Raw genomic sequence first — 288,358 nt, 5'->3', positions numbered from 1 at the left:
ACAGATCTGCTGAGAGCTGTATGTAGCTTGGATGATTGAAACAGATGATTTTTAATTAATATTGAAATATTCAATAGTCTTTAATGAAGGAGCAGGTGTGAGGGTGTTATCTGGGGTTGTTCTCCCTGGGCAAGAAAAGATTCTGGAGGGACCTTATTGCACCTTCCTATCTAAAGAGAGCTTTTTATATGAGCAGATAGTGACAGGAGAAGGTGAAATGTTTTTAAACTGAAAGAGGACAGGTGCAGATTTGATGTTATGAAGAAGTTATTTACTCAAAGGATCGTAAAGTGCTGGAACCAGTTGCCCAGAGAAGTTATGAATGCCCCATCCCTGGAAGTATTCAAGGCTAGGTTGGATGGGGCTTGGAGCAATCTGGACTAGTGAAAGGCCACTCATGCCTACGGCAGGGATGTTGAAACTAGATGATCCTTGCATCTATGATTCTATTCTACTGGAAAAAAGGTTTCCATATTTAGAAACCAGCTCCTTTCTTGTAGTTGTTTTTTGTTCGGGTGGATGGCTTTTGCAAGGTGCCTCCAAGTCATATTTGCTGACTAAAGTTACCCAAATTAAATAGATTACTATTTAGTGAAAAATAAAAAGACATTAAAACTTGATCAATTCGCTGCAAATATTCTGAAGATTATTTCCTACATTCCCCCTCCCCCGCCCCCCGCCTACAATCCTGCCCTCTGCTAAAAAACCTTAGGGGTAATTTTTATAAGGAGATTGGAGGTTTTTCAGTCTGGCTAATGATTTTTGATATTTTTATGAGAAAAGATACACCTGGTAATGCAAAGAAACTGTAGCAGTAAAAACAGGAATGGTCTTCTGTTATACACCTCCTGTCATGTTACCTTTTCAGCCATCAGCTGTTGTCAGAAACTCTTATTTTAAGTATGTCCACAATATAGGTATGAGTTGAGGTGGTCCTTATTTATCATCTTCCTCTTCATTGTAGAATTTGCTCTGAACAAAGGGCTACAAAGGTAGCCCTTTGATTTATAGTCTGAACTACATCACAGAACAAATTGTGACACCAGTTCCTTCTCCCCTGGAAGATGACCTGTAGTAAACTAAGAATAGATGTTTCCTTAGGGTGATCATAACATCCTCCAGTGATGGGGATGCTGCAGTCTCTTCCAGCAGTCTGTTCCACTGCTCCTCTATTACTGCAACAAGAAAGGGGTTTTAATCTTTAAACTGATTCTCCCCTGTTGAAATACGATCTCATTACTTCTTGTAGTATGCTTGGTAATTATGAACACTACTTTTTCTTCTCTCTGTCTGCAGCCAACTTTTCTGCACTTGAAATCCATTAACATTATTCATTCCTGCCTGTCTTCTCTAGGTAATACAGCTGTACTGGGTCACATCTCCTAAAGCTCTGAATATTCATATGATTCTCTGGTTTCTCTCCAAGTGGTTTGTAGCCTCCAAAATGGATATACGTAAGTTTCAAGTCATTTTAATTTTACCCATATAAGACATGAAACAATAACACCGAGAATTTTGAGGTTTTATTCCCAGAGACTGATTAATTTAGCTGTGATTAATCTGTGATAAAACATAATTTTTAGCTCTATCCAGAACCTACAGTGTGACATGCAAACAATAAGTTTGGGGATAGTATTCCATAAATAGTATTCCTAATGGCATTAGCTTGCGGAGAGCAGTATCTGAATTTTTTAAGTGTCTTTTAAAGTGTCTTGTACTAATGGATGTAAATTATTGTAATGGGTGTGACAAAGTAAATATTCCCTTTTTCCAGAGGAAAATAAAATAGCTGTTCTGCCCTCATGCTTGCAGCCATCTGGCTGAAGCTCTCCAGATTATTTTATTCTGTGTTTATTTAGATATTTACACATAGTTGGGGTTTTTTCCTGAATAATGCAAATTTTAGTTCTTCAAGAGTTATACTCTTTTCTTCATTCCTAGAATTGTAGTGACTACTATCAAAAAGTATACAACTGTGCATGGTGTAGAACTTGTGTGGTAGGTTGAGCCCAGTCATGATGATAAGCACTAAAGGATATACAGCATCCCAATCAGCTGAAAATCAATCTGCATCCAGAAACATAATGTCTTTTTAATCAATTTATAAAAAAAACCAGTTAGATTGAAAGATACTGTAAGATAATAAAGTGATTAATAATGACTGAAATCATCAGTGCAAAATTTTAGTGAGATGTTAAAAAGATGCTACTGTTCCATAATTAAATATCATTTATTGTTTAAGAAAATTAACTGTATGTAAATGAAGGTATATTGAGGTTTCTATATGATTTAGCAATAGTTATACATAAAATAAGGAATTAATGTTTAATTGTTGGAAGTATTCATGAAAAGTTTGGGTTGAGCAACTGCCAGTCTGCAGAATACCTACCAGGGTCTATAAACTCCTTAAGCATAACCTATCATCATAAAAAAACCTTCAACCTCAAATTTATATTTTTATGTGGCAAGACTTCCTAAGACTAGAGGCAAAGTCTTTATCATGATCTTCTTTCCATCACATTGGAAACAAATTTTTGATGGCGGAAAAATATGCCTGGGTTTTTGGTTTTTTTTTTGTTTGTTTGTGGGTTTTTTTGTTTGCTTTTTTTTAAATAGTGTCAACAGATCTTCAGAAGCAATAAAATTTTATGCACTTAAAAGTAGGCTGAAATTCTGGGTTTTTTTTCATATCACATAAACTAAACCTCTTTCTATGGTGCTGTAGGTACTCTTTTAACTGCTGTCTCCAGGAACTTTGAATATAAAGTTATCAACAAGGATGTACCTTAGATGAGAACTGCTTATCATTTATAACACTAATTCAGAATTACTTCAAAATATTTCAATGGGAAACCTTCTGGAAGTGCAGAATGAGTGAATTATAGTTTTATTTCTCAAAATTAGAAAATAAAAAAGCTAACAATTAAAACACAGACAAGAAAACTTAAATACAAACAACAAAGATACTGTTAAAATCTTTCTTGCAGAACTTGATGTCAATATTATTTGCTTGAACATTTAAATTTTTTTAGAGTGGATTGTGTATGAGAAACTTGTGAGAAGTAAGGCAAGATTGATTTGGTTCATTGCTTTCTGCTATATTTGTATTATTTCTTGCAGACAATGTTCTGGTTTACTATAGACATTATTGTAATGTAAAAGAAGAAGAGAAACTAAGTGTACTGGCTTTTATTCAGGTGCATTTGTGTGCAAGATTCCTGGCAGCAGAATATTTCAGTAAAGTTACACTACTCAAGAGAGTAATAAAGTATGTTACAATATTCCTACCATTTGAGTGTGCAGACTATGATTTTCTGAGAATAAAGTAGGTTTTCTGACACCAGCAGTCAGAGCTTTTGTTTTCCTCTTTTTGAGTTTACAAAACCTTTGGGATATTTTGTAAATGTGGCCATAAGATAGTAAAAAGTGGCTTTTACTGGAATTACAGCATTTAAAGAACTCTGCAAAGGGCTGACTGGGACAACATTTCTGTTGAAATTTGTGGACAACGTGCAGTGTGTTACTGAATTGGAGTTCTATCACATTTCTGACATACATTTTGAGTTTTCAGTGCACCTGTCACAAGTCAATTGTATTTCTTATTTATTGGAAGTGGGCCAACCAAATAATTAATAGCTGTACCTGGTGACACCAACTCCATTTTCCCCTCTGCTGAAATCCAAATCTGGATGTACCCAGCAAGCAAACAGCAGTGTTTCTCAGCATAAGCTCACAGATACCAGGGATTTTGGAAAGTATCACCTCTTGATTGGAGGCACACATCCCATATCTAATTGTCACTGATGGATTTTTTATTTTACTCCTTTGGGAATTAAAAACTCTTAAAAAGCCTAAGCACTTTGAATAATATACATAGTCTAGATCTTTTGAAAGACTTCTGTTCAAGCGTGGCTAATGATGTGGCTTGCAGCTCCTTTTTTATATGTCCAGGAGGAAATTTCTCTAACATATTCTTTCTTCTTAATTAATTTAAAAGCCTTCCAGTGTCTTTGATAAGTCTTTTTTACTTGTGGCTTTCCCTGGAGAGTTTATCCCAAAAGGAAAATCTTCCAGCGAAAAAATTGGAAGAGAAAAACAGAAAAATAACAAAAAGCTTTTTTCAAAGTCTTGCGGCCTTATTCAGGAGTAGCTGGGCTTAAAATTTGTAGGCAGTTATCTTATCCTTCCCACCACAAAAAATCTCTATGAACTGGGACTGTCTTCAGGCAGACACATTGTGGAGCTCAGGAGAGGTGCACAGATATTGTACCCAGGACAAACACAACAACTGGAGGCAGCCAGACTTCATCAGCATCACCTACAAAACACAGTCACACTGCACGTTAAAAATGGAGGCTTTATAAATGCTAAGTCTGACCAAAGCATGAACACGATGCTGCCAGGATAGGCCCTGTGCCTTTTGGAGCAGCGCTCAGCATCACAGTGCACTGAATGTTTACAACTCTTTCCTAACCAAATGGAGTCAGACCAGTGTAATGAACCATAACTTTTCCTACCCTAACATCAGTTTTAGAAAGAGCAGTGCTGGCTGGTACTGCTCTGTATTAATTGTGGTTTTACTTTTCATTTCCTGTGTCCAAGTAAAAGCTTTGCGTTTTAAAGGTGGGTCTGCCATAGAATCAAAAGGACTGCAGTGAATTTAGCTACATCTGCCATCTTTAATTTAGCTAGCTGGAGTACTGATCACAGTGCAACAGCAGCCATACAGAGACTAGAATTTACAGCCCTTTTTGAATCAATAGCAGGACTGTTATTGACATGTGGGATGCCTACTGCAGATACATCTCTGGATGCTGAAGTACCTGAGGTGCTCTGCAGAGGACTAATGTGAGATGGATCAATTCAAATTAATCAGTTTAACCAATGCATATTTTGAAGGTTCTGGTTTTTCCATAGCATAATAGTATGAGGTCTGACATTATTTTAAGGCCTTGGATTGTTTTTAACCCTACCTTAGTCTAGCAATCAGTCTATTTTAATGTGAAAGTTACACCAATACACAAAATTATCATGAGTCCTTCTTCTCCTTTCAAAAGTGTATTCATGTAACCAATGTCCTTTCTTCTCTGCCTAAAAAATCTGACATGGATGCTAGATAGAAGCACATAGAGAGGGCTTAGCACATTGTGAAACACAGGAGGTTCCCTCAGCATCAAGTAACACTTTTTCACTGTGAGGGTGACTGAGTTCTGGAACTGATTGCCGCCCAGGGAAGTCAAGAGGTGGGGGATCTCCCTCCTTGGATATATTCAAGAGCCTGGGCAACCAAATCTATGCAGCCCCAATTGGGCAGCAGCATTGGGCAACATGACCTTCAGAGATGCCTTCCAGTCTCTGTTCTGTAAATTCATAATAGAAAAGTCCCTCACCACCCACCACAAGCTCTTTTTCTAACTGACCTCTACATCAGCCAGCTCAGACTGTGTTTCATCAGGAGCTGTACTTCAGCTGCCATTCAGCCATCAGAAAACAAGTGCCACAAAATGGGAATTGCTGAGGACACCTTGAGTGTAAGCAAACCTCATCACCACCCCTCTTCAGGATCTTCCAAATGGTGCTTTCCTAGGGAAGGGCACAAGCAAGACCAGCTGTATTTCCCTATTAGCACATTCCATTTACATGACCACAGGCTGGTGTTCATATAACACTTGGGTCTTTACTATCTGCTGTAGACAGGAAATAGGACTTGTCCAGTTTGCCAAGGAAGGAGGAAAACATCATAACTGGTTGAAGATTCAGTAGCCTGTCTAGGACTACTACTTATATCATTGATTAATGCAGCACCACTGTGTACCATTTTATTCTGCAAAAATGCATAACCAAAGTCTGAGCTCATAATATTTTATTCTCAGGCTCAGTTTATTGCCAGATGGAATAAGAATTGTTAGGAGATATTGGATATCCAAAGCCAGCTTTCACTTTGTCACAAAAAGGCAGTTGTGCTAAGAGTTCTATTTTTAAAAGAGATATTCCAAGTTGCCACCCTTTTGGATCATGGTACATGATCTTTTAATAAAGCATTTCTGAAGCAAACACCATAGGGATGAATATTTTTTAAACTAGTATAATATTGCTACTTACATGAATGTGGAAGTGTCACATGTGTACAGATTCCTTGTAATTTATTCCTTTTCATTAGGTGTAAAAGGAAAGAGAGAGAAATATTCTAAATCTGGATTAGCAGCCTAAATCACTGTGAATTGATGTGTGCTCAGCAGGATCTGCTTTTCTAAGGTGCATTAATGTTTTAATGTTTTAAAGATCTCTGAAATTATAAAATGGGATTGAAAGAATAAACAGGCTAATAAAAAGCAGGCAAAATGTACAAGGTGTAATTTGTTCCCATGTCCCAGCCCTCAGAAGTTTTTCCCATGAGCAAGTATGTGAACCTTAACGATGATCAAATTAAATGACAGATTAATTCCTAGATATGTAGGAGTGCATGTGGTGATATCAATGATTTTTATTCACAGCAATGACTCATCTGCTTCTTGAAATTCAACTGGACTGGCATCATGCTTCTCAATGGCAGAACTAATTGCTTTCAGGTCTTACATTGCAGGGATATCCTCTGGACTGTTCACAGGCACTGAGCCCTTGTGGCTAATTAGGATCTAGCCCATAACTCTGAATGAAAACCAGAAATTTTTAGTCCAATTTTTTTTTCCTGTAACATCTATCCATAAACCTGCTATCAAGATAACCATATCTAATTAAAAAATAATAAATTAATGAGCTTCTCTCAGGTTAAAAATAATACTCTTTTCTCCTACAGAAGACTCTGTGTCTACTAGCATTTATCTGAGTTTTTAAAAATTCGCATCTCTTTCTACCTAAATACAGTTGCCAGAAATTTTTTATGCCAATAGGAACGTCTCTCCCTCTTAGAAGATTCTTAGTATAAATCAAAAAACTTCACTGGTAGCATTTGGAAAGATGCTGTAAAAGAAGCAGCACTGATACATTCAGTTCCTTTTCACCCTCTTTGGCTCCCAGGTTACTGAGGGCCGTAGGACTTCTAGTAATAAAAATCAATTAAATTCTCTAGTACTTGTTACCATGCCTGAAAGGCTAAGTTTATTTCTATAAAAGGTAGGAACATTGTACTACCTATTAAAATTAAAAGCATAAATACCAAACATTCAGGAAGTGATTCACTAAAGGTCAACAATCATCCAATGAACGCAGTCACTGACAAAATATTTTTGGATGTGCATACCCAGGATATGCAGCAACAGATTATCAGAGTTTTCTGTAGCTTGAGCAGGCTTTTTGAGCAGGGAGTGCAGAATCCCTGAAGTAATATTTGTCTGTTTTATTAAGATGATAATAGACCTCTGCAATATCATAGTGTTGTTTCCTTTCATCTTAATTAAGGAAGCCATGCAAAACTCTGAAGAGACTAGGTAATTATTTTAGGTCCTAGAAAGGGCCAAGTGAGATGCCCTAAGCCATGCAGAGAATGGCAGAATCAAGAAATGAGGGAGAGTTTGAGTGCACTTTTTCTGTACAGAAAGTCAGTCATAGAAAACCTGTCCTGCTTTTCAGTGATACAAAACAGCTGTATTATTTATCAGTTTCATGGGAGGTGAGTCCTGCAGCAGACAAAACAAGTATATTTGACTTTCTTATGTTAAAAGCAAAAATGAAAATATTTTAGTGCTATTAGCCAACTTCATTTGATGACAGGTTTTAGATCCACAAAACAATCTGAAAATTGCGGATTTACTGTGTGTAAATGGAAGCTTCCACTACAACAAAAAACCAAAAAAAAATTCTTTCACACTACTATTTTAAATTTAAAACACAGATTTCGAATAGATTTTAAAAAATCTGGCTTTAGCAGACTGCTTCAATACCGATGTACATCTAGTTTTGCCTGCTCAACATGTCTGTCCTCATTCAAGGTATTACCTTTCATGTTCAAAGGGAGTAACACACAATTCTCATTTATGTTCCTCTGATTCTTTCAAATAGTTATGCATGAATTAGGCTGGAGATGTGGTCAAAACCCACTTCCCAAATTTATTTAAATTTGATATAATTCAAGAAAGTAAAATTGCAATACCATTTGTATGTCATTAAAGAAAGAAATGCCTTAAAAAGACAATAACATGAGAATTTCTACTAAATCTGTTCTTGGACATCCTTAGACGTGTAAACAGTAATTTTGGTAATCATTTTTACTCATCCTGAAGAAATTATACCTTGCTACAGTCAAAATAGACATGATCCATAATATAGAATCAGCAGCATTATCTTTCTCCCTTTTTGAATATCAAATTTTAAATTTTGTTCTGATTTCAGTCTGAATTAATTGCCTTGTAGAAGAATGTAATAATAACTGTCAGATATGGAAAAGGTCTCTTACTTATGAAATCCCAGCTAGTCAGAAGAAAGGACAAAAGAAGAGAAAATATTTCAGTGTGATGTATCTGTCATGATCATGAGTGTGTAATTATCCTGTTTCAGTACTGAAACAACTGCAAGTCATTTTGCTGTAAATGTCTTACCTTGTGCCCTTCCCAAGTGCATATGATTTATTCCTGTATACAGCATTCATATTAAGGCTTCTAATTGAAAGCCATGTGTTAACATGATACATGTGGAAGTGTAGTTCTGCTGTAAGAACGCTGTAGGTTGAATCTCAGAAGACTTTAGTTTAATTTTCTGTCTAACACAGACTCAGTCTGTGTTCTTCTGTTCACCATATGCCTAACAATTTTCCTCCACCTCTGTCTATCTCTCAGCATGCCAGTCTGGCTTTCAGGTAAAGCTGATATCAGCTGAGATTCATCTCATCTGTGTTAGGAAACTAAAACCAAAGTGAATATACTCTACAGAGGGGAGAAAAAGAAAAAACAAACAAACAAGTGTAAAGTAGCATTCCAACTGCAGTTTGAATTTATTCAAGGATGGAGACTCCACAGCCTTTCTGGACAGCCTCTACCAGGGTTTGTTCACTCTTACAACAAAAAGGAAGCTTATTTTTCTTCATGTCTTAACTGAATTCAAAAAGACACACTTGAATCTTTCTTTAGGTCCTTTAAGTAGAACACCAAAAATTTTTCTTACATTTTTGTCTAGATATTGAATGTCTAAAGCTAAATGAAGTGAAACACCCAGAATTACCAGCTGCAGCCAAACAGGTTGGTAGTCAGAGAAATAAACTCCTGAGGGCATAAACTATATAATTCAAGTCCTTACTCTCTAAGGAATTTGAACTTGCATTCCCACATTTGGATCATTTAGCCATTAAACTATTAGACTATTTAAGTACTAAAGCAGTAGTTTTCTGTCTCCTCCTTTTGTTTTTTTCATTAGCTGATTCACACTTCAAGCAGATTCATGTTTTGGATGCCTAGAAAAGGGACAATGAACTAGTACCTGTTCTGAGTCATCCCACTATTTACTCATCACACTATTTACAACAAACTTTTCCCACATTGTTCCCTTCTGGATGGTTATGGAAACTCCTCAGAACTAACTACTGAAAACATACATCTGTCATGACCCCTTTTCCCCTACTCTGTGAGTATTAGAGGGAAAATGGACATCTAACAGTGATAATTTCTTGGATATGTACATAAGTACAGCATTTTGGACCTTAATTCTGTGTATAACTGAACTGCATACAGTGCTGCAGTAAAAAATGCACTAAAGGTTTGACTCAGCTGTGGACAACAGCTAATTTACTTTGTGTGTAAATCCACATTCATCACTTCCATTTTTTATGCACAGTGGAACAGTTTCAGCTGTGCTTTTACTACAGCATGAAAGCACAGTTTCTAACATCTTCTATGCACGGCTCGCTTCTCCTCATACCACCTTCCCAGGGAAAAATATGGATGCATAATATTTTCATTTGGTTCAGTTTGTTCGTTTGGGTTTTTTGTTGTTTTTTATTTTTCTTTTTTAATAACATCTATATGCATGTTCTTGTACTTTTGTAATGGAAATTATACAGTAAATAAAATATGCCACAAACTGGAGGCAGTAAGCAATTATGTTTGAGGCTATCCCCATCCTAGGGGAATTAATTCTATAGCTTGTGACTTGAGACCCCCCAGCTCAATTTCCCATGTCCCTTTTCTCTTGCTCAGTGGCATGGTGCCCAAAGGCAGTTACATGTATAGAAGAGTTTTTCATAGCTGTTTGTGCCCTGGCTGATTTTCTGACAAGCAGCAAAATCCCTGTTTAATTAATTAAAGCTGAAGAGCCTTAGAGGACTACATAGCTTTTTTGCATACACAGTTGTATAAACATAGAATCCATCCCTTTAGACTTATAGAAATGGACCTGTTTCAGCTCTGGGAATTATTAGAGATGCTGTGAGTACAAATCTTTAATGTGATCCAGTTATAAAACACAGGGAATCTTTTTCATTACTGTTGAGACCTCTGTTGAATCCTCTCTTAATTATTTTATACAGTGGACAGTATTAAGAAGCCAACAGATGGGTTAAATTTATTGTGGAAACAGATTAGAATATAATACCATTGTTTCCTCTGCTGAACACAGTTCACATTTAAACAATGTTTTGTCACGTCCTTAACTTGAAAATACAGGAATAAATCAACTTCTGGGCACTACTGAGGTTACTAATGTAGAGGCACGTAGATTCTCTACCAGACTGATAAGGTTCTCAAATACTGGAAGGTTGTCCAATGGAAACACCCAGCCTTCCGTGGGTATGTTTATACACCAATTTCTGGGAGTTGTTCAGCCTGGAGGATATAGGCTCCAGGGTGACCTTATGGTGGCCTCTTAATATTTAAAGGGGGCTTATTAAAAAGGTGTGTATGTATACACATATATATATATATATATATTTACCAGGACACCTCTGTGGTACATTCTTTTTTAAATTAAGCTATTGAGACACTCCAACAGGTTGCCCATAGAAGTTGTGAATGACCCATCATTGGAAGTGCAGTTTATGATTATGATGTTTTAGAGTCTCCGTATCTCCCTTCAGATACATTCATCACCATTGTAAAAATCACCAAGATTTTAAAAGTTAATTTTCCTCCTTTGGCTGAGAGGATGTAGAAGATAAATTGTATTGAGAACAAACAGTACTAGAGAAATCAAGTAATTCAACATTGTGCTAACATATGAAAGACAAAGGCATCTACAATCTGCCTCCCACCTCGGCATTCTCACAGTCTGAACCACTCAGGAGCAAGGTTAAGTCTTAATTCCAAGTTTATCCATCTGTGTTTCCCTCACCTTCATTGCAAACACTACATTTTAAAATTCTTGTTAAAAAAGAAAAAACTAACAAAAAGTGATTAATCTAACTAACCACTATTCTGCATTGTTTGACTGTAGATATAGATAATAATAAATACGGCAGACTTAAAAATAAATGGAAAAACCAGTTGATTTACAATCCAGTCTGTCCAATTTAGTAGTTAAAAGCACAGGAAAATAACCGAACTCTGTTGAATACCAGCATATCTGAGCTACTGCAGATGGAGGGGATTCTAACTCAAGGACTCTGCAGTAAAAAACTAAACTCCACTAGGAGTCTCATCAAAGCAGTAGGAAGGAAAAACAAAAATTGAGATTGCTGAATGAAAGGCAGAATCAATACTACTTTTTAATCTTCCAAAATTCTGTCCTCTTTATTAGGAAAACAAATCACTCTTCTAGACTACACAAAACACAGAAAGAACCCAAATGAAATAGAAAAATAACATAGTTAAGTAGCAATGTCTGGATATTTAGAAACTCTTTGATCAGATCAATAGCTTGGGGTATGTGAGTCATATCTAATACATAGAATTTTTCCAGAAACATTTGTCAGCCTCATGTCATGTACTATGTTCTGGGGTTTTTTCTTATTTTTTTCAGAAACAGTCCAAGAAGAGCTTTTATGTAAAGTATTCAAAGGCTTGAAGAACTCTAAGTAGACCATAGAGGGTATGAAAACTAGCTAAAAAGTTTCCTCAATAATTTTATCTCCAAATTGCTTGGTTTGGCCCAAGTTCTCAGCCATCTATTTCCATCCTCAAAGCAGCTCATCTTCAGTGCTGGTGGCAAAATTGTTACAAAGAGGGATTTGCTTAGTGTGCCTAATGTTGAGAGGACCTAATGTTCTGAAAAATGAATTTGGAAAACTTCCCAGCTTGCACATCTGCCCCTAAAACATGAGAATAATGGACTGAATATGAGAAGGGAGGATTAAGTGAATACTTCCTGTCCTCTGCCTTCCCTTTCCTAAACCCATGTGGTCCCTCTGGACCCTTTATCTTAAGCACTGCTTCACAGGATCCAGGCCACCAAGCTAGCTTACAAAAGTAAAAGACCTATCTGACAGGCAGATGTATGGATGTGATACTGCAAATCAGCTGGTTCTATCAGCACCATATGTCAGCAGTTGGAAAGAAGGTGCATTGGAAGAAAACTCACACTATGATTAATTAGTAACTTGAGAGGTGTTTTCTTGCTGCTACTCTTTTTCTTTCTTTCATGTTAATGCCTCTCATATTGCCCTGATAATGAAGAAAGTGCATCAAAATACATGAAGAACTGAACAGTCTCTAAATTAAATCAAGGTGGGTAATAGAATCACAACATTAAAAGATGAAGAGGATTCTCAGATCATCACTTCCTTTATGTCACTGTTTCACAGAATGTACTTTCTTAACCTCCATCTCCTTGCCAGTATGGTCCAAGAAGTTTGGTTTTAGCTATTTTCAATCTGGGACAATCCCAAAGCATAATATATGTCACTGTCAGAAAACATTTTCCTGATCATCAGCCTAAACATTCATGGTTTAGGTTGATTAGCACTCATTAGCTTTTACAGCAGACCTCTGATGAAATTACTTATTTCAGCCTCTGTGTTTAAATCTAGGCAAGGAAAAATAAATAATGAATTTAAAACAGATCTCCAGAGGACAAACAAATCCAATACTTGTTCTAGCTCCACCTACTTATCAAAACTATTGAAACTACAGCTGGTTACCCCTCACCTCAAACTGTCAATTGATGTTTCCTCTTACTGATCACCTTTGCTACCACTCTTTGCAACCAGTGATGCTGAAAGCCTGCACTTTGGATGTCTGCCTCAAGCAGGTATTTACTAATTTATTTTAGACTTCCGTTAGAAAGACTCCACTGGGGAATGAAGGAGAATTACTAGCTTTTAAAAATATATTAGTGCCTCTGATGTGAATAGGAGAACTGAAAAAATGTGAATGGATTGAATGCGGTATTCAGAACATTTTTTTATAACTACTGAAAAAATCACCAAATTTTGGATCAAAATAAAAATCCCTTGGAAAATTGACAGCATCCACTGCGCTAATAACAGAATCCTCCTCCAGGTATGCACTACCACTTTAGTGAGCTACTATCCTGGTAGAAAAGACAATGTAAATACAGTCTGATCCATTTCATACAAAATCATCCAAGAATGAACAGACAGCATAGAAAATTTGAAAGATCTCAAACAATCCTTCCATCTTCAGATGGAAAGGGCCAGTCAACTCTAGCCAGCAAGCAATGTCTCAGGGCAAAACCCTCTTCAGCTATCATACTGAGATCTAGAATGGACTGTCTGAATTTGATCTTGCAGTCTACTTGTGCTGTACATGCTTCCCAGAGTTTCAGCATTTTGTTTTCAAATACTTTGTCTGTTTTGTGCATTTTCCAGTTCAGAATCTTGTACCTGGAACATGCCCTGAACCAAGGTTTCACTATATTCACTTCCATTTTATACAGAAGTTAAATACAGTACAAATACATTGTGCACTCCATGGAAAGGTAAAATGGATTTTGGATGCTACTGTAATCTTCCTTAATGTGTCTGCCATAACTGACAGTCTCTAGCCCTCACACACTACCCATTCCTTTTAGAAAGTAAGATCTGTTATCTGAGATAAATTTTAAGGTTTTCAGTGGGATCATTAACCACAGCCCCAGTACACTGAATGCTAACTGACAGCAATTATTGGAAAGTACTAGTGCATTTTCCTTTCAGCAGAAAATACTAAAAAACTATACAGAACAAAATAATTTTTAAGGCAAACACTAAGCAGAATTCACTTTTGAACTATTTCACTTCAAGCAAACCTAGCATCAAAAACAGTCAAGGTAAGATGAATAAATAAAGATGTTTTTCTCTTACCTTCTAGTTTTCTCCCAGGCCAGTTTGCACTTGTGGGGTTTTTGATGTGCTGTTCTTAGCAAAATTTATCATACCTGAAGGACAAAAACATAGCCAGATGTTTGCCTGTAGACTTTGTAAATAGCTGCAACCAGGTTTTACTTTAAGATTGTTCTACTAGATTGATTGCATAATTTAATTTTATGTCTGGCGTTAAATTCTTCTTCTTCACGTACCAGCCACAAAACTGTTGTCTTTTTTTTAAGTCAGGAGATGTTGACTCTTCTCAGATAAGATATTAAAGCAAAATTCCATTTATATTTGTTAAGCACAATGTTGTTATAAGTGAATTGTATGCCCAATTGCATTATAAAACAAAACATCTATTATAATGATTATAATAACTGCTGCTACTTTGAATTAAGAAATATACATTAGCTAATGTTAGACAGAAGCTCTTATGACTAAATACTCAGTCATTATTGTGCACACAGTAATTTTTCCATCATATAATACCTAGATTTTTAAACAAACTCTAGAGAGTTAGAAAAGTGAAAATATCTGAACTGAGAAGCTTCTACTTAAATGGAATCTATCTCTGTATATAGATATTCATACACACACATGCAATTGTGAATAAATAGAGCATTTCAGAGATGCATTAGATTATGGAAACATCTCCTAGGAGTGAAGCTCTTTCACATGTCACACTAAGATAGGAACTAAAATAAGGTTACAGCCACAATCAGAGTGCTGTAGAGTGAACTACCCTGTGAAATCAGAGGAGTGCCCATGGGGACACACAGGGGGACACATGCTCAAATGGATTTTTCCACACCTTTGATTGAAGTCCAAGGATCAAAACAAAAAAAATAAGATGGCATTTGCAGTGAATTTTCACAGCAACCATTTTGTTAACCATAGGTAGTGCATTAGCTGAACTTTGCTCTCCTTTTAAATATATTATAAAACTTCCTTATTTCCTTATATTTAGAAATTTTCCTTATAAATTTGTAAATGTAAATATTTTTAAGGCCAGATTTAAAGTAGCTGGCTGTGGCAAAATGAGCATTTGCATTTAACTTCAGTCCCAAACAGTGAAAAGTAAAGCCCTTACAGTTGTCTGAGCCTGTGGAAGATACTGTGATGGGAAAGAAGAAGCTAACTCATGGAATTTGTCTCATTTCATAATGGTTCTCTAGGAAAACCTCTCTGCAGTCTTCTTGAGATACTAACATTCCCCAAAACTTTTTTTCTATCACTTCTGTTGTTATCAATAATCTTACTTTCATCACCCCTCACAACTGTCCCTCCCTAGCATATTTACATAGCGTTGGACATAACATTCAGCTTAGTTATATTCTTTATATACTAAAACAACGGAAACACTATAATTAAATAAAAATAATTCATCCTCAAAATCCAGGCTAAATAAGCAGGAGTATACAGCAAATATAGTCTATCACTGAAGTACCAAGTCTCTTGCCAAGGCAGTTGCAATAAAGTATTTGAAGGTTCATTTATTTTGTGAAGCCATTTTTGTGGTTATTTGGATTTACCAAAATTGCTCATCCACTGAAAAATTTTGCCAGTATTTATCTAGATTTTATATAAAGGTGTCCATAAAAACATTATTTGCTTCTGGTTCACTGTCTCTTCTTTTTAGCTCTTCATTCCATTAAAAAAAAAAAATTTGATTCATTTAGTTATTAAAAAAAAAATCTAAGGCACTCCACAAGAAAGTATGGAATACTCTAACTAAAATATAAGGGTTTTAAAAAAAATATTGTAGAAGCTTATTAAGTGGAACATTTAAATTCATACATTTGCTCACTTGTAGCTACTCTTCATCTTTTGGAACTCCTTTTTCATGGTGTATTGGATGCTCAAATGTACTGTTTCCATTCTTGCATGTTTCTAATCCCAGACACTCTGATGGCACTTAACTACCAGTTAAGTTGGCTCCTAGACTAGCTGGTATTCAGCCCAGCAGTGAAGCCAGGCCATGATTCTGTCCCATCAATAACAAAAATAGTACTGAGTTGTGTCAATTGCTATGTCCTATAATCAGCACTTTTCCATGCCAGAGCCCTTTTGTTTGACAGGAGATTTGAAAACATCATACACATGGTATTGACACAAATTGTTTTAAGAGCACTTGTTTTCATATTGAGTTCATCCCTGGCTCTGGTGGATTACCTTATTTGAATAGAGATTATTTTCACAATCACTATTCATTTTGCTACCTGTCCTAAAGGCCCCACAGTGCTCCCATCTTGTGATAAAAATACACCAATGAAACACTCATCTTGCTGATTTGGCACTGTAATAAACCTACCCCAAAGGCAGTCCAAAGACTTAAATATGTCTCCGAGTCAATTGTGTGAGTGTAGAGTAGCAATTCCCTTTTACTGCCTTAGTATGCAATATATCCCCTAAGTAAAACTAGCTTGGGAACAAAGAGATCCTATAACTTTAATAAATTGGATCCAATGATAACAACATCCCTGTTGAAAAACACAGGGCACTAATCAAAAATAATAACAAAAAAGAATATGTAAATGTACTATTAGTCAGTGACAACTGATGTGTTAGGGTGCAGGATTATTTATACCAGACCTGAAAATAACCGATTTGTAATAGCCTTAATGTTTCTTGTTCTGCAGCCAACACACCCCAACCATTTTATGAGCAATCATCATGAAATAATACACCAGAACTGACCAACTGTTTGAAATATTCTTAGTCACAGATTTACAATTGAAGTCAATTAGTTAAAGATTTTTTTAATAAGTTAATTTCTAAACCAAAGCTCTGTGATTAGTTTGTTATTATTAATAGAGAATGTACTAGGACAAAACATGCATCTTAATTTTTTTTATTTACATTTACACTGTCTGAAATTATTTACATCCAATTTCCCCTCCTGGAACCAACCATGCTGTGAAATTGCAGCCTTCTGAACCACTTGGCAACTGAAAAACCTAGCTATGAAATTTTGCTCATCATTACATTTTTCTCCTTTTTCAATTTTACACTTAATTATAGACTATTAAATCAGTCCTCAATAAATGTATAAGATTTTCTGTCTTATGTAGAGTGGTTCTTTATTTACCATCATTCAGAGAATGTTGGAACACTCAGAAAGAATCCCTTTAAACATTTATTTGTTGTACTGCTTACTGTACTGCAGAAATCCTTAAAATAGCTTTACAATGTTTTAGTCACAATGCTTGGCAGTAACAGTCAATCCAAAATTGCCAAGTCTCCTGTAGTTGTTGCAGGTTCTCTTCAGTCCCATATACAACACTTTGCTTTCCTCTTCCTTCACCCCTGTAACCCTCATCTTTTCAACATAAGAATATCTTTCAGTTCATTTTAATAAGTTCCTTTTTTTTTTTTCCTGTTATTTTTCAGATCACTGAGTTTGGAAGCTATGGTTCACTGCTAGAACTACAACCCTGACCGTGGCTTTAGTCAAGATAAAAAAGAAATAGATAAGCAACAGAAACATAGGAACAAGATAGGAAAAAAAAATAGTATTTCCTGTGCCTATTAAAATACAGGAGAGAGACTTTAAAATTGTTATTCTCTCCAATGTTCTAACAATTCTCAGGCCAACATTTTACACATACCCCTCCCTTCTAAACTTCATTGCAATCCAGAGAGTGCAGAGAACCTGAACCTCTGAAAGCACACTAAGAGCATGGAAAACCACAGAAACAGCACTACATCCATCAATTAGCAGAGCACCCTGTTACCATTCAGAACCAATACAGAGAGGCACCTGGCTTTGTCTATTAATCAGCATAGGGAAATTCAAATCTATGTCTCTGTTCCCAGGGAAAAGGGGTTTGTACCATTGACCTAAAGACTCTGAACAGAAGTGCCTGTCCTCATCCCATATATAAGTGGTGCAAAGACACCAGTAACACAAAAACAGTATAATCTTTTAAATTTAGTGATCACATTATTAAACCGGGGAAAAAATATCTGGATTAGAGTTCCAGCTACGATATCTTTTTATGCTTTTAAAATGAGATATTGCTTGGATAAAACACAGAAATAGTGGTTTGGTCTGCAGTAATGAACTGTGTCCATTTTAGTTTGTTTTTGTTTATACAGACTAGATACTTCCCCTTTCTCTACCTCAATCAAAATCCATTTACCTCTACAGGAATATATTGGCAAGATTAAAGATCTGAACCCAAGTTCAAGAATGTTTCTGGATGCATTTAGTTTTGAGCAGAGCAGTACCCCTGAGGATTGTGGGGGTTAAATTCAATATGTAGTAAAACGTGAACAACACTACATATACTTTATTTATTTTGGAATCAGATTTCCTGATTTTCATAGAGAAAGGTATTAGTTTGATCTTACTTCTGTTAGGCTGGCCAAAGTAGCACCACAGTGGTGCAGTGCAATGAACTTTCTTCCAACTTGACTGCCATCAGTGACAGTGTCTAGGCCACCTGTGGAGCCAGGGTGTGCAGCACCACAGGTGACACCATACACCAAGATGATGAGGTGGCAAATGATCACCAGAAGTATCACTGCAGTTAGAGATTTGTCAGGTGCTGATAAGCAAAGAAAAAGACCATCTTAAACTTCCAGCTCCAGCTTCCAGTCATATTTAATACATTAGGATGAGGAAAAAGAGAATTAATGTTTTTAAATGAATTGAGCATGTTGAAGACTGTTGAGAGAATATATATCTAAGCCTCACAGAAGACCTATTCCAAAGATTTTTAAAGAGCAGTGGTTCAGTTAATGATGCAGAATATATGAAGGAAAAAATGACACAATCTAATGAAACAATAATGGCCTACCTGCATAATGTGAAAATATCCCTGCGATACAGAATAGATGGAATCAGTCACCTGAATAAGCCTCACCTCCACTGTGCTGAGAAAGCACAAAAACAGCAGCTGAGGAGCATGAATGGTGGGGTAACCAGAGGGGGAAAATGAATTAGATAAAAACCCTCAGTCACTTTATTTTCTGTTTAATTTAATTTTTCTCTAGTAACAGATCAGTGGACTAGAAAGCTAACCCTTTGGCACTGAGGGTTTCATTTCTGTTTAGGAGCTTGTACTGCTTATAGTGGCTCAAAGCCAGAATTCCTACACAGAATTCCCAACCGAGACCACCAGGATTCCAATAAATTAGAGAATGCCTGTATCAGATGGTATTGGGCAACAGTGGATCACCATTCCCAGTAAGTGCTGGGCAGTGCTCCAAACACTTGCTAAGGCAGCATACCCAGTTCCCTACACTCTCCAGTGAGTATGAAGATATTTTACATAACAGGGTCAAATGACAACTGTTTTTCATTGGCTTTTATTTCACATATCCATTATTTTTTGTCTGATTTTTTCCTAAACCTATTGTTTTATCATACAGGAAAAAATTTATCGGTATTTTAAGTAACTGATAAAGAAGGCATTTGAGGGAGATTATTTAATTGGTGTGTCCTGCTGTTTCTTCTCTTCTTTTTATGGCATTATCAAACTCCTGCTTCCCACAACTGTAGAATGTAGCTGAATTAACTGTTCATCATTTACAATTAGTTGCTCAAAAAAATACCTTTATATCACTGTTCATAGAATTCTCAGACAATTAAGCTGCTTAGTCTTCTTCAGTGCTGGGGTGTTTTCATACTACATTTTTATGAAAAATAATCCTGCCTTACATTTTTCAGTTAGGAACAAAACCCTAACAAAATTAAAAAGTATTTCTTCCATAACTAGAAATTCTCTTAATTCTATAAATTTCAAGGTACAGTACTGCACACTCTAAGAAAAGTATAAATCTAAAGATTTCATCCAATACTTTCAATTCATTGCTTTGTTTATTTGTGAGAAAAGACAACACTTATTTCCCAAGAATACATTATTATAGTCTTATAATGATTATCAAAGAAACATAGATGCTCAGAAGTGCAGTCTTTGATAGTTTTCTAGGCAGGGAACCAGACTGAAAGATTCTTATTCTCTTCTCAGATATGTAGAAAGCATTTTCTGTGATATTGAAAAATTATTTCTGCTTTTGAATTTCCTTTGGAAGAAAAGAATTCCTATATTTCTTTTATTTTCATATTTCCACGTTTGTTTCATCAAACTTTTTTTTTTAATTTTTCCTATATAGTGCTATCTAGTCTCTGTAATAAAAATAGCCCTTCCCTTCACTTTTTGATGAAACATCTCTCAGTTATTGGAGCAGCAACCTGGCCAATAATAAAAAGAAATATCTAAATCCTTCCATGTTTTAATCCTTTGAAGATCCCACCAGAGCACATAAAATAAATACTAATTAATATAATTTGTATCATCACTATGATCAGTGCTGATTACAACAGTAAACCAAATAACATTTTCTCAAAGTACGTAATTTACATTAATAGAATTCTTATCCATCAAATGGGAGTTTTAGATCCAAGCAGGAATTCACCATTGTAGCTTTTGTGTAAACCAAAACACAGTGAAGAGCTAAAACTCCTCTAATTTTCAAAGTTTAGCAAGAGTAGAGATATAACTCCCAAATATACCTGTGAATTTCATTATAGCTTACAGCTATCAAAACTAGAGCCAGTATTTTAACTTAAAGAAAACCAGGTTTGAAAGTGAGGGAGTGTAGCTGATCTGTGAATCATATGTTAGTGGATTTCAGAAGCACTGACTAAAATAATCATTTAAAGTAGAAAGATTTCTAAATGAACCCCATGTAACAGGAAGAATCAGTCTGTCTTTTTAAATGAAAAATCCTGCTTCTTTGATAAATCATGATTTTTATAGGTATCAAAAAAGCTACAGGGGAATTGTTTGAACTTTCATTTATTACTTCTTTGAACTTTCAGATAATTATTGGCAATATTCCTCAATGTTAAAGGAAATTAATAGGTTAAGATTTTTTGGGTGTAACAAATAGTTTCCAGGGCTGAAAGCAAAACCAGGAAAACCTCATCAAATACTGAGTGATAAGAGGGGATAACAAGGGTCTGTTCAACACCAATCCCAGATTTAATACTTACCTGAAAACTGTAACTTCCTCTGTGTTTCTCTCAATTTTTAAACACTGATTATATTCACTTGCAGAACAATGGCAAGGTTGGTTGCATGTCCTTTTTTTGAGGAAGTGCTTTTGCACATAAATTAACTGACTAATTTTAAGAAAAAGCCACAATTATGGAATCTCTACACATTCAATGATATCTTAGATTCTCTATACAGGATATTATTTTTTTTTGAGGAAGTGCTTTTGCACATAAATTAACTGACTAATTTTAAGAAAAAGCCACAATTATGGAATCTCTACACATTTAATGATATCTTAGATTCCCTATACAGGATATTTTTCTTCCCAAAGATGTGTACAAGCAGATGCAATTTTTCTTCAAATACAGAGAAAATATTTATAGGTAATATCTAAACTTTCTTCACCAGTAATATTTGAAGTAGAGATAATTTTCTTCATCCGTTTTTTTACAGGAAAGACTATGTCCCCTCCTTATTTTCTCCTTCTCACCCACACCCCCCAAGCCATTTAAAAGACTGAAGGACCTACTTATGTAGAAACAGCAGATCAGCAAAGTACAAAACAAAACATTGGAACATTTCTGTGAGAAATATACTATTTGGTGTAAAGATAGACACAAGTATTTCACCAAAAAAAAAAAAAAAATCACAAGGATAATGTTCCTAGCTCTTTTTTTCGCTATTAGGTATCTTACTACAGAGGAACTGGAATGCTAACTATCAGCATGCCCATGTATTTCAAAGTGCTTTAAAGTCAAGTGCTGCATGCAGCACTTTTCTAACTGACCAAATGCAACCTGTGCTGTTATATTAAAGTTCTGTCTGCCTCCTTCTCAGTGGCTCTCGAGGTTGTTTTTTTTTCACAGAAGTCTCATGAGAAACCACAGATATCTACAGATGCCTGTGTCCTGAGCTGCAACATTAAACAATTCTTACTGGCTCTTTGTTGTATCAGTCCCATGATACCTTCCCGGAGAAGTTGCATTCAATCAGTGTAAGCTGTTCCTAGTGATGTGAGCTAGGAACTAAACAGTTTTGTGCTATCTTTAGAAAACAAACCAAGAACAAACCCAAAACTTTACACTCAGAAAAACTTCTGTTTTTAAAAGATACGAAAGATACGAAAACTCTGGAGAGAAAAAAAACAGAGGATGAGAAAGAAGACTAGAATTTCTGTGTGGTTTTTGAACCAGATTGATGACGCATGCAACAACTGAAGACTTGTCTTCAGAAAAAAATCATTCCTGGGAGAAAAATTCTCTAGTTGCTGTGACACAACTCCACATACTGTTTTAGCTCAGAGCAGAAGTGAATTTTGCCAAGCCAATCTCCAAATTCTCCTAACAGATTGTTCAGGCAAATTTCAGCCTCCTCAGATGAAACAAAACTGGAAGGTGCATTTCAGGAACGTGGACTCTGACTCTGATCTATCATTAAGGCATACAGTCCCTGAGTCAGATGAGACCTCAGCACAACCAAAGCCCCCAGAGTGAGGGAGTACTCAGCACATGAAGTTTCATTGTCTGGGTCCTCTCCTGTACTTACCAGCCAGTCTCCTGCCCACCTTACACTCAAACTATGATTTTGGGTGTAATGGTGCCATAAAAGATTGTTGTCATCGTATTGCAAAAGTTCCACACTGTCGTCTCCTTACCACAGATGTTTCATACCTTCTTGGTATTTTCTCATGGGCAGCTCCTCAGAGCACTAACTCTTTCTTCTTCTCAGAACAACCAACTGACTCCAATTCCCTCCTCAACCAGCCAACCCACTCCTTTATAGCACTCTTCTTCTCATTGGTGACAGCTGTGGCCTGTTAAAGTTAATTTTTGGTAATTGGCCCAGCTGCAACTTCTTAGGGGTGGGATATTTTCTGCACTGTCTTTGTTTTGTTATATTCTATGCCCCCCACAGATTACATCAAAAGCATTTCATCAGAAATCAATTACATTAGCCAGACAAAGTTGCCCATGGTGAAGAACTGCTGGTCATTCCCAGACATCTTCTTTGATCATCAGAGACTTCCTCTGATCATTATAAAATTAAGTTAAAAAAAGAAATTAAATGTATTAAAATGGTAAAATGTATCAACTGGTTCCTTTAGAAAGGTATAGAAAGTGCAAATTAATATTTGAGGAGGTATAAATAATATATTAAGGAAACCTTTGTAGAAAGAGCTGGAAAATCTGGAGAAAAACTTAAGAGATACAAGAAATCATCCAAATTGATATGGAAAATTGCCTTATTCTAGAAAAAAAAATTCTTTTTCAATAAAGAAAGCCAAGAATTTCTCTAGAAAGCCCTTAAAAGAAAATTCACCAACACTAAAATTCCATAATTAATGAAGACAAGCATAGAGGATAATGACCCTCTTAGGAATGCTGTCAATCTGGTGACAATGAATTCTACATAAATATCCCTGTACTAAAGAGTACCAGTAAATAATAGCATATATGAGAGTGTAATCAGACCTCTGGGACAGGGCTGCAGGTAAAAAACAGGATAGAAAGAAACCAAACAGACAAAGATTCAGTTCAAAGTCAGGATATCTACTTGGGGGATTTATATATGTCCAAAGTGTCTAAGCATCATCATAGCTGATGAATATCTTCTCAGCACAGCCAGTGGTGCCTGAAGAGCCCTCAGCTGATCAGCAGCTGGATTTGTCCTGGAGGATGGGTTGGTGGCCCTCAGCCAGCAGAGGAGGTGCCATGAGGTGGCACTGCTGTGGTACAGCTGCATGCCACCGGCTCAGCCTTACCAAGAAAAATTTGTTGCAAAGGCGTGTGAACTGCAAATCTGCAAGACAGGCTAAATGGAAACATGGAAGGGAATTGCTGAGGTAGTAAAAGCTGTTTTAGAGCCCAAGTGGAAAAAATACTGATGTGAAGAAGGAATTCCATGAGGAATAAAAAAGTAAGACAACCAAGTGTTACCAATCAGTCTGTTCCAAGGAGCAAAGCAGACCCACCTCTCCCCACAAGGATGGTGACTGGCTGACCAGAAATGACCTGCTGGGTGCTGTGGGTGACCAGCATATTCCTGCTCAGTCTGGTACACCACAAGTCCTACATCTGCTGCCCATGTTAGCACACAGTGGAAAGGATTGGGGTAAAATTAGAGGAAACTGAGAATTTATATTCACATCCTAACAGAAGTTACAATAGCACAGAAATTCCATCATGGCTGCTAGGATCAGTCAAGGGGCTGAACCTGTCTTCTCCCCCACAGGGACACCTGTTGGGAAAGAACCACACTCTGTGTGTGCTGAATGCTTTTACTGGGGATTGCAGCTTGTCTATGTGTTGCTTTGAATCATTTTTGCAGTCAGATACTGTCAACAACATCCTTGAACTTTAACCTGTCACAATTTTATATTAATAAAGAGTGTTATTCCATAAACTGTTGGTGTGAGTTTTTCACAGGTGCTGGCAGTCACTGGCAGCAGGGAACAGACCCAAATGAAAAGGAAGAACTGCTGAGGAGTCTCCCTTATCTTGTTGCCATATTTCCCCAAACAAGTCAGTCAAACCACCACTCAGTCCAGCAGGACTGTTCAGTGAAGGGGACACTGACAGACTGGTCAGGCACAAGGGTCTCAGCTTTCCTGGGATGCTGACAGACAAATCAAACACTAATGGTCAAGTCCATCTTCCCACATTAAGGGTTGAGAAACCTCCCTTTGTCACATGACACAGATAAACAACTGCTCTGTATTCCTGTCTGTGTTCTAGTTCAAAAGTAATTTGGGGCACGGTAAAAGGCACCCAAAGACCAGTAACACAGTGAGGGATGGTTACCAGCTCAACAACTATAAGAAGAACTTAAATATTCTGTGCATGTCAGCCCCTGAGTAAAATTGAGTTGCCTCAGAAAGGTCATCTGTTTTCATTTTTAGACACAGATTTTACAGGGTCTAACCTTCAGCTGCTAGTTCAGAGGGGTGACCATTGGGTTTTTATCATGGTAGGACATACCTCCTCCTGATGCCTTCAGTAAAACCTCTCCAACTATCAGGGGCAGACCTGCCTGTTCTGGAAGTGAGCTGCTGTGATTTGACAAAGTAACAAAATTATAAAACTGTAAAAACCTCTGGTTTTCACCTTCATATCTTAATTATCTTTTTCCTCTCCTTCACCCTGCATGCTCTCAGTTCAAAATAAACTTTTTCTTAATCATGGCAGATTGATTACATTGATTACAGTATTGTCCTTTATGCTTTCTCCAGTGGAAAGGAGACCACACTCTTTATGTGCTTGCAAATAATAAGAGCTACTTTTTTCTTACTTTCTCCTTATGAGAGCTTATTTTCTCATTCCCTCAGCTTGTGCATGATAATGCAAAACAGGGCACAAGCAAGGAAGTCTTCTCCTCTTTAAGAAACTATTTTTTGCATTTACCGTTTCCATTCCTGGCTTACCTGTAGCCTACTAAAGATGCAAAAGTAAAAGTTCATTTCGAGAGCTACTTTCAAATTAATGAGTACTCTATCCTTATAGGGATGCTTTTTCTGTAAGCATCTACATATGGGCCAAGCCTGATGCCACAGAAAAGTAAATTAGAGCAAACTGTTTCACTTCCCTCTGTCTGCAGTAACTTGCTTTAAGGGAACGTCTGCCAGAGAATGGAGTCATGCCTCCTTCATGGGCTAAGTTTGCTGCATTTACCACAGGCACAGATTAATAATCCTTACCACTACCACCATCCTATTTTATTTCAGGGTGCCACACCACTGTTGCCTGTAAAACAAGCGGAAAATGAAATTACTTACTGTGATAACATCATCTTTGCATTTAGGGTCTTTTTTAAATTGTGAAAACAAAGTATTTCCAAGTGTTGATATTTTACACACTTCAAATGATGCATGCATTTTCTTTAAAAAACAAAACAAAATTAGGTTTTGCACAGTATTTTGTCTGTTGCTCTAATTTAAGAGGTCTGTTTCAGACTGATAAAATTGGAATTATTACTAAGTGTGAGCAAACATTTTTGTTCAAAATTATCAACGACTTGTAGCCTATCTTCTGGAACTTTTGACATTTTCTGTGAAAGGGCAAACTGAGATGAGGAATGGGGAAAGCATTTCTTTGGCTCAGATCTAAGCCAAATAAGTATAGAACTTTGTTAGTTTTGATTAGGCTTCTATAGTGACAGCAAAAATATTCCTGGCAGCCAAAAAAATTATTTTTTCCTTTAATCTCTTCTACTCAAAAAGAGACCAAATTATTACAATAAAAAGAAAAATAAATTATTAATTGATTAAGTAAGTTTGGGGCATGAGCAGAGTTTTTAGCTAAGTAATTCTGAATTGTCATTTATAGAAATACATTAGTAACCTAATTCACTTGAGTAGCAAGGAAGAAGATGGGTTGTGAAGATAATAGTATACAAATATAGATAACTATATATAACTACATGTAAAATAATTCCTGGCAACATCTAATTTGAAGAAAGGGCAGAATTAGGAGGAACAGGGTTACCTTATTATGCCAGCATCTAATTTCAAGATGACTGCATTTTCAGATAAACTATAGGTCAATGAAAAAACAGTCAAAAAACAGTCAAAAAAATCAAGAGTTCCTGATCTGAAACTTTTTGAAGTGATTTCACCTTAAATAGAGAACATGAAGCAGCACACTGTTAAAGTCTGAATATGTATATGAAGAGGAACTTGAATAGGTAGTTAACAGCTGTTATTGATTAAATTGTATGCAAAAAAAAAAAATCATAAAAAATAAAAAATAAAATTTGTCCTTGAAAACCTGAAACCCAACACACTGTGTAATAATAGATGAAATATATCAAGACCCCTGACAAAATCTTGTATGTATTCAACCTATTTTTTTTATACAAGGCTAGGAAAGCAGTGAGCTGAATCTCATATGGTTCCTGCCTGAACTTATCTTCAAAAGCATCTTTAAACATTTTCTTAGCTTCAAATACTTTTATTGAATTCATTATATTGTGTGACTCATGCATGTGCTTAAGAGTCTGAATAAAAATCACTTTAAATATGTGCTATGTTTGCCTAAACTGGACTGTAAGTGTATCTGGTGCTTTTCCCAGTGGGAAACGGAACCTGGCAAGATTGTTAATTAAGGTCTAAATTAAACTAGTCATCTATATTTCCTTGTCACTGGAGACATGATTGCCCTCCAGAGGTGATTTTTTTCCTCAGCACAGAGCCGTTCCATCTGGACACGTATAGACAAACGTAATTTTGAGATGGCTCCCATGAAGACAGTGCAGAGCCAGGACTGAATTAAACTTGCTGCCTCAGGGTGCAGCAGGAGACTGCCAATACCAACATGGACAACATCCCTTGCAATTGTGTCACTCACACTGCTCCTGCTCCTTCAGCAAGACCAGGAATGTCTTCCATCTGCTTGCATACATGAAAACCAAGCTGTGCAATATCACAAAAATACATATTCTTAATTGCTTTTTTTAGCACAGCACAGGTTGGTTCTCTGAAATATTTCGAAAAAGAGGACAGCAGGCAGCACTTCATGACTAGAAAGAAGCTGAAAATAAATTATGGAAGCGTTTCAATGCAAAAAGGAGTAAGACTTGGGAGTCATCTTCATCCTCAGCAGGCTACCTGCTCAGTCTGCCACTTTTCATGGAAACCAGTCTGAAAGTAAATTTTCCTCTTAAACAGGAGGAAATTTGTTCAGGAAACCAAACTGTTCAGTCCAGGTGTAGATTACAGTGTGGAGAGAAAGCTACCTAGAAGTTATCCCCAGCAGTGTCTGAGTGAGATGTCAGTGTTGCACCAATGAAACAGCTTTGACAGTGGCAGAGCCCAGAACCAGCAGACTGTCTCACAGAAAATACTAAATTTTTGTGGTTTGGCTGGATCTTAAATTAGATAAATGTCAAAATGTACCATAGACTTCTTCACAACAGAGGGGCAAATAAATACATTTTAAGAATATAAAATTAGGACTTTTTTGAGAGCATTTATGTAGAGATTGGAGCTCACAGTGAGAAAGAAAAGTCTTCCCTCTACTCAGCACTGATGATGTCAGACCTGGAATAATGTGTTCAGTTGTCGGCTCCCCAGTACAGGAGAGAAATGGACACTGGAGAGAGTCCCGTGAAGGGCTGCTAAAGTGATAGCACTGGAGCTTCTGCCCTACGAAAAACCCCTGAGAGAGCTTGGACTATGTACAAAGGCTCTGGGGAGATCTCATCAATGTATGTAAATTCTTGGAAGGGCGTGCAAAGAAGGCAGAGCCAGGCTGTTTCCAGTGTGCCCCGAGACAAGACCAAAGGCAACAGGCACAAAATGAAACACAGGAGGTTCTGTTTAAACATCTTTGCTCTGTGAGAATGATCAGGCACTGCTCAGGCTGCCCAGGGAGGTGGTGAGCTCTCCCTCCCTGTAGATATTCGAGAGCCATCAGGACATGGTCCTGAGCAAGTGGCTCCAGGTGGCCCTGCTTGAGCAGGGAGGTTGAACGAGATGCTGTCCAGAGGCCCCTTCCAATGTCAACCATTCTGATGGGGACGTGGTGATGTGGTGATTCTCCCTCCTGTGTGGTTTGTGTGCTAAAGAGCTGGTGCCTGCCTGGGGGTCTGAGCAGTGACCTCAGCTGGAACTAGGAAATAAAATGTGTAGTGATCTGTCTGCTCATCCTGAGACCAAGCAGGGCAGTTTACTTCATTCTATACAGATCAACTCTGCTCTTCCTAAAATAAGGTGGTTTCATCTATTCTATCTTATATGTCTATGACATTTATTAAGTTAAAAACTAGCATTATTTGGGCTAATGCTAAGCAGCAAAACCAAAAAGTGTGCCAAGGAATGTGCTAATGATTAAAGGCTATGAATAATCCCATGCTAATGCTGGGACAATGTCCTGGGCTTGTTCAGCTTAATGGTATAGATATAGCTTTTATATTTATAAGAAAATAAAGGACATTAAATAGAGCTCTAATTTCACTGTATAAATATTTAGCATCAATTTTCTTAGCAAGACCTTCTCCAGTGCTAAATCTTATAATGATGCCCTTGGTTCGATATCTAACCATTACTTCCTTTGTTAATAAGATTATGGTCTTCCTTCTCTATTTTTGGTGTGAGATGCCTCCAAGAAAATCAAGAAAAAAGTTTTAAAATATATTGTTTGTTACTCTTGTCATCAGATTTCAATATATAAATGCACATAGGTCAGAAATCTCTAGAAATTTATTTTACTTTCATGTATTTTTTAATACCTTAAATTTAAGGAATAAAAGGCTGATTTCTTTTTCTGAAGTCAACTATTGAAAATGAAAATGCTATTTGGAAAGATACAACTATTTTTGCCTGAAATCACTATATATTTGTATCATTAAATATTTTTTACAGGAATATGTTTTGTAGGTATTTCAATGAGCATGGTTGAAAAGCACATTTGTAAGCATGAAAAAATAAATTATGTACCACTGATTAAAGGGAAATGTGTGTTATAATTAGGTATGAGAAATATCAGAAATACTGGGTGAAAAACAGAGATAGAAAGCTTCATATAGTTTAAGGCAGAGATTTGTAATTTTCACATTTGCCGAAGGAACGTAGTCACTCCAGCTTTATTTTTTACTCTGAAAATGTATTACAATTTTTTGCTTTCCTTCTGGCTGCATTGATATCAAATTTAAAGATCCATGTTCTTACTAAAATTTGTCATTGTTTTGACAAATCACTGTTTCTCAGTGTTAAGCAACAGTAAATTTTCTTCAAATACTCAAATACGTGAATAATTACAACTTCTTAAAACATAATTTCATATATACAGTTCTTGTCTTTGAATATGGGCAATGAAAGATACAGAGCTTAAGATAATTCAAAAATATTTTTACTGCACTTTCAGTTCAGACAGTGTCATAGAAAAATTGATGCATCATTCTTTGAAGAGCCTGTTTTTCTAAGAACTAATGGATGCGAACCTTTTCTCGGATGTAGCAAATTGTCCTTCAAAACAGTCATGCTAACAGGCAAGGTCACCTTCACTTCAACTATAGATTGAGGATAATTTCATTGTTATTTCTTTCATTATATCCTGCTTAATTTATAAAAGTTGATGTTGGGCAGAGGAGTTGTGGTTTGGCATCTGGATGAGCATGAATTTGTCTTTCAAAATACAGAGGGTCATCAGACATTTTTCTTTTTAACAACTACCTGTTAACACATTACAGCTTTTAGCCTTTATAAAAGGAAAGAACTTCATATTAAAATTAATAGCTTCTATCCTACAATTTCTTTTCAACTCCAAACCTCCATTTCTCCTTCTACCTCTGCCTTAGTTTTTTCAGTACAGATACTGACTTTACAAGGAATACAAGATTTCATCCTATTTGTCCAGTCTACATGCCTATGGAAACAAGGAGCCATGGTCAAGGTATAGATAACTGAAGGGTAAAGCTGGATACTCATCTTAGCTTTGCCTTGACAGTTTGTGAAATCTGTGTAGGATTCAATGAAGTTTATTTTCTGACGGCATAAAGGGAAGAAAAATAACCCCTATTATTTTCTCAAGTGCTTTTGGGATTTAGAAAAGTGAAATGGAATGTTAGACTCTGACATCTACAAAAAAACATTCTTGATATTTCTGTAATCTTTGTAGACACACTTAATAAGATGTAGTTTGATATGAACAAATATCAACAGATCAGAAACCTTATATTATATGCTTATAACTTCACAATACAAGTATTGTTTCATGCTGATAAATATTGAAGACTTTTTTAAAATTGAAGTTATCTTTAATTTGGGATTCTTCCACTAACCAAAAAGTTTGAATTTGCTTAGTCATTAATGGAATTTTTTAAAAAAATCTTTCTAGAGTTTACTTTGCTGGGATCTTTTCATTTTGTCATAGACTTTCTGTTTATACTGCAGGTTGATAAACATCCTGTTACCCTGTTCAGCTTTATATGCTCATTACACAGATAAATATTACAAATTTTCATGTCAAACTCTAGCCTTCTTATTTTTCAAAGCACAGGAAAGGGAATGTAGTATGCCTAAAAAATTATTCCCCAGTCTGGACTCTCTGTTGCTCCAACAGTCCTTCTGATTGTCCGAAGGTATGACATCTGGCCTTTCATCTTTTAATGAAAAGATGGTCTAAGTCCTTGACTTGGGACATGATTCTTCTCCAAATTGTAAGAAACCCCAAGAATGCTTCATGCAATACGCATCTATGCTCTTTTCTATTTCAAATCTCTCTCACTGGATCACTCTGTTCACTGGAAGTTTTCTAGCTGTGACTTTCTAGTCACATAGGAAAGGTCATTCCATAGGAAAAGCCCATTATTTAACTAAAGACAACAGACACTGGGACAAGGATGTGAGCAGGGATTAAAGCAGCTCCAATTAATCACCATCTCCTCCATCTCACCTGCCACAATGAGATGAGAAGACATCAAAATTATCTCCTTTTTTCTGATGTAACCAGTTTCAAGTTTCCTGTCTAGGAGAAAACAGTTTTGGTACAAGTCTGCAAGAAGCTGCAGGAGTCAGGGAAATTGCAGGAAACAGGGCTGCAGAGGAGGAGTACATATAGAGTCCTTGAAGAGAAGTGTTCATCCTCCCCAAATGTGGACTGGATGTGCTATGGATGAAGTTTGAGTGGGAGAATGGAAAGTAACCTAATTGATAGGAAAGTAGAGGAAACACTGGGATTTGGACTGTGAGAATTCTCAGGGGACTGTACTACACTGAGGCCACAGCCAGCTGTGCCAGAGGTCAGTTCTGTGAGGGAACAGGGAGCAGTGGTCATCACTCCAGAGGAGGCTGGGTGTCAGCCCATGGCAATGCTGGAGGTGCAGGGAGAAGCAGCAGCAGCTGGGAGGATGACCCAGGAAAAGACATGAAAGATGCCCAACAATGACATTTGAGAACAACGACTCTGAGAGGTGTTAAGTTATGGCTCAAGCTGCCCCGTAGGAAAGATTAATTAACCTTCATCACAAATTATTCACTTAGCCCTGAATTTAATCAGTAACCTTTTACTACACCGTAATATAGGAATAATAATGTTTAAATCCTGTTACGAAGTCATATTCTGGTGTGATCCTAAAAAAAGTAGAGTGGATATTTAGGAATATCACTGGGTAAATATTCACAGATACACGCTTTTAACAGCTGACACTCATTAAAAATATGCATCGATATTTCCATTTTGAAAAAGATAAAAGCATCAAACAAGGTATTGATTTAATGTTCATTCCAATTATTTGTTAACAGAATCACAGAATACCAGGGTGGAATGGATCCTCAAGAATCGTCTGGTCTGACCTATCTTGGTAACCTCATGGTGAAATCTTGGTCTACACAAGATGGCCCAGGACTCTGTCCAGCTAAATCTTAAAGGTGTCCAAGATGGGGGAATCCACCACTACCCTGGAAAGATTATTACAAGGGCTGATAATTCTCACTGTGTAAACTTTTCTCCTTGTATCCAATCAGAATCTCCCCAGAATTAACTCATTCCCATCACTCCCAATCTCTTCCATGTGACTCCTTCTAAAAAGGAAGTCTCCATCTTCTTTGTAGCCACCTTTTAAACACTGGAATGTGGTGCCAAGGCCTTCTCTCAGTCTTGGTCCTTCAGGGATGGGCTCACCCAGATCGATCTCTCAGCCTTTCCTCATATGTCAGGTTTCCCAGACCTTGGATCATCTCTGGACCCCTTCTCTGGACCCTCTGCATTCTGTTCCCATCACTTTTGTATAGAGGAGACCAAAACTGCATGTAGTGTTTCAGGTGTGGCCTGACGAGCCCTGAGTAGAGGGGGATAATGCCTTCATATCTGCTGCTGATGTCCTTGTTGATGCATCCTGTTGAGTTTCTTTGCTGCAGCAACAAATAGGATTTCTTGCACTAATTTTCCAGCGTTTGTTAGGTACTAAGATGGTGTTTTCAAGACATAAACCTTCCTCTCTGTCATGTAATGAGATCTTTATCTCCTCCTCCTCCTTTCAGCTTATAATGGGGAGTCATAGCCTCTTGTTTATAAGACCATCAAGGCAATTACATGACAAAACTTGCAGCCACTAGTAATCATACTCTTTGTCAAATGTAAAACATTCAACTTTATGTAGAATTGACTTTAATTAAATCTTGTCAAAGGAATAAATTTTCAAAGCACAAACCCCATAGCATGCAAGGCAATACAATCATGCTTTTCTAAACAAAGGCACTTCATGTCAAATTAATTTATTTCTAAATAAATTAATAACTGGCCCTTCTGTACTCAATTATATATCGCAAACTATGCATAGGGGAAATACAGACAGAAAAACACAAAGAAGTAAAAACAACAACAAAGAAAGACAAAAGCAAACAAACAGAAATCAACAAAAAAGTCCCCCAAGAAAATAGAGGGGATAAGGCTAACCAACTACTTTCATAAAAATTATCTATTATAAAAGCCAAACAAAACTCCCATTGTGCCAAGATGGATATACTATCAAAAGAATAATGAGACATAAACTCTCTATGAAATCTGTTTCAGAGCTGGTTGCCATGACACTGGACCATCTAAAAAGCAACTAAAAATCTTTATTAAAAACATCAGATAACTAATGTGAAGAGAATTGGAGTCTCAGTTCATTCCCTAATGGACTTGTTACTCACAATATGTAGAAACTACATGAAACATCAGGTGGAATTCTCTCATCCAAAAGCACATCCCTTACTATTCTAAATTTTAAACAGTTCCCCTTCTACCATCAGTAGCTTATTGTGTCTGATTTTATTCATTTGAGATGTGTCAAACCCAAAACCAGAGTGTTTATTACATATATAAATATTTATGTCATGATTCATAAAAACTCCCCAATTTCTTCTTTATGCTGTTCTTTTACACTGTACATAAGACATTAAAAAAAAAATCAGGCCCCAAAGCTGTCCAAGCTAAAGGCAAAGAACTATAAAACACAAGTAGGGTGGAGACTTTCTATATCCCAGGAGCACTATGCAGTTCTCTTTTTTAGGAACAGGCAAAGAAACAAGAAAGAAAAATATGTTTCACTTTGGGGAACACAGGAAGCTCCATAGAAGTCTACAGCAACTATCAGAAGTAGCCCATAAATCCCTGGTAAATTATTGTGTTCTCTGCACAGATTTCTTCCTGTATAGAGTCACTCCTTTCCTTACAACTACTATATGCTTGTTTACATAGCTAAAACTAATGTTAATGAAAAAACAGTTGTTCATGTTCTCAGTGACTAAAAAGAAATGCAAGATTTGTGTTAAACTGCACAACCTCAGTTGTTTTTTCTGTTTACATTTCTGTTCTTTTCACTGAGTGAGGCAGGTATTTTTTTAGGCAAAAAAAAGACTGGTGAGTGTATATGTAGACTTTATAACACACTGTATACCCACACAGCTTCTGAACTGAAACTGGGAAAGGGTCAAATAGATTCATTTTCTAATTTTCTAATTTTCTAATTTTTGGCTACTTGTCTTTACAAGTCTTCCATCTGTGGCAAGGAGGTTCTTAACTTCAAGAGAGGATGTGTTTCTGGTTCCAGGTATAAGTAAGAACCCAACTCAGTTTCAAGGAGTTTCTGCTGTGATGAAGAGCATCATTCCCAGAGAATGATGGAGAATTCCTGTAAGAGAAGCTGGAGCCATACATGAACTTCAGGAACAGATTCAATCTTGTTTTCACTCTGTCCACTCAAACCTCAGTCCCATGACAACTGTTCTGACAAAGTTCCAGTGCAATAAATTTTTTTACTATTGCTTTTTAAGTGGTCTGTTTCAGGCCTATAAATGTTGTCGTTCTTCACTATTGTTCTATTAAACTGCTTTCTATTAACCATTTCTGGAAAATGCAACTGAGGACAGAAAGGCCAATTTGTAAAGATACATAATTGAATGAATGCAAGACAATGAAAATACATATGAAAGAAACTATGGAATAAAGCTTGAGAGCTTCCTCCCTTACAATGTCAGAAGTTCATAAAATATCTTAACAGATGTCAGGTTCTAGAAAGGTACCAGTATGTATACAAGAAATACTAATAAAAATGCACAGAAATCTAATGTAAATTATTAAATTAAAAATAAGTAGATAAAAGTATAATTTTCCTCATTTCTGCTCTAAAGCTTCAAAACATTCAATTTTGTTACAAAACTCAAGTTGCCTGCCTTACATAATGATGGATTGCATCACATGTGATGAGGAGCTGAGCAGCTGTGTTGTTCACAGATAGACAAGAAAACATCTAATCAATATCTAGAAGAGATTTTTCAACATCTTAAGAATATGTGAAGGCATAGAAGACAATCAGGACTGCAAGTCTTCATCCAAGGTGGATCAACATCTTTCTACATTACAGACCCATAGGAAAAATAAAAACATACTACAAACATCCCAGTTTTTTCTTTATAACACATACACACAAAATCAAACACCACCACCCCCCCCCACCAACATCCTTTTGTAAACTATATTTAATTCAAATAGGTGTAGAGATTGATGTTATTCATCATCTCAGATGCAATGGATAAGAGCAGGATCCTCTACTGGAACCAGGGTCTGTAGGACTGCTGAGGTCAGTATGAAGGGCTAATAAGGATTTATCAGTGAGCAAATGAGCAGTTGTGAAATATCTTAAAGAAATGTGCTTTGATTTTTTAACAGATAGATCCTGCTTATCCCACCACCACCGTGCCATATATAATTTATTTTAAAAAAAACAAAAAAAAACAAAAAAAAAACTTTTATCTGTATTTCTTTCATCCTGAATTCTTCCTATTTCATTTTATTTACTCCCTGTGCTAGTGAAGCAGCAAAAATATTCTTAGGTCAAAAAAATACTGAGAGAAACATTCACTTTCACTGAAAATAATATTGAAGCATGGGTTATTTCCAGCCTACAAGAAGCTGATAAAAAACCACTCTATTAGGGAAGATAGCAGGATGTAAGCAATGATGTTAAAATTTAAAGTGCTAAGAAAGTCTGGTAACAAGTCAATCACCTGCTATCTTGTAAGCAACAAATGAGCATTTTTAAAACCCAGCTTGTTATTCAGCTAATGTAAATTATTGCCTTGGACAAGGAAATATCTTCCAGTTAGGAATTGTCATATGGGATTTTACTACCACTCTTTAATTTTTTTCAATATTACTCATAAAAACAATAGATTATAAAAAAGATTCAAGCATTTTTCAAGAAAGCACATATCCACAGCTATTGCTACCTAGTCTTTTCTATGGAAATAAGGAGTGAAAATTGGCCAGTGCTGAAAGTTATGTTCAGTCAGTAATGAAGCCAAGCAATTCACACATATTTAGCAAATCTTCAAGTTATGCTTCCCACAGAAAACACAATCCACCAAATTTATAGACTTTAGTTAAACTAGTGCAAAAATGGACCTGAAAAACTTATCTAAGCTGACAACTCTCAAATGTTTTCTTTTGTTAAAGTTATTCGGTGGCAGGAAATCTCCAAAGTTCCCAGGGGATTTATTCCAGCATTACATTACAGTTCCAGTTCAAATATTTATTTCTAAATGTGTAAACTGATTTTTTTTTTTTTTGCTGCAATTCAAACAGATTACTTCTTATCTACCCTGATCTGTAGAAAAGGTAACCTCCCCTTCTTTACAACAAAACTGTGTAACTGTGGGCAGTAACTGCATCCCCATTCACCACCTCAGTCATTCCTGTACATATCACATTGCCTTAACCACCTTCTGTTCATCTTTCCTGAAGTCCACTCCTACCCAGAAGAGTACCTTTCTTGGGAAAGGCTTTTGAGTTACAGACAGTGCAGTTATATCACTTTACAGATCCATATCTGTAGTTAGTTGTTGCCGTCAATTTACAATACCTTGTGTTGTCTTGAAGACCTTTGTCTTATTATCATATCATATCTTCAGTCTCTTAAGACCTGTTGAATGCTAACCTGTTCTTCAAAATAATTTCATTATCTTCTGGTTTCAGGTAGTCTGAAACAAGAATAATTGAAATGATTAATAGAAGTACTTAAATAGCACAAGATCTAGATGACTTACCTTTTCATTTAAAAAAAAAACCTACAAAGCAAAACCAAAAAGGAACAAACAAAAAACCCACAAACAAACAAACAAAAAAAACCCCACCAAAACAAAACAAAAAAAAGCCCACCATGAAATTTCTCTCTCTGTATATTTGCACAAACCCTTTTTCACCCATGTTATAGTACTTTCCTCAAGAACATCTTAACAGCTTTTCTTGTAAGTAAAATGGGTGAAACAGTGCCAAAAGCTTTTCTGAAGCTAAGATGTATCATATCTACAATTTTTTTCGTAGAAAGGCCTCTTACCATCCAGAATTACTGAGGAAATTGAAGATAAGTGTCAGGCTTATAATCCCCTTTTCCTTTTCCCTTTCCTACTTCTTCAGACTTGCACACTGTATTTGTCTGGTTTCAGTCTTCCAGCATTTCATAAACCTTTCAGACATTATCAATGAGAGCACTTCTGAAATTACCTCAGACAGTCCTTTACAAATACTCAAATGAAAGAGTTTTCCAAGGGATTAATTATCTTTTAGGGTCAATATGAGAAATTACACTTTAAGAAAAAAACCACCAGAGCATAAGCTCCCCTTCCATATCTTTACATTCCAGGACAGATGGGCTTAATGTCCACTTTATGACAGTCAGGCACTGGTCATAACAGCAGGTCAGGACCGTGGTGGCTTATAGAGAGCTCTCCACTTGTCATTTGGGTTACACAGGAAATGAGACAGAATACAGGAAAAATTCAGGGGAAAAAATTGTGTTAAAGAAAATGTCATATTCATAAAATAATTTATTTTTCTGTTCCAAACATGCTGATAGCACTGAATAAACATATTTTCAAACCGTGATGTTTAATTTTCAGCACTTCAGTTCATCTCAATCACAGACTTTCCTTAATAAAACATATAGTTCCGTGATCACAGAGGTGCCAATTAAACCTGGTTTATCTGGATTCATGCCTGTTGTTGACTGATTGTATATTTTCTAAAAAGTGGGCTCGTTCTAAAAGGGTTGCCTGGCATGTGAATTCTTTACTGTCTGTGCTGACGAGCAGCCCCACAGAAAGGGACGTGGGGGTCCTGGCTGAAGTTGGACACGAGCCAGCAGTGCCCTGGCAGCCAGGAGGGCCATCCCTGTCCTGGGGACATCAGGGACAGCATGGCCAGCTGGGCAAGGGAGGGCATTGAGGGGATTGTCCCACTCTGCTCTGCACTGGGGAAGCCTCACCTCCAGTGCTGGGGGCAGTTCTGGGTACCACAATATTAACTATTAAAGCTATTGAACTATTGCAGAGTGTCCAAAGGTATCTCTGCTCTCTGGTGACAGCGACAGGACCTGAGAGAACACCACAGGAGACACAACTTCTCCTGACTAAAGGAGAGGTTTAAATTAAATATCAGGAAAAGATTCTTCACCCAAAGGGTGGGTGGGCATTGGAACAGGCTCCCCAGGGAAGTGGTCACAGCACCAGCCTGACAAGAGTTTAAGAAACATTCCAGTGGTGGTCAGAAGTTAGACTTTGATGATCCTTGTGGGCCCCACAGTATATTCTATGATTCTGTCCAGAAGTGCATGCTGCAGCCTCTGCAGAAGACAAGATTCTTTGGCAGTTATTCTTTCTTCTGTCCACAGCTTTCACATTATTTTTACGACTTTATGAATTCTTTTCCTACTGAAAGGCTAAATCAGATCATCGTGCCCTCAAGAACTAAAAGAACTCAGAGAGAGTGAATCCTGCAATAAAATATCTTAAGTCAGATGAAACAATGCCACCTTTAGAATATTTTTATAATGGACATGGATAGCTTAATATTTTTCTGAACCATCCTTAGCTTTTCTACCTAAATCATTAAGTGTCATTTAATAGGAAAAGTCTTCCTGGCACAAAACTTGAAGACAGTGAAAAAGGGGAAATATTACATCCTGGCAGTCAATTTTCCTTGCTCTAGATTTCACCTTCAGTATCAGGAAACACAAAGAGAGAAAGAAAAAGCTTGGACACCTGAGGACTTGTCAGCTCAAAATCTTCAAACTAAATTCAATCTGCTCCTTCTGTGAGTTAATAACATGAGCTGTGGGAAATACCAGGAACAAGGTTTTGCAGACAAGAGGTAACCCTGGGATGACACAGCAGCGAGTTAGCGCGGCAAGACAAGACATTCAGCAGATTCTTTTAGTGAGTACAAGATTCAGCAATGCAAGACAGAGGGTTGGAAAATCAGCCCACAGCTCACAAATGTTTTCAGGATATCATGTGCAGAAGTGTGGACATCAGATTTGTGATCACAGGAAATAGCATTTCTACTTAATTATTCCAGGAACGGGAACTCAACAGAAATGTATCTGAATAATCAAAATAGGGACTGACCAAACTTTCAAGCTTAAAAACAACAACAACAAAATTGGAAAAAAAAAAAATCACATTTAAGTAGTGAAATGCAGGACTTGGGCTGCCTACAAAATGAACTACTTATGGATTATCACAGCTCACTGGACTTCATTCCTTGTCATTGGACCTTCTTATCAAAATATCTCAATTAAAAAGTAAATTATCTTATGCCTTTTAACTGTCTAAGTAAATAGCCTTTTTACACTAAGAAAATTGTTCCTGACTTTTACCTCATAAGTGCTTGTCTTCACCCAACAATTCTTTTGCAGAAATTTGGAATGTCAGCTTTACAGTGGAGTCACTACACTGCTCTACTGCCTCCTGCAAATACACCTGATGCCTCTAGGTGCTTTTATGAAATACATTTTCTCTCTAAAACTGAAGGAAGGTAGTACACATGATGTGAGAAGGTTTATGAACACAAGGAAATAAAAAAATAAGCCTCCATTCTTAAGCCCTGAGGATGAGAGGGCAGACATGAATTTGTTCCCACACAAATTGGGGGGCCGCACACAGACTGGCACTGGGAATCACCCCTCACCCCTGCAAACTGCTAAATCATGACCACCCATTATTTGGAATATTTCTGCTTTAAAACAAAGCCAAAAACATACTAGGGATCATGTTAATAGTTCATCAACATGATCAGACTGTGCTCACACTGTCCCCTGGTTGTGCTTGGTTTGCTGCTATGGAGCCAGGCAGAGCTGGATGGGAAGCTGCTGCAGGCTAACTGGATACTGGGACTGCATGGCTTCCCTTTCTGGAAACTAATTTCTCTTTCAAAGAAGCCTCAGCCAAGGAATGGTACCAAAATCTGTTTTACAGGAGATAAGTAACACTGCTGAATTTTCTGACAGAGAAGCTATGAGAAAATTGACTAATGACACAGAACAAAACCTGAGTGGTACATTCAAAACTGACAAAGCTTCAAATCAAAATCTATCTCTGACATGTCTTTGTTTTGACTAGGTCTGAAGGCTTTAATAATTTACTCATGTAAAATGGCTTTATTAATATTTAAGTTCAAAGATGGGCAGGCATGTAGAAAATAACATTAAAACCACTGGGTATTTTTTTATTTCCCCTTTAGTCATATTTTACGGTTGTAAATACTAATGGAGATGTATTACATTCTGTATTTATATTCTGCCTGGCATACTGGAGAAAACCTAAGTGACATATTCTACATGCTATATCATACAAACCACTGCCTAGCTAGCTACTTTTAAAATGTGTTTGCTCAAATCCATGTGCAGGCAGAGACACAGGATTGATATTTTCTTACCACATCCATATTAACTTTGCATGTAAAATCAACAGAAATTCTACAAATTCCTTTACATTTGAAATGAGACTTATTTATTCTTTAGTTTAATTATAATCTAGGGAAAGAGTTTCTTTTTTTCCTCAAGAGGTAATTTAAAATCAGAAACATTCATAAGAGCTGATTAGTGATTCTTTCACTGTTTTCCATTTCTTTGTTCAGACAGACACACAACTCCCAATCACAGGCACTCTTTTTGCATCAGCCTCTGCAGGACTGGCTTTCAATCACAGAGACAGCTAGGCAACAGAGCTAGGTATTTTGGTTTTTTTCCAATGACTAATTCAGAAACCAACATAGCTGTCCTCTTCCCTGAGTGATGAAGGCAGTCTCACTGAGCTTAAATGCACCTGTTAGCTGCACTCACTCAGGTGGACTAATTGGCAAAGATAACTGTCATACTATGTTAGGAATTCATTATTTCTGCAGACTGGCTGGTAACAGGTTCAGGCTTTTCTTGAGGGAAGAATTGCATGTTTTTTTTCATGAAATACAAGGAAGGAAGACATATTCTGGTGAAAAAAAAATCTTTTAATGTATTTAATTCTTAAGCTAAGACTGAATCATTATAATTTTTATTATGTAACATCTTAAAATGAAAAGGAAGTATTTGGGATTAAATGGGAATAATCATCCAAATTAGCCATGTATTTTGCAGGAAATAAAAGGCTGAGAGCACAGGCTGAAGCAATAGCATGCAATTGTCTTCACTTTTTGACATTTAGTGAGCTCTGTGTCACAATATCAGCACAGGCTTCCCCCAGTGCCTGCATACAGCTCAGGGGTTGGCTGAGCCCCAACAGACAATTTTTGTGCAGTCATCCTGTTCTGGGGGTATCAGAGAATCCAGCTGGAGGGATATATCTGTGTCATGCCAGATGGCCTCAGGCCAGAAAGCAGCCCCTCTATCATTTCATTTATCGGCCTGGCTGTAGCTGTTAGTTTATAGAGGAAAGCACATGGGAAAATGTGACAAATAATGGGATTCCTCCATGTTTCTTCCTTGGGACACAGAAAAGGCTTGATGTCCTTAACAGAAGTAAACAAACCCAGAATCAGACCTAACAGAAGGCTCTTTGGGAAATCAGGACCATCAAACCATGTCCTTTATATGTTCAGCCACAACCACGGGACACAACTGAATTTTTCCTTTCAGATTGCCACATCCCACCTGCTTTATCTCAAGAGCACTTTGTCTTTCTGTTTACTTCATCTCAGGAAATAGCTATGAAATTGTACTTAATCAGTTGGGCATTACCTTGAAAGTTTCTTTCCCCAAATAGTCTCAAAAATCCAAAGAAATTTAATTGTTTATACCACTGGTGAAGGTGTGGAGGCGATGAAGTCTTTCTTCTGAACCACTGAACTACCAAAGGTACAAAGGCAATTTGCTGCATTCAATAAAGATAGCAAGACATTACCATAGCAGAAATCCTGTAAAGCTACAAACAACACAGATAAATGTAGAACAGCTCATCTAGCCATGAGTGAGGTACGAAAGCAATGGTCATAAATGCCAAGTAAGGCTGGAAGTGGCATTTGAAGGGGAAGGTTGTTATACCACACCTGGTCCTGCAGGATTGGTCTCTGGTCCAGCAGTCACTGGGCACATGGAGTTGTCCTGCTGCCACTTGTGGATGTGCACACTGTGTCACAAAGTCTGCAACTACTGAAAGAGGTGAGAGCTCTGCAAAAATGTGTAGGAACTGTATCATCAGCCCAGGACTTAACGACTTGTGAATGACCCCAGCATTTTCTCAGCAGTGTAAAAGAACAGGTAGTAAAGAGCAGACATGTCAAGAGCCAGTTAAACCTGGAGATTCATTTTCAGATATAAAGGCTTTTATGTCAAGGTCATCAGCTCAAATCCAGCTAATAGTGGGTCATCCATCTCCAGCAGTTCTTGTAGGCACTCATGGGAGGTGAAGCTTCCACAGTTACTACTGAGGAAATACCTGACATTCTCAAAGTGAAAAACACTTTGCCATCCTCTTGCAGACCTGCTGAGCTTTAAGGATGACATCACGATGCACCCCTTTGTGTGTAAATGGAGACTGTTTTACACAGCTGGGAGATGTTATATATATTCCATCTGTCTTAGAAACAAAATATGTGCAAGCTTATGTAAAGCCCACCCCAGGCATCACTAACTTGGAAGCTGTTTAACCTGGGATGGCAGAGCTCCATGATGGAAGTCCACAAGGAAATAGATATGGAAACATGGTGGTGTGGGCACTCTTGCAGAAGATGAGAACTACACAGTCTTATGTTGCATGTGAAATTCATCCTGGGCTGCAGAAAGGCCCTTTTATTAACCTGCATATTGAAACATTTAACATTGTCTGGAATTGTCCTCCAAATGTTTTAGCCTCTATATGCAATGCTCAGTCAAATCTTATGGGTGGATAAAGTGTAGGCAACTGCAACTAAACCAATGTACAGTAATCCAGTAGGTGCAGTAAGTCACAGAAGAAAACTGACACAAAATTATGGTGATGGTTTTTTCTCTATATTTTTAATTAGGTACATACAGTAATAGAAGGTACATCTCTCTGCTTAAGAAACAGAACAGTATTTTTGGATAGCAAATTAAAATATGGCTAAAAATTATAAATAAAAATGACTGGAAAAATTTGGAATGGGAAAAAGGAGTAATTTATAATTATATCTATATATTTATAATTTAAATTAAGATATTTAAGAATATATATATATATATCATTATTATGTTGAAATTTTAGAAAAGATGGCCAATGGAACCAACACTATCTTCAGACTGTCAGTAGACAGTCTGAAGATAGACACAAAACCCAGAGCAACAACAATTCAAGTCTCTGTTAGTTCTACTTAATATAATTTTCATTAATTGTAAGTGAAATAATACCTGACTCTCAATTCACTGCTGAATCATCTGACAGCAAAACCAAAACAGACTTTTAAAAATACCAGCCAGAAGTGAAGCTGCTTCTCTATCATCTTTCTCGAAGTGATACAAATTTTAAACTAAGCATCCACCTGCCACTTTACACATTTTACTATAAATAACTCTGGGAATCTGCACAAATCAATGAACATAATGTAGTTCCATGTGCTACAGATATTCTTATTTCAGATCTGTCTCTTCATCATCTCTCCTCTCTAGATATATTGCTCTGGACTGAAAAAAACCCCATATCCTAAACAGAAGGGAAAGCCTAGTGCCATAAATGTCTCAGTTTATACAGAAATTTTTTTATCAAAAAAGATAAAAAATTAATGGTCTAAAATGATAAAAAGATAATAAAAATACACAAGACCTCCTCCGAAGGCCTGTTCTTCTGTTTTATATATTTATTTTATATATTCATTCTATTTTATTTATTCATGCTCTCACACTATACAAAAAAAAGATAAATTAAGAGGTGCTCTAGTGTCTCAAGCACTGATAAAAACAACAATAAAATTTCAATTTCTTTAAATCTTGTTTATAGTCAGCAGACATTTGGCTAAGAAATCACTTAGTGCCCAATGATAAATTCACTAAATGTCTGTTAGAATTAAAAAATATAAGAATTTTAAAATAAATCCATATTGAAAAATATGAAATTTCTCAACAGCTCAGACAGTTTTTTTAATATTGTCACTTTTTACCTTTCATGTGACAAAACAATTAATGATCAGTAATGCATTTTTTAAATGATTTAGATAGAAAATCAATGTTATAATATCTCATCTAGAAAATACCACTATTGTTTTCTCATTTCCTACTCTTTTCCTCTTTCCTTTAAAATTGGAATTTTCCTCTTTTAAAACCCAGTCTATCTCTATTTCTCTTTACTTCCTAATTTTCTCACTTGTTTTATTTTCCATTTTCCCTTGCTATGACTGAGATATACAACAAGAAACTGAATTTATGGAAAACAGGGTTTTTAATTCATAATATGGAAAGTTTTAACATCTGCATATTTTTACAGGATTATCGTACACCTAATTTTGCAACTCAATTTTCAATATTTTTCTCTGTCTTGGCATTACTGGCTGACTGTTAAATCCAAATTAGCATGAACAAAGTCTGTCTTTTATTTCTACTCTGAGCTGCACAGAGGTGCTTGGCTGTGCAAATTTCAAGGACGTTCCATACAGGAACCTCAAAGTGTAGTGCTACAGATGCAGTGAAAAGCTGTAAACAAACTGGCCAGGAAGAAAGTCAAATAGCATCATCTTATGCATTTCATATCAAATTTTCTTAACACTGAAGCAGAAGGAGTGAACCACATAACCCATTTTAGTCAAATTATTTGGATTATAATATGACATGCTGCATAAAGATTTATATTTCTCCGATTTGGCAGAATCCCAAAGTCAAAGTCACATATTTAAAGAGTGTCAAGGCTACACTATTTGTATTTATGTTTAAAATTACCTGACTGTATTTGGAAGTACTTCCAATTTGCAATACAACATGCTACAAGAAGTGAAACCATCTGCTTATGAAAACAAGTATACAGCTATCTTATATTCCATATTGCAAGAACAAACCACTCTTCTTTTTCTCCATTTAATCTTTTTTCCAGCATTGTCTCCTGGCTAATTTCTTCTTTCTTCTTGCATTCTCACACCTTCAGCTTTTATAAATTCAGTTCAAGTCCATGTATTATATGGCTACTCACCTGTCCACTTCTTTGCCTTTTACCTCATCATTTGTTTGTAAATCTGGGAACTGATCTCCCACACACCAAAACAACAGGCAGCCTGAGCACTTTCTTTAGCAGGGAGTTTCTGTTGCTCATCTCTCTGTTGCATCCTTTCTTTGGAAGAGAAGGTATTAGACTCAGCAAGAAGATTTAATTCAGCAGAGAACGCTACAAAAGAAAAAAAAGGACCCAGGAGAAATTAGTGGACTGGAACTGAAGAAATAGCCCTTGACAAATGCAGTCAAAATGGTTATTAGAATAGGCTGTAGTCCAGTTTTTAGGAAAATTTACAGTCCCACAACATTTAAAATTCCTAATCCTAGGCTACAGTGCCTCCTAGTCTGGAGTCTGAAATTTCTGGATAACCCTAAATCAGAGATCAAAATACATTTTAAGCCACCTCTGTCTTAGAGCCTAAACTTATGGCAGTGTTTTTCACAGTGAGTGGCTGAGTTCTGGGATATGATTCCCCTAAAGGTTATGCAATCAATGTTTCTGGAAATATTCATATCTCTGTTGGAAAAGACTCCAAATAAACCAATCCATTTTTGGGAATGGCTCTACTTTGAGCAGTGGGTTGAACAAGATGACCCCAAAGGCATCCTCCAACCTAAATTATAATGCTTTTGTAACTGAGAGGTGGTTAGGAAGTGACCATAAGCATGTCTTTATTCTTACCTGCTTCTGCTTGGAGACAGAGCAAGGAGGACTGAATATTGCAAAGCTGTGGATTCTAAACATCCATCTTCTAAATTGAATGGAGAACTACATTTATTTTCATCTGCCAAGAAGCAGGACAATGCATAAAGTGAGAGTCTGGAGCGTGGAAGTGTCTTCCTGGACCAGCAACAGACCCAAACCAGGACAACTCAAACAGCTGTTTGTATCACAGATGGCTTTAGCCCCTGAGGACTGCAGGGATTTGTAACCTTTCTGTCCGAGATGGAACACACACAATCTGAAGAGCCCAAAGTGAGTTGAATCATAGAATGATACAAATGTTAAGGTTGAAGAAGACCCCTAAGATCATCAAGTCCAACCATCAACACAGCACCTGGCCATGTTAGACATCAGGAAAAAATTCTTCACTGAAAGAGAGATTGGGCACTGGAATCTTCTGCCCAGGGAGGTGGTGGAGTCACTGTCTCTGGACATGTTTTAAAAAAGACTGGATGTGTCACTCAGTGCCATGGTTTGGTTTATGAGGAGGTGTTAGGTCATAGGTTGGACTTGATGGTCTCAAAGGTCTTTTCTAGTATAGTTCATTCTGTGATTCTGTGATCCATGTCTTCCAGTGCCACATACATACATTTTTCCAACACTTCCAGGGATGGTGTCTCCACTGCTTCTCTGGGCAGAAAATTCCAGTGATTTATAACCCTTTCAGTGAATAAATTTTTGCTAATACCTAATCTAAATCTCCCTTGTCACAACTTGATGCCACTTCCTCTTGTCCTGCCTCTTGCTGCTTGGCAGAAGAGCCCTACCTCCACCAGACTACACCTTCCTTTCAGAGAGTCTCCCCTGAGTCTCTTTTTCTCCAGGCTAAACACCCCCAGCTCCCTCTGCTGCTCCTCACACAAATCCTCTCATCAAACTGTGAAGTTAATTTCATGAAGACCTTGTTTCCTACCAGATAAAGATCAGCTCAACAACATTGTCAACAACTGAAGCTCTCTGAGCTGTAACTGTACTAAGCTGAGCATTTAGCTATTGAAACCAATATACGGAGCACAGCAAGAACACAGTTTGATCTGCTCACTTCAAAGTACCTATAGGATGGTCAAAGATACATGGGAAAAGTATCTTCTCTTCTAATGAGTTCTGGACTTCCACTTGTAAAGTTTCACTTGAAGAAGCCTATATTCGATCACTCCTTGAGAAAAAAGATATGAAACAAAGTCTTCTGACCCTGAAATGCCCCGTTAGGAATTAGATTATCAGAGCCTGTTTATTGAGATATCTTTTGTGATTATGATTTATTCTGACAGTTTTAAATTGGAAGGTGCAGTTGACTGAAATGAGCTAATTCAATTTATAAATGCAGATTGCAGGAAAGAAATAGCTTTTTTCAGGTCCAAAATGAATTTTATTTTACCTTAATTAGTAGAATATGTAAAGCAAATGTGGGGAAACAGCTTTTAATTTACAGTAAAAAAGTAAAACCAACTAGTTTTTAAAATCAGTCTTTAGAACAATAAATAGACATTTAGACTATTGCTCATTATTCAATACATATGATTCTGTATTTATCATGCAAATTCTCTGGAATTAGATTAGAAAGCTCAGTTCATTTTCAACTGTTTAAGCAGTAGAAAAAACTAAACTAAGGTCAATGCATATGACATGGGCATTAATTATTTTTTTACGCTTTAATATTGATATTTAGGGAAATATTAATCCTCATGCAAGAGCCAGTCTGGGGGATTATTTCTCAGCAAGTGGCAAAAATTTTGCACAGAAAAGAAACATTAAATCCTCTTAAATGCTAGTAAATGACATTGTTTATGGGATGATCCCCTGCTTCACTGACAGAAGAGTCTTTGAAAGGAGAGAACATGAGCATTCAGAGTTAACAAACCAGGCTGCACATGCAGAATATGCAGAAGATTTATATTCTCTGTGATGGGAAGAAGAAGAACATATTTCATATATACTAAGTTGCAAGTTATACTCAGCCCTTGGCATAACTGCTGTGATAGATTCAACCTCCACAAACAGATCTGTGACCAGAAGATCTACGCACACTAATAGAAATAATGCAGATGCTGGCTAGAAACCGCAGTTTATGTTCTAGAAGCAATATTAAATTAGAGAATACTGTTCTCATGACACATAGTCTGGAGTTCTGCATCCACCTCTGGGGTTCCCAGCACAGGAAGGATGTGGACCTGTTGGAGTGAGTCCAGAGGAGGCCATCAAGATGATTTGAGGGATGGAGTATCTCTGCTATGAGGAAACACTGAGAGAATTAGGATTGTTCAGGCTGGAGAAGAGAAGGCTTCAGAGTGACTTAGTTTCACCTTCCAGCACCTGAAGGGAGCCTACAAGAAAGATGGTAGAGAGGCTCTTTACAAGAGCCTGCAGTTACAGGACAAAGGGGAATGGCTTCAAACTGAAATAGAATAGGGTTAGATTAGCTATTAGGAAAAGGATCTTTACTGTGAGGGTGGTGAGACACTGGAAGAGGTTGCCAAAAAAAGTTGTAGATGCCCCATCCCTAAAAGTGTTCAAGGCCAGGCTGGATGGGGCTCTGAGAAACCTGGTCTAGTGGAAGCTGTCCCTGTCCATGGTAGGGGAGCTGGAACTAGATCGTGTTTATGGTCCCTTCCAAACAAAGCCATTCTGTGATTCTATGACATCATGCTTTTAACTGCTTTCCTATTTCACTACAACCTATAGAGAGGAATAACACTAAACTGGGCATAATTCCTTAAAGTCATGGGAATTTAAATGGTACTCTGCTTAAGCCAGATTCTTTTACTGCTGAAGGGGTTTCTTTAGTAACTGAGGGGTTTTTTTTTAATTTCAGCTCAAACAGCATTACCAATACAAAAAGTGAAATCAACACAGATATGTTGAGTGTGCCTCCATCCCAGGAATAAAGCTATTCCCTTCCATCAGCCTAGTGTAGGTGGTACATTAAATAGTAAAAGAGATTTCCCAAAATATATAATATAAATAAAATAACTATGATGAAAAATTAGGTCTTTGAAGAGGATTAAGAAATGGCAGTGAGCCTGAAATGGCCACAGTGAGGCACCATGACTTCAAAACATGCTACATGGAAACTTGGAACCTTGCCCTTCCTCCACTGAGCTGAAACACATTTATTGGTTTGGTTCACTTTGCCCTGACACTGCTGGAATTGAGGAGCAGTCAAGCTGAGATTCACAAGGAAAATGGAATAAATACAAAAGTCTGCACTATATAAAAATATTCAGCCATGCCTACAAGAGTTCATACTGAAAACCACACTTTGTGCTGGTGTTACCAGTGGCTTTGTGACCTCCTTTGAAGTTGTGCTTGTGACTTGGTTATGGCAGTCTGGGGCTGGAGGCAAACTGGAAGTCTCTAGCCAAGGACAGGATAAACCATAACTGTTCTCCAGCATTCTGACTTTTTTGTCGGCAGATTTTTTTTCATTATAAATCTTTTTTTGTTCAAGGCAACAGTGAGGATGAATGTCATGCATTTGTGTGCATACAACTCTCTGACAAAGGAAATAGCTTGCCCCTGAAGCTCATACCTTTCCCAATCACATAGAAACTAAGATAGCAAATTTTTTTCTTAAATAAAAAGATAAACAATGACAATTGCTGCTAAAAATTACTATAAGAAGATGATAACCCTGAGAAGAAGAAAGCATTCCTATTATCATGGCATTTCATAGGAGAAATAACAATCTCAGAAGTAATACAGATCAAAAATCATGTTATTTGTCTGCCGTTATTATCAAGAAATGCAAGTTTCACAGCATTTCCCCACAGCCAGAGGTTATTAGAAGGTTGGTAAATTATAAAAACCCTCTAGAATTCCCACCATCTCCCTCTCCCTTAATGAAAGCACATACCACGAGTTCCAGGGCAAGAAGTAAGGTTGCACTGCTTCCCTCAGGGACTCTGTGAGGGAAGCTGAAGCGGTGCCAGAGTGAACAGAGCAGAAGAAAGCTAATTTTGCACATTCTGGGACTTTGCAATGCCAATAATATGCTCTTCTAAACACACATTTCAAAAATGCACCTGGGTCCACTTTAAACCACAATAAAAGCCAGGCAGCAGCAACACCTGAATGAAGGTAGAATGTGACATTCAGAGCCCTGAGAAAGCATCCAGAGCTGAGACATTTTGCAGAAAGTTGACTCTTGGCTTGGGAAAGAGGAGGAAGAGCAGCTTGTTGGGGTTCTGCAGCATCTCTCTAACTATGGGAATTGTTTGCACTGTTTGGTGCTCATAGTTCTCAGAATTCATATTTTTTTCAAGCACAATGCAGTCTGTGGCCATTGCAGGAGTGTGCATATTTGTCATCATGTCTGCTGAACACAATAAGGGTGTCGGTCTCCTTCTTATTACCATCTTCAGGTAGGTTCAGGTCAAACAACATAAACATTTCATATTTTTGTGTAGGAAGACAAAAATGTACTCTGAGACCACCAAAAATACGGAGCTTTTATTCTCAAACTCTTTTGACAGCCATAGGCCATTAGTTTCACCCTATGCTGACATTATACGAAAAAAAAAACCCAAACCAAACTTAAAAACAATCCCACCACCCCTAAAAAACCCAAACCATCCACATACTTGGGAAGGCACATGAACTGGTAGTCATAGATTGTTGCCAGCCCCAAGATCACAGCCAATCTTCTCCTCGGGCAAAGAAATAGTGATGTATAAACAGGTGGCAGAACAGATTCAACCATCTGGGGACATTCAACAGCATTATTCTGGAGCGTGCTTTTACATTAGTTGCAGATTTCTTGTTCAGTAATCGTCTTTCCCATTTTGTTTTGCATCCTTCCTTTTAAAATTAAAGTCAGAAGCAAACATATCAAATCTACTTCTGAAACAGGTAGATCTAAGGAATAGCTTCCAGGGCCCAATATTTATTAATATATCCCTATATTATCAGTGAATTTAGTTTTATTCTTTGATATTTTTCAAAGAAAAAAATACAGAAAAAAGCATTGCAATGGACACATGAGACAAGAGGATAGCAAATATTCTGCCATCCCAGGGACTCCTTCAGAATTATATCTTTAATGATATGTGTGTAAGCTATAATAGAGAACTATTTTAATGCCATATTACCAAATACAACGCAGTATTCAGTTTGCACAAGTTGTCACAGAACGATGCCATTATTTGCAATGTAAATTTTTTACTCACAGAATTTCAGCATTAAATATTTAAGATTCCTGGAAAGTTATCATTTTGAGAAAACACATTTTATGTTTTCTATTTTTTCCATAAATATTCCTCTATTTTAGTAATTTATTACAATTTTAAAAGTTTAAGATTTCTACCTTTTCTTCTCTCCAGCTGATTCAGCTCTGAGGATCAAGCTTTGCTACAGTTACCAGGTAAGGTGGAACCCACTTCATTCTAGAACAGTACAAAACTTCCCCAGGAGGTTCTGGCAGCAAATGCTCCAAAAATAAAAACACACAACAGCATTAAGGCTTTTTGATTAACAGATCAAAATTCAAGTTAGGCAACCACGTAAGAGGACACCACAATTATAACCCTTTTGAATATTTTATGTCCCTGGTATCAATATGACCTGCTAAGCTTCCTATTATCTGTAGCACAGCCAAGTTTGTAAGAAGATAGAATTTGAGAATGTTATTTTATTTTTTAAAAGAGAGAAAATCAAATATTTAGTAAGATTCAAAATATTATGTCTATTTAAGAATAAAAAAGCTAACTACTGCCTGTAGAGTCCTTAAAACCAGTACTTTCAGAAATTTGCAGGTTACTTATTAACAGAAATTATTGAATATTCATTTGCAAATAAGTTGAAATTAATTGCAAATGGGAATTAACTTGCAACAATATTAAATATTTTTTCAAGTCCATCCTAATGAAAAGTTTAAAGGTGAAATGTAAATTACTACAGTAAAAATACTTCGATATTACAGCATTTCTCATCCACAGTTCTAAAAGTATTTGAAAAGATACTTTTTAACAGCTTCAATTTATCAAGCAACTTACTAGAACCAAGACCTTGGACCTTGGATTTAATTCATTTGAGTCTAAATAATGCCTACACATAGATGCTATATCTTTATATATATATATATATATTTGTGGATCAATATATATCTATATATATATATATATATATATATATATATGTACTGTTTATTATTGATCCACAAAGTTGAATATAGTCATTTTACCAGGGAGCCCATATTATTGCTACTGATTATACAAATTAAAACAGCATTAGACAAGCCAAAGGGAGACAAACACCAACTGCTTTTCCCTCCAAACTCTCATCTCCTCTGCTACTGCATTTTAAACACCAGCTCCTCTGTCATTTTTTAAATACTGCCAAAGAAAATTACTTTAGCATGAAAAGACTTTGCTTGAATCCAAATAGACTCATAATAATCACACTAACTGGTTTTACTGAAGTGCTTTTCATCAGAAAGGGACATTTTACTTTATTTTTAGGAGGCTGATCCAGATTTAGTTAAGGACATATAAAATGGATAATACAATTTCCTCTGGCCACAGAATAAACTTCCAAAAGCAGAACCCTCATGTTTTTATTTCTTATTGTTCTTTAATGTTTCTAAGGTTTTTAAAAGCATAAAACTAATTTTGAAGGTACCATGATGTTCCTCACCTCAGAAATGAACAAATTGTTCACACAAGTAACAAAGATCCATCACAAAATTAGTTAAAGGTTAAAACACAGACCAAGATCCAACATCTCTTCTGCAAGTTCTGCCATGTCAGTGCCAGTGCTCAGTCACCCTCTCTGAGAAAAGTGTTTCCTGATGTTCAGGTGGGCCATCCTGTGTTTCAGTTTGTGTCTCGGCTCATGTTCTGCCACTGGGCACTACAGAAAAGAATCTGGCTCCATCTTCTTTGGGTGTTGCAGTTCGTTTTGGAGGGGGAGGCACCCCAGGCTGTCCCCGGAGGGCCCCCTAGGCTGTGAGTTGGCTGGCAGCAGCAGGCAGGCAAGGAGACCCCACACAGCTTCTGAGGGTGCTGATTAGATGAGGGTTTATTTGGGGTCCCAACCCCGGGAGCCTGGTGGTTACCGAGGGGGAAGGGGAAAGGGGAAGGAGGGGGAGCCTAGGGGGGGTGAAGGGGCAAGAGGGAAGGAGGGCGGTGGACAAACCCATGGGAGAAAAGAGGGCATTTCCTGGCAGCAGGGAGCTGTTATACCCTCCGGGATGGGGATGGGGACAGAGGGAAAGGTCCACAGCCAATGGAATACCAGTGAAGAGTGGCAAGGGGAGGGGTAATCCAGGGGAGAGACCACCAGGTGATACTGGGACAGGTCACGGAAAGACCATGTGATGGGGAAACGGGGTAACAAACCACATGATATAACATAAGTTATACAGTGCAACACTAAACTATTCTGTGCAAATTCCCAATCACCCAGTGCAAGAGAACAACTAAACTGGTGCACCACAACATTTGGGCTGTTCCTTCAGGTATGTACACACCCTTCACTGCACCCTCTCACTATGTCCTTACCCCCCTGGCACTGGAGAGCCGTAACTGGACACAGCGCTTTGGGTGCTGCCACATCAGTGCCCTGTCCAGGGGATGGTCACGTCCCTCATCCCACCAGCAGCACTCCTGAGTGCAGCCAGGGGGAATGTTTGCTGCCTTTGGTGTTGGCTCATGTTCAGTCTGGGATCCATGAAGCCTCCAAAGTCCTTTGCTGCAAAGTTACTTTCCAGATGGTCACTTTTCTTGCCGGCACACAGGACATGCGTTCAACAATTTCTAGCTCTCATTTCTAGGATTTTCTACTTAAAGAGAAAAGTGGAGGGTTATCGTACATGGTGTCTTTTGAATTTGCAAACAGGCATTTAAATTCTTAGGAAAGACAAAGGAGAGAAAATGACAACACAACTCTGCAGCAAACTGTAAAACCAAAATAATTCAAGAGGCAAAGACAGCTAATGACACAAAATTGACCACTTGAGATAAAACCTACCTTATATTCCTGGCAATGTTTGCTGATATAACATTGAGGATTACCCCAACTCAGTTTTACCCTAAAGAGGGTGTCCCTTTGATATTTACCCAAGTGTCAATCACAGTAACATTGATGCCTGGCACAAGGGCAGGACCAGGGGATGAGTGGGAGGCTCTGCTGCTGAGACAGAAGGGTCTGATGCTGTGCTGCCAGCCAGCTCACACTGCAGCCAGATGGGTTCAGCCTGCTGGGCCTCCTCTCACAGAAACCCAGCAGCACTTTTAATTCCTTTAGAAGGCATGACATTACCTACAAGATTCACACACTGAATACCACAAAAACAGTTTTCTAAAGAGATTCCTTCTCTTTTCTTTGAAACAATCTTCATGTGTCTTGCCTGTGTACTCTTCTCTCCAAGGTTCCTGCCTTGCTGGGCAGGCATGCATACACAAACTAGATGATTTTAAAAGTTTTACCCAATGTGTTTGTGATTATTACAGCTCTCTCCTGTTTACCCACAGCTCTTTCAACAGCAACAGACACCAGTTATAAGCCAGACGTGCAAAGCAAAGTGGCCGTGTCTTCTCACTCCCATATGCCAGGATAGTGCTGCCAGCCCCTGCCTCTGCTCCTGTCTCAGGAGCAAGGGAAAGGCAGCATTCCTCCTCTGCCAGGTGTCAGAGCAGGTGAATCATTCCATCTCTCCTTGCAATTGCATCTTGCTTCTCCTTTCTCTTGTCTACTTAACCTCTGGAGCAATGATTGCTTTTGTGACTTAGAAGACACACGTTACACTGTGTCCGGACCTCAGTTTCGGAAGTGGAAGAACCCATCTGGACTTTCAATATTCCTCCCTTTTCAAGTTGTTTGGGTTGGCTTACAATGCTTACAACCACTTTTTCCTATTACGGCTAGAATTTTTTTTCCAGGACATTCCTATTGGGTGACTGCAGAATCACAGCCATGAAGAAAAGCATAGGATTCAGCTTTAAGGGACAATGAAACCTTTTCTAAAGAGCTCTCCTATATGGAATCTCCAAAGCCTGCCAAAATGGCTTTAATTTGAAGCTACAGGAATTCTGCAGTATCAGAGTAAATAAAGGGCTATTTCTACTAAATACTAATCAATGCATTTCTTGAAGTTATGATGGTAATAATATTTTTCAATATCTTAGCTCATGCCTCAAAGTAAACCTTACATTCTTGAACTCTCTCAGTTAAAAAACTGCAATAACACATTTCAGTTTTAGTGAGCAGTGAAACCTCTGAATGGAAACAATTATGTAAATAAATCACACAAGTACAGGTAATATAATCTGAAAGCACAATTTCAGCTCATAAAATCATAGAAAGTGGACAAAATAATTCAAAAAGTAGCCTTGAAAACTGTCCATATAAATAATATAGGAGAGATACTGAAGAATGAATACCTTCTAGCTGACTTTACATGTGAGTAACAGTACCTGGTAAGGTAGAATGATATCTGTGTGCCTTAATCTACATCTATGAGCAGAAGGGCACTGAGTCTAAGATGAGGATAAATTAGTTAGTTCTAAAGGAAATAATTAGTTAAGTTCTAAAGGAAAGAATTTTGGAGATCAGCTCACCTAACAAGATGTTACTCCATGCATTTACAAGAGAAATTTTTAAATTAGTTTTACTAAAGGTTGGTCATCTGAGAGAAATTACCAACAAAAATAGTAAAAGGTTAAAGAAATCACTTTTAAAAAAGATATTTGTTCAGGTGGTTAATTATATCTACTGTTAAAAAAAAAAAGTCTTACTAAGCCAAAGCCTTTGACGTATTGATAGTTCTACACTTACCAGTAAAAACAAAACATTTTCAGTCCTCAATTTGCTCTACTTATGCCCAAATATCAAAACACCTCATAGTCCTCTTTTGCAGAACTTTCATCTGCCTAAGCTTCTCCCTGTAAGGCAACTATGAATAATTTCTAAGTTTTAAATAATTTTATTGTATTTGAAAAGACTTAAATTGCTAATCCACTGACTTGGCAATGTTAGATAAAAATTACCTTTGTATCCTACTCTCTACTATCCTTATCCAGAACCCAAGGATCTAGCTTACCTTTATCACCAAGGCAGAAGAACTAGGAACACTTCATCTAGTGAAAAACTAGACATTTTATGTGAAAAAACATGTTATTAAAAACTTGAAAAATGAAAGAGTTCTGAATATATTTTATATTTATTATAACCATAGCAAATATATTTTCTAACTAGGTAGAAGAAAACACTGCTGCCTTGCTTGACTTCATTGCATGAAACACCTTAGCCCTGGAAACAAGAACTTACAGCCAAATGATTCTTTGTTCAACTTATTCATGGAAGACTGAGTTTGTCTAACACCCACTTTGTCTCCTTTCAGGCTGCTGTTCCAAGACACTTGTGGCTGTCCCAGATAGTTGCTGGCTGACAGAATTAGTGCCCTCAAGGGAAGATGAACAATTTTGATTTTACAACCATTTTTGGCTGAAGCACCAGACCAGGGTACTGCCATTTTTCAGAAACAAGACCTTTAGTTTTAAATCATTCACATAACCACTGGCTGAGCTCCAGGATTTTCTTTCCTTCACCTATTTTGATTTGTGAGAAAGAATGGATCACCAAGAGGATCCTCTGGATATTCTTTTTGTAAGATCCTTAAAGTAATGTAATTAGTTCCAGCCTAAGATTCTTTTTCTTACTACAGATGGCAACTTGAACTTACAAAGGTCCCTTGCCTTTTTTCATTTGCACGGCACTTAAGACAAATGTTGAATAAAAGAGTAAATCAGGTTCTTGCTGTATACTTTACCATTGGGTTCACTTTATAGGGAGTTGACTTTCACTTCTTGCTCTTTCAAGAGAATCATTACTTAGATATATCTATGCCTGGTCCTCTTCACAAAAATATCAGGGATAGTTTTGAGGCAGACTCAACAGTAGTTTGGAACAGGGTCAGATGTCTGGGGGATTTTATTATTATGCATGTATTGAGCATTCAAAACATAAACAGTGCAAAATTTGCTATCTCATTCATGGTAAAGTCAAGCTGACCTTTTACTAAACAGTAGTGTGCTTAGTGGCTATTAAATCCTTTTAAGTCTTGAGTCACAGATAAAGTCACTGTGTCTTATCATTTTAATGGGCCCTTTCCTGTCCTGATTGTACTGAGGGGTTGTCCCACTCTGCTCCTTCTGACTGTTTATCAGCCAAGCACACTTGCTGCTGTCACTAGTAAATACTAATAAGAAGTAAAAGGTATATGATTAGTGCACATCTCTGATTGAAACTTTTTTCCTCCTGCAAAAGAATCCCAAGGACTGACATCCCTTCTCTGTCATCGTGGTACAGACACCAGCAGACAATGTATTTGTGCATAAACCAGTGCAGTGGACCTTCAGGCTCTGCTGGGACTTCCTGCCACAGCCACACAAAGGTCGTTAATAAGAAGTCCCTGCAAGCCTGTCTCCATGGTGGGACTGAAAGGGAGTTTGAGGCAGCACAGGCTCATTTACATGTAGCTCACACTTCATTTTTAAAGAGGTCCATTTCTCTTAAACCTTTCTGAACTGGTAATTCTAAACTGTTGACAACAAAAGTAATTGCTATATGTAGATTAACCCCAACTGTTTGTAAAGTTCAACTCCATTTCCAGCCCTGTTTTCCACAGCGTAAGCATTCCAGCAGATCTGCATTTCATTGCACAGATGGTATCTCAAAAAAACCACCACAACAAAAACTATTCATTGTTAATATGTTTCTGGTGCCAAGACACACAGAAGGTTTATATGCCACTATGGAAAGGTAAGACTGAAGTAAAGCTGTTTCTCAGGTAATAAAATAATCTTTTATTTCATCTTCTCTTTCACAAGGGTAGCTGTTACCCTGGGTCTCACTAGGTGTTCCATGGACAATATAAAGGAACTTTCTTTCCCAAAGCATCAGCACTTCTAACTAGTTTGTTAAACCAAACACGTTTCTCATGACCATTCTTGACTTCCCTAACAACCTGTCCAAATTCATGTAAATCACAGCCCCAGCAATCTGATGAGAAACATAGCTGCTAGCTCTGGATTCAGAGAGCTGAGCCAGGTTATTCCCAGTATGGGGCATAGCCCTGTGCTGGGGGACAGGCAGGCTCTAGTCTCAGATATTAAAAGCTCTGGTTTTAAACACAATCCTGTCAAGAGAGCACATACTTTTATAAATCTAATCTTCATCCAAGTCAGGAATTGAGTGTCACCTGCTCAATGCAGAACTCTTATCTATTGGGACAGGAGACTTATCCCAGTAAGTCTGAAAAGATTTTGTGAATACAAATAAACTTTTGTTTCAACCAAGACTGGGGAGAGGTTTAAAAGAGTGCTAAGTCATGGAAATCTCTTGTTTCTACCAAGAAAGCATCCATGAGCATGGATGTTCACTACGCAGCAATCCTCTTTGTTAATATTGGCAGCCCCACTAGAAGTTTTTGAAAGTGCTTTAGGATCAAAGAAGCACAAAGCCAAACTACGCATTGTGCTGAGGTGTCAGGCAGAAGGAAGAAAAAGGATGGATCATTTCAAGATGACAGCTGTGGCCAGCTTAAGCCACTTCCTCCTCAGCCCCAGCTCTGCAGGCATTGCTGGCATCCTCTCAGCATGCAACCCAGCATCTCCTTTCTATTTCACCAAACCAATTAAACCAGTTAACGTGTAATTGCTTTTGTTCCTCGCACAGCATGCATATGGCAACTATTCCATAGTGCTCAACAAGTCCCTGGGGATTTATTTTTTAGCTTCAGTGTGATTTGCTATTTCTCTCTTGATGTGCCTGTAACAAGATCTATCAGCACAATTGACCGTGCGATGTCTCCTTACTGTGTGAAGAGTGCACATTGGGCACATAGCATCATTCTCCCCTTGGCAAGTGAGTGTGATCCTCTGTACACACAGCAGGGGCCGTTTACAGCACCATAATAAAAAAAAAAAAAAACTACAAAAACCAGAAAATTTTTGTAGCCCAGGCAAATTCAGAGTGCAGGCACAAGTATGGTTGCATAATATCACAGATATTATAGTCATAAACATCACAGAAGATGCCAGTGGTCTTTCTTAGCTGCTCTCATCTCTAACAACAGCTGTTCTTATCTCATGTCAGAATCCAAATCTTTCTTGTGATTTTTTTTTATATTATACACATTTAAGAAAAAAAAAAAATCAGTAGAAGTACATTCACATAAAGCAGCAGTGTGTGACTATTTCAGAGCCTACATTGTCAGCTTAAAACTATTATTTCTCTCATTCACATCAGATGGTCTGAATTCTGCAAGTGACATAGATAGGATTCTTTTTCATTCAACAAGGAAAATTCAGCAGTAAGAAGCCAAATGCTGAACTGTGACTTTTTTGCCACAAAAATTCTATTTGCTCCCTGGAAGAGGTAGTTCGGTCACAAACAGCACACTGAAATTGCAGGGGGCAGCTGGGTCAAAGTAGTGTTTGTGGGTGGTTAACCCACACTCATTTTCTCTGTCTGCTGTGACTCTTTCCAACTTGGCAGACAAGGAAAATAAAAAAGAAAAAAATTAAATGTCACCCCCACCCTCCCTACCTCCATAATATAATCTAATGTTTATAGATTTTGTGGCTGGAAAAAGGGATATTCACTACAGGCACCATTTATTTTCCTTTCAGTTATTTAACTTTTGAATCCTGTATTTATCATAGTGTGTGGATAGATAAAACACTGTACTCTACATAGGTATATATACATAAATCACCACTTTCCACAATTAGCAAGTTCATATTGGCCTGAAAAATGTTCTGAATCATTAACTAATTTTTTTTCAATACATTCCAGCTATACTGTTCTGAGTGTACTGGGGCTGAAATAGAGCAATACATTAAAACCTGCAGAACGTCTCTTTATAAAGCAAGAATTGGAATTAATTTTAGAATAATTAATGAATTACTTATCCAGATCTACTGTCCACTCTACTGGACAATCCTTAAAAAAAATTAAGATGTTGAAGCAGAGGAAGTTTTAGTAAATGAAAGCAGATATTTTTTAGCCCAAATCACACACTGCACCTTTCTGAAAACAAAATTAATTTCAGTGATTAGATAACGACTCAAAAAGCAGATAGCTCCATTTATTTAGAACAGCACACAGGTCTGATGTTTCACTCAAACTAAGTTCACAGAACAGCAATGCAGACCTGGGAAACACAAGATACAGTCTTAAAATTCAGTCTTTTCCTGCTCTACCTGTGATCACCCTTCCTGGGGTCCTGGACACCCATTGCTGGCTGGAGAGCTCTGGGCCTTGTTGTGCTCATGTCCTCAGCCCCGGCCCTTCAGCAAATAGAGGGGGCTGGTAAGAAAGATGGGGACAGATTTATTTTAATAGAGTTTTGACATGACAAGGGGTAATGGTTTGAAGCTGAAGGAGGGTAGGTATAGATCAGGAATAAGGAATGTTTTTTACAGTGAGGGGGTTGAGACATTGGCACAGGCTGTCCAGAGAGATTATGGCTGCCCCACCCCTGGAAGTGTTCAAGGTCATGTTGGACAGAGCTCTGAGTGACCTGACCTAGTGGAGGATGTCCTTGCTTACTGCAGAAGGCTTGGTCTAGGTGACCTTCTAAAGCTGCTTCCAACCCAAACTATTCAATGGTCCTATCAGCCCAACCCATCTGTTCAGGACAAACACTAAACCTGCTGAGACACTCAGCTGTGCAGAGGAACCTCCCCCAGGGGCACTGCAGGCTTGTGGAGGGCAGAGCAGGTCTACCAGCACTCCACAGAAACTGTGACTGGTGCATATTGATCACCAGTTCAATAGTAAATGTGTACATAAGTACATATGCAAAACACAGAATAAAGACTTTCAATCAATTAAATATCTGCTGTTTACCCAGAAACCATAAAACTCCTACATTGCCCATATTCTGTAGACAGTTTTAAAGGGTTTTTTTACCTCCCCTCCACTAAAAGGTTCATAGGATATCTTCATTACCACTTGTTCAGAACACAGACATAAACAAGAATTCATTTGAAGAGGCATGATTACAGAACAGTCTGTGGGGTGGGAAATACAACCTCCAAACTCAAAAGACCCCTCAGTTATTCTGTGCTTGAGGCGCTGAATATTTTTACAGGCCACATGAGAGGAGAATCCAGCTCCACCTGCATATCTCACACTGCAGTTAGAAGAGAGCAGTGCCTTTTTCCCTATTTGCTTTGTGAAAACTATAAAAGAGGATGGGAATAATCCTTCATTCAAAATCATATCTTTTTCCCAACATGAAGAGAAAAGCAAACTGGAAAATACTAACAATTTTACTAATTCTTCCCTTCACATTAGGAAAGCAAGTAATTATCCTTCATATTTCCTTCAGTTTTTGTTTTTTAGAGTATAGAATATAAATTCTTCATGAAAAATACAAAATAAATTGGTCTATTTGACAATTTAGAGGAAAAAATTTTAAAATCTACAAATTCATAGATATACCTAAAATCAGGACACTGAATTTCTGGTCTATTTCAAATAGTTTTGTGGAGCTAATCAAAAGAGAAATTCTAAAGGAAAAAAAAAACCCTCACAAAATGCAGTATCATTGATGATATCACACTTGAATAATACTTACCATTTAATGTAGCTATAAAAACAGCCAAAATAATTCTTTCAGTGAAGTAGTTTAGAAATAAAGATTACATTCACCTTTAAACTATGTTGAAAGTTGTTTTAAAGAGTTATCAAAATAACACCTTTCAATGATGTTTTTATTTTAATAAATTTGTATTTCATGAACCAGACACAAACATGGCTAATCTAGTTGGCTTTATCCATCATCTGTCTGGATTGCAAAAAAACTTCTACTTGGCCATCTTAAATTCCTGTTTTCACAGGCAGCTCCTCTCTGTTGCTTCCTTTTATAACTTGATTCTTTAAATTCTGACACCAGAGGTTTAATGTGTGAAGGGTTTTTTACTTTTTGTTTGACTGTCAAAAGTATTCATCTTCTAGCTACCCCATATCTTCCATGTTAATGGTACTTAAAATTGTTTCTCTTTGTCTTTGTTTAACCCATTATTTTATATATATAATTGTATTCGGTTCAGTTACAAAAAAACAGAATAGGTTATTTATATTTTTTCATAGTATTTATTTTGCTTTTTTTTTGGTGGGAATAATGAAACAAATATGAAGCCAGTCTCCTTAAGATAGCACGACTTCTATTGGCAACAATACAACAGACATTAATTCACTACACTTTTATTAGTTGAAGCTAGGTAAGACCTAAGTAAAATAAGATTGATTTTCTCCTTGAATCCTCACCGATCATTTCTCTTCATTAGGCATTCAAGTTCCTGTGATGAGGGGCATAAAACTAAGACAGATTTGCAGATGGAAAGATCATTATATTCTTTCAATATAATCTCTGCTCAAGACCCCATCACAAAGTAATAAGGACTTTTCTTTCAGGGACATGATGGAGGTATTTGGAGGTATTTTTGTGACAGCACTTAGGAGGTTTGACAGCCCAGCTTCTGCTTGTCTACAGTAAGCTTTTTAAACATTTCATTTAAAGGAATGCATTTATTTTTCAGGCTTCCTGAAAGACGTAGGAAAAATGAGAGCAATCTGAACAGGCTTAGATCATAGGAAATAATTGGATTGAGTATGAGCTATTAATTTAAGCATAAGGTAGATATGCAAAGATTACAAGGAAGCGCAACTAATGAGATGAGATTGTGAAATAGTCACAGCTGACTTGTGTTCTCAGCCCAGGTAAAGTGACTGGACTAACAACCAGACAAACAGTTTCAAAGTAATTAAATGCTCGTGCTCTCAGCTGCAAGGTTGCCTGTCCAAACCCATAGCATTTTTTACCAGCATCCAGCAAACTGCTAATAAGAATGAGGAATGAAACAGCTGGGGGCTGCAGAATCATGTTGCCATAGAAACCACTGCAGGTGCGTGGTCCAAGGAACAGTAAACCTCAGATTTTTAGAGTTTATAAAAAACATAAGGAAGAAATGAAAAGAAGACAGAGATAAATATATAACACAAACCAAGGACATTGCAAACACTTTTGAGAGAAGGACAGACTAGTATTGTTAAATGGGACCTGTCAGAGAGAACTGTGCAGGGGACAAAGGGACTGAGCTGCAAGATATCTCAGTGCATAAGTATGCCAGAAAAAGGAAGAAGAAATCAGAACTAAACAAAAGAAAATACAGACACCAGAGGGCACTGAAACAGAAATAAAATCTATTACAGGTCACTGTGTTTAGAAAAAACAACAGAAGAAAAGAACAGTTCCGAAATTGATGTGGGAATCAGGACCTCTTGGATTGCCTAACATAGCTCTAGTTCTCTTATGCCAAAAATCATTCGTACATCAAGTCTCCCACTTGTATAACTCATACACCAACCTTTCCCAAAATAACAGCTCATTCATCTATGTACAGCACATTGCAAATCTGATGGATCTGATTTTCAAAGGTATTTAGAGTCCCAATACTGTAGCTGGTGGGAATTGCTCAGCTCCTGAGCAGGCTGAGCACTTAATTCACATTCACGTCAGTGGGACTGATGTTCCTCATGTTCACCTTGCCTGTCTGAGGACTACTAACACCCTAAAGTCCCTCCACAGTGATGAGCAGCTCTGGGATTTACTGAACCAACCAAAATTTTAATTTGTTTCTTTCTCTCAAGTGACTCTATAGGACATATTACCAATACCATTTTTATTAAGATTACATTTATCTTATAGGAAGCTATCTACAGCTTCCTATTTGTAGAGTTTATGAGCAAAAGGAGGAATGCTGCCTGGATATGCCATGGAGTGATTTCATTGCAGGCTCACAATACTCCTGATGCAGAAGAGAAGTCTCAGAAGACCATGATGTCCCCAAGCCCCTCTGTGGTGATGGCTACTCCACACAATGGCCAGACACTGCCCTGCAATATCCTTACCCTTCACAGAGCAAGGAAAGGTGGGTTATACAGGTGAAGGATCCAGTCACCAAGACAATTGTTGACAAGAGTTTTGATGCTAGAAAGCGTTCTGGTGACTTTTCTGACCAGAAGGAAACAATGTGCTGTTCTGAACAGCACCTTAACAGCAAATCCAGGAACAACAGCTATGGTACAGTGACATGCCACAATCCAGAGAACACAAGGGACAACTTCTGGAGGCAATATGCAAGTTACTACACAGACCACTAAAGAAATTCCCTGACAGCACCCCCTGCCTTTACCCCTTCATAGAAAAGCAGACAGAACATGAAATCATAGTGCAAAAATGACAAATTAAGTCATCATAAGGCCTGTGTTCCTTCAAATACAGAATAGAATAGAGGATGTCAAAACTCAAACAGGAAAACAGACTTTGGCCAGACTTCAACAAAGCGAGTAGTGGAAAAAAAATCAAACCAAAACAAACAAACAAACAAACAAACCCAAAAACCCCAACAACAATAACAACAAAACAAAACAAACACCAAAAAACAACAAAACCCCCGCAACAGTAAAACCCCAGAATCAAAACAAAACAAAGCCAAATAAAACCCAAACAAAACCAAACCACAGCTATATGAGGCAACATACTTGGTTTTCATAGATGCCTTCAGTTACTCATCAGGTTAAAACAATGCAGTGTCCTCTCCTCCACAGCCTTAATGAAGTGGTTCATCTCAAAAGAGACATCACATAAAAATAAGATTAGAAAAAAATTTCTTTTCAGATAACACATGAAATTCAAAAGATGCAAAATTTGGAGCTACGACAGAAAGTGTTTAAATATATCATCCTAACAGCTGAAAATTTAACCAGCCATTCCTGAAACACAAACTAAAACTAGATTTTCTGCAGGGATGAAGCATTGAGCTAGAGAAGCTGCTAGAAATAAGATGGTCTTTTGAGTCATGTTCAAATAAAGAAGGAGAAAACAACTAAGAAAAATTAAGGTAAGCAAAAAAAAAAAAAAATTGAGGAAAACGTTGCTAAAGGCATAAAAACAAACAGAAACTACTCCTTCATAGAAGTAGAAAGCCTGACAAGAATGTCTCTAGGGCTACTAGACCATCAAGGTGTAAAAAAAGTGTTCGGAACAGATACAGCCTCAGCAGAAAATCTAAACAGGGTTTTTATGACTGCGCTTATCGGGAAAGAATCACAGTATCACAGAACATCCTGAGTTTGGAGAGACCAACAAGGATTGTTGAAGTTCAGCTCCTGGCTCTGCACGAGTCACACCATGCTCCTGAGAGCATGGTCCAAGAGCTCCTTGAGCTCTGTCAGGCTGGTGCTGTGACCACTTCCCTGGGGAGCTGTGCCAGTGTCCAGACATCCTGGGTGAAGAACCTTTTCCTGATGTCCAACCTAAACCTCCCTTGACACAGCTTCATGGTAAGAAATCAATGGAGACATAGGTTTTAAGGAGAAATAGACCAGTAAGTTCAGTGTTTTTATTGCCCAGACTGCATAACTGAAACTGCTAAAAATAATGCAGTTAAAAGATATACAGATAAATATCAAGTATCTGAATAAATGTCAGGAACATGCCAAAAAACCTCCAAATCCTTAATGGTTTCCTGCAAGAGCTCAAGGAAGGTAAGATACATTCCACAGGAAAAAATGTACTTACCTTTACACAAAAAGAAATAAAAATTCTTCAGTCACTAGGAAATTGAAGATCAAACCCTGATGTTTATAAGAGGAAAAGATTTGAAACAATTCTTTCATAGCTAGGACACTATATTAACATGAGAATAAAGATATAAATGGATTTTCTAAAGCACATGATGCCACAATAATGAAACTGACCTCTCTGACAGGGTGAGGTGAATTGACTTTGGCTTGACCAGGAGCCCACTAAAGCTGCTCCAGCCAGGCGCCTTCTCCAGCACAGACTTCCCATGAAGTCACAGCCTTTTTCAGACATCTACCTGCTCTCATGTGGGTCCACCATGAGCTGCAGGTGGATTTCTGCTTCCCCATGGACCTGCCTGGGCTGCAGAGGCACAGCTGCCTGACCAGGGGCTGCACCAGGGGCTGCAGGGTAATCTCTGCTCTGGCAGATGGAACATCTCCTGCCCCTCCTCCTGCACTGATCTTGGTGTCTGTGGGCTTGCTCCACTCATATATTCTCCCTCCTCTCTTCTCTGGTCACAATTTCTTCTGCACAATAACTTCTTTTCCCTTAGCTCTGTGATCCCAGAGGTGTTACCACTGCTGCTGATGGGCTCAGCCTTGGCAGGGGTGGGTGAATCTTGGAGCTGGGTGACATTGGCTTTACTTCTCAAAGAAACCACCCCCGTGGTCCCTCCCAGCCACCAAAAACTTGCCACACAAGCCCAATACACAGGGCTATCAGGCTAGGGAGAAGAAGTTTAACTTATGCACCTTGTCTTTAGTAAAACTTCTGGAATTTGATATTTGCATAGGAAAATTAGGGATGTATGGTTTAGGCAAAGATAATATTAACTGCCTGCACAACCAAGTGACAATAATAAGAGAACAGCATGTTCATAGCATAGTTACTAGTAGTTACTTTTAGCCTGGAATGATAGGAGATGAAATAGGAGATTTGTCATGTGTTTTGAATTATATTCTGAATTTTCTGTAGTGATGTGGTTGAAAGCAAAACCAAGTTTTGGATGCTGAAAACACCTTAAAGATTCTCAAGGACATGGTTACAGCCCCTTATCAAAGAAATTACATGAAATTTAACCACAAAAATGGTACACCTGAGAAAGAAGAATTAAAGTAGTAAATATAAAAATGAGACTGTTTACACAGCAGAACCACTGCAGAAACATAGCTGAGGCTACAATAAACCACAAATAAAATGAGTTGAGAGCATGAGTACAGAGCAAAAGCAATTCTCTAATGAAGGTCGAGAAGTTATTTCATGAAGGTCATGAAAAGTAGCTGTTCCATTCTGCACAGTATTGACAAGACTGTAACTATGGTACAGCAATTCAAATAAAATTTGGCAACTCAAGGAGAAACCAAAGGTGTTTTAAAAGTAACATGAAGACAAAACGAAGAAAGAAAAATCAAAGAACTATATTTGTTGAAACTAAAGACAATGTTTTAAAATGCCTTTCAAAATATAAATTTCATAATAATGAAGGAGGCAACAATGAGGTATTCCCCAATATGCACAGTTAATTTGAGAAAGGGATGTTTTTCCATTACAGTTTTAGGAAAATTAAACAAAACAAAGCTTTTCAACATTATGTCAGTTAAGTACTAGGAGTAATTAAACATTGAAAGTACCTAGAACAGCTTCTAATTTGGCCTCTATTATTGTCACAGCACTGCTCGAAACAGAGTGGCAGAGCAAATACCACCAGTGCAGAGCCAAGCTCCTGTCTGTTTACCCTGGGTTGACTTTCTTAGTGATGAAGATGTTTTGACCTGGTTTCTCTTTGGTTAATGACAGGGATGAAAAAGGATCTGCCGGGAATTAATTTGTACTATGTATTCACAATTGCTTGCTTACAAGAGGCTGGGAGTGCTATTTTTAAAATAAAAAACTTTAAGGGCAAATTAGCTATTTGCTAAATGCATCAGACTTGGAGTTCTGATGTTAACAGTGAAAATAGTATAGCAGCAGAGTGGTAGTAGATAGAGCATGCCACTTCCTTCTGACTTACCAAGGGCATTGTTTTTTCAAGGTTTTTCATTCTAGATAGCAGATTTCATTACCTTAACTACACATTTTGCACTGTTATGTCAAATAAAATACCAGAGTATCTATGAAAACATGAATTTGAAGTGAGAGAAAATAATATCTCAAAAGTTGAGGATAAGGAAAAGGCTCAATTAGAAAAGACAGATGCATCTTACTGCTCAGGATAGAGATCATACTCAAGGATAAAGTGATACCTGACAAAACTTAGGCTGAGCTAGAATTTTTTAAGGGTATTCAATTTTGGAAAAAAAACAAAACAAAACAAAAACCAAAAAAACAGACACCGCCCCCCCCCACCCCCTCCCCCGCGAGCAAACATACAAACCCCCAAGACTTGGTACTACAAATTGGGCTAGGGTTTCCAGAGACATGATGATTATGGAGTGGGGAGATAGGACAGCTTAAAAGGAATGGAAATGCACACACCTGAAACAGTGCAAAATCCCAGGGAACCCCCTGCCCACAGAACAAGGGACTTTACATTCTGTAGTGCAGAAATGTGACAGGATGTCCATGTGGACTATGTTCAATAATAAGGTTTTTTAAGAAGTATCTCCTACATACATTTATTTCCACTAAGGGGTAAGCTTTTGTATTGGGTACATATAAGACAAGAATTGGTAAGGGAGAAAGAAAGGCTATCTTGGCTTAATAATATTTTAAAGGACTTTATAATATTTTACAACAGGGCATAAGATGACACGGGATGTCCTTTCTGTTTGCATCTTGGGAAACCAACCAGGTTAGAACCTGCCTAATCAAAATATTGTGGGGCATAACTTGGAAGGACATTAGGTAAGAAGTCACATTAGTAGCCCTAAAGAAAAACTAAACCTAAGGCATGTGCTGATCCTCTGTCCAATAAATCCAAGACTGGTCCATCTGAAAAATTTCAGAGAAATCTTTTGTCAGGCAACCTACTTCTGCCTAGGACCATTCAGGCCTGCAGCTTCAGACTCACAGGATCACCAGGTCTAGGAGGGAAAGGAGACATCACACCAGTGTTTTGTTAAAATCAGCCACAGTTTAGCCACAGGAACAGCTGACACTACATCCACCCTTTTACGAGCAAGAGCTTTCACCCATCTTTTTGCTGGCAAGCTACAGGCAGAAGGTTGGATGAACACTGCTTCTTCCAATAGGTTAATAAGAAGCACCATATGGAGTTAGTTCCAGGCCAGACAAATCATTGCTAAATCAGAGCAGAGGCCTAACACATCTGTGTAACATCACCTGGTTACTGGCAGATAGATTATTTCACAGTACCCTCCCAGGCTGGGCCATAAACTACTCACAAACAGGCTTTGGGATACAAGCCATGAATCCACAGCCCTGGGGTCTGAAGATCCTCTCATTTTATTCTAAACATCTGTAAAAGAGATTTTTGCTGTTAGACACAGGCATATCTATGGAATTTACATAACACAGATTCGAATGCACTTTCAGCAGCAAAAATTAAAAGAGCTTCAGCTAAGTATTCCAGGAATGAAACAATGGTGTATATTTAAAATCCTCTTAGCCAAATGAGCATAAATTAAAAATCCTAGAAACTTTTATAAAATCCTAAAACTCATATAAAAATCCTAAAATCTCATAAAAAATATCCTAAAACTCATATAAAAATAGCTTGAGAAATCTTAAAGAAAGGAAAAATCTAAGCTTGTCTGCAAGAAACTCTAACAGGAAAGTAAGGCTGCATTCATTAATTTGATTTTCCACTGCAAATGTCTGGAATAGAAAGAGAAAATGTCTGCTCTAGAAAGAGGAAATTTCTTCTATTTGTTCAATAGAAAGATGAGCCAAAGGACCTGTTCTTTCTTCTGGTGAATCTCTGGAAGAAGCATCCATAATCTGACTGAGCCTATTGGCTGATCTAAAAGACAGGAACAGGTTGGCCAAGCAGCAAAGTTTTCAGACACCTCTGGAAAACCACCTTCTTCTCACTCATGAATTCTACAGATATTGGATACTATGAATACATAAATAGTATCCAATTTATAAAATTACACTGGTAATGCAATTTTAGTAGTCTTAATAAAAATTTCATTGGTAAGGCAGAGAGTCATTGGCAAGAGAGAAGACAATTCAAATTTCAGTTGGTTCAGTCAGTCTTGAAGTTACATATCCTCTTTGCTGGTCTCTACAATTAAATTACTCCTCAGAGGGTGTTACAAAAAGTGACTACCAAAAAGAAGTCAATAAAACTACTGTTACAGTTTTGATACACAGAGTACTGTTACAGTTTTGATTCACAGAGGTTGCCCTACTTCAGGTTGCCAAATTTTTTGGCAATGCTAGAAGCTGTGACTGTACATCACTGGGGCCACAGCAGTCGTAACAGCTGCTAAAATTCTCCAGGCCAATAAGGAAAAATCTTGGCATACTGCAAAAGAAGCAAACACAAAGCTCTCCTTCATCTGCCCCACAGTTCACTTTTAATAGCTCGTGTGCAAACTATGTGCAAAGAACAGAGAAGGGGAATTTCATCCTGTAAGGTCAATGTCTCAAAGTCACAAATGTATACAGCAATGCAAAGTGATCCGCAGCTCTTCAGAGCAGGAAAAGCTGCCAGCTCCAAGCACTCAAAGCTAACACCCGTGACATCAAACACCCCCAAAAAAGCTCTTTTCTACAGCAGTGCTAAATGCTAGCTCTTAATCGAGGAGAGAGCTCTCAGGTCTAGGGTTAAGCCAAACTCATCAGTAAAGCACGGCTTTGTAGTGTTGGCTGTCAACCACCACTTCCCATGCGTGGCTGTGCGACACTTCTCAGTAATCTTCAGTGGCAGCTCTGTAAACACCAGAGGTTGTGTTGTTCAAGCTTATCCTAGGGATGCCAGGAATTATTCCACTCTTTTCTCCACTCTTTTCCCAGGTACAATAGTCCTCTGGTAAAGTCTTTGTTGGTTTGAAATTTGATCTGATGGAGCATAGAGCTGTTTTGGGATAACAAAATCCAGCTTGCTGATGCAGATGCAATCCTTAATTTTTGAACTGTGGTCAAAACTAAGTCTCTCCCTCTGTTTTTGCTCCTAAAATATTGTTTGATACATAGTGAAATCTGAAGAAATATCGTGGTTTTCACATCCTCCTGAAAACCACTGAGAATAGTTCCAAAATAACTCCCTGCCCTTTTCTAAACACAGATGTTTTTAAAGCTGTCACTGATAGTCCTTCATTTCCTCTGAAAGAAATAGAGAGCCAGATTGCCCAGATCCAGGGCATAAACAGAGTGCTGACATTTAACAAGAGGCAACATATCCTTCCTTGTCAGTATATTTTTCCCTGATAATTGGCAAATAAGACCAAACTTCAGTCTAAACTAAGAATCCTTGGATAAAGGTGGTGAAAGAAACAAATCTAATTTGGTGAACAAAACCAAAAAGGTATCTTCAACCTGGTAAGGTTCATACTGGCAAAGCCAAGAAAATGCTGAGCAGAATCCGTGCAAAGATCATTTTGTCACAATGCCTTCACTGTTTTGTCTAAGCACATAATTTCTAACTCATAATGTAAATATTCTGTTGCATGTAGGTGCAGAGCTTTCACAGTCTGGGGCATCCTGAGAATACTACCATAATTAACACTGCCATCTAAAAGCAAAATCACCTGAAGGAATCAACAAGTAATTAAAAAACCTAGAGGTCTAATTACAAATGGTAGCTTGTAGCCTTCTTCATTAATTTACCTTTGCTCATTGCTCATTTCTATGAGGAAAATGCAATACTGTCATTCCTCTCCAGACCAACACCTTCAGACTCTTGAAAGTTGTAGATGTTTTAGAAAATCCCACAGTTAAACAGAGCTGCTTGGTGTGTTCATTCCAGGTGTTTCTCCATCATTATGCTCAATAAAAGAGCAACTACAGGACTTATACATTTACCTAGGTGTTTAGTTCCTATGGAGACCTATGAAATCATTGAAGAAGTATAGATTATACTGGGATATAATGCTAACAATAACCCAAAACTTATAACTTTAAGTGTCTGGAATCTTGAACTGTCTCAAACTGGATTTGCTTCATATGGAAGCAGTATCTCACAATCTCTTCCATTTTTTCATCCACTTATGTCCAGAAATTTTAAACAGTCTAAGAAACTGCCAAAGACTGAAAAATATCACATCTTAGGAACATTTTTGTTACAGAACAGCTGTGTAATTTTATAGCTCCAAAGTCCAAAATCACCAAGGATTGTTTTCATTCTACTTCTTTCTACAATGTCTTTATCAGAAATAACAGAATCACAGAATCATTTAGGTTGGAAAAGACCTCCAAAATCATCAAGTCCAGCCTTTGACTGATCATAACCAGGACAACTAGACCATAGCCCTAAGTGCCACATTCAGTCATTTCTTAAACACTCCCAGGGGTGGTAACTCCACCACCTCCCTGGGCAGCCCATCAGAGCTTAACCACCCTTTCAGTGTAGAGATTTTTCCTGATGTCAAACCTCAATCTCCCCTGCTGTAGCTTGAGTCCATGCCCTCTTGCCCTGTTGCTTGTTGACTGGGAGAGAAGACCAACCCCCACCTGGCTACAACCTCCTTCCAGGTGGCTGTAGGGAGTTCAAGTAGTTTTCTCTCCTGAGTCTCCTTTTCTTCAGGTTGAACACCCCCAGATCCTTCAGCCACTGCTCACAGGACTCACTCTCTAGACCTATCACCACTTCATTGTCCTTCTGTGGACACCCTCCAGCACCTCAACATCTTTCTGGAAGGGTCCAGAACTGACACAGGACTTGTGGTGTGACCTCACCAGAGCAACACTTAAATCATCACTTTGACAAAATAGTCATTAAGTGTCTAATTGAATGGAAAAGGTTACATAACACCTCAGGACTGGACCTTAAATTGCACTTCCATTTCCTTTTCAAGATTATATAGGATACTGCATGTATTCACATACATATTACTGAAATTTACATTCAGATACACACATACTCTTGAAATTTGTATTTGTGTCCTTGTTCCTCTCTAGCCAGAGCCAGTGCAGATGGTACTATCAGAATAATTAAAATCACCCCTCTGTTTCATTCACAGCTTGTGTTCTTTATTGTTCTCCCATTTAGACTAAATTCCTTCTGCTTATTTGTTTTCAAATATTACTTTTTATTTTAAACAGCATATTTCTGTTTTGCTCATTAGAATAATTATTTTACATGTACATTAGGCAGATAAGGATTGTCAAGGAAAAAGGCTGTTGTGAATGTTTTTGCATCTGGATTATAAAGGCCATTTGACTATAAATCACAGCTCTGTGTGGAGCTGGTTTGCCCATTACTGTGCCCTGAAAGCATGAGAAGCTTAGGAGGGTAGTCTAGAAGGACATTCAGAGACATTCAGTGTGCCAGCACAGCATGGCAGAAGATGCTGATGTCAGAGAGAGGGGAACACATGTTGAGCAGACAATTCCATTTCAGTGGTAATCACATTCTTTATGTACAATTTTATTTATGAATAATTTTTTCTTTCTTCATTCCCCTGCATCACCAGGGAGCAGGGAGAGAAAATCAGGAGTGAAACTCAGCATGGGAAGACAGGAGAGGTGGGTGGAAGGAGTTTTAACATTTGGTTTCTATTTCCCATTACCCCGTTCTGGTCTGATTGGCAATAAGTTAATCTGATTTCCCCAAGTGGAGTCTGTTTTGCTTGTGATGGTCAATGCAGGGTGATCTCTCTCTGCCCTTATCTTGATCCAAGAGCCCTTTCATATTTTCTCTCCCCTGCACAGCTGAGGAGGGCAGTGACAGAACAGCTTTGGTGGGCACCTGGCACCCAACCAGGGTCAACCCACAGCATACACCAAGAATTACCACTGTCATGTATCTGGTACTGAGAAGTGGTACAGGAAGCTGGGATATGGAAATGACCTGGCTGTGCAACACGGAAGCTGTCAGGTTCTGTTCCATCTGCTCCCAGGCAGCTTCAGAAAGCAGAGTCTCTATTTTTAGGTAGAAATGCTGACCAGGTTGTCAGATCCAGCTATGATTGAGCTGGACGTAATGTCAGACTTTATCTTCTGTTTGCACAGCTTAGCGTATCCCATGGAGGTTCCATCAGCATGATAAAATACCCTGCTTTGTTCAACAGCAGAGCCATTAGCATGAGCACCAAGCCATCCCCTTTGTTAGCCAATCTCAAAGCAAGTAAAGAAAAATGACAGATGAAATTTATCACTATAAGAAGCAATGAAAGTAAGTAAGATTTTCATGTTTCTGAATGTCATGGTAGACAGAAAGGCTTTGACAGGGATTTATATTTTATAAAGTTTTAGCTGTCATAATTATCTACTGAAAGTTGTAGTTAAAACACCAACTTTCCTAAGCACTATGGAAAGATGAGGCTCTGTCCTTTTATTGCTAAAATCTTCCTCAACTATAATGGGATGCTCATTCACTCTGCAAACTCAGTACTCCATCTCCACCCAGTACAATAGAGCATTGCTGAGGACAAACATGAAAGCCAAGGGCACTGAGCTCTTGTGGAGAATAGAACCACGACAGCAGATGTTTCAGCCAAGTTAAAAGAAAGAGCCTGTTTCTGACCATGCAGAGGACCTTTATGCTCCTGCTTTCATGTGCCACATCTTCAGCAAAATGAGCAGGCTGTTTTCAAGTGCAGGCAATTGCCAAAGAGATTCAGGTTTACTATTTTCTGTGTCTATAAAAGGGGACTGATTATAAAGGCATCAAAGTGCATTAAGGGTATAGGAATTTATCAGAACATTCCAGCAGGTCCTCAGAGATCAGAGGGGTGGTAATGAAGACAAGTTTTTGTCTTCAAAAACTACAGCTACTAAAATCTACAGCTTGATGAAAAACTGTTGAAAGTCTTCATGAAACATATTGTCTGGGTGATGAACTCCTACTGAGTCAAAAGGTTCAGAGTGGACACCCTTGCCAAACTTAGCCCCATATGTTACCAATGGTTTAGGTCTGAAGTTTTTAACAGCACTAAAAACTTAATAGCACTTAATCAATAGCTTAATTTAAATAATTTAATGAAAGATTCTTGTAGAATTTACTATAGCACAATGGCAACTCACTTATAGATCTAATTTACTTATGAATCTAATGTACTGAAGAATTTAAGAAACATTCATAAGACTGTAATGTGTTCAATACTCGCACACGCAGACTTAAAGTAGTATGTACAAGGCATATATATCCCTGTGAAATAATTTCAGGGAAGTACGCACATTGGACGCCTTTGGATCTTCTCAGAGGGTGAAGGGTTGATCCTGAGGAGCGGGGGTATCAGCCCAGGCTCTGTTATCTTCTGGCAGCAGTCCTCCAAGAGTTGTGTGACTCATGGTGGTGTTTCACTCAGAGGGAGATGCTGCCACAGCCCACTGCGGCCTGGGACAGCTCAGTGGATCTCACTTGGAACCATTGTTCATAGGGTCACAAGAGGGTGGGCTTTAGTCATAGTAATTTGCCATCCTGACCAAAATTCAGGTCAGTAACTTATTTGAAAGTTCAACTATAAAAATTTTGTTCCATTTGGGTTGTTAGTCAGGCAGGAAAAACAAGTTTCTAAGCTGTTCATTAAAACCAGGAGCTCATCAGACAGGGTAAGTTCCTGGGAGCAGAGAATATTTCTGAAAAGCTCAAGAGAAGCTCAGCCAGCTGCTGTTCATCAAGGCTGAGGCCTAATGAGCATTTCTGAGATCACAGGAGGAGAGGGTGGTTTTACCACCACAGATGTACAAGAGAAATATAATCATAAATGAACTGTAACAAACATAGCATTTTCAGATTACTGCTACTACTTTGCTACCACTGTGGAAAGGGAGCTCAGTGTCAAACGAAATAATCCTATGCAAACTACTTCCGGTGCTCAGTAACAGCTAAATAATCAAATTGAGAAACATTTGTAGGCCCCCAGAACTTTTGGTGCATCTGCAACCTTTGATACAAGGCACAGCTCTGCTCCTGCCTTCCATGTCTGAAAAAATACACCAAAAATACAAAAAATTATTGTGTTTTTGCAAGTGTAGGAATTACTACCCCTATGATACAGGTATCCACATTTATAGAATAGTTTGGGTTGGATGAAACCTTTGAAGGCCATCAACGAGCAGAGACATTTTCAATTGGATGGCAGAGCCTCATCCAACCTGACCCTGAGTATTTCCAGGGATGGGACAGCTACCATCTCTCTAGGCAACCTGTGCCAGTGTTTCTTCATCCTCATAGTAAAAATCTTCTTTCCTGTATCTAATCTAAATTGACCCTCTTCTACATTATCATCCTCTGTCCTATCACAATGGACCTCCTAAAAATCCTACTTTGTCCACATATTTCTTACAAGCCCCTCTAATTACTGCAAGGTGCTATGAGGTGTCTGTCCCTGGAGCTTTCTCTTCCCCAGGCTGAGCAACCCCAGCTCTCTCAGCCTGTCTTCATGGAAGAGGTGCTCCAGCCTCCTGATCATTTTTGTACTCTCTTCAACAGGTCCATGTCTTTCCTGTGCTGGGGATGGCCATCCTCTGGTACCAGATGGTCACTCAAAGCGTCTTCTCACAGCGCAGAATGTCACAGACAGTAAATCACAAGAACTATCATTACACAAGGAAAATATCCGAATCATATGTAGCCACCTACTCATTGAACTGCACTTTTGTTTATTTTGTTAACAAATTGCAACATTTGTTTATAAATATAAGTGTCTACTCTGCATATATTGCAGTATCACACTGGCTATACTTAGTATTTCCAGCAGAAAAAGAAACTCTGAGTTATGATCTTTCTTCCCTAATCTCTGGTTCTAATTATTCAAAAGAAAGATGATATATTTTGCTGCTTTGCTCTGTCTCCCAAGCAGCTAAAAGCTCCTTAAAGATCCAAACACTATCAGCGTCTTTCAGACAAAAGAGGATTAATTGCCCTAGGAAGCACTACTCTTGGAGACACAACACAACCCTTTATTCACTTGCTTTTGGGAGCAGAAATATGTCCAGAACGTGGAATTGAGGTGAAAAAAAAAAAAGAAAATCCGCTTTTGCTGTATTATGAACAAATCCCAACTGCAAATCAAATAAACTGACAGAACTGTTCAGTGCTTACTGTAACAATAACCTGGCTAAAAGTACTACCAAGATGAGTTTCTTAACCTTTAAAAAGAACAAAGCAAAACAAAAACCAAAATCCGAACCCAACTCAACAGCACCTGCTAATGCATCCTGCTCAATCCCAGAGCATTAAATGTTATTCTACAATACAGAAGATACTAAAAGGCTGGCACTGGGATACAGGTTCTTGTTATATGCCTCTTCTCTTTTTTTCTTGAATTTTCTTTGAAACATACACTAATATAGGCTGATAATTGTGGATATATATACTGAAGTAATACTTTTTCTTCCAGGTGAAAGTTCTGAATACAGAATAAATCAGGAATAATCCCGGCTGCAAAGAAAGCATTGATCATGGATTTGTAATGCCAGCAAATAAGAAAATGGACAGGAGATCAATAACATTCATTAGAGGTTTATCTACAGCTCAGTTTTAGATCGACACTAAACACAAATCTGTCATGATCCTGAACAGCAATGGTCAGAAAAACTAGCACTGGATTTACCAAACTGAGAACAAAACCTGCAGACCAAAATGCTTCACTGTAAAGTACTGAAATATCTTCCACAGAATAACTCAAGGTTTTCTTGCTGGAGGTGTACATGTTGTTCGTCCACATCTACTGATTGCCACTTACATTACTTATTCAAAATTTTTCCCTTCCTTCCTCTGCAACTCCAATGTACTTGCTTCACTAGTCTGGGGCTCTTGGGACTGCTAACATAGGAGAAAAGAATTAAGGCAATACAACTGAATGATAAAAATTGGAATTTGGAATGCATGCTAATATATGGATGATATAACCTTCCATAAACACTGAAGGACAGCTGGGACTAGCAAACACAAAAGATAAGTTAACAATCTGAAGAATTAAAGCATTGTTAAAAGTCTCATAACAAAGCCTGTGCAATGGGGGAAGTAAGGCTGACATCTGAGCCATTTTCACAGTCAGTAAAAGCTGGTAAAACAAAGCAGATCCCAAGAGGACAAACAAAAAGCTTTTCAACATAGGAACAGCCAAAACAGTCATCCTTGGAGGTTTTCCAGACCCGACTGAATGTAGGCTGGAGCAACCTACTCCAGCCATGCAGGCATCCTGCCTTAAGCAGGAGGTTACATTACATTACTCTATATTGCTTCCAATGTGTTTTATGTCCCCTGGATCTTATAAAATACAATGTTTCTGTACATTATTACATCAAAATTAGAACACAAGATTAGGCAAAATATTTAAATACTATTTTTAAGAGTGTCTATAAACATGAAACTGGATACTGAGCAAGTTCACAGATGATACAAAACTGGGAGGAGCTGCTGACTCCCTTGAAGGTAGAGACCTTGACAAATCAAGAGGGATGGGCAATCATGAACCATCTGAAGTCCAACAAGAAAAATTGATGGATTCTGCACCTGGCATGGGGCAACCCTGGATGGACAGACACACTGGGGAATGAGATGCTGGAGAACAGTGCCACAGAAAGGGGCCTCGGAGCCCTGGCTGATAGCAAGTTCGAACTGAGCCAGCAGTGCCCTGGCAGCCCTGGGGGCATCAGGGCCAGCATGGCCAGCTGGGCAAGGGAGGGGATTGTCCTGCTCTGCTCTGCACTGGGGCAGCCTCACCTCGAGTGCTGGGGGCAGTTTTGGGTGCCACAATATAAGAAAGGCTTTAAACTATTGCAGAGTGCCCAAAGGAGGCCACAACGATGGTGAAGGGCCCTGAGGGGAAGCCGTGTGAGGAGTGGCTGAGGTCACTTGGTCTGTTCAGCCCGGAGGAGACTGAGGGCAGACCTCACTGCAGTCACAGCTTCTTGTGAGGGGAACAGGAGGGGCAAGCACTGATCTCTGCTCTGTGGTGACAGTGACAGCATCTGAGGGAATGGCCTGAAGTTGTGTCAGAGGAGGTTTAGGTCAAATATGAGGAAAAGGTTTATCACCCAGAGGGTGGCTGCGCACTGGAACAGGCTCCCCAGGGAAGCTCCTGACAGAGCTCAAGGAGCAATTTGACACTGCTCTCAGGCACATGGTCCTGTGCAGAGCCAGGAGTTGGACTCCAGGATGCTCATGGGTCCCTTCCAACTCAGCATATTCTGTGATTCTGCAAATATACACATTTATGCAATTTTTCATAACTCAGGAAAAATATAACTAAATACTTTGAGAGTACATTGACAAAGGTATCAACAAATGTTCAGGATTTAAGATGGGGCTTCTCAAATGGTATAGAAAAATATCTCTTAGACTTCAGCTTGTCCTCATGAATACACATCACTAAGGAGAGACAGGAATTTCAGAAAAGGGGCTGAAGAAAGAAAATATTTATCTGTCCAAAAGGCTGAAAAAAGAAGTACATTAAATGCAAAATATTTTATTTATTGCAAACAAAAGCTGTGATAACAACATTGCACAATACTGAATTTTAAGGTTTTGAAATTCTCAAAAATCACTCTTGTGACTTTTTTTGCTCCATATATATCTTTATATTTTTACATTAGTTTTACATTATGACAATAGTAAATTACTTACAGAAATTAAGACAAATTGTATATAGCCTGCCACCTTACTAATGTTTCCTTTATATGCACCTGAGTGTAACCATTTAACTTTGATCTGAAAGGATGATCAGATTCAACGCTTGGCTAATCATACAACAGAATGATGCAGTCTGCACCAATAGTTTTTTAAACAATTAGAAGTATACGGGAATTTACTGTGTGCTGTGTGTTTTCTACAAAATGTAGGTAATAACTCACTTTGTTACCTTACTAGAGAAACAATTTCTCCCTTTTGTGTAAAATCTCCAGCAAAAATGCAGACAAATGCATAAATCCAGTATTTTCAGATCCAGTGCTGCACAGCCTGGAGGGCAGTAGTAAAAGTCCTGAGTGCAGGATGGGTCCCTCGATGAGCCATCAGGAGAGACCCGGCCTCTGCACTGAACCCTGCTTCCTTAAGCTGCTGTGCAATTTCCTGCACATCCCAGCCTCCCTGCCCCTGGTTAGCCAGGAGGTGATCAATAAGGCGTGGGCAGAAGGCAGTGGACATGCACTTCACCACCAGCTTGGCATTGAGGAGCAAGGAGAGTATTTCAGCATCACAAGTGGAATCATCAACCTGCAAACAAAGAGAAATTCAAAGTAATTCAAAATTAATTACCAGATACAGCCTTCAGCCAGAACATGTGATGATGGTTCTGACAGTGTGACCTTCAAAGTGAGAGGAGTATTCCCCACAGATTAACTACAGGCATAGAGCCTTTGCATATGTCAGAATATGTAAAGATATGTCTTTAACACTCTACCACATTAATATAAATATCTGACCTGCACAAAGTTAAGGAATAAGAATGCTTAACAGCCTGGGATTACATCACCAGCTTTACAGACTTTTCACAGGTTTTCAGTCCCAGTGCAGCACAGATCACGCTATTTAGCTCCATATCAAGAATGACACTCTGAGGAAGGTCAGAGCAGAGTATATTACATTTTGGTCACTTTATATTAATATATTACATTACATTTCACATGTTAATTATGACAGGCAACATTCACAGACTCAATCCGCACCCACAGCAAGGATGAGATTTTCAAAAGAATATAACATATTGAAAGATGTGAAACAGAGCTGCTACCTCTGAGAGAGATCCTGGATGCCACAAAAAATATGGTTACTCGATAAATGAGAGCATAATACTTTCTTGAGAATCTTGTCTGTAGCTTTACAAATAACACTATAGAATATTTTAAATACACCCTATGGTAAGTTATTTAGCAACCTTGAAGAGCAACTCAACAACTGCTACACAGGACCACAGGACATGACTACTGCATAAAGGGTGATTGGCACTGATACTTTACAGTTGCAATCGAGCCATTTTTAATCTAATTAGCACAGAAGGTCCAATTTACAAAACAGTTCTAAGAACTGTAGGGATGTCCAGCCTCTAGGCTACCCAATCTTAGTCTTCAATTATTTAGTAACTGCCAAAAGCTAACTACAGAAATGTTTTCCTGTTGAAGACAGGCTGATCATTAAATAAAATGGGTCAAGAAACAGCTGAACATGAGCCAGAGTGTACCCAGGTGGCCATGAAGGCCAGTGGCATCCTGGCCTGGATCAGCAATAGAGTGGGCAGCAGGACCAGGGCAGAGATTGTCCCCCTGCACTCAGCACTGGTGAGGCCACACCTCAAATCCTGTGTGCAGTTCTGGGCCTTGCACTTGCAAGAAAGACACTGAGGTGCTGGAGCACGTCCAGAGAAGGGCAAAGGGCTGGGGAAGGGTCTGGAGACTGAGTCATACGAGGAGCTGCTGAGGGACCCGGGGGTGCTTATCTCAGAGAAAATGAGGCTCAGGGGAAATGTGAATTTCCCCTGAATTCAGGGGAATTATTGCTCTCAACAACTGCCTGAAAGGAAGTGACAGTCAGATGGGGGTCAGCCTGTTCTCCTAATTAACATGTGATAGGACAGGAGGAAGCATCCTCAGGTCGTGCCAGGGGAGGTTTACACTGGATATCAGCAAAAGATTTCTTTATGGAAGGAGCTGTCAAGCACTGGAACAGGCTGCCCAGGAAAGTGGTTGAGATTTGGTTTGGAGAGGAGTTTGCAGTGCTGAGTTAACAGCTGGACTTGGTGACTTCACTGGTATCTTCTAACCTAAACAATTCTGATGCCAAAATTTCTAGTGTTGGCATCTTGCAGCACACTATGACATTATCCAAACAGCTGCCCTCTCTTCTGAAATGGGACTGAAGGGATATTCTCTCCCACCTCAAAGCCCTGTGTGCTCTGTTCTTAACTTGTATGTAGAATGGGACTTTACACAAGGTTTCACTGTTTGATTTTATGAACATAAAATGCAAATAGTAATTACAGTAGTGAGACTGAGAGTAGATGCAAGGTTTAATTTAAGTTTTTTTAGGCTACTATTCAGTTAGAAAAACTGCTATAGATTAGCATGATTTTATATACCAAAAACCTACAAAATTGAGAGAGACAATCTGAAAGAACACTGTTCCTAGCATAAACCAGTAATCATCTGAGCTATACTATGGGGATGAAGATACCCATGCAACCCACAAGCAGAGAAACCTGTCTGCACTCACAAAGAAATGAGATCAGTGTGGTTTCCCACCTAACAAAACACTACACAAAAAGGCTCTTGGGTTGTGCCCCACAGCTCATCCTTAGGCCCAAACAGATCAGTAGGTTTAAACTGATGAACATTTCCCAGACTTGCAAACTGTCTGAAGACCTGGTAAGGAAGAGAAAACTTTTGTAATTTAGTTGTCTCCAGGCAACTGGATGGAGACACATGATGGCAACCAGACCCTGTGAATGCATTTCATGCAGCTAAGGCCACTGTTTGTTCCACCATTCTTTGGTAAGTCATGAAGAGTCTGGCAGGTGTGGGAAGAACACAGAGACACCAGGATTTAATGAGAATTGCATTTAAAAACAGGCAGCAAAGAAAGCTCAACTGACCAGTTTTAAAGCTCCAGATCATGCCAATTTTTGGGGTATCAGTTGCACATATAGAGACATTCTTAGTCATTAGTTTAAATAAAAATAAGAACTTAAGAGAGATTGTCAATGAACTGATACATCTTTACAAACCTTGAGACAGCTTATACACTGAACAGCTCTGTTTAAATAGAACTGTAAGATTTTTTTTAATTAAATCAATGTAAATGCAGCTTAGGACTACAGTTATTTAAAATTAATTTAAAATCAGAACAACCAGTATTAAAGTTTAAAAAAACCTACTACAACAATATAAAAGGCAAACACAGAAAGCACATATTTTTAAAGAAATACACCATAGAGAGTATATTAAGTTTTTTATGCAGGAAATTGCTCAGCAAAACTATGACTCTCCAATCTAAAAAAGAGACGGCTTCGAGGGCATAGGGCAGATAGCAACATCACCAAAGTTGTAAAGGGATTAACTAAAAACATTATCTCATTAAGAAAGTAAAAAATATGAAGCATCAAATTAGCGTAGTGGGATCAGATTATGAGAAATTTTTAAAAAATAGGCTTTTTTCACTGCTGAATTGTCTGCCATATAATACTTCAAGATGCAAAAGCTCATCCAAGTCTAAGGAGAAATTGCACAAAACCAAGAAAGAAAACCACTGGCAATTACTAAGCAGATACACACAGCTGAAAATAACCAAAAGTTTGGAAAGTAATATTTCAGAGAAAGAATAGGACAGATGTACAGGCTCTTACTCCACACCAGACTTGTAATTCTTCCATCTGTTCGAGCCAGGATGCTGTTCCAGATGGCATTTTGATCCTCAAAATGTTACATTTTTAAAAATATTAATGGAAATCAACCTCTAGAATTATTTTTACTTGCCATACATACCAAATATTAGCCTACAGTTGATACAGACTCCTAAACACACACATTTTCAAAATCACTCTTTTGAGTCCGTAAGACAGTAAAACCCAGCAAGTAAAAAACAACCACCTTACTATCTGTTGTGGTTTGACCAGGAGGTCAGTTTCTGGGAAAGTTATGGTCAAACCAGTCAGTGGCCAGATTTGAAAATGGCACCTGGTGTGGCTACTGGGGACTTGGATACGCCTCTGAGAACACACAGGGGTTAAAAGCAGAGCATTCCCAGAGAGACTTCCTCTTTGGAGTCTGGCCCCAGTGAGTTGATCTGACCTCTCCTCTGCCCAGCTGCATCTGGGTGGGGGAGGTGGAGACCTGGGATAGTTTGGGCAGCCCCCTCAGGAGAGAATGATAGAGACTGTGCAGGCTGGAAATTTGATATCTTGTGCCCGCACCACGGCTGGCACTGTGCCAGGGTCAATCCATGACACTATCCCAGTTTTAAAAAGCTGTCTTTTCTGGGAAGACAGCTCAGTCAAGATCTTACTAATGAATCACTTCCGATCTGCCTGCAGATGCAGAGCCTTTGCAAGACCCTAACTAGGCCATAAAACTAAGACTATTGCTAATCCCAGAATCACTGTTCCAGTCATATGGAATACAGCTGACTGCAGTTTAAGGAGGCCTCAGAGGTGCAGGTTATCTTCTGCACAAATTAACACCCAACCACTTTCCATATTGTGTGGATAAACTATGACCCACAATAATGACAGAATCAGTGTATATGTAAAAGAAACACCATTACACCTATCAAGAACTCTACGCTAAGGGTGATAAATTTTTCATTACAGTTAAATCTGGAAGGTTTAAATGGGAGCAGCTTTCATTTTTCATATCCGTCTCTCCTTCAGCAGAATTTGTCAGTGTAGATTTAGCATGATGCCCACACACAATTGTAGCCATGATATTATGAAAAATACTTTGCTGGGATTTTTCCTCTCCTGAGAAGCTGAGGAACCTCAGGAGAGAAAGGTAAACAATTACTATCTGCTGCTGTGGAATGCAACAGGTGCATCTGTGATTGGCCCATGTGGATTGTTTTCCACTGATGACCAATCACAGCCACCTGTGCCAAGGCTGTGAGCAGTCACAGGATTTTGTTATTCTATTCTGTTCTGTTCTTGTTGAGCCTTCTGATCTCTCTGTTCTTTAGTATAGTTTTAATGTAGTATTTTAATATAATATTTAACATAATAAATCAGCCTTCTGAAATGGAGTCAAGCCTCGTGTCTCCACACACGGAGAGTTCGCCACAACACACAATGTCCATGGTTATGAGTACAAGACCTAATGGGGATAATTACATTAAGGAGAACTGACATTTTTCCCTTGTCTTTCCTATTTAGGTATTGGTTAATATCTGCTTTCAAGCACTGAGGTGTAGGCATTCAAGTGGTACCTTTGCTCTTATGAGAACACTTGGAAGTACTGCATCCAGGTGGGTCTCCAGCACACAACATGGACTTGTTGGAATGGGTCCAGCGAAGGTCATGAAGACAATCTTAGGAGCACCTCTCCTATGAAGACCAGCTGATAGAGCTGGGGTTTTCAGCCCAGAGAAGAAAAAGCTCTGGGAAGACCCTACAACAGCCTTTCAGTACAATAGAGCTGGAGATGGATGCTTTACAAGAGCATGGAGTGATAGGACAAGAGGAAATACCCACTCTAAACCAATCCTCTTACTTTAAATGGTTTAGATTGGATATTAGGAAGAAATTCTTCACTGTGAGGGTGCAACAGGTTGTCCAGAAAAGTTGTGGATGCCCAAGCCCTGGAAGTGTTCAAGGCCAGGATAGGCTTTGAACAGCCTGGTCTAGTGGAAGGTGTCCCTGCCCCTGCAGAGTTTGGAACTAGATGATCCAATTCCCCATCAGCAATGTTTGTGCAGGCATCCAGAGGCTCTGGCATTACTAACAGGCAAAACTGCACCTGTAACTTCTGCATCAGAAAATCCATAAGTTATGAAAGAAAAGGGCTGCTGATGACCTAACAGCAGTAAAGAACTAAAACCGCTGTATCCCAGAGCATTCCCTTCTCCAATACCACCCGAGATGAAAATGCTTTTCTTTTTATTCCTTCCTGGAGTATAGATCTATAGAACAAAAAAATAAGGGGTAAAGAAATAAGTGACATAAAAATCCTGGAAAAATGAAGTGGATAAAGATATTTTATCATAATCACCATTAGCTTATAACTGAACTATTTTTTTAAAAGATTAAGCCCCAGTAAGTGAATAGCCATAAATGGCATACACTGGAGAACACTAGAAATTCCATTATTCCACACAAAAGATGTGATTTTTCATATTACATTTTTCAGTAAAACATATTATGAAGGTAGATTCAGTACTTCATCACTGAAATTATAACATGCAAATAAAGCTAGGGTATTTTTTCAGACTACAACATTGTTCTTGTTCCACTTTCTATTAAAGTATTGACTGAACAAGTATTTGCACTGCTTAAAATAACCCCCACTTGTTAGCTGTTTTAACATTATAGGTACCAACATGCAATAGAGTATTTACTTGCTCTCTCAGATGTATAAAAATCAGTTTTCATCTCTTAAAGTGCACAGTGCACAGACAACACTGAAATCCCTCTCAAAAACAATCTGACTTTTAAGGGCTCTATTGCCAATAATAAGGTTATTTAGGTAAACTGTGTTTTTAAATTACTCACGCAGTACACAACATAGGGGAAGAACAGTTATTTTTGTTACTCAGAAAAGACAAGTGGCAGTTCATTTAAAGATACACAATAAAAAGAGGGGTCTGCAATTTCGAAAAAGCTTACACAAAAATTTGGTTGGTTTATTACAGGCAAAAGCTGCACAATTTCTAGTATCAGCACTTCAGCATCATCCTTAACTGTAAACATCCATAAAGCTGTCAGCAACATACAACAAATGGCTAACTAATACATCCTATCAGCAAGCAAGTGCTGTATTTTTCTCGCAGCCATGTTTGGGAGCTGTGTTAGCTGTGGATCGGGGAATCAATAGCCATGATTCCCCTCTGCCAGATGTTATTTGTCTGTTTCCTGTTTAATGTAAGCAGAAATGGTCTTCCTATGAAAAATTAATTTAGAATTTGACAAAAAGCATTAACTGCCTGAATACTGTTTTTTAAAAAGCAAAAAGTATGCATAGAAAATGATACTGAATAAACAACATTGGCATAGCTAAGTAATATATGCTCTTTCAGTACAACAGCAAATAATGCAATCATAAGAGATGCATATAAAACAAGGAGCAAGAGGTACTTTTTATACAATACAGGAATAGCTTTTACATTTAGCACAGCATTCTTCTGTACTGGCTGCTTTTCTAACATTGTCACATTCCAGGTACTGGCTAAGCTCTATGCCTGATGCAATAAAGTCAGCAGTTATATCTTCATTCACTTAAAGTAACATATTAGACCAAAGCTAACTGCTTCCAAAATTCCAGGTTATTCAGCACTCTTACAGAACCATAGCTCAAATTAATACTGAATTTAGAAGAAAAAACTAGAAACCACTTATCATGCTGCCTCCTGTATAAGAAAGCCAAAAAAACCCAAAATTATTTTGGGCATGCACAGGTATACAAAGTGCTTTATACTAGCAAGAAACTAATAAGGTTCCTGGCTCTAAAACTCCAATATAATGTAATCAGCCTAGAATGTAGGAAAGCTGGAGCACACTAGAAAGAAATTGCCAGTTTCAAGAGCAATACAATTAGTAACCATTCAGAAACTGCTACTGCACAGCATTATGCTTTAAAAATAGTTAAATAAAACGCATTTGGACACTTATTCCTGCTGACAAGCTTCAAAATTAGTCAAAGAAGTCAATTTTAAAAGGCTAACAAGAACACAGAGATGAGAAAGTGCATGCATATATCAGATTATCAGATTTGTGCTTGCTTTTCAATGAGATAATCTTGTTTAAAAGTTATCAAAAAGACTTGTTTTGTAGAAAAAAAATCTGAAATTGCAGGTGGCAAAAGAAAACAATCAATGTACTATTGTTTTGGCAGTTAATATTTATACAATTGTTTTGTAAAAAACTCAGATAATTCGTGGTTAGGAGATTAAGTTTCATCTTTTTAGGTGCTCCTTATTTGCTGAAAAGCAAATACACAGGGAAAAGGCAGTTATGTAATGTTATATAGCAACTGACAAATATGCATTAATGTCTTCCAGTTCTTGTCCAAAGAAAAACACAGTATTTAGATTTCTTCTCCAGAAACTCTGGCATCCAGTCAGTTTAGAATGGCAGGAAAGTCCCCAAACATGCCATCCCATCAAAACCAGTGACATAACAGCTCTCCAAGTGTATATCAACAGATGCCACATTTGTCAGAAACAAGCTGAGTCATCTGACATACTATTATCACTTGAAAAACCCAAAAGTGAGGGAATATGAACACAGAGGTAACAATCTACTTCATGTATCAGAATCGCTTCTGTTCCACCACACTGACATAAAACAGCACACCAAGTATTTAAAGAAAGTGCTATGAGGTTTAATCACCTCAAGTATGTATAAAAGCTCTTACCAGCCCTGTGTTATTGCTCACTGTGGACACAATAGCTGTGGAAAACCTTAACAATGCTAAGTGTCTCAGCAGTCTCTGCTTCCTACACCAAGATAAAAGAGCTAACTTATTACCTCAGCCTCTGAAAGGTGGTTCATTCAACTGTTCATACCTTAGCAACAGCTGTTATCTGCTCCAGTGCCACAGCATGAAGGTCTTGGTCTTTGCTTTCTACCAGCAGTTTCAGGGATGGCAGCAGGAGGGACTGGTTAAGCAGCAGCAAACATAATTCTTTTATACACTGAAATAAAAAGTAAATTCTCTCAGCGTGATCTCTGAAGATACTAACATCACCATTCACAATAAAATTTATGAAAATTTTATGTCAAATACAAAATGAAAACCACACTTCCACAACCAATGAACTCCCTGTTAGAAACACATCCTTGGAAACTAGAAAGAACAAATTTTAAAAATGTGGAAAACTGGTTGAAGTGCCACATTTGTTAGATTAAGACAAGGCAGGTACTGAATCACCATTACAACCAGGAGTTTTACTGAAAAATAACAGCAGTCCCACAGCTGTCTGTGGGACTAACATATTTGTGCTTACTGAAATACTGCAAAACACAGGAAGAAATGCTGACAGACACCTGTGACAATTCTGTAACTCAATTATGCAATCAGAAAAGTAGAACAAAATAAAGAGGAAATAACAGTACATACCAGAATTGAATAATGTTTCTGTCGCAAAAAGCTTCAAAATTTTATACAATATTTTATACACAATTAAGGTTTAGCAAATTAAGTTTCTGCCATTCATCTAGTTTCCTATATTTGATAGTACACCATAAATTTAGCATCACACAACTTCAAGACAAAACTGGCCAGAAAATAACTTCTAAAATAAAAACAAAAACATCCCTCAACAAATCTACTGCACACTTTCAAAACTTTACCTTTTCCCTTAGATAAGCAACCAAACAACATGTCCTACAAGTGAGCAGTTTTATTTTCCTCAATATTGTAGTGACTTGTCCATTTATATGTCAAAAAGTATTTCAACCTACAAATTATATTATAAATCAAATTATAACTTCCCTTTCCCTTTTTGTCATTTCTGAGAATTTAGGTTGCTTGTCACAACCACTTCCCAACAAGGCCCATCAGAGATGTCCCATTTTCCAAGGCACTTTACACTAGGGACTCTGGATATTGTATGGTAGTTACATTGAAAATGGTATCCATCTCTTAAGAGATGCTCACTGTTTCACTCGAACAATTTGAGAGCAATTGTCAAAGGAGCTCATCAGCTAAATATTAAGCTAAGAGAATGCAAGTCATGCATTTTTTATGTCTTTTGAACTTTAATGATAACTGTAACAATTTAATGACCAAGATGATCCACACATTTAGTAGCATAGTTTCAGCAGCTGTGAGCCTAAAAGCCTAATTATTATTTGAAGATGAGGAGACATTAAATACTCCAAATGTAATGTACTGCACAGATATATGGCTTTGCTTGGGACAGGGAGCTCTCTGGCTGTACTTGCTCAGTCTTTTCTAAATTTACACCTTCAAGAAAAACAGCCTGGAAGGATACATTCCACCACACTAAGCTCTGAGTCACTAAGGCAAGCCTTGTTCTCTTATTCAGACTTGTTTCTTTACACTCACATTCAGTACTGCTACTGATTGTCGCTGCTTAGAATCACACAATATACTGAGTTTGCTTGTGGGAAGGGACCCACAAGCAACACCAAAGTCCAGCTCCTGGCCCTGCACAGGACCATGCCCCAAAGTCACAGAACATGCCTGAGAGCATTGTCCAAATGCTTTGTCAACTCGGTCAATCTTGGTGCTGTCACCACTTCCCTGGGGAGCCTGTTCCAGTGCCCAACACCCCTGGGGAAGGAACCTTTTCTTAATATCCAGCCTAAATCCCCTGACAAAACTTCAGGCTATTCCCTCAGGTCCTGTCCCTTGCCACCACAGAGCAGAGATCAGTTCCTGCCCCTCTCTTCCCGTCACAAGAAGCTGTGACTGCAGTGAGGTCTGCCCTCAGCCTCCTCCAGGCTGAACAGACCAAGCGACCTCAGTCATTCCCCACATGGCTTCCCCTCAGGGCCCTTCACCACCACCCTCATGGCGCTCCCCTGGACTCTCTCCAATACTTTAATGTCCTCTATTGTGGCACCCAAAACTGCCCCAGTGCAGAGCAGAGCAGGACAATCCCCTCCCTTGCCCAGCTGGCCATGCTGTCCCTGATGCCCCCAGGGCAGGGATGGCCCTCCTGGCTGCCAGGGCACTGCTGGCTCGTGTTCAGCTTGGCATCAGCCAGGATCCCCAGGCTCCTTTCTGCAGCGCTGCTCTTCAGCTTCTCATTGCCCAGTCTGTAAACCAAGGCTTGCCCCATCCCAGGTGCAGAATCCAGCACTTTCCCTTGTTGAACTCCACACAGTTAGTGATTGCCCATCCCTGTGATTTATCCAGGTCTCTCTGCAGGGCCTCTATATTTGAGGCAGTCAACAGCTGCTCCTCCCAATTTAGTGGAATAGGCATGCTTCTTCACATCATATCTTGTGAATGATATGATGTGGATCAAGGAATAAGAAGACTAAATAAATACATTAAGCTTCATCTGAGCATTCATATGCTTATTAAACTTCTGGTAATTTCATATTCCACTGGATTTACTGGATTTCTTTTGACCTGCATACGTGCCATTTCAGCAAAGTTACTGAAATGAAAACTCATGGATTCACGCTACACTTCTTCTTTCCTTGAAAATGTGTATTCACAGCAATATTCAGAAAAATTCTGAGAGTCACAAAATACATAATCTGAGCAATTTTACCCTGCTTGGTAACAGTTCCCTCTCAAAACCAGCTGGACAAGTTGAATAACTTTCTGCCTGATGGTAGCATGTCTAGCAGACACACTCAGTCTTAACTACCATGCCCAAGTACAGAAAAAGCCCTAATCTCTTTTGAAGAAGGAATACCCATTCCAACAACTGCATTTCTTTTTCCACAGGAAGGGACTGGACAGCTTGCCAGCCATGGAAGACTGTCCAAATAGTACAAGTATCAACTTGTATCACTGCCACTAATGACTACATGGCTGCTCTGGACTGGAATTGAAAACCCAAGCCCAGGAAGGAAGTCATCACACACAACACTTCACAGAGCAACATAAGTGGGTTTCTGTTCTGCAGTGAGCACTTGAAAGCATTCAAGTGTCTGCTGCCTGCCATGAGAGGCACTGCTTAGGGAGGGTTTGATGTTATCTGCGAGAAGGTCAAGGGAAGGCCCCATTCAAAATCTGAATTACCATGATTTAGTTGAAACTTTTGTATGACAACTTTTGTCTTCTCTCTAGTTATGCAGCTATCAGTGGCTCACTGGGACAACAGCAAGGCAAATAAACCATATGCCATAAGAGTCTGTTTGGGTTCAGTATTATTCAGTATTTTCATGAATGGCTTGAAGGGCCGGATAATGAGTACAAACAGCATTATGTCTGGAGAGGGTAAAACCAGACTGAAAAGCAGCATTTAAATTCAACATTATCTGAAGAAAATTAGCAGACACAACTGTTTATGGACAAAATCGCACAATCTAAAATAATATATATACCCCAGGAAAAACTAGCTACAAAATTAGAAAAAAAGGAGACCAACTGTCTGCTGTATTATTCTAGAAGATAAGTATCTCAGCCTCTAGGACCCCAGCATGATTACAGATAAGGGACTAGATGCATTCTCCCATGTTAGCTGACACATGACCCACAGACTGAGAGAAGAACATGAGATATTCAGAGGAGTCACATTTTTAACTACTACAAGGGGGAGAAGGATTTATCCCTTTCTAAAGAGATTAATGAGGCAGTGGAGATGTTGCACAGTCCCAGCATGTGTCTTCCAGGCAAATAAAACAATTGTTTCTTCCACTAAAAGGAATGGTGGTATCTACCCATTGAATAATGCCAATTAATACCCTAAATAAACAAATAACCCCACAAAATACCACCCAACAAAGCAAACAGAGACACAGATACAACAATTAAAGCTATGTAACTATCCAAAAGACATGAAAAAAGTATTTGGCTTAAAAAACTAGACAGACCAGTAGGATATGGAATGAAAAAAAAAGAGTTAAATCCTTCACGACTATATTCAAAGATGTTTTTTCTAACTTCTAGACCACATGAACTGAAGTTATGTGTGTTTTCCATTACAATCTTTGAACTTGGCACGGTTGTAATGGGGGAGAACTTGAATGGCAAATGTTTTTTCATGATAACTGGTTTCAGTTTTGAGAATTCCATCATTTCAGATTTGTCATCTTAATCAGTCTATTTACTGAAATGTCAAATCATCTAAACAGGTTAATTGTCAGTGATCACATTTTCACCTTATTCAACCACATAACTGCAAATCTGTCACTTGAGGCACCTAAGCACCATACATACAAATAAATTACTTCAATTGATACATGCCATTCCCCCTCTTCCCAAGCAGTGACTTACAGGAATACAGCCTGTGTTTGTAGGTAACTGTACAGCTACACATTTTAGTGCAACTCCTTGTCATTGCACAGCATTCTAGCCATAAAAAGCTATTTTACACGAGTAAGGCTGTTTAAACCTTGAAGATCAGAGTAACTTCTTATCTGTATCTGTATAGTCTTACCTACATGGTGAGCTCTTTCAACACCTGTACCATTAAAAAAAACCAAAGGAAGGCATCTCCAACCAAAGCTGTCTACCAATACCAAAACTCTGTTTAAACAGTGACTTGCCATGGAGATCATGGAAAAGTTTACTCAACTAAGAGAAATGCAAACCATGACCCTTCTTGAGCAGAACTCTTGGTGAACTGACTGCTGTATGACAGTGACATTCACAGGGATTTGTCTCCCTTGGTCACTGAGGTGAAGCAGAACATTCTACTTTGACAAAGTTCAGCTACTCCTATGCACAATAAGATTGTGAGTTTACAAGCTATAATGCATCATTTCAGCACCTTACAAAGCAAAGCTACATATAAAAATACCAGTCCCAGGCACCAGCCTTCCACTGAAGAATTTTGGTGGGATTAATAAATTAATAAATGTACTTATCATTTCAGCTTACTGCCACCTTCTGGAATCATGTTTTACAAAGATTTCTGAACTTGACTCAGATCAGTGTGTTGGACTAGGAAAAAAAAAAAAACAACAAACAAAAACCCACACACCCACCTGACTGTATTTTAAACAGAACGTGTTGGTTTTATTCTGCTTCTCTTCCTAACATCAGCTGTTTTCTATTACAGACAGTGACTCATAAAGATAATTATATGAGATTAATCAGCCCACTAAAAATATGCACGACTACTCTGAAACTGTGTGAAGTTTATTAAGAACTTCTCCAGTCTGTCTTCATTAATATACAGTGTTTACATACAAAACACTTCAATAATTTTATACTTAGGAGATGTTTGTATTGAAGTATGCACACATAGTCACTACTTAGCAATTACTTGTATATTAAGGTTTTTTTCAATCACCATGTTTTTCAGGGCTTCCTCACTACATCTTTAAGGATTTATTAGTAAGAGAATTACTGATAATTTCAGTAACAGTTTTTGCAACACTGATTTAAATGATAATAGATTATTAAAGCCTTTCTACAAATACATTACAGAATAATTTATACTGGAACAGTCTTACAAAGATCAGCTAATCCAACCAGCCTCCAACTCGAAGCAAATCAAACTGCCTGTGACATGATCCAGTCAAGACCTAAATACTTACACAGACAGATTCTCCCTGTCTCTTCTAGGCATCCACCCCTTCTAATGTTTCACTACTTTAAAGATGAAAAATGTTGTCCTTGGGTGCAATGAGAGTTCTTGATGATGTAACATGTCTCTATTGCCTCTTGTCCTATAACTGAGCATGTCTGAAAAGAGATTGACTCTAATTCTTCTCCTTGTTTCTTCATTTAACTACTTAAAGACATCATCTCCTGTAGTCATCTCTTCTCAAGACAGACTGAACCCAGTTCTCAGCCTTTCTGTTAGCTCTCCACTGGACTTGATCCAGTACAGCAACATCTTACCTGTAACTGGGATCTTGAAACAGGACTCATAAACATGATACCCAAAGTCAAAACTTACCTTGACAGGGAGCATGTGCTTTGTCTCATACAAAGAACGGCAGATTTTCAAAATTTCATTTCCTGTCTTCTCCTTTTCCTCAGGTGGGCACCTCTGCAGCATAAAAGTCCCCAGTTTCACCCAGGGATTATCATCTATGCGTGATCTGTCCAGTAAAAAAAGAGATGTATATAGAATATAAATCTACATATACTGTTTTCTGTAGGTTGTTTCTCATGCGCGACTTAAAAGCACAACTACATGGAAGTAAGATGAAAGTTTTGAGACAAGTCACTGTCCATAATGCCATCACTCTTTCAATACAACAAAGAAATTTACACTACATGGAATTATGACATGCTTACTGCAAACCCTGAGGATTCAGACACCAGATAAAGACTGATCAAACTGGAATAGCACAGGATCTTCTCCTGGATTTACACCAGCTGATTTCCCAAGCAGAGTGGTATCAAGGGAGGGGTGACAGGAATCCAGCATTCCTAATTTTGCTTGCTTTGATCACACTGTAACAGCCTCTGTTCTCAAGTATCTGTCTCTTGCTTCTGGGAGGAAAATATATAGCCAGATTTACATTTTAATTTTCAGGTCCAATGAGTATAAACAAGAATAAACTTTTCTCCACAGCCCATCCAAAAAGGGTAAGGAAGTGAAGTCACATGCATCTGAACTCTGCTAGTAGATATGGATACAGCTACATTTGTTTTACATATTTAAAATGTTCTTTTAATTCCTCACAGAACCTCATGCTATGTCACCATTAAAGAATCAGACATCAACAGATGGCAGACAGTAGATACAAGTAAATTTCATCATGCAGGACACCAAACACAGTGTTTACTGTCAAGTTTTTTTCTGTTGCTGCAACATTTTTACATTTTTTCACCTACAGCCATTATTTGGTAGCTTGTGGAGACATTTTGGATACTTTTGTCAGGAATAGGTGTACTGGCTAGGAGTGGATGTAATGACAGAAATGGGTAACAGCCCACTTTTAACGCATAGCACAAAGCACAACACTGGAACACACCTACACTGCCATTTTTCTGATGTAAATTAAGTTGATGCATTTCAATTCCCACCTACAGTGGGCTAAAAGCATGCACAATTACAGCTTACATAATGATTGTATTAAGCCACAATAACAAAAACTCTATGTTCATCTGTGCATAAACTTAAGAAGGCACAAGAGGCATTTTAAAAATCACCCCATCAATTTCTCTGGTCAGTAATCAGCATCCCAATGACATGGTAAACTTTCCACTTTAGCTTAAAAAAAAACAAAAAAAAAAAAAAAAACAAAAACCCAAAAAAAAAAAAAAACAAAAACCCAAAAAAAAAAAAAAACAAAAACCCAAAAAAAAAAAAAAACAAAAACCCAAAAAAAAAAAAAAACAAAAAAAAACAAAAAACCAAAAAAACAAAAAAAAACCCCAAAACCACCAACAACTCACAGCAGGACCAAATGTGGCATTTTAGTATTATAATTTAGTGAAAATTAAGATACTCATTTAATACATGTGACAAGAAGCAGTAAAGTGCTGTCAAAGTGCTGCTTTTTCAAGTTATGATTTTGCAGCAATTGTTAAAGCAACACATTAATATAATTGCAAATGGAGTCTGTTAAGAAAGTCTGTTGGATTGACATACCAAGTGTCTGACAGCTCTGGAGAGGAAAACCACCAATATCTACAGTTTCATACATAAAAGCTCTCTCCTGCTCATTGTCCACTTTCAAAAGTACACACTGTAAACAAGTAAAAGCAGCCCCACATGCAGCTGTCATTACAGTCCAACACAAAAACCAGACAGAGGAGCTAGGAGTGGGAAACTCTGAATGCAAATTAAATAGAAGTCATTGTTTTTTTTCCTTCTGACAACTTAATTGAGCCTTTCCATCAGTCACAGTCACTGAGCACAGAGCTGTCAGCAGTGTGGCTGGGAACAGCAGAGCTCCTCCTCTCTGCTCCTTTCAACATGATGGGTCGAACCCCAAGATGCCAGATTATTCAACAAACACAACATGAGGCACTGAATATGTGAATCCCCAGTCAGGGCAGGAGAAGGAAAACATCCCTGCAACTTCATCTTTGCCACTGGTTAAAGGGATAGCTCCTGCTCTGTGATCCATTTCTTGCTTAGAGGCACAGAGTCAAAATTAATTTCCATTTTTTCCAATTTTCCAAATTCTATAGCTGCTGCTCCCGAAGCACATTAAGAAAATCTCTAAGAATTTTCCATTAGAAAAAGGAAACAAAAATCACACTACGAAACACAAAAATAAATGGAATAATGGAAGCCTTGCCATACACAAATTTATTTAAGTAAAGTATCAGATCATGTAGTTTACATACATAAAGCTTTACTCACCACAATTCCTTATAACTATTTCAAATACTCCTGTTCCCTATTAACAACTATCTGCTACCTCTAATTAAAACCAAAATTAAGTTACCAAAATTTGATACCTACAGGCAAAATTCAGTATTCTTCTCTCCTGAATTTTACTTCAGAAACTGTGAGTGTAAAAAATTATTTCTTATCATGAAAAAAGCAATTACTTTAAAACCACAGCAGAAACACCTAACATTTTTTTCCCGAAGCTGAAAGAGGAAAAACGGGATTAAGACTAAAAAAAGTGAACTAAAGTACTCAGTCTCTAACACTGGGGTTATTTCAGCCCCAAAACCCCTTATCAATATTTATAATAAATATCAAAAATGCCTTTTGAATGTAGGCACCAAGCTCCAAAGGACTGCAGAGCTTCAGGTACTGTCAATAATTTTTTTAAAAAACACCTTTATGAAATGTTTAAAATGACATCTGACTGTGAGCCATCTGGGTGGAGAAGCATGCATGCATAACAAGGGTATGAAAATAAAATTTTAAGAAGTGCACAGCTTTGAATGCTGACTGAAACAACCAAGCTACTCCTCTGTTCTCTCACAGTAAACACAGCATATTATGACAAGAAGAGAATCATGCTTGTGATAATAAGCATTATTTTAGCTGGAGTGTTTTAGAAAACAAGAACTCAAAAAAACATTAAGTATGGGCTTACTAACACAGAGGTTACAAAAGCTAAAAGCCTACCAAACCTCTGTTGTTTTATTTCTACTTCCTTGTAAACCTTTACAGAATGTAAATTGTGTTTTCCAGCTTTATATTCAGTTCTAAGTATCAGGTATTTACTGCTAGACTGAAAACCTAAATTCTAAGTATTCATATGACTCACACTTAAATTCCCCAGTTCCTGTAGGGATTGTTACATTGGCTGCAAACAATAAGCAATAATGACCCTACTTCTGAAGGAGAGGAGGAAGGAAATAGTAAAGAGTAAACAAACATGTTAATACATACAGTTTTAACTTCTTGATGCTTTCCTCTTTGCTCAAAAATTTGTTAATACAACTTGCTTTAAAACGAAATTGTTGAGAATACCACTTACAAAACAGTTCCTGTTCTTTACTCCCAACCATCCTAAAGATAGGCTTTTCAGGAACACACATACACATCCATACATAAACCCCTAGGCTGCTAAGATAGCTGAATGTTGTTAACATGGAATTATGGAGCAGGGGAGAAGAGAGAATAATTGTGACTGTGTAATTGCACAGAAGCCATAATAACTGCCTTAGAGTTATGACACAGGTGACCTAAGTATTTGCAGAAATTTTCACTTCCAAGATCGCTGAAGTCAAAGAGGTATCCCCCCTCGGAAATATGAGCCACAGTCAGTTGTGATTACACCGTTTTTTTCTTTCTATTCTTCACTTTAGGAAGTCAGACTGAAGGAACATAACACCAAGAGGTAGATATAATTATGTAATTTTTTTTACATCCTCTGTAACAGAACAGTGGAAAAGAACTGCCCATATACAAGAAGGGCTCTCCTTTCACAAACTCTTTCATCTTTCTGTTCAACACAAAGAAAACAGATTTTTCTAATTGCAGCAGTATTTCACTTGACCTTTTGTTCTTTAAGTTTTGTTTTTTTGTTAAAGGTAATGTGTAGATTATAAAAAAACTGACAGTTCCCACACACTGAGGCATCCAATTTTCAATTACAATCAAAACTGAAACTTAAAATGAAACATAAATTTGTGACAGATCCCACAGCAGTTCTTGTAATTCTTAATGTACTGAAAGCAATTTTTGGCTTGTAAAACTGTCACTAAAGAATTTAAGTTAATGCTTATCCAGAAATTCCAAACAAAGTGCAAGCTTGAATGAGAAAAACCTTTACAGATTACCTTGTAACCCACCAGTTCTCTATACGTACATAAGACAGTTTCTTTTCAGAAAAAGATAAACCTTAACTTTTCTGAAAAATCAATGGACATAAACACTCTGTGTGAATGTAGTCCCCTAGTTAAAATAGACTTTAAACAATACCCCTAAGTAATCCAAAATAAACACCACTTAATGACTCTAACCTAACTACTGTCAGACATGGCTAGCCAAAAATTTATTAATATTACTGCTTTCTGAAAGATATGTTATCCTTGCCTCTCCACACGAGTTTATTTGAATACTTTTATCTTAGAAATGATTAGCAGTTAAAAAATTTAGCTGTTGTATTCTAGACTTCCAAATTTATTCAGAAAGTCACAGAAAAAAACCCAAAGAACTGATAAAATATAATGTAGTCTGGATGTTCCAAATTACTACTTCCAGTTAATATCCACTTTGATGGGTGCAATTCCGAAGTCTTACAATTATTTTAATCTTAAATTGGTTTATATGCTTTCTTCAGAGACTGAAATAATAGGTAGTGGTCTAGACAAGAGAAATGCCATTTCGTGGTACCATTACCCTCCCAGGCCTCCTGCAGATTGTCTGCCACATCCATCTGAACATCATCACCTCACAGAGGCCTTTCTGCTAAGTGTAACTTTGAATGCAAAGAACCGTCAGAACTTCCTGTTCTTTTTTTATGGACTCTGTTTACACTGTTAAAAACAAGAGCAAAACATGTAGCTTGAAATTTAAGTAGACAGAACACTCTTCTGTGTAACAGTTCAGTAAATAAAAAGTTTTTCTGCCTTCCTCCATGACAGAGACTACATATGTGTATATACAGGTTTTACAAGAAACTGATTGATTCAACCTTCCTTTAAATAAACCATTTATTCCTGCCAGTATGACCCTTTCCAAAGGATGCACTCCTCCCAGCCATGTTTGAATTATTTGACTGAAAACAACATGATATCAAGCAAGACTTTGAACTCTTTTCTTATATGGCTGTTTGAAGAAACACTCACCCATTGCTCCTGTCCATTGGTGGCCAAGCCTGAAGCAACAGGACCAAGTGCTGAAACTCAGACAGACTCTGACTGGACTCCAGAAGTCCCAGGAAGAGATGGTATCTTTTTTCTTCATTTTCAATATCTGTTATCTCTACCTGAAGGATACAAAAAACAAACAAACTAACTAAACCAGATTATTTTTTTACCCCCAGAAATCAGTGATTCAAAAGCAGCTGACAAACTAATCCTTAAAGAACATCACTGTTCCAAAATAACGCAGGAAACACCATGAACATAATTTTCCCAGAAATCCATTTTCTTATCTCTCATTTCCAACTACATGCAAATAAAATGGAAGAACACAGATGTGGAATGACTTAGGTGGACATTCCTAGAACAATGTAATCTCACACAAGCACATTCTTTGATTAGTTCAGAGGATCAGATCTCTGTCTTCTTCAAGCAAACAAAAATTCCTTAAATTTCTTTTTCACAATGTACAGACCTATACACACACATTTTCAAAGAATGGCTATGTCCAGTGATTTCCTAATATGTACTACTCTCCCTCACCCATGAAAATTCAGTAGTTCGATCTGAATTTACAGGACCTCACCTTTTCTCACCTAGAAAAGAGCCTTGAAAGATGCTTCTCAATTTCTCTCCCCAGCAAAGAATGCTTGCTAACAAGTAATACAGTATTTCTCTGCACAAGTGTTTGAATCTAAGAAAAACAAAACCCCACTGCCCTATCAGCTCCTAGACAATTCTCTCTTGGGCCAAGTGCCTATCTCTGTTGCAAACCTGCAGCTTTTGCCTGGACTTGAATTCACCCTAGTTGATGACAGGTTCTTTTAAAAATTATTACTGCCTGCAGTTTCACGGTAAAAATATGCAAGGTAAAAGGTCTGACTGTCGAAGGAAGGCTGCTGTAAATGAGAACCAGCTTGCTACTAAATGAGAAGTAACTGCTGTTTAAAAGTTTGGATATCACACCAGGAGGGCTCTCATAAATGGAATAGCAATTTGCTGCCTACCTGACAGACACAAGTTTTTAGAGTTCAACAATTATTTGTTACAATAACAAAGTAGCTCCCTCTGTATTATTACACATTCTAATGCTGAACTTTCTTCCAGAGTCCAGAAACTTTCAGAATATCAACCACTTCAGTTTCATCTTATAATTCTGCTGAAGATACACAGCATTAAACGTTAACTTTTCTATTTCAGCCCAAGAAGTTCTAAGACATCAAACGTTGACAAAGTTTTCCTTAGTTCTACAGCTACTCTGAAAGATTAAAGATCGCATCCCAATCTCTTCAAAGTGGCTCTGATACATCAAGGGCAAATTTTCAAAAGAGGCTGGAAAACAAACATTACTGATGCATTTACTGAGTTGCCTACATAATCTGTGACTTTAAAATATTTACTATTGAAAAACTGTTTGCTTCTGTCTCCAGAGTATATCTGAAAGCACCATACATTTCAGATAGTGAAAAATGTTTCCTAGATCTGTCCACTTGAAATATTTTTCTTTACTGCAAATGTCACATAGCAGGCATCAGTTACCCACTTGTAATATATATACTTGATAATACATAATCATACTATATATTGAAATGACAAGGTTGAAAAGACAGTGGAGATAAACAAGAAAGGAAAAAAGGGACAGAACATGTTAACCTCTAAGGTTCCAAAAAATTTACCGTCTTAGCAAGTTAAGTACTAGCTAGACAACAGAAGCTCTCACACTGCTTACCCATCCCCAAACCACTTTCTCAGAAAACTAGCTCTTTATATACTGAAACCAAGTACATACCATTCTGGATGGCCCACTGAGTACATTTTACCATATCTTCACAGACAGCACATTACTTCAGAACACATACTTAATGTTAAGATCTTTCTAGTGAAATAAATGGCAAAGACAGGATCAATACATGAGAGAAGCTGCCAGAGAAGGTCCCATACGAGTAGCAGAGGGTAGATCAGACATCCTACTCAACGTGAACTGAATTCCAGGAATTCTGCCTAATAATGCATCTTTACAGACTTTTTGGTTTACATTTTTTTATGAGCTTAATTTATCTAGTGCCATAATTTTGTGTTTTGGACTGCTGGATCCTTGCAACATGACTGCTCATGACAGAACACATGCTAGTTCAATTGAAGTCAATCAGAACAAGTACCTTTCTCTCTCTCAGAAATGAGAGAGCATTTCTGCAGCACCTCATGACAGAACACATGCTAGTTCAATTGAAGTCAATCAGAACAAGTACCTTTCTCTTCTCAAATGAGAGAGCATTTCTGCAGCATTTCCCTCTACAATGGCATTTTTTCTAGTCACTTATGTTTCTCAATAAGAGTAATAAAAATTAAGTGAACTGTCTATGGTGTTAATGATTTGTGGTTTTTAAGAGGACTAGAGAAAATTCACTCTTTATATTCACTCTTTAGATTTATACTCTTATTTATATTCACTCTTTATACTTTTTATATGACATTTTAAATGCATGTCACTTCCCTTTAACATGAAATGAGAGATTTCAGTGATAGCTCCTTGCTGGAAGGAAGTAATATCTTGAAACAGCACGTAGGAATGAGGTTTTAATTTATATTTACTATGTGTATGTATATACATACACGTATCTAGACAGACAGATGGATCAATATAAAACACACAGAGAGAACTTAAGTTTTGCTCTGTATTACAGACTTGGCTTTCTGAGTCTGAGGGAGAGCACAGTGAGGAAGCAGACACCTCCCACAGCAGAAACAGAGCATGCTCTGTGTAAAAAGGTAGAAATTTCACCTTCAGAAAGTGAAAGCTAGCTGAGAGGAGTTGCTGTGGTTAGTCAAGCCTCTTGTTTTGTTGTAGTAACAGATTTTTAAAAATCCCCTTTTAATTGAACACTCCCTTTGTAGCAATTTTGGATGATGTATTCAGACAACTCTGAATGTTGTAACACAGGGTATTGGGACACTATCACTCTACTTCCCCTTCTTTTTTTTTAAAAAAAACAAAACCCCTAAACATCTTTCTAAACCACTCCAAAGTTAATCATGCCAAGATAACCCACCATGAACAGCTTGGAGCCCTCTTAACACAAGTGCCTGTAAAGAACCATTATTCTGTCAATAAACAGAATAATGAGGCCCACAGCCAGGCATGAACTTCAGATGACCCCAAAGAAATATGAAAAACAAGTGGAAAAAAAAAATCAAACAAAATGCAAAACAACAAGAACAAGGAAAAGGAAAACCAAGGGCTTTCAGTTTTAACAACAGATTTGCTCAATTCTGACTTGATTGTCCTCAGTTTCAGGCAGTCTCTTTGGCAGTAGAACACAGCTGGCATCGTGTTTCTCATTAAAAGGCTGCGCAAATATTTACCACAATGGGAAAGTCAATTAGGGGAATTAATTGTAGAAATTACACTCATGATAGATTATAAAGCAAAATACAAATTAAGTAAAGCCAAACCTTATGTTAAACTGTTAAAACACACAATTTCATTATTGAGGGACTACATATGCTCAGAATCAATATAAAAACATCTGCATATGTTAAAGGTTCCTTCAAAAAATCATACAGGAAATTCACAAAGCAAAATACTGGCTACACAAACAGCATGAGCTTGTCATAGTCTGAGAGATTCAGTGTTGAATTAAAAACTCTGTGCGCAATTAAAATTTCTCCTCAAATAAATCCAACTTTTCTGCCCTATGATCAAATCTTTTGGACTTACGTTAAATCTTCTAAGACTCTCTCCTCACATCCTCAGATCCTATTAGATGCCCAAAATATTGAAGGCACTCAGTTTATCGACTTTCAATGCACAAAGTTTTGACTCATGTTGTTCTACAGATTTGTTATTGCTTCATAGTCATCACCTGTGGTATGGATGAAGGAGTCCAAATATGAAAAGTTACCTCACAAGTTAGTTATGTAGCTTCTGGAAACCTTAAGTTTTACAAAAACTGTAAGAACTTGAAGAATGATAAAGTTAAATAAGACTGTGGAAATCGTACATGACTGATACAAAAAAGCCTTTGTCAAAGCAGAGGAGTGAGATAATGTACCAAACTAAAACACTGCACAATCAGCGGTTTAGTTTGGTTCATTATCTCACTCCTGAAATCAAAGTTAGTTTAAAACCAGTATTTACAGCAACTTTGGAATGTTGCTGTGTCTGAACTTCATCCTTAAGTTATAGATATCCATTAATGTAATGGTCACCTGATCCAACAGGACAGACACATCTGATAGATTTGTAAATGCTTCACTGCTAAAGCTATTTAATTTGACAATCTGGTACTGACTGACTTGGTTGATGAGAATGCCTTTTGTTTGAAAAAAATGGAAATGCCAATAAAAAGATCCAGTCAATTCAACCCTCTCCTTCCTCTGAGATAACAGAAAAATGCTATTTTTGCATGAGAATGGTGAGCAGGAAAACTAATGCAGACAGACTCCAACCTCCCTCTGCCCACTGGTATCTATTCTGCAAATTCCATTTTTACTCTGTGTTAGTGTGACAGAGCCACAGCTTTCATCAACAAATTTTGCTGACTACAAAGGAAATAAATAATAAGGATGTTTATAAATGAAACCAGAAAAATATTTTCACTATAAGTGCTTGTTTATTGAGCAAAGCTATATCCATGCTTAAAAGCAACTCCCTGTCCTCAAGGCAGAAAAATTTGCCGTTACCAAGGAATGCAACCAAAAACTTACTGTTTTACATGATTATAAAATTTATTTTATTACATCTACCAGATGGTAAATGTAAGTATTTCAAAATGTGTTCATGTTTGACACTGCAGCATAAATTTGAATTAAAATGGCATTGAAAACAGAAACACTAAGCAGGCATTTGACTGGTCCCTTATTGCTACAATAGACAATTGTTCTGCAGTTTCTCAGAACTTCCTTGTAAAACACTGATTTTATGTATCTCCCCACCCCCTTGCCCAATCTGCAGTGATAGAGAAAGAATTTATCTGTGCTGCATCTCAAAATAACAGGCAGATGTGACATCAAAGATTTTATTCAGATTTGAGATAGGGAACACTGATGCTAAAACTTCCACTCATTAGACAGGGCTTAAGGTGGTTTATAAACAACAACTAAAAGGACTGGTAGCAATTTGACTGCATTCCTGTAATTGTCATCTTGATGTGCTGTTCATTGCTTCAACAGCCCAAGGAGTTCACAATCTATTTAAGTAAATCAGCAAAGAAAATACTGTCCTTCCTATACAACAGGGCAGTGGGGTTTGGTCACTAAAGAAAGCAGTCCTTCCACTTTGCAGGTCAGGCTGTAATCTGTCATTCCCTGCTCTGCTAGTGTCTATGGAGCTACTGGAAGTCTGCACAAATATAAGTTATTCAAACCATACAAATCCAGTACAAGGCTGCAAAGTGAAATGCTTTTTACAAAGGACATATAAAATTACAAGTTAAATAGAAATTTTGTAGTCAATTATTCCCAATACGAACACAAACATCAAAAATCAGTAACACCCCTCCCCCCTCCAAAAAAAAAAAAAAAAAACACCATCTGCAACACTATATAACTGTTTCTGAAATTGCATAGCTACTGGCTCTGCACATGTAAGATTAGGAACTTTTAAAGGCTATTATTTATTTCATTCTCTTCAAACTGTTCCAAGATGTTAGAAATCCTATCAGCTTTGATGTTAAAACACATTATATACCTGTGAAACAATGCAAAAGCACAAGAACATATTAAACATCTTATTCAAGATTTTCACATGTTAGAGCAACAGAAAACCCTTTTTAAAGGCAAAACCACAAGTGCTATACTCTGCAACCCACTACCAGCATTCCATTATTTCTAAACCAGGGTTATGTAAAAAAAAAATCCAAATTAAACAACTTGTAAATTGTGATTGAGGGGAAAATCCTCCAGGACACAATAGGGTCAGGCTGGGGAGACTAATAACAGGCTTGGAAAAACAAAGCACCCTATCCTTCAGCCACTGCTCCACCAGCATATGGGCAAGGGCACACAGGATGGAGAAAGTCAAGGGCAAAGAAACCTGTCAGCTTTAAATAGGCTGTTTTCATCTTACTTTCTCCATTGACATTGACCAACATTTTGATAATTCTACTTTCAACCCATTTTGGTAAATGGGAACTTATGTGTAGTAAGTCATACCTGAGAGATGGCAACTTTTAAAAACCAGTTCCATTGGCCTCACAAAATACTTCTGTATAATAACAGGATTTAGCTCTTGTTTAATGAAAAAAACACAAGAGCTAAAACATGGTCCAGTTTGCTGCAGATTAAATTCCCTTGATTGAAAGCAGCTTTTTTGAAGTTATGCTTATGGAGTTTTCCCAGTTAATGCAAAGCAATTTTATTAAGGAATACTTACTTAAAAACAACAAAACCACACAAAAACCCCAACCATACCCCAAGAACAGTGTCAGGGAGGTTTAAACTGGATATTAGGAAAAGGTTCTCTACAGGGAGGATGGCTGGGCACTGGAAGAGGCTCTCCACAGAAGTGGTCACAGCACAAGCCTGACAGAGCTCAAGAAATGTTTGGACAGTGCTCTCGGGCACAGGGACTCCTGGGGTGTCCTGTGCAGGGCCAGGAGCTGGACTCATTCATCAGGGACTGCTCTGACCTGCACTGAAAGCCACAAACACAGTCTGACAGACCGGAAGGAAGTGTCTGCTATCAAAACTACAATCTCAGCGCAATCAATTCAAAATTAAAACTGAAGTCAAGGGTTTTGCATCAACAAACTCAGTGTTCACAGCCCGTGCCTTATATCCCAGAGGAGGAAGAACTCTGAAGTCAGGAGTTCTTGCACCTTCCCGAGAGCTGCGCTTCACATAACAGAACTATTATTGAATTCTGAGCACATACGCATGCAGAAACTAAAGAGCTGCACATAACAGAACAGGTAAAATCCTGCTCAAATTAAAGCCAGTATACAAGATAAGCAACTTATGGGATTTAAGTTAAAACAACAAATCAAGAAGCCTACTGGTGATGAATCAAACTGAGGCTCAGTCACATGCTAAGTTCTTACAGAAATACCCAAGAACTTTTTTCTTCTGAAGTGATTTATATATTGTTTAATTCCTTATCCGCTTCATATGCAGCTCACTAAGAAATGCATATAGATTCAATAAACACAAATGTGTTGCCTAATGCATTAAAAATGAATAACTCGTGCAGAAAATAAAATCCATTCATTTGTATTCTGCAGGAGACTATGTCCTAATCTGCAAGTACATTTCAGCACAGAGAAAACCTCTGAGGACTGTACACAGATATTGGTAGGGAGAATAAGGGCAAATAATGAAAAAAAAAATGCATTTGAAAGACTCCTATAGCTAGCTAGATGGAACTGAAAGAGACAGGACTAACATAATTATTTAAATTGTATATTGACTAGGTGTGTGTTAATATGTAAAAATTTAGATGCATATATGGTTAAAACTAACACCTGTGCCACATGAGAGACTCACAGACACGTCAAGTATCTTCTATGTATGCACCAACTACTAATCACTGTTTTGTAATTCAGAATTTATGTATTATATAAATACTCTAACATCGAGCAGAAACAGCATTCGAAGATACAGCCTAGAAATGACAAGATTTTAATCTTTAAATATTTCCTTTAAGCTGTTAACTCAGCATCAGCCATTTCCTTCATACCATACACAAGTGGTTTTTAATTTACCCTTCTAATCATCACTAACATCAAGCAGCAGTGCATCCACAAACTCACAGTATTCACCCCTATGCATAACTGCTGTCTTGATAACCAAAGTCTGCAACTCTTGCTAATAAAGAAAAATTATTTTAAAAGCTGTTTACATGTAAGTGAAATGTTTTCAGAATTAGTACTTCCAAAACATCTTCCTGCAAATAGGCAGGACTAGAAAACTCAAAGATATATTTCTAAAAAGAAAGACTCCCACTAAACTAAGATACTGTCTTACAAGAACAAGAGGTTTTTGATGTCAATTCCAATTTTAAATAATATTTCACCACTACTCTTTCCAGTTAAAAAAATGAAAAGTTCCTTCATTGTTTATCCATATTGCTCCATAGGCCAGGAGCAATTAAATACCAGGTGGATGGTTATCACAAAATTTTTAAGCTGTAAAAACTGAAGTGAGTAGCTCTGTTGCAGCCATAAAAATAATCCGAATAGGACAGGCAGCACCTGTCACACCAAATGGCATTACAGAAGCCCTGCAGTTGGTGGTTTTCTTTTTGATTTGATGTAGCTGATGTCCTAGCAGTCACAGTCTTGACAGCTGGGTCCCTGGGTAACAATAGCAGCAATGTGGAAAAAGAACCCCTCACTCTCTCAATCAACATGAAATATCACAAATTCCTATAAAGTAAGAACTATTTTAAGAATACCTGAATGAGGTCCCTCTGATGATAGAGAGTTTGCAGATCCCTAAATAAGAATTGTCAACTAGCACAATGGCTGATGGAGTAAGAAAACTGTTTGGAAAAAAAGACAGCATCTACTGTCACAGTTATTAATAAAAACATACTCATTTAAGATACTAACACAATAAAGCCTAAAGAAAACCAGTTTTACAATCTACTTATATTTTCAAAGGGCTCAGAACAACATTCCTGACTAGAAACACCGAAGAGCATAATATACTAAGAGGAAGAAAACAAAAAAAAAAGTAAACAAAAAAAAGCAGTTTATGACCAAATAGTAAAGGTAAAAAGTAGAATTTCTCATGGGTTTATGGCTGCTTCCTTGTTTACATAAACTATGTTTTGGGGAGACTGCAAGCATGGAACAGACAAAAATACAGACAAATGATTGTCAAGGCTAGTTTATGTCAAAAGAAATTTCCAATAGGCTAAAAAAAAAAAAAAAATCTACGGTAAGTAAACGACTCTATGATGGCAAATAAAATGTAACAATGGTAACACTACTGCATTTTAAAATATGCTAAATTAGTCTAATCAAGTCAAAACAGTAACCTGAGCCTCACTGAATGAAATCCAGAGACCTCTGGTTGATGTACAGATGAAGTCAAGAGAGCAATCAAGGTGCTGGGATGCATAACCATGGAGTGTTAATTTCCACAAGGACAGCATATTCACTTCTCCAATTACCTTTCTCAGGGGGTGTACTACATATCACAGTGGGCTCTGAGATAGAGAGGATACTTACAGAGAGAAAAAGCTGTGGAGGACATGTAGTGACTGGAATTGGTTACTAACAGAATAAGGGAAAAAGTGTAGTGAATAAAGAATTTGATTTTCTGGATTTTAGTATCCTAAAAAAACCACAGAACTTAAGAAATCACATAAAAAGGTTGAGTCCTAGAACACAGAATGCTTTGGGATGCAAGGGACCACAGAAATCATCCAGTTCCAACACCCCTGCCATGGGCAGGGACACCTTCCACTAGGCCAGGTTCCTCAAAGTTCCTTCCAAGTTGGCCTTAAAATACTCCCAGGAATGGGGCATCCACAACTTCTATGGACAACCTGTTCCAGTGCCTCACCACCCTCACAGTAAAGATTTTTTTTCTTCTACCTAGTTTAAACCTACTCTCTTTGCAGTTTGAAGCCATTCCCCCTTGTCCTGCCACTTCAGGCTCTTGTAAGAAGTCCCTCTCCATCTATTTTGGTGGCTCCTTCCAGGTGCTGGAAGGCCATATTTAGGTCATCCCCCTGAAGCCTTCTCTTTTCCAGGCTGAACAATTCCAACTCTCTCAGCTTTCCTCACAAGAGAGGTGCTCCCTCCCCTAAATCATCTTGGTGGCCTCCTCTGGACTCACTCCAAGAGATCGACAGCCTTCTGCTCATGGGGACTCCAGGGCTGGGTGCAACACTGCAGGTGGGGTCTCCCCAGGGCAGAGCACAGCAGAGGGGCAGAAACTCCTCCCTCACCTGCTGCCCACACCGCCTGGATGCAGCCCAGGGCACATTTGGTTTTCTGGGCTGCAAGGGGCACATGACTGTGTGCCAGTCCCTCACTCACAGCACCCCCAAGTCCTTCTCAGTCAGGCTGTTCTGGATCTGTTCATCCCCCAGCCTAGACTGACACCAAGGGTTTCCCCAGTCCAGGTGAAGCACCAGCACTTGGTCTTGCAGAAACTCATGAGATTTCCATGGGCCCACTTTTTGAGCTTGTCCAGGTCCCTCTGGATGGCATCCCTCCTTTACAAAGTTTCAGCTTGTTTTGTGCTCAGCAATGCATGGTGTGTCCTAATGCAGAAAATTTAGCAAGGGATACCCAAGGCTGAATCACAGTTTATCCACTGATTTCTTTGAAACGTAACAACAGAAGTCTGATTATATTGCTAATAAACTCTTAATTTTTCTGAAACTGGGATCAAAACTGAGTATACACTGTTTCAACAATTCTGCACATAAAACGTTCATTACAAAAGACCTGTAAGAGAAAGTGAATGATCCCCCATCAATCCACTCCAGAGCATTCTTATTTTCCTCTGAAGCAACTGCTACTGGTCACAGAGCACTGCAGTGCTCAGGGCTCAATTCAAAACTTGTGTGCACTCACGCTATGCTGCTTTTCTCTCCACTTTGTCTTATACTTGTGTAGTTAATGGAAAATATTTCATTTCCATCTAAAAGTATTTAATAAATCATACACGCTACAATTTATGTTCCCCGAAAAAAAAAATCATGTGTTTTCATATGGATAAACTGCATCTTCAAGGAATGGAAATTAGTGTTTTAAAATATTAATTGAGACTTAAATTAAATTTCTTAAGCCTAATTTTTATGCATTACCAGTAGAGAAACAATGTCTCTAGAATTCTAAACAATATCATAACAAATTTACTCAGAGTTGATAGGAACATAAATCTTTCTTCTAATTAAGCATTTTTCACAAATAAAAGATGGCTGAGGACAAAACAGATACAGCTCCTTCACTTTTGTTTTACCAGATACCAGATCAAGCTAAAAACAGGTCATTGTTACCTGATAAATGTCTTCAGCAAAATGACTTCTCATGTTTAAATCTCTGACATGAGAAGAGAAAATGGGAAAAAGCTGAAAATCACTGGACACTGACATTCCCATTGAGACCATTCTGGAAGAACTAGTAAGAAGAAACACCATTTTTCATTAACAGATTTTTCACTGCACATTTTTCATTAACAGGGAAAAGACGAACAAAGCAGCAATGGAGTCTTGACAGTCACCCCAAGTTCTCAGAAAGTCAATGCAGACATTACTAAGGTTGCTGAGACACAGGTTTGCATATGCCATACATCAAGTGCCATAGAGGCAGGAAGGAAGGAAAATGTTTTGTGCACATCCCACACATACAATACCAATTAATCTGTCAATTTTTCAAAGCTAGACTTGAGGAAAAAAAAAAAAAAAAAAGAGAAGTGCCCAAAGTTACAATTTTAAATCTTTAATAGACATTCTTTCTAATTTTCAAAAACATTTAGCCCTCAGCAGCTCTCTATACCCCAAGATCATGAAAAAAACATAATATAACAATATGAGGGGGAAGGCTAAATGAGATTACCTTCTCTAAATGACAAAGCTATTTGCAGTTAAGTGGCATGCAAGTAGTAATTACATTTTGCATTTGCATAATAATGAGACAATCCTTTTAAGAAAAGGTGTGTCTTGTAGAAGCTTCACAATGAATAACTTTGTATATGAAAGTAAGCCTTGGTTTACTTCCAGAAGCTTTACCTCTGCCACTGTAACTTCCTGGGGCAAACCCCAACTCATTTCTGTAGCCTCTGCCCTGTAACGGGTCACTGAGCTGAACAGCTAACTGCACACACACACACACACACACACACATATACACAGAGCCTGTTAGCTGACACTTCAGGCTTGTTAGGCTCTACAGAGTCATTACAGACTATATTTCTATATTATTTGAAAAGAAATGGATTTCCCATCTTAGATGAATAAAGATAAATTTTGATACCAACATTCTAAATGATGTCTTTCTTCCCCCTCCAACATTTTTAATATAGAAAAAGTCAGTATTTTGACCCATATTTTTCATGCACCAGTTAACTAGAAAATTACAGAACCTGAAGAGCTCAGATAAAATTCATCAAGGGGATTAAAACAAGGCATGCCTCCTCCTCCTCCATAGCGTGGGATGCTACTGGAATGTGAATTAAAGACTCTCAAGCCTTTGAAAAATGAGGACCCCTGAATTTTTAATTTTGTTAACTAATCATTAGAGAACTGGAAATCACTGCATTTCTGAGTGTTTGATAGGTAGCTGCTTCCATAAAGTACATTTTCAATTTTGTAAGAGCTGGCCTGTTTCCCAGCAAATTGATTTGTGGGACCACTACTTAGAGCACCTAGAGCATAATTAAATATTAAGTCCCTCCTTGATGTATGCAAAGCCTGTCTAAGAGGATTAGTAAGCACACTGAGGGTGGTTTTCACACGTTTTCTGGTAATTGAGCACTGCAATATCATTAAAATTATCTTTATTAAATAGAAATTCACATTCATACTTTATAATATCTGCTGTCCTTTTTTGTACCAAGGATTGGTATAGGAAAAGAGGGATACCCTAAAAGCATGTAAGAAATGCCACACAAGTAACAATACAACAATCTGGAAGCAAGATGATGAATACATTTTTGACCTATTTGCAACAACCTTTAAACACATTCCTGTAAAATCTAAAACCAGCATTCATTCCACAGCCCCTTCCCTCCCCACTTATTTTAGATGTGATTTTTTAAAAATTATTTTGCTGGATGAGAAAGGATGACTGAATTGATAAAGGTGTAGCGATAGCAGAGAAAGTGATGTCTACAGACAATACAGGCAGACTGACATAGTTTGAAAGATGAGATTCCTCCTGTCTACTTCTTCATCCAGGATTACGCAGCAACCTGACTAACCTTCAATACTCCCTCCTGTAAAAAAAGGTCTTTGCACCTGAAGTGTGAACTTGCACAGGAAAATTGTGTCTTAACCAAGGCCATCAGTTGCTTTACTAGTATCAGTTTGTAGACTAGCATCTGACATCAGCTGACTAAAAGAGGAAAAAAATCCAAAATAAATACATGTAAGTCCACTTATTTATTTTCTTGGACGTTTGTGAAGAACTTTGAATTTCAGTGACAAGTATCTAATGGACAAACCAACACGACTCTTCTGTCTAAATAACACATTATTTACCTAGCACAAAATCTTTGAAGAAAAGAAAGGGTTCTTATCAACCACACTGAGCTTGAGCTGACATGAAAATGAGAATAACGTTTAATATATTCCAATATGACTATTGCACTCTGTAGCAGAAATTGGGGTGCATAAACAATGATTTTTATGTATGTACATTTAAGCACTGCTTTCATTACTGTTAAGCATGAAAACTATTTCTACCCTTAGCTAAACAGTAAAAAGTATATACAATAAATCAGTATTACAGTGTTGTGTACATATTTTCATATATTTCTGAAAGGTTTGAGCTTATCTAGTGCATTTTTCAAGCTTTATTACATGTCTTCTTGTACTACCTGCTTACTCATCAGCAAAAGTGTGGAGCACTGAAGTGATCATCAGCTCTGTGACTGGCGGATGAACTGCTGCTCAGCCAGTACAAACTTCTTCCCTCCCAAAAAGACAACCAGGTTTTCCTTCTTGAAACTAAGAGTATTCTAAAAACCCCTTCAGGAAAATGAAAGTAACTGATTATATGGGGAGGCCTGAATAGACTGGAAGACTGAGCCAGCAAAATTTGCACAAGGTTTAACAGCTGTGCTGCACCTGGAGCAGCACAGGTGGGGACAGCACAGCTGTGGCTGTCTCAGCTCTGCTGAGGGAGCCCTGGGGGTTCTGGTGGGCAGTGAGCTACACATAAGCCACCAATGCATTCAATTAAGTCATAAAATTTGGTTTTGTAACCAAATGGATGAGTGTTTCTTTTTGCAAAGTTATACATCCTGACTTACAAGATCATGGGAGAAAATAAAAGTTTGATAAATATTTAAGGTAAAATCATAAGTGTAATGAGTCTCATAACGCTTCTGTCAAATACAGATTATTCTTCTGTCTTCTACAAACATGGCTGAAAGCTATTATCTGCCTGTATCTTTTTTTCTTAAGACATACTCTAGTTGAATGTTTTATAACTGGAAATGATTTTGAATTGGAAAGCAAGTCACAGGCAACACAAATACTGACAAGGGATTGAACTGAAGGTGAAGAATCCAATCATAGACATCTGAATAGTAGTTGAGGCATTAAATGATGGTATTACTGTAAATACAAGAGAAAAAGTAATTTCCAAAGAAACCAAGAGATAAGTACTTTCTTTTCCTTTTAAGATTTTTATTAGGATTGTTCCCTTGGATGAATTTAGCACAGCAAGTCAAAACTGAGATATTGCTTTTGTTTTATATGAATATAAAGTGGGTTTGCTCATAGATTTTTTTTTGAACTATTAGAAATAGTCTATTTTTGTTCTGTAAGGTCTTGGCATGGGGGGAGGTACGTAGAAAATTAACAGAAAGTAACTCTGCTTCTGAACAATTCTACATGCAGCAAGAGCTATTCATATGATTTCAAAACTGCTACACATTCATACAATACTATTTAAAGGCTCAAGAAAAAAAAGGGTCAGTGGCCAGTAATTACCATTCTAATTCTGAGTAAAATGTGACACCAAGTGGAAGATAAAGAGGGAAGGTAAAACTGACAGAAAAAAATGGTCAGAAAAGAAAGAAGGTACAAAAACATCAGTCAGTGTTTGACACAGAGGAAAATCACTAGTGTTCCATCAAGTTCAGTATTATGTACTCCTGATCCCAAACAAAAATTAGAGAAGTCCTTTACCTTTATGTAACGAAGAATCAGAATGTTTCAGAAACTTGATTTAAAAAGGAAAGTAGGATTAGTTTCCAGACAACAGGATGCATCACAACCATACACTACAGACCAGCATTTCATTATGTAATCCTCACACATGAAACAGTTTAATGCTGTAATTCACAGCAATCAATATTAATACCTTTGTTTCAGGCCAGCAAGCTCTGAGAACAGCCTGTGTCCTGAAGTACACAAGCAGCTTGCTATCCTCATCACTGAGATGGAAGGCTTGCTCCAGAATTTGCAATACCCTGATGCGAGGCTTCACTGCTAGGGAGTCATCACCACAGAAAGGTCGCAACCACTCCAGAAGGTCATCTGAAGAAACTATTTTCTCCCTGTAATTAAACAACACTGTGTTAAACAATCTCAGGTAATAATCCTAGTGAAAATACTACATGCATCTTTAAAACTTAACAAGCTCATTCAGTAGGTAAGAAATACCTAACGCCAGGAAATGGAAGATCTGACCTCTGTGAGGCTGCAGGGAAACCAGCCCTTGTAAATCAGGAGTCCAAAGCTGTGTGGCATAAGAACTTTTTCTGTACTTCAAGTAACCATGTAATACCACAGAAATCCATCTGTACACTCAGATATTCTCTCACCAGCTACCCTGGTACCATACAGTGGTGCTGGGTTTCAGCATCTGGAAATCCAAGCCTTTGCATGGGGTGAATGCCTGATTGATGCCTGTACTACCACACCATCTGACTTTACGGAAAACCAGCTTGAATGCTTGCATTTTTATGACACTTTTATCTTTGAATGCTTATTCATACTGTCACCCTGCACTCTTTTTCTTCCTTTAAAAGCCCCTTCTTTCCATTCCACACACACAAATTATTTTCTCCCATTTGCAGCTCTAGCCCTATTTTTTTTTTCTGTACCATCTCTAGACAGCTTGATCATTCTAAGTTCTTAGGATGATAATGACTGTAATATGCCCAAAATCCTTAGAAACAAAAAAAGAGGGTTGGACCTTGTTAATTTTAAAAACTCTTAAGTATATAATTTGATTCAGAAAGTGAATTCTATCAAATACACTATAACTGTGCCAAAGCATTCACAGTTCACAGATCACCATGAACTGACCAAGCAGTTCACAGGTGGAGACAGAATAATCTGTGCTGTCCCTCTGAGGTTATAAACTAACAGGTACCAATCAGCAAATGCTGTTTTAACTTTCAGTAATATTTTAACTCAAGCAAACCTTTTTCTTAAAAAAACAGAAGCTGAGCAAGGGGCTCCTGGTGGAGTGTGATTTGTAACTAATGTTCTCTTATTTGTCTTAACAAGGCAGACAGCAAAGTAATATGAGACAGAAAATACCAAGTTAACCTGTCCTGCAGCTATGAAATAATAAACATTGACATCTGAGGTTTTCATATTACAAGGATTTCAATTTTACTTAGGCTTTATATTGTCTGAATGATGCTGTTAGCTCAGAACTCCAGCTGAATTAGACATGCCTTTGCTGAACAGGTGGCATTCAAACTGTATATTAAAAGTGTGGGTATCAAAGGGACTTGCTGGAATATTTCAAGAGTTTGTAGAGCTTGCTCTTGAGGCTTACATATGTTTTCCTGAGGAAAATATTTCTGTTTCGTAAACTGAGTAGCTGAGTTTTAAGGTAATAAATAAATATTTAAAGGAATATAAACAATCTGGCAATCACAATTACTTTCACTCCAGCTTACTGTTTCAGCAGTTAAATGTTGATGAAGTATACAAATAGAAGACTCCAGAAAGCATATCTCAGAATAAAATAGTACTGACTTGTCCTTTATACCTTAGAATACTGCAAATTATATTTACTGCAAATTTTTACATCAATTCAGTCAACTTCAGTATCCAACACTGAACTCATTTAATTTCATTGCAGAAGCCTCAAAAAAATCGCATAACTGTTTTTGTGTGGTTACCAGAAAGTATGGGATCTTATTATCATTATTACACATGATTTCTTCATTTATACATCTTGGGGGAAAAAAGCTGATTTTTTTTTTGTTTCTTCCTTTTGTCTATAGGAAGTGAGATGGCAAATGTCAGTGAGACATACACGCCAGTATGTGATCTGAAGTAAGGACATTCCCGAAAGAGAAGAAAAAATGTGGTGAAGCATCATATAGCATTTGGGAAATTATTTCTGCACTATACTTTACAAATATGGACAAACTTAGATATCTAAATTCAGATATTTGAAAATGAATCATTATAATTTACAATTTATCAACTAAATTGAAACAAAAGCAGTGACATGCTCCTGGTAGATATACAATCTGCAGTAGTCACAGCTGAAAAACCATTTTCTCATTTCACTATAATACACAGTTATCTAAATTTTAGGTTCAGTGCTTTCTTCCAAATGATAAAGTAAAGGCTTCTGTCAGGGTTCCGATTTCTAACACAAAAAATGATAGCCTGTTCCAGAATAAAGTCTTAGAAAATTAAGTGCAAATCCATTATATATATCCATGAAGAAAAATCATCCATATTCAGTGTTGTACCTTCAAAGATTTCATGAGAAGCATCTTTCAAAGTCTTACCCAAAGAATCCATACAGGAAGCTCTTACCCTTTTTCAACGCTTGCATGCACTGCAGAAATTATACCTTCAAGGATTCCAAGTGGATCTTTCTCTGTTGTAGATGAGTCACCATTTCCACTATTAAGGGGAGACAAAGTTACAATTAAAATGGTCCCTAATACTGTATCTCATTTTTTGCACTTGTAGGATTTATATGAATTATTCAATAATGATAAGAATGTTCCATTTTCGCTTCTTAACTAGTATCTTTATTTTTATGTCAGAGTAATGCAAAAAGCAACAAGAAAGAGGGGGAAAAAATACTAAAACTCTTAAATGAAACTTGAAATGAAAACATAATTAAAGTTTAGTGCTTCTAACACAGATTAATTAGGTCAGCAGAATATTCACTTGTAATCTCACTACCTTAAAGATTAATATGAACTAAACAGATCTGAAGTTATACATAAATGTCACCATCCTTTCTGTCTGAATCCTCTTGCAGTATCTCTGTTGGTTTAAAGCAGCTCAACTGTAACCTGAGTTGGTATTACCCTATCTGCTGATTTCTCTGGGGTCAAGCCACGATGGAAAAGCAGCCTCTGTGCACGTGTGGAATAGAAAAATGCCCACCACTCCCATCAGATGTTTCAGTTAAAATACAGTTTTCTTTTGCAGGTTAAAAGACTGTAAAAATTGGGTGCAGAAAGAAAGAAAGAAAGAAAGAAACAACCCAAAGCCACTCTGGTAGGAAAGCAAGCTTTACTCCTAACTCAATGAAAGTGACATTTTCAGCTAACATTTTCCATTAATCAGACTCAGTGTTGAGAGAGGTGAAAAGATTTTGCCCTGGTACAACACACAGTGTCCCACCACTGAAACCACTGTGGCAGCAGTGATGCCTGGATGAACTGGAAAAACAACAGCTTTGCCTGGATTAGTTTGTCAAAGTTGCATTCAAGTAAGAGAAAAAAAGGCAAATAGTTACCAAGTTATCTGACTGCAGATCATTTGAAAAACCAGAGAAAAAGTGTATTTTTCCTATAGTTCATCACCATATCAAAGCTCTTCTGATACTAAAAATATCGTCCTCTTCCTGGATCTGCTCTTACCAAAAACAAACACGTGCCCAGACTATTTTGACTGCTCTATCTAAAGCCAAAATACTACACAGCTGATAGTAATGTGCAAAAATTACCGTGATATTCCAAAATATTTTTGCCAAGAGTTAGAGAATATTTCCAATTTTGTCATTTATTACATCAGAAAGGCAAATATATTTCCTGGACAGTGATTATATCCATACAGCATAGACACCTAAATTTTTATAACCGTTAGTGTCTTCCTGCATTCAGAATTTTCATCTTTCTTATTTTTATCTTAGTAAGTGGCCACCACTCCAGTGAACAACACTGGATTAAAAATCAATATGAATCTATTCAGAACAGATTCAAGATGATTTGTTGCATGATTAAAATTCATCATACTCATTTTATATTATTATGTTGCACTCCTAAAGTTTGAAATAGGAGTAGAAGGCTCTTAACACTGGTCTTGTTCTCAAAAGATACTGTACATATGACTGATAAAAATGCTGTTCTTAGTACCAGTATTAGCATATAGTAGCTAAATAACTTTTTTATGAGTGAAGCTTGAATCTCTATATTTTTCTAAACATCTTCAAAGTATCTGGAAACAGTCAAATTATAATTTATATCACAGAATATATAGAAATATTCAGGGTTTTAAACTCTCAGAGACATGATATGTCTCCAAAATATAAAATCCATCACTATCAAAACACACAAAAAATTCATTCTCAGCAAAAAAAAAAAAAAATTTTACTTTCATGGAAAATAGACATAACAGAACTGAACACTCTGTTTAGGAAAAAAAAAAATACACCCTTACGGCAGAAGTGTGGAAATCGTAAAAAGCAGACCAGTATTCAAATAATCTTTTTATGCAACTTGCTACATGCATTAGGAGATGGTTTCAATTTCCTTTAAAACATAAAAAGCTAAAAAAATTCATTATATATCCCTAGAGTGAAGACAGATATAAAGCACTTCATTAACGCTCTTTTTATAAGCCATTTTGGTAGTGATTTGTTTACAAGCCAGATTTAAATTTTCCATTTTTTTGTGTCCTTTTTTCAATTAAGTTCGTAATAAAAACACATCTACAAAGGGCATTAACACGGTGTATCAAAAGGAATACTTGTAAAGTTTGCACACTAAGAAGAGAATGAATATTGAAACAGAAACAAACAGGACATTTGCAGCCCTTCAATATGTAAAGGAGGATTATAAGAAGAAATGGTGACAGATGAGAGAGTCAATTCAGACTACATATAAGGAAGGAATTTTTTACAGTGAGGCTGGTGAGGCACTGGCACAGGTTGTTCAGAAAGGTGGTGGATGCCCCTTTGCTGGAAACATTCAAGGCCAGATTGGACAGGCTCTGAGTGACCTGATCTAGGTGAAGGTGTCCCTGCTCATTGTAGCGCGTGTTGCACAAGATAACTTTTACTAGTTCCTTCCAACCCAAACTATTATGTGATTGTACAGTGTACAGAAAGTGAGTTCTTACTGCTCGACTAGTACTTATGTTTAGTGTACATTAACAACTACCATATCAAAGGAAACCGACCAGCAAACCTTATATTTTGGGCATCCTCAATTTAGAGATCAGTTCTGGACAGTCCTAGACCTTGCTCTTCAAAAAAACTTCATCTCTCTAATCAGAAATCAAAGTTGTTAGCACCTGTCACAAGCAGGCTCTGAGCTCCTCAAAAATACTCCAAAACAAAACAAAATCCCCCTAACAAAAAGCCCAAACAAACCAACCCAACATAAAATGGGTCAAAAGAAACATAGCTGCAAAAGCTAATGGGCATTTCTGAAAACAAAAAAATCACTGTTTCTGACAATATATCTATGAAGCTGATTTTCCAGAAAGACTGATGTATGAACATTTACAGGAAGTTTCAAGTTTGTCAGACACAGACAGATGTCTTTTACTAAGCACAAGGAAAGGAGAAAAAAGGTTAATCTAAGCAATAAGCTACAGTTATCTAGAATAAGGAAATATTTTAAAAATCTAGAAAGACTGAAAGGCAGCGATTTTTTAAGCTTAATACTGCCTTTACTGCCTAATGGTTAGAGGAATTAAAAAGAGATGACAGCTCTTGAGACAAATAATCCTGTCAAGTTTCCACAGATTACTGCCTTGTTCTTTTCTTAATAATTAATGATTAAAAATAAGCAGCTACTAACAGAAACAAATATAATTAATGAAGGATTAGTCTTCCACACAGATTATATGCTATTTTATGCATGTTTTAAACAACAGAACATGATTTAGTGTTCACCTCAAAACTCCTAGGTATGAGCTTGCTGTAATTACACTGATAAAGGCTTATTTTGATTTCAGTTCAGTGTCAGAAAAAGTGATGCATATTTAATCACATTCCTCAAACAGAATAAAGTACAAAGAATGCTTGGAAGAATAAATTAACTTAATCTAATTTTTTTAACCTAATTACTGTATTCATTGAAAATACTCCAGCTTTATTTTCCTCTTTCTGATTGTGCTTTGTCATATTCAAATATGAGGAAAATAAGGAAGTAACAGGCTAATGGTGTTATCATTCAAAGCTAGGGATAAATGTCTTAATGGTAAACCATCATTTCCATCTAAAATACCAAAAAATCATTATATACAAGTTACAAAATTACTCTGTATTACCCCTGCTCAAATGAGATGAGGTAATAAAAAATCTGACTTTTTTTTCGCATTAATGTAACTACTCTTTCTAACAAAGCTGGATTTACCTTCTTCAGAAAACAGTGGGCATTAAACAAGGAACTCAAAATTTCACCAAACCTTTCCTGCTCACTGCCTGGTGAATGCTTTCAAAATTTCATTAAACACTACATCCCTGTGGACATCTAAGAGAAGAACTCTAGGAGCAGCAGGTGAAGGAGACCATGAAGTCTTCAGAAGACAAACTGTCTTTCCTGACTGACCAACCATGGACATGCCTGCAGTCATGGATCATGGAACGCTTCCTATCCACCATGCCAGTGATCTTAGGCAAGGAATTAAATTCAATCTTAGGTAAGACTAATCAGGAGACCATAGCTGCTAAAATATTTTGTTTTGTTTTCCACAAATTCATGGTTTCTACTGAAGATGCAACTGATTTTTTAGTTATAGTAGTCATTTCTACAGGCAAACAAGGAAGCGCACATGTAAAATATGAAAATATGCTCTGCTGGAGAGCTTTTACCCATACCAATGCAAGAGTTTCTATTTTGAATTTTGTGTGGCAGAACTGGAGAGTTAAGGGAGACAATAGTTAAAGGGAGACAGTAGTTAAAAGAACTGGAGGACAATACTGCTCTTAAAATTAAAATTTAATTATTTAAATTTACAAATTACAAAATCCTGAATTAGGCAAGTAACTATGTTATACTTGACAAAAAATCTGTTTCTGAGAAGGTATCGAAGTTGTTAAGCCTGTCACATCATACACTGCTGTGAAATGAAGCCAAAAAGTAACTTCAGCTTTCATGGAAACGTTACTTCCTAGAAGGTTCTTCTGCAAGAATGACTATATATGCTAACAACAAAAGATATTTTACTATGTTTGAAGGGTGGTTGTAGTTAATGCGACTAAAAGAAAGAATGTGTATTTTCAGTCACAGAAGTGGTGGACTGTTGTTCAATTATCAGGCAAATCACTGACACTACCGTAGTTTTTCACATCCATATAGGCCTCCTTCACTTGTGTTTGCAATACCTTAATTACATTCCTTGTCACCACAGCTATAGAAAATCCAAGTTCAGTGTCACAGCCTTCCAACTGCTACTTTGAAGGTTAATTGTCAAAGAAGGAATTTTCCAACAAAATCTCTACTGTATGAAATAACCACACTGTATAACATATCAAAGCTCCAGTAAATAAACCTAAAAAAGGTATTCCTTTGAAATGTTGCATTTATCAAGTAAAAGTTTGCTTTCCCAGCTACACAGGCAAGACTACTTCTTTAACTGTAGAAATGCAAGTATTGAAAAAAATGTAATTTGTGTTGTACCTTGAAAGTGAACATCTGAGCATAGGATAGAGATGAATCAAATTTTATTCACATCAACAAAAGGAATACCAGTAGGCTTAAGAGGTGTCAAGTAACAACCTTTCTTTTAATTCCTCCCTATATTCAGATTATAGGTAGTACTTTATAATATTAACCCTTTCTGAATTTCATCATAGGGAGGATATTATCTCAAATATTTTCTATTTTAGCTGATGCTAGGTTTTCACTTCATGCTCTTTATCACTGTAGTAGACAAACTTTTCATAGTTCAGAATGGTATGAAATTCTTTCTCTTCCTTTCCCAAAAAATGCAGCCGAGTGGGAGTGGAACATATCTACTGACCACATAAGGTCACAAAACACACCAAACCATCTTAATTGAAACTTCCAACTCATTTGCCCACTACAATTTTCTCTATGAGACAGTCATTCCCCTCTTTCCTGTCAAGTGTTGCATAGGAGTTACTGGAGACAGTCACTGTCCCAGAACTTTAAATCAACTTGCAGCCATCCCAGCCTTGCAATGCATATAAAGAAAAAGTAATTCAGTTCACAGAAATGTGTTGATAAGAAGCAGAGTAGAAAGGAGAATTCTGATAGGTTTCTCATACTCTGCATGTTAATGAGACTCATTATAGTCAACATAAGTGGACTTTGTGAGCTTTGTATCCAGATACATCACACTGCTAGTCAGGAACAGCAGGACAGTTATTATCTAAAGCTAAATTATTCTTCTTCAAATGGACAAACCCAGACAAGAAAGGCTATTACTTATGTTGCTGTGCAAAAGCTCTATCATCATTGAGGATGCTGTGAACACTCTTAAACTGAGTGACAGGAGAAATCAATTTTCTGCCAAAGAGGACTGCAAACAATTTGACAGGCTGCCTTCTTTTCATCTGTGGCACTTCAATCTGCTGTAATATATACATACATGCTGAAGAAAAAGTAGAGTCACAGAAAACTTTCCATGCTAGACTTCTTTTCCAACTCCTCGTGTATGCACTCAGATCATCCTGCCCATATAATTTTTCTGCATGCAGAACAACAGGATAAATTCTCAAAGTTTTATTTCTCTAAACTGGTCTTAGAACTGCTAAAAAGTATTTACCAGACATCTAACAGCTGAATACTCTTTCATACTTGTTGTACGTATGCATGTATACAGCTCTTTGAAACAGAAATACTTCAGAAGAGGGTTTTGCATGAATAGTTAAATGAGAAGTATCTGTTCAATTTAAAATGGATGATATAAAATTATCCTCCCTGCTTCCCTGTGCTCTCTTAAAAAAATGAGGGGGAATAAAATATTTCTAATGAACCAAACCAACCAGCACAAAAAAAATCCAGCTCCCAGAAATGGCTCAGCTTGTTTTTCCATAGATGGAAATTGTATGACTTCTGGTAGGACACACTGTTGTGGCAGAAGCTCTTACTAGGTCTCTGCTGCCCAAATGCCTGCATGAGTTACCATTTCCAATAAACATGCCTTTTAACTCTGTTTAAGAATGAAGAATTATGTGCTGCTGTAAATGTTACAAAAATTCTCAAGGGCGCATACACATAATGGAACAATGCTGTAAAGCCAATGCTTTTAACTAAAAGCACCTGTAAGCTCTGTCTTACTTTGTTCAAATTGCTCAGGCTTCCCTAACTCATAAAAATATAATATGAAATTACAGGTAAACAAAAACATAATCAAAAAACTTTCCTGTTACTGCAAAATCCAGACATTAAAAGCAAACAAGTATTCACTGGAAATAAACAAAAAAACCAACCAACCAAAACCCACAACAAACCAACACAACCATCTAAAAAACACCTTCCAAAAATCCAGAAGAAATATTTTTGTGCTTAATTAAGGAAGTGTGCTTACCTTAACAGACCTACTATTTTTTTGATAGCACACTGGACAATATCCTGGGGAGAAAGGCCTAGATCTCCAACAGCCACTTGTAACAACTGCTGCACCATGTCCAGGGGCTGACCATCTATACACATGGCTACTGCTTGCTCATGGATTTTTTCTCTTTCCGACCTTGACAGATCATATAAATAGCCGTACTTCTGTAGTGTATCCTGTGAACAGACAGTTTTTGGAACACTAATCAGTGTACTCCTTTATTTACAGGGCTGTATCAGTCTTCCTTTCTGCTAGGAATTAACATATACCGAGGGAAAAAAACGATTGATGGAACTGAATTTTCAAAACCCAGGTCAACAAAAGCAAAGGTAGAAAACATTAATAAAATATGACAGAAGATTGATGTCTATCACTGCTAGTCATGGTAACACTCAAAGCAAGCACTTGATCAGTAATCATTACCTGTTTGCTGCTTTTCAAATAAGTGATGAAAGTGTGAGTGAGTGTTTCCAGATGAGCAAGAGATTGTTGCAAATGATTCAGTGTTTCTTCATAAGCAGCAGATGGGCTTTCAGCATCTTTCATGTCATTATCTGAAGTTTTTTTTCTTGATTTCTCAGAAAGATGTTTGACTGCCTTAATAGCCTTCTTAGTCACTTCTATCCTGGCTTCAACTGGCAGCTGAAAAAGATTGCTCAATTATTTATTCATTCATTACCTCTACACTACTATTTGTATTACAGCAGTGCCAAGAGGTCAGATGGCTCCACAACACAGCATAAAACTAAAGGAAGTATTTAATGGGAAACAACTTTGTTTCTGACTTGTCATTTATTAAAATGATCAGTATTCCTTTACTTTCCTCTGCTGTCCTTCTTTTTACTGACTCATGTTCATTTTAAACCATATGAACTTCTTTTCCAAATTATATTAATTATTTTTGTGGACTGCCAACTTATAATCTTTGATTTTTAATTCTTCACTGAGAGATGTCTGAGAGTTGCTTTACAAGACTGACTGATAACTCACCTAAGATTAGTTTTGTCAGGTTTAGACCACTGTTTAAAATATAAGACCGTAAGACCATAACCATAAGCAAAAAATCCATAAGGAGAAATTTTAAATCAATCTATTTAAAGCCCAAGTTAAACAAAATAGTAACCATACATTAAAGACCTGTACAACCAGCAGTATCTAGGCATTAAACTGAAACAAAGTCTGACTTTCCTGTTTGGGAAAAGACTGACTTTCCTGTTTGGTCTTTCAGCTCGGGCTGAAAGACCAAGACAAAGTCTGAAGTATGATTTTAGACATTAATGTATCATTTGCTCATTTGTAGCAACTTCAAGTACAGTTTTAACAATGCTTGCAATGTACTTTCCAATGGGTGGGAGTGTCCTCTGCCTGAACTCTAAACCCAAAGCATTAGGTGCTTTTAACATCAGGTGTTTTAGTTACTGGAATACTGAACAGAGACATAAACAATTTTAACTTTCAAGTTGAAATACACAATAAATTTAAAAAAATGCTTGAATCTGTATGACACAGTGAATAGGAAATAAAGAGAGGAAATAAACTGCTACAGCATTATTCATACAAAGTCCAAGAGATGTTTACAGCATGAATTAAACTAGCACCTTCTAAAGCCATAAGAAGTTTGACAAGGATTATTTAGTGGAAAGTTTTGCCGTTTTCATACTTTCCCCTCCCTCCCCTAGATAAAAAGTCACAAGTGAAAGATCTATAGTTCACTCCTGTTTTTTTGTGCTGTTAATGTGAACCAAACTAATGGTCTATTGGATATTTTTAAGGATGAAAGCAAAATGAGTGGACAAAATTGTCAGAGCTAACAAAGTTTGACAGTTTTAACACAATGCAAAGGGAATTTTACCATACAGTTTCAAATACAACAGAGTTCCATTCCTACTCAAAGCAACTGAGTTTGTTACTGTGACCAAGGCCTCAATATCAGGTTTTACTCTAAGCAAGGAAAAATTCATAGCCTCTACATCATATTAAAATCTAATAACCACAGCTGGATTTTATAAACATGATAAAAGAAGAAAACAGCTACATATTTCATTTTTTCCTCTTCTAGTGTACATTCTAATGTTCAAAATGCAATTAAGAGAGATGCAAAAGACAAACAATTTAAGTATTCCATCTAACTTACATCCTAGAGAACAGTGTCAATATACTGCCAGTTTAGAAGTCAAGTTGCCATAAGCACATGCAGAAAAAGGCATTAAGAAAAAGGCATTTTTAAAAATGAAGAAAGAAAATACAGCTTTTTCACAAGCCTGTTTTAATTTTGCAATGACATTTGCATAGTGCCAAAATGCAGCACTAAGAACATATAATTTCTCTGGTTGTTTTATTCCAAACCATGAATAGCTCTCCTCCATACTTCTAATCTGCTTCAGTAATGAGATTTGGTATCAGAACCAGTGATAAAAATGTAGCTTAGGGGTTAGTTTAAGCTTTGGTTGCATGTGAAGTGAAGTTTTATATTTAAAAAGCTTTTATAGTTTAAGAAGATTTTTAAATCTATAAGCTATAATGTGTAACAAAAAATCCTAAAAATCTCTTTTCAAATCAAAGAACATCACATACTATTTCACCTCAACAGATTTCACCCCTCAGGGTGAAAAACTCATCTCATAAGCCTATTCTCCTCAGAGTATATAAGTACTTCTTAATAAAGTATATTATGAGTAACATTTACTTATACGTGAAGATGTTGACCCTGCTACTCTAGTTGTCATTGATTAACATGCAAGTGTGAGATTATGGTAACAGCTCCACTCCTTTTAATGGCACAGGAACCTGGGATCCCAGCAAGAGTGAAACAGAATGGTTGCAAGGGGCCACCAAAGAGCATCTGCTTAAACAGAGCCACCTAGAGCCTGTGGCCAAGGACCACATTCAGGTGGCTCTTAAATATCTCCAATGTGGGAGGACTCAACAACCCCTTTGTGCAACTTGTGTTCACTCACCCTCGTAATGAAAAATGGGTTTTGATGTTCAGATGGAACAGCTGGGTGCAGTTCCTGTATCTGCTGCCAAATCACAGAATGGCCTGGGTTGGAAGGGACCTTAGAGATCACCTGGTTTCAACCCCATTGCCCTGGACAGGGACACCTTCCACTAGACCACACTGCTCAAAGTCCCACCCAACCCGGCCTTGAACACTTTCAGGGATGGGGCATCCACAGCTTCTCTGGGCAGTCGTTTTTCCTAATGTCTAACCTAAACCTACTCTCCATTAGGAAGCCATTCCCTCTTTTCCTGTCTCCATCATGCTCTCATCCATCTCTGTCTTTCCTGTGGGTTCCCTTAAGGTATTGGAAGGCCACAATTAGGTCACCCCAAAGCCTTCTCTTTTCTAGGCTGAACAATCTGAATTCTCTCAGTCTTTCCCTAGAGGAGAGGTGCTCCATCCCTCTGATCTCACCCAACTCTTTGTTTGCTACCACTGAGCATGACATTAGATGGCACAGAACACACCTCTGGCTGCCCAGGTCACCTGTCCTGGCTGTGTCCTTTAACCACATTTTGCCCACCTGCAGCCTACTCAGGGCTGAGGTGTTGAGATAAAAATTAAGCCTTGACACAGTACAAGCAGTGCTCAGCAAGTCAAAATCCCAGTGGTATCAACACTGTTTCAGTTACAAATCCAAAGCACAGCCCCACTGAGGCTGCTATGATGAAAGTTAACTTCATTACTACTGGACCCTGTAAAATTCATTTGGAAAAAGTTTAAATGGAAGTTTAAGAAGCCAGTCAAAGAAAAGACTGAAGTTTCCTATTACACACTCTCGAAGCAGATTTAATTAAAATAACTATATAAATGAAAGGCACAAGAAAAGTCCCTTGCACTGATACTAGAAAAAGAAGTACTGTCAATATCTACAAACAAAACAAGGTCAGGCAAGGCAAACCAACTGAACTGGAATGCAGTCATAAAATGAAGCCAAGTAATTCAAAAAGTAACATCTGAATGCAGTCACGCTATGTAACAACATTTCTTGTACACCTTCAGGCAATGCCATGCCCTGTCTTTATCCTTAGTGTTTTATATAGCATTAAGTCAATCAGCCAGACAAAAGATAGTGAACAATATTCTGGGCTTTTTTTTTTTTAACTGAGCTTTTTTTATACAGTTATTTTCAACAGCATTCAGTGTCTTTAAAGGCAAGAAAACGATGCAGGTTAATGTCCAGTTATAATAAGTTCTCATTCCACACCTGTTTGGTATGTGGTCAAAATGTGGACATTGTACTCCTGCTTGAGGAAGCAAAAAGGAAAAGAAAATGGTCAAAACAGTATTACTGACTCAGAGAAAATAAGTCAACCTTTCAATTAAAATCACTAAGTTGCAAGAAAAGTTCTTTTTAATCTTTTAAATCAGAATTTGGTAAGGAAGTTATAAAAGATGGAAGGTTAAAAAAAAAACCATCATCAGCTGTAGTCTGAAAGAATATGGCTGAATCTATGGAAGGCTGCAAGAGAGTTCCTACGTAAGGAAAATTTCAGCTTCTCTTTCTCTACAGAATAGCTAACTGATGATACCACTGCTTTTTATTCTGCTTTTCCCATCCAAAGCTGTAGCCTTTTCTTATTCTAATCAACATATTGTGCCAAGCTCCATTTGTAGTGTGTGTTCAATAATGAAAACACAGTGATTTAAAAATATTGTTTTCAGTTGTGTTTGTGTTGTGCCAGGCTTTTTTTTCCAGAGTACTGTTAATCAAAAACTCATCAGGGCAATGACCTATGAGCTCTACAACAGATGGTTGTTTGAAGACATAACCAACTCTCCAGCACAATGAACAAAATGCTGGCAATGAAGGAATTAAAAAAAAAAACAAACCCATAAACTATCTAAAATGCTTCACAAAGATCACAGAAACAGGAACAAATGGGAAATCATCATGGTAAGAAGCTGATATGATCATTGCTATAATTAAGAAACTATGACATCAATATTATTTAAAAGCAAACAGAGCTCCTGGGAAAAAAGATGACAGATTCAAAATGCATGCAAAAATATAAGCAGTCATTCCAATGAATATTTGAAATATCCCCCATTTAGGAAGAAATCTGTTCCATACATACAAATAGCCTATTCTTAATGTTACAGAGACTGAATGATTTTTTATTTAGTCAGAAAGACTTAAATAGTCATACAGAGTTCAAAGCATATCTGAGTAGAAGTGTCACAAGCAGGAACCTTCTCAAGTGCTTGCAGCAGTGAGCTTCTGTGGTCAAGGGATCAATACTTCAGCCCTTCAATGTGTGAGGAAGGTGCTGACAAAGCCTTGAGGTCCTTGCCTGTTTCATTTACCACAAAAAAAAAATTTTGTATCAATCTGTACCTTCCTCAACTACATTAACCATGTTACTTTAGGTCTGTGCTTTACTGAAGTCCCACTGTGATGCATCTCTGCTCACCCAGCTCCCACCACACAGTGTGACCACTTCATGAATCCTTAGTGCCTGGGAACTGAATCTCATCTTCCACATGGTAACTCATTTCTACTGATTGCAAGAAACATGGGAGAAAAGAATCTCTGGCCTCTTAGAACTAGAAGTACCTAAAACCGTGTCACATCCTGAACTACAGTCAGTATAACAATGTTAGTTGCCTTTTCATAAATGCAAACACCTCAGCCATTTCTCCAGATTTAGACAGTCTCTCAATCCCTTTGCCCAGTCAAGTGCTGCTCATTCAGTCACTGCTGGCCCAATTCATGAGAAAGCTAAAACACAGAGTTTGTGGAAAGGAACAGGTGAATAAAAGGGTCCCTGTCAAAACCCTTAACATTCCTGTCTTTGTCAGAAAGAACAAGGAGTTGAAGAAGCCACCACTAAACCCCTGTGTTTTCATTCCCTTTTGCATAATTACACATTCTGCCCCCAGGTTTTCTGCCATATCCAAGTGACACACAAGCAGAAGCAGCTGCCTATTGCTCTGCTGGTCCACCACTGCCTCTCCTTACTTCTACTGAAATACTGGAAAAGCAGAGATATTTTGATGTCTGTTTCCTAAGTTGCCACATGGTGACAACAGCAATGCTACCTCTGAAGTTGAACTCATGTAGCCTAACCCATACTATGCTGTGCTATGTAACCAATGTCCCATTACCTCTTAGTACTTGAGACGTTTCTCAATTGTTTCTGACCAAAAGTGGTTTTTGATGGAGATACTGTTCCACAAGAATACCAGTGGAGTGCATCTCATCATCTCCCTGGAATATTCTCTCTCTCTTCTTTCCCACCTTCCCCTTCTGACATTTTGAAGGAGTGAGAGAGAGCTGTGAGGGTAACCAACATCTGTTTTTTGCGGTTTTTTTGCCAGTTCACCTCTCAGCACTCCTAAAAAACCCACTTCACAATCTCTCCGTAAGCTTCCTCTCAAATTTCCTCTATGAGAGAAAACTCAGTTGTCTCAGGACAGTACAGATTATTTCATGATAAAGACCATGGTTTTTTGCATTTTGACTAAGTATCAGCACTTCCATGAAGTACTTAAATATGCATCTGCTGTGGGAGTAAGAAACTGATATTGTAAAGTATTTGCCCACAAAACTAGACTGGGAAGAAAGTTCTGAATTAGAGATTAAAAGAGTGAGCACATGACCAGGGCAGCCTCAAAACACTTAACATTTAAGTAACAAATGCAAGCCAAAAGGCTGCTTTTATGTATGAAGGGTTTTCCAGATGAAAGGTAGAGGAAAGAGACCTCAGAGATAAGTTTCCAGGCTCTACAACGATAACTTCTCATTGTACAATTCTACTTGAGAACTGAACAGGATCCTGAGGCAAAATTAGTTGCAAGCTGTCAATCCCAAACCCAGTGGCACATTAGATGATTTGACCAACTGTTTCAAGCACTTCTTGAGCATCTTTCACGGCCAAAAAGCTAACAGATCTCTACTACAAAATTCTGCCTGACCACAAACCAGAATCATCTTGCCTTTAGTGCTTCTTTCATGCTATTTTTTCTCTCAACTCTCAAGAGGGTAGAGAAAATGTGTCAGAATCCTGAAACAAAGGAAAATAATCAAGGTGTTTCAAAACAGACACACAGTGGAGGATATCCACTCTCTCCTTGCACCATTCATCTGGAATAAAGGAGAAATAACCTTGTAATACTCAAGAAACATTAACAGCAAGAGTTTCAAGTACTCAGTTGCAATCACCATACATAAAGACAGCACTTCCTTCTCATCAGACAAGCCATGCCCTTGCTACCTCAGTTTAGGGTCCAGTTTGGCAATTAAGATCTCAGGATGAGTCTGAATCACTACTCGTAAGCATGAAAAAGTACCTTTATGAGATAAAAGGGATCAAAACACCTAAACCAAGATAACAGTTCTGCTAAAAAGGCTTCAGAGACAGCTGACAGAACTAGTAAGAAAACATGCTGGTCTACTCTGACAGTAAGATCACATCATAAATTCTGTGCTGACAAAGTTTCTTATTATCCCAGCTACCATTTTTTTCACCAGATTCTGATATAGACAGAATTTAGATGGGTTCTAATAAACCTATACTAATATTGTATACATTCATTAAAACATACAAAGACAGAATAAACTGAAATTCACCTCATTAAACATGGTGTATGAATACCTCAGAAAAACTGTCACAAACCAAAATAAAGAAGATACACACAATAAACCCCTGGAGACTTTATTGCCTTTTCCTTTCAGATAAAGTTAGTGAAGACATCTCTAGATCTTTTGATAAGGTAAAATCTAAGAAATCTCATTTCTCTTTTATGATTCACAGTAAAGATATGTAAGAAAGCATGGGCAAAACTTTATGCTAGAAATATCCTGGCAAGTAGGTTTCACTGGGCAAAAAGAAACTCCACATCTGGTAATATATGTTACACACATAAAAGTGCATTCTTTCAAAACCAGGCTTTCAGCCAGATGGAGATTACAACAGTTTATAATTGACATTATTACAATGCTTAGAAACCACATGCATTGGGCCAGAATACTTTCTTTGTGGAACATCTTATTCTGAATGCAAAAGCCTGGTACAAGCACAAGACTGTGGCGCAATGAATTTTAGGATGAGCATAAGTAAATAAATGCAACCACACCAGTGTCTGGTGGAGTGAGAATGCAACGTGGCACAGGCAATCCAGGAGGCTCCTGGAATGCACTGATGACAATGTCCTTCTTCAAGTCATACAGGAACCAGCTAGGAGAGGTGCAATGCTGGAACTTGTTTTCACCAACAAAGAAGGACTGGGGGGGAATGTGACAATGAAGATCAGCTTGGGCTGCAGTAGCCATGAAGATCCTTAGTGCAATGAGAAGGGTGCACAGAAAGTTCACTGCTCTGGAATTCAGGGATTTGTCTGGTAGAGTACCATGGGATAAAGCAAAGAGGGACCCAAAAAGGCCAGCTGAAATTGAATGTTAGCAGCCTTCAAGCGCAGGAACAATATCCCAAACAAGAAGTAGTCAGGCAAAAATGCTAGAAGACCTGCAGGGATGCAAAAGCAGCTCTTGAAACACCAAAAAGACAGCCTACAGAGGGTGGAAACAAGAAAGGTACCTATGAGGCATACAGAGGAACTGTCCCAGCAGCCAGGGATCAGGTTAGGAAAGCTAAAGCATTGCTCAAAGTATATCTTGCCAGGAACACCAAGGGCTACACGCAAAGTTTCAGTAGGCATATTGGAGATAGAAGAAAGACTAGGGAAATTGTGGGTCCTCTCTGGAAGGAAATGAGAAGCGGCGTTACCTGAGACTCAGAGAAAACAGAGTCAGTCAATAAGTTTTGCATCAGTCTTCACCAGCAAATGCTCCAGCCATGCTACCCAAGTTGCAGAAAGCAAATGAAGGGACTGGCAGAATGAAGAATAAACCCCAGCAGAAAAAGCTCATGCTCAAGACCATCTAAGGAACCCGAAGGTGCACAGGTCCTGGGCCCTCATGAGATGCTTCTGTGGGTTCTGAGGGAGTTGGTGCATGAATTTGCTAGACCACTGTCCATCCACTTGAGAAGCTGTGGCAGTCTGGAGAAATTCCCACTGACTGTAGAAGGAGAAACATAGTCCTCATTTTTAAAAAAGGACAATCTAGGGAACTGCAGGCTGGTTAGTTTCATTGTGGTGACCGGCAAGATCATGGTGCAGATCCTCCTGGAATCTATGGTAAGGCACAGAAAATCAGGAGGTGGCTGGTGACAGCCAACACGGCTTCATTAAGGGCATATCACGCCTGACAAATCTGGTGGTCTTCTCTGACAGGGTTACAGAATTGGTGAATGAAGAAAGAGGAACTGCAACTGGTGTCATTTACCAGGTGCAAAGCATTTGACACTGTTCGGAATGACATACAAACTGGAGAGATGGATATGACACATGGACCCCTTGGTGGATAAAGAATTGACTGGGTTTGTTGCATACAAGGAGTGGCATTAATGGCTCAAAGTCCAAATGGAGAGCACTGACAAGTGTCACTCCTTGGGGATTGGTATTGGCACTGGCACTGTTTAACATTTATGTCAAAGACAGGGGCAGTGACTGAGCCCAGAGGAGGCCACAAAGATGCACAGAGGGATGGAACAACTCTCCTGTGAAGACAGGCTGAGAAGTTGGGCTGTTCAGTAAGGAGAGGAGAAGGCTCTGGGAAGATGTTAGAGCAGCCCTGAACACCTAAAGGAGGGTGCAGGAGAGCTTTCCACAGGGCCCATAGTGATAGACAAGGGGGATGGCTTTAATGAAAGAGGGCAGGTTTATATTAGATAAGATATATAGAAGAAATGCAGAAATCCTCCATGGCAGAGAGGTTGGAACTTGATCGTCTTTAAGGTCTTTTCCAACCCAAAGCACTCAATGACTCTGTGAAATACACAGTGTCTTGAGTTGAATGAGCACACAGAGACTTCGGGGTTCCATCTAAACTCTCATATCCACAGATCTAACTCCCCTAAGTGAATAAAAATCCCTTCTTTCCATACTAGCTGTCATAAAAAGAAAAGGTAGGCAGAGGAAGGTTTACAAATTTATCTTTAAATACTGCAAAATGAAAACTGTAACATCTCCTGAGACTTCCTTCTTGATACTACATTGAACTCATATACTATATGCTCCACCTGAGGACTAAAATTCTTTAAAAGTATCTCCTTACCTTTGTGACAGCTTTCGAAGAAAAAGTAATTTCATCAATGAAAGTAGCAATATCATCTGGATCAAGTCTATCAAGGTATTTTGAACACATATCATACGCATGTAGCCACTCATCCACGGTTTCTGGTATTTTTTTAATGAGATGATGATCACCATTCCAAAAAAGTTTTTGTAACCACACAGCATAAACAGAACTTGGTGACAGCATGCTTCCATCTTTTTTAGGAATTTTAGGAGCCAGTTTGGAAATAGATAAGATATTTTGACTTGTAAGGATGGGCTCCAGTGTTTCCAGAGGATTTTCATTTTCATCTGTTAGTTTTTTGTAATTAAGACCTAGTGAAAGAAGGAGAAAGAGGTAAAAGTTATTCATCATTAAATCCACTCACACTCCACAATTACATGTGAAATAATGAATACATTACCATCTGCAGAACTAAAAAGACTCTAGCCCACCCCCTTTTATATAAATACTAACAGACTTAGATTTTATGCTTTCCTGGTGCATGCAAAATTTCTCAATCCATGGAACATATTTTAACATCATATATCACTCCAACAAGGGGGAAGGGGCTCAAACTGAAAGAGGGGAGATTTGGGTCCATTAGATTTAGGTCCATTCTTCCACTTAGATACATGGAAGAAATCCTTCACTGTGAGGGTGGTGAGTCACTGGAACAGGCTGCCCAGAGAAGCTGCGGATGCTCCATCCCTGGAAATGTTCAAGGCCAGGTTGGGTGGGGCACTGAGCAACCTGGTCTAGTGGAAGGTATCCCTGCCCATGGCAGGGGATTTGGAACTGGTTGATCTCTAAGGTCCCTTCCAACCCCAAGTGTTCTGTGAGTCTATGACACAACCCGCAAAAAGCAGATTCTCAAAGAAGAAAGAACATATATAGTATATAAAATCATGCTAGAACTTCAATGTAAACCCCAGAAAACCTCATGCAAGTCAAGGCATAAGTCTTCATAATACAAAATATGTACTCTGATCATGTAACAACTGGTACTTACCACTTAGGAAAAACTGCAAGGCACTAACTACAAGTAAACTAAATAAGGTCTGCTACAGATAGGACATGTAGATCCATTTACATCAATATTTATATAATCGAGAGTCATGTTACTACTCTGCTCCCCAGAGGAAGAACATGCTTGCAATTAATTTACCAACAACACAAGTATTTCTAGAAATGACACTATTTTATTTTCTTTGCATATAATTTTTAAAGTAACTGACTTCTATTGCCATGTTCTTATGCATATACTTTGGCCTTGCAACCTCTGTAAACACTCAGCTGTTGTTTCCTTGACTCCTGTCTCCAACCTATGCTGAACACTGAGAATTTTGATTAGGTGTGTAGTACAAAGATTTAATTTTTTACCACACAAACTGACTAATTTATGACTGACGTATGTTCCAAGGACTTTTTTTTATTTTAATGAATACTTTGAAGGGAAACAATAATTTCATGGCATAATTTTCTTTGGAAAGCAACACAGAACTTGATTGTTGAATAACATCAATAATAACTGAGGGTTATCCCTCCTCTCAAAAAAATTATTGACCTTTTTCTTCCTGCAATACATGAATTCACATGCACCATCTCTTCAAACTCTGCAGCACAGTTAGTGTCCAATATACATTAGGTTCCAATATTGATCAATTAATTCATCCTCACAGGAGGTAATTCCATACAGTGTGTATTTTTCATTCTGATACTGGATTTGGAGTTGTACAATTAAAATTCAAGATAGTATCCAACTAATAAGCAAACTGAAAGTAGTATTTAAAGATTCAGAATGCTTAGCAGCAGTGTGTTCTACAGTAATTGTCTGAAAATGCAGGGCTAAAACAATGCTGTTATTCTGGGAAAGAAAAACGTAATATCAAGGATAAAACATAACAAAAAATTATCCTCTTTCAGACAAACAAACACAAACTGCATAAAATCTCTAATGTATTCTGTAATCAGACTCTTGAAAGGTAAACTTTCTTAAGCCCTTTGAGGATATTTATGTTAAACTTGTAGTGTTAAAAATTATACTCTAGCACCTTGATATTATTCATTTAAAATTTTACTATGAAATATTGCAAATAATTTTAACTTGCATCACTAACAGAAACCTGTCCTTAACTAGTTTTTTCTTACTGTGAAAGAAAAAACTGTCTTTCCAGTAAAACACAGAGAAAGAACTTGTGCCTATATTAACTGTATTCATCTCCTTTGCTCACAGAAAAAAAAAACAAAAGAAAAAACAATTACCTAAAAAAACCCCCATAAACTAGCTAAGCATAATCATGCCAGTACTTACCTTATAAAGTAATAAACAAACAGGTACTGTCTTACCTGGTGAAACTGCTTTGAATTTTTTCAGGAGTCGGATGTGAGTTTCAGGTTTAAGAGCATGGTTCACCACTTCTGAGCAGCCACAGTTTTCCAGGAGTGTAAAATAGTAAAGTAACCGCTGGTGATCTTGGCCTTCAATACTCGGGTAAACATATTTAGCCATGTGTTCATGAAAGGTTTCAGGACTGGTTTTCAAAGTATCAAACAGACCAAGACTTTGTGCTCTTTCTTCTATTTCCAGTGTCGATAACCTGTGTTTAGAAATAACTTTTCCTTAAAGCCTGGATATGCCATGAAAGACTCTTACAGCTGTACACCTGGGAGACAGGACAATCCTTTCTTCTCTTTAGGGTCTCACTCACAAACATTTAAATAATTGTACACTCTATAAACAAAAGCTAAGCAACTCTTGTATTTCCCAATCCTGTTACCTTGGACATGCAAATTAAGGGTTATGAATACTGAAGTGGAATTCAAGGCAGGATTTCAAGTCTGTGAGTATAGCTATATGTAACAGGAAAAATACATCCAGGATATGTGTAAAGGAAGACTTTATTAAACAAATGAACCAACCACTTGAGGCTGAATGATGCTCAAAGATCCTAGTGCCCGGTTAGAAGCTTTCCCGATCCATTACATTCTGTTTTCTGTAGTTGATGAGTACCTATGCACAGCTTGAGATACTATCACTGAAAATTGGCTCTTGCCCAGCAATTAATCTATTTGGCACTATTATTTATGCTTAGGACAGTTTACCAAGACTTTGGCAGTTTAACAAGTTGCTTCTCAAACTGTCATCCATGAATGCTTATGAAACTATCAGTAAGCCTTGGGTTGACCTCAGTCAGTCTCACTGCTTCAGGAAATTCTTTCCTGAATCTTTTGAAAATAATGTATTAGCTCTTTCACAGCATGAATTCAGATACCTCCAGCTGACTACATAAAAGATAATCACTCCTTTTTCCCTCAACTGGGAGAAAAATGGGTGCATATCATCTTAAGTTTATCTTCCTCAACTGAAAGTTTTACCTAAATCCGAGGAAAGAAGTAACCTACAGATGATTCCTACCTCAAGTCTCCCCAGAGTCCAATCATATGGCACATTAGATAGTACATTTCATTTCAAAATCTGATGTCTTCTTATACCATTTCATTTTCCTCTACTTTAAAACTGATTAAATTAGAATTTCATCATTTCCCTTCCCAAATATACATGCTGTAAGTTAGTGTTTCTCTTTAATATCCAAGTAAAATGTCTCCGTTTCATTCTTAAAGATGATTTTTTTACAGCAAATACCACAACCTTCTAATTTTAAAAATTAACTGATTGCTTAGCAAGAATAAGATTTTTTTTGTTATTTTTACATCTATGACCTACCCCAAGATGGCTAACATTCTTTTAATTCTATAGATTCTATAGATGCAAGCATTCTTTTAATTCTATAGATTCTTCTCCGTTGTTATTTTTTCTACAATATTAATGAAAAGAAGTATAATGTCAATAGAAATAAAGTACCATCCACTCTTCATATTGGGGAAAGCAGACACTTGGACCTGATATGACTATTTTTTTGTGTTCATATCCAAAGTTCAAACTAAAAATTAGTTGAGCATTAAATTATATGAAAACGATTGGCAGATGTTTGCAGTGTTTTTAGGGCAGGGCTGATTGCAGATATGAAGAGTTTATGGTGTTGTTCAGAAAGATTCTGGAACAAGAGGTTTTGTGATAGACAAACAAGATTTCATGTTGCTGAAATCATAAACTGCATTTTATAGAGTTTTGATTACCAAATGTGATCAGATCCTCAAAAGAAGTAACTAAATTTCCACTAAATTTTTATGAAATATCATAACTCTTTGTCATCAAATAATCAAAGAAATAGTTAATACAAGCTATGTTAATACAAACTATGAAGCTCTTTTGAGCTTCTCCCTATGTAAAGTGGCTTACAGAAATACTGCATATTTGGTTAAAGAGATTAAGTCTTAGAATAAACTTAATTTCAGTTCAGAATGAATGCATAATAGAACATGTACTATTAATGCCATAATTCCAAGACTCAGATATACTGTAATGGTCGTTTGCTGTCAATCAATTTTAAAATGAGATTATGATACAAAAAAATGCTCAGCAGCATATTACGCTATTATACATCAACTTTTAAGACTTTTCACTAGAGAAAATATGGTTACTGTGTACTTCTGTGATTTCAGAATTCTATGAATACTAACTCAAGGAGAACAAGTACAAAAAAAAAACAATAGAAAACTGTTGCAAAACACCTTAGGTAATATTCGAGTCCCAGAGAAGGTAGCTGGCTCTTTCACACTCATCCCAGTGTTGCCATGTTTATATCCTGACTGTCTGTTTTGTTTAAAGCAGTAAATAATTTAGCAGCATGAAAATTTAGGGAGTATGACTTCTCTGTTTTCTGGAGGAAATGAAGAAAATTTCAGAACATTATTTCATCTTCTCCAGACAATTCACCAGGCTTTGTTTTTTATCCCTCACATTTTATAAAATGTTTCAATGCTTTTTAATTAACAGTTAACGTTAAGAGAGGTATCAACACTGCTGCAAGCTAAAGGTGCTTTAAGAATTTAACACTTGAAACAAACCAAATTCATTTGATCATATCTGTCAGAACAGTAGGTATGAGCGGCTGTATTACACAGAGAGTTCTACATCACTGTCATCTGCATGCGCTGTTCAGGCAAGTAGCCTGGTCTTCCATCAAATGGGTTTATTCCTCTTTCAGTAGGCAAAAACTGCCTGACATGATGTAAGAGGTTAAAATAAAGAAATAAATTAATTTAAAAATAAAGGCCCTGAAGCCACTGTGGAATAGAGATTATAAGCACCCCTCCTCCCCTTATGCCTCACCAGCTCCAGGTTTGGTCTGCCATAATCTTTTAGGCTAGAACAGTTTCAGCAAAACATTGTTAAAAGAAAAAGCCTGCTTCTATCAAAAAATTAAACTGATATGAACAGATGCACAAGGTGAATAGGGATATATTTATTTCCTCTATTACAAAGAACAGAGGTCAATAAAGAGCAAAACGCTGAAAGACAGGGAAACTATCAGGGTTCAGGCTATATTACAGGGATTGTAAGGGTAACTGCAGGATAAGTTGCTACTGGAAAGGAGAACTAAATATTCAAAGTTGTGGAAACTTGAACTCTGAAATAAAGTCTTGGAATACTTTGAAGAACAGTAAAACACATATGGACTTTTAAACTTGCCTGCAACAGTAGTTTTCACAGAAGCATTACGTGGAAAAGACAAAAATTCCCATACTATCCTAACACAAGACAAATGAAAACACAACACAAACTCCACCCCCAATATAATTAAATTCTGTCATACATTAGCATTTATTTCTGCGTAACAGAATTCTATGGGTATTTGCAGAGGAGACAACTTACCCACTGTCGGTGAATAAAAATTCCAGATGGGTCATGTAAACTTCCCAAAGTGGAACACTGTATCGCTGAGCCAATGAAATAGCAATTTTATAGACATTTTCTTCAAGTGTCCTGGTAGAGGAGAGACATGAGAGAAAACAAGGAAAAATTATGTTAAGTCCTATGAGATGTAATATGAAAATAAATGCTTACGTTAGAAAACTCACTATTTATTTTAATTTTTTTTTATAAAACAAGAACGTAAAATATTTTTTAAATAAAAATACATTAAGTGTGTCTCTGCATTTACTTATACTTTGTGCTCCATTTGGGGGAAAAAAATAGAAGAAAAAAAAATACAGAGATATTTCAAAGACAGGAACCTATTGCACAAACACTGGTTCTCAACGGCAGCTTCTACTGCTAAAGCAAAAATCTCAGTTTTCATTCCATTGCAGTTACAAAGTGATGAAGGATATAACTTGTCACAGCATTTATTTGATTTAGTTGCAACACCTACAGTGTTTCAGCACAACCGGTATACAAATCCTCAAAGCTCTTCCAAGTAGTTCACAGACACAAATACTCCTGGTATTTGCAGACTAAAAGGTGTGAATATATCCAGCTCACTCTGTCCTAAAATATTAAAAACTGCTTTTCTATTAATGCATAAACCCTTGGACAAACAATAGATGGAGAATATGGTAAAATATTAAAGCCTGAAATTAACTTCATACTAATCTTTACTAACCCAGTATAGTATGGTTCAAATAGAGATAAATGGTTCTTGTTTCTAGGCTGGCATAGAAGCAATACTGTTAAGGCTAATGCTGGGACTTTTGAATTTTGGTTTCAGTTTGGTTGGGATGGGTCTTTTCAGGATACTTCCAAGAAAAACATGATCTCAGTGTAATGACTTTCTCACAGGTCTGTCATGAAAAACTTCTTTAAAAATGTACTTAATGTGAATCCTTGAGGAGGCTCTGCCTGAGCAGGAAGGTTGGGCAAGATGATCTCCAGAGGCCCCTTCCAAGCTCAGCCATTCTGTGATTCAGTGAAAGAGGAAGATGATATGAATGCTTTAGCTGCAAAATAATCCAGTCAATCATATGAATCAGGAGTGGCTCCTGCAACTAGTGGGATCCCTTCCTCCTTTATATAACTTTATAAGCTATACCACAATCCTCCCTTCCTAAGAGCAGCATGCAGCAGCAGCCTAAGGCAGTGGTAGTTTAGGGAAATGATACCATATAAATGAAGAACAGTACAAGCATTTTATTCATTGTCAAGGTAACAACAAAAACAAGCAGCTGTTGCACAATGAAAAGCTGAAAAAAATGTCCATTACCTTGCAAAGAATCTTTTAACTTTCTTTTACACACCCCTTTTCATGCCTACCCCTGACTGCCTGTTGGTGTGAGCCCAAGGACTGCCAAAGGAATCCTCACTGAAGGCTCCAGCACAGGCACACTTTGGATGTATTTTGGTGTTGCTTCCCCAAGACTGGTGCAAGCCCAATGAACAACAGCCTCCAAAGAAATACACCAAATACAGACGACAAAACAGACAACTACTGGTTAGCTAGTTTTAGCAAATTGCTAGTTTTAGTACAAATTGCTCCTTCTAGCACTCTTATTTTGTAAATAAGATACAATCTTTTCCAGGTGCTGTTCCTTCAAACAGCGCTTCATAAAAGATTAAAAACCATGAGGCCCTTAATTAAAAAATAAGAACAAATATGCTACACAATTACATTGAGTTTGTGCATCCTTTCCATTAGAAAATGCAGATTAAGACTCCACTGAGAAGATTAAAGCAAGGAAGCTGTAAGCTGAACAAGTAATTAACTGGATCTTTGCAACTGCCCAATATGGAACTGCCACTCTCACTCACTTACTAAGTAGCCTTACTTCTTCTAACCCTTTCATATTGCATTTTTACCTCTACTTACTGTAAGGAACTTTCTCTTCTATTTTACAAGAGACGGTATCTATGAACTCTTGGGTGACAATATAAATAACCCTGCTATAATCAAAGTAAGCATCTGTAATAAGAGAAGCATACTTGTACTGAAGATGCTGTAGGTAGTCATCAAGATGTAACCTACTGACACACTTAGATGTGCTTAGTAACAATATATACAAAGCAGGCAATTCCAATGGAAACATTAAAAGATGGTTAAAAGCTATTTTATGAATGCAGTGACAAAATATGTGCAGGTACAGATTTCACAGATATAAAGCATCAGCTTAGTGTCCAAAACCTGACCTTATACAACTACTCTTATTTGGTATATCGATTCCATTTAGTAGCAGATTTCTATTGGAATTTTAACTATGAGTAGCTACATGTGGAAAACTGAAAATATTTAAATACGCTCTTCAAAAGCTTTATGTAGACATCAGCTGAAAATCCGAGATTATATTTAAAGCTTCTTATTGCAGAGAACTCTTCCTCTGACAAGCTGTCAACTAGTCAGCTGAGTGTCCCTAAAACATATGTCATATTCATGACTTGTTCACAGTTTGAAGTACCTGCATGCAGATATTAATTAGAGGTATTTTTAATATGAAAAGTACTACCCTATATCTTTATTTTTTTCTATTCTGTATTTCTGAAAGGTAAGATAAAAGCATGCTAAATATCAGAACATATGTGGTGAAGTACTTCCAAATGGCTATAGGGAAAAAAAACATACAATGATATACAGCAGTTCTAAGTAAATTATTAAGAATAAAGTAAAGTTTAACAACTTTCTGTTTTTTTCAACTAGAGTTCATTCCAAACTTTGATGCATGGGCATACCCTAATAGATTGCTAGGGCAGGTTTACATGAGATTAAAGAAAGAGACCAAACCTTCACCTATGCTCTGCTTTCATTAATCCTTGATTAACTTTAATATTAGCAGTTAGTAAATGAAGAGTTATAGATTCAATTATAAATCCATTTATTTGAGCAACATTTCATTTAAGTAGAGCAGTTACACAGAAAAAGCTCCAATTGTAGCAGCACTACAGTATAAATCTCAAAAGCAAGTAAATTATCTCTCTAAAGGTCAGTACTACTTTCCATTTACTCTCCTAATTTAAAGCTTAAAGCTATTCTATTCTGAAACAGAGAAAACAAACCTAATACACATTACTTACTCTGCCAATCCTAGTATTGTTTCTCTCTTGTACTGTGCATCTGCTGTAAATCTCTGCACATCCACTCCTTTGCCTAGTCCTTGCAGAGTCTGAGCCTGAGTGAAGTCCAGCAGTCGTTCATTGTAGTAATGCAGCTGATTTATCAAATTGCTGATTTCTTCAGGCCAGTCTGCCTGGGCATACTGAGTAACATGCTTTGTGACCATCTCAATCAACTCTTTTGGATCAGCCTGCAAAAATAACAGACAACAAACTAAAAAAAAATCCCTGCTAATTCTGAACAAAAAATTATCAATCATAATTGATCCCTGTGTTCAGAACTAGGAAACATTTGTTTCCATTTCTTTGGAAATTTTACGTAAACAGAATTTAAAATTTTCTGTAAGGCCCAAGTGCTCTGATATTGTAATTTATCCTTTTGGAATGTTTTAGACTACTCCATATGATACAAACATTTTAAAAAACCCCAAACTTACCTCAATAAATTAATAGTAACAAATGTTTCACTATGACTGAATTTGTTTTTAAATTCCTCATTTTTATTTACATTGAACTAGGCAACTGATTGATCAAACATTGAAGTAAAAAAAAATTACTGAATTTCTGATACACTTTTATTATACAGGACTGAAGAGAGGAATAGCTTTTAAGTGTTGAGAACTAATACTTTCAAAGTATTGCAAGATCCACAAATTATTCAAAGCCTACACCGTGAATCTTTGCTTTTAAGTGTTGAGAACTAATACTTTCAAAGAAGTATTGCAAGATCCACAAATTACTCAAAGCCTACACCGTGAATCTTCAAAGAATAAAATACTGATCAACCACAGACTACAGCAACCTCACTTTTCAAAATACCTTAATCACAAATGAAACTTACTTTTCTGTGTTAGAAATTACACACCAAGTGCATCTCTTATAAACCATTAACTTCTGTAGTCAAAAATCCTCATAGCAAAGCAACAATTTAGAACACTAAGTATGAAAAACGAATGCATGCTCTGTGGAGTGTTCCAATTTATCTCAACATCTGGACAGTGGCTATGTCTAGGCACCTCGACTTGAACAGAGCTCTGTGTAACATCTAAACACTTGGCTTACTCGATACCTTGATTTCTCTCTTCCATGAAAAATGAGGGCGGCAGCAGTTCAATGCCCAAAAGATGCACTGTGACTTCTGTGTGGCATCCACTGAGGAAGGAGTACCTCCGAAAGAGCCACCAAAAATACCTTGGGATGCCAGTGTAGATGAAATATTTCCTAAGAGAAACAGCTGATGTAACTGCTGTGATCTCAAAAATGTTGAGTGTACCTGAGCAATATACTTTGGTTTTTTACTACAGAATTATTCTGCTACATTAAAGGATAAACTTGTGAACATTGACTCGAGTGCACAGCTGAGTAAAGCATGCACCGAAAGTTTAAACCTTGAGGCTTGCTTTATTTTTTCTGTGACTTGCTGGTCATTCTAAATTGATTTTTTTCCAAGTATCTTAATCGACAGGCTGCTCACTGAGTCACATTAAATGCTACAGGGCATCCTTTTTGCTCTCCACTCTACACTTCTGAAGCCCTCCAAACATTGAAAACTCATTGGCTTTATAAACAACAGCAGCACTTCTTTCAAGGCTGCTTAGGAGCTTGGTATTAGAATAATAAAACTTCACAAAAAGAGACAGACAAGCAGAGCGGTGCCTCTACAACACAATTATACCAGCTGGAAACCCATCCACAGCTTATTACGTACCCTGGTATCTCATTCTATGTGATATACCAGAAAACAGAGCATGGAGACAGGGCAAGTCAGAGCAAGACAGGGAAACATGTTTAACATAACTGCCTAAAACCTACAGTCCACTGAGAAAGGCAGGTTCCTCTGACAACCTATGGGAGTAAATTTGCTCTCTTTTGTTAGCTTTCCCCTCTCTCCATTAAGGCCCCATTTTTTATACTTCTGTAAAAGCACCTGTGTGTAATGTTCCAGGCTGCCTGCTCATGGTCCCAAGAACCTTATTTGGAAATAATGTCTTGGGGCCTACTGGTCTTACTAATGTCAAATTTAGAATAAAAGAATCATACACTATGCGAATACCCCTGTATATATAACCCCACATATATATGGCAAAATAAAACGCAAACTCTTCAATCCTGAAGATAAAAATTATACATTTAGATTAAGAAAACACAACTGAACTTTTTTTACTGCAAGTAGTTGCCAAAGATTGTCTTATTCTGCTCACCACCAGAAATTTTTCAATCAAGCGTTATCCTCTTATGTCTTAAAAAACCTACGGCCCAAACTATCACAGCATATGAATCCGAAATTAGAGAAATACCAGTCTTCTGTTTGGTATCAAGATGCATTGAACTTGTTTTTCTTAATTTTAAGTATTAGTTTTTTAACATCTTCACATTTTTAATAATATATATATTTTAGAAGAAAAGCAAAACTATTTCTACATCCATTAGATACTTAATTCAATTAGACATGATCCTTCTTCTAACGTACAGCAAGAGAGAAAAATCACTACAGCTGCATCACCAGTTTTCAAAAAATGTTTTAACAAATTTCAGTTGAAAAAACCGTAACAACTAGCTAGTAACAGTACCTGGCCATGAAGAAAATCAGCAAAATCAGTCAAGTCTGAATCTTACTGCACCATTCACAGGGTTTTTCAAATCTTGGACTTTCTTCAAATTGTAACAGACAGCAATTTGTGTAAACACAAATTAATTTTGAAAAGTAAGACCAATAAAATGTCATATTCAACTTGTTCCCTTTATAACATCACCTGTCAAAAACTGCACCAACAACCCCAAAGAGCTACTACACAATTCTGTTGGTTTTCAGAGTCCTTCGGCCAGCTAGAAATAGTGCTTAGGTGTCCAATTCCCCGATTGGAGATAATCTCCTCCAGTACTTCTAGACAGATGTTTGAAAAAAGCTTTCTCTCCTGTGATCATGCAGGAAGGGCATTTTACAGGCATACATTGTAAACATAGGGTAAGTTTCCAGAGAAGCCACAAGGGCTGACCCAAATGTATTACACCCTTAACTCAGAAGCCTCCCTAGCATTGCCAGGGGAAATTCCTCAGGAACCCCCTGCCAATGCACTTCACTCAGCTCTTGGGCTAACACGATATTTGTGCTGACAGAGACCTTACTTAAGAACTAAGAATAAAACACAAAATGGAGAGGGAAAAAATAAAAAAGCACACATTGCTTCAGCATAAAGCTAATTTAATTTCATCTCTTATACGTGATTTACTCAGAACAGGTCAGGTTTCTATCCCTACTGCCCCACTGGTCATTACCAATAAGCCTCAGCAGGGCTTCAGGGTCCACCTGAGTAAATGTTTTAAAGCAGTTCTTCTTTTTTGACCACGCTCTGGAAGAGACATCAGTGAAGTCCCTGAATATATGTGCCACTGTGATAGTATAAAAGCAACACTGGTTTTATAAGCAAAGAGGAGATTTTGATCTTGGGATGTCTTCATTCTTATGCCTGAATTAATCTTCAATTTTTATGGCTTTTTTTCCTGGTAAGTTGGTATTTCTTTTTTCCTCTTCCAATCTATGTAAGACTTAATTCAGTCACACACATCAGAAACAAATAAACAAAACAAAAAAAATGTATGAGCTATTATGCTGCTCATCTCCTGCTCAGGAAGTGGCAATAATTTTACAACTATGGTAATACTAATAAAAAAAGAATAATAAAATAACAAAATAAATAATAAAATGCTCTACAGTGAACACTTTATCACTGATATAATAATAGATCACTGTAAGGCTATTTGGCTTGCTTACTTCTTTTAAGACCTAGAATCCATCCAATTGTTCTTAAATAACATATTATTTTGATTCAGTTTTTAATGTAAATAATCTACAGACTGCAATACAGAAATGACCAGAAAAACTGATCAGAAAAACTGCTTAGATCAGAGGTCAATCCACTCATAATTGCCTCAAAGACAAAACTGACACTGTGGACCTCTCTGGATTGAGGTTGCAGAGCATTTCCATCAACTTTTGAACTGTAATCTTTTGACAATGGGCAAAAGCTGCCAGCTGCCACTGCAGTCAGCCACAGAAATCCAAAGGGGAATGCAGAGGACAGGCTCCCTTGTGCCCAGATCCCTCTAACATCAGGTTTGTTTTACACCATTTTAAGCAATCCTAAGAAAGGTAACATGCTCCAGAGGGAGACACATACACCAAGCAAAATCCTCATGGCTAGCAAAACAAGGAGATGACAGCACATGAGCAAGGGCAACCAGGGAGCTGGAACATTCCTGCTGCAGACACAGCTGCCCTTTGCGCATTTCCTGCCTCTGCAGTTGCTGCCCATCACCAGTGCAGCTGGGAACCAAACCACACCTCTAGAACGCATTCATATTTCAGAAAGGAGAGCTCTCCCTAATCCTCGTAGCAACTGCCATAGTCCTTGCAGCAAGAGATTGATCCAATGTGCTACAAATCTGATGGAGGGGAAGGGAAGAAAAAAAGAACAAAGTGAAGCATGTAAGACAATAATTTTCCTCACATACTGAAGCAGGAAAAAAGATTTACAGGAACAAAAGAGTTCACCCAAGAAGTAAAATCCTGAACATGCCTGTTCACGCAAGAAATACACTTCATCCCTCCACAGGACAGCTTTTCATTAACAAATTAATGACACTTGCCTTCAACTTAGACTTTTATCATGTCATGAATCAAAAGTACTTTAACTTAGACACAGCACCACATGAATCTGGGGTAGCCAACCTTCCATACCACAGCTGTCTCACATCTGATCTGTCCAAAGCAAAAGATAAAATGTATGGCTAAAATGGAAGATCAGAACAGCTCAGAAAAAAACATTTACTGTCACATCACTCAACTGTGAGGATACCTCAATACTGTTGTTCATCCACTGCTGCAGCTACACGTACTCTGTGACAACAGTTTTGTTCAGGAGCAGCTTTCACGACCATTTTTTAAAAGGGTACAGGAAGAAGCAGATCTCATCACACTCACCAGTGAAACCACATGAGGTCAATATAAAAGAATACCTACCAGAATACCTTCTGTAAGCTACAAGATGCATCAGGATCAAGTTGTACAAACTTATTTTAAAAATCAAGTAGAGAATCTATTGTTCATCTCATCTCTATTGTTACACCTATAAGTCTTACACATTCAGACATTAAAACAATATTGTTTCAGATTTAAAATCTTAAATCGTCTATGAGACGTTTTTGAAACATACTCTAATGTCTCAGCTATAATTACATATAATGGTTTCAAAGCCTGTCCATACTGTTAAAAAAATGCTTCTGACCACAGTATGGTACATGGTACTGCAAACAAGGTATTTCCTACTGTACTACAAAATTTGTATCTGGATTATGCAGAACCAGGAAGGCAGCTGTGAACTTAAACTCCCTAGCCTCCCTTCCTTCCTCTACCACAGATTTCATGCAGATGTCTCTTTTTTTCCTGAATGTTTTAAAGTTTCATTCCAGATGTACGACTATATCAAAAAAAAAACCACTCCTGGATCACAGCTCTGCTGCAGGAATTTAAAAAAAAAAAAAACCAAGAGGCTGCTGTTCCATAATAACACAAAAGTCATTGGAAATATTGTACAGTCAGTTGTTTCCATAGTTATGTTAAGTGACCTGTGTTTGAAGAGTTTAACAAATTGTTCTAGTGCTGTATTCACAGAACCACAGAATGATTTGGATTGGAAGGGACTTTAGTGATCCTCTTGTTCCAAGACCCCTGCCATGGGCAAGGACAGCTGAAACTAAACCAGGCTGCCCAAAGCCCCATCCAAACTGGCTTTGAAGACTTCCACGGATGGAGCATCCACACCTTTTCTAGGCAGCCTGTTCCAGTGCCTCACCACCTTCACATTGAAGAATTTCTTCCTCATACCTAATCTAAACCTACCTATTTCAGTTTAAACCTGATCTAAACCTTCCTTCTTTCAGTTTAAAGCTGTTCTCCCTTGTCTGGTCACTACATGCCCTTATAAGAAGTCCCTCTCCAAATCTCTTGTAGCCCCTTCAGGTACTGGAAGGTGCTATGAGGTCTCTCCAGATCCTTCTCTTCTCCAGGCTGAAAAACCTTAATCCTCTCAAACTCTCCTTTTAGGAGAGGTGCTCCAGCCCTCTGAGCATCTCTATGGCCTCCTCTGCACCTGTTTCAACAGGACCATGTCCATTTTGAGGTTCTGGCCCCAGGGCTGGACACAGCACTGCAGGAAGGGTCCCACAAGAGTGAACAGGCAGAATCCCCCCTCGCCCTGCTGCCCGCACTGCTTTTGATGCAGTCCAGGACACAACTGGCTTTCTCGGCTGCGAGTGCACGTCACTGGCTGATGTCGAGCTTCTCCTCAGAGAAACACTTTTTTGCTTTGATTTCCATCAGCTATTCTAACAAGAATGAGGAATAATCTCTCACAAGAGTAAATGTTTTCATAGGTTTTTTCCCACCTTGTGCTCTCTTACAGATTTTCTGATTGATAAGTCAGGTTTAGGTAGAAAAATCTCATCATTTCATCTGACAGCTCTTTTAGTGAAAATAACACATGATATATAAAAGGTTGAAGTGTCAACTGAAAGAACATTTCTGAAAATAGAAAATTACTACATGCTTTTGAGTGAAGTGCCTACTAAATTCATAGCATGTAATTCATTTCCCATTTGCAGTCAGCATTACTCAGTAAATAAGTGCCATGTTTTTGGTAATAATCCTAACCTTCTGTCTATCTCCCTTTTGTCTAAAAAAAGAAAAAAAAATCATTGGGCTTTGTTTTTTGAATAAATGATGTAATTGGCTATTCTTTCAGTACATGTCTTTAATCTTGACCTATATGGTAGCAACTGTAGTCATATACAGACTTCAAGACAAGCATACACTCTACTGCAAAACTTTACTGCCGCATTATGTAATTTCAGTTTAAGTACAATACTGTTTCTTTTTAATTTGTACCATTACTTGACTTGATACATGTAAGTATTTCTGTATCTTACTAATTTAAAGGTTAAAAACTAGATATCTCATGAGCTACAAAAACACTTAACTTCCTCCTCCCTGACAGCTATTAAAATAAGTCAGAAGTCAGATATTTTTCATCTTAATCCAAGAGCACTGCTAGCACTTCTGAGAAGTACAGGTTTCTCAGTGACCACCTTACGTTATTGAGATATAAATTTTCATTAGTAGTTTCCTCAGCTAAATACAGAGGCCAATCCAGCATTTAGCCTCAATTCTCCAAGATGAAAAAAAAAAAAAAAAAAAAAAAAAAAAAAAAAAAAAAAAAAAAAACAGAACAAAAAACCACTAACCCAAACCAACCAAACAACAAAAACCCACAAACTCCATCAGCAAGGAGTCAAACAACTAAAGAACAGGGATGGAGAAGCCTACTCTCTCACTCAATGGAAATTCAGCAGTTGAAAGACTAAAATACATTGCTAACTCAGATGAATGACATTTTGCTAAAATGTTCTTAATTATTAGATGACTAGCAAATTTCAAGCAGGTTGCCTGCAAAATCCATGTTGCTCACTGACTGGAAAAAACAGTTACAGAAGCTTGGAAGAGGAATGTAAAAGAAAAGATAAAGCCACTTGACTAGGGTAAGATTGCTTCAAAGCTGTTGGTCTCCTCTGTACTGTTTCCCAGTGAGGAACAAAACCCTTTACAAGAAGGAAAAGCATTAGCACTTATCCCAGCTATCTCCCCCAGATGAAAAATCACTACTATGTCTCCAGAGAAATGTGGGCAAGCTAAAACTCAACCCTCTGCTGAAATGAAAGGCTAGTTTGAAGATCCTCTTTTCTAAAAGAAAATTTCTGAACGGCTGTCTAAAGAACAACACTTGCTCTGCTTTCAGAAGTAGGATTTGACAGAATAGCTCATATAACGCTTGAGAAACAGAAATAAGCAAGACTGTAAGCATCTCATTTCATAAGTACACTTTATCTTGGAAAAATGAAACAGGGGAATGGGCGCAACACCTAACAACTATTTAACAATAGGTATTTTCTGAGTCACCTAAATATTATCTGGTCCCAGCTAAGAATGGCAATACTTTGTCATGTTGTGTTCTTAACAAAGAAAGAAGATCTGTGAAACACTGGCTTATCTATATTAAACACATCACAACCAAAAGAATCTACATGTCACACTCTGGCTGCAATGTCCCTAATTGCTGAATTAGTTTTTCAGGGATCATACCAGAAGATGTTTAAAACTAACCATATTTGCTGGTAGTTCAGGAGAGCTTACTTGAGCTTTAAGCCTTTGGACACGCCACAGTTCAGTGAGTTCTCCATTTTTGTCAGCTTAGATAATCACTCATTTTCAAAATGTGTGATTATGCGTTGAGACATCACTAAAAATAAGGAAATCAATGAGGAAAACTCACAAAATATGACAAGTTAGAAAGGAAATTATAAGTGCTAAAAAAGCGTCTGGAATGTGTTTTATAAAGAATGGTAAAGTTGATAGAAAAAGTTCTCAAAAGTGCTCAAAATCAGGAAGCCAGATAGAGAAGTGGCAGGATCCATGGAGAAAAGGTGTGAAAGGAGCACTCATGGATAAGTCAATAGCACTAGGAATCATGAGATCTTTGTGTCAGCCCTCACTGTTGAAGGTGTGGGGAGAGGAGCGCCATGACTTAAATGAATTTGGAAGGTGTCAGTTACGTGCTTCCACACCATGACCAGCTGGCATTCATCCCTCAGTTCTGAATGAACACAAATGTGAAATTACATTAAATGGCAGGCCAAGGTGCATCAACAAACACTTTTAAAAATAACATGCCAGAGTGCAATTTCCATTTGAAAAATTAGGATGTAAAAGAGATCTTCATAGGGATTGTAGCCCAGCGGGTCAAATGTCCATCCCTAGTAAGATGGCAGACTATATAACAAATATTAAGACCACTGGGCATTAAGAGATTGGTGGGAAAAGATCAACATGGCCTCTGTTCACTGGCTGAAGGGCTATGAGTGTATCAAAGAGCACAAAGAGAAATGGAATCAAATACACAAAAATCTTGCAAAATACTTCCACAAGTTTTCACACTGAAGTCCAACCAGAAAACTGAAGTTATTAATGGATTGGAAGAATTGTCCTTTCACTAACTGAAATCTGGTGAAACAAGAGATAGAAGCTTGGAGATCACTTTTCAAAGAGGAAAGAGTCAACAGCAAGTCCTGTAGAGGCAGGTTTTGAGACCACTTTTATTCAGAATCCATTACTGATGATCTAGAGAAGGATTCTGATGACACTAGGGTCTTTGAATTCTCCCCAAATCATCTGTTAGTCTGCCTGGTAGTCGCATTCATTCTGCCTTCTGCCACTGCCCTCCTTTCCCCTGGTTCTCCTCTCAGTCACAGACCCTACACACACTAAGGAAGACCAATGGGAGAGTCCATAGTGTAACATAAATTCAAGGAATTATACACTCATCTCTCCCAGTTTTGCTTTTCTAACTATCAGGAATACACTGGACTTGGAAACAGAAGCATACATCGAATTCAACAGATTCGCCAAGTGTTAACGAGTATCGGTACCTGAACATGTATAAACATACTATTAACATGTTAGTAGTGTAGGATATAAAACAATAAGAAATATTAGGCATAACCAGCAGCATGAAAGAGAAATGGAGCAACCCAAAGACTAGCAAAGAAACTTGGACTTGATGCAGAACATACAACAGAAATTTTCAACAGTGAAACAACGGGGAAAAATTACACTGCCAAATGAAACTTGCTAGGTTTCAGTATCACAAGCAAAACAGAAAGAGGGGCCGGAGATGAGGGCTTGAATCAGGACTTAAAAAAACCCAAGTTTTAAGTACATCATAGGCCAAAAATAAAGAGCACTACCATTTCACCATCTACAGCAGCCTTAGTGCTTGCATTTATGAATGGAAAGCTGAATGTCCAGACAAAATGAAACAAGACTGCCTGACACAGTTTGTCAGTTTTGCATGTTAGTTATGCACAGGATGTAAAACATTATGTACATAAATCCAAGTTGAGATTAAAAATGTATATATTATCTCTAGTAAACTGAAGTAATAATTTAGGAATGTGACAGAATATGCAAAACAATATGGAACTGTTTAATGAGCATTCCAGTAGAGATTTAGAGACTACTTCATGTGTAGAGACTTAACCTTTAGCTGCACCAGAGTGCCAGGTTAAAGGCATTGATACCTCATCTAGTATGGGTAATAGATCTGCTATCAGATGGATCAGATCTGCCTCCCTCCTTTTTTCATGTATGCAGCCTTCTTATATAATATCTATTTCCATTTTAAATTAAGTCTTTATTTTCAACATCCTATATTTGGAATATTACATAAAGCCATAGTATACGGACCATGGCTGGGAGTTTTACTTCTCTGGATTAATATAACCATATTTATAATTTATACCAACCTTACACAAACAAGCAACAAAACCTTGGTAGCCAGGTGGAGCTGGCAGAATGAAATCCTGGCAGACCAAAAGAAATTTCTACAAATTCTGTCCCAAGTTCAAAGCACTCCTCTTTTGACTGATTTTTGCCTCTTTGAGATGTTAATAGAGGCTTTCCAAAGCAGCAAGCAACAGAAAAGGGAAGGAGATTAAGTGCACAGAGCACAAGTTCACTGCATAAATGTACCCTGCCATATAGTGGCTAAATACATATCAGGCTATTTAACTCTGTGGGACTGAACTCCCAGCTTCATCACCAATTCTAGGCCACAACAAGAGAAGCATCACTAAGGAGAATTTCTGAGCTTACCAGTTCAACATAGTCAGTTGCAATGCACAAAAGGACAGGAATCAAACTCACCTTCTTGAATGAAAAGTAACATATAAGGGAAGAAAATAAAAAACTAAGCATTTTCTGCTAACAGCAATGCTGGGGAAGATGAAACAGGAAAGCCTTATAAATATGATTGCCGGGCAAAAGCTTTTGAGATTATGGAAACTATAAGTGAGATTGAAATGAAAGCAAGCTTTGAGATACCAAGCCTTAGTTACTGAACAACTGGAAAACAATGTTATGGCCTGTGGAAGGAGCTAACAGTGGGCCTGTTAGCTGAAGGAGCAAGAAGCAGGGAAGTAGCTGATAAGGAGCTGTATTCAAGGTTGTAACTAAGGAGACTAAAAGAAGTGAGGAACAGAAGAAAGACCAGAACTACGCAGCTGGATGGAGTATTTTTATAAAGTTAGTTAAGTCACTGTAACTTTTCACTAATGGTGTTATGTTGATTTATTGTGGCCAATAGTTAAGGTAGAAGAAGTATAAACTATCACAGAGTGTATAAAAAGTCAGACATATTTCGTATTAAAGAGTTGCCAAATGAGACTTCTTCTGGTCTCTTTGTTGTGTCGTGACCGCCCCGACAACGACAATGGCCACTTGATAATAATCAATCCCCTTTTGATCAGACAACACCCTCTGCTTGCAGACAGGTCCAAGGGTCAGAGCAGACCCTGCTAGATTGGCAGAAGGGGTCCAAAGAGTAGCTTTTAAGGTTTAAAATGTAACACAGTATGGTAATGTAACGATTCTTATCGGCTGTGTGCAAATGCTGTAAGATTTGTATCTTGTACTAGACTGGTTATTGAGAATTAGAATATTCAGCATGGAAGAAGATTTATTGTATTGTAATAGGAACTTTGTCCTCTTTTGTCGTCTCTTTTCCTCTTGCTGTCTCTTGCTCTCTCTCTCTCTTTCAGGCTCCTCTTTGGGCCTACTCCGAGCTGTGGCTGGCAGCTCCAAGCAGGGCCCCTGCACCCACATGCTTTGCAATAAACCGCAAGGTCCAAGACCCGGCTTCAGAGATCACTCGTCTCCGTCCGTCCTGACTGTCCTACCCCCCATCGCTCCTACACAGCAAATCTCCTCATCTGCTACTATGTGCAAATTCCTGTTCCCCTCTGCAACTTAGCAGGGCTTGTTGTACCTATTGTTTGATGCTCCAAGAAAAAGCTGAGGTCAGTAAAATAATCCTCTTCAAAACAACAGAAACACCACAGCAACGGAGTATTAGCACGAGGACAGGAATGTAACATATTAATTAACCTCAGGATAATTAAGCATTTTCACTCCCTTCTGGAGTAAACAATTTATTCTCGTCAATTATCAGATCACCAGGATAGGACAAATGAGGAAATAAGCTGCTAACAAGAAGAATTACCCAGCAAATTTCTTGGTCAGCTGTACAGCTCTTCTTCTTGTTCATCAAGACTGGGAATTAGTGAGAGGTGAATCAGAGTGGCAGTGGGGCACCAGCCTGGATGCTGTGCAAGAAAGGTTTAGCAGCAGCTGAAACAGACATGTGACCAACCCTTCTAGACACAAATGCAAAAGCACAGAATGAAAAGTCAATCTCATCCTGTTACACTCATCCTGTTACGGACCTAAACCAAAAATAAATATAGGTCCTCAAAGGGTAATTAGTCTTCTCATACCAGTATATTCCACACACAGTCCATTCCTGGAAATTTTGCTATATTCTTCTGTCCTTTATCTGCAGTTTTCTTAGGCTGGAGTACTCTTTTAACATATTCCTCAGGACAAGAAAACAATGTAGCTCAGATGCCTTAAACTGTGACTGTTATGTTTATGTTATCATAACAACTAAAATTTGAAATTGTCTTGGGCACATAATTAAAGTAATACTTTACCAACCAAATCCCTTTGTTTGTCCTAGAAGCAAAAAGAATAACTTTACCAGAAACTGAAATTATCAAGATGATGTCCTTTTGGGCATCAACAGTACAGAAAGTAATAGTGAGAATTTCTGACAATTTATGACTCTGGTTTGATGCATAAGTATTAGCTGTCAGCATTTCACATCACAACTGAAACAAAAAAAGAAACAAACCTTCATGCAACAAACCAAATCACAGCTTCAAAATATCTTTCTTGACTAACTAGCAAGCCTTGAAAGTCTGTCCTAGCCAATGGAAAAGGAGCTCTCCTCCCATTTCCCATTATCCTTGTAACATTATGTTCCATAATTTCCATTCTACCAACATTCCTCCTGTTCTGCCACAGGTACTCATGAACTCTTTTCAAACAATGTCATTTTAAAATGAGAAAACAGAGGATGTGTAGAATTTTCCATGCTTCCATACAGTTTCCTTTAAATTCAGATAGTTTTCCAACAGTATACTCAATTCACTGGATGGGAAAAACCACAGCTACTGTGACTCAGATGCTAGTAGGCAGAAATAAATGCTCTATGATCTTGAGGTTTCACCTTCTGAGCCTGTAGCTGAAGTGCCAGATTTACTGACCATGTAAAGAGTGAGAATTGGGGAAAACAAGGATTGGCTGTACACCATGACCCACAAAAATGTACTCAGATACCTTCTAAGAATAATGTACAGCTTTGAGGCAGGTATAGTTCCTAAGGATGCACTTCTGCTTTCACAAACAGCTACAAGATAAAGGTGATGCAAGCCACCAGTGCCATGAGTCAGAAGACAATCTACTAAGGAATGATATCTCCAGCTGAATGTAACATGTTCATAGAAGTTTAAGATTATTTTCTTTTCCTCCCACAGAACTCTCAGGAAACAAAAAAAAACAAACCCAAAACTGATGGCTAGATCTACTCCCATGGACAGAAACTAGAATGGCATTGATGAACCAACTTGCAGGTGGATCCATTCATTATTACCAGCATCTAAGATGTACATTTAAGCAAATGTATGTTTCACATAAAAATTAAGCACAAATTGGGCATTTAAGTCTGGCATTCAGCATTCTTGGTGTGGGTTTTTGGAAAAAAAAACCAAGTATGTTTATTTTGGTCAAAAGTATCTGTTTCTATTTCTTGTTTTCTACCTCTGTGACATTCCCTCTGTGACTGAATACTCTTGGAATTAGTAACAATGAATTATAAATTAGTATTTGCCTATGTTGTTTTTTTACTGGCATTCAGGCCAGTTTTTATGGGTTTTTTCCTGTTTTTTTGGTGTGCTCTTCACTCAATCTTCTCATACAATTATTTTCAAAAACTGTTGTTTAAGAGTAGCTTAAACATAGAACCTACTATTTCTGGCATACGACTTAGAATCTAGTATTTACCACAGTCACACACAGTATTTTACAAAAGATTAGCCAAAGATCACATCACAGTTAAGAGATAAATGGCATGGTGCCATTGATAAGACTTTGCTTATTAAATGGCAATGGGAGTACAAATAGTTCAATCTAACATCTGTCCTCATTCTTGTAACTTGCACTTTCCAAAGGCTTCTTAGATCTTCCTGTAAAATAGGACTGTTTAAAAAAGCTAAAGTAAGGAAAAAAAAAACCACAAAAACCCACAAACTTTTTTTCATCAATTATGTTTCAGCAGGAAGATTTACAGGCTCAAAGAAACATGATTTTAACAAACATGAATTAATTCTTCACAACCAACACATTTTTCAAGCCCCACAGTTGTGGGCTACGTTTTCCTTTAGCATCTAACCAGAAGAGAGTAAAATGAACATCTCAGCAGGAACATGAAAGGCTTCCTAATTGCAGAATTGGGCAAATATCAAAATAGGCTTTCTGCTGTAAATCAGGAGTCATTCTTAACACAGAAAAAAACAATGCTCTCATGCCACAGTGGTGATTACTTCCTTTTCAGAAAACTTGTGACCAGAACTGTTCTTTCAGCTACAGCTGAGAGACAGACTGAAACCCAAACAGTCCAGGAAAGCTTCTTCACAGGAGGAAAGAACTGGTGTAAATTCAGAAAGGCTCTCTTGGATCAAACAAGGTGGTTTATACAGGTACCTCAGTAAGAATGGCACTTGGTGCCTTACTGAACTTTTGTATGTTACCTCTTCCATTTAGTATGGACTTCACTGTGAAACTGCTTTAATCACTGGCAATGGAGAACGGGCAAAGTAGTGCCATTCCAAAACCAGAAACTTGTCAAAGGAAATAAAAAAATTCCTCAATGAATGAGGATGAATTTTCAAAACACCATATGTAAAATAAAATACAATCCAACACACCCTAGGGGAGGCTACAGAAACTTTCTGAAAAGCACCGTTCTTGTTGAAATGGACTTCACTTTTCCTGGGAAGTACTCTATTGCTTTGCACACAGCATTGCAAGGTAACAGCACAAGCTATACTCATTACTGCTCAGTGCTTATAAGCTACTTTGAAGACCGACAGTGCTATTACCTAAAAATGACACTGGATAGTGTGCTTCAAAAACTCCTCCTCAAATTGTGAAGTACTTGTTTGTTTACAACATGGCAGAAAGAATAATTATGCGTAACACAACAGGCTGCTCACAGTGTAAGTCAGATCAGCTCCTTAACAGGCTTAACTCATGTCCTGGCTTTTTAGAATAGCTTTTATGCTGAACATTAATGAATGTGGCTTTAAAAAGAAAAGAGTACTCACCCTGTAGAGAGGGTGGCATTTGTCCTTGAAACATGGTGCCAAACGAGCATAGATCTGCAGGCTATAGTAATAGCTTGCCAGCTGGAGAGATAACGCAGAATGTAATTGTTTTTCAAAGCATTTGTTGGCATCTACCACCTAGAAGAAACAGAGAATTAATTTACATGAAAGAATTAGCAAGCATTACACAACATTAAGCGTACAAACTTTCAAAAAATCTATTTGCTGTCTTTTAGAAATAGCCCTATGTTTTTCTGGTGGTTTTTTTCCCCCTTGCACAAACACCTAAACCAAAATGTTTTTGTAACTACACTACTGCTGCTTCTGTAACACAAGGTTATTATCCAGATTTCTGAGTTACATTAGAATTGTCAGTCTGGTAGCCCAACTTCTATTTTAAATAAGAAAATGTGTCTTTTCACCAGTGCCATGCTCAGTGGACAGTCCAATGGCATTTGTCCACTTTCCTTTATATGCAACAGCCCAATCTGTAAAAATGTGTATTAAAATGAAATTGAGTACTTAAGATTTTAACACCTTAAGGAAATTAAATTCGCTAATGGAATTCTGCTATGAATAGTCTTTCCTAGCAAAAATATACAAACAAAGCCCCTATCAACATACCTGTGGCAGAGCAAGCAGATAGGCAAGAGACAAGGCCGCATCCTTTGGTAAAGCATCACTTGCCAGTTGTAGCAGAACTGCAACAGAGAGGGAGCAGACACAAAGTCTGGATTACTGAGCCACCTGGCCTTGAGAGCTAGCAAATGAAATGTTTTCAGGGCAACTATATTTTATTAGACACTAGCTTGAAGCACTCCAGACATACTTAATTAAACACTTATCAGCGCAATCCATAAAGAGATAATACATAATTAAACTGCAGCACAGCTTTACCTTAACTTCCAGGCAAAGTATTTGATGCATTAACCAAAGAAGAATGAGATTGTGCAGCAACACATACTAAACAAAGCCACCTGTACTGATTTCCAAGAAGTAAATATTTTGCTTGTAAAATCAAGGAAGTAATGTAATGTTGTAAGGGTTTGAGGATACCAAGAAGAGGAATGGTACAAAATGTCTTCTCTTCAAGCCTGAGCTCAAACTCCCTTATCACTAAACACAACATATCATATTAAAAACTTCTGCCTCAATTAAAAATAAAAACAAAAACCACAAGTATCATAAGAAACACCACAGCAAGGTTCTACCACATACTGAAAACAAGTATCAGTACTACAGCAATTGTAATAAATTCATCAAAGGATAAGCATTCTGATTATAAACACATATACTTCTGGTAAAACTGACACAAAAAGCACCTGCTTTTCCTACATTATAGATACGAAACTTGAGGGGGGAGGGGTTGTTTCCATTGTTATAGATTACATTATTACTAATGTTATTAATAACAATATTATTTCAATAGGAAGAAGCTATCTTCCAGCAACTTAGCTCTTTATTTCAAGAAAGTCTCAAACATCTGTTTGTTAATTCCCAAATTACATAAATTCCTCCGCAGGGCATGTTGCTAAAAACCCGATTACTTTACACACACTCCCACAGTGAATTGTTTGTTCCAAAGAATGACTTATAAAAGGCTTGAATGACCAATTACGATTTTAAGACTATCATTAATTTGCCATCAGCCTGAAGTGAATTTACATGCTGGCCCTCAGCCAGATACAAGCACTAAATTTCTATGTGACAAGTCACCACAAAGGCTGCAACATAAGCCTGTCCAACAGTACCTATCCTTTACCCTTCAAATGGCTTTTACTGTGCTTCAGACAGCTTCTTGATGCTGACAGATTGTTTCTGCTATATTCTAAATAACCTCTATGCTGTCCAAGCAAAGACAGTACGAACTCTAGAAATATCTAATATTAAAATCTGATGAAAATTGCTGCCTCCTCCTCTGATAATAAGAAGTTACTTTTTGTATTCTTACAACAACCTCCAGTTAAATAGGAAAAAAAAAAAAAAAAAGGAGGAGGAAGAGTTTCAGTTCTGCTCTCTTTTCCCTTTCTTTGGAGAATTAATGTTAATAAAACCTCTTGAATACACAGTAAAATACGGGTTCCCTTTCAACTTTATATCCCCAACATGACTACTGACACACTTGCAAAAACTGATCTTCACCATTAGGATAGCAATAATTACAAAGAATATGGCACCAATACAGGGCCAGAAAACAATATGCTTTTCTTCACACTTTGCATGAGGTGTGACACAATGGCATCCCAACAGCCAGAAGGTATGTAAGAAGAAAGAACTGCCTCTACTGTCATACCATCTAAGAAAAAAAAAATTCCTCTGTACCAATGCAATAAATTTTCTGCATGCTAGTGTGTTCATGATAGGTTTTCATGCATCCATACTTAGATGTCCACTTTACATACACACAAATACATGTATGCAAAAATAATATCATACAGCTTTCTGTCTCCCAGAGAAGCCATTCAAGAATCCTCTGCAGTCTAACAGGGCTGAGTTCAAATCACAGGCTCCAGACATTAGCAGGATGCCATTCTGTCCTGTCATGTGTCTTCACAACATTTACAGGAACCTAATGACATTTCAGACCACTACCAAATCTGGAATTTGCCAAAGGGATTAGACATTACAGGATTGGCAAACCAGGGAGGACAGGCAGTGACAAACAAAATGCCAATGCTGCTGTCCCCCTGCTGTCCCACAAGCACAACTTTCTCAGAGAAACACAACAATATTTTGATTTTACAAGTATACTTGTTTCCTGTGCAGGTCTTTATGCCACAGCCTGTTTGAGAAGCTAAATACTGAAAAAAAATGTTTATCTGTGAAAATTGGAATTTCTCCATACCTAGAAAGTTTCAACTCACTTTCCACGGACTTCCCTCTGGAAAAAAATGCAAAAGGTGCTTTCAGTCTTCAGTTGTTCATTTAGCCCATGATAAAATCTCAATAAACTTAGAAGTATATACTGCATTTAAACCATGAGCCATGTCTACAAGTAACTACAAAATTATGGGAAACATTAAGGTATTACTTGCTCTAAAACCCCTGAGGATTAATAGGTTATGACCATCTGTCTTGGGTTTACTCTGAGTTTAGTGGCAAATCTGGTTAGAAGGATATACAGCCATAATTTCAAATTACATCTCCAACCTCCTGATCAGTCCCTAAGGCCTATGGGGAAAGAAAACCCCAGTTAAACAAGAGATGCACAGCAAGGCCTCAGCCACACCAAGTGTGGGTGCACTATCAGCCCACAGCCAAGGAAGGAGTGCTTTACAAGACTCAGGGAGTTCAGAGTTACCATTTCACTCAGAAATACTCGGTTTACCACCTACATCCACATAGTAAAGACAAGAAAAGTCAAGGTCCAAGGCTTGTAACACTACCAGATCCATAAAAGCAGCAAAATATCTTGAGTTTTATTACAGAGTTTTATCAAGGCCAGACGGGATGGGGCTCTGAGTAACCTGGTCTAGTGAAAGCCATCCCTGCCCATGGCAAGGGGTTGAAATGAGATGATTTGTAAGATTTCTTCCAACCATTCTACAATTCTGTGGTGATGCACACTGTCAGTGAGGCGTGTTTAACCAGTCTCTCACATTGCACATGGCACTGTTATAGCCAACAAAGTCTGATGCTTACTCCAGCCTCTCCTAAAACAAAGTGCCAAGTACAATGAAGACTTCTTTGCTAAACTGCATCTCCCTCCAGGTTCTTCAGTTCTTTTGATGGCGTTGAAACCTGCTGCTGTAGCTGTCCTAGAAGACAGCTAGAAGCAAACAGCCAGGATTCAAACTCATCAGAAAATCAACTGAAACCAGCTATGCTTGCAGTTACTAGACCAGTGCAGTAGCTGACATCTCATATCAGCATTCAAGTTTTGTACGGCAAAATCCTCCTGAAAACGTACAAGAAGCCTGAAAATGATAAAAATGCAGAATACTAAGTGGGATTCATACCTGTGTGATTCCTTAAACTTCAGCAGTGTGCTATCAATACATATATTTTCAATCTGCACAATTCTAAATGCGTTAACTCATCATAAAGACTTCCAAGAGAACTGACAAAGCAAAGCTTTAAGGGGTAAGAGGTGGGATCCAATATCATTAACACAGGGCTAAACACACCAAAAATAGTAAATTATTAATCCAATTATTTAGAGAAAACTGTTACACTTATGCTTAAGAACAGTTTACTGAGTACCAAAAGGTGTAATACACGAAAGGATTTATGAGTCCAGAATAAACACAGCCCATTTTTCCAGAGGAAAACACAGAACTCTGTTTCAGAGCACAGTTGGAGGGACTCTTAAGTGAAACTGACTATAGAATAAAAGTGGTGGAAGAGAAGTATTAAATGGCAAACATTTTATTGTGCACACTTAAGAGGAAGGAGACAGATGCTCAAAAACTGAAGCTAGAATCTAAAATTTCCTTTCTTCTTCAAGCAAAAGTCCCCAACACTGAAATTTCCATCTCAAAAGCAGCCACTGAATCAGTTCCAATTACTCAAGTTCCAGCAGGAACTGTTACCACAGATCTGCCAAGTAAATCATTTTCCCTAAGGAAGCAATAACTACTTTTTAATCCTTGCCTCCCCCTCTTCCTTTAAGACACACAAATCAAAGCTAAAGGCCTAAGGGCATTCAGCATGCAACAAATGAGATTTTAAGTACTGATTTTAAAGGATTTTTTTGCATTAAGAGAGCATGTAAAGAACAAAACATGCACACACCCAATTTATACAAGCTGTTGCTAACCTTTTCTGATTCAGTGTTTTATATTAGAACTACACAGGTTATCTGTACGAACACCACATATCTCAAACTACTGAATCATACACTTGTAAGACAAATATGCTGGTTTTCATGAAACAGTTTGAGTAAATGTGTGGCTTATGAAGAAAGCCTGTCACGAAACTTCTCATCTCCTAAATGATTTAATATACTCATTTTTCATGACAGAATTTACCACAAGCCAAGTATAATACATATATCTTCCTTCAAAAGACACTAGCAGCATGTAATATTTAAACAGTTAATTTCTCAAACCAACAGGAGACATCCAAAAGGAAAGATAAACAACTACAGATGTTTTTTTGTTTTTTTTTTAATTGAAATTATTTCAGTTAAAAAGTTATTAAATATAACCTATAACATGTAGACATTTCAGAAGAAGACAGAAAGTTCTGATGATTCCACAAGCTGCAGTCAAGAACTAATTGGCAAATAAAATACTACAATGAGCCTTCAATATTGAAACCTGGCTATACAGTGGTACAGAATCTGATCAACTGAATATGCAGGCATACAGAGAAATAACTCACACTGGCTTGCAAACTCCCATTGCCTGTACATGGTAATATTCAGGAAACCTTCAACAATTCCTCCTATCATTGCCAACCCCCAAATAACACTTTCTGCTTATTTAAAGAGAACTTTCATTTTTCTATTCGTTGCTGAGCAACTCCTCTTGAAGTCACCAATTCCGTTGAAAACTCTGCAGCTACTTCTAACAAGACTTCTTACCAACAAGAGCCGTTGAACCAGATCACGATTCATGCAAAACACCCAGACAATACTTCAGATCATTCTGTGCAATTCTCCCCACTTAAACCCACCCACAGATAATTCTGTATTTACTATATATGGAGTGAATATATTCAATATGTCCATACCTTCTGTAGTTGGAAGTAGGTCTTTTCCTTCACTCTTTGTCTCTGCGAGTTTCCCTGTTCTCAGCAACACTTCTGCAAAGCTTTCCAAAGAATTGTTCTGGTATGTTCCATAGCTGACTTCAGACTGGAAGTAAAAAAAGAACTGACAAATGCACTCTACACCTGCCTTTTTATTTGGATCACTTGCATCACATGCAGCTGCTTACCGCCATTCCTCTATTTGCTTTCCTTTGTTTAATTCTAGATTTTTTCCTACTATGGCACAGAACTTCAAGCCACACATATAATCAGAAACTGCGTCTTTTCATTTATTTCACGATTATATTTCATGATTATAAAATCACAACAAAAACCTGCAGACTTCTGTAACTGTAACTTACTTCTGCAACATATGGATCATCAATTAGAGACTCATAAAATGGATGACAGCCTTGTTTTTCCACGGTAGCATTTTCTCCAGACCCACTTTTTAATACATCTCCAAATTCCTGGCCCTGGGAAAAATAAGTATAGTTGAGCCTAGTTGTAAAAAAGCTCATAAAAATGCTGTAAACACTATGCAGAAGGGAAACAACTGTAAATGAAAAGATCACTGAATTCAGTGGGGAACAACAAAGGAGTCATCTTACATAAACCAGTTCTGAATGAAGTCCAGTATTCTTAAAAAAGGAAAGAGAATCATGTTCAAAAGTAGTATCACAGAAAACAGTGGCACAAACATTATAGAAAAGTCACTGAAATAGAGGAAGTAGAAACGAGAAACTGCAAAGGAACAGCTCTGAATATAAGATGACAGTATTTAAAGACTAGGCTTTACTGTGCTTTGTTCCCCAAAGTTTTAAAGTTCTGTCAAATTCGAATTAGGCCTTCTTACACTATGCTAAGAAAACAGGAGAAAACAGATGAGAAAACAGCTTTAGACCCCTTCCTTCACTGGGATTTCCTTGCAAACAGTCCTGTGATGTCTGTAGTTTGTTTACTGATTTGAGGGTTCAGCTGTCAGGTCCTACAAAGGAGCTGAGTTTTTACGCTAATGTATCACAAATGTGCAAACATCTGGGGACACATCAGGAATCCCTTACATGTAATGGTCGCAGGTAAGTTAAGGATCTCTTCCACCACTGCCCATCACTGACAGCATGCAGCATGGCTTTGGTAGTCAGAGTTGTGTTGGACAACACCTTCATGGTTTTGGATGTCGTCCAGTACAACAAATCAGCAGACTGGCCAGAGGAAACGCTGGTTTCATCCTGTGACATATCCAACACACAATGCAGGGGTTAGACTCCTGCTGTAATTAGGTTAGTGATCTAAAGCCAAACAAATGCATTAGAGTTCAGGCACACTATATTAGTAACACACTTGAATGACCATTAATTCAGGCAGCAGCTGCCAAAAATAAACAAAAGACAAACTGAAAGTGATTTAGGAGTTTCACTGTGAAGTAAGCACTGTGATCAGCAGAACATTTGGCCCCTTACTCAGTTATCACCCCCTGATTCCACAAACAGCACTGGTTTTAATTCCAAAGTTTATAATGACAGTGTTCTACATAAATGTTGAATGTTTCTACTAAAATAATCACCTCTCTACAAATGTAAATTATTTTAGTATATTAAAGTTAATCTTCGATAATTCAAGAAAGCTGATACTAGAGACAATCTTGTATTCTTACAGAGGTAGAATTAAGTCAAATTCCCAATAGGGGAAATGGTAGAGATGTAAATACACATCTCTAGACCAACTGATAAAATACCACCAAGCTCTGACATTTTGCAGCTGGCACACAAAATACTGAAAAAACAGCCAGCCCAAAAGACTACAAGAATCCCAACCTTTTCTCAATCAAAAACTGCTTCTGCAATACATGCACATATACCCTCACTTAGTATGAACTCACACGTAACTCCACCCTTAAAAGCAGATACATGTTCCACAAACAGGGCTCTCTATACCAGCTCTTCCTATGTAGAACATTTAAGTAATACCCAGAATATTCATGTTGTCCAATCTGTGCTATTCCAGCTGTCAAACGTTTGTGTTAACTGCATGCTTTACAATGTGTGCACATTAATCATAAACATATAATTAACATACTGAAGAAAACACACTGTTTTCACAACAAAAAACAAATATTTTCCTCCATATAGCAAACTTGAACAGCCAAATGTTTATCCCTAACAACTCTACTATTAATTTCCCCATACACAGAAGTATATTGGAACAGAAAAATTCTACCTGTATAACGGCATGGGATGTATTAGTTTACAACTAATACTAATTCAACTAATTAATGACAAAACCTCAAACATGAGAGCCAAAGTTATACTGAAAAGAAATACATCCCACTGTAACCTAAGAGGAAAAATGTACCAGCTTCAATAAGGTAGAATTTCATGTAGAAAACCTTATTTTTAGTACCTTTTAGCATAACATACAGTAAATGACTGCCTCAAGCTGACCACTGAAGTAGCAGGTTCCTCTTAAGTCCTTCAGCATTTGTTTTAATCTTTTCTGAAATCATAAGTGTGCATTTCACAGATGCGCCACTAATGAATCAACTGGCTGAACTGGGAATTTCAGCTCTTGCTTCACCAAATTAACAAAGTGCATGCCAAGTACAACCTGTCAGAATTTTTGTCTGAAAAATTAAAACCAACTGCAAATTCTAGGTTTGGTGGCCTGGGGGAAGAATTTCTTGTTCACATGTTTTTTAAATAAACCATCTTAAGTAATTAGCAAGACACATTTATTTTAAATGTTACATACAGAATACTAATTCCTCTCTGCCACCATTTTCAGTGCTGCGACACACCTTGTTGATTTTTCATGGAAGAAAAACAAACCAAAACTAAACCAAACTAAAACAGAACGAGAAAAAAAACATCCCACCCAAGCTGTCAACTGCATTTCAGCAAAGCACTTTTCTTTAAATCAGCCTCCTTCAGCAGTGTGAAAACTAATGATCCAACTTGTATGCAGGTGTTAATGCTTATGGCACTACTGCTATCAGATAAACTCTAATGACTTTTGTTTAAAAATAATTTCACTCTTACAAGTCATTACAGTTTTTTCAGCAAAAAGAGAAATTCTATTTTCTGAAAAGTCATTTTTACTCTGTACCTGGAGCAGCAAAACTTACAGGTTACAATTTTTTGCTATCTCAAATCAATCTCTCACAAAGTAAGTGATTTCTTAAATCACTGACTGGAGATCTCATCTCAAGAAAACAACTTTAATTATATAATTTAATTGCATCTTTAGGGAGAAGTTATATTTTGGGGGTTCTGAGAGGTGTTTGGAAGAAATTATTTTCTTCTATTAATTCTTCCTGACATCCTTTATAAAGTAAGCACTTCTGATTAAAATCAAAGTAATAACAGCAACAACTTATTAAATAGTAGGCAAATTAGCAGATTGAAAATTATATAAAATGACATATAAAATGATATAAAAAAGACAACCAACAAATTCTGAATTATCAAGTTATTCTAAAATAACAGCTAAAATATTTATATCAATATATACAGCACATGTTTATATTTAAATACACCTTTGCTCCTACATACACCTATAATTCCAAATAGTTTAATGGGAGGACATATAACAAAGCCAACTGTGAGACAAGCCACACAGGAGACAGTAACAAATTAGAACAATAGCAGCATGGATTTTAGGATTGGTTTTGGTCTTTAATGACAATTAGTCAAGGTGCAAGGATTAAAACTTGCAAAAACCATACACTGCATACACTTTGCATGTTAAAAATCATTTTATGTCAAGACTATGAAGGAAATGAAATTAGGTAGAACAGAGTCTGTTCAAAAACAGAGCATCACACATTAGGTCTTCCTTTTCCCTTTTTGGTACTTCCATTGCCAAACAGGAATTTAAAATAGTCTCTTTTACATAAGTATTCATGCAGAACTTGTATTTTTTTTTTTTGTGCCTTGGAGGGTTCTATATCAGGGATTTAATTTTTTTTTTCAATGTCTGTTACAATGTCTGATAAGCTATGAACCACTCCAAGTGAAAACTCCAGTCCTGCAAAGATAAACCAGACGCTGAATGAGAGACTATGGGAAAGATTCAACTCAAGATGACAACACTAATATTCAACAGCCACTGAATGTTCAGGCTCTTACTAGGGCCATAATATCACAGAAAAAAAGAAGTAACCCAGCCTGAAGCAGACACAAAGCATTTGATTCAGCTGCTGAAACACAGGCTTTGATGAGTGCCTGAGATATACAGAGGTAATTAAGACAGCTGCTTAACACCTGCAGATCTGACAGGGACATTTTGGAGCAGCAGCTAAAGGACAAGAGCATAACTGATCATGACTCTCTAATAATTTCTAACCAGCTGTGATAACAATGTGTGACCTACCAATTTAATGTAAACAAGTGTTCTAGGAGATCCTGTCTTTTCCCAGATATAGTGCTTGGGAAAACTGGAAAAACAAAAGACACTAATGCTCTGTCAATGAAACATTTTCATTTCTTTAAGAAGCCTTTAAGAAAATAATTCTTATAATTTGAACATATGTTCAAATTATAAGAAAATCATTCTTATATTTTGAACATATTAATTTCTCTAGAAAACGTCTAGAAAATACATCTTTTCTATCAAGAGTTTATTCTAAAAAAACCCTTTAAACTTCATTTCTCTTGGGTTGATGCGCCACGTAACAGTAATTACACTTCCATATTGAGATATATAAAAAACAATTATTTATAACAGATGTAAACATAATTTAAATATTATGCAGATTTAACAAATTCAGAGCTCACTTACAAGGCAACTGATTAATATTCTTTTGTGCTGATACACAAGACAGCATCTCATGTCTAAGCATTTTATTTGAATTTAATAATTTTACCATTAATATTCTGAAAGGCTTTTCATTAATCAAGAGCATAATCTTCTCACCAAGATATTCTGGTTGAGCAGCACAAGATTAGTTGTTTAGGCACTTGCAGCACACACAAGTAAAAAGGATGAGGAAATAAAAAGGATGAGGATTGGTGAAACTAAACATTTTGCTTAAAAACAATCTAGTACATTGGAATCATCATAGATTCCACAGCATAACTTCTCAAATGGATTCCATGACTTCAAAAAACAGTGACAAGGTGACACAAAGCTTGTGCAAATGCATTAGCTCCTACAGAATAATGACGTGCAGCTTTATCACAGCATTCATGAATTTCTTTTAGGGTAGGACCAAAAACTTGGAGAAGAGTTATGCTGAAGTCAACATGAGAGGAATATTAAATGATCCATTTTTAAGCAGTCTATGTATATATATAGCCAGCTCCTATCAAGATTTCTGCACATTTCAGAGGAAAAAAAATCAGAGGAAAAATTGAATACAAACGAAATTCTATCAGAAATTCCTAGGGAAGAGTTCACCAAGAAAAAGCTGATGAAAAAGTATAACCAGCTGTTGATGTCAGTTAATATAAAGGAAGAAATGGTAGTAGAGACTAATAATTCAATGTTAGACAAAAGAGGGATAGAAAAAGGTCACTAAAGGTTTAAAAAGTGAACATGATATACTTACAGATAGGTATTTTGAATGCAATAGAAAAAGGGATGCCCAAACACATGTATGCCACACCTTAACTGAGTCACAGTAAGAAAACTTACACTTGGGGCACCAAATTGAAAAAGCATCAGTAAGCGAGAAAAAACAACATTTGTCAATTCCCTGAAATAAGGATTGTGGAAGTTAATCAGGATCTAAGTGAATATTTTTTTTCTTTAAAAAACTAAAATTCTGTGCAAGACAATGAAGGTGAAGCACAGGGAATTAGATGAAGTGTAACTACAAGGATGGCAGTTACGGGATTCAGTGAAGCCAAAAAAACTCAGTTATTGAATATATTGCTTTTCTAACACTGCAGATGTCTGTAACAAAGGAAAAGTTATACAGTGAGTAAATATTTGGCTATGTTTCCTCCTGTGTCATTCCAAGAAATGGAAAAAACTATAAATCCCTATTAAGTCAACTGGGAGAGAACAAAAGGAAAGAATTAGCAAGTATACAGAACTTCATTTCCTAGTCTGAAACACAACATGCCAAGGAGCCTTATTAAAGAAAAAGAAAATACACCTCAGTGCAGCAACATACAAACTTGCCAGGTCAATTGTCTACTTACTTTGAATTCTAAAGAGACAATCAACCACAGCTAAGGGGGGTGGGAAATGAATGCTATATTGGAGAAATTTTTGAATGCCAATTCTCCAGCATAATGAATATTGCTTTCAATATGCAAACTGAAATTATAGCAAAGTTAATTAGTCAGTTTACTCAACTCTGATAAACTTCTGAATAAATTTCTGAATCATTTATATGCATGTCTAATTGTTCTGCCACAATACAGTACAACAGCACATGAAAGGTGATGCATGACAAATTTTTATAGACATTAAAATATTGTAAACATATGCATCCACACCCATATTAATTTTATAAGCATCTACTTAATAACTTCCCACTCAGAGAGATGCATCTACAGATTTCCAGAAAATAAAATGCATTTGTGCCAGTGAAACAGACCTGTTCTTCATAGTGATGGTTCTGGCAGACACAAAATTGACCCTCTTCCTCTGAACACTGTTTGTAGTGCTATTTTACCTTCCTGCCATTTATTTCATATATATGCAAATACACACATCTACATGTATGTCTACATGTCTACATATACATACATATACATGCACATGTACATACATAAAAACCATACACAAAATATGGACATATTCTCCAAGGAGGCTGGAACTCTCATAATTTCTCAAAAAGCCACCCTATGCAACACAAACTTCCTCTTTCTTTCTTTCTTTCCTTCCCTCTTTCACCACCCCCTTTTAATCTCTTGGTTTTTGTACTTCTTTAAGGCTTTTGATTCCCCCCTCATCCCTAGATTTATTTATCACTCACTTATTTCATTAAACAAAACACAGAGAAAAGAAGAAATTAAATACAGAATTTTCCACTTCAAAGACTGTGAAAAACATTCCTGTTTTCACAAATAGGTAAATAATTACATCGTCTTTAAAGAGAGAAAAGTACTTGCAATTGTACACACACAGACATAAAATAATAGACATAAAAGCAGAAAGAATAATAGACTACTTGTTTCCTGTTGTCCTGCCTGTGGAACACTCAATGTTCCTTCTGATCTTACACATAAATATAATTTCACATGCAATGTACGAACATTATAAAGTAACAAGTCATAAACTTCATGATGCACAGAACTAAGGGGAAAAATAAGTTTAATTAAAAACATTTTTTTTTGCTAAATATGTATTTCGGGTTTAAAATTGTTTTACAACTGGGACAGATTAAAAAAAAAACAAACCAATATAAATGTCTATTTTAATGTAAGTTTTTTTGCACTGTTCCCACCTCTGGGTTGATTTTTTTTTTCCAAAGGTGCTAAGACTGTAGGAAAAAGCAACAAAAAAACAAAACAAAGTATAAATACAGAAGAAAAACCTTGACGTTAATCTAACAACAGAAAGTAGTAAGTCTAATGTTGCTCGTTCTATCTAGTAAGCAGACATTGCTAAAAACTCAAATTCTGTTCTTCAGAGTAATGTAGAGCAAAGTCATTTTTACCTTTAAAATTCACATTAAAACTTACCTCTGCATCCTTACTGATCAACAAAGAAGGCCCAGATGTACTTGAATTCTCACCTCCTTCAGAAGGAAGAAACTGGTAATTCACAGCCTGATAAAGAATCTGTAAACATGAAATAAATATTATCTTTTGCCAGTCAAATAAGCCAGTGAAAGAATTATGACTGATTTCACGTGAAATCCAAGAAAATGACACAAAGGCTTCCATGATAGAAGAGGAGGCAGAAGACTCAAATAAGAAAACACAGCATCTCTGACATCTGCACAGTGCTGGAGTCTCTAGACAAAATGACCTTCCCGTCTCCATGAATTTTGTGCAGTATTTTTCCCACAATCTTAAGATGATTTTTTTTTCAACTTTATGCACCGTGCTGTACAATGTAAAGTAAAGAAATATCGTGAAAACATCCATTATCTGAACTGAGACTCTGAGGCATTGGACAACTCCTCAAAGGCAAGTGTTCCACAGGACAGCAGTTTGGTGAGCAGAAGTTCCGCACGGAACTTCCAACTTCACACACTGCTTGTATTCTCAGACACTTCTATTCAGGGGATTTTTTAAGGAAAAGGCTACACACTTGCAGATGCCTTAATCAGGTTGTACATGTGCTGTAGCTATGACTCCCCTTCACCCCCATTCTTACATGTCCGAAGACCTCTAAGATGTTTCTATTACACAATTATAAATCTAAGAACACCATGAACTCTTAGACAACTAAGACAATTATGAACTCAAACAAGTCATAGTATGTAGGCCAAGCCACAATTACAGTGAACAGAAATTTAACATTTTGACAACCTAAATTACTTCCCTTCAATTTCAAATAAAACTTTTGCTATGTCACCTTGACATAAAGTGTATTTAAATGCGACAATTATGTGTTCTCACATATATACTGCAATCAGCTCAACACCTAACATGTGATTCTATCAAGTCAGTCATTGCAGAGTTAATAAAGATTGCTCAGACACAAAGCCTCTTGTAAATGTTAAAACCATTACGTCATTGAAATCTGTGAGAAACTAATTTAATTGCACATTGGGTAAAGACGATAAAAATCACAGAATAAACCCTTAATAGACATTTATGTGGGTATTTAATTAAGATGCATTGCAAAGTATAAATACCTGGAAAATATTTTAAAATTTCATCAACTGCATTTTTAAATAAAATATTTAGCAATCAATAAAGAAATTAAAAGTCCTAAAGACAGAAAACACAACTGCACTTCCACTTCAGAAACCAATTCATCACACAAAACTGCTTAGAAAGAGACCTCATTTGCTGAACTAGAACAGTGAAAGTAGAGGAGTAGTGCAGAACAAATATAAATATACTGGAGGGTGGAACTTAAGGGAACAAACTTGAAAAAGAGCCCAAGTCCCCTTTACTTTGGTAGGCACTGAACTCCCACGACAGAAGCTCCAGAGACAGGTACCTGTGTTTGCAATGAGCTGCTCACGGCCAGCAGCGCCTCTATGGCGCAGGGGGGACAGTGTGTCAGAGCAAAGGCCATCAGCTCCTGGCGCATCCCCAGGTCCTGGTAGCCTTCTGACTGCCCCAGCTGACTGCACACCTCCCAGCTTTTAGAATAGCCTGCAAGGGAACACAAAACACACTTCCTGTCACAACTGAAAGGAGGATGCTGCCCAGTTGTTATTGGATGAGATAAAGGAGGACATGTGGTATTTCTGTCAAGGCTTAACGTCCCCTGAAAAAGGAACCATGAAGGCTTCATAAAACAGAGATGCAGCTCAACTTTAGACTGACCAAATACATAAAAGACTAATTTTTATTATATTGTAGATAACAATAAAACAGGCATTTGTAAGCTTACATCCTGTATTTTTACATATTACAATAAGAAAATCCTCATTTATTTCAGTGCATGATACTGAACACCTTACTGAAGTGCCTGTAAAAAACAAAGTACAAAATCTATCACTTGATATATTTAAAAAATCTCAACACAGCTTGAATTTTCCCCCTCATTCTCAAAGCAGAAAAAAAGACCCAAAGAAACAAATCCCATCTTCCTTAGTATTTTGACACATATATTTCATTTACTTCCATTCATACTGTCACATGCACAAATCATATAAATAGCACAAATATATAAATATCTTAGGAGTTCTGACAGAAAGGCAGACTTCTAAAAGACCTGCACTTTCCTGCTAGCTGCAGTCACAAGGTTTTACCTCTCTGAGGGGGCTACAGTGTAGAAAGAAGTAGACACTGTAGTTCCCAGAGGCATACAGAAAAGCTCTCTGAGGTTACACATCCAGTAGCTCAGTACACACTTATTCCATGCAGTATTTACTGTTTGTGTCTCTATTCAATGCCAGTGCACTTCCAATAACAAGATGTAACTGCTGTTGTAATGAAATGGAACAATCTGAAGTACCACACCTCACAGTAAGACAAAAGTCAGAACTCAGATTTCCACCTCCATCACCTCATGCATCCCTTATTTATTCACTTCACCTGCGGCCATGAGCTCTTGGCAATGCATACTAGCTGCTTTGTAGTCCTGGAAACTGAGAGCCTGTTCCACTAAAAGGATCAAAACTTGACCTTTTCTCTCCGTCTGATCATCTCCTGCAAGAAAACAAATCAAACTTTTTATTAGTTAATTGGAATTAATGGTCAACTTAAGCTTGCCACTTTTTTCTTAAGAATTAACTATATACCACAACATGAAAAGCCCCTCTTGAAACTGAAACAAAAATAAAATTACCTGCATTTTCCTGAAGAAAACAATAAAAGGAGTTAGTATTTTAAAAAAAACATTTGCACCACAGCTTGCAAAAAACCCCAAACCAATTAGCATATTATGTCAAGGTTAAAAAAAAGAAGGTTTTGAAAATTGTATTTATGTGTTGGTCAAGGATCAAAACTGATATTTAAGCTAAGTGACATATAAATCAAAATCCTGACACTGAAAAAATAAAGTCCATGTACTGTAATAGAAGAATTAAAATGTTTGCTTTCATATAATATAGAGAAACCCATTTTAAACTGCCACTTCATGGCTCAAATTAATACATGGGATGCATAAAATGTAAGCATTTAAAAATTCATAACCTCATAAATTGAGTGAATAGAACTGAAACTAATTTTTCCGTATCATACATCCATCTCAGCCACCAGACCTTCTGGACAATGCCTCTTCCACTAGCTATGAATCAAAAGTTACACTTCAGATACTACTGAAGCCTTCTGACTAAAGCTTCATCAAGAACCTTTGTAGAAAAATGTCCTGACCTCAATTTTAATACATCATCATTCTCAGATGAAAATCTAATGAGACAGCTAATCTCCATCTCAAAGCCACTGATAGTCAATACAAATAACATTTATACCTGTCACCCTATACTAGTCATCTATATTTTTTTAAGCCTTTTTCAATTTAGAGTGAACAATTTGCTGGCATTAGTTTGTCCAGTCTTGTGTTCAAAATACTATGTATATCCCTGCACTCTATGAGAAGGTGACAAAACATACACAGGAAAAACGAACTATTAATTTAGGAAAGAATTTTTAGAATAAAAACAAATGGATTTTTTAAATGCAAGCTTCTTGCTCATGCTTCTTCTCTATTATTAAAAGCAATTTTATGCAGTCAGTGTTGTTACAGTAATTTGAAAAGGGCACTGGTTTATGAAACTGTATTACTACAACTTGTGAAATGCAAATATTTCAGAAGGTTAAACAGATCCAGTTTCAAAAACCATTTAAAGAGTACATGTTCTTAAATTGCATAGCTGTTATTTTTAGCTCCTCTTTGCAGATCCATCACCACGGACAAAGCAAATTTCTTTTTAAAGCCTTCTCAAAAGGAAAGCTGTAGCAGTTGCACTACAATGACATTCAGGCAAGTGAAGTTACCCTAATTAATGAACTCAATCAAGGCTCCCCTAATCCCTGCACATCACGACTAACTCAGTTGGGAGAACAGGTTAGCTTCCCATCATTTTATCTTCCAGCCTCCTGCTCAATATACTGCCAGCACTTGATGCTGCAAATTAATCACATTCAAGGCTCTCCTGTTGCAAAATGATGCCCTCTGGAACCTGGGAACCTCTCATTCGGGCAAAAGCAATTACAGATGACAAAGAGGTGCTTCTATCCTCACAAGCTAAATGTGAACTGTCATTTCTCTAAGCGAGGGACACGTACTTGCCACTCGCCTCCTGATGTGCGCTTCACCCTGACAGCTTGACTTCTTACAGAGAGATCTGACTAAGTAGCAGACAAAAAGGAAAGTCAAGAGAAACAATCAAACTATTACCCCCTCAGATTTCAGGCAAAATCATCACTGCTATTTATGCCCACTTATAAATCAGTGGGACTGAAGGAAAGAAAGGAAGCACATTCGGACCAAGGAATGGTTTCTTTAACTGTGCTTGAGCAGCTGTATGGTATCAAGTCCCCCATCCCCAATGTTTCAGCCAAGGACTTTTGGTGCAGGAGGATACGTCTCTGCGTGTTTTACAAAAGCACAAGTGTAAAAAGAAAAGGATAACTCACTAACACTTCCATTACCTTGGCACTCACTGTTAGGGCAGAGAACAACCACTGGCTCCAGTGGTACTCAGTGAACCCGAGTGAAGCCCTTTTCCACACACCTTTCATTAACCATGCAGTGACTGATAAAGCTCACTGCTGCAGTTTAGTTGTCATCTTCTATTCAGACATAGAAAAACTCACTGTTTCAGCTTTGTAACACATCATTTGATGGAATTTTAATAATAAATTCTTATAAAATGAAAAATTTTGAATTCTAAATTGTCTCCCTTGCCATTCTGACAGCTATCCATGACTTAAACCAAGACAGGAATGACAAAATTCTTCAAATGGTGACCTGATTATATTACATAGTAATTATGTTACAAGGCTTAATGATAACACCTGACATACAGACTCAAATCAAATTCAGAAACTGGAAAGTGGAAGGGGATAACCTAAATGATTCCGAGGTTATAATAAAAATAACAAGAGAAAGAACATGAAAGCTCAGAAATAATAGAATTTTTTTTCTTGAGAAATAAAGGCTATTCAAATACTTTCTAAAAGCTTGGATCCAGGGTGGATTATAAAAAGAAAAAAGCTTATTGAAATACCTTGGGTAAGATGCATGCTATTTGTGAGTGGATAAAATAACATTATCCTGAATGAAATAATGCCATTAAAACTCAGAAGTCAAATTATATCAACATTGTACTTCAGAAATTCCACGTCGACTAGATTTAGGTGATTTAGGAACTCAGAAGCCACCTACATTGTTCCAAATGCAAGAAAGTCAATGTTAAGAAAGATGGATTTCAAAAATAAGCTTTAACTAAGGCATCTGAGCAAAGTTTAAAACTAACAGATTCACTTATGGATACTAAAATTAAATAAATTTACCACAGACAATTGTGAGGAAAGAGAATAATGGAAACATTTCTAGAGAGCCTGACAAAGGAAATAATGACCAACACTCAGTAGATCGTTTTGACATACAGTAAGAGTACAGAAGACGCTCCTGATTTCTGATACAGAAGCTTTTTTCCTTTTTTTTTTTTTTTTTTTTGCACAAATCTACTCGAGTAATTGCATAAAGTGAATTTGTCACACCCATTCTTAACAAAGAGCACAAATTAAGTGAGGATTGCACAGAGCAGCTCCAGCTCCCTGAGCATGTGCAGATTTTCTGGCTGTCATGCTGAGCACATTCTTCTTCACTCACTTTACCCATCTGTGAAATTAAGATAACAGTTGTGGGCTTACTTTACAGAAGTAGTGACATGAGGCTTAAGTAGAGTTCACTGTAATTAATCAAATACTTTAAAGCAATTAAGAAGCTGGCTGATATATCATTACCTAAGCAAGATTTTAACTTTGATAAGTAGGAATATAAATTCTATTATTCACTTTCAGTGTTGCTCTCAAAGCAAGCTGTATTCAGAATACATAGTTCACAAACCTCCTTAATAATGACTCTGCGCAATCTACCCTTGCATCCACAAGAAATGCATTCTTTTAAAATTTAAATTAAAATATGTATGTTCTTAGGATTTTATAGACTATCTATCATAAATAATAAAACACAGCATATGCTTTATGCTCTATATGGACACACACATAAAAAATCTACATAGACATAGGCAGATGCAGCAAGCAGGTCTTTCCAATCAGTAATTATACAGGGTGGAGTGGCAGGGGAAGCAAAGAGGGGAAAATACTGAAACAAATTCCTCCACTGAGCAGACAAAACACAAGACAACACTCTACAAAGTGGATTTCAAACAGAAAGGACCACAACTTCAAACACGCACAACCAATACCAGTAAGTATGCCGCAGAGGACAAAATCAGAACTTCTTACACAGCAAAGGTGGCACATAGATCAGTGTAATTGTGTAAGCAGTGAAAACCAATTAAGGACAAAAATCAAATATTTACCCTGGCAGCATTTTATCTAATTCTTCATTAAATCCATAAAGTTCAAACCTCTTTTTCAAAATCCAGACCCATCCCAAAATATCTCAATAAAACCATTTGCTTTCATTGGAAGCTATTAGAAATCATGATACCCTTTCCCAGTAGTTTTACATCTGCAAACAAAGACTACCCATACTAAAACTGCAGGGAAGTTTTACCTTTTCTAATATTAAGTTTAAAATAAAATACACTAATTCAAAAAACTTAGAATCTATATGCAGGATCTGCTCTTTTGTCTATAAAGTAATTTGTGGAATAATAGTGTTTGTTATCACATGGCAGGACTACCAAGTCCTAATATAACTCTTCATCATATTAAAAACAGTATTAATAATATGAATTAACAGGAATAATTCATTGTAACTCAGCAACTTAAATTACAAGTTGACAGATACATAAATACCATTTCTACATGTCTTGTTTCAATTTATGTTTTTAATCTCTACCATCAAATTATACAGAGCTCCTCATTACAGACTATGATTAAGGCTATACCAGCATTATACTTAAAATCTGTTTTAAAAGGCATTAATAACCTAGCTATTCAAATTCTAAGACTCTTTAAATTCAGTGGAAGGTTTATTCTATCACTCAGAGGCCCAAAGAGTAATGCTCTACAGCCTTTCTTAAATAATTTGGAAAAAATATTTGGAAAAATATTGTCTTTACATGTATGCTTTGAAACTACAACAATCACGTTTACCCTTCATGGGTAATCTTGTGGATACTTGTCAGTGGGCTAGAGCGTCAGGCACAAAAAATTTGCAGTAACAGTGGTATGCTGTTTACAGCTTTCAAATCCAGAAAAACTAGCAAACAAGAACATATAAAAAATACTGAGTTTCTTAAAATTAAATAAATCTGTTTTCAATAGACCTACAACAATTTGGTGTGGATAAAATTCACAACTATGGCATTCTCGTACCAAATCCATATCTTATTCATAAATGAATGTTCTCTACAGATAACAGCTTTCCATTATAAGCAATACAACTAGTTATCCTTCAGTGACAGCGAAACGGTTTTTAACCACAAAAGCTTAAATCTATGTATGCAAAACAAAATTTAAAAAACACCTCATCACATCCCCCACCACAGAAAGTCACTACTGAAAATGCTGTCTTGCTGTATTTTCCTTTAGATAAATAAATGTTATTCTATAAACAAAAGATTACTTCAAAAGTGATCAAGTTACTTGTATATTTAGTGTAAGAGAAAAGTGTCTAAATAGTGTATTCCTTACCAAGACTCACTCTTGAAATATAATCTTACTACTAAAATTCCCTCCTTACCATAGGAGCAACCATCAGCATTACTCCCAAGGTTAACCACTGAAGTCAGAGAGCCCAACACTCACAAGGTAAGTTTGTCACCCATTACAAGCAAGCAGTAGTTTTTAAATAATTCACCCGTTTTAAAATTAACCATCTCACACATTCATCTTCTGGTTTTCTCTAGCCTGGTAAGTGCATGGAAAAGAAGAATTGGGGGGCCATTTAATTATCTGGCTTTAAATATCTCTTAAATTTCTCTCTTCAGTGGTGACTCAGTAGGTGTCACTGTGATTGTAACACTAGCACACAGACACTACTGTATCAATCCATAAAAATTCCCAAAAGTTCTCTACACACTATGCAGGGACTGCCATCTTCCAGTCTCTAGAGATGGGAGCCACGAGTTTGATGCCTTTTCAAAGGTACATACCAGGGCACTGTAAATCCTACTGCAAAGGCACTAGGATAACACTACTGGACAAAGCTTTATAGAATCTCTCTTGATACTGGTTTTCCTTCGTTCACACAAAGAGAATCACTTAGATTTAAAAAGAAGGTAAAACAAAAATCAGCAGCATTAGCACAAAGATCCCAGAATATTAAGAAAAATTCACGGATTTTCACTTGATGTGCATGGGACAAAGCAGAGAGAAGGAGGAAAGAGCAGTACAGTAATCCTGTCATATGTACCAATAAGGGAGACTTTTTTTTTCCCAAAAGCCTTACAAGCAAAGAAAAAGATGTTACAACTGTCATTCAAAATTTTCTACAGATTACATATTAAATATGTAGACTGGATCCAGCTACCCAACACAGTACCATCCCATCCCCTATTCCACCTTCCACATAGCAGCACTGTGCTGACCAGAGTGAGGACATTTCCTTTGACTCCTTTCCTTAGGACCAAGGTATTTTGGGAGGTCAACAGCCTAATTTCCATACCTCTGTTCTCAACCTCACAAAACTGTCTCGAGTATCTCCCTTCCTATTTATAATACTATGTAAAAAATTGTCAGTACTAAGCCTCACAAAAAGGTAAGAAAAAAAAAAAAAACCTTAAATGATTTAACAAATGAAGAGAGAGAAAAAAATTAGCCAGGCACCTTTTAGTGACAAAGCTGGAATGCACTGATTTTATATGCCATACTGCATAAAATATATCTCTATATTCTATTTCTACATCATTAAAATACAGCAGCATGGTGTTCACAACTGCATTAATTAAGTATTTTTTAGAAATTAAAAAAAAATCAAAGGGCAGGTAATTTAGGTAGGCCATAAAAAAAAAAAACAAAAAAAAAAACCAAAAACATTAAAAAATCCCCCTAATATCCTCAGGATTCAATCTTTGAAGATGTTCAGCTCCTCAAATGAATACTCAACTTAATGCATTATTTTCAGTGCCCTAAGGGGATATATGCAGCATAGACTGAAGTCTAACAGCTAAAATTCATGCTTTACAGATTATTTTTCCCCCTGTATCTTAAATGCAACTATTATTAAATCAGGCTATCTTATTTGACAGAAGTAATAACAGCGACAGTAATTTCAGTAAATTCCCTTCCAATTAACTGCAAAACAAGATATTCTCAGCCACAATTCCTCCAATCTGAAATCAGCCTTTACTCCAACTCTAGACTGGGCAAAGCATTTTTTAATTTCAGGTATTAGAAGAATGTAGCAGTTGACCATTTCAGCTGTTTTACAGATGAAATATTCCACTCATGTGAAATGCTTCATTCCTCCCCAGTGAGTGCTCTTCCAGGTAACTTTTTTAGTGATATCTTTGATTGCATATTCTAACAATCAACTCAAATGTCCTAAGTATAACATGACTGCTCACTGCACTGCAGTTCAGTGTCTTATTAGCACAGCTTACCTGCAACCCTTAGCAGGTTTGCCAGTCCCAGGAGCTTAGCAGACTGTTTATAGTTTGTTGACATCTGAGCCAGACAGTCCTTGATGAGACTGAGTCGATCGGAGCACAAACGCACTGTTGAAAGGAGAACTGGTTTAGAGACTGCACAAATGAACTTGACTGCTGTGCTCCTGCTCAAACAGCACAGGACAGGAGGAGTGCTGGGGAATACAAGAATGCAAACACAATCTGAAAACCAACTCAAAGCTGCTTGCATGCAGATCCTCAATTATACCTGTAAACAGAAAGTTAAAACAACACCGCAGGATATCCAGCTCCAATCATTAGCAAGTCAGGCTGTGAAGGGAGCAAAGAGAGGAAAACTGACCTGAATGAAAACTCTTTTTTGTTTCATGTTTTCACATTCACTCTTTTAAAATGTGTACAATTAACTGATATACCTTTATACAATTTTTTTTAATTATATTTTTTACAACAGCCAGTAAGACTGCTAACGCAGGTATTAACTATTGTTTAGAATGTTGCAAGTAAGATTTCATTTATTTAGCATGGACAAGATACATCACACAGACTGAAAGAACTGCCATTAGCAAATGCTTCAGCTCATTTTAATTTACTCAAAAATTTCCTGAGGAAGTGGAAGGATAGTCTGCAAATCACCAGGTTCTTTCAACCATATCCTGGACAGTTTATAATTAGTACTGTGTTTCAAAAAAAAAAATTACCAAGAATTAAACAATTATTTTAACTGCATAATTTAATATCATGAACTGATTCCAGTGCTCTATTTAGCTCATTAATGGGTGGCTAACTTCAGGCTGCTGCTCTAAAAGGTAATGCTTTCATACTATGCAAGTTCTCAGAACACAGAGGAGCAGCATGCAGATATCCCACTTAACACTCAGTAAGAGGGAATGGCTGCATGGGGATAAACTTGGCATTAGCATATTGGGCTTAAACAAGGATATTAAGCCTCTCAATAAGAGCAAAGATATATTAATATAATGAAAACTATTAATTCTGGAAGTTAGACTAAAATAAATAAGAATGGAAGAGCAGGAAAAGGTCATATTTGTAGTTTCATTTTTAATATTCTATCACAGGCATATATTAGTATTCAACAAGAAAATATTTTCAGTCACTGATTATTTAAGCACATAATTACAACTAAAAGTAATCTGATATAATACTGTGGGTCAAACATTTAAAGATGGACTTGTCTTCACATTTTATTTTAATAAGAAGTCTTCAAACCAGATTTTATTACGTTATAGCATAATGGTAGTTCATAAACTTAAACTGTTAACTTTGCTAAAAACAGAAGTGGGGGAAGATCTACAGAAAACTTAACACAGAACTGCAAATAAAAGTCTATTGCTAAAAGACTTGCTGCAATAACAGCTGATTCTTAGTGCTACTTTAACAATATTCTATCACACTTTGATAGAATCAAATCATTTAAAGGATTTCATTAAAACTTGAAACATCATTTTAATCTTATTAGATTAATTTGATTTACATGAAAGATACTGAAGCAAGGATGTCAGGATCATTAATGAAATTTCATGCATGATTTCACATATTCTAATTAATCTAGATCAGTTGTATTACACATTCTGTTAATGCAGCATTAGGTCATTACTTTTTTTTAATTATACTTCCATGTCCACATCAAAAAAAGTTGAAGAAAATACATGCACTTTTTTACAGGCTGAACGAATGGACTGAAAAATAATTTTACTGTAGAAATCAACAGGCCAATACTAGATCTAGAAATCAGACAGTCTCAGTCCAGAAATTTTAAGATTTCTGATTATAACATTTGGAGCATCAATTCACTTGAATAAATACTTGGAACAAAAGAGAACAAAAAGAGAACACCAAAGTAATGTAGCAACAGCTGCTGAGAACATCTACTTCATTTTCCATGAAGTGGAAAGCACCAGAAGCGCTTTCCATAAATCCCAGTATTTCTCTGCACAATGCCAGAAGTAAAACATCATCAGCAGCACATCTCATGGCTTAGTGCTCATCTCTGCCAAATCCATGAGCAGGGTTCATGCAATTTCATTGTACATAATCATAACTTCTTTCCAATCTTTCTCCAACAACTTTCTGTTCCACTGGAGTTGGAGCTACAAAAGATTTCGTTTTAAGCACATCATGAGAAGAAATACCTTGTAAAAGTTCACTTCCACTGTCATTGGGTTTTATATACTTCACAATGAAGCAGCCCAGTGGAGACATGAAAACTGCCTGACATGAAGTACCTCTCTCCTACCTGTTATTTTAAAGCACAAAGCCAAGTGCAGATTATTTGGCAAATAAAAGATGAGCTCAATTTCTGTTCAAGTCACCAGGAGTTTCATATACTTGATGTTCTATTTTAAAGTTGTGCTAAAAGTCAAAAACCAAAGACACCATATGCAAATATCATTCTTACCTCATAAGCTAAAAAATTCTATTAAAAAAACAGTTTTTTCTATGTGCCTGTAAACTGCTTGGAGGCATCATATGGACTCTTTATTTTAATCATAGCACACTTATGTAATAGTAACTATTTCTCATGCATATTTATGCCTGTGATTCAAGTAATCATATAAAGAATAAAATTATGCAGTACCTTGCAGTGGTAATATTTTCACACCAAACTCTTCCAGGTAGCCCAGAGCACGAATGAGGTCCAGCTCCTCCTGAACAGCACTTGGACTGTCTTCAATAAGTTGGAGACAGCACCTAAATAAGAATGAAACACATTTTTCTGAAGTCTGATGAAAACATTTAAAATTGAACTTGTGGGAGAAGTTAACGGTGAGTGAAACAGAAAACAACCACAAGCAGTAATTAACTGCACTTATGATATGTCAGAATACTCACTGCCTTTGTAATGCACATGGGAAGTGTTTGACACAGTCTATCTCTTATAGCTGGCTAAATATTTTAACAAATTTCTATTTTTGCATTGCTTTCAACTGGTTGTCATAAACACATCACCTAAATCCTCCTGAATTTAGATCTGCAAGGAATTTATACATGATGTTGAAGGTATATGTACTTAAATATGTAGTTATTTTGGGAAATATTTCTCCTACCACTATCAGGTTCTGGTATTGCCACACAGTAGAAGATAAAAGCAAAGATATTGTAATATATAAGAGATATTGTCACAAATTCAGTTTCCTCAACTATGTACAGTAAATAAAACAAAGCTTATTAAAAAACAGAAAAACCCCACTAAATTGCTGTGAAGATGAATTAATGCATGAAATTTTAAGAGCATATTATTCTAAATATATTTTTTAGATCATATTTATAGTATATTTTTGTAATAAGCTTTTAGGTAGTTTTTTTAAATACAAGCTGCATTCTGGTACAGGGTAGTCATACGTAGTTTTACTAATACACATTGTCAAAGAAAATCAACATGCAAAATCACAGAATCATAGAACAGCCATAGGTTGGAAGGACCTCAAACATCATCAAGTACCAAATCCCTCGCCATGGGCAGGGACACCTCCCACTAGACCAGGCTGCTCAAGAGCCCTTTGAACACTTCCAGGGATGGGGCATCCACAACTTCTGGTGAGAACCTGCTCCATTGCCTCACCACCCTTACAGTAAAGATTTTTTTTTAACATCTAAATTAAACCTAGCCTCCTCCAGCTTGAAACTGTTACCCCTTGTCCCACTATATGCCCTTGCTAGAATTCATTCTCTGTCTTTCTTGCAGACTTCCTCCATGTACTGGAAGGATACACTTAGGTCATCCCAGAGCCTTCTCTCTTCCAGGCTGAACAACCCCAAATCCCTCAGACTTTCCTCACAGGAGGCTTCATCCCTCTGGACTCACTCCAACAGGTCCATGTCCTTCCTGTGCTGGGGACCCCAGGGCTGGGCACAGCACTGCAGGTGGGCCCTCACCAGAGCACAGGGGCAGAATCCCCTCCCTTCCCTGCTGCCCACACTGCTTTGGATGCAGCCCAGGACACATTTTTCTTTCTGGGCTGCAAGGGCACATGTCTGGGTCATGTCCAGCCTCTCACTCGCAGCACCCCCAAGTCCTTCTCAGTAGGACTACTCTGGATCTGTTCATCCCCCAGCCTGGATTGATAGAGGGGGTTGCCCAGATCCAGCTGCAGCACCACCTCTTCGTCTTGATGAATTTCATGAGCATTACAAGTTTCATGTCTTGAGTTTGTCCAGATGGCAACTCCTCTCGTTTTAAATGGCTAAAATCACCATACACATTAGATTAGGCAAGTATCTGATTTGTCCAGTGATAGACTGGATATTTTTTTTCCCCTCATTAATTAAGTGATATTTTTTTCTCCCCTCATTAATTAAGAATACACATTTTAAATAAAAAACAAGATTGTATGTTAGATGAACATCCCATCTGAACCCATCAGATTTTTCAGGCATATTGACAAGTATTTCAGGGTGAGGATTAAAACAGGAGTGGAATAAAGTAGCTACAGGGAAACTGGAATTGTCTGCCTGGGGAGGTGGTGGAGTAACCATCCCTGCATGTGTTTAAAAAAAAATGGATGTGGCACTTAGTGCCATGGTTTAGCTGAGGTGTTAGGGCATGGGATGGCCTCAGTCTTAAAGGTCTCTTTTACCCCAGTGATTCTGTAAATACATTCTACCTAAACCAACTCATACAGGAAGGCTACTAGGAGACCTACACACAACAATCACTCACAGAAACTCCAGTGAAGTTACCATGAAACAACTGATTGAAGGTTAATTAGAGGAGGACCAAAACATGTTGCTGAACAGAATAAACACAGGGTTCACACGTTCATAGCAAGTATTTGAGCTATAAACCATGTATTTTGAAATATCACCATAAAACCCTAAGAGAAAAGCTGGTCACAGAACCCTCAGGCATTAAAGGGGTCTTTAAACTCCTTGTATTAAAAGCAACACTACTCTGTATTTCTAGAGCCTGTTTATGAGAAAGATTCTCAAAAGAAGACTGGGGGGGGGGGGTGTGTGATACTAGCAAATAAACCCTAATGCTCTGACAACATGAAATCAGTTGTGTTTATGTATATGACAGTTGTAAAGGTACCTGGCCAATTCCATACAGCTATCAGTCAAACTGGTGGAAGAATTGAAATATTCTCTACCAGCAGCCAAAACCAGTTCAATGCTTCTGGCATAGCTGACTCGGTACTGTGGCTTCCCTTTGGATGAACTTGGTAGATCCACTGACCAAACACTGCAATGCATCATTTGCCCAGCCAGGTGGATATTTTCTATACTGCTTGAGCATAGAAGACTTTCGGTGAATATCTAAAAGAAAGAACAGTAATTTAATAACCTGCAGGAGCAGTAGCTTCAAATAAGCTTATCTGTATTGTATGGCATTAACCCCTTTGAATACAAGGATATTTGAAGTCAAAAGAATATATTCAGTCCAAGCAGAAAATCTAACTTCTACCAAGGGAAGTACTTCTACAGTGCAATTAAGAAAAGCTAAAATTAACTAGTAGGTAGTTTCTATTTACTGGAAGTTAAAAAAAAAAAGGCATATTAACTGTCTTTTTACAGTATGACTTAAGACACCAAAATATGTCTGCATTCTGAGGTGTTAATACAATGTAAGAATCTGAAAGGGCAGTTCATTAAGACCTTAAAACCAACAATGTAAGAGAAGAAATTTTGTATTCCTAAAGTAACTAAACATATTTAGAACTGAGTATATAAGATGTTCTTTAAATTTCAATCAAGACCGTCTTCAAAGAATGCTAACTCATATAATGCTGCATCTGCCACAAAACACCTGATTTATTTCAAGGCAGAAAGTTAACCCAGTTTAAGACACTCAGTCTCAATTCCTTAAAAAAATACTTTGCTTTTTTCTTGAGCACAGTCATTACTGTGCTAATGAAAAGGAACATAAAAAATTTAATCACTTCAGAAATATCCCAGCTGCAACAATACGGCTTTTATCAAAGGTTTAAAAGTTCATAACAAATTCAAGAGGATAAACAAATCACAGAAGAGCCAAGGCTGGAAGGGACCTCAAAAAATCATCTGGTCCAACCTTTCATGGGAAAGAGGGCATAAATGAGACTATTTAGCACTCTATCAAATCATACTTTATTTCAAGGTACTTATTTTCCAGGAAGAACCTCTCCAAACCATCTCATGCTCTGGAAAGGAAAATAGTTCAGTGCTTCTTACAGAACATCACACAAGTGGATCATCTTCCATTTCCCAATGTATTAACCCTCAAGGAACAGCAAGAGATGCAAAATATCATAGTTAACCCTTTCTCCTCAAAGATCACACACAAAACATTTACATCTCTCAAAATTTATGAAGTCAAGAGGACAGAATTCACTATGCATGGAAAAAGAAGAGAACAAATATCACGCTAAAAAATACTCAAACCTCACATGGGATTGCAAATCCTTACTGCCTCGTCAATTTATTAATTTTGAAGTCATCAAAGTATAATTGCATATGACAGCACCATATTTCAAAGCATTTTCAGCACTCCTACATAATTTTTTCCAAAACCCTTCATTGTGTTTCTTTTTTAATCGCATGTTTCAGAGTTTAAAAAAAAATCACGTTAATAAAAAACTTACATTAAGATCTGAGTAAAGCAAATGCCTTATTTGCAGAGTGCTCTAGTATTACAATTTCTTAACATGCACTTAAAAAAATTTCAAGTACACTAAGTACAAAATCATGACTATTAAACATGCTGCAGTTTTTCTAGCTGTACAACTACAGAAAAAGACTGATTTTTCTCATAAAGTTGAATAGCATTGTCTTTTTCCTTCCTTTTTTGCTTTTTAATTTGCTTTTAAAACTTCTCCTAAGAGCTAATCAGAGGGGTAGACATAAGCAATTAATTCTGTAAACTGCAATAAAACCTTCTTCTGTATAGATATAAACTCTAATTATAGGTGACATGCTAATGCACCTGTAATAAATTGCAGTATACTGAAGTGAAAATGTAAATAATACATGTCACAGCAAATTCTACATCTGTCTAACAGCTGTCTTTTGCAAATACTAATGACATGAGTTTGGACTTTACGCACATGCAATGGTTTTACCTTCATTCAAATTAGATTTCTCATCTCACATAAGTTTACTTCAATTGCAAGCAGCACAAAGTCCATAATCCTATAATGATCTTGGATAATATCATCAAACCAGAACTCCGTGTTTAAGAAATGCTTGAGTGAAGATAACATTTTATTTTCATTAGTCTGGAGTGTTTATTGCTAAACACATTTGTACTCAGAATTACAGGCTATGTAAGAAAATCTCACAAAGTTGACTCGATTTCTAAAAAGCTGAATTTTAATAAAAGATATACATAGTACTTATTAGAGGAGCTTTAGATAAAGTGAATAAACACCAGAAATTTTTTACTTAAATAAAATACTGTGAAAAAAAGGCAGTAGACAACCAAGTAGCAACACAGAAAAATGTATTTTTACCTGTAAACAACAATATGAAATAAGAATGTGTAGCTTACTTGGGACGTAAGTCAGTAAGAAGACATAAAACTCACCTCATAGCAAGTATCTGAATGTAAGCACCTATACACTTTCTGCTGCATGTCCAGCATATCCTGGAGCAATTCCTTCCACTGCGACTCACCAACGGACGGTTGCCTACAAACATTTTTTTAAATTAAATACTCTCTTCCCCAACAATTTAAAGAAGCAGTACATTTTCGTCACCAAAAATATAAGTTTTCTCAAACTTTATCTCAATATTTAATTAGTTTTAACCAGAAGTAATTCAAAGACAGAAGGCTTTTAATTTTATTGAATATTAAAATGGTGTCTGTGGGATAAAATGGTTTGAAAACAATGCAGTACCCAAAGGTTTGGGGGTTTTTTTGGTTTTTGGTTTTTTTTTTCCCCTGTGGGATAAGACAGGGATTTAAGCAATCTTTCTCAAGATCCTCCAAGTAGGTTTTGATAATGTTCCACAATACATCAGGAAGTTGGAAGTGCTATCTTCCTGCTGACCTGGGAACTGCAGAGCAAAACCAAATCTGTAACGGTAACTGAGGATCATTAAACTGCTGTTCATTGTAGGCAGTCTCCAAGGACTAATCAATGGCATGCAATCACAGGAGAATAAAGCTGCAACTTGATTTTGCTTCTTATAATTCTGAGTGGTATTCAGATTCTTGAGCCTCTGGATCTATGGATCTCTGTTTATCAACAAAGCTTCAACTTCTTGTCCTCTACCAAAACTTTTACTAGTAAAAACACTATGAATGTTTTTTGACATTATCTTGAACCTTTCAGATTAAAAAAAGACCTTTTTAAATTGCATGAGTTAGTTCCAGCTAATAGTGATTTTCTCATGTGGCATTAGCTTTTACTTTGGCAAAACAAAAGGTCTCCAACAGAAGTGGAAAAATCAACATTTTTCCTACAGAGGCATTGTGTCTTGATCTTTCTAAAGAGAGGTTTCTAAAAGTCTTAAAAGGCTTTCAGAGTACTAAAAATATAAAAACCACTCTACTATCATGGATAAACTGTTGTGCATATTTGCTTTAAATAAGAAAGACATATCACCTACCGTTATGGCTGGTTTTCCACTATTCAAAATTTTTATCTGCGTATACCAAGAGCCATTTAATAATTCATATGCATTTGAAAGATGAGTTAAATGAAAGATGAGTTAAACTAGAAAAATTGAAAAATTATACTGGGAATATATTCTACTAGTAGAATCAATACCTAAAAATGAATAAATGACCCTATTACAAGGATTCCAAGAAAACATGCCAAAAAAACCAAAGAATTATTTTACAAATCCTACACTCTCAATAAAATTAAATAGGTCTTAAAGGATCTTTTTTATAATATGTTAACTTTCACAATTCTTCATCCTGCAGTATTTTGCAGCCAGTATGCATTTTAGGCTTGTTTGCTTGAACATACTAAAGCAGGCTTGAAGGCAGGCAGAGATTTTTGACTGTGGAGAATGCAGCCAAAACACCAATCACATTAATCATCAGTTCAACTGAAGTGTTTACGCACACTGTCTGCAGGGTGAACACCACAGCTCCCTGCTCAGGAAGCAGGCAGGCAGGCTCTGTTACCTCAGTGCCCTTCCCCTCATCTCCCCCACTCCCCTTGGAATACTAACTTGCGACCCGTGTGCCTGGTCAGCCTGACCATCAGCTTCCGAGCCTCCTCTGCGCTGTCCTTGGTGTCCTTCACAAAGGAAACCGGCTTCTGCAGGCCGTGCTTCTCCAGCAGCTCCGCCACACTGCAAACAGAGGCAGCCTTTCGGAACCCTGCGCAGCTGGGCAGCTATGCTGCAGCAGCAGGACTCTGAAAGCTCCCTCAAAATATGCACTGCAAATGCAAACAGTCCCAAAAAATCTCTTACAGTACAGATTAGCCAGAGTAACACTACCTACATTTTTTAGAATATAAATATATTAATAATACTGTATGGTAAACACACACCACCAATACTTGATGACATACCTTCACAGTTTTAGTCTTTTATCATGCAAAGCATTATACAGTATCAAGATCAAAACAAATTCCTCAGGTTAACCCTCTTCCTCCTTGCCAAAAATACCCCACCAAAAATAAAACAAGCAAAACAAAAAAAACCCAACCAAACAAATAAAATACTCCCCAAGAGAGCCCCCACAAAAAAACCCAAAGAAAACAGAAAAAACAAAACACAACCCCCCAAACCTTAATTCCAAGAAAAGTATCTGTAGAGATTTGTAATATTCAAATAGATAAAACCATTCAAAATTTTTATGTTCTGAATATAAAAAAACATACAGATAATCTTGTTGACAGCATTAAAAAAGAAAAGATAAATATTTTTGCTGGTTTCTTATCATAAAGAGTTCTTGGCTATGCCTGTTGATTTCTGTATCACTAGAATACACTGTTTCTTTTAGCAAAATTAAATACCTGAGAATTTGTTCCAGTTCATCTACTTCATCATGAAGAGTGTTAGTTTTATCTGTTTCAGGCCTGCAATGATATCACACAATTAAATATATACATACACACATACTCCTTATAATTTCCTCTTATAATTCATACTACATAGATATGAAGATAAGCAGTCTGACACACCCCTTGACTAAAATCAAATACATGTTTACTTGCAAATATTAAAACTGTTGGGCTTCTTGCTGTAAAAACAGTTAAAATTTAGAGGGCCCCTTAGTCTCCCAAAAGCAAAGACTTAAGACTTTTCTCAGGATCTCTCCTTCCTTCATGTAAAAGATACTGCAAGAATAGCTTGCAACTCACAGATCACAGGCTATCTTCTCTTCAAGCTTACACCTTCTTGAGCATTACTTATCCCTCAATAGGTTTTTCTATCTTCCCTCTCTCACAGGGACATATTGCTGCTTTTAAGTTAAGTGCAAGATGCCACTATTGTAACAAAACCAGTAAGATAGCACTAACATTTGTTCTCAATTCATTAGGCTGTAAAAGTCTAAGAAACAGTACAGAAGCCTTGGTCTAGGCTGCTACTTTAACTCTTGTTTTGCTGCATTAACTGGTAGAGTATGTACACAGCAGAAGTATACAGATATACACATTACAGTCATGGCAGCTCAAAGGTGAACAGAATATTCCAGTAACTGCCTGCCCTTTAGTAACTTAACAACCCTTTTTAAAGCATTAATCAACAACTATATTTAATATTTCTAAAATATTTACAAATAACTAGCTGAAAATGTTTACCCATATCCTCTTTGTGGAAGGCATTCCAAAATATCATAACAGAGAGAGAGCTGGTCATCTCGCTCACAGCTGTAAATACATTCCAATGCTGTGATCATAAGCTGGTCCTGATCAGGAATAATTTTTGGCTGACACTAACAAGGAAAGAAAGCAAACTGGTTTTTATTTTTTCTAATTCAACAGTTAATTTTCTTTTGAATATAAAAATATGTGTACTCCAAGTAAATAAATTGTCTTCAAGTGCAATTAGCATGTCTTTTGCTAACAACCTGGTAAAGTCACAACCAAAAACTTATCTTGGCTAGTTTTCTGCAGTGCAGACACTTGAAAGATTAGTGGTATGCCATTATAACCCTTCTGGATTTGAGAAGTGGAAAGGGTGCAGGACAGAGAAAGGCAACTGCTGCAAACATTTGTCAGACTTACTTAATATGTACAACAGTACCAACATACGTAAAAGAGCTGTGGTTGTGCTTTGCTGGTTGATTTCTGTCCATACACTCAGAACATTCAGTAACATGCAAATATGTGCCTGTGTGCTCTGTAATAATTATTTAAGACAAAGAAGCAGCATGAAACACTCACACAGAAGGCAACTGCAACCCTTACTCATTCAACTCTCACCTCAATTCTAATGGCCCCCACTTTATTCTTTACATTTGCTGTGGAAGGCAGGAGAGGGGGAAGTAACTTGAAATCTACTCCTAGTAAAACTCCTCAAGAAAAAAAGTGAGATCATTAAACTTTTTCATATCCACTGTTTATAACGGAAATATGCCAGGAATTCACTTTAGACAAGTCACCAGGAAATTATTTAGAAGAAGAATCCATTCAATAATTTTTATTCTATTAGGCTAGAATCATTATTACATTAGCTTGACAGTCTCACCAAAGACAGTTTAGTTGCATTATAATTTATGGTAAAAACCTTTTAAATTAATGTTTTTTTAAAACATAACAAATCTTGGGTCCAAGAAAATGGGAAAGATTAGAAGGATGATGTGACTTAGATGAACTAACTATTTCTGAATTCATCTCTTCAGGACAAGAATTTCCAAAGAAACCAGCAGAATCAACAGAGCTCTTTACTTACATCAGGTTTTGAATTCTGAAATATCTTCAGAGGTAGAGTCAAGTCTTCCATTGCCAGTGTTACTAAGTATTCTTTAAAAAGGGCATTTGCAAGACCAGGGGACTGGTTTTCACAGCGGTGGAGAAAAGGGATCATCCACTGATAAACATTCTTCACATATTTTTCATCTGAGGACTAGACAAAACAAAGAGTTACAGAGAGGAAATATAAGACCAGGTCCAAATCAAGAAAGAACAGCAAAAACTAAATGGAACCTTTTTTGATCAATATAACTGAAACAGTTATCTTCACCTATGACAAACAGATCACTACACCATGAAGCACTGAAACAACCTTTCTGCTACCCAAAGGCTTGGGGACACTGAACAGAACAGGAGGAAAGCCCATTATGTGAGGAAAGCCTGCTTTCCTCCTGCAGCTTCAGAATGAGTGAAAGACCATGCAAGCATGTCAGAGTAGCACTGCTTTCAGTAATTCAGCAATAATGCAACATAGAAAAACAAGTGATGAGTGGGGCTACATAAATCAAAAAAAAAAAAAAAACAATCAAACAAGACCAATCCAACCTCCCCCCTCACCAAAAAAAAAAACCCAACAAGCAGTTATATTTAATTTCTGAGTATCTTCCTATTTTCCTCTGGTGCTTATGTGTTTTTCAACTGAATTTCAGATTCCTGCTCCATCTCTAACTATTTTTCAACCCTTCCAAAAGGTCTTTTTCTGTTCTGAAATTCCATGCCCAAGCTCAATACAGAGACAAAACCACACATCTGGTGCAGAGGCAAATATAAAAATTACTTGACATTATTTAAAGACATGAAAAAAAAAATCCAAGGAACACATTCCATGTTTTTGTATCTGCAGCATCATCAAGAGCTACACTGAAGATCCTAAAAAAAAGGCCATTGAAAAGGCAGTTCACAGCTTTCCAAGTAAGATTTATTAGCATCAAATCCCCAGCGAGGGCTAAAGTGGGCCTTTGATAAAACTGAGCAAATTTAGCTTTCGTTGGAAAGAAAAAGAAATAAACCCTACCACAAAAAAAAAAAAAAAAAAAAAGAACTGTGAAAACGTAGAATTTTTACTGAATTAAAGATGGAGGTTCACCAGAAAAAGGAGTGTCTTTATATACACAGGATCCAGGGTAATATGAGTTACTGAATTTCAAGATACTTACTGATTTATTCAAAATACTTACATTCTTCATCAACAGTCTCAGCTTCTCAATGTCTTTCATCTCCAAAAGTTCCTTCAAAGTCAAAGTTCGATCACCATCAGTCTCATAAACCACTGTCTCAAGAGTGATCAGGTTGTCACAAAGCACCTGCAGACCAGGAATGTTCCTCTCCATGCCAAGACGAACAAGGGACAGAGCACAGTCAACCTGAAAAATAATTTAAAAAACACTGCTGTACAACTGTTTGCCAAACACCAACTTCAATCTGAGTCCTGTCTGTGCATCTATTTTATTCCCCTTTTGCTTAATTTGAAGTTCCTAAAAGTTTTTGTGGACTGCATATTCCTAAATGGAATGCCCTTCTCAGCTTTATGAAGACCACATAAAATGTGTAATCTTAGGGGATGATATCATTATATGCTTTTAACCAAGATGCATTCTATAGATGCATCTTGGTTAAAATTAGAACATTAGTCCTTCTGGAGATCACACACAGCTCATCTCAGTATACTGAATATGAAAGACTGCTTTAAACTAAGACAGTCAGGTAACTGACATGCAATATGATTTTTCTAGCTGACCATGATATAGTCATTTTAATTGTTGCATTTTAGATCACAAAAATCAATGACAGTCTTTCTCCAGTGACTGAAACTACCTTTATACGAAAGGTTCTGTTTTGATTTCAAAGAACACAATACTGGCTATAAATATTCAGCAAGGCAGACATAAGTCCTGAAGAGCAGAATGAAACTTAATTTTTATGTTATATAATTTAATTGACCTTGGAAGTTGCTTTCATTTCCCTATCTACTGATTGGTTGTTAAGATCACAGGCAACTATGATTAAAAAGAGCCTGGTGGAGTGCAGACTTGTGGAACAGAAGAACTCAATAATCAGAACTAACCTTTTCATGCAGCTTAATTGGCTAGAGAAGCAATAAAATACCAGAGCACATGAGTGATGAACTCTGTTCTTATGTGCAACAGAGTTTCAAACACTTTTAACATATGAAGAAAATCAAGCAGAAATAAGCTGCATAGTAGTCCCACACACACAAATTAAAACTGCCAGGAAGAAATCATGACAGTACCATTCACCGACATGACAGTAACACATGGGACTGGCATGTATCAATATACACAACACAGCAGTGTGTGACAGGTCATAAAACACGTTCCCAACATGCTGTGCACAACCTTCCCTCCCTCAGTTACAAACATTAAATGCAATGGTAAACACTTTTCATGGATTACAAAAGAGCTACTATCTGCTATGGTAAACCAAATTAAACAGAATCTAGTGCCTTCCTTATTTATTTCTATGGCTTAATTATTTGGCTGAGTAAACTTTAGAGCAAGCCTAAGTACACTGCAGAAGAAAAAAACAAGTCCTTCAAAAGCCATAATGAAGTTGAGATAGAGCGTGCATTACTGAGAGAAAAGTGTCCTATTAATATGCATTAAGACTGTTAAGGATTCTGTTGAAGAAGGCTGCTCAGCCACCACCATTTCCTCACTGCTATTCTCACCTGCATTGCATATTCTTCAATTTCCTGTGCTCTGCTCAAATACCAATCTGTGATGAGATCTACAGAAAGGTCAGTAGTCCTGTACTTCAGTAACTCAGGCTGTTTTTCATACAGAAACTGGCCTTCATCTTGCAAAGTTGGTTCAATAACCATCCTTTAAAAAAAAAAAAAAAGTATATTTTAAGTATATATTTATTTACCTGTATTTTTTTAACATCAGTCTTTTTCCTAAAACTTCTGAAAGAAAATTACACAATCAACCTACCACAGTGAGTGCTAGTTTTTGTCAGCAAAGGAACTGCTAAAAGATTCTGAACAGGAGAGAGATCATGAAACAGAGAATCCTCTGTACTGAACTAATAAGAGATTTCAAACATGTGACAGATCATGTAAGAGAACGCTCTCTACTGAAGATCTGGGTTTGCACAACCTCTGCTTTCCATTTGGCTCAGTCAGTGTCCCTAAGAAAGCTGAAAACACAAGTCAGTGTGTACACAAACAGTAGGTGAGTCTTTCTGGTCAATTCCCACATTTTAAGAATAAGTAAATAAATTCTTTATATTTTTGCTTTTATATGTAGTTACCTGCATTCTTGTTTTTCACACCAGTCTTCTTCACGATGTTTCTGCTCATTCCAAGGAAGAATTTTCAATGTCCCCTTCTTGTAGCTGGTATGACAAAAAAGAGAAGCTTTACATAATTTTATGTCTTTTTAATTTGATATGGCACGCAATTAATGGAATACAAAGCATACAAAAAATTTCAGTGAATTCATAATAAGCATGTCAGTCCGTTACAGTGTCAATTATTTAAGATTCATTACTTCCTAGTGCAGCTTTACAAGTGTGGTTTTCCCTGCATGTTATCCATACAAACCCATATTCTACCTATACCATTAAAGAGCAAATAAAAAGTATTAATATAATTTGTTACTGACCATGCTTTAAACGAAGGAAAAAACTCATTATATACTTTCAGAGTTTTTACCATTTCACACTAAGTATTCTGACTTCATATGCTGTCACAAGAGACTGAAATGAGTAAGAATCTATGATATTCACACCTTTAAAAAAAAAATCATTCAAATTTAACACAAATCTTCATACTGAAAATACGTATGTCCTGCTGTGCTGATCTCAAGTTCAATCTGAGTTTCTGACTACAAGCTTCTACAATTAAACACCTTCTAAATACTGACGTTGAAGAAAAAAAAAACTCTTTAAGATGCAGGTCAAGAACATCATGGATTATTACCAGAATGATTAGTTATGGCTTGGTGTAGAAGGCTAGCTGTTTATGCAGCATAAGACACTAGAAAACCATGTCAAGCTATGCAGAAAGAACATAAACCAATGGGGAGGAGAAGAACTTTATAGGTTCTGGCACTTGTAGAAATAGGAAACAAACCATGTACAAAGTAGAGACATTAGAGATGCAGTATACCAAAACAATAAGCTATTCTAAATTTAATTCATTTTCTCCTGACCCTGAAAATAAACAGCAACAGCTATACTACATAGACAATCCCTTTTATAAACTAACAGCTGACACAATGTTCTCATCCCTTGAAGGGCAGCACTGTAACTCAGCAGCTTAAAAATAAACACAACTCCAACCAACAAATCAATTTCACAATATAGGAAGAGTCGAAACAATAAGCTAAAAATCAGTAACTCCATCTCCTTTAGCAACAGCCATTAAACTCACTGAACAAAGCCAGGCATGCCCATAAACTGCCCTGCCCCATACACATCTTACCCAGAACACTGGTCACTCTTTTCTTTCCCTCCTCTGTACATTAGCAAGCAATACCTTGTGTTTTAACACAGTTATTCCAACCCTCCAAATTATACAAGCTGTAGTAATCCAACAGTAAAATGGTGGAGACAGGTTTGTAGATTATAGAAGTTAAACAAATGAAGGAGTGAGGATGGAAAACTGCTAATTCCTGTGCCAGAGCTATAGCAACATCTGCTTTCAATTGTAGTTCACCTGAACAAGATACTCTATGGCTGTCTTTATAATTTTGCACCATGTAGCAACACCATTAAAAAATAATTCATAAAGAAAACTCCAAACTAACATCTGTGGTATAAACAGGAATAAAGCCACTTTCTTATTTTTGAAAGATTCATCATAAGCCCATACATTTTGGGGATACGGGGTGCTGTAGGTGTTTAGATCTTAAATAACATAATTTACCAATAATTTAATACTGACTTCATAAACTGAATTAATACAGTCATATTTCAAATGTCATATCGGAGAATGTTATTATGGAAGGCCCAGGTTGTAGTGAAAAAATTCTCTTTATCAGCTGAGATGTCAAATACCAGAAAAGCCAAAAAATGTGATTAATGTCTTCCAAAATATAAAATCAAGACAGTACAATCAGGACTTAATATTGCAATGATAATGCTCTCTTTTTCTGTGTTTTATTTGACAGAAAAGAAAGCAGAACAAAATTTGTCTAAGACAATTTCACATCTTAGCAAATTTTTTCCCATTTGCAGTAGGCTTAAGAAAACATTTCAAGGGAATGCTGGTTGGTTGGTTATTTTGTTTGGGGAAGGAAGGGGTGTGAAGGCAGGGAAAAGACTAGGGGTAAAATTAAAGAAAAGTGGAAAGTTATAGACACAGCTGTAACAGCATGGAAATTATAGAGGAAAATGCAGATGCTCCTCCCTGCATGGAATGATTTCCCCTACACAATACATGCCAAGATGGTCTAAATGAAGACTGGAGCAGAGTGGAGACACCATGGCCAGGCTCTGCTGAAATCCCTGCAATTCAGCAGTACTTTTCATCTGGTAAATCACAGAGCAGCTAAAACCCAAAGGAGATAACGGAAGATATCTTACTGTTGAATCATCAACTCTGGCAAAAACACTCTACTTGGACTGGTGCATATTCCCATCCCAACATTATATCATTACCTATACCAACATTCCCTGCCTCCAAGACACCTCTAACCCTCACTGAATACGTATTAAAGTATATACTTTCATACTAATTTCTTCACTTAAATGTAAAGAAATAGTATAAAAGCAAGGAATGGGGAGAAGTCAGGAAAGACTCCATCATAACTTGTGGGATCAGCTGATGGGTTAAACCTGTCTTCTCCCCCACAGGGATGTCCACTGGGTAAGAACCATGTTCAGTACACACTGAATGAGAATCTTGAGCTAACTTTTGTTAGGGAGTAGAACTTGCTATATTATGTAATACATATTGTTTTGAATAAGTTTTTGCAGTCAGATACTATCACCAGCAATCCTCGAACCTTAACCTGTCACAATTTTATTAACAGAGTGCTATTCCATAAACTGTAAGCCTGAGTCCTTCAAGAGGGCCCTCAGCCACTGGCAGCAGGGAACTCGCTTGAATAAAGGTGTGCACACCCAGGAGTTTCTGTTTGGCACAGAACCGCCCTACAACCTAGCACCACTCCATGAAGAGTCCCCATAATGGGACACTGGCACACTGGTCTGGCATGAGAGTCTCAGACTAATCAAACATGAAGGGTTTGAGGAGACTTCCTGTTTTCATGTGACGGGGGGCTTGTTTGCTTTTTCAGTTGGTTGGTTATGTTTGGGATTTTTTTTTTATGTTCTTGTTTTGGGAGGAACTAGGAGGATTTTTTTTAATATTAACACACTTTCTTAATGGGAAAAAGGTGCTTTTATGTAGCAAACACAGACAAGGGTTTCATTTCAGAAGCGGTTTCAAATGTCTGCAAAACTGTAGCAGAACTACTATGACAGAATAACATTAAGAGAAGATTTTCAGGTAACAACTCCAATTTCACATTACAGATAGCTTTTTCCTCCAACATTAGCTTACACAGTAATGTCTTAACTATTATTCTGTCCCCAAAATTTGTAATGCACTTTGTTAAAATTATTTGATGTAGTCGAGTCCTACAGGCCCATTTGAGATTATTTCTTTATTAGTAAAACAATACAATAGCAATTGCTTTTTTATAAACTACAGGGGTAAGAAGATATTCAGCTGTTGGCGAGGACCAGCTGGCAATGGAAGCTCTAAAAGCAGCCTGAGAGCCTGAGCAGTTTCTGAGGCTGAAGAATCAGAAAGTGGAGAACATGCACTAGATCCTGCTCTTGCCTTAGTCCCATTCCTTCGCACAGGTCCATGAAGAACAGCCCAAAGAGTACCAAGGAACCTGTAAAACAAGGTCTGACCCTCTCTGCCAGTTTCTCTCACTCACCTCTTGGCTGAGTGTCCACCCCAGGAAGGTATTTAAAAGACACGGAGGTGTGGCACTTAAGGACATGTTCAGAGATGAACTTGGCAGTGTTAGGTTTGAAGCTGGACTTGATCTTTAGGGTATTTTCCAACATAAACTATTACATTATTCTACTAAAGAGAACACAAACTGTGCCCCTACCCCTCTCTTTCAAAATCTGGCTTTTGCAGGAGTCTCTGATGCCTTTACCTGACAGTAGAGCAATTACTTACACAGTAAGTAAATACTTCCAGCAAGACCCCTTAAGAAAATTGCAACACATATTGTATTTACTCTGAAAGCAAAATCTTGTTCCCAGTAGTCACCTGCACTTTCATGACTCTCTTAAGTAAGAGCTTCCCACCTAAATAAATCTTCCTCTCTAATCTCAGAAGCCCAGAAGAAAATTTGGGGAAATTTTCTTTGGTTTGGCTGTTCTTCCAGTGGTTGCTTTGGTTGTTATTGAGAGAAAGAAGTCATGCAAAATAGTAAGGAAAGAGGTGCACACACATTTAATGTATATTTAAACTTCAACATTTTCCTCTTTAGACTAAAAAATTATTTACAAAGAAAATTACTACAAAAAAACAAAAACAGATGTTTAGAATGCAAATTTAAAACCAACCCTGCATGAATTAGATCTCAACGACACAGAACCAGGACATCTCAAAATGCACACACACAACCCTAATGCTACAATCCCTCCAACATGAGATTGGACATGAAAAATAAAAACCCAAAACAAAAAAGTTAAAGTAAACTCTAGTGACCCAAGCCTGTCCACTGCCAAATATCACACTGAGCATATTTTTCATCATTTTGCTGTCACATCCAGCATATTTGCCATAGATGTGGTGAAATATAGGTCCAAATAAGAAGTCATTTCTTTACAGATTCAGTAGTACAAAAGGTTTACAATTAAATTTGGCAAAACTTGCATATTTTTAGCTAGGTTATGTAACAATACAAATTATATGTTCTGCCTCCAATTATTCATAACATAGTAGAGTTACTTTACTCACTCTGATATACAAGTATTAGAGACTAAAAAGTTTAATTTTTATGCAAGCGTTACTTGCCCCTGCCTAAAGTCAACAGTTCTTAGCAAATGCTTCTTTTTGCAGACATGCAATTACCCCATATCCCTAATATTTTCAGAAAATAATTTGCATTTCCCTCTTCCCAGCTGAAAATTTATACTTTCTTCCCTATCCCTTTCTTCCCCTTCTCTACAACACAAAATCCACTTGGGTTTGCCCTTAAATTCCAACTGTTTCAAATATTTTTTTTTAAATAGGCTTTAAAATATAACCCTTTCCAAATAGCAGAAGTCATGAACTACATACAGACTACATTAAAAACAACTTTCCTAACATCCCAGGTCAACTGAAGCTGAAGGTTTACTGCTTAAAAAAAGTAATAGTTAAGAAAGATCTCACGCAATTCAAGTTCCCAGGCTTTGCCCTCTGTGAAAGTTCTTTTCCTTCCCCCTTTCCCCGCAACTCCCAAATCCATCAACAGACAAAGCAATGTGCAACTCTCTCTCTGGCTGCTTTCTCAAAAGAGTGCAATAAAAATAAAGGTGAAAAGTACAGAGACAAGCAACATGAATGACTAGAGGCAAGAAGTGGATGATGTCCTTTTTCTAAATGCCAACACAGACTGAAGAATCCTACAAGAAGGAAACAATATGCCAAGACTGATACCATGTTGTTCATTTTATCATTTCACTTAAATAGGAAATGATATTTCACTGTACTTACTTGCTACAATACTGTAAATAATGATGAGACTGGGCCTCATTTACAATAAACAGCAGATACTGTTTTACACAATATGTAGCTAAGCTGTTAACCACCTGCTGCATGGCATAGAAGATAAACCACCCTGTACTTGGGTTCAAAAATAGAAAGAATTCCTGGAATAAAGTCTCATCAAAGTTTACTACATCCAGAAAATATCTAGTTGAGGATATTTGAGCCATATATTATAAATGTATGTTATTTCTCACTCGAGAAACTTCAACTTGCAGTGTGCTTGCCTGTACCTGTTTTCCTCTCCTGAAAACTACTGTTGGCCATTTGCCTTCTGGCCAAATCTACCAACACCAATATCCTGTTTCAGCATAAGGTTTTGCAGGAGTGAACCCCACAGTTGTCCAGACACCTCAATTCCAGAAGTGCTAAAAGCATACTTCAAAACTCATTCACAAAAGCTTATTAACAGACTTCACCATGAACACTACAGAGGGAAAGATTTTTCATTTCATGGGAAAGAATTGTCATGCAGTGCAATCTTGACTGCAAAATGTCTACCTCTATCTTTTTTCCCTTTTCACAGCAGAAAAAATTAAATATTTTAAGTCAGGTGTATGGATAAGCCATGGAAAATACTTTTTGAAGTATTTTCTGCTCTGGCTCCATTTGCCTTTTTAAAAGTATTCAGGCTCACCACTGGAATAAGTTGAGAGAGGAATTTTAGATTTTTAAATTCTCACCAAGAGTCAAGCAGCATTCAGAAACCATATTCTCTAAATGCTTAAAGAAAACACTACCAATAAAAATATAGCTGCAAGATATTTAGATTTTTCATCCTAGTATAAATCAGCATTTATGCAAAGTCACTCTTAACAGGTAAGTTTCTTGGTGAGCTCCGAACACGAACACACACACACAAAAAACACACTAGCAGAACCCACAGCACTCAGAGCTGACTCCTAACTCCATTCACCTTCTCAACAATACTAATAAAATACGTAACTTCCTCTTGCCCCCCTACATGACTGTATCCAATTGTCCCTTACTACCTTTCCTCATTCTGAAGAGCTAATAAAAACTCTTGTATTTGAAATTCCATACAAGGACTGGAAAAAGCCAGTCTTGACACAAACAAAGGATGAAACATCCCTGTACCTAAGCCCTCTATAAAGGCAAAGATTAGAATGCTGTACTTATCTCAACATTTATCACAAGGTTTGTTCTTAACTGATACTTATGCTTCAGCACAGACTATTTTTTCCCCTTGGATTTCTATTCTCAATAATTTCAGTGACTCATGCAGAAACAGAGAGCAACAAAACTCTGGAAAACTAGTTGTTAAAATGGAAGCAAGTCAGCTGAAAAAGACTTCAGGTGTCAAAATACCATTGCAGTCTGAAAATTCAAAAACATGCATACAGATGAGACAAAGAGGTACAGACATGAACACTTATCTGAAAAAGAGGCAGAATTCACATTTTTCTACAACACTTTGTTTACAACACCTTTACATCAAATCCAGCTGAATGGGGGCACACCAGAACCCCCACACACGCCCTGCACACCAGACAGAGATCTAGCAGGGCTGAAGTGTGAATTCAGAATGCACAGGCAGCCTGCTGTCTATGCACTGTACACTGGATCCAAAGCTTACTCTCCTTGTGCTACACAACTCTGCAAGTTTGTTTTTGTAACTGAAACCCCACAGAGGTCAGAGACACGTGCAGGTTAAGCCTCCATTCCTGTGCACCTGGAATTCCAGACATGGCTGCTGACAGATCACTGCAGTCACTCATGCAGGTGCCTTTCTTTCCCAACTAACAAAACTATCAGCTGTGCCATACTGTAAAATTGAATGTAAATATTAGCATGGCTGGGAAGTATTTTTTATTTTTCCTGAGCCACTGCTTCTCCTCCGCCTTTTAACATTCTCTCTTTTCAACAGTAGAATAAATATGATTGGAATCCAGTAAATTGACTGATTATGGTGGTATTCAACTCTGCTTCTTCAAAAAGAGCTGACTTTTCCCATATTGCTCTTTTCCCTCTATTGTTTACGTTGGCTTGGCAATTCTTCCCATTCTTTTCTTTGACAAAAGAAGTCCATGCTATTGTAGTGTCTGTATCATACCAAATGCATTTATTGAAACCTGCAGATTATTTTCTCTCCAAGGACAGGCTTTCAAAATCGGAAGGTCTAACTCAGTTTTAAGGTCAGATTCCAATTCAGTCCATTACCAATACCAACTGTGTGGGTTTGCTTTATTTCCCCCTTTGAAGCATTTCTTACAACAGGTCTGTCTCTAGGACTCTTCAAGTTGAAAATTCAGAATATTTTTTGTTTAAATTTTTTCCCTTGTAAACTCATCCCCATTGAATGCAAAGTGCAATTTGCCCCAACACATTTATGAAACAGTATCTTTTTGGTGAAAGACACTGATGTTTTTAGAGGTAGGTTTGGGGCATTTTGGAAGTAGATTAATCTTTGCTGTGTTTTTTAAACATGTCGCCTTGTCTGAGAAAATAGTTAGAAACACTCATTTATTCCTCATTTGGAAGCCTGTGTGTTACATACATAACATAACTAAAATATTCTTTTTTAATTTGATTTAGAAACTCATTTGTCCAAAGTCTGTATCTTCTCAGATAGCAACGGACAAATCAACACCACTTTCTGTTGCTCTGCAATTCTTATGTCTCTAGAACAGTTTTGTTATGTCACAATTACTCCATACCTGAGGATGAAATATAAGAAATGCATCCCAGATATACAGTCTCAAACAGCTGTGATATGTATTGCATTGTTCACATTGCATGAAAACATTCTTCTCTTTCATTATAGTATTTGAACAATGAATTAGTAAATGCAACTACAGAACTGATTATATGTATCTTTAGGTTTCCAATTGCTCAATATACTACGGGATACAGAAGTGGTGGGCAGAGAGAGAAGTGCTTCATTTTCCAGAAATATGCATAGGACATGACAAATTGATCAAGACTGAAGCGCAGCTGCTGCCTGAAATATCCTGCATTTTGGGAAAGCTGATCTGCATAAACTGGTGAAAAGGTATCCCACAGCTTTTGGCTGCCACAGTCAGCTAACCTCCAGAACCCCTGCCGTGCACACCGCAGTGACAGGTCTTCTAAAGCAGCTCTGCCACCAGAGAAGAAAGTTATAACTCGTTTCATATAAACAAAGCAAGCTATGTTTTAATGATGTGGTTAACCTCCAATAAAATTTGGGGAGAGGAAACTTTCTTCTTTCCTAAACAACCTAGAATGAATAATCTAAACATCAGAAAAGTCAGCTAACACCACACAAGTACAGTTCAGAAGCTCACTGCAGGTTTTTTCTTCGTGTATACAATTAAAAGTGTGAGGCAATAGCCCATTTTGATTTTGTGAAAGCTATTTTAAAGACAAAGCTGAACTCCAAGTAAGATCAAAGCCGTCTGCCACCAAATCATGAAAATACTACTTCAGAAGTGCACATTTATAAAGCATAATAAATGTTCCTGGAGAAATTTTATTCTAAACTCTGTAAAAGAACAATGAAAGATGAGACAATGGCAGCAGTACACCTCATCAGAAGATTGGACAAGGCAAGCCAAACTGCAGTTCAGGACCATGCAGGCAAAAGACACACATGGTAGATGAAGTCAGGACAAGTCCAGCATTAACTAGCCCGAAATACAAAGGAGATCCTGTCAATGTTTTGTGGATAAATAGCACAGCCACAGTTTAACTCACAAGCTACAGGAAGTTATGTGAAGGCTGCTCCTGGCCTGAAACCTTCTCCATGCTGGACATACGCAGCTCTCTCAGCTAAATGACAGCTCAGCTCCAGCACAGCAGGTTCTGGAAACTTCCCTCCTTCCTCCCTGACAGTTCATGCTCTCCACAGCTCCCTCATGGCTTCAAGTTCTCATTCTCTTCTTCAAAAACTCCTCACAGCCAACATCTGTGGTACTTTTGCCAGCTCACTGTCTGCAGCAGCCTCCTGGTTATAAATGAGCTATTCCTGTTGTTATCACAGATTGGCACAAAAGCAGCTTGCAGAAGAGCCTCTCTTCCTCCAAACCACTGCTTTATTTTTACATGGACAAGAACCTTTCCTACTCCTACCAGAAGTCAATCCAGACAAAAGTATGAGTGTCATCATGACTCTCTCTCAAAACTTGTTTTTTCTACTTCACAGTAGAAGGTAAGATCTGCTGGTTTTTTTTCTACCAAATACATCCTTGAAATTAACTTTTACATTTAACTTTACATTTCTTCCTCTGAACTGTTTTTTTTCTTCCTGTTAGTGCAAAGATAAAAGACATGCATATAAAACACAGGCCCTTATTATTTTCACTGTAGCACTATACAAATGAATTCAAGCAAATTCAAAAAGGGAACTGACCAGGAGATTAATTCTTTTAACGTGAACACCGCTGAATTACACCAAAAACAAAGGCAGTTTAGCTTCACAAGAAAAAAAAAATGAAAAAGAGGGGACTATATATTAGACAGTTCCACAGACGTTCCACTATCAAACCTATTTATATGCACATATAAGGAAGGGAAGAGATGAAGCTCTAAGAGCTTTATTGAAACTGCTGTGCCACAGGCAATAACTAAAAAACCTAGTTCAGGAGAAGATATCGTTATGGAAAGGCGAAGTTAACTGCTTCTGAACTCTTAGTAGTACTTACTCATTCATGGATGAAAGTCAACTACATGGAAATTTTCAGGTTTTAAAACCTTCACTAAGTTTTTAGGAGATACTTCCACATTCCCATCCCAGTTCATCAGGCAAATGGAGTTCATCCAGAACTCTCGAGTAAAAATTCACTTTATGTCACAACCGAACACCAGTACTTGAGAAAGTTAAGAAGCCAAAACACAGAAACATATAAAAAAGTTGCTATCTTAGGGGGAAGATTTTTACTATAGCATAATGTGCAATATAGCAGACTTATGGCTGCTGAGGGAAACATACATTTGAAGTTCCAGACTTCTGTGAGTTGAAAATGTGAGCAGTAATGTTACAATACAGCAGTTAAGCCGAGTACAAAGGATAAGAAACTTTAAAAAATGGAAAAATACTCTGGTTATGTATTTATAATGGCAGTAAAACACTGTTTTCCTAGATCACATTTTAAAACCTCAGGGCAACAGTCTTAACTACAGATTAAGAACAGTAGCTATAGCTATTAAAACAGAGATTAAAAAGAGCCATCAGCTCCTTTGAACACCTTAACTTTTACCACCTTCATTCTAGTTGCCCTAACAGATGTAGTCTGTGCATCTGATGGATCTTTGAGAAGGAGCATGAATCCCAATAAGAGACAGCATAGACACAGGAACCATCAACATAAAAGAAGCTGAGAAATAATATGAAAAGAAGTAGGAAAACATTACAACCCAAATTCTGCAAAAACACATTACATATTAATGTCCGTCTATCACAATACTAATTTGAAGCCAATACCATTTACAGCCACCACTGTGTCTTAGTATTTCAGATTCCTTCTCAACTAGGGAGCTGTAGAGCTTACTTAAATCACAGACTTGCAGGAGTCTCATGAATAAATTCCCTGCTTAGACACAGAACTCCTGAACTGCTCTGAGTAACCCCAAAAGAAGCTAAACTATAAAATATGTCCCAAAAATGAGAAACAAAAGGATATCTACCATTTGAGACTTTTTACAAGCAGATACAGGAAAAAAATGTATGTATTTCCTAATGATTTGTCACAAAAGGGAAAAAAAAATCTACTTTTTTTCTCCATTTGTTATGCCAGCTCTTCCTTGACTGACAAGACCTCAAATTTTTGTGACACTGCCCTTTAAATGCCATCCTAATCTAAATCACATGTTCAAGTACAACAAAAACACCTGCTTTATGCCTACAGAATGCACTAACCAAAGGAGCCTTTCTTTCAGTAGGTACTTAGAATTTACCAATTTACTTAGAACTGGCAGCTGAACTGGAGGACGCAGATGAACTGTTGTAACACAAGCATTACAAAAACATTTCTTACAGGTTAGGAAGTTCTTCATATATAGCACTTGAATGTGTATTCATGTTCATGGGGTGCACAGCAAGCAACTGTTCCAGTGCTCTGCCCTGGCTGTAGCTGGAGATGCCTGTTTACCCACCTCACCTGTTCCATGCACTAACAAGGCAGCACCTGCCACACAATCTCATGTGTTGCTTCTGCCAGATTCCCCTAGAGATGGAAGAACTAAGTGAGCATCAAGCAATGTAGTGAATTGCCACAGGGATGAGTGTCACCTCACAGAGCTCCAGCTGGGAATCAACCCCCTTATTGTTCAAAGTGTGCAATGCACACAGATACAATATGGTAAATCCAAAACAGTACTTCATCCTACACACGCACACAGAGAGCCATATATGAAGACGTAGAAGATGCCTCCACCAAAATCGTTTCTGATCAGCAGGGGGTCTGAGCTGCAGGAAACTGAGAAACAAAGGCATCAACAAGGCATGAACAAGGTGCTCTTTAAGCAAGGCCACTGGATCAGACTGCACTCTTGAACAGGCAATGCCATGAGCTGATCTGTGTCAGTGGTCTCATCACATGCAGATATTGCAATCAAAAATTTTCAGAAAAAACAAGGACCTAAACAAAATCACTAGAGAGCAGCCTTTTTTGCAACTGAAAGGAAAAAACCTCACTTCCTGAAGGATACACCCTATTTCACAACTGCAACAGTGTGAAATTTCAAAAGGAAAACCAGACAGTCCTTTCCTGATTCAGAATCTATTTGCCTGAAGACAAAGTTCAATAGAGATTGATTCACAGCTTGTCCTCAGACCCCTGAAATCACAAGCTACAGAAGGTAAAGAGAGCGTGTGGTAATGCTGCAACATTTTTTCTACCAATTAAAACATTTGGTTTATATTTCTGCAATATTTTTCTTTTCTTCAGAAGCATATTAGTTACACTAACTACTTAAAACTTTTTAATGTTCTGTGGGAATTAATAAATTGTATCATAATCTTGCTCAATCAGTTAATTTACAGAAAATTGTGTCTACATACCGTCTTCTAGTATGAAGAAAACTAGATAGCACACTTATTTAAATGGCATTTCATAACAATGACAATCTATCTACACAATGTCAGTAATTTTACCATACTAATAAACTCCCTAAAAAACAACCACCAGAGCTACAAGGACAATAAAGTCACAAAAAATTACTAAGAACTTCAATTCTCTTTGATTCACATGAAACAAAAATTGCCAGAAGTCTCCTTAAAATAGTAAGAAAATTTTACTTTATACAACTTAAACCTATTTCATTAGTACATTAGTCTCATTAATAGATACTGTCATCACTACATATTTAATTACATTACTAAAGTATTGGTTTACGGAGTATATTTAACATTATGTGAACAATCAGTTTTGCAACAGAGAGACAGTTTTAGAAAAAGGTCATACCAAATATACAGTGTATTTTTGGTTTTATAAGGATATGATATTTGTGTCAATCTCATCCTCATTTTGTAGTTATCCAAAGACAAAACCTTCAAAAGACACACAGTATCATCTGTTCTGCAGTCTGGGGCATACAAAGTGTGGATCTGCACATACCTGATCCTAGCACTGGAAAGTTCTGTCTGCTATGAGAATAAAGATTCAAAATATAGACTTTCATTTTTCAATAGCAGACAAAACTAAGTTCTTACCCCATAACTTCACATCTTTACTACCAGATCACTAGTGAAATGTTTTATTTTAGCTGTCATCTTGTCTCTTGGCACATAAGTCAGTTTTGTAAACAAACCAAACAACAAAGTAAAAAAAAAAAAAAAATTAAAAAAAAACCAAAACAACAAAACCAAGAATAAATAACCCTTCAGAAACAGAAGGACCCTATTTATGACCAACAATGGATCATAACCACACTTAAGATGACCATTCTTCCCTATGTCTCACATTCTAAACCTTAAAAAAAGAGAAAAATTGGAATATGTTCTACCAATTTTATAAACACTTCAATAACTTCTGTTCATGGTCCTAACTTTTACCTTAAAGAAAAGGATAAAACAAGTGTTTTCATACCTTAACTAAATCACTAAATGTGTTCCTGATACCACCAACAAATAAAAAGGGAACCATAATTTATCATGAAATACTGTTCTTTCTCTTCAGGGACAACAAAACTGGTAAGTATTTTGAATTAGGAGAAGTTTCAGGGGAATAACTTGATGAATTGAAAAACCCTATTGTAAAAGGAGAATTGCACAAATGGGACTGGCAAAACCTTGAAGTGAAAAGCTTAACTATAATAATGGAAGACTACAAAAAATTCTATTAGCTCCTGCAAAAACTCTCCCTCTTAAGTAAGGCTTCAAAGTCCTATTATAAAATACCAAATAATGAAATCTGTCCACCTCTTTATGAGCACTGAACAATATGCTTCAAAACTAATATCATGACTGAAGTGTTGAAAAGAAACACTCTAAAAGCAAAAAGTTCTTCTAATTAATATACAGAACTTAATTATGATGTTCAAGGAAGACTCTCTTAGAAAAATTTAGATGAAATTTACAGCAAAATAACCTTTTATCCTGAAATGAAATAGTAAGAAAATTGTATTCAAAGCTTTTCATATTTCTACCTTACAAAGCTGAGCAAGAATCAGTACCAAGAAGATTAATGATTCTGAAGTTACTGACTGCTTAAGTGTTAAATTACTTCACAAAATAAATCCAGAAAAATGTATTTGCTTCCAGGGACCTAAACACTTGTATTATTCTTTTCCTAACACTGGCTGTTACCACAAACCAATTAAAGACCTGTACTACACATGTCAAAAACTGGGCAGTTTCAGGTCGGAAAAGTCCATGTTCCCTCTTAGGTATGTAACAGAGCAAAGAAACTTTAAGATCCCTACTTTCCTGTTAATGACCAAAAGGATGGCACAATGTAAAGCAGAAAGTGGCACAAAGTGTGTGTGCCACAAATGGCACAAAGTAAAGCAGAAAGTGATGACTGGTTAAGTCAAACCCACACAGACAAAACTGCTCTCTTGATTCCAGATAATAACCAATAGCAGACTGCCATACATGGAAACTAATTTATGTATTAATCTAAAAACCTTCTCTCTCTAAGTTAGTATCTATTGATGCACCCTTACCAAGCTTCAGGTAACAGCAAAGCATACTCGTGTGGTGAAGTAGTCTCTGGGAAATTGGAGAGAATCGCCTGTCTGTGTGGAAGTAAAGCTGATCCATGGAAAGTGAACAAAATTTCCAGGGCTCTGACATTGCTTTCCTGAAGAACAGAACAGTAAGTTGCAGAGCTTAAGACTGATTTAGACTGAAAATGAGCAAGAAAGTTGGGATCATACAACAAACAGTTCATTTTTAAATTTTCTTTAGCAACAAAAAAAACAAGGTCAGAGTCACAGCATTTATTTATTTAAAATCAAACAAAGACACCACCTCTTAAATTTCCATTGAGATTCAACCAAGTTCAAAGGGAGGAGGAAAAAGCACTTTAGTGCAAAGAGCAATATCAAAACAACATTGGATTCTAGCAACATAAATATTAATACCCGAGCATAAGTTCTTGCTGAAAGTACAATATTCTGATTTCTGAACTTCTTAAAGAATTCTCCATCATAATGCTCAGCTGCATGAGGCCCTCCAAGGATTTCCTTAAAAAAAAAAAAAAAAAAAAAAAAGACTGCTTTTTTATACATACAAGACTTACAAAAGCATCAAAAAGTCCACACATCTTTTTATCCCAGGATGAGGAAGTATGCGATATATGCTGAAAAGTATGCTGGGTTTTTTGTTTCAGTATGAAAAAAACAAGACGCATTTCTGGTTGATAAGACAATTTTCTGCCTTATTTTAATTAAGGTTTAGACATGATTAATTACAGGGATATGGTAAAAGCCATAATGGGAGCGTGTGCATTGGCAACTGCAAACTTAAAACCTTAGTAAAATAGTTTGACATTCCAAAAACTTTCACTTTTGTAAGCTCATGGAAGAAAAAGGTTTGTTAAGAGAGCCTGCACAGAACTTGTCAATTTCACTGACAGGGATATCACAGTAATCCTGCCTGAACTCTACATCCCATGCAGTTGCATAACTCAACTCCCTGCAGACACAGGATGTTCAAAGCAGGCTTTTGCCCAACTGCACCTCTCAAAATTAGAAGCCATCCTTTTGAGACAGTGAAGCAGAAGAAACAGTCACTTGAACAGAAAACACTTTACTTCTCTCCAGTGATAGATTGTAGCCTTTCAACAAGGCCATAAACATTAATACCACAATAAATAACAAAAAAGGGTAAGATGATGTGATGCAGAAGTTGCAGAAGGAATACCTGAGAAGAAGAACTCACCTCATAGGTCTCAAGGCGATCAAGGTAAGTTAACAGCTTCAGCCTGCTACGGCAGAGCTCCTTCTGTTCCAGGGTCAGCCTGTGTTCAGAACAGGAATTTTCACGTTTGCCATTAATATTTTATGTCACATGAATATGAAGACAAAGGTTACACATTTTAATGACTTTGTGCACTGGGATATATCAAGAAATATATACAGAGAACTTTGATACAATATAATGCCAATTAAAATTTAAACCACTTTTCTAGTAGGAATTATATATATGAGTAATTATGTTCTTGCAACTGTGTAGTTATTATAAACTTATAATTCTGAATAAAACATGGCTTAACATTTCATTTACTTTGAGAAGTTTACTGATAATAGCAGTTCTTGACGCTTCTTGGCCTCCTTTTCCTTTCTAGTATCCATTTCTTCATCTGGTGACAGGTCTTCATAGGGAATTTCAATATCCACTTCTCCTGGTAAGATGAATCTGGAAGACAAAATCAACAATCTAAGCAATGAAGAGGGGAAAAAAAATGAAATCATTTTTTAAGAGATGTTAAAACAGTTTTTTGTCTATGTTTTGACTAAAAACCGGCACATTTATAGAAAAATAGTCAATTTTTGTGTTTTAAACAAGCAGGGATTCTTCCCAAGCCAACAAGAGACATCAACTCCTGTTTCTACTCCCTCCCAAAAAGAACCCAAAACCGAACTTGATAGAAGTTTCTAAATTCCACAGCCAGCAGCTGGATTGGCAGCAGCTCTCCAGCACACAATGGTAATAGAAGACTGCACAAAGAAACAACAGCCTCTTTCTATTTCAGTTTCAATAGAAATTGAACACTGAAGAGATTTGTCTCTACTGTGTCTTGTTTCTGCCTGATGAACACAATTAAGACATAACCAAACACATTTGTAGGGTCAGTTGCAGCTTTCAGAAGCACAAGAGAAACAGACTCTCATAGTAAAATATTACATAATAAATTCGCTCTGATGAAGAAATTACAGGGCATATATTTACAATGAACACTGTATTTTATATACATACAGAGATAAAATGTATAGGCACTTTATGGACATCTATAGGATAATCTGAGTCAAAGCATGACCTTTCTTTATGTCCTGCAAAAGCTTATCAGTATTTTCACTAGCGGTTGATCAGAAAAACAAAATTACCAAATTACTATAAAATACTTTATACATCATTCTTTAAAAAGAAAACAAAGAAAAAAATACTCTTCCCAAACCTGCCACCATCTTCTCCTTTTCCTATGGCCACAAGAGCCTCCAAGTCTGTGCCTTTCAAGCCATACTGAAGCAGCTTCTTAGCAGCATCTGCATTTTCTGGAACTCTCTCCAAGCACTCATGAAGAACCCATGCACGTTTCTTGATTTTGCTCTATCCAACAACAAGAGCACAGACACAACGTTACATGCTCCAATCCAAAGCAATGGAATCAGAGATTAAGGTAAAGTTTTCTCATGTATTTTTTTCCACTTAAGAAAATGTCAAGCTCCCCTGGCGACTGACAATGCAAACCAACAAAAGAGATGAGAATACAATAAACACAATTCCCTCAGAGGGGAATATATATGTGGCTGAAAAGGGCATGGAAATATCAAATTATTTAGAAGAACTTCCACAACAACTGGAACAGAAGTTATTATTTGTAGTTTCTAATTAACATCACTCCTTTTTACACTAAATAAAATGTGATGGTTTGGGGGTAGAATACATAAATCACGTAAATTATAAACCAAATGTATAAATGTATAAACCATAAATAGCACTACAATAATTTTCAATACCATCCTCTTCACATGCCACTAAGATTCTGTGACAGAAAAGGCACCAGAATTACAAAACGTATTTGCCTTATCTGCTGATCTTTCATCGACATTGCAGATCACATACAGAATGGCTAAATATTGATATTCAGTCAATATCTGCCTTGAAAAAAAACCAGAATACACTTCTCTTGATCTCTTGTAATACTTTAGCCTAGACTAACATACCTATCTATACTATTATACATACACTAATATACCTATATTACTAAACTATACTCTATCTACTATTCTAATACTAAACTATATATTACTATTCTATAGTAATAGTATATTTCTATTACTAATAGTTTGCCACAACCATGAGGTTGTACAACTTCAACACCATTTTTCTGCTGAGTTAGAAATCTTTCCTCCAAGCCAAAAAAAACCCAGGTTGAATTCTACTGAAAAGATCAGTTACAGTTTGCAGTGTTCACTGTAAATTTTTTTATTCAAACTTTGTGATACAGCTACTGATGCCAACTTCATCTTCCCAATATATTTTTTGTAATACCTTGAAGTTTAAACAGTTGGTATTTCCAATTATTATTCTTCATTTGCCAGGCAATAATCTACTGCTGCATGTGGAGGAAGAGATTACACACAGGAAGTGTGTTGCTATTAACAGAAGACAGAAGATATTCCAAAAGACTTTCATTAACCGCCAAGGTTTCTAGATCAGGCCGTCAGTTAAACTGCTCTCTTACACATGACATGAAATTGAATTTTCAGAACAGTTCTTCAAACTTCCACCAATTTACATTGCATAAATCATAACACAATTGAAAACTCCATTTCTGCAAAGATAACACAGACAGTCTGATAAGAAAGCCTAAAAAAAAAAAAATCACAAAACACAAACGCACCAAGTAGTCTTGAATTGAAGCAACATTAACAGCTGACTTCCTCCACTGTCTCTGGTATACAAGATCAGAGTCAAGGCCATATGTTTGAGCTAAAGACAAAGCTTCCCCATATTCTTCATTATCAATCTAAAAAGCAAACGCATGACAATGAAAGTCATCTGATTTTCTGTACTGAACAATGAATTGTTTGTTAATTCTGTGTGTTGAAAGAGGCAGAGGGATAATTACTGTGGGTATGCAAAAGCAGGTAGGAAAGATATTGGTTCAAGACAGAGGTAAGTAAGACTCAGATCTGATGGACACCTCTGGAAAAATCAAAGATTTTTCCCCTCAAATAAAAGGAAGATGTTATTTAGGTAGCATTGCATTCATTATACATCATATTTAGTCTGACACCAGCACTCCCTGTGAACTGTAACAGTTACAGAGTGGGCTGATTTACCATCTGAACAACTGCAATGGCCTAGACAAAGCAGTCTGTCCAAGATCTCTAAAAACAGAGCAGTATTTGTTTGGTAAGAATGACTCAGAGGCTAATCTGTACATATATCTGAAAAAATATGCAAAAACAGTCACAGAAGACTGTAAGTTAACCCACTCCTGGGCCAACAAGTTAAACCGATTTCACTCAATATCTGCCAAGTCTCGCACTACATGCAAACAACATGAGTACATGTCCAAGTCTAGCCAAGCCAATGATACACAGTGTCTCCCAGCAGAAACATCACATCATTTCAGTTATTATAATGCTAGTTTTAAAAAAGGATCCTTTTGATCAGGTGACACAGTACACTGTGAGTTAACACGCTCTCAGAAATATGCGCCTAAATCCTTTCGTCAACAGAGCAGGAATTAAAAGAAAAATAAAAAGCTCTTTCTAAATAAAGCTGATTAAAAGAGATTTGACTTCTCCTTCCAGACTTACTTTCCTCTGGTACAGTTCCTCTGGAGTTGTGGATCTTAAGCTGACAAGGCGGAAATTCTTTGTAATAGTACGTGGTCGTTTTCGTGGAGGAGCAAATCGTTCCATTTCTGTTACAAAGTACAGGCCTTGCTTTAGGTAGCTGAAGTATCTGTCCTTAGCAGAAGATTCCTCATCTGAGTCCGAGTCATCATCTCCCTCATCTTCATCACCAGGCCTGCTCTCCAAGCGCAGTCTTTTTGGAACTAGTTTCACCTCACACTGCAAGAAAACACGAACAAGAAGCACCCACCTAGTACACCTTAACTAGTTTAGTAAGAACTGAGTACATCTTCCACTTCAAATTTCAGAATCAACATCCTTCCGCCCTCTCTCCTTTAAACCCTTTGTTCCTCAGTTTGCTTAACCTGTTCCACAAACCCTGACTGCATCTGTCTCCTGGATGTGAGGTTTCATCCCTCACCTACCAAAGTGAAGGCTTCTTAGTAACCTGCCTTTACTCTACACCTCCTGCACCAGCCAAGATAGGGCAGAACAGTGGAGACCTCTTCTCACACTTTGTATAGTTTACTGCAGCATACAGGAGTGTTTTCAACTCTCAGCTATTCAAATCAAGGTTTTCTATTCAATGCAATCTCAGACTACATCCTTAGGCTGTGGTATGCCACTCACTAGCTATACATATTATTCCCAGAATAATACAACTTTTCAAAAACATACGCACAAGCTTTGTACTCATTTTCTAATTCTAACGTTTTGATGAAGATGTTTAAGACCTATTTCAATATAAGCTTCAGAAAAGCAAAATTTTCTGTTTTAAAGAAAATTACTGGTTAACTTTATTATATTCTACTCCCTTCTAGAATCCTACTAAAAATAAACAAAAAATGTATCTCTTACATCGCTCTGCCTTCACTGTGTTCCTCATGCCTAATTAAAACTTGTTCACTCTTTCTTTATGAGCCATACATAAGTGGAAGAGGGATGGTTGCAGTGTTCTTCAGAACACTAACATACAAGGCAAGGTTACTGTCAACACAAATTTTTTTCTGTTGCAAGTTTCCTCTCATTGAGACTCAACATGCCAGGAGTTTTGCTTCTACTCTCCACAAGTTACTTATTGTTTTATCAAGTTTTCCTTAGAACAGTTAAGCTGCAGCAAATTCAGAATCCCCCTGCAATGCCTATCTACAGATAAGGAAGAAGAATCACTTTTCCTATTAGCAATAACATCTTCTATTTTAACCCCCCTACCTTAGGATCACACACAAAAAAGCAAACTGTTATACTGCAATATGAAAGGATACGTGCTTGTGCACATCCCTCACCTCCAGACTTAGAAATCCTCCATCATGAGCTGAAGTGACCTGAGGAGAACTCTCAAACCATTCACACGTCTTTCCCAGCAGGTTTCTTAATGTCTTAACTGATGACACAGTCAATGCACCAGAGCAGCGAGCAAGGATGACAGAATTATCTGCCCACCAATTTACATCTATCAGTGGATAATAGGATTCTTTATCTAAAATAAGAATGTACCATATAAAGAAAGATAACGTTAAACGTCAGGTAAGAACAGAGGAGACAGTCATTATGAAGAAATATGGTCTAATCTAACAGATATTTATTGTTATATTTGCAACCTTGGTTCACTAAGTCTGTATTCTATATCAGTTATCTTTCACTAAACCATTTTTGTATTAAATAAAGCTGTTGAGAACAAAAGAAGTCACAGTTACAAATAAAATGCATATAAATTATATGGAAAAAATTCACAGTAAACTGATTTACTTGCATGAAAACTAACAGATTTTTCATCTATGACAAAGATCTACTTCATTACCTATCAGGCCATCCTCAGCATGACAACAAACCTAATAATAATGAAAATCAGAAAAGGCTATACTGCTTTTGAGGACAAGTAAACAGATCAACATATTCCAAGAGGAGACGGTTAGGAATATTAAACTAAAAAACCAAATAAACAAGAAAGTCTTTAGGACTGAGGATGGAAGCTGTGGCACTTCCAGTCACTGTCTTGAATATGGCAACTGGGTGTTGGGATAAAATGTTCATCAGAGAGTGAGCTCATTTTGCTCCCCACACATCACTTCCCACTCCTCTGATGAAAACAACCTTTCCCCAAACAGCACTAAGACACAGGTCAGATTATTCCTTTTTAATAGTGCTTCACCAGCAGCATACCTATGAAGGTCAGATGAATTAACCCGAAGAGAGAATCTCCAAGGAAAATATTACAATGAAGCAGGAATTTTTTAATAATATAGATGTGTATAAACAGCAGCAAATTGATCATGGAATAGCTATTGATCTCTGCACTCTTGGAACAGCCATGCAATAACCAGGTGCTAAATGGCTGCTCAGATTGGCCTGAGTTTTCAGAAAATAATAGAGTGTGATGAGGTAAATCCAGTTAGAGGAAATTGCTCTAGAATTGTTTTTAGAATTTTAAACTGGTATCTTTAAATTACAGTAGCTTTCAAGATTTATTAGACGTTTACAGGAAGAAAAAATGAAATCCTGTGCTAACTGAAATATCAACTTTTTTTATGGCTATAAAAGCATTTCTAAAAGAGAATCTGAAAAAAAACCTATTGTGACACTAATTTAGCTCTACCATGCTACAAATTCAAATCATGCTATTTTGGCAGCCTGACTGAGATTTAATTCAGCTATTTCAGTCCTCATATATTTGCACTACTATTTTTAACTGCACAGTGATACAAAATTATGATCTAACTGTAATGCATACCTTTTATTTTCTTTCTTTTTTCACTAGAGAGTCTCCAGTCTGGGTTAAGCTCATCATAGCCAGGCTAAAGAAAAAAAAAAAAAAAAAAAAATTACAGGCAAGTACATCTTTGTAACACAGAATCCATTTATTTACCCTGTAGCTGACCCACACATTTTTCAATTAAAATGCTCTCAATAAATTCAAACTTCTCAAGCATAAATGTACAACTGCTGCAGTACCATCGTACTTTGCTACAGACAATTAGAAGAAAAAAAAAAAACCAAAACCACAAGTCATGGCCTGACCAGCTTTAAAAAGCAATCATACCCTAAAGATTTCTGAAATAAAGGCTCTCCAGCAATCAAAAGCCAAGTGTTTGCTTTTCATGTCTATACATAGGACTGCGGCATATAAAATAATCTCCAAAAGAGTCTGTGTAGTGGTCCTGTGTGACAGTCTAGCACAGTTCTCCAAGTATTTTCCCCGGCTATTTTCAGAATTACAAAGCCCCTTTCAAGCCTAGTGCAAGAAAAGCAGCAGCATTATTAACTGATGCACTGCAAGGTTTAGAATTATGTTGCAGAGCTGTTATTTTAAACGTGATTTAGCAGTGACAGAAATCCTGCCCCCCAGTGCAACTGGAAGTACAGTGGAAGTACAGGAAGCTGAAATAACTGAAGCACATTTGGATAAAGCAGAAGGTGTTTTTCAGACTTGATTTTTCAGTAGAAAGAGGAAAGTCTACTAATTAAAAGTAAACATGAGGTCACTCTAAGGTAATTGCACACATATTATGAAAACACACATGATCCTTGGATACCAGTTTCACCTATAAAAAAAATTTTGAGAACAGTCAAGCACTAAATATTCCTTTATATCACCCTCACTCAATTATGAAGTCGCAAATGCTCCTTCAGAATACATATTCATTATTGCTAAAAACAAAGAAAAAATACAACTGACTGTAAGCATCCTTGAGCAAAATTTGTCTGAAGTGTGTATTAAAAATAGAAATAAACAGATATGCATATATAGACACAACACTTATCCCAACACTAGAGTAGAAATTCTTTGAGCATTTTTTTATTTGTTTTGGTTGCTATTTAAAAATGCTTTCCTAAATAAGCTTGAAATTACATTTCGATCCCATTTGTTCACCCTCCTTGGAACAGATATTGGTTTATTTCTCACAGGTTTATAACATAAGAGACAGTACTCCAAGTAAAAAGCCTTTCTTTAATGGGAGGAAAATCAGAACACTTCACATACTAGTGTGCATCATTTCAGATTTTTCACTTTTCAGAATACATTTCCTCATTAATATAAAGTTGGCTTTTTTTCTTTGAAAACTAATTAGCGTTTTAAATTCACACAAGTCACTAAAAGTTTGCCAGTGTCTGAGCAATTCCTAATGTAAGTTCCCCTACTTCGTTTTGCAAACAATTCCTGCAAAAAGCGTTGGACTTAACAGCAAATTGATTAAGAAAATAGTCTACAGCATCATCTGGAACCAGGCATGGTAAATTTTGAGGGAGGAATAGAATACCCTAAGATATCCAGAATTTGGTTTCAACCAGTGAAATAAATTTAACCACATTAGCCTCCACTTCTCGTCTATAACTGCATTTCATCTAATGGCGTTACAGTCTAATTCTAACAGTGTTACCTACTCGGTACCAAAATGCCTCATGAAAAATTCAGTGCAATATAATTGGTTCTTTTTCTTAATTTTTCAAGTTTAGTTTATGGGCATAACATTCTAATGGCGTTACAGTCTAATTCTAACAAAATGTACCAAAATGCCTCATGAAAAATTCAATACAATATAACTGATTCTTTTTCTTAATTTTTCAAGTTCAGTTTATGGGCATAACATAGAAAGATTATAATAAATGTAAGTATAGGGCTCCTGAAAAACATGGAGCTGACTGGGAAGCTAGTGTGTAGTTAACACACAGTTACCCCAACTCCTCTCATCTCCTATAAAAACTCAATTTCAGAGGAGTAAGATATATAATTCAAGTTTCTAAACACGCACATTATTCTTACCTGAGCAGTTTGGTCCCATTCTCCTTGTTGTCTGAGAGATGGAATAGACCAGATCGTCAGTTTTCCGGAAAAATGAATAGCTGCCAAAAGAGCTCCATCAGGAGAAAGATTCATCTTGAAAACTCCATCCTGCCGAACATGATATCCAAGCAAATAAACAAACATAATAAAAATATACACCAAGGAATACCCAAAAAAAGTCTCCAAATTTATATTTATTTTCTATTTTAGGGAAACAAAAAATTGTATGATCTTCCACTCTGAAAAGTGAACATGCCTTAAATTAAAATCATATTAAAAAAACCCTTATTCTAAAAGAAAAAGGTAAGAGATCAGTTGCGACATGGAAGAATAAAAACAACCTGCATAAAGGAGCATGAACAAATCTTTAGGAATGTAAACTTCTGTATCACGTTGTTATATGGCAAATAAAACCTGGAAGTGCAGCATTCCTAAGAGAACACCCTGCCAGCAATGCAGAGCTGCTTGGAGGGAAAACTGCAGGTTATTCTCTGTACAGAAAAAACATTCAGCAGCCTCAGTTTTCTACTATCCTGACTCTCTGGTCCCAATTGCTCCTTAACAGTCTTCAAGGAAGACTATTACCAAACCACAGCTTAGTACAGCTCTTCCTCCCTGCGAGCAAACTTATAGGTGGGCATTATTACAAATCAAATTCTTAAATAAAAGGAAAACAAAAAAAAAGGATACAAGAAATACAGACATTAAGAGATCTTGGAGGAGCACACTGTTCATTTCAGGACACTGAATCAGAATCCAAGAAACTCTTGTGTGACAACAGACCAAGTAGTAACGTAGTGAACATCAGATTAAGTCCATACAAATAAAATAATTTAACATTTGTACATTAACTCCTTAAGGCTACAAAAATTCTTCTGGATTAAGTTTTTCATCAGCTCTGGACACCTTGAGAGGCAAAATACATTTCTAACAAAATACCGTCTTAAGGATTCACAAAATCCAGCACATTTACAACTGGATCTGTACGCTATTTCCACAAGACACTCTAAACACACACTTAAATTTTAAAGTCAAATTTAGTGACACTAGCAATGAACAACAATTTCTGAAAATACGTTTTACATTTATTCACCCCTCTCCCCACCAAATTCTAGGTTTTCAGAAAGATCATTCATTTCTTAAAGTGTCTCGTCTTCCATGAAAGACAGCAGGATACAGATTCCCAAAAATTACATTGTACACAAAATTCCATTTTGTTAGCTCCCTTTGAAAAACCTTTTAATAAAGATTCACAGTTAAATTTTTCCAAGTATGCAGCTAACCAATTTTTTTAGGCCAGCACTTCCCCACTTAGAAAATACCTCAACATAAACGAAGCACAGAAAGGTTAGTTGGCATCCATCAATTGAGAAGTTTAAATGGCATTCCTACAGAATATTAGTAGTAGGTATTATTTGAAGGTAAAAAATATTCTTTTCAGGTCAGTGTGTTTGCTAGGACTTGGGAGGTTTTTTTACTATTATTTTTTTTTTTTTATTTATTAGCCTTTTTAAAGTTCTAGGTATGCCACAGAAGCAATGACAATCAAGAAATGTTTACTGTTGTACAGTGGTTTGCAGCTGTTGAGAGCACTCCTTAAATCCATGCCTAAAATGTGTTTTTAATTGAAAAGGAGAGCATTAAGGGTTTTTTTAAAACGCATTAAGAATTATTTATATTAGAAAAAATTCATATTCTCCGACTATACTCTTAGGCAGCTGCAGTACTGCACTTTCAAGTGCAATTTGCCCAGGAATTGCACATGCCTTCTAATGGCACTTCTCTCTTTACAAGTCAGTTTGCCTGCACAATGGACAAAGAACAAAAGACTGTTTAAGGACCCAGAAACACAGAGGTAAAATATATAACCTGTTCAGATAACTGATCAGTGGTATGCATCACAGATCTTGAAAGGAGGTAAATGTTTACTCAGCAGCCAGTAATAATTCTCTGGCTGTGAGATTTAGATATTGGGTGGCCATTAACATACTCAAATTTATCACCCAAGCCCCGTTAGCTATAAAAATTAATCAGTCCTTTGCCAAAGCAGGCAATGCTGCCCCCGTAAACAGCTCATCAGCTTAAGGGAACAGCAACAGAAGATGTTGAGAAACTCAGCAGGCTGGCACTTCTCATTTTTTAAGTGTCATTTAAAACACTAAAAATCAAAACCCAGTGTAGCCAGTTCTAATATACTAGAAGTCCTCTAGCTGCTATGTCTATCATATCTTAAACATGATGTTAATTTCACACTAGGATTAAAAACGATACTTCATATATTTAAGCCATAATCTCTGAAATTGGATCAAAACATTCAAGGATAAATAAGTTTCCATATTTCTTCATTAATTTAGTACTGGCAAGTGCAATGAAGTTGAAGTTTAGTACAGCTACATGCAATACAAGCTTTTCAGCCAAAAAAGCTTAAGTCAGCTTTATCAGCGTTTTCAGTGAAGGAAATAAAATCTCTCCCTGTTCCACCCTTGAGAAATATTCACAAAGATTTGTTTTCCCTTTCCAATTAAGCAGGCAACTTCTTCTTTTAACCAACCACCTATAACATTCCAAAAATCTATTAAGGTCATTTCCAACTCAGATCAGCCATTTTTCCTCTCAGGAGGACACAGAGTGAAGGTGGTAGACAGATTCTTTACTGTTCTTTCCTTGTAGAGCAAAAGAAGGGACAACAATTTTTTTTACAAGAAGGGAAAGGGGAATAGAAAAAGGAATCAAACCAAGGCTACACATGATGAATAGACAAGAGATAAGAAAAGAAAGTGCAGTACTGCATGGGAAGTTCCTAAGGCATGTAGAAGAAAGCCATGAATGAGCACCATGTGCAACACCTTAGAAATACAGAAAGCACACACCTACACCTCAGCACAACATTCAAGGTTTAACACTCATTCATGGCAGAGGAGAACACAAGGTCCATACCCAGAGTTTGTTAAGAATAAGTTGATTCTGATCATAAGTTTCATTAGGTTCACATGGATCCTGGGAGTAAAAGTCTGACCCATAATAAACTTCTGAAGCTACTTAGCAAAATGTTTCCAGAGTATCTCAGATATAAAAATAAATTCCTTGTGTCTGTCCTATTTGAGCCATAAATAATTAGTTTGAATCTATCCATTTTTTCTTCCCCACATGGTGAAAACTGTGGGCTGAGGTATTTTTGTTGTTTTCTAGTGAGATACATGTAGTGCAGAAGGCTGAGTTTTGTTCTTTTTCTTTATCTCTTGGGCATATACTTGAGAAACATCATCACAATCTACTTTCTTCTTGTAGAAAATATAACACATCTAACATGGTCTGATTATCACATTCATTAACAAATAATTAGGTGGCTTCTTATACCTTCTTTTTTGAATACAGCTTTACATTTAATATTGAACTCTACATCTCTAGACCTGTTCCTAAAACCCAGTGATTCAAGTGATTTTTAAGGAAGTCAAATAAGTGGCAAGCTACTCCATTTAATGCTAAAGCTTTTTAATTAATTTAACAGAAGATTAATTTCTAAGTTGCATAAATTAAAACCTACTTGCAGTCAGTCTCTCAGGTAGTCATTAATGGACAATTGTGGTAGTAAAATATATTTCTGAGATAGACCTAGATCTTAATACCTGTTCTGTTCCTCGCCTGCTGTAAAATCTTAAATTCATAATCCTTAATAATCCTCTTCTCTGTGCCTGTAAAACAGAAACAAATCATACCATGAAAAACAATCTCATACACTGTTTTCGGCACCAAAAATTAAGTCATATTTAAAATACTAAAATAACTTTGCAAGATTCTTTAGAGGTTCTGCAGAAAGACCTTGACAAATTAGAGAGATGGGCAATCACCAACCATATGAAGTTTAACAAGGCCAAGTGCCAGATTGTGTATCTGGGGCAACCCTGGCTGTGTGCAGGCTGGGGAATGAGAGCCTGGAGAGCAGTGCCACAGGAAGGGACTTGTGGGTCCTGTCAAGAGTGAGTTGAATGAGTCAGCAGGGACTGACTCATTATATACATTACATACAATAGATGACAGAGATTAAGGATCAGAGTGCCCAAAGAAGGCCATAAGGACGGTGAAGGGCCCTGAGGAGAAGCCGTGTGAGGAGTGGCTGAGGTCGCTTGGTCTGTTCAGCCTGGAGGAGACTGAGGGCAGACCTCACTGCAGTCACAGCTCCTTGTGAGGGGAAGAGAGGGGCAGGCCCTGATCTCTGCTCTCTGAGACAGAACCTGAGGGAATGGCCTAAAGTTGCATCAGGGCAGGTTTAGGCTGGATATCAGGAATAGTTTCTTCACCCAAAGGGTGGTTGGGCCCTGGAACAGGCTCCCCAGAGAAGTGATCACAGCACCAGCCTGACAGAGTTCAGGTGGTGTTTGGACAACACTCTTGGGCACACAGTGTGACTCAGAGTATCCTGTGCAGAGCCAGGAGTTGGACTTCATGATCTCTGTGGGTCTCTTCCAACTCAGCTTATTCTGTGATGCTCCTATTTTTAAACTTCCATAAGACTGCCTACTTTAAAATAATTCAAGCATAATAAAATCCAGTTGGTATAATTCTGTCAACTTCAGTAGGTAGACATGTCACAGAAAAGCACTCCTCATTTGCAATTAAATTAACAACTCACTTGCAATACTAAGCAATACCTATAAAAGAGTAAACACTGGAATTTATCCTGGAATATTGTAAATTTATTTCAGTATAACCAAGCTGTTACCAAATCAAACATTTACTTCTACTAGAAGCAAAAGAAATCAAGAGCCAGAATTAAACTGAAATATTTATTCCAGGTGTGCTGCCTTTTGTTCTGAAGTAATAGAAGAACAAACTAACTTTTTTCCAACAAAGACAAGTAATGTTTGCCAATGTACAACTAAGAGCAAAAAATATTGTAGCTTGGAAATTTACAGACTCCCTTCTTCTTGTTTTTGGTTTTAAAACCACAAGTGATAATTAAGAACTTAAAGTTCAAATCATACTACAGAAAAAGCAAAACCAGACAGATGCTGTGGAGAAAACGATAACTGTTCAGACAGATGTATCACAGCTTAGAAAACAGCAAAACATCACATTAAATCATCTTTCATAAAGAGATACTTATTGAGCTTCCAGTGACAATATTCATCCAGTAAAATGAGGAGACAAACTTACTGTTCTAACATCATCTTCATAACTAGTGACCTGTTTGTAATGGGGAGAGCCTGATAGAATTCTCCAAGCAGATATTCCACAACCAGCTGCTTTAGACACTCCATCTTCATCTGTTTCACAGCCTCCTACAAGGAGAAGTCTGTAAAATATGTAGAGACTCATTATGATTTCATACACTGCCACATATTTTTTAATTTTCCTAAGTCTATAGCAGTTTGTTTAGAGTAAAAAAAGGCTAAATATATCAAGATGCTTAACAGCCCCAATAAACTTTGTCTGTGAATACCCTGAAATCTAAAAAGTATCATTCAAGTAACATTTGTTATTTGTAGCATGTATACGTATTCATTCTCACCCCTAGCTTTCCAGGTAAGTCATAACTCGCAACATCTAGAATAAATCTGGCCACAAGTTTGAGTTTCTCCCACCCTCAAAAATGATAAAAAATTACTGCTTAAACATATAACAAGTTCTGATCATTCTGTTTAAGCATTAGATTCCCATTTATTCAGACATAGTACAAAAACTACTTCTCTTTCACTGAAGAACTGAACCCATTAAGGCTTGTCAATTCTGTTTTCTAAAGCCACTGTACCAATTATATATGTGCATGTAATACTTTCACTGCACACCATAGGTGGCATTTTAAAACCTTTTATGTAAGTCTCATAATTATTGCTGATCATCACTGAACTGTATCACAGTATTTGCTCTTGAAGCCCTTTCACCTTATTAACAAGCACTTCTATATTAAACTGATGACTACTTTGATGAAAACTTTGAGAATAGGTGTCTGTTGGGAAGTATCGTTGTAATGAGTCACCCATCAAAAGGTAAAGTATCTACAATAAAAGGCACAACTGCAGGAGCCCAAAGCTCCTCCCTAGGAATGCTGCATTATCCCTTCCCCAAGGCCGCACCATTCCCGAAGTGCTCTGCCCCCTGTCAGCAGCTGCAGCTTGCACAGCGCAGCTCTGGCTGCCAGGGATGCCAAAACTACACCTGCAAAAGCCAAAAAAAGAATAAAGGGAAAAAAATTCCTTCCACATTTAATCATTTTTAAGACATCAGTAAAACTTATTTAGTATTGTCATGTCTCCTGCTAGTCACAAACATACATCAGGATGACTTTATACCATGGATGAATGACAGAATCACATCATCAGGCTGGAAAAGAACCTCTGAGATCATCAAGCCTAACATACAACCAAACACTACCATGTCAACTAGACCAGCTCAAGGCATGGTGACTCCATCGCTTCCCTGGGCAGTCCATTCCAATATCTAATCACCCTTAATGTGAAGAAATTCCTCCTGATGCCCAATCTGAAACTCCTCTGGAACAGTTTAAGCCTCATCTTCTTCAATGTCTTCCTGGCTCCTTGCGAGAGGAGGTTGACCCCCACCTGGCTACAACCACATTTCACGTAGTTGTAGAAAGTGGTAAGATCTCTCTTGAGAGTGGTGCTTGAAGTTCTTAAGAGTTTTGGTTATTCTATGGTGTAAGAATAGCCTACAGCACTAAAACAGAAGTTACTTTCACCAAAAACTGCAACAGGAGACATGAAGATAAGGAATACTAATTTGTTTTCTTGCACATGTGTTCTACACACAGCACAGCCAACATGCAGCAGTTTCCAGGATTCATTTCTAGATCCTTAAATACCTGCATACTTCTAGGACCATCTGAGGACTCCTAAGACCATGAGAGGATTCCTGGAAAGCCTTTGAGGAACTGCACAATGTTTGTCATTGATAAGAAGAGCTAGCTAGCATGCTTTAGAAGCTTTTAGCAAGGTTTGCCAGCTGTTCCTAATCAAAGGGTGATTTGAGCTTTTACTGCAGATGGACACCTGATTAGCACGGGTCAGGAACCCTTTCAACAAAACCTGGAAAAAGACCTATGTAAATGCCAGGCCTAGAGTGCACCATTTTGCAGAAAAAGATGGCCAGAACCAGTCTTTGTGTATGATGTAAAAAAATCACAGAGATGTGCTGCCAGGCTCAGTCTCCAGTACCCTCTGGAGCAGCTCCCCAGCACCTCAGAGTCCTTGACACAGACCATGCTCCTAAGGGAGGACACAGATGTGCAGGTCTTTGACTTGCAGTGACATGGCTCCAAGCAACCTCCTCTAGCTGACCCCGAGGTGAAGGTGAATGGATTAGATGATCTCGAAGAGTACCTCCAGTCTCAAAAACTGGCTGCTCTTGCAGTACCTGAATTGTACCCCACTCCACAGGTTTATACAAAGTTGGGTTGAAGATAACCAGTGTAACATCAGTCTCAAGAACAAGCTCAGTTGAGTTATCCAAGAAAACCTTGACAGGCAGTTCTTTACTTAGCAATTTTGGTACAAAAATTTTAAATAAATCTGAAGCTTCAGTGATGATTGGGGGCTTGTGATGAAGGGCTTCATCACAAGCCCTTCAGTGCAAACTTTATGCTTTAACATCAAACATTTTCTGCAGCAATTGCAGATAATCCAGAAATTATACATTCAGCTCCAGATTAAGATACCAAAACAAGCAGCTGTTGAACCTTGGATTTGACTTTATAAAGAGCTCACACTAAAGCAGACATTTAAGTTTTGTCAACTAAAATGCACCATAAACTCCATCCTAGATGAAAGCAGGATCACGTGAGAACGCCAATATTAGGTATCTAAATTAAGGTATATAATACTTTTCAAAACCAGTAAAAGTCATTATTGGATTTTTTCCCAAAGCTATAGCTCTAAGTTTTCCTACAGATTCAGAAATATTCCCTACTGACATATTCTCTTTGCAACTATCCTACAGCTAGTTGAAAAAATTAAGTAAATTAAGTTCTTAACTGCTATTTTATTGCACTGTAATGGGCCATGAGCAAATACACAGTAATACCGTAATGCAGCAACTCGAGCCTTACAAGCAATGAAGAGAGATCAGCAAAACTTCACCACCTGAGATTAAGTGAAATGCAAGAAAGCACAAAATGATGAAGTTGAACTTGCGTTAAATGATCAAACACATTACTGAAAATTAAAACTTTGAGGTGTATCAACAATTTTCTTTAATGCACAAGTTTGAAGTACTTGTGTTCAAGCCCTTCTAGGCTTTTTTGGGATAACAAGAAAATTTCAGCAAGAGACTCCATCCACAAATTTGGAATTCTCCAATGTCAAATTTACAAGGTTTCTACCAGAGACTAAATTCAAAAACAGAAAAGACTTGCATCCATCAGGGGCAAAACACCAGTTGTTTTTTGTCCATTCCATCCAATTGTCCATTCTTTCAAGTGTCAATTTTTCAACTTTACTAAGTCACTCAACAGGTTGCACATAGCAGGAACTGCTACAACCATTAACCCTGGTCTGATGAAAGGAAACACTGGGTTGATTCTGCTGTCTGTCACGTAGTGCTACCACAGCTCCATAACCCACAACTATTACCTCAAAACTGTAAATTTAGTATACTGAGTATTAATTATGTGAAATCACTAAATATTAATTAGGTGGAAAGAAAAAGCCATATATAAAATTAATCTCTCAAAATAATAAGGTAGAAGAACATTACATCCCATTAATAATAAACTGTTTTCCTAAGAGAGATATGACAGCTCACTTAATACTGAAGAATGAGAAGAAGTTTTTTCAAAGTGAGTTTCTTCTGGTATTTTATATCCAAGCCTAATTTCCATTTAAAACAATACAGTGATATAACACTGCACTAAAAGATTCAATCCTAGCAGATCTAATACAAGAAAAATATCTAGAATAAAGTTTAGTTCCTACAACTGAAGAGAAATAGAAATAGAGTTGTTGAGTTTCTCCTGGTACGTAACAAATTGACACTAAAAAAGTAGACCCATTTTTGGCATAAGTAATAGGTTAACCAGGACCTATTCCAGTTACATTGGGTTCAAGAGCATGCAGGCAGGCAGTCCACATTTCAAGTCCAGTTTCTGTACTCAACAGGTTACTAATAGAGAAAACACATCAAAAGACAACTCCAAATACCCAAGCCTGGCAGTTCCACTCAGAACACTAGGGAAAATGGGCTCGGCAATAAGTCCAGCAATGAATTTCAGACAGAAAAACAAAACAAAAACAAACAAACAAACAAAAAACCCACACAAAACAAAAAGAAAAAAAAACCAAACTAAATTTATCCTTCAATTTTACCCATCTTTCACCACATTCAGAAACCTCTTTTGAAGCTATTCCTGACATTCTAAAAAGTGCATGTTGCTTATCCAAGGTACTCAAACAGAAAAGGACATAATTTTACTAATGAAATAATGAAAGTTAAGTGAGAAGAACTAAGGTTCCTCTTCCATAGTAGGAAGAGACATGACTTGTTATTACTGATGCCCTAAATACCAATTTTAGCAAGAATAGATTTTCCTCCCCCTCCCTGCCCAACACACTTCAATGCTTACTTTTGCCACTTTTTGTTCATCATTTACATACCAATGTCAGGTAGCAAAGAGAACGCTTACCTGTGACCAGGATGATAAATGACAGTTGTTATCCCATGGGCATAGTGGCTGCCAAAGCTGAAACTATGACTTTCTTGAAAGCTTTGATTTGTTCCAACACTAAGAATGCCGGGAAAAAAAATATATGTGTTACTTCAGATTTATTTTCTTTAAAGAGTAGAAAGAATTCCTTTGAAGTTCACTGTGCCATCTCAAAGCAAGTCACAATTTATGCTTACCTTACAAGGTAACTTCTCAGTTCTCCACGATAATTAACAACAAGGAGTTCAGCTGACCACTGGGCACTTGCTTTGTATTCTAGAAAGATCAATCCAGCAATAGCGTAACTCAGATCGCCTGGAAAACTTGCTGTCTTTACCCAAAAATGAGGGTAGACATTGGGAGAGAAAGGGGATTTTTTAAAAAGTGTCTTTGTTACTGAAAGAACTAGAATGTTAAATTGTCTTGTATTTTAAAAAATCATGTTTCAGTTAAAACTAAAAACATTTGCTTTTATCTTGATAATAAAGAAATTGTATTATTACAAAGTTTGCAAAGACAATATACTGAGGAAATACACTTGAGCCACCTTCACAAACCAGCTCAATACACCCTTTGAAACACAAAATAGAAAATACATTGTGTGGGGCCTGTCAACAGCAATTATGTAATATCATACCAAGCAAAGTACTCTAGCAGAAACATTTCTTGGTTTACAATTTGACTGCATACAAAGTGCAGACTTATTTTCTATTACTACAAATTGTGGTGATTCCGTACTTCCACTGCCTGACGCACCTACAGATGCACCAAAATTCAAGATAGATGTAAAACATATGCTTTTATGCTGTTGTAAGGGCTACACATGACTTTTATTGATCATATGGTGGATGTATTATAGTGGAACTTTTTATGGTCCATTTCTGTGTGGTATTCATAGTGTAAGCATTTATAGCAAACCAAGCCATGATTTAAAAAAGGTCAGAAAGTGGAAATTATCCATGATCCTTAAAAAAGTTCTACTATATTTGTATTTAACCCAAGAGAGCACATACCGGTGAAATGACCAAAAGCTCACTACCCATCAGGTCAAACACTCTGACTGTTCCACTGCTTTCAGCATAAGCAAGTAATGTACAATCATGACTCCACGCCACTCTCCTCCACTGAGGGTTAGGATCCTTTGGCACTATGAAAAAATAACAAAATTATTAATAAAAGCAAAAAATAAATATAAACCCTTAAACAGAACAAAAAAGTCAATTGCATCAAAAAAATGCAGGGGGTCTACCAGCATTACAAGCTTATCTCAGAGGAAGGTAAAGAAAGAAAAACATATGTCTCCCAGAGCCATTAATTCTAACTATCATTTCATTACAAATTCAGGTTTCATATATTCATCATAGAAAGAAGTGGCAGAGAGAGGGTAACGGAGCTAGTTACAAAGCAAAACTATTAAGAGATTCTTTCGAGTGATTTTAAGAAGTTAAAGTAAACCAACACCACCATTTAGCAATGTATGAATAACAATGATGACACTAATAATGAAGAGGTTGACATACCTTGACATTTTCCAACTATGGATACAAAGTCATCTTTTGCAGACCTGCAGAAAAAAGACTCGTATGACTTTAGATACAAAAAAAACACTATTCAATTTTCTGTAAAAGAACACTAGAAAAATATTCCAAAAGCACAATTCAAAGACCTGCATGCCTCTAACTACTTGTTCAAAAAAGCAGATAGTAACTTTCACCCTCTAGGCAGCTACAGTAACTAACTGTATTTTAGAGACCCTCCAACTGCATAAATACCAACATCCCTCATTTATTTGTAATGTTGTACAAAATAGGACAGCATCATTTCAGTGTTTCATATAACTTTAGGAAAAAAAAAAACTAGTCAGTATTCTCTAGGTTACAATTTTAGAAACAATGCAAGAATATAGTTACATTAATACACTTGAAACACAAGATTTATTTTATAGTCCTTAAGCTGACGTTTATGGTGCTCACACCACTTCTGATTGAACAATTTTCATACACTTGCTTCTTTTACATATAAATGGAAGGTCTGACCTTCTAGCAAATGGATTTTTGTGAAGCGAGTAAACACACTCAATCAAGATCTGTTCTACAGCTAAATGTGCTCTTGAACTGGCAAAGGAGAGCTTGTTCTTAAGAGAGCACAAGAAAAGGGAAAGCATCAGTCTTTATAGCAATCCACACCACTTGTAAAATAAGGTGAAGTATTATACATGCCAGCTACTCCTCAGAGAAGAACACTATGTACTAGCTCCTTGTCCCATTTCTTAGGGGAGAATTTCTAGAGGGTGCAGAAAGGCAAAGGTTAGAAAGACCATGATTTGTGCTGAGTGTTTCTGAGGATCTTGGTTGCTTTTCTTTCACATCTTGAAAACACAGAGATACAAATATATACTTATATCAACACCTCTATTATAATGGGGAGGGAGGTCAAGGGCGTTTATGTTGGGTTTGCGTTTTGGGTTTTTTTTTCAATGGGGGATGGCTGAGAACTAAAAAGAAACATAAAGCTCCTGCTTTTATGATCATTCCATGGATAAATTTCACAATATACAACATTACAAAACAAAAAAAGAAATCTGTAAAAGTATTGCTAACAAATGACCAGAAACACTTTCTCAGAACTCCAGAGCTGAAGTAACAGATAATGCTAAGTTACCTGATTTCTACACATTGGTCTTGAACAACTGCCAACAATTTACCATTGCTGAAAGAAAAAACAGATGTGAAAGTTCATTTAAAGTCCACTCCTTACAGAATGTGCATCAGAGTACAAGGTGCTTTTCTCTACTGTTAGATATAAATTGCCTCATTTAAAAATTTTAACAAGAAATTAAAAAGGGAAATATCAATTTTTATTTAAAATAAAATATCCATGTCAAGATATTCCTTCCATTTCAGAGAAATCTATCTGCCACTCCTTTCCAGCAGCACTAAAAAAACAGCACAATGTCTAAAATCCCACTGCATAGGAGGTCAGAGTATGATGTTGTTTACAGATAATTTTACAACAGCAATGTACACAACCATGTGTTGCTTTATCTGGTATAAACAATCATAATTCACTAAGTTATGTGTCTTTGCATGCAACATAAACTAAAACTTTCCCTACTACCTTCATGTAACCATGTCACTGAACCACTTTTCTGTGCTTACTTTTAAAAGCCAGTGATCTCACTGATGTTGCTAAAATTCCTGCAGAACAGTTGGTTCTAGTCTTGGAACTCTCTGTTTATGCAATAGCAGACAGGTCTTGAGGGTATGCATTCACTTTCCACAAATATAAATCGGTTATTTTAAAATTACATATCCTGACAACTTGTAAGTCTTTAATCAGCCAAATTCAGGACTTGAATTTGAAAATGACTGCAGTGCAAGCCACTTTGCCCCGAAAGCTAGACAGACATCCGGCCCTGAGTGAGAGGTGCACTAACTGAGAGAAGCAGGTAGAAGCCCCTAGGCAGCACACAGAGGCCACCTGTGAGAGCCTCCAGTATTTCTCTTGACCAGAAAGAACAGCTCATCTTTAGCACAGTATCAACTCAGCATGGCTGAGTGGGGAAGGTGGGGGAGCAGAGGAAGCATTAATACATTCACTCCTGTCAGAAATGGCAAAGTATGGGAGCTGGTTACCTTGCAAGTACGAGGTGCCAGTTGATCTGCTTACTAACCAGACGAACCAGTCCAGCGGGCAGAGAAAACTTTGCAGGGCTGAAATACCAAAACATCAGGCTCAATCAGAACACACAGAGAACCAATGCAGCACCTGAGATACACACGCCAGACAACTCAGCTTCAAGGCAACCATCAATTACCCGAGAGGGTTTGCAACTGAACATGAATCAACACTGCACCCTGCCAACGACAAAGGCTAACAACAGTCTTGTTTTTGCTAACAGAAGAAAACTGCATAGTAAGGGAACTGATCACTTCTTTATCACTCTTGACACACTGGTCACCAGCCAGTTTTGGTACACGCACTGGAACACCACCAGCAAACCAGAGGGGCACCAAGATGATCAGGGGATTGGAGTACTTGCCCTACAATAAATCAGATGCTGTGGGAATTGTATGTGTTTAGCCTGAAGAAGGGAAGGGTTCAGGATGACAAAACGGCAGCATTCTCATTGATACCTAGGAGACTACCAGGAAGATGGGAGCAACAGAGGTGCATGGCTGGAACACAACAAACTAAGATCAACCCTTTGGAGGACTTGGAAGTGCTGAGGTAACAGTTGGACTCAATGACTGTAAAGGTCCTTTCCAGCCTAAATGTCTCTGTAATTTCAAAAGCAGGGAGGCTCCAAGATGACATTAAGAAGAGATTTTTTTCACCATGAAGACAGTCAGGCACTTGAACAGGCTGAGACTCTCTGGCTTCTCAATCCTTTAACCTTTCCAAGATCTAGCTGGATAGAGTCCCAAGGAACCCAGTCAGAATTCAGTGTTCTCCTGCTTTTAGTGGGACTTTAAACTAGAGGCCTCCCAAGCTCCCTCCAAAACTCTTTTATCAAATACATGAAAACAGCAACTAGAATAAAAACTAATTTCAAGCTTTTATCATTTAACTATGACTACTGGAGGGAGGGAAGAAAAGTAAGTGAATTCTGTCTATGACTGATTCTTACAACTAGACTCACATGTCAGTATGTTGCCCATAAACATCACCCCTCATGAGAACAGGGGTGGGGGAGTAGGTGCACAAAAATAAAGTAGAACACCAGCAATAGGGAAAACAGCATTGTCTGCCAAATTCAAGTACAGTACTGTTTCACAGGAAGTCCCATTAATGTCCCTTTCCACATAACAGATCATCCCTTAAAACGGGAAACTGTTATCTTCAAACCTGCTGAGCCATATAACCACTGAGCTGAAATTTTCCAGAAATGTTGTACTTACCCCAATAAATTTCTGGGACCATTTCATTACTTTTTGAACCAAAACTTAAATTTATAAATGGCATGAGTGCTGCTCAAATAGTTACCAAGCTTTTTGTATGAGCTTGAATTGTCAAGGAAAAAAATTCAAAATTATTACTCCAAAGAAAGCAAACCCTGTCATGCCATCATATCTGTCACTGAGGCTTAAGAAAAAACCTCACAACAGCTTCCTCTGCAGTACCTCAGCTAGGAGTGGAAAGGACAAATATGTGTTTGGAGAAACCTGTTCCAACTGCAATCTTACTTCAGCTTCTGAGAAAAGCATGAAGTCAAACTAGTACATACAATCTTCTTCTATTCAGACTTCAGCTGCAACTCAATTTATGAAAAGTGGCTATTCTAAGCATTCCTTGGACAATATTCTAAAGAAGTGTTCTGTTTTACTCCCATTAGGAATTACTTTCCATCAAATCAAAATCCATAAAAATATTACCAAATATTTTTGCAGTATTCTTGTAAAACCTACCTGTACCAGATGTACCGAAGCAAAAACAATGCAGGACCTATAATGGAAAGAGGTAAAAATTACACCTCTAGTAGTCTTAAAACCTACTCCAGCTTACTGCACAGGGAATCTCAATTCTCATTAAAGAAAACGGTATTGAGGGAAAAATCCTTTATACTTGGCAAACAAATTCTAATGTTAGAATAAATGCAAATGGCAAATAAAAAACAAACTAAACAAACAAAAAAAACAATCCACTGCACATTTTTTTCACTGCCATTTAACACTTGATTTATGCAATGCCATATCATCAGAATCTAAAAGTTCCTCATAGAACTAACTAGCAGACAACCTAGTGCAAGAGATGTTAAGAAAGGGGAAAAAATACAGTTTGCAAAATACAATTTGCAAAACACAGAGCTTGTTAATTTCTAAGATGTATGGTTCATTAGTTTGTCCCCACAAACCAATGGAGACAAGAATGCTCACAAAACTGACATAAAAATAACACAGCCAAGTTCACAATCAGAAAACATCTTCCTGAAAACACATGCTGTACTCTACTTCCATTACTTCCATCATTAGGCACTCTAAAGGGCAGAAATTGTAATTTACAAGTAATCCACACAGTCTTAGAAGTAATGAATGTAGGAACAAGAAATATTTACCTGCAATTGCTCTAGTGATGATAAATGATGCACCATGTGTTCTGTTGCCTCTTGGCTGCAATTACAACAATAATCATCAGACAGCATGTCACACATTTTAACTTAAATACAATACTCATACATACATTCACTGATTAAGTTTAAGTTGGTTCCTAGCCTTCAAGTTCTTTATGTACTTTCTATTACTCACCACTTCATATAACGTCTACTTTAACTGCATAAGCTAAAACAGGCTATAATGCCAAATAATTTAAATGCCAAAATGCAATAAACAAAATGTGCTACAGATTGTCTATTGATTCAGCTTTGCCTCAATCTTTGGGTAGTAACAAAAGACATTGCCTTCTGATTATGTTCTCCTGTAAGCTATTAGAAATCATTCTTTTTATGCCAAATAAATGCCACAATGATCTGTAATGCCTAGCAGTCAAAGTACTTGGTGTACAACATATTATGCTATATCTAAGTGCTAAGCTACCTAAAGATTGCTCAAGAAAGTTTCAGAAACATCAAGAAAAACAAACTATTTCTGAAAAAGCCCCCCTTTTACATCAATTTGTATTATGTAATGTGGCCACTCAGATAACCACCTATACTCCATAGCATCTCACACAGCCTTTCCACCTGCCCTGACCTGCTTTAGGCAGAGGGAGCAATTAAAGCCACTACACAAATGAAAGCACTCTCCAAACACAGAAAAAGGAATACAAAACAACACAGGATATATTTTCTTATCTATAAGAGGAGATAAAATTATTTGTCAGTAAGAAAAAAGATACAAACTGAGAAGAGAACAAGGACAACCAATAAGGAAGGATCCACAAACAAATCCTCAAAATAAGCAATCATGCTTATACCTTTCTAATGAGAATATCAGAGCACCACAAACTGAGTATTAGAGTAGGCAATGACTGAATTTTCTCTTCCATTCAATATAAAATACATAGACCAAATTTCTCATTAACTGAAATATTCAGACCTCACCAAGTTACAAGGCAGTAAACTCTGAAAGACATACAAATTTATCAACATTCTGCAGTATGTCTATGCTTAAAAAATAATATTTGGGCTCCCAAATTTAAATTATTAAAGTAAAGATTAGTTTTCCAGGCAAAGTTTGCAATCCATAAACAGTCTTTCAAATAACCAGGCTGTCATCTCACAGCATGTAAGAAGCAAACACAGCTGTACTAATAGATAACATTCCACATTCAGGTTGATCAGCCAGGAAATAACAAGGCATTACAGTAAAATAAGTGAGAGCATAAATTATTTCTTACAGCCATTCTAGTACCTTAGGGAGAGCTGAATTTCCTAGGGACCTTAAAAGCAGAGCTTGTTAAAAGTTTTTGGATTATGAGGAAGTTCCCAGTAAAAACTATTTCCTAAAACTGCTTACATCTCTTTAGAATTTTTTTAACATTTGAAGTGTCTGCTCCTGAGCCTAAACTACAGGCTGCTATTCCACATATCTTCAACACTTCACAAAACTGATTTACTGTTATATCCTGAATACCTGAATTTTACTTTTTATAATATATTCCTATCATTTCAGCTATAGCAATGGTTACCAAATATGCTGTAGTTCTTTTTTAATTCATTCCTTCTTGGGAAAACAACTTCAACTTCTCCTTCCCTATAGCGGTCCAGAAATAAAATCTACGTAACTTTCTTGCTGACAAGACACCTTCTTAGTTTTAGATTTTATTGCATACTCTGCAAGCTTACTGGGGGGACAGCAGCCGGTGGGTGTTGGGGAAATCTCAAAACACTAAACTGTAATGGAAAAAAACCCCACAAGACCAGGTGATACATTTTGGAAAATAAATTGAAGAAAAGCGTTCAATCTCCTATATTTCCATAAATCATTTCACAAGTCCTCTCTTGCAACCTCGCCCACAGCCACTGCCTCATTCACTATTTTCATGGATCTACTACTCAGTAATTACTTTTATTCTCATTATATATTTCAGTGTTCTCAAACACTGCATTATATACAATGGCATCACTATCCTGAACACAGACTGCTTGATTTCCACACCACTCTCTTCCCTGATGTAGTCAATTCCTGGTGTGTTTCCTTCACAAATAACTGCTATAACCGCCCCTGCCATTCCTCGTCTCCCCCCAAAAAAACTCTTACCAGAACATTCAGTACAGGTGAATGACAATACTGACAAAATTAAAATTAAAGCAAATTTGGGCATTCAACCTGAGAGACCCATGCCAGTTTCATCAATGTCTTGAATTTGAACATGATTTTACATGTTCATCACAAGACTCATCTTCCAGTAATTAGAGCTCTAAGTTCTAGTACTCTGCAATTAAAAATTAAACATCCCAAATGAAAAAACAGAAAAACAGTCAATTAAGATCTGTAAAAGTTTAAGGTCTGGCTTTGTAGCCTAAATTACTGCATAGGAAGACAATTAAATTCATTTCCCAGTGCAGCATTCAACTTTCTTTCCCTTTCCATCATTCCTTGCCTAACCTATTCCAAAAGATTCAGTTCTACAAGAAGAGTGTGAAAAAAACAGGATTAAAAGAGACAGATGTTCCAAAGAGAAAGCCACCTAAGGACACTTAGTCTCTCAGGACAATCACCTAAGTAATATCACTGTTAAGACACCTTAAGGCAAAAACTGACTCATACTGACAAAAAAATCTGTTTGCCTATGTTGTCAGTGTAAAATCAATTTCCCACTAAAATGGTAAAAAGACTGTCAGAAGTGCCCTTGAGTACTGACAGTTTCCAAGAAGAATGTAAATCCAAGCAAACTATACAGCATAGTATTTTCAAATCTTCCAACTTCTGCTATTGAAAACAGGCATATTTAAAATAAATAGGCAAGAAACACCAAGTTTAAAATAACCAGCACCATCTGCTTAAGCTGACAAGCAGAATTCAGCGATGCTTAGAAATCCTGACTACCAGGGCAGATGAGGACCTTCAGACTGGTTACACAGTCACTTTAAATTGGCATCCCCACATGCTGCCACTGAAGGGAGGTGTCACCTCACTGACACACCATTCACAGCCCCCTCGGTACCTACAGGGGTATTAAAGGGACCACTGAGCAAAAGGAGATGAGACAACACGTTGATTCTCAGACTAATCACTTCTTTAATCAACTTACCATACAACCTCAGGAACGCTAATGGCAGCAGAAAAGGCACTTGTCAGAAATGTGCCCCCTTAACTCGGCTGCAAAAGAACCACAGCCTTGTGTCATCATACCTAAGTCGTCCTCATGGTTTGCAACAGGAAATTTGTTTCCATATGCTACTAAAAACAAAGACTATTTACCATTTCTCAAAACACAGTTGAATTAAAATAGGTTCAACTATCAATTCATCTGTACAAATAATCTATTAAGCTAATAAATGGTAATACTGCAATCATGTTTTTCCAAACACCCATACCTGTTGCTGAAACTGAGGATTTACAGATCAAGAGCAACAGCAACAAAAAAATCTTTCTGATAAATGAAAACCTATTCTTTTGACCATGGCTCTAGTAATTTTTTACAGGCACATTCTCCCACTTGTGATGTTTTTACATATTTTCTATTCAGTTTTTCTCATTAGGCATAAAACTTTGTTAAAATGCTTCTATTACCAACTTTCAGGGGGAAATAAATTAAAAACTTCAGTGGACCTAAAAGCCACTACAAGAAAGAAACAAAACCACATTGCTTGCATCCTCTATATCCAAATCAGACAAGCAGACATAGATGCAGCAAGCTCAGCACACTGCAGTGGAAAACATGAAAAAGGTAAGATGAAAGAGCTTCTCAGCCCTTCTGGTGACCTGGGAAGAAGAACAGCTAAAAATAACTAAAAACCTGCAGTACAAGAACAGTTTTTTCTGATTTCTTAAGCGCTAGGTTAACAAATCAGAAATGGCTATTTGTGTGCGTTGTGGACATAAAGTGAAATATTTTTCCCTTTTACCCTACTCCTGCAAATACAGACACAACTGTACTGATAAAGGAGTCCAGAAAGAAGATCTGATTTTCCTCGTACAAGGTAAACTCAACCAAGATCCTATTTTCAGCAGCACAGACTCCACAGCTCTCCGTACAGTAGCTTCTAGAGATGAGACCTGGGCTTCATTCAGCATAACTTCGCTTGTGCCAGCTCAACAGTAAAATCCCATACAGATTGCTCAATAAGCAAGAAACACTTCAGGGGATCCCAGGCGGCATAAGCCACGGTGGGGAGTAAGTGACGCGAAAGCACAAGGGGACAATGGTGGCACGAACAGCCCGTGTGCCCGCCAGGAACAGCGCGGGCATCCCGCTGAGCCTCCCCGGAGGCACCAGCGCATCCCTGCGGCCCCCGGGGCGCTGCCGCGTCCCTCCCGCGCCAACGTGGCCGGTCCCCTCCCCCGCCCGCGGCCGTGCCACGGCCACACGCACCTGCACCTCCGTCTCCGGCGGCCACTCGGTGTTGACCAGCAGGTCGTACAGGATGTTCTCCTCCCCGTCCTCCGCCTGCTCGCCGGCGCCGGCCATGCCGCGCTCCCGGGGCNNNGCCATGCCGGGCCGCGCCGCCCTCCCCGCGCCGCCACAGCGACGGCGCCCGGCGGGGGCCAAACGGCTCCGCCTTTAACTCGTGCGGCGCCGGCCCGGAGCGGGCGGGAGCTTGGGCTGGGAACGCCCGGTGCAGGCGAGATCTCTGGGTGTGGATCGAGCCCTTACCGAAGAAGGGTAAAAAATTGGGGAAAAGGGGGCTTTCTCGCAAGTGGTTCTTGCAAATTCAGTGGTGCTACGTAGGACTTCTAAATATTTCAGTCCTACAAGTATGAGTTCCTAGCATTCAGCTCTCTCAAGCAGATAAAAAGTTTGTTTGTAAATTCCGGGCCCCTCATATCAGGAAGGACTTTGAGGGGCTGGAGTGTGTCCAGAGAAGGACAGGGAGCTGGGGAAGGGTCTGGGGTACAAGTGTGCTGAGGAGCGCCGAGGGAGCTGGGAGTGTTTGGCCTGGAGAGAAGGAGGCTCGGGGGAGGCCCTGACGCCTGAAAGGAGGCTGGAGCCGGGCGGGTCAGTCTTCTCCCTGGCAAGAAGCAACAGGATGAGAGGACAGGCTTAAGCTGCACCAGGCGAGATTCAGGTTGGACACCAGGAAGGATTTAGTCACAAAAAGAGTTGTTAAACATTGAAATGGGCTGCCCAGAGAGCTGGTGGAGTCACGGTCCATGGAGCTGTTTAAGGGAAGACTGGACATGGCACTCAGTGCCATGCTCTGGTTGAGCAGGTGGTGTTCCATCACAGGCTGCACTCAGTGATCTCAGATGTCTTTCCCAACCTGGTTCTGTGAAATAATTTTGAAAGAACTGATGTTTCAGCCTCTTTCCTGCAACTTTATAAAGCATTTGTAAAATAGAAATAAAATTACTTCACACACTGACACTTCTGTTCCAGCAGTCTAATTTTCGCTTGTGTTAGTAAGCTCTTGTAGGCAACTCTGTAGCCTAGAATTAGGTTAAACAAAAATTCAGATTCTGAAACTAGGGATTCAGGGCAATATGAAACCTCTGTTGGATGCTTGGGAAAGACTTCAAGAAGAAACAACTACAGAGAAAAAAATGCCTTTTTACTGTGTCGCTATTTTAAAACTATATTTGACAAGGTAGCTTGTAAAGCAATAGTAAATAGTACAACATTGTGTTTGTAAGTTTCAAAGAATTGTGGGAGATATATAGTAAATTACACTCTACTAAGCAGCACTATATATTGTTGTCAAGGTCTGCCTACAAACAGGTTTTCTTAGAGTTGTGGTTGAATCTGTACATTATTCATATCTGTGCCTTTAAAAAAACACTCGTTTTGTCATTTATCTGAAACCAAGCAAACTAATGATTGACAGATATAGCAAATGATAGTGAAAGAAAAGAGGCACATCAAAGGAAGATAGTCCCAAAGAAATTATTAATGCATGAGAAACCATTGCAATGCAAACAGCCTGGTATGAGAGGTATAAAACACCCTGCTGTATTTTTATCTGCATGACACCAGTTTCTACAGAGTAAGTTAACAGCTAGTAGGGCTCAGCAAGTTTTAAAAAAAAAGTCTTGAAACAAACCACCGGGACAAAACCAGTATTCGAATTGCAACACAGTACTCAAGAGAGCTACTACATTGCAGAGTTAGTCGTTTTGGGGTTTGTTTGGCCTCTGAACCAGATGTGTCTCTATCTTATGCTGCCTTCAGAAAGACAGAAGCTGTGTTTCACAATGGAAAGCAGTGGGCAATAGTTTATGCTGTGCCTTCCCCTTAGCAGACAAATGCACCATTGGCTCCTGATGTAACTCCAGAAGCTGCACTTCTGCACTAGTAATCTCATTTTGTTTTTTTACAAAGCCCCGAAAGTTCTTGCGTTTAATGGCACTAGAAGTTACCCCAGAACAAGATGGTGCAGAATTTGGGGAAGCTTCTGCAAAAACTGGAGAATAAAGTGTCCTTGTTAGGGTATATCAGCCACATCCCGCGGTGCGTTCGAGTCTCTGAGGCGCCTCGAGCCATCACTACCCGGGGGCGCTCACGGGCCGGGCCGGAACGCGCGGCGCGGCGGCTCCTGCGCCCGCCCGGCCTCATAAAGCGGCGGCCGGGCTTTGCGCCTGCGCTCTGCGCTGCTCGCGGCGCTCCCGGGGCGAAGATGGCGGCGTTCTCGGGTACGTGGCGCGGGGGCTGCGGCCTCTCGGCCCTGAGGGGACCTCTCGCCTCTGCCCGCCGGCTCCCGGGCTCCCTGCGGCGCCGGGGGGAGCTCCTCGGCCGCCCTTCCAGCCTGGCCTGCGGTAGTGTGTGGCTGACCATATGTCAGGCTGGAGGTTGTGAGGCCTGCGGGGGATGTAGGTGCTTCTCCCCGTGTCCTCGGGCTTCTGTAGGCTGTGAGAAGTGGTTATCGGAATGGTTTTGCAGGTTTTATTGCATATGTGGATCTAGCAAAGGGACTGCTTAAAAGTTAGGCTCATTCCTCATGCTGACTGGTTTCAAGTAATAGGAGGTTTATCATAACTGTTCTCTGTATAGCAGTGCATAATAACTGGCTTTTGGTAAGAGAAGCTCTGCTTGGTGATACGGTTTAGCAAGCTATATATTATATAAACTATATATGTGTATATAATATAAACTGTAATCCAAAAGCTTACTATTAAAGGAGGAAGCATCAATCTTTGTGTCCCCTTCCCCATGTAGATGTTTGTAAAACTAGGCAGCCAGCCAAGATCACGGTTCGGTAAAGTTTTAATGTATATGGGGTTTTTAATTTGTCCCTTTAACTGAACTTTTTGCATCTTATGATGGGGGAAAAATGGTGAAGCTTCGTCCTGAGAACTAGTGGTCAGTTTGGATGCTAGGCAGCAGGGTTAGTTTGGATGTAGTTGAGGAAAATGTCATGGTGTCATTGTTTGATTAAATTCTTGTGCCTTATATTGAATTAAACTGTGTGAGTTGGAAGCATATGGAAAAAATATGTATGGATTTGTTTCCAACTTGGAATTAGTAGGAATTGATTTTGATTGCTATTGATTTTGTTGCTTGTGTGGATTGTCTACTTTTGTAGGATTAGAGTCCAGCACTTGAAAATAGTAAAGCTTCCTGCAATCACATTACAAATAAAACACTTTTCTTACAGTATTTGCATTATAGGAAGTGGAAGAATAATTTTTGGCTGTGCACATCCCCCTGCAGCAGCCCAGCTCAGTGTGTGTGCATGTGCATGCTGTGTCTGAAATCCAGCGTGTGGGAGTGCAGAGGCCAGTGTGTGAGACCTCTGCTTGGAAAGGTGCATGTTTATAGCTGAAGGAATTGATTTAGAGTAACCTTATGTACCCAAAGAGATGACCAACAGCTAAATTGTTATTTTGATGGTGTGCTACTAGCATTTGGGTTGCTTAGGATCCACTTTACTCTTGTCTGTATTGGATAGCTGCAGATTTCTTTTGTTTTCCTTTTGAAATGCAGAGGATTTGTTTATCAACATAGCAGCATGTTGCTCCATATTTATCTTGTCTTTGAGGTACAACCATCAGACTTTGATATGCGTTTGCCAGAAGGGGTATCCAAGAAAAAAAACTGTTAAAAGTGGATGTAATTAATAACTATCAAAACCAATGCCTTGTCTTCTTATTGTCAGGCAAGATTTGGTGAACTAGAGTCCCTATAGGATACAGGTTTTTTCTACTGTTTGCACCCCAGCTGTAGAGAAAGTTGGATATTTGTGAGTAACAGTCTGCCCTATTGTCTGCATAGGCAGTTGCCTTAAAGGTGCAAAGATAAGTACCTTGCCCTTGAAATGGTGCTCTGTTCCCAGTGTGTTCGCTTTGCTGCTCTGTCTGTGCCTGCCCTGTGTGTGCCTGACTTACTCTGCTCTGGGTGGGGACAGCTCTCAAAGCTGCCTCTGAGGAAGGGAGAATTCTCCACCAGTGGGTGCTGGAGTGAAGGCTGCACATGCTGTTGCCCAGAAGAGTGGTTTTCCATGGTTCTGTGTGTAGCTGGAAGTGTTGACACTTGGCAGTCTTTGGGCAATGTGAGGTTAATAACAGTGCTTGATCCTGTTTTGCTTGTCTTACAGAAATGGGTGTTATGCCTGAGATAGCTCAAGCAGTGGAGGAGATGGACTGGCTGTAAGTAGGAGTGTGGCAGACTCTAATCTGCCTTTCAGCAATGTTTGACGTGCTTCTTAAAGCACCTCTGCTGTCACATTAAAGCAAAGTGGATGTGTGTTTTCCTTTTACTATCATTGCATCTCATGTGCTTCTCTGTAGTGTGAAAGATTGAAGAATACAAACTGTAACTGCAGCAGTAACATTTAAACTTGGACAGGCAGAGCATGACTGCTTATGCTTCACTTCTTTTGTTTCACAACAGGCTCTGTGCCTCTGGTGTATTTATATGTATCATGGGGTTATTGGATTAAATACTCTCACATAATTTATGCTGGTTTAGTACATTTTTTTTCCAGACTGTGGCCTATGATTGTGTTTTTCAAACTGAGTGGATGTGTATCAGTCTTCTAAAAAAGTTGTTATTCTTGTGTTTGGTTACTTGTTTGGCCATATTTTTACTTCAGAGTTTGTTTTGAATTGTCATTCAGAAAGTTGTCAGTATGGGCAAACAATGTATTTATTTTTTCTCATATGAATATTAATTAGGTGTAATTGTCTGAAAATGCTGTTTGAGTTTATTTATCTTTACTTTTTTTTCCAGTTTTGAACAGGGATCATGTAAATGAGATGAGTGTAGGTGGCTTTAAAGAAAAACTAATTTGAAGAAAAGAAGACAAGGAATATTAGTTAATAAGGTTTTTTTAATAGTTTAGCATGATGATATGAGATGTAGCTCTCTTACCAAGGTGCACCTGACTCCACTGCAAGCCAGGAGGAATAGCAGTTACCTGCTTTATCTTGCAGATGCTCACGGTTTCTGTGAATTTCTATATCAGTAAAAAGTTAGATGTAGCTCTCTTACCAAGGTGCACCTGACTCCACTGCAAGCCAGGAGGAATAGCAGTTTTTACCTGCTTTATCTTGCAGATGCTCATGGTTTCTGTGAATTTCTGTATAAGTAAAAAGTTCTTTTTCTGCTGATGTACAACATTACCTTGTGTTAATATCTTCTTTCCTGTAGTCTCCCTACAGATATCCAAGCAGAATCCATCCCGTTGATCTTAGGAGGTGGTGATGTGCTTATGGTATGTAGGCAGGATAGCCCTATTCTTAGAAATCCTGTGTCTTTCAATTGTTGTTTGTGTGGTGAATTTTGCTCTTTCCAGACGGGTCCATAGTTAGACTAGCTCTCTTGTCCTACTTCAATAGAAAGTATATTCTTCAGGTGAAAGCCTCTTTGAGTTACTAGTGTGTTTCCAGCTGTTCTTGCAGATGAAAGCTGGGAGTATTAGGCTTTATTTTTTGACTTCTTGACAGGCACTGCCACATGAATGAGGGCTGTCTGATCTCATCTGCTCTCCTTTTGGCTGTAAATACCTGACACAGCTCTGTGTGGAACATGGCTGATACTGCCCAAGCCAATGCTGCAGTATCAATAACCTTGAAAGTATCAGATTAGTATGCCTTGTTCATCGTGTCTTTTATGGATCTCTGTGTTCTTTGTTCTATAAACCAAAATAATACTTCCTAAAAAATAAACTTAGTTTATCAAAACAGAATTCTAGAACAGTCCTTACAGTCCTGGTAAAACTCTTGTATTTTTCTTCCTACAGGCTGCTGAAACTGGGAGTGGAAAAACTGGTGTAAGTAATTAAATTTATATTAGCAGAAAGTAAAAGTCTTTAAGTGGTCTCCTATATGCAGAGAGAATGTTTGTATGTGTTTAAGCATTATTGGTAATAATCTTTACCAACATATATGTAGGAATGTATTTCAGTGTTTCTGGCTGTGTGTATTGCAGCCGAAAACAAGGCTGGAAATAAGTGCATAACTTGTGGAGTGAAAGTGACATTTCATTTTAGGCTTTCAGCATTCCAGTTATCCAGATTGTTTATGAAACACTGAAGGATCAAATGGAAGGCAAGAAAGGAAAAGCCACTATTAAAACTGGAGGGGCAGGTAAGTTTTTATATGTTGCACTCCTTAAATTCAAAACTCTGCTCACTTGTGTTGATTTTGTCACTTTCAAAAGTAAAGTTATCCTGCCATTAGATAAGTATTTTTTCCATAATTTGGGATAATGTAAATATCATCAGTGTTTTATTAGCAGAGAATATAAATTTACTGGTGGAATCATGGGAAGAACTGGTGTGCATATGACTGCAGACTCTTAGTAATGCTCTTGTTTTCAGCTTGAGGCTGGCTGATCCACACCTGGCTTTCTGCAAGGTTCTTCTAAAAGCCATACTAGGTTAATGCCTTGCAAGATGTGAAGTGGTAGTGGTGTCCACCTTAAAAGGAGTTAAAAAATACCTTTCTATTGCAGGATTAGGTGCGACCAGCTCACCACCGTGGAGTTGATTTGGGACTCTTAAGTGAGCTTGAGCAGAAAGCTCTTCTAGACTCAAACGTATTTTTGTGTGGCTGAGATAACAGTGTAGGATCTTTCAATTCTGCTGTGCAGAGTAGAGCTGCTGTGTTCCTTTTGGCACCTGCCTAGGTTTGGCATTGAGTAATTGATATCTTGTTTGTTCTAGTAAGCATTGAACTGAGCAGGGAATGCACAGGGCCGGAACTCAGCTGTATAGAATGGATTGTAACCTTGATAATATCCTCACGGTATTTGAGAGTCTATTATGCATCCATTTAATTAAGCTTGGAACTGTAAAGCCAATAACCATGTCCAGTCTGTGGTACTGATAAGACTGAGTTTTATGTAAGTGAACAGCATTTGCACAAACTACTCTCTGAAGGTGTTATAGAAGTTGTCATCATTATAACTACTGCTATATTGGTGACAGTAAAGTCAACTAAAAAAAATAAAAATTAAATCCTCCTTGAGAGAATGTAATATGAATACACAAATACATGCAGTAAGCCTAATTAAAATGGCATCTGTTTTTTTTTATAATCATGTATAGATTTTATTACAGCATATTGTTGGGCATATGAAAAATGAAGTCAGAAATTCTATGTGCATATATCTTAGCTCCTTAGTAATGACATTTTAATGTACAGCCTGAAAAATACTTTAATGTAAGCTTGGAACAGAAATGGCAAATAATAAATTTCAAATTTGTTGTTCTTCATATAGTTTTGGATATTTTCTATCTGAATTTGATTGTGGTTGTGTGAAACTGCCTGACTTTATAAAAGTCTTCATTGTTTGCAGTTGCATTTTTAAGTAACTTAATCTATGTTCTTAATGGAATAATCTAAACTTCCATAGAATACCTTTGCATTAAGCATTTTTGCCCCTCCTTCAGATTGTAGGTCTTCATTTGAGCTTGTATGAATTTCATAGGAACAAAACTATTTCCCCAGAAAATTAAGCCAAACACTGTAGAAACCATTTGAATTTCTAACTGGAGTTTTTTCAGGCTTGCTATGTTGATTAAACGTTTCTTCTGTTATTGTCTTTCCAACTTAGTGCTCAATAAATGGCAAATGAACCCCTATGACAGAGGATCAGCTTTTGGTGAGTTGTCCTGCTGTTTACTTGAGAACTTTTGCTTGGTAAAAAAACAATAAACTAGAGGAAAGAATGCATGAAGTTTTCTTTTAAAAGCAGTTGGGCAATTTCTTCAACTAAAACTGTCTTGTAATTTTCAGCAATTGGATCGGATGGTTTGTGTTGTCAAAGCAGAGAGATAAAAGAATGGCATGGATGCAGAGCAACTAGAGGAGTAACTAAAGGTATGCATCAAGTGATGTGTTTTGAATACTCTTCCAGAAGAGTTTCAGTTGCTAGTCAGCCATTGGTAATGTAGATGGTTGAAACTTTCCATCCATCTGACCAAATTTAGTAGCTTAAGACTTGGAAATGACAAATACCTCTGTTTTGTTGTCCCTGTACCTTTTCCCTGATAGTGATGCCTGGAAGTAGAGCAATACCTTTCCAAACAACCTTAAAAGAAAAGCAAACCTTTACTTGAAAGCCTTCAGGTACACAATATGGTGAAAACCATGCCCTGAATTAGATTCCTACAATTTTATAAGATCAGGCAGTTAGAATATCCAGCCAATATGGCCCACTTAGAGGAGCAGTTGATTAGGTAATTCTGCCCCATTGGAGTCCTCCCCCCTGGTCCTCTGACTCTACCTTTATTATGTCTGAGATATGTGGTACAAAATAAAATGTCCTTGGTAAACTAACAAGCAAGACTAAACAAAACTTCAAGAATGTATCGAAGAGTTTGTTCGCTGTGGTGAAGAGAGGTGGAAAAGTACTGGAAGTTATACCTAGGCATTTAATGGTCTACTGAGCTACAAATACATGAAGTATACATAGAAAGCTAAAAATCTTCAGGCACAATAGGAGACTGAGTTGCAGGGGGCAGAATCATAACTAATATCAGAATGTGCATAGCCATTTCCTAAAAAAATGCACAGTACTTTGTTTCCTCACAGACTTCACACAGATGTGCAAAAATTTCATGGTTCTGTGGTTGTAGCAATAGTTGAGAGGCAACCCTAACACTTGACTCAGAAGCACATTCATCCTGATACTCCAGTAGTTCTGGGTGGATGTGTGTGTGTGTGTGTGTGTGTGTGTGTGTGTGTGTTCAGAAATACCTTAAACAGTCTCCTTTACTGGAGTGTGCAGGTAATTCTGTAGTCTGTGTGTACGTAACAGCCAGCTGGATGTTCTTCAAGTGGTACAAGCAGCTGTTGATGCTGGGGCATGCTGGTGGTGTGGTACTGATTCTGCAGAACCTTGTGTCTTGAGTTTATCAGTTCCTGTGCATTCAGTAGGACCACTACTATCTTGCTTGTCACTCCTTTGGAGCCTTTCACACACTACCTCTGTGTGTGCTTCATCTCTTTTGCCTGCTCTTTCCTCATTCCATGCATAGGTATACACGCAACTTTTTCACACAAACACAGTGTAGGGGATTTTATTACACTTTGAGCAGGACTGGGATGTTAGATTTGTATGGTCTTGGAAGTAGCAAGACTGAACCACCTTAATGAATTTGCTTATTGTATTAGATAACTTTTTTTTTTTTTTTTAAGGAAAATACTACTATGAAGTTTCCTGTCATGACCAAGGCTTGTGCAGAGTTGGTTGGTCAACCATGCAGGCTTCACTAGATCTGGGTGAGTTTCCTTCTGAAGAACCTATAGGTAGTTTTTATATTGACATGGAATGGGTGGAGTCCTGTTCTGGTGTTGCAGAGAATGGACTCCTCAGAAAGGACCGCAATATTGGAGAGTTGAAAATATTTTGTATAAGTATTTTACATCCTGTAAGGGGAAGTCTTTGATGGTGGCAGTGTTTTCCTGTCTTCTGTGACTTTCTGCCTTTTATGTCTTTTTTTTTTTTTTTTTTTAATGAAGATTACTGGGGACTGGTAAAATCAATAAATGTACTGCTGCAAAAGTACTAGTTTGGTGTACATCAAGGTCAGAAATCTGTAGTTAGCACTGTGTATAATTTATGTGGTAGTGTTGGAAATTTCAGTTGCTAATACCAAGAGGAAAAAGCATAACCTGTCAACCAAAAGGTAAAAGCCTATTGTCTTGTCTTCAGGCACTGATAAATTTGGCTTTGGATTTGGTGGCACTGGTAAGAAATCTCACAACAAGCAATTTGACAGCTATGGTGAGGTAAGCTTGAATTGCATTTGGTAGAAATATTATTAAAAGCTTTGCATGTTAGTTTTGTGCTGTTACAATCAACTGTCTTTTGAAATACTGCTCACTGCGAAGGGAGGCTCACTGGGCAAAAGTCCAATGGAACATTGAAGCGTTTTTGCATAAAAGCTTATTAAAAGATTCAACAAAAGCAGTTATAAGCTTGAGACATGATAGTGGTTATACTGCAATTATATCGACTCTTATTTAGAAGCTAAAATTTTGCTATGTGTTACAGGTTAAAAGTTAACTGACCTCTTGAGATTTGTTTTGACTTAGTTCGTGTTTAGCTTGAATAAATCAACCCATCTGTACACACTGGGAACATGCAAGTGAGGGCATCGTATTCTGTTTACTAGAAGTTAAAATAGAAGTAATTTCACAAGTCTGTAATCTGTCAAAATGCATTATTAATTGCTACTGAGACATAGAGTGCACTACTTCTGGCTATTGAGTTGAGTTTGCCATTACCTTAATGTACACTTGTGAAGTGTCTGCTGGGAATATCTGTAATGGTTTTTGTGTAGTGTAGCAGTGAAATTGAGATGTTTAAACATAAACAAATGAATATTAAAGCAGAAACTCAAGTCTTTGTGTTGATAATAACTCAGTGTCATAAAACCTGCAACTTTTATGACTACTGTAGCTTGTTTCATAGACTCTTGAGCTGTTGATTAGAAGCACTTAATAATATATAAATGTTATTGAATACCTCTAAAATTAGCAGATCTCAAGATACTGAAGTATACATAACATGCATATAGCATCATCTTCAAGAGTTAGTCTTTTATTATTCCTAAAATACAGTTTTCTGATGTCATGTTTGGTGTGTTAAGCTTAGATTGACATTGGCTAATAAATATGTGACTAATGTGCTTTTCCATAATGCAGACTTACTTCCAGGTAAATGACTTAAATGTATCACTGTCATTGTGTTTGGTTTTTGAATTAAATTTAACGTGGTAATAAATGTTTAAATATCTAAGCTCAATTGGGCAGTTTACTGAAGATTTGTAATCAAAAATGTATTCTATTTACAACGGTCTGACTGAAATAGATTGAACGTGCTTAAAACTTCTCTCAAAAATCAGCATTTGTTAGGGAGAGGTGAGAGAACTAAAAGCTGACAGAATATAAGCACTGTCATCTTCATGCATTGAAAATGTCTTAGCTTCACAAACCTTTTGTTTGTTTGTTTTTTTTCAGGAATTCACTATGCATGATACAATTGGGTGTTATCTAGACACAGAAAAAGGACAAATAAAATTTTCCAAAAATGGTAGGTTTTATTCTCTTTCTTTGGAATTTTATTTGGATGCTTTCACTGGGGGGGAGGGAGAGGAATGCAACACACTTGCAGAGTCTGACTGAGCTAACCCTACTTTCAGGGAAGGACCTTGGCCTTGCATTTGAAATCCCACCACATATAAGGAACCAAGCACTTTTTGCAGCTTGTGTACTGAAGGTAACAGGAATATTGCAGATGTCTAAGATTATTATAATTTTTCTGGGTTTGTTAATGAGTTACTTAGGTACAAAATATGCATAACCAGTTAAGTTACTGCAGTTGTCATGTAAAGTCAGTTTTCATTGGTTTACCAGTATTCACTACTGAAGTAATAACATGTATGTGTGTTAGCTTTGAGTACCATTTAAGCTAAATGTTTAAATTCAAATTTTAATCTTAAATTTATAGATAGAATAGCATGGATAACTAATTCCTAATAATAGTGCTATGTTGTGTGTATTAAACTTCAGTATACTGCCATTTGACCAATAGAAACAAATAGCTTGAAAGTCAGATAGCCTGTTTAATTTGTTCTGAACTCTTAACATTACTGTAAGGCAGTACTGTGTCTTTCTGAGTTAGTCTTCTTGAGTCTGTCTCTCAAGCAGTCGAGATTTTAGCAAAACCTTTCAGTGGTTAGAGAGGATATACAACTTCAGAAAAAATTCTTTGGCTTTTTTGTTGTTTTTTTTCTGTGTGTTTGGTTGGGTGTTTTTTTAAGTTCCAGCAACTTGGGGAAGAGGAATGTATGAGATAGGCAAAGTCTTTTCTTCTCCCATCTCCTTATCGATATGTTTTGTTCATTACTGAGTTGTTTCTCATTTTATGTGGTCTCTTGAATTTGTGTGTATGACACAACTTTGTTGAAACCTAGAATGCTGAATTGAAATTCAATTTTGGTGAAGAAGATTTCAAGTTTCCACCAAAAGATGGCTATGTTGGACTTTGCAAGGCTCCTGAGGGTAGTGTTGTAAAATCACAACACTCAGGTAGGTTAGATTTTTGCAAACTTCTCTTGTTTCTATATTCAGGTTGTGTTATGGAGCATCTTTGGATCCCTTTAATTGCAATCAGAAAGATCTTAAATACAGCAGTAATGAAGAAATATTTATGCTTTTTTGAAAGTATACCTGATTTTCTTACTCTTAAACCACCAATAGTCTTTAATATTTTGAATTTGGAAGTACATCAGATAAAACAAGTCCAGCTAAGTTTTTCAACAGTGTTATCGTAAAAATGTGTGGGTCTTTATGCCCCTCAATAGAATGGGTTATCCTGCATGGGCCAATACACCCACTTGTAAGTTCTGATCATTATTCTGAAGTTACTCATAATTGAGAGAGCAATCACATCACCTTTCAATGGAGCTTTTAGAATTATTAGGTTTTAAATAATAATAGAAAATATAGATCCATTTCCAGTAAAAAATTCCAGAGTAGGAATGTAGTTTGTCTTAATGGTGATTTTTTTTTCCCATTTAGGAAATGCACAAGTGGTTCAAGCACAGAACCTTCCAAATGCCCCAAAAGCATTGATTGTAGAACCATCAAGAGAGCTGGCAGAACAAACTTTGAACAATGTGAAGCAGTTCAAAAAATATGTTGATAATCCCAAATTAAGGTAATAGTGAACTTGTTAGTTGCACTTATAGTGTTTTCTATGGTTGTAACTTCATGGGGGGAGGGGGGGTAGGTTCCAGTTTGTAGCTAAGTGACCCATAATCTGCAGTGCTGCTGATAATATCAGTAATAACCTGCTACCAACCAAACTTCTGGCTATGCAACTACAGTTCAGCCACTTGGGGGGGTTTGGTATGTTTTGTCTGTGGACTGCCTTTTCTCATACAATTGGTGGGTAGGGGTTTTTTTAATTATCAATGATAACTAGTATGATACTCCACATGCTTTTCTTGACTAAAAACATTATCTGCTTACTGCCCTTCTTTCCTAAACGTTTTTCTATACCCCCATCTTCCTCTTCCCTCTCATTTTGTTTGTTTTTCATCTCCATCAAATAGTTACATACAGGATCTGCTCTCTTTAATTAATGTGCTTACTGGACAAATTATCGTGGAGGTGCCGTTCTGAAAAATGAATAATCTATAAGTTGCTTTGGGTTTAAGTTGTCTCTGCTTTGACTGTGCTTCTGAAACTTAAACATTTCCCAATTCCAAACTGCAGTCTATTTAAAGAGTTCATTTACTAGAATTGCTGGGACTAAACAATAGGAATGGGCAAGCTACAATGAAAAATTCATTTAGTTTAGTGTTATTTGCATTCCTAACTTTCAAGGACACAGGAAACTTTGCTGGACTAAGTTTCATTATTGTTGGGATTTTTAAGAAACATTTTTTGTAAGATTAAAATTGTTAAGGTGCTAATTTGCTTAATACAACAGTGATAAAGTAATCACATTCAAATACAGTTTGCTAACAAAGTTTTCACTTGAACTGAAGCACACTACATGTGAAAGGATGAGTTTCAAAATGAACTTTTTTCTATTATTTTGTTCTTGAAATTACTGTTTAGAGCTGTTAATTGTCAACTATTGATAAAAACATCTGTCTGAAGACTGATTCTAAGTGTACCTTCTGAATATAATAAATGGGTAAATGTCAAATATATTGATGTAATTTTAGGGAACTGCTTATTATTGGTGGAGTTGCTGCAAGAGATCAACTCTCCGTACTGGAGCAAGGTGTAAGTTGTATTTTTTTCATATGATTGTTTAGTTTGGGTTCCAAGTAATTTATGATGTTGCTAGAGGATATTAATGGTGGTAACTTATGCAATAGTAACAAACATAAAAAAGAGAACATTAAGACTACTCTTAAGCATTAAGAATGTTAAAAAGAAATTGTACAGCTGCTAGGAAGCTCATGTTGCACCAGTCTAGCGGTTGTTCCTTTATTTCCACGTCAGTACAAGTACCTATACTACTTAGTCAAGTTCTGTTGAAGCCTGAGTACTCCTGAAGATCTTAAAATAAAGATGTTATTGTTTGCCATTTGTCCTTAACCAACAAGACAGTTTTCCTATTAACTTCTGTCCTGTTTTTTTGAATAAAAATAGTCTTCAGTTATTAAGATGAACCTACACTACAAACCAGTCCTACATAGAAGGAAGTGGTCTGGTTTCAGCAGCATGGAATGTACAATTGATTCAGTCACACTGTAGAGAGAACACAGTCACAGGGCCATGTTTTTTATTTAATACTCACTTTTGAAAGTGAAAGCACATCACTATTGATAAATTTTCTAGTGGTTCTAGCTGCCAAAATAAAAATTTTCTGTTAAGCCTACTTGAACTGGAAGATTATGCGACTTCCATGTGAATGCTTAATTCTTGATTGTGAACCTTTCTGTCTGGCAAAATTTGAAGTTATTTCTATTGTTGATAGACATCGTAGCCTTCCACCATGAGAAAAATTTGAAAAACAAAAAAGGTGAAAAACAAATCTGTTTGTTGGCTTTTGATAACAAAATTACACAGCTTGGGGTTCAGGGAAGGAAAAAGGGGGAACAGCACTTCCCAAGGTAGATTCTGCTAATGAAATGACTATAGAACCAAAATACAGGTTGCCCAGAGAGGAGGTTGTAGGATCCCTTTCCAGAAGGGTAATGAAAATTTTATTAGGCAGCTATGTAAAGTAACTTAGAAATTGTCCTTAATTTGCATGTGAAGGTGGGGAGTGGAGACCAGATAATCTCAAGAGAACTACCAGACTCAAATTACTCTAGGATTTTATGAAGTTATAATTAATAGAAAATAAAGCATTATACTGATAATTGTCTCATAATGTTAAGCTAGATAAAACTTTTAATTCCTCTAGTTAGTTACAGGACCAACTCATGCTCTTTATCTACTTCATAGGTGGATATTGTTGTTGGAACTCCTGGAAGGCTGGATGACCTGGTCTCAACAGGGAAGATTAATTTATCTCAAGTTAGATTCCTGGTTCTGGATGAAGCTGTATGTAGAGAACTAAGTGCTGCTTAAATTCTGTTTTTAAATGAAATATGATATTTGCAAAAAAGTGAAACATAATTGTTCTATAGTATTTGATAATTCAGTGGAACAGCTAGATACCTATAGATTGTTCTACCTTAATCCTCTCATTGTTTGCAACCATAGTAACCTACTTTGCCCCCCCCATAGCCTCTCTGTTAAATGTTTGGAATTTTTCTGATAGAAAAATGTATTTCAAATTATATATACAAGGTACTGAAGTTCGTTCCTGCCACTGCAGGGATCTTGAAAGACAAAGACAAAATATAAATGTTAGTTAACCCAGCAGGTCTTGAAGCCAGGGAATGTTATACTCAATATACTGTAAAATAAGGGCATCTCAAGGGCGTCTTGCTGATCTGTTGTAGTACATCTGAATGTTCACCAAGATCAAATGTCTTGGGGTGTTAGCTAGTAGTAGCTGCTGAGCTTCTACATTCAGCAGCTGTAATGTAAGTGCTCCACGTCTTTAGTGGGTTTTTTTCTCCTTGGTAATAAAATCCCTGCCATGCATTGACCTGTCCAGCTAATCAAAAGCAAGAACTTCTGAGACTAGAAGTGTATTGCTTGTCTAACTCAAGTGTAAAGACTGAGCAATGAGAGAGAAGATTTGCAGCTTAATCTCTTTTATTTCATCCCAACACAGGATGGCCTTCTCCTCCAAGGTTATTCAGATTTCATAAACAGGATCCATAGTCAAATTCCTCAGATAACCTCAGATGGAAAGAGACTTCAGGTATAAAACATTTGTGATTTGGGTTCTTATTGTTGTGGGAGTTTTTTTGTTTGTTTTATTTGCTTAAATATTTTGGGGGTGTGTGGTGTGCTCTGCTTTCAGTTGTTGACTATTATTTGGCATTTAGCATGTTTCTTTGGAGTTCCCAAAAGCTCTTGTCCAAAACTAACATGTGTTCAGTGAGTTCAGTAATTGCCTGTGAAAATACTCGTAGCATTCTAGATGTTGAAGCCTAGTGTTCAGGAGTTTTCAGTTTAATTTGAATTATTTATGTATAAATCTAGCAAACATGACTGAACACATACTTTGATTTTTAATGTAGTAATAATCTTGATTCATCAACTTTCAATAGTTTTGCATTCTTCCTACTAATTTTTGGGTTCTCTGTAACAGAATAGTTAAGCAACTTATTTTGTGTCCTGACTCTTGCCAACTGGGTGGTTCCTGTGATGAGGAAATCCAGACACTTTGTTTTGCTACATTATGCTATTCAGCTACATAACATTCATCCAGTTCTACTCCCAGCTTTTTGGACTGGGAGGATCTTCTCTTCAGTGGTATCCTTATGACTCTTTTCTTTTCAGGTGATTGTGTGCTCTGCAACACTGCATTCTTTTGACGTGAAAAAACTATCTGAAAAAATCATGCATTTTCCCACCTGGGTTGATTTGAAAGGAGAAGATTCTGTCCCTGAAACTGTACACCATGTAGTTGTGCCTGTAAATCCAAAAACTGATAAACTCTGGGAAAGGCTCGGCAAGAATCATATCAGAGTAAGTGAAAATTGAGGTTATTTATTTAACCTTCAGAACAGGGGCCTAATATTGAAGAATCTTTTGCTGGCTCTTGGAATAGCTTAACCTGAAATGGTTTGTTCCATGGTAGTCAGCATCATATCAGCAGTGTCATAACAGCTCAGTGTTACAAACATGACTGAGGAAGAGCATGATAGAGTAACAGTCTGATTTGCACTAGAGAACAATGTCATTGTGCTATTTCACAGCTAACAGTCCGTGGCCTAACTGTACTTAGTATCTGACTTGGCAGGAGAGAATAAACCTGCCAAGATGGATCATTCTATCAGGTGGTTCTGGCCTCAACCCATGTGAGATGGGCAGTTTTTACAGGAATGAATTTCATATCAGACTGCATTTGAGATTCCAGATTCTACATTCATCTAACACCTATTCATGTGAGAAGGTGTTGGTTGTTCAGGTTTTCAGTATTTAAGTTCTGAATAACCTGGAACCATGTTTTGTTCTTGGCAGCTCTGATGCAGTTACAAATCTGTAAGTTTTCTTCATCTCTCTTCATCTTTGGAACCTCTGTTTGTCATGTGTGTTAGTACCTTTTCATTAAGTCTGAGTTTGTTTCTTTTGGATTTTAAGTTTATATCTGATTCAGCCTAGCTTTGGGGAAAAGATAAGGAATTACTATTTGTGTGATATAACCATATTTTACAATGTCTTTTAATTCAAGTTTTGAATGGTTTTAATTCTTCACTTTGTTCCAAGGTATTTCCTATCCAGTGTCTATATAAATAGTTTTATTGCCCTTTTTTAAGAATAAGTTTTGTATTCTTAAATACAAGACTTTCCTTTAGCTAAAGGTAGGTAAACATGGCTGGTGGGAGAACAGAATGCTGAGATTACTTCTAAACTTTTGTTTCTCTCTAGTTACAAGTTAATGGAGTTAAGTATTTCTCTGTGAGAGTGGACTACTGACTTAGGGGGCTTTTTTGTTTGTGTTTTTCTAGACTGATGAAGTACATGCAAAAGACAATACACGACCTGGCGCTAACACTCCAGGTAATGAGCAACACTAAGAAATAATGACATTTTTCTAAATGTCTTCAGTAATTAAAGGTAAATTGTAGGTACTGGCCTTGAGTCATGTTCCTCCAAAATTTTATTTCTACATTCTCATAGTCTTGAAGAGAAATGTGTTTCTGTAACTGGGAAGTGGGAAAGAGACTTGAATATATATTTTGCAGATTTGTAGACAAGTGTTTGTTGGTGTGTGCAAGAAACCTGAAACTTCCGAATACTTCTATTCTTCCTGTATTGTATCATCTTGCAGCAGAGGGGTGTGGAAGGGAGAGGTAGAAACTGAAGGTTTAGTTACTTGCTCTAATAATAAAAGTTTGACTGTCTACTTGAAGGCTAGGGAATTTCAAAGACATGCAGTTCAAAGGTTCTTCATGTTTTTAAATAATTTGAGTGAAAAAACTTCTTTATTTTTATTTAGAAATGTGGTCTGAAGCTATTAAAATTCTAAAAGGAGAATACACTGTTCGAGCAATCAAAGAGCACAAGATGGATCAAGCCATTATCTTCTGCAGGACTAAAATAGACTGTGATAATATGGAGCAATACTTCATCCAACAGGGTGGAGGTAATGTTCTCATGTCAGCCTTACTCACCTCACTTTTCTCACTTCTGGGTTTTTTCAACACCAAATTTGTATGATAGAGGTCACCAGTACTGGGACACAGCATAAAGAAAACTGTGCTTCTGCTTTTTACATACTCACTGGGCATAAAATTCAGAGTTGTGTAGCAGACACCTGCAGGGGTGCCCTTTGTGAAAGCAAGCAATGAACCTCTTCCAGATAGTTCTGGAATGGCCTCTTCCAGATAGTTCCGGAATGGATGGAACATCATGCACCAAAATTTGAGCTAGTGAGAAAATACGTGGTGCCTTTGCTGAAACGTACTAGTAAAATTGATAGCTGATAAGGGCAAGAGACATGGGAAGAGATGTTCACACTTAAGAAGATGTAGAAGGAGAAATGTGAAAGAAAACATAGGAACGGTGAAAGGGATGTGTGAGGAGAAAGATGAAGATGAACATTTGTAGAAATGGGAAAATTTAGAGCAGGAAGAAGTAAGGAAAAATGCCTGTACAGATGTGCTCTTGGGAGGAGGGAGAAAGAGTGTTTAACTACTTGTCTTTGGTGTTTTTTCCACCTCAATGCCTCAAACTCTTTTCCAGTTCGGTGTGGTTCTGTGTCATGGCTTATATGTGACATTATTAATGCATATAAATTCTTTCAGGCCCTGATAGGAAGGGACATCAGTTCTCATGTGTCTGTCTGCATGGTGATAGAAAACCTCAAGAAAGAAAGCAAAACCTGGAAAGATTTAAGGTGATGCAGCAGATTCTTGAAGGCTTTTTCCTCACCTCCCAATATCTGAATTAATGTGTTAATTTGTGTTCCTAGTTCTCCATTTAAATTAAATTGCACTCAAATGCTTTATGTCCCACTTCTTGAAATTGTAAGGCACATTTTCTGTAGGTGGAAGTCTGTACTGGTAATCAGTATTACCTTTGTGAGTTTGAATTCAGAAGATAGTAGGCTAACTTTGAAATAAAAACCGAACTTTAAACTCTGTAGTAATTACACTGGTTTTTCAAGTCTTTAGTACTTGGTTACTTAAAAAAAGAAGTTAAAATATTACACTTTAGTTTTGGTTAAGCCATTTGTTGATTTTTTTTTTTTGCCTTATGGTGCTGGGGAAAGAAACAAGGATGTAAATTCACCAAGCTATTCATGTTTTATTTGAAGTGTTCCTAAATGTACAGAGATGTTTCAAGGTGAAGTTAAGTGTGAAGGACTGTGATTTCATTGCTTGGTATTTTGCTTGCTGAATTTAGCACAACACTTCATTAAAGCTCTGTTTTTGCAGAGAGGGGATGTCCGTTTCTTGATCTGCACAGATGTTGCTGCTAGAGGAATCGATATTCATGGTGTTCCATATGGTAAGACATAGTTTTTTAAACTTAACCTGTTGAATTGCACTGGAGCTTCAATATATTGGCAGTCCTGTCCAGTAGTTAAAATAAATATATGACCTGTAGCATAATTTTAGGAGATGTAGATGTTAAAGGCTTAAACTAGGCAATATTTAATTTGATTGTTCACCATAAGTTCTCAAGTACTTGATGATGTTCTGCATTTTTGGAAATTGTTAATTTGGTTTTTCATTCTTGCCAAAAAGTGATCAGGGAGAAAGCGGTTTGAGAGTGAGAGCCTTTATTGCAGGTTACACCTGTAACTGTTGTAATAGACTATAAAGTATGTACATAGGCTAAGGACAGGAATTGCAGCAATCAAAATAATATTTTAGGTGTCTGATCTCTGACCTTGGCTCATACATTTAAAAAAAAATTGTGTTCTCTGTGAACTGTGTCTGTGTTACACAGTTATCAACGTGACGCTCCCTGATGAAAAACAGAACTACGTTCATCGAATCGGGAGAGTCGGCAGAGCCGAGAGGTACGTGTGTGTTCAGAGCAGTCACCAGGTGTTCTTGATATTTTTTTGTTGTTGTTTCACAAGGTGGCAATAGTTACTGAAATACATTTCTCCCTCCCTTGTCTCCTAATATTTCAGGATGGGTTTGGCAATCTCCCTTGTGGCAAAAGAAAAAGAAAAGGTAATTATACACCAAAGCAAAGATGAGCAGACATTATTTACCTGAGGTTGTCCCCAGCTGCTATCTGACCTTCTTATCCTGCGTTGAAAAACTGCTTTTTTGTCCCTGCTTAATTGAAGGAAAACTTAAACAGATTCCTGAATTCTTTTTCATGCTATAGTTAGTCAAAATGAATTTACTAAAGTATTTCATGAAGTTTAGAGGTCATTTTGCATTATTTCTAGGTTTGGTACCATGTATGCAGTAGTCGTGGAAAAGGGTGTTATAACACTAGGCTGAAGGAAGAAGGAGGTTGTACCATATGGTACAATGAGATGCAGGTAAGCATTTTGCTTAAATGTTCCCCAATTCCTCTAAAAGACTCAGAAAAAAAATATTGTCTCAGGTGTGTAGTTGAAGTACAAATCTAGTCTTAGGGTGTTTATAACCTTTGATTCCATTTAAAGAAGAAATTGGAAGTCTTTTCAAGTTATATGTTCTCTAAATAGTTTAATTATAAAAACTTACTTTAATATTCCCAGCCAATGTTGTTGGAGTCTTCCTAATCAAAGTCTGTTAAGATTTAGAGGATGTTAATTATATACTTGTGTTTAGATGGTTTGTTGCAAAACTGTCACTTAAAACTTGTTTCTCTAACCTGGAAACAGTTTGTCACTTAAGTAGATTTTCATGGGGATTTCTATATATCAGCCATGAGTGCCTGTTAAAAAGCAACACTTCTTTCTCTAATAAAGAAGGGCAAATACACCTAATCTGTGATGAAAAAAGCTTGGACTATGAGCTCTATTATCAGGTAGCCTCATTCGTACAAGTAGGGGGTAGTTTATGAAATGAAGACTTCTAGATTGGGTAAAACCATACTGAAATTGGAAATGAACTTGTGTAGTCTGAGCTAATAAAAATGTGTTAGTCTTCTGTATCTGTGACCAAATTGTTTTCTGTACCATTCCTGTTCAAACTACTCAAATGTGGCTGTTCAGAACACTAGCTGGACTGGTCTTGGACCATAAGAGTACTTAAAGACTTCTTGGTTTTTTTTCCTCTTAGTTGCTGGGGGAGATTGAAGAACACTTAAACTGCACTATTGCCCAAGTTGAACCAGACATAAAAGTACCAGTGGATGATTTTGATGGGAAAGTTACATATGGGCAGAAAAGAGCTCTAGGTGGTAAGAATGAACTTCTCTCAAGTTCCCTTGCTATGCAGTGCTCAGTTTCCTGGTTGTCTCCTGTGTCACTACAGAATAATAGACTATAAATAAAAAAAAATAGATTATAAATAAATGGATTATAAAAAGCTGCTAGCTCTTCGCTATCTTCTGCATTTGTTACATGCAGCCTATGGGTTGCAAGTGACAAGAGTATGTGTATACCTGGTTCTGGTTTTTTTGTGCTTTTTTTTTTTTAAGTAACGTAATTCACTCTCTGAATGACTGTGGTTGGGCATTGTTAGTTCTGCTGAAAAATGGCTTTGAACACATAATTTAGATTGTGTCTCTTTTGGCAGGTGGACTGTATAAAGGCCATGTGGATATTCTGGCACCTACAGTACAAGAGTTGGCTGCCCTTGAAAAGGAGGCTCAGACATCTTTCTTGCATCTTGGCTATCTTCCTAACCAGCTGTTCAGAACATTCTGATTGTGCCACACTGGAGAGAAGGCTTGAGTTAAATGCTCTGCCCTGCAAATACAAAAATCCCACACTGTTTCTGAGTAGAGGTAGTTAGAAAGTGATTAAAACTAAATATACTTCTTGCATGAGGAACAGAGTGTTCAGCACTGTTAACTTTGAATAAGCTGTTCTCCTAATAAAATAAAACAAGTCAAAGATGGTTTTGTTTGGGTTTTTTTGCCTTAAAGGATTAATTTGCAGAATCATGCTTTGCATGGTTTGTTAATTTTTTGAAAGTACAAGGGTAGTTAGGCAAATATGGGAGGAGAGTTTTGTATTTCTATTTATTTATACTTAAAATTATTTCATTATTTGTGTACTGTAAATTTTTAATGCTGGGCTGACTAAAGGTAGATTCATATTCATTCAGACAGCTGTTTATATTTATACTAAAGAAAAAAACCCTGATTTCAAGTAGGTATTTGAAGCTCTTTGTTATCCTAAACCCCTACATTTAGGCTGATAACTGCATTTTCATTCTTTAGTTCTAGACTTTTCACAGTTAATAGTTCTTAAATTTCTGAAATGGATTGTAGCAATATTGTTACAAAGATTTCTGCAATACTTTTGAATTCATTAGGGAGTACCATGCGAGTATCAAAGCACTTCAAAAACTGCAGGAAAAGGTTTTTCATGCAGCAATATAGGCTGAAGTATTAATGCCTCTTGTGCTGCTTTCAGACAGGTTGAATTTATTCAGTTGAAGTTACTGCAGTCTGGTTTGGAATTTCTTTTTAGCTTTTTTTTTTTTTTTCTCTAGTGACTGTTTTAATGATAATTAGAAATTTCAATTACTTTACCTGCAAATTGTCACCCAAATATCTCAGGTCATTGGAATGCCAGACACCCACAAATCCAAGTAAGCTTTTGCCTTCCTTGTGAAGTCATCTTTTCACAGAGCATTCTATCCCCTTGAAAAAGCAATGACAATTAATTTAAACTCAGATTGAGCAAATAATTATTTGTAGTGTTACCTGAAGAGGGAAGACTGAGAGACCCAGGAATTGTAATAAAAAACATAGATTTCTCAGTAATTTAAACAAATTGTTGCATTTACAGCAATTTGTGATATTACTTGATCCCCGGGAGAGGGGTGGTTCCATGGGATGCTTACCATTAGAACTTGGGAAGAAAAGTTCTATCGTGTTGCGTGGGTCTTGTCAGACAAAAGTAATGGAATCTGTCAATCCTAAATCAATCAAAATTAATTTCTTGCTATGCCTAAAATCATTTAGATGCAGAAGGAATTAGATCATTCATGTTTGCCAGTTGAAACTGAGATTAAAATCAGTTTCACCTAGTTTAGACATATATCTTGGGAAATATTCTTAAATCACAGGGAAATGGTGGATAGATGGAATCAAAGGAAAAATGCTCTTAGGAGCGTTGATCTTTTTGTTGAAATGTGACATTCTAAATTTGCTCCATGTTCCCCAAGTGCTGGTATCTTTCAGTATTTGCTGTTGGGTATCCAAATTACAAATCATGACTAATTAAGGCTGAAAAAAATGATGCTAAAAATGAAAATTACTTTAGGCATATAATTTAGGCATGCCAATTGTTACCTAAAATTTGTATTGGTGCTGGGGCTGAAATTACTACAATGGCCTGATGCATACTTGCTTTTGAAAGTTTTGCTGATACGCCTTCAAATGCAGTAGCATGAAAGAGGCATGGGGCAATTTCTGGTTGAGAGACTTTAAAGGTTGTGTGAGGTGTCGAGAACTTAACTGTATCTTGTGCTAAATGGCAGAAAATCCCCACTGCTGTAATCAGTAATCTCTAGGAAAAGTACTTAGATCAGATGGCATATAAGCTAGCAATTGTTTTGAGGGATCTGGCCTGGGGTTTTTATATTCTAGTTACTGCTGTCTTAAACCTAAGATGGACTTACTGGAAAACTTGACATTTTTTCCAGAAAGCAAGTATGGCTATTTAAAAATAAAAAAAATCTTAAAAACCAAAGTAAAATAAAAAGTTGAATGAAGTTACACCAAATTAAGTTCAGACAATTTTGATATTATGTTCCCTGCCGCTTGTTATCTTTATTTGGGAATGAACATGCCTTTACACGTGGTTACAGGAAGTGATAAGCCATATCTAGATAGACTGGCATGATTCCAGTCAAAAGCTTTAACTGCCTCTGTTGAACCAAGCACTGACTTGCTCTCACACCAGTCAAAGCTATGAAGATGTTTTTGTACTGGATGTTAAAAGTCAACGGATACCCAAGAAAAAAAATTTTCAGCATCAGATGATGTTGTATATCTCACGGGAATGCTCCAAGTGATTGGAAAAAAGTAAAAATCCTGTCGCAGAAATCAAGTTACCTAGTTTTTGTCTGCACCTCTAAGGTGAGTGCCCAGGCAGGCTCCTGGGCTGGCGTGTGCTCCGTGCCTGGGGCGGGGCTGCCGCTGCCGAGGCTGCCCCGGCCGCTCGCACGGCGCTCGGTGCTGCGCGCCTCGTGGGGGTGCTCGTGTCTCGCCTATGCCCCTTCCTGCCCCAGCCTGCTGCTCCCAACTGGGCCAATTACATTCTCACTGGGTTTTGTTTGTTTGTTTGTTTGGTTTTGTTTTTTTTTTTTCTCTTTAGAAACAAACAAATTCCCAAACTAAAAAGAACTTAAAGCCGTTAGAGCTGTCTGTGTGGAACACAAACTCACGATGAAGGGTTCTTGCTTCACTGCCTGACTTCTCCTCGCAGCTTGAATAAACATGCAGTGTGAGCTGTTCGGATTGTTAATCCACTAATTTCTGCTTTAAAGGGCTTGTTCCTTGTCTGGGTACAAAGCTAATTCTTGCTACTGTACATGTCAAAACTGTGTTTATTTTTCTTCTCAGAGATGATTTCTAGGGCTTGCGAACTGAAAACAGAAACAAAAAATAGGCTTTCAGCAGTGCCCCTGGCAATATTTGTTGCAATTTACTGGCTTCAAAATTGTGTAAGCAAATCCCATGTAGACATTCTTGCTGTGCTTCAGCTTTTCTGACCAAAAGGAATATGGGAAATTCAAGATTAGCCTGAGTAAAATGAAAAAAATACAAATTCTAGCTTTAACCTTTCTTTTTACTAGTTATATTTTAATAACTGCTATAAAGTTGGCTTAGGGAGATGTTTTTGTTTGGTTTCTTGAGTTTATCTCTTGCTTACTGGAGCACCCTTGTTTAATAGCTTTGTATTTTTGACTAATTTGCTTTAGCACAATGTCTTTGAGAGAACTCACATTCTTATTGGATGATTAACTATTCATTTATAACTGCTAGTAGTAATCTTTCTTTGTTTTCCTTTACACTGCTATAAAGGTTCCTTTTATGGAAGGGAAAAGGATACAGATGGTGTTTGCCACTCAGTGTCCAAACTGCTGAGCTGGGGCCCCCTTTTAGCGAGCTCCAAAGGCAGGAGGAGTTTGCTGGTCTCTTAGCTTTAAGTATGGCTCTGTTTTGCTACTGTGAAAGCAGACAAAATTGCTGCTGGCAACACAGACTTGTACTTCAGTCTTCTCATGTTTATGGAATCACACAAATAAACGTGCCTGGTCTATTTGAAGAGGTAATTGGCCTGTGGTCACTGCCATATGTGAATATCCATATAATGCAGTAAGCTGGGCTTCTGCTTAAACCAATTAGCAAAATAGCTGCATCTCAAGTAGATTAGGTATATGTAAGAAAGAGGGAAAATGGGTGAAAGATTCAAAGGATGAACTTTACCAAGAAGCGTGTAGCCTGCTGCCTTGTGCCTCTGTAGCTAGGGAAAGTGTAACAGATAGGGACATGTTGATAAACCCTTTATCACTGCAATTACACCACCCCTTGCCTGTTGACAAAATGAAGTCATACAAGAAGCGAGGGGGATGGAAACCTGTCTTGTGTAAGGAGTTCTCTAATAATGCTTTATCTACACATTGTTTAAAAGCAAAAAGTTGCTGCTTTTCTGAGTTGCTACTTGTTCCAGTAACTAATGCATTTAGGCAATGATGAGCAGGGTCTTTATAATTTCTTATTAAAATTTGTCTAAAATTCACTGTGCTTCTTGCAGTGATTTTTGTCTATATCTCTTGATTTCTAAAAAATGTGTCCAGATCCACAGATGGAAAAACTGAGGTAAAGAGATGTAGCAATCTGCTGAATGTCAGCCAAGACTGGCAAGAATTGTCATAATATCTTTGCAGCAGTAATATGTTAAATGCTGTTTCAAGATACTCAGCACGTGAATGAATTACTCTTTTTCATAATGGTTGTTATTATGGGAGAACATAAAGGTACATTCATGAAGCATATCCCATGACTGCTGAGTACTGCTGCTTACTGGAGTGCCTAGGGTGTGTAGCAGAAAATTTCTCTTGTCCTGAAGGGATTTTCTTGATCTAATATTTAGCAGAAAAATTAAAAATACAAACAGCTAATACAAGGAGAACAGATTGCTGGAATTCAGATTCTAGCTAACATTGAGCTAACACTGTTCTAACATTGAGCTAACACTGTTGTGGGTGACAGAATAATCTTGCCTCTCCTGAAATTACAAGTCTCCTTTCTGTAGATGTTATGTTGGACCTGCCAGTGCTGGACAAAAAATTCAGGTACCCTGTCTAAACAGCATGAAGAGCTTTTGTTTAGACAACTTAAACCATCCTCTGTGTAAAATAGAGCTGAATTTAAAAACTCTAACACATATGGAAACGTCATAGTACTTACATTTCCTGAACTGTGTTGCCTCTTCAGTTTGCTGTCTTTGGAGAGCATTAAAACGTTGTGGATTGTCCAGTGGTAACTTCCTTCTGATTGTTGATTGTTGCTCATAGAATATAAACTCACAGAAGATTTGGATGGTATCAGTTAAAACCATCCTTCCACAGATGCCTTGTTGGGAACCAGCATCCTTTTAACCAGAGCTGTAATTGTGTTAGAATTATTTCAACTTCTTGTATGAGTAATGAAGATTGTTGTGTAGGATAACAAAATAATAATAGAAATTACACTCAAATTGCTTTCAGTGGCATTTCTGACTCTTTGGTGTGTATCAGTATGACGAGTAGCCACTCTGTTATTTAGGTTTTAATCAATGTGATCTGTTCTATTCTATTCTACTAAAAAACTTTTGTGATTGTTTTTGATTGTTGCAGTTCCACTGAACAATAATGGTATTTTTAATGAAGTGATTCAAAATAGGAAGTAGAGAATTGTTAGGATACAGCACGTGTAGTTATGCTTTCCCCAGCCCTGTACCAAATGCAGTAATAGGTTTAAGGGTTTTTCTATTGAGTCTTAACCTTTTTTTTTTTTTTTTAAAAAAAAAAAAGGCAAAAAAACCCCCTTGCATTGGTTATTTCAACTTCTTGTATGAGTAATGAAGATTGTTGTGTAGGATAACAAAATAATAATAGAAATTACACTCAAATTGCTTTCAGTGGCATTTCTGACTCTTTGGTGTGTATCAGTATGACGAGTAGCCACTCTGTTATTTAGGTTTTAATCAATGTGATCTGTTCTATTCTATTCTACTAAAAAACTTTTGTGATTGTTTTTGATTGTTGCAGTTCCACTGAACAATAATGGTATTTTTAATGAAGTGATTCAAAATAGGAAGTAGAGAATTGTTAGGATACAGCACGTGTAGTTATGCTTTCCCCAGCCCTGTACCAAATGCAGTAATAGGTTTAAGGGTTTTTTTATTGAGTCTTAACCTTTTTTTTTTTTAAAAAAAAGGCAAAAAAAAACCCTTGCATTGCTCTTCCTTATAACAAGAATTTAAGCTGTGTTTGGCTGAAATGGTTAAAAATAAGTAAGTTTTACAAAAAGATAGTCCATTCACCTCTAAGCACTGATCTTTTGTGGTATTTCTAATGGTCTGAAAAGTGAGAACAGGATTTAAATTCAGATTAAAAATGGTGAAATAGTCTGAAGTCATCTGTAGTTTTCTGTCAGCAGCCCAAACTTTGGTTAGGAGTTTTGCCAACAGCTATTGTTGCCAGGTGATGCTTTTAACTATGGACTGCATTTAGTCCAAGTTTCTAAAACTATGTACTGCTTTGTATATGGTAAATATATCTATTTTTTTCTGTATTTTCTTGCTAAGATTTAACTTTTCTATGGTATGTTCAAACAGCTTTTCCTGATGGGTTAAAAATAGTCTTTATATCAAAAGGAGGAAAAAGTTTGTTGTTAATCTTTCCATATTAAACTTGGGGGTTTTCTCCTGAATAATGCCTATGGTATCAGAGGCTTCCTCCATGTGTTTTACTTATCTCATTTATCGTGTAGGTGACTTATGTAAATGCTGTGCTTCAGGATGCAGTCTCCTTAAAAAGCAGGAAATCCCTTGGAAACTGTCCAAGTAAACACTGCACAGGCTACTGAAGCAATCAGAAATACAGGTTTGTATACAAAATATTTTCATCAAGCCTATATAATACCCCCTTAAAGTTGTCTCTTTTTTGTAAGACATCCAATGAAGTGACCTTCCTACTTGTTAGGCCCTGTGTGCATCCAGTTACCTCTCCTGTTACCCTACTGATGAAAAGTGAGTTAACTTTTATTCCTATATCAACAGGATTTGTTTCCATGGTGGCTTTTAGTTTACAGCTCTTGAAAATCAACCATGGGCTGGGGAGAAAATGTATAAAATGTAAGATAAGGAAGAAATGCAAACTCCATAAATTAAAGAAGGAATGCAAATCAAATCCTGATTGAGACGTAAATTACCAGCTTGAAAATAATCTTCTACGTAAGTGTTTCCATAAGTTACATGATTTGGGGTAATTAGGTTTGTGGTGCCCAAACATGCTCTGGTTTTAAGGTTATGATCTTCAGAGATCAGTGTCTTACAATCTTAAATCTTTGTGATAATCTTGACTGTGCAAATCAATATACAGCAAATACAAATTCTCTTTTCTCTCTTGCATACTGCTATTGTTGAAGGCAAATTAAAATAATGTGGTTTGATATGCCATGATGGAAAATCCTCTCACTGCAGCATCTGTGTTTCAGCAAGATGCCACTCTCTGCAGCTCATTCACAAATCCCAACCTCAGCTACGTTCTGGTTCACATTAGGTTTGTACTGAACAAAATAGAGTGTAACAAAAGTAAGCAGGAAGCAATTCCAACCCCAAATGAGGCTATTCCAGTGTTTTTAAATGTTTAATAAAAAACTTAACAAATTGCCAACTCAGGTAGAACTTGTGGAATGCTATTGTTTCTCCTTTTGTATAGTGATGCTCTGCTGTTCAAAGTATCACATCCAGCAGCCACAATTTCTTAGGCAATACTTACCAAATTCAAGCCTCTAACTCATTTATTTGAAGAAGCAATCCCCAACTCCACTAGACTATTTCCTGCATTAAACTAATTAACCTTCAGACAGAAATGAGGTCTTGCAGAGGTGGTTGTTTCCTAAAAGAGCAGCCACAGTGCTCCTGACTAGTGTTTGATGTGGAGAAAGAAAGTTTTAAAAAAGGAGTTGATTTCCAGAGGTGCTGCTGCTACGAGAAGCAATTTCCAGTATTACATGTATTCTTGGCTTATCTTAGTTATATTGTTAAATGTTTTTTTTAATCATGTCAGCAGCAAATACTTTGTTTTGTTTGCCATCCAGATTTGATAAGGTTTTATTCTGCAAAGTTTTTGTATTAAAAAGTATTATATATGTATCATTTTATAGGATCAATGTCAGGAATTTGCCTTAGTTTTATGATGTTAATCTGTTCCTTTAACAAGAAAAAATCTGGAGGGGGAAGATAGCAGTGGGCAAGGATAGCCCATCCAAAGCTTAGTTTGATACAGTGATGTGAAAAGTTTTTACCAGGAGTTCTGCTTACACCCACCTGTGTCACAAGTTAGCACTGTCTTTTTTATGAACTAACCCTGTTTCAGACTCACCTTTGCCATCATGTTCGTGGTTCACCTGCCTGTGCCAGGTGCTGTGGTATTGCTTTCCCTTACCTGTGGTTAGGGGATGTGCTCAAGGGAAGACCAAAGATATCTGCCAGGTAAGGACAGTACAACAGGACAACATTCCTCCCAGAACACTGGCTAGCATGAGACCTAAGAAGGGGCAAAATTAAGAGCAGTAGTGGAATGGCACTGTAAATCATTCTACATTTGACTGGGGGAAAAAATGGTGAATCACATGGCACAGTCTGCTTTATTTTTCTAAAGCCCTTGTTTTGCCACTGTGGTAGATGAGAGCTTTCCTGAAGTGATGCCTTCTGATGCCTGTCAAGAGTGGCTCATTTTCCTCACTGCTCTCCCAGAAGGGAATTATATGAACTCTTGGGCTCAAAAACATTCTTTTGAAGGAACAAACAGGAAGGATGAGGTTGAGAAATAGCGAGAACAATGAAGGAAGCAAATTTAAGATGATCCTAGATTTCTTTGAGCATCCACTCTCTCCACCACAAAACCCATTTCCTATGCCAGCAGAAATCTTTTTCATAAGTTCTGCTGTGTCAGGAGGAGAAAGGTGCTTTTCTTTCTGTGCCAAAAAAATTGTCTTTAGTTACACTGGTTTATTTGAGAAACCATGGTGTGGTTCAAGATGCTGTTTCCTGGAGCACAGCACTTCATGTAAGGAATGAGATCGTTATGGTTGGTTGAACCCATGTAGCTGAGCAAACATGTCAAGGCTGAATGTGTTGGAAGTGAGTATAAACAGATTCCATGCCCTGAGAGGTAATTCCTGAATGGTGGCAAAGATGTGTAATTATTGCTAAATTTACCAGCATAATTGAAGTCCTCTAGTCAATTATAGGTGATAACACTACTTGTGCACACTGACAAGAACTTATGGGAATAACTAAATTGCAGGTTAGTTGGCTGGCGCTGTGTGTGGTTTTGCTGTTTGAAAGACTCACTAAATTCCCTCTTGTGCTAAGGAGTGGTCTGTCACACAGCCAAGGACTAGGCTGGGGACTACATTTTGGTTTATACTTTCTCTTATAACAAAAAGAGTTTGTACTTTGTAAAGGTCTGGGAAAAGGTTTCAAGGTTGATTTACTTATTTATTTGTTTATTTCCTGTTTTTTATACTTTCACAGATTCATAGAAAGATTTGGGTTGGAAGGGACCTTAAACATCATCTAGTTCTAATGCCCTGACATGGAAGGGACACCTTCCACTAGACCAGATTGCTCAGAGCTACATCCAGCCTGGCCTTAAAAACTGTCAGGGATGGGGCATTCACAACTTCTCTGAGCAACCTGTGCCAGTGCCTTGCCACTCTCACCATGAAGAATTTCCTCCTGGTGTGTAATCTAAACTTTCCCTCTTTCAGTTTAAGGCCTTTTTCCTGTGTCCTATCAGTGCATGTCCCTGTAAAAAGTCCCTTTCCAGATTTTTCTTTTCCTTTGTTCTCTGAAAGTGAGCAAGTATTTTGTGATTATTAAGTGATTATTGTGTATCCAGACTGACAGATCAGGAGCAAGAAGTCAGTCTGGATGGGTCTGACCAGGACCAATCATGCTTCATGGCAAACAAAGTCTCCTGGACAGGTGGGATGAATATGTGGGAATGCTGATTTTTGTTAACAAAGTGTGCATTGATACACCCTTAAAGAAGAGTGGGAGGATGCAGTCTGTTTTATTGCCACTAAGACTCCCAGACAGATCACATGCTTGACTGCTCCTGTGGTTAGCTGGGGATGACCTTGCAGCCTGTCTGTGAGAGGGACCCTCACAGAGAATTATAGCCCCTGCTCTTCTTTAGGCATCATTTTCTGCTGTTGTACTGGATGTGAGTTTTAATTATACCCATATAGATTTGCAAATGTTTTCCAAATGGAAAATTTTAAAAATTGCCTTTGGATAGTTTAGTTTGCCTCAACATCCCTTTGCTGTAATTTTAGTTGATCAAAATCAGCTAAGGAGTACTTAGCTAAGGATTTGCAGACAAATAAAACCCTACTCTTGCTGACATGCTGAAAGACAGCAGTGGAACACCATGACTGTTGGAATCCAGCTGACTTTCTACATAAGTACTGGAGGAAAATTCAGAAATAACTATTCAAAAATCCACTTCAAAAAGTGAGAAGCAGTCTGGATGCCCATGTTTTAAGAAGTCTTTGTGTGCCACTCTGCCTTGTAGATAGGTGGCATCAGGATCATGGAGGTACCCCAAAAGGGCTGTGTGATAATGGTGCTATGTACTGTTGCTTTTTCTACAAATACAAGGGATTTACTGAAAAGTACCAATGATAATAGATTTCAAATGCTTTTGCCTTTAGTAGCACTTTTATTTTGTGGAAGTTTTGAGTCATACAAGTCTAAAAGACACTGCTTTGCTGATGACAAAAGTGGTCATCCTTTAGCTTACATTGCTTTCTATGTGTCTAAACAATTTTGATTATAGCTTTCTGAAGCAAGAGAGAAAATACCAAACTCTCATGTACTAAATAAAATTGTAGCATTATTCAAAAAATAATCACTCCTGCAAGTGTACTCTCAAATGAGCTCCATCTGGAAATTTAATTTGCAAAGGTGATTCTAGGAGCACACATCTCTCATGTTTCTATGTTAAGCTTCTAGGATTCTAACTGGATGAGGATTTTTTCCACCTATAAATTTGGTGTCTCCATGAAATGTGAGTTCATAGACCACAGAAAAATTCAATTCATACACATTAATCCTCTTGTGTGTCAAGAAAGCTATGACTTTCATATGCTTTTATGCTTTTCACAATGTAAGATAATGATGCTCTATATATTAAACTTCAATATTTTAGAGATGCAATCAAAAAAACTCCATTTAAATACAGCTAAGGGTATACCTAAAATGTAAAAGCAAAGAATTGTGAAGCTCAGGTAGGAAATTCTGGTCTATATTATATTCTTCAGGATTTTCAAGACCCCTGCTGAGTGCTACTGGATTGTCTGCTATGTCTAAACCTGCACTGATGTAGGAAGAACTATATGTAAGTTCTGTTTGTGAAGTTTATCTTTTTTAAAATAGAAAAGTGGAAATATAGTTTTAAAATTTTCGTTTTCAGACTTATAGGAAGTTGCCTACTGGATATGAGTATATTTATGTAGTTATGCAAAATTATAGATCATTGTATTAATGCACATTTATATTATTATATGTTCTTTTTTTTAAAATCATGATGATCAGAGAGGACAATGTTCATATCTATATGAAAAGACACATGGGTTTATTCTATTAATTTTTTTTATTCCAAGTGCATTTTTTAATTGATAACAAGATAAAAATTGCACCCAAGATGGAATATAAGGGATGCTGAACAAGACCTAGAACAGCAGTGAAGTCCATCTTGATTTTGAAGTTGAATTCCTGATGTGCTAAATATTATTTTTCACATCCTAAGTCCAAAGTTGTCTCAGTTCTGCAAGTGATTTCCTTGCTGAACTGCACAGTTTTCAGGAGCCTGAAGTCTTCCTTCAGAAAGTAATCAAAAGTGGAGAAATCAAAAGACAGGGGAGAAGCTGGGGTCTCTTCACTGCATATTCAAGGACCACAAGCTAAATATTTCTGCTTTCTTTGTCTAAATTGCTTGCAAATACTTTTAGAACGTGGCTTATGGGGGTATTCTCAGATAACTGTGTTCTACATCCAATGAAGCAACATTCTTTCCTTTCTCAAAAAAGTGGTATCATCACCAGTGATGGCTTTTGCCCTGTAGATGGGTGGTTAGAGCATTACCCGAGGTACAGAGGAATGAAATGCACATTCCCTCTCTGCCTATGAGCTTTAAAATCCTTTTCTCCCCTGTCACTAGAGATTACAGAACCCAATCAGCTTTAAACTCGTTTTGGGAGAGAACATGTTCACCTCCCAACACAACTGTGCAGAGTTAAAGGCTCATTGGACTAAGGCATAGACCGGAGAGGCAAGGAAAAAATCCTTTTAGAGTAAGTTATTCTAAGTTATTTCATGAATTTTATCTAATTGCTGGTCTAACCTTTCTACCTAAGATCATAGAAATGGAAACTTCATCTGAAAACCTGTCTGTAATAAAATTTTGTCCTTAAATAAGTACCTAAGGAATATGGTACAGTCATGTCTTTGTTTCTTTGATAAAAGTTATTTTACTGAGTGCTCAAGTACCTCACAAAGAAGTAAGTTTTCTAATCCTCAAATCATCCCTGTGACTTCTACTCAAACTCTAAGTCTCCAGGGTTGTTCTTTGTCTCTGTGTACCAGCACCAGGAGTGCTCCAGCAGAATTTCCAAGCACAGAGTTAATGTAACCTCCCTTCCTTCTGTGCCCAGTAATGATATTTGGCCTTTAAAGTAGGGAATCGTACTGAAAACTTGATACTTCTGTCTCTCATTCTTCCCCCTGTTTTTTTTTCTTCCAGAGACTGTTTGAGGTTACAACCTAGAAGCAATGATTATTCTCACAGGTAATACTATATATGTGGCCATATTTAGGATCAAAGTACTTGTTTATTATTGGGTTATGAGCTGGCTCTGGGGTTTTTTTTCTGGATTTTGATACAAAAATCCCCTACATTCTCAATGATGGAATGCAGTGTGCTTGGAGACCTGTCAGTCACATAATTTTACTGATATGAGCTATGCTATATTTTTGTCACCATAGTTTCTTATTTAATAAATGAATAGATAAATAAGGCAGTGCCAAATCAATACCATAAAGAGATCTAAATATATGGTTTCTCTGTGATTCTATTTTTAACTAAACTTGTAATTTCATAATAAAACCTACCAGTTAACTTGATGTAATCCCATGTTGATTGGCATTAATTACATTTTCCTCCTTTAATTAATTAAGTCCTGCATCAGCCAGCTCTTTTGCTTAGGATCAATGTCAGTGTGACAGGCCTATAATTATCCAGGTTTTCTTATTTGCCCTTTTAAAATAGCCTCAATTTCTCTATTGTTTCATGATGTATTGAAAATAAGCATGAATGGTCCAAAGGGTTCCTTCAAAACCTGTCCCTGAAACCTTTCAAAAAAGTTATTTGAATGCTCCAAACTCTACATTTAGGAACTACTTTTTAGTACCTTTCTGAAAATATTTTGATGTCATCATCAGCTGAACATGCAGGGGAAACTTTATTCAATAATGCATTTTGGAAGTCCTTGGGAAATTCTTCTGTATTTTCACTCATGCTATTGAGACTTTCTTGTTTGCAGATCTTAATCTTTTAATAACGGTTTTCAGATTCCCCACCTTGCTTTCTTACAGAATCAAGCAAAATCCTGTTCCTGTGTTTGATGTCTATTTGCTATGGCAATCACTGCAAAATCCAGGACTAGGGCTGCATTGTCAGAGGACACAAGTGAAAGAGGGTGAGATTTGAGGTAAACATTATATTTATGGCGTTACAGGCTCACCTGGAGGCCACACATAAGACTTCTCTCTCTGCATGGTTTCAGCATCAGATATTATGCCATGAAAGTACAAGATAAGGGACCTTTAGCAGAGCTGAAAAGGGGACATGAAGAGCCCAGTGACACAGCAACTCTAGTTAATGTAATGGGGAGGACAAACATGTTTGACAGCCTGTGCTGAAGCATGGGATAAGCCTTGTAGCATTGTTTTAAGATAAATGTAACCCATGAACCCTTAGACCCACTGATGTCTGTCAAACCTGATGTTCATTTGCTGAACAAGAAAAATAGAAGAAAAGCATATATATCAGCTAAATTGTGCAGGATAAAAAAGCCCTTTTAAAGCTGAACAAAGAGCAATAAACATGATAGAGGGGATGCTTGATGGGCTCGCAGCCCTGGTGCCGTGAACAGCTCCATTGTCAATTGTACCCTTCCTCTGAACACCACTTCTGGTGCTCCAGAGCTGTGGGTCTCCTCGCTGGTGGGGTCCTGCCATGCATAAACACCATCAAATTGCTGCTCAGTAGTGGTAAAATCAGGGAAGGCTTCCTGTGCTGCTGCTGCAGCTGATGGCCTGGAAAAGGAATGCTTTTGAAATGGGCTGCAGTGTTTGCAGCTCCCCTTGATTGTTTCCATCTCTGCATCAATCCCCGATTCAACACAGTGTGAGCTGGCTGTGGGTGAAGGTGGGTGTCCATTTGGCAAACAACAAAAGGAAAATCTTACACCATCTTTTATAGAAAATGGATGCTGTCTGTATCTTAATTTCCAAAGCAAAAGTCCATGGTGAGTGTACCTAGCTGCAGACAGAGGATTATGTGCATCCTTTATCTCTTTGTGGCAGCACATTTCTCTCTCCGTTGGGTACATCTGCCCAGCTGGATTAACAGCTTCTTTTCAGTATTTCGCCCCAGTCCCTTTTTGTTGAGACTGGAAGCACATTCAGTTAAAGGTAAACCTAAGAAAAGCCAATGCATCCTAATACTCAACATCTGATGGTAATCCTTGTAGAAACCACTATGAAATGTCAGGATAAAATGGGTAATAAAAGGTTCACATTTTACCAGAAATGCATGACCAGAAAATGCAGAAATCAATATCTGGCTTTGGTAACTTCATAATGAAAATAATCTCCAATATTTCATTACTATGTACTTTCTGTTTCCTGAGGGACTAGATCAAAAATCTGTTACAGGAGAGATCAGAGGAGACATTCCTTATTCTGGCAATAAAATCTCTAAAGGCTTCTGTTCATGTTAATCATCATGGAAAGTTTGATTTCAGTACAGCAAACAAACAAATACTGTATTCAGTGATTTTCATGAGCTCGAAGATTATTACCAGGGAAAGACCGTGTGTGGGAATATATATAGTCCTTTTACAAAACTGTTAAAGCCACTTTTTAAGATTTTAATCCCTCACTGCTTGCATGCCATTCCATCTCCCACAAATATGTAAAAGACATATAAATTAAATACAAAAATCATAGATCACAACCTTTTTCTTTCCATGTCTTCTAACACAGAAATAAAATTACTTTCACCAAAAATGAAATGAACTTGCAGCTTGTCATTGTGTGTCGTACTAACAGGTAAAGCTTCTTGTCCCAGGCAGTGGGCTGGCAGGGTCAGCCCTGGGTACACAGGCTTTGATTTAACTATAATACAGGACAGCAGATAACATGTGAGACAGATAAAAATCAGAGGAACAGTGGTGGAATGTTGTGGTTTTAAAGGTGAAGAGGGGTTGTAAATGTTGCTGCTGGCGTTGTGGAATTCATCACTATAGAAAACAGAGGAAAATTCAAAATTATATAAAGAGGATATGGTTATATAGTGTTATATCTGGGTGGTTATATAGTGTTATATCTGTACATGGATATCTGTATATAGGTAATAAACATATATCCAAGGACGTGACTGTTAATGCTAACAAAAACATTGTGATGGATACAAAATTTTCTATTTTCTGCTGGATTAAGAGAATCTTTAGTTTGAAAAGTTTTATATATAAGACTATAGCTGTGATCATACCCTTACCATCATGGGAAAGAGACTGCTCATTTTGGGAAACTGATCATGGGACTGATTCTTGAGAAGGCTTAAAAGGAAAGTAATGAAAGTTAAAGGAAACACAGGAAACAATTCTACAGGAAAAGCATCAGACTACCAATAAAATTCTTTATACATTTAAGGTTGCTGCTTTCTATCAATGAAGTATTAAATCCAATCTTTCCCTTCAGTCTCTCTCTGTCTCTCTCTAATGTGTTATCACCAGATTTACAAATGCCACTGAGGCTTGAATTGTAACCTTAATACAAAAGAGAGTAAATTTCCAAAGCTTTGTACTCAATAGTCTGTTACCATTTAAATATCAGGGCATGTTATAGAGCACATCTGTTTTTCTGGATATCTGTGGGGGGAGGGATTGGAGAGCATGGGATAGGCAGAATTTAGGATATATTGGACCACTGTTATTCATTAATAACAGATAATATTTAAGCATTCAAATATTAGGACAGAATGTAACACTGTCCTCAATATTTTTTATTGAAATAAATATTAATAATCATTGCCAAATTTTTGTCTTGCAGCCATAGTTGCCACTAATAAACCCTGACAGTTGCTCTGCCAACTTTCTCCACATATTTAAAAAAAAAATACTAATACTTATATATTTTCTTCCACGTTCTTGAGTTCAACAAGAAATTATCAATTTTCACGTGCTTTCACTAGTTTGTTAACTGTAAACATATGGTGAGTACTATGCTGGTTTAAAACCAGTCATTTGGTTTATAAAGATATCATAAAGTACTAAATTTAATCCTTCATTAACAGAATATCCCTTTCTGTAAGAGAGTGCAGAGACACAGTGCACTGTGCTTGCATGGGAGTTTTCTGCTGCAGCTCTGGATGATATTTTCCAAAACCGTGTGCTGCTAATATCTCAAAATTCCCACCAATAACAAGAATAGTCATATTGTTCTATGATTCTGACCTTGTTCTTTAACTTTGTTTTATAATAAACTTTAACTTTGTTTAATAATATCAACACTTTGACTTGATCAAATGCCTCCCCCAACCTCTGAACAGACAAACAGGTGACAGTAACCAGAGACCCATTAATCTGGAATATTTAAAAAGTGTGACTGCTTGGCCTGCATTTACTATCTCATTAAACTGGATTGTAATGTTCAAGTTTCCAGCTTATGGCTGGATACGTAATTAAATAATGAATTTAATTAAATTCATGCTTTTAGTTTCTGATATACTTTGTGCTGCCAGAATTCACATATTGTGATCGCCATTTTTGAGTGGCGCAAATTGTAAACCTCAATTCTGTTTTCTACACTGTCTAAAACATAAAATCAAGGAAATGGGAAGCATATTCTCTCTAAAGGCATGATTGGTGTTTCCTGGACTGGTAAATAATGATCCCTATTAACAGTTTTTCCCCCTATTCTTCCCACTTTAAAGCATCCAAATGCACAAACAGGAGTCATGCCAGGTTAAGCGATTGGTTGTTAATGAAACCTCTGTGTGAAGACCCTCCCTAATCTACTGAACCCTCCAGAGATCAAACAGAGAGTTAACAGAGCAGAGCAGGTTATATGTGATGGATGTGTGTGTATAAATCACTTCCTCAAAGCCAAATTGTTCCAATTCACTCAGTGGCAACAAACTGCAAAGATTCTCACAGAAATGTAACACTCCCTCCCTCCTCCTGCTCTTTGGTGAGGGTTATTGGCTGAGAGTTAGAAAACCCCTGGGAATCCAGGTAATGTAGCAGCAGTGCAGGAAGCAGCAAGCCAAGCAGGGAATAAAAGCAAGCATGTGAGGGAAATAATCATGATTTTTGTCTCCTGATAAGCATTTTGTTGGTCCTGAGAAAGTCCATACTATTACTTTGGCTTTTGATATTGTGCAGGTAACTTTCCTTAGATCTTCTTAAAGAAGGTAACATTAAATAAGATGTATTGGCAGAAGAACAAGGTATAAATCTTTAAGGAATTACTTATAAAATTATGGAATAAAATTCAGCTGTAAATCACAAGCTCCTAGAGGACATTTCTGACAACTGCTTCCCAATACACATTTTTTTCTGGTTTGCTTCAGTTATTCTGATAAAGCAAGTTTTTGGAATCTGATTAAATGAAGAACAGTTGTCTTTCTACTTATTAATGTCTTTCCTGTTCCTGCCTTCTCAGAGGTCTTTTTAGGAACTAATCTTAAAGCTCCTAGACAAGAAAAATTCACTGATTGCAGATTGTGCTGAAACTATAAACATCTCATTTAGTTTAAGAGAGAAAATCTGCCCTTCATTATTAGCCCACTGGTTTCAGCAGATCCTGTTAATATATCCAAGAACTGAATTGCATTTGAGGGAAATTTTAAATGATTGCACAAATAAAATTCAGTTAAATGTGTTTCCATATTCTTTGTTACCCATTTAAAATTATTCTTCATATGTTTACTACTTGTATTTCTCCCTCTGTGTTTTTACCCTGCTCTATTTCCAATGTGCATTTTCTTCCTTTTCCTAATAATCCACTCCACTTATTTTTAGTCTTCTCCAGGTTCCAGAAAAAAAATTTCTGAGAGAAAAAAAAAATCTGCTTATCACTTCTCTTTATTGAACCATTGATATTCATGGAGAGTTGTTCATTAGGAGGTTCTGCTGAATACACACTATGGAGTAAAGGAAGGTTGAATAGGTCATGACTGTAACTATGTGAAGAGTTAGGTTTGGAAAGAAAAATAAAAGGGGAGAGAAAGGTTCAGACTTTTGCCTGTTTTGTATTTTAAATTTATTTTCACTGATGACAATGAAGCTGAATTTGCAGATCTCTTGACCACAGTCATAGATCCAACTGTGGTGGTTTACATCTTTGTCCAGAGACAAAATATTTATATGTGAGATTACTCGAAAATATGTTCATTGACTAGTCATTAACAATGGAGGAAAAAAAATCTAAAGAGGTAATCCCTCTTTAGGGATAAAAGAAGCCCCTTCAAAGCATTAAACTACAGCTCATTTCTGTGAAATTCATTTCACTTCACTTTATATTACTGCAAGTCAGTCACTTTTAATTCCCTTCTCACAGGTACTCTTGGGTGTGCCTATGACATCTGACTTTATAGTTGCTGTCTTTGGATGAAAATGAATCACACCTCTCATCTTTGATTGTGTAGAGGCTGTGATTAATTGAAATACTGACATCTACCTATGGATGTCAGTATAGACGTAACTCTATGACATAGACAGCTGCATATGTCTGTATTGATGTATAGACATATATATTTTGTCAGATAAATCCTGCCCAAAGCAGAATATTCAGCAGCCCCATGTTTTTTCCTTAAACCCCTCTATGTGTACATTTCTAAAGACATTCAAAATGTAAGGTTTCCATTTCAGAGAGTCTTGTACAAGCAGACAAGCTTTGAGGCTTCAGTCAAATATTTGTAACAGCTGAGCTTGACAACAAAAAAGCCCCAGCCCCAGTCCTGGATGGGTTTTGGGGTTTTTTTTTTAAAGTGAACATACTGACAAATCCGCTATTATAATAAGAGTATGGATGAATACAATAAATTAATACTGAAAGCCAACTGATGTCAGTCACTTCCTTCCATACTTTGTGGAAAACATAAGTGCCTTTGTACATGACAAAAATCAGTTTGGTTCAGTATATTGTGTGGGTAACTCCAAATCTTTAATCAAATCCCTGCTTAGTCTTCATGCCAACTTTTGCTTCTAACTTTGAAGATTTCATTCCAGAGGTTCAGGCAGGTCAGTGCAGAGAACTATGTACTTCTCACACTTGATCAGCTGGGTCATCTATCTAGGGGACAGAGTGGTGGTGGTGGTGGTAAGTCAAACAACAGTGCAAAATAATTGCTTTTTCTCTTTTTATATAGAAAAAAGGAATTTTGTTGAAATGGCTAAGTCTTCAAAAGGCCATTTTGCAAAACAGAAATACACTTAAAAGCATATAATCTTTAGCTGGAGGCCAGACTGAATATGTTTCTGATTATACTGGTGACCCTCACCCTAAAATCCCTTTGTAGAAATGCCTTTATTCTAGACAACATACTGACTAGCAAATGATCTAACAGATTTCACAGCACATAAATTAAGACCTAATAAATTATTTCAAAATCAAACTCCCTAATTACTGAATCAGTGAAGCATTCCATTTACAATTGCAATTACATAAACAATTAATAACAACTGAGTAATCACAGGAAAAATATTTGATACTTACTATGGAAGACAAGCTAAAATTTTAAGCACTAGATAAAACTGGTAAGGGCTGGTTAAAGCCTATTAATCATGTTTGGTCTAGATACTGGGATAGGAACATTTCATTATATTAGCTTCTCTGAGTGTAAATGATATTAACCTCTTTCACTGATTGATTTTTATATTTATTTATAAATGTTCCACTTTTATATTCCTTTGCAGAGTAGTAGTTGCTAACTTTAGCAGAAAAGGTTTTTGAAGTGTAGACTATGTATTATATAAATAAATAAATAAATATAAAATATATATAATCCCTATATACTTCTTGGAAATCATACATACAGAAAGAACAAATGTACAATTAGGAAATATACTTTGTTTATAAGTATGGTTATGGCTGTAAGAAGATGGCTTCTACACAGATTATTGTAAATTAAATATATTTATATTCTCTCATCCCCCAATGTAAATCTAATAGTGGGAATGCATATCACCTATAAAATATAAAGCAGCTCACCCTATGTACACAATGCTGCTTCCAAAATACCCTCCTTTTGCCTAGTATTTTCCCCAAGAAGCAAAGGTCAAACAATGATTAAAAAAAAAAAAAAGAAAATATAAATTGCTTATATCAATTAATTTATTTGAGGTTTTGCGATATCTTCAATTAGAAAATTAAGACAGGCTTCCAATGAACAGAAGTCAGTATTGTGTGTAGGTATAGGGTGCTTCTGTCCCAGTACTTTGTATTCTCTCAAGCACTGTCAGTGCACAATAATAGCACTGCTGTCCCAGGACTCCATGTCTCCATGATTTCTAAGGATTACATTGAATCAAGTGCAGTGGGATCTATTTCTGCATTGCCATCTGGACAAAAGACATGAAGATGTTGAAATGTAGTAATGAGCTTGTAGTAAAGGTCCTCATTGCTTCTCATGGCCCTGAGCCACAGAAAGTTGTTTACTAGAGATGGCACTCAAATGCTGAACATGCCAAAAACCAGGGAAAGTGGAAACAAGAAAGTGACTGCTGATGTTTATTGGCTGCCACATGTAGGTGTCTTCCTAGGTCTGATGATGCATTGGAGGACACGTTGGGACCTGGAGAGCCATTTCAGTGTGTTCAGACTGTTTCAAGAGTTTTTCAGTGTTTCAAGGCTTCCGTGACTTCTGTTCAAACAGCGGGTTCAGACTCTGTGAGGGAACCACTGAAATCATCATCTAATGGCTCTGAATTACTCCATAGGAGAAAGTTTTTCAAACAACCAGTTCTTTCCAGAAACTGTCACTTAAGTCTGATATATCACAATGAGATTATGAGTCAATTATGAGCTTGTTAACAGAGTTTGAGGGTATAGGTATGGAACTGGGACTGGTGAGGAAGGTGCTGAGAAAGGTTTCCCTTGCAATTGCTTCATGTTGGTCTAAAGGCGCTCTTGCTCTTTCCCAGATATTTCAGATTTTCTGAGATAATGAATTCCTGTTAGAAGAGTAATAAAATAATCCATTCAGATGACTGAAACACTGAAGATTAATCTCAGTTTCAAATTGTTGGTGGTCCAGTAGTGTAGTCTTCCATATCTTAAATACAGGCTTCTTGTTCAGGCACAGTCTGCATGTTTTTGTAGGCACAGATTGCTCCATACAAAACCTGAAATAACAAATAATCTTAGTACCACAAATAGCTTATTAAACTTCGCACATTCATCCTTGACATGGTCAGTGTTTAATTATGTTAAACATTCTTGCCATCTACCAATCACATCTGAAATATTTTATAGGAAGAGAAGGAATTTTATAGGAAATCTCATGCTGTTTAGACCAATGACCAACACAACCTCATGCTCTGCTTCTGACAGTGGGAATAGGATACTGAACATCAGCCATGTCCACCTGTCTTCTTTTCATCAGTCACCCCATGTTCTCAGTCCCACTTTTCTTTTGTAACAGTAGGTGGTAGGTTTTTCTTACTTGTGAATTTTTCACTGCTTGTTACACAGGCAGAAAAATTTCTATGAAACGTTTATCAGGAAAGGACTTGGAAATGTGAATTTTACAGCACAACATCTTTCTGATGCAAAAATCTGTCCCCTTAACTAACAGCAGTGCAATAGCAAACCCCCATCATATCAGATCTTTCCAGAGTTGTCTCCTGTGACCCTTACTGGGTCAAACCTTATTCTGGAGTGGATGGAAGTTTAGCCTCAGTAATAACAGAGTAGTTCCATGGTTTTCCCCTTTGTAAAATAATTTGTAGTTTTCCACGTATTGCTGTAATATACATTAATTTCCTTTTTCACTCTTAGTCTACACAGGAAGCTGTTTATGTGTTTTCTGGAATGCCAAGAAAACAATCACAGATCATCTATTAGCAATTGGATTACAGAGTCTCCTAAAGCTGGTTAGCTTTTCTTTGCCAAATACATTCTACTTCTTTCAATCCAACTTACTAGGAAAAAACCCCATCAAGCTGCTATACATGTTGTCTTTTCATTTTAATTGCTGGCATTTTATCAGGAATACACATAGGTCCCAATATGCACAAAGAACTTACTGTAAATTTATTCGTAATATCAAATTCCATGTCTTCGAGTAAATTATATTTGTAATATTGTTTTGTGACATAAAACTCTGGTATATTATTTGTTATACATTATTAATCTTACTACATTCAATTCTTGGACTCAGTTTTAGCACACTGAAACAGCAAGAGAAAGATTCATGCTAAAATTCAAGGAGAATAACATATGTGAGGCGGGGGTGATTCACTTATGTCCAAGTTAGAAAGTGGTTATTCTCCTGAACTGCACCTGAGGAAAAGGAAAAAACCCATCTTCAGCTGAATCAAAAAAATACTTTATTGAATGAGCTAATATCAGTAGGGACAGCAGCTGTTCAGCACCCCTAAGAATGGATTCTTCCAAATTTCTAGAAAGGAAGCACCAAAAAATTGATTGCCAAATCTGGCAGTCTAGGCCTTTGGAAATTGTGCTGTGTGGATATGACCATCAATGAAAAGCTGGAACAGGTAAAATTGCAACACAAGCTTCTCTTTTTGGAGTCAGCAGTTTCTCTGGAAGCCTGATGGTTGCTATTTTGATTGATGATCATTTGTAAAAAGGTAATGAAGATGCAATGGCTTTAATTCTTTCTGTTAGGAAACTATGAGTGGTACGTGTTATTACTTTCTCTTTCATACCAGTTAGAAGCTTAAGAACTGTTCCTGCTATGTCCCCTATCCAGTTCCTCCTAGGAGCAGGATTTGGTTTTCAGCAAATTCTCAGACAGGCTATAAACTCAAAATCAATCTCAAGAGTCTCTTCTGCCTGAATTACAAAGCAGTCTGGTGCAATGTTTGAGTGATAAAATGAAATAATGAACCTAGAAGTCAAACTCCTGACCTCAGTTCTTCTTTATTTTCCATGTTACAGAATCTGCTTGAATTTTGTCTTTCTGTTCCATTCCAACAGCCTGTGCTGTGAACCAGACACTGTCTCTGAACTCCAAGCATTTGTAGAATGGGTGGGGGGGACTATTTATAAATGTTTAATCAAGCACAGGAACAGGCTAAGGTGTAAAATGTAGAGCTATATTTGTTTTGAAAAAGTAACAGCTAAATCTGGTTTGCCGCTGTTGCATAACAATGTAATTGAGCAGTAAATTCTGCCCATTAGAACCCAACGCCTCCGCTGGAAAACCTGTGTGTCCTTAGACTGACTGTGCCTCTAACAGCCTGAGACTGACAGTGTGTCTCCTTGTTTTAAGCTGGCATGGTTGTAATCTTGGTTTTAAGGATTCCGTAATGCATTTCTCACACATCTGAAATGCTCAGTGAAAACAGCAAGTTTGTATTTGCAAGAAACACAGGAACCAAGGCTTTGTAGTTGTTGCTCTTCTTTTTTTATTATTATCTAAAATATGTCCTAATCAGTCAGCTTTACCATCATTTATGATTTGCATATATATTCTTTTTCACTGAAAAAAAAAAAAAAAAAAAAGGGAATGGATTATTACATTCTATGCATTAGTTTCATTGTCCCTAACAGAGTTAAACAAGGAGGAAAACTAAGTATAGATTTTCTTTGTAATCAGACTTTAGACTGAGGTAACTACAGCAAACAAGAGCATCCTAAACCCCTAAAATCTACCAGACATGTCTAACAATATAACTGATCTTGTGCTTGTGCTATTTTGCTTAAATTCATAATAAATTAACATTTCTGCTTCATTAGCATCTACTGTGTAACGCTGTAAATGAGTATGTATAGCAGCCCAGGTGCCTTGAGAAAATGAGAATATAGTGTTCAGAACATACTAACAACTATATTTGAATTTATGAGTGTCATAATTTCTTCTGAAAAATGTGGACTGTTTAAACAAATAATCCTTTTGAAAGTGTTTATTCTAGAAAACTGTGTTTTCTTTCCCAGAAAATTGCATGCAGCAAAGGCTGATGGTTCCAGTGATTTGCCAACCACCGCATTCAAAGAGATGAGAGCTTTGAGTTTTTCCTTAGAAACTGGGAAAAAAAAAAAAAAAAAGACTGTGGTAGTCAACTAGAAAGTGCTTATGAAAACAGGCTGAGAAAAAATAAACAAACACCTTCTGCAGTGCACAGTTTAAAGTTAACCTCAAACACATTTGGATGCATGTGATTTTTGCCTTCACCCACTCTTGTGTTGAGACACCAGGAATAGACAGGTTCATATCTACATTTGACCACCTGGGTAGCTCAGTACTTCAGAGTGCTGTGTATAAAATCCTAACAGGAAAGAGGTTTTCCTGCAGCCTCCTATGCTGCTGGGAGCCCCCAGGGATGAGTGGTGACTTGGAACACACTGCAGCCAGGTGGATGCAAAGAGAAAGAATTTGCTCACCCCACTTAAGTTCCTCAAAGTTCTGTCTGTGTGGCTTTAGGCTTGTTGCTGTTGCCCAGTTTGCCTCACAGAGGTCCTGTGGAACTTTTGCCTTTGAGAAAGAAAAGAGCTAGTGAGTGATCAGCCTAAAGATATCCCTTCAGGCATGCCACTGCCTATTGCTGTCACTCCTGATCTCTGGGTGCTGGCTCCAGGAGCATAATTGACCACCCAGACTCAGACACCATAGTTCAAAGTACATTGAATAGGAGGAGACAAATCGGTTTGAACATCCAGCACATTAAAGTGGACAGTGTCCTGTGAAACAGCTGTTCTGCAGGCAGTGGAATTACTGACAAGGCATCCATTAGAACTGTAAGAAAGAGGGATGCCTGTGAAGTTTGCTGTTTCATCTTGAGCTTAGATGCCTACCTGCAGCCCTGACTTAGATGTCTCTGAAGGCTAAATTCAAGGAAACCAAACTAAGTCTTACAAGAAGATGTCTCTTAGATGTTTCATAGATATTTTAAGCACAGCCAGAGGAAACAGAGCTGCATGCCTTTCACATGAGCTTAGTGGCAGCAGAACTTGCTGAGGCTCTGAGATGACTGGCTTTTACATCTTATGTATGGAGTGGAAGAGAGAAGTGGGCTAGCTCTGCAAGCAAAGGATGAGATTGGTTTGCCAAGGGGAGAAAGTTTTGGGGTTCTGCTCATTCCCTCAGTATTTCTGGTTCTATCCAATACTTGCTTATTGTGCAACATTAAAACACCTAATGTACACTGCAAGTTCCTGTGTGACCAGGTTGTTATGGGGGGATTTTGCATATCACTCATCTAAACTCTTTTCAGATTTCACAGCCTGGGAGAGACCACTTGCAGTGTGCATCTGGCTCCAGCTTACTGTGCATAAGAACAATAAAATCTTCATAGCACTTCTATAAGGGATATTTAGCCCATAGAGGTACTACCAATGATTTTATGTGTGGTTGCAGCAACCAGCAAACAACCTCCAAACTAAATGCGCGAGTAGGTCCATTTTTTGCTTGGCTGTTTGTCCCAGCAGGGCTTTCCTGGGCTGTGAGCACCAGACCTGTGTAACTTCTGCTGCTTGCTTCAATGATTTGAGATAAGCAGGGGATTCTGCTGTATCCCCATGTTTGCTGCGGACAGATCATCGCTAGAGACAGAGGAGATTAATTTCTCCTAACACTCAGGCTTCCACAGGACTTCAGGAAAACCCAGTCTGTTCTTCTGTGCTCCAAGAAAGATTCATAACACCTTTAAAAGTCGTTGATGTAGGTGGGTACCTTTGGGCTACCCACTCTGGCTCTTTT

The 288,358-nt window shown here is 37.3% G+C and overlaps 2 protein-coding genes across 2 annotated transcripts; one reads left to right on the top strand and one right to left on the bottom strand.

The window, feature by feature from the left end:
• Nucleotides 1-79,214: 79,214 nt before the first annotated feature.
• Nucleotides 79,215-240,763, bottom strand: NBAS (NBAS subunit of NRZ tethering complex). Its single transcript, XM_041421181.1, has 51 exons — nt 240,658-240,763; nt 236,237-236,291; nt 235,590-235,626; nt 233,817-233,894; nt 232,843-232,890; nt 231,702-231,745; nt 231,195-231,328; nt 230,379-230,512; nt 230,161-230,259; nt 225,681-225,819; nt 224,153-224,218; nt 220,506-220,634; nt 218,475-218,538; nt 217,030-217,223; nt 215,705-215,962; nt 214,780-214,905; nt 213,331-213,482; nt 212,439-212,570; nt 212,094-212,172; nt 211,295-211,396; nt 210,875-211,011; nt 196,294-196,377; nt 195,710-195,863; nt 194,199-194,384; nt 193,001-193,174; nt 191,908-192,041; nt 191,119-191,181; nt 190,325-190,447; nt 188,724-188,826; nt 186,255-186,478; nt 183,801-183,913; nt 181,178-181,291; nt 174,024-174,137; nt 172,978-173,135; nt 171,543-171,641; nt 164,268-164,381; nt 163,888-164,011; nt 158,836-158,912; nt 158,212-158,349; nt 142,783-143,012; nt 139,657-139,767; nt 136,227-136,477; nt 133,878-134,212; nt 124,180-124,398; nt 123,730-123,932; nt 116,800-116,889; nt 114,368-114,563; nt 99,363-99,502; nt 94,102-94,246; nt 88,111-88,239; nt 79,215-80,124 (listed from the first exon to the last, which is right to left on the bottom strand). The coding sequence occupies exons 1-51, from the start codon at nt 240,751-240,753 to the stop codon at nt 79,849-79,851; spliced, it is 6,924 nt and encodes a 2,307-aa protein (XP_041277115.1). The 5' UTR covers nt 240,754-240,763; the 3' UTR covers nt 79,215-79,848.
• Nucleotides 240,764-242,871: 2,108 nt separating this feature from the next.
• On the top strand, nt 242,872-262,782 carry DDX1 (DEAD-box helicase 1). The gene is made up of 26 exons (XM_041421195.1): nt 242,872-242,912; nt 244,814-244,865; nt 245,869-245,932; nt 246,461-246,490; nt 246,710-246,806; nt 248,278-248,325; nt 248,460-248,543; nt 249,864-249,947; nt 250,381-250,457; nt 251,691-251,763; nt 251,873-251,949; nt 252,647-252,761; nt 253,254-253,392; nt 254,411-254,471; nt 255,645-255,743; nt 256,426-256,515; nt 257,100-257,288; nt 258,272-258,323; nt 258,763-258,909; nt 259,571-259,662; nt 260,204-260,276; nt 260,721-260,793; nt 260,911-260,953; nt 261,178-261,273; nt 262,001-262,121; nt 262,460-262,782. Exons 1-26 carry the CDS (start codon nt 242,897-242,899, stop codon nt 262,588-262,590), a joined length of 2,223 nt encoding a protein of 740 aa, XP_041277129.1. The 5' UTR covers nt 242,872-242,896; the 3' UTR covers nt 262,591-262,782.
• Nucleotides 262,783-288,358: the final 25,576 nt, after the last annotated feature.

The sequence above is a fragment of the Onychostruthus taczanowskii genome, unplaced genomic scaffold, assembly GCF_017590055.1.
Source record: "Onychostruthus taczanowskii isolate IOZ18803 unplaced genomic scaffold, ASM1759005v1 scaffold11, whole genome shotgun sequence".
NCBI classification, from domain to species: Eukaryota; Metazoa; Chordata; class Aves; order Passeriformes; family Passeridae; genus Onychostruthus; species Onychostruthus taczanowskii.
This window is presented reverse-complemented; position numbering and strand designations above follow the sequence as displayed.

Excerpts from the sequence above, each read along its gene's own strand:
- NBAS (XM_041421181.1), bottom strand. The coding sequence starts at position 240,753 with ATGGCCGGCGCCGGCGAGCAGGCGGAGGACGGGGAGGAGAACATCCTG. Across the intron at positions 233,895-235,589 it reads CTTCGGTACATCTGGTACAG|CCCTGCAAAGTTTTCTCTGC; the intron begins GTAGGTTTTACA and ends TTGGTATTTCAG. Across the intron at positions 220,635-224,152 it reads GCAGGCGAGGAACAGAACAG|GATGGAGTTTTCAAGATGAA; the intron begins GTATTAAGATCT and ends CATGTTCGGCAG.
- DDX1 (XM_041421195.1), top strand. Across the intron at positions 244,866-245,868 it reads GTGGAGGAGATGGACTGGCT|TCTCCCTACAGATATCCAAG; the intron begins GTAAGTAGGAGT and ends TCTTTCCTGTAG. Across the intron at positions 260,277-260,720 it reads TATTCATGGTGTTCCATATG|TTATCAACGTGACGCTCCCT; the intron begins GTAAGACATAGT and ends TGTGTTACACAG.